Genomic DNA, 288,358 nt, shown 5'->3' on the forward strand with positions numbered 1-288,358 from the left:
ACCATCCCTCAGCCTCCTCCTCAAACGGGGAGCTGGGGAACAAGCAATCCTGGCTCCAGCAGGGTCTAAAAGTCAAGCCCTCGGCTTCTATTAAGTCCTTCACATGAGATTTGAAGAAATGTAATTGGTGTACCAGCACTTTATCTACACAAAGGTCTTTTGATATTAATTAAATTTAATAAAGTTGATTTCAAAAGTAACAGTGAATTAATATTCACTTCTCTAAAGCATGCTATGCTTTGAATCTTATTAAGCTTGTTTATGTCCTGAGGGTTAGCAAGAAACCCAATATTTTTTACAAATTTCAGTTTCAGACTTACACAATTATTCTAGAACATTACATTTGTTAACATTGGAAATGCTTATATTGTACATAATAGGAAAATCTCTTTTAGTAGGATAACCATGGGAAGAGTCCAGATGTGCCTTTTAAATACGATTAGTTTTTATGGAATTCTGATGTTTTCAATCTAAACTCATAATTGCATGTCTCAGTTTTGCATTCACATTTCCCTTTTATCTCCTTTACCATCATTTTCAGTTTTGTTTTCCCCTGACTTTTTGGGGGTAATTTTAAGGTAATTAGCCAACAGAACTAACGAGATTAGGTACTGCTTGTTTTATCATGCCTCAGTCAGTTGCCAGGGAGAGAGACAGTCTATAGATGAGGACTAAGAGATGACCAAGGAGATAAAAGCTTGGAGTGGGTTAAGAAGCCACTGCAGTCGCCCTGTTGTTCCCTCCTATGTTCCACTGTGATGCTCTGATGGGGAAGCCCAGAGAACTGTCATGACACTATCAAGCACATCAACTCCCATTTGATCATTCCACTTGTCTTCAGAAGCTGGGTCTCCATTGATCAGTGAAAGGGCCATTCCATTGTTAGCTATCATAATCTGAAAGCATGAGAGAAAACACTGTGCATCGCAGCTACCAGCTCCGGAAACCAGTACACCAGGGGTTATTTAATATCATTTCTATTGCTCGCCACTAGAGGTGCCATTTGTGCTTCCTTTGAACACCAAAACAGCAATTAGTTAGTCAATCCCTCAAACCTTTCAGATGATCACTGATCTGAACTTTAGTTCTATTTAATCCAGTTTTCTACACATGCTTATCAGGAAACAGATGTATTGGCATCATGTGAATTTCAATTTTACACCCTACTGTATGGTAAATCTTTAGGAGTAAAATTGAACAGTGTTTCAAAGGTTGTATGTTAAAATAATTGCCTCCATCTCTGTATATGTTCTATTTTAGTCAGGATTAGCAGGTCAAGCAAGAGTGAAATCACGATTACTTTTTTCTGCCTCTGTGACATGTTTTACTACTGTCTTTGTCTGCCTTTTTCACATTTTCCTATGTTAGTTGTTTCTGAAAATGGCACAAACACAGTTTTGATATATCCAATTAAGCCAGCTGACTGAATCAAGCACTTTCCTTCTTACCTACTTCTAGAAACTTCAGACAGAACTTGCTTTTGAAAGTTTCCATGCGAAGTTCCTTGCACCGGAGAACATTATTCCATTTTTATTTGGATTTGTGACCACTATTCCAGCAGGCACATAAGTGACCTTCAGAATTCTGGGATGGTTTTCCCGCCTTGCTGTGCCAGGCACAGATCACACCAGTGCCAGAAAGTAGCGGGCAGGCCGAAAAGTCGGTTTTGCACCAGGTGCCAAACAGTTTGCTATCATCCCGGTCCCTTTCTAGTAGCACAAACTGGATTGTGGACAGAAAGCCCGCAAGGCCGATTCACAGGAGATTGATTGGATTTCAACAACATTGGTGATTTTGGCACATGATCGTGTCCACCCAGAATGAAACCGCATCTCCAGCAACAGGTCACACTGGTTCGAATCACTACTAATCTCCACCAGCGGAGACCAGGCACGTAGGCCACACTGGGGGCGTCAGAGGTCTTTGGAACCAGATGGTGGGGACTATGACTGGGTGGTGCACATTGGGCAGTGCCCACCAGGCATCCCGGCAGTGGCCACCAGACCAGTTGGGCACCGCCAGAGTGAAGGGGCAGTGCCAAGGCCCTGGAGGCAGAATGGGACTATAACAAGGGGGGCCTTGTCAGGGGTTGGGTTGCGCGGGAGGGGGCTGCCTGCATGGGTGGATATGTCGGGTGTCATGGTGGAGGGTGTGGGGGGGGCATATCAGGTGTCATAATGGGGATGCATCAGGAATGCCCTGATGCTGGTGACCCATGTTGGGGAGGGGGTGGGGAAACGTTCCACCTTTGAAGGGGCGGTCCCAATGCCCATGGGGAAGAGGGAGGGGGGTCTCCCCATGCATTGAAATTGGGGTTGCCTTTGCAAAATGGGGCCCAAACTCTCTGAAGCCAGGCTCATAGGCATGTTTAAACCCTACCTGCCAAACCCACCTCCACCCCATACCGGTGCAACTCACCACTCTCCAAAAAAGTGACTGAGTGTGGGATTATTGCAGTGCAGAGCCGGGCTGAGAGACTGGCATGGATCACTCTGTTATTCTGTTGTTTTCTTTGGAAAAATTCCACCTATAGTGAAGCTATCTCTCCAGTGCAGGGGCCATTTATTTCCCCTTGACCCAAAAGTGCTGCAGTCCACCACGTAGAATTTTGGAATCACCAGATATGATGACTAATTTTGTGAAATTTTTCTTCCAGTCTGGAGCTTTACCTGACAAGAGGGCATATTGGGGAATCTGGATAACAGGCCCATAGAAAATATTCTTCTCTATGCAGGTATGTTTAGTATCAGTATAAAACAATTTGCTTTGTGTAAATCAAGTGTTAAGGCTCAAAATGAGTCCAAAGGGAAGTGAAATATGACTTGTTTATTCAGGGAATATCAGCATTGGACCAAGCCTTATGCCAAATTCATGCTTTATTTGCACTATAACTGAAGAATCAATGTACATCTTCTGCATTCATGACATGGTTATAGAGTGAATACTCCCCTTGAATACAGTCAAATATACTATTGCGACTTTCTTATGATGTTCTACGACTCTTTGGAGAAAAGTGCAGGGAGGAGGCATAGCATGTGGGGGAGTGCATTCAGAATGGGAGAAGGGCATTTTGAAACAGTATAAAAATGGTAAAGAAAGAACTTGCATTTACACAATGCTTTTCACAACTTCAAGATGTCCCACAACACTTTATATTGCATGGAGTTCTTTTTCTATGACACTCTAATTGTGCACAGCAAGATCCCACAAGCAAAAGCAAGTTAAATTGCTAGAAAAATCTGTTTTTTTTGTTTTTAGCTACTTTGCTTAAACGATAAATATTGACTTGGGTGCCAGAACAACTCAGTTGTTCATCTTCATACAGCACCCAAGAATCCTTTGACACTGTTCTGACAGCGTGAAGCTTCCTCCCTACTGCAGTGAAGTAATTATAAAATAGAAAAGTTTGCAAAGCAGAAAGCTTGAGAATTAAAGTCGAGGGATGAATCATACATCAGATCAAAGAACTTTTCCTTTCCTAACTTTGATGTTGTCAATGGTTTTCCTTTGAGCCTCTTTCCTAATTTTAGTCCTTGAACAGTAATGAGTAAGTTCTTTTTACTTCTGGTAACTTTACATGATTTAATTGCTCCTATTAAAGAAAAATCAGAGAAGGCTAATATCTAATGGTGCAAACAACTGCCGTCCAAGATAGAAAAGATTCATCTATAGCATCAAACTCTTTATCAGTGTCTTCTTCCCCTTGAACTTGACAAACTCTGTGTACAGATGAAACAGTGGCCTATTCCTTTATTATATGTCATGCCGAATCGAATAATTTGACAACTTAGTTGCATTAATGTCCTTGATTTCAGTTGATTCAATTGCATCAGTCACATCAGTGACAATTGCTTTTGTGTTTTCATTAATCAACTCATTTGCTCTGACCCAATCATCAAAAATTCCTTTGAGCCAGAGTGTCTTTGACTGATTCATTCTCCACTTTACCTCAGAAACCATTAGTCGTGTAAAACATAGCTTTCAACTGCAATCTCGGAATAAATTTATGAGGGATGCTTTGGCTCCATTGGGCTTGTCATTTTATTTTCACCATTTCCCTGTGATAATGCATTTTAGAAGTTAAAAACAAATCATCCTTGCTCCATTTGATTGGATTTAACTTGGTATGTTTGAGGAGCAGCAACAGACCTTTCATTGTTCATCATGTGAGATGTATCTCTTTAAGAGATGAACAGAAAATTGTTAAGTAATTATTTTCTTTAGTCCATGGAGACTGTATGAACAACCTATCTGTAAAACCATCTGAAGTTTTATGCATTTTAATATGAACTGCAAACCTGGTTTACAGGTCACGTATCCTTTATCCAAAGCCTTCAGGGCCGATTGCATTTTGGATTACACATATAAGCTCACATAAAAAGTGCCTAAACCTGGGATAGTGGTAATCTAAAGTGAATAAAATGGCTAATTAAGTAAGATGTACAATTGAATAATAAATAAAGGCAATCTGCAGTTTACTTTTTGACATGTTCACCAGAAAAGGGTTAACAGTGCAAAAAACTCGACTTGCTGCACTAAAAGTATGGTTTTTGGATCTGTTTGCTTTTCAGATTTACAGATAATAAATGCTTGACATGTATTTCCATACAGAATATATGATCTTCCAAACCGGGAGTGGAGTATGTTGTGCAAATAGAATCATTGCCTGCTGAGATAAAGCCAAATGTGAGGTGAAATGAGGTTCAGTTTCTTCTACTAGACTCAGTTATGATGTGACTTGTCCTTTCTTGGAACCTGACCCCTGCTGCTGTGGACAATTACTGTAAATGACTGTAAGCGATGGTATCATTTGAAAGCTTAACACTTTCATATCAACTCTTCTCGCTCTATCAGTAAAAACAGAATCATGAATACTTTTAAAGTAAGCAATTTAATGCTTTTGCTAAAATAACGAGAGGATAAAATTGATTCCGGAGCTTTAAGTATTCATACAATAGATTTGCATTAATTATTTTTCCAGATTCTAATCTATTTCAACTTGCTTTGCTCATAAAAACATAAGAACATAAGAAGTAGGAGCAGGAGTAGGCCATCTAGCCCCTCGAGCCTGCCCCGCCGTTCAATAAGATCATGGCTGATCTGAAGCAGATCAGTTCCACTTACCTGCCTGATCCCGACAACCCCTATTTCCCTTACTGATCAGGAATCCATCTGTCCGTGATTTAAACATATTCAACGAGGTAGCCTCCACCACTTCAGTGGGCAGAGAATTCCAGAGATTCACCACCCTCTGAGAGAAGAAGTTCCTCCTCAACTCTGTCCTAAACTGACCCCCCTTTATTTTGAGGCTGTGCCCTCTAGTTCTAGCTTCCTTTCTAAGTGGAAAGAATCTCTCCACCTCTACCCTGTCTAGCCCCTTCATTATCTTATATACCTCTATAAGATCACCCCTCAGCCTTCTGAACTCCAATGAGTACAAACCCAATCTGCTCATTCTCTCCTCATAATCTACACCCCTCATCTCTGGTATCAACCTTGTGAACCTTCTCTGCACTCCCTCCAAGGCCAATATATCCTTCCACAAATAAGGGGACCAATACTGCACACAGTATTCCAGCTGAGGCCTCACCAATGCCCTGTACAGATGCAGCAAGACATCTCTGCTTTTATATTCTATCCCCCTTGCGATACAGGCCAACATCCCATTTGCCTTCTTGATCACCTGTTGTACTTGCAGACTGGGTTTTTTGCGTCTCATGCACAAGGACCCCCAGATCCCTTTGCACAGTAGCATGTAATTGTTTTCCATTTAGATAATAATCCAATTTGCTATTATTTCCTCCAAAGTGAATAACCTCGCATTTGTCAATGTTATACTCCATCTGCCAGATCCTCGCCCACTCACTCAGCCTGTCCAAATCTCTCTGCAGACCTTCTATGCCCTCCACATGATTCACTTTTCCACTTATCTCATGGGCTCACTCTTGCCTCCCCACATAACAACAACAGCTTGTGATTTTTTGTTTCTTATTTATGTTCAGGTGGATAGTTTTGCTTTTAAGTTTCCAGAACTTTTTGAATCTATTACTTACACTTGCATTTCAATCTCCATTAAAAAAAAACAAATCTAAAATAGGGCATTGACGTCATGTGAATTTCATTCCCAATGCATGTTACAAGCCTATTAAAATTTGCAACTGATTCTCTCATGCTGCAGATCATGTAACAGGGCCAGCCTGAGTTCAATTCTCCCTTTTCGAGTTTCAACATCCTGGGAGGCTGAATGGAGGGAACAATTGAAGATTTGCTGCCTTGTTGCTGCCAGACTGCACTCCCACAACACCAGAGGTCATTGCTAGAATGATGCTCTTGTCTCTTAGGGCAATGATTCATCTTGGGTTCTAGATGTGTTTCTTTTAGGATTTGCTCTTTCCATAAGAAAGCGACTGAAGACTACACTTCATAAGAAAATGTTGTTTATTTGAAACTTTTTGTGCATCTCAGAATCTCTGCACAAGTGGGTGGTTTAACATATTACCACATAAGGGGTAGAATCTTCTGTGTCACGGCAATCACTGTTGAATAATCAATTTTGTTTGGACAACAAAGGTTGAAAATCTCCTTTCATTATGGTTTTGCTTACATTTCAAAATTAATTGATTGATTATGCCATATAAATACTGCCTATAGGTTAAGGTCTGTATGCCTCAGTAATTCATATCTGCTGATACATAATGACAATATTTTGCAGTAAGATTAAAAAACACACTTACAAACAAAAATTATGCAAATCAAGTTCCCCACGTGAATGCAAAATATATTTTCTTGTTGGGGAGCAACATTATTTGAACTACCTCAAGCTTCCTGGAGATATTTGCTACAACCATCCACTGCCTGTCGAACTCTAGGTTCTTTTGTTAGAATAATTTAGCACTTGAAATTAATTCAATGTATTATTGTCAAACTAAACCTCTTAATAAATGAGCACAGTGACAAAAAGATGCCATTTTAAATGTATAAACTTGTCCAGCTTACATTGTGACATAGAAAATGTATTAACAGAATTGAAATACTGGGTAGATCTGCAAACATTAAATAACTTCACTGTCCATGTATGCTTTGACAGCTTTGAAATATAGCCGCTGTGGGTGGACATAAAAGGATGTCATCTATATAATTCCCAATTCTTCTGATAAATTCAGTTATCAGACTAAGGAATTCCTAGTCATGCGTATTCGATTTGCTTCAGTGGTAGTGTGTGGAAGAACAGCAACTAAAAACATTAATCAGTGGCATGACTCCAGCTCTACCTCAAATAATTCAACTGAATTAAGACTGGAAATGCTTGGAGTGTTGTTCAAAAAATGACTGCACTCATCTGTACCGCAGTCAGTTTAATTTAGGCACACGGTGAACAGATCATATATCAAAGCCAAATGCACCATTGTAATTCATTGCTGTCATTCTATGTAAACAGCAACAGTATTGATATGCAGCAATTATTCATATTAATGTGATTTGACAAGGCCAGTCCAACAGTGGTACTTCAACCTATGACTAGTTCCTAAGTGGACTTCTGCAGATTTTCAAGCAACCCACTTGCATATTTATGAACATTATGCTTGCCTGAGAACATTTTTTGTGGGTGGGAGAGGGGTGTGGTTGGTGGAATTGGTCGCAGAAATAGGAATTGAATTTGGGTCCATTTTTGCACATATTTGTACTGATCAAAATACATACTTCATCAATTATTGGAAATCTCTGTGTCTGTAGTTTTTTTTTGCTAAGAGTTAGACGGGCTATCTGATCTAAAGCAAAACACTGCAGATGCTGGAACCTGAAACAAAAATAGAAAATGCTGGAAAATCCCATCAGGTCTGACAGCATCTATGGAAAGTGAATCGAGCCAAAGTTTTGAGTCTGGTTGACCGTTCATCAGAACGAGCAATATGACCTATTGGTCTTTCACACCAGGTGTAGCACAAGTGCAGCCTAGTATTGACAAGAACCCAAATGGTTCAGTAGTCTTCCTGGAAACCTGGGGAAGGATTTTCCAGCCACACTCGCCCCAAAACCGGAAAATCCTGCCCGAGGTCAACGGATCTTTGCATGGTCCTTCCCCCCGCCCTCTACGATTCCCGTGGCAGGTGGAACAGGAAAGTTCCCCCACTGGAGTCTGAAATATTTTCAAAGTTAGAAGAAAACAAATGTATACACCCCTGGAGTTATCTCTTGAGTTTTTGTGAGAAATAGAGAATTGGCAGCCAATTCTCCTGACTTTGACTTCAATAGAACTAAAATTGGTGGAGATGTAAATTGGACTGCCAAATCATTCTCACCTGTTTTGTACTATTACACAAGGTCAAAATCTACCCCAGATCCTTCCAAGTTTAAAAATAAATTGATGTATGGAGCATGAAGGTCTACACATGGACCCAAAGTGCACAAGCACTGTTTCATCACTGGTGCAGGATGCGGTTAGTTGTGAAAGTTGGACATTTGTTTACTGCACTCCTTAACCATTATTCTGGGACTATTGTCCACAGTGCGACTGTAGAATTGATGCAATTAGCACAGAGAGAAGAGAAAGGCCTCTTTAAATTCAGAGTTACACATATCCTGCAAAAATAATGGCTGCAAAAATTGCTGTAATGTTAATGCTCCAAGCTCTCAACTCAAGAGAAAAATTGAAATTCTTGAATGTTTGTTACATTCAAATCCCATATGTACAGATTTGATTGTATCAATTTACCACCTTAAGGTACAGCCAGGTTTTAAAATGTTCTAATTTGATAAATAATAAACTCTAATTCTGAACTTGAAGCAATGCTAAACATTGGGTGGCAAGGTGGCAAGTGGTTAGTACTGCAGCCTCACAGCGTCAGGGAACTGGGTTCAATTCTGGCCTTGGGTGAATGCCTGTGTGGAGTTTGCATCTTCTCCCTGTGTGTACGTGAGTTTCCTTGGGTGCCCTGGTTTCCCCCCACGGTCCAAAGATGTGCAAGGTAGGTGGATCAGCCATGTTAGATTGCCACTTCGTGTCCAAAGGTATGTAGGTTAGGTGGATTAGCTATGGTAAAATGCACAGGGTTATGGGGATAGAGTGGGGAAGTGGGCCCGGGTAAGAAGCTCTTCAGAGAGTTGGTGCAGACTCGATGGGCTAAATGGCCTCCTTCCGCATTGTAGGGATTCTATGATATCCACTTGAACAGTTTCAACATCTAATACTTCATTCTTTCTCATGGGCTGATCAATCTACTAAAACCACACTGGATTGACAATGATGACTTTGCTTTAATTTTTTTCTGATGATGACTCTATATATTGGCTTAACATAGATAAATTGAGTGCTTAGTTTTCATGAGCGCTAGCTCCACAGTACAAATTTTGTGTCGATTTAACTTGATGTTGTGCACAATGAAACTGTTGATACCATTCTCCAATGCATTGTTCTAAGATGCAAAATACTAATTTAAAAAGTTGACAACATTTGCAACATTAAGGGTTAGAAAATATCATTGGTGTCGTTCATATATAAATATTTCAAACATCCCTGAGATATTGTTAAAATAATCAGACGAGCGCCATTGTTTAAATCGCTGACAGAGACATTAAAAACTCAGCTGCTCATGTTGCAATCAGTCATATTGGACAGGGGATTTTAACTCTGTTCCTCTTTCCACAGATGCTGCAAATCTGTTTGATTCTTCCCGAACATTCTGGGTGGGATATTGAGGCCCTGCTGCGGTGGGGCAGCACTGGAGAATATGACGAGCTGATCAAAAGTCTGTTGACTTGGACAGGATTGGAAAATCCCACTGGGCAGAGAGGCCATATGATTCTGCCCTCTGTTTCAGATCTCCAGCATCCAAAACATTTTGCTTTTATTTCCAGCTTTACGTTATGGCGGAAAGAAAAACAAAATCAGATGTCAATCCAACAGTCAATCTCATAATAAACATCTCTTAGATTTTCAGTGGAGCAGAACACTCTTCGTCAGTACTGTAACAAGAATGGAAATGTTGTTTGACATGGTTATGGATAAGGAGGCAAAGAATCTAACGTAAGGGGAGCAGTGGGCACAGTGCGAGATTCAGTGCAATTCTAGAACATGAAAGAAACATTGAGGACAAGGGCAATTCACTGGAACAAAAGAAAATCATAGCAAGATAACGAAAGAGGACTTTGCCAGATAAATAGAAGGGACCAATAGAAATGCAATGGGAAACAAGCGGAAAATGGAAAGTGAACAAATTAAGAATATTCCAGTAAGAGAGAAAATAAAGACTATCGGTGGAAATTAAGTGGCCCCACTGTGGCGGGTTTAATGGCATGCTCTACCATGTCCCCCTCTACCATTTGGTGAAGTGAGTGCGAGCAGTTGAGGTTTCAGATGCCTTGGCAGAGTGGATGAGGTCATTCCTGCGTTGCAAGTCAATTGGGTCCCTGGACACTTAACATCCTTGAGACTCCCTCACATGATGGGTGTGTCTGTCAACTCGGCCTCCTCCTTCCATCCTCTGGGTATGGGGCACACCTCCTGCTCTGCATTTCCAGGGCGGCATCACTGAATCCGGAGAACAGGAGTCCCTGGGATTCGTGAGTCATCTCTTCCTTGAACAGCAGGCAGCTTCATGTCCAGGCGTCTTTTAATTATGGCGCTTGATGCATACACCGTATGCGAAGCATTAGGAATTCCCCAACTGCAAAATTAATGAGGCTGGCATTGTATGATTCAATACAAATTCCCACTGGTCTCTGCAACGGGAAAGTCTCCTCATTCCTGCCCTCACCAGGGGAGGAAGTCCCAGAAGGGAAAATTCAGCCCTATGGCTTCGATGAATAAATATACCTTAACTGGTAAAATTACAAATGGAACAAAGATGAATAAGGATTTTACTGTATAAGTAGATGCCTATATATTATACCTTGTTTATTAAATATGCAGGGTCAGTAGAGCAATGTACAACATTATATTCTATAGTATAGTGAGCAGTTTTACAAATAAATAAAATTGTACTTCTGAATGTCAAGAGTCTTAACGCAAATCACATAACTTGGTAATGGGTAGTGTGACTCTCATTGAATAATCTGCAATATCTTGCAACGAACCCAATATCATGCCCTCAGACCAGTACGAAGTCAATTGGTTCTGAGTGCATTAAAAATCTGTGCACTTTTAAAGAATATGCATTCCCATGGATTTTTAAAGTAGTAAATGACTGATATCCAGTGTGCCCACTTGCTAGCTGCATAAAACTAGTGAGCATGATAATCAGAATCCTGTGTTTGTTTTAAAATCCAAATGCCCTGTTCAAAAGCTCTTCTGGCCTATTTGCTTGTTTATTTTCCAAATCTAAATCTATCACAGAAATCATGGGCAGGAACAGCCTGGAATGTGTTATCTCCCGTGATATTTAAAGGGATAACAGTGGCCATCTGGTTAGTTTATTTGGTTGGCCAGTATTTTAGAGTTTGTGGCGACTTCTGGTTGCCGGAGCAACTCTCCAGCAAGAAGCTCGACAATATGCAGGACAAAGCATCTTGCTTATTCAGCACTGCACCCCTCCATCTTTCCGTTACTCCTCCACAAGTGCACCAAAGATTCAGTGTTTCGCATCCACAAGAGGTAATGTAGCATTGCACAGTGGTTAGCACTGCTGCCTCACAGCGTCAGGGACCCGGGTTCGATTCGCGGCTTGGGTCACTGTCTGTGTGGAGTCTTCACTTTCTCCCCATGTCTGCGTGGGTTTCCTTCGGGTGCTCTGGTTTCCTCTCACTTTCTGAAAGACATGCTGGTTACGTACATTGGTCATGCTAAATTTTCCCTCAGTGTACCCGAACAGGTGCCAGAGTGTGGCAGCTTGGGGATTTTCACAGCAACTTCATTGCAGTGTTAATGTTACCCTACTTGTGACATTAATAAAAAAAGCAACTTACCAATGCTTTTTTGATGCTACCTCCCTCACCCATCCAAAAGGACAAGGGAACACTGCCACTTCCAAATGCCTCTTTCATTACACACAGTCCTGAATCAAAATCCTGGTGCTCCCTGCTTAACAGCACTGTGGGATCAACTTCACCAAATGATGGCAGCAGTTCAAGATGTTGGCTCTCGATCGCCTTCTCAAAAACATCAAAACTTGTATTTATCCAATACCTTTAATGTAGTAAAACATCCAAAATCACTCCACAGGAGCGACACCAAACAAAATTTGACATAGAATCCCATAAGGAGCTAATATGACAGGTCACTTGGTCAAAGTTGGAGGTTTTACGAAGCACCTTGGAGGAAGAGAAAGTGATACAGATGCAGAGAGGTTATTGAGATAATTCCAGAGTATAAGGCCCAACAGCTGGAGGCACATCCACCAGTGGCAGAAAAATCTAAATAAGGATGTGCTAATGGCCAGCATTGAAGAAGCGCAGAGACCTCGAAAAGTTCAGGCTGAATAAAGTTACAGAGAATGGCAGGATCATGATGATGGAGGGATTTAAAAATAAGGAATTGAATTTTTAAATGGAGGCAGTGTTGGACCAGGAGTGAATGCAGGTCGGCGAGCACAGAAGTGATGCTCTGAACAGGGCCTGGTGCAAGTTAATATACAGGCAGTGGGGTTTTGGGTGACCTTAAGGTTTTGTGAATTGGAAGGTTGGAGGTAGGTCAGGAAAACATTAGAATACTCAAGTCTTAAGGTTACAGATACATGGTTGATTAAATTGCTCTATCAATGATGCCACGAGCTTCCAAGGCCCTTAGCTTCCCAAATTCCCTCCCTTTTCACCTCTTTTTATGATATGTGCCTGCATGCATTATAATGTAAGGTGCTCAGTAGAGCAAGGGTTAACGTGGGACTGGAGAGTGACACCACCCGCAATGTGATGCATGGTAGTCCACCTGGTCAGAGAAAAGTCTGGAACAACACTCTCTAAGTAGTTAGCCTGCATGGTGATAGCAACGCCACGCAAGACCATACTTGGAAAGGTAAATAGTTAAAGCCTACCAATAAAGGTGTTTATGTTTAAACGCAAAAGCCTCAATATTTCATCAATGAGCCACCATCACTGCCACATAAAGAACCCATATTACATACATAATATGACATTCTCAATGTTTCTTTCCTACTGTAGTTGCTTTACATTGGGAGGGTCATGTAACCCAATCGCCCAATGGGGAACGAGCGCAGAGTGAGGCTTTTGCAGCCAGAGTAGATCCTAGAGCTGGAAGTGTTGACATCGTGAAAGTAACTTGTATGCTTATCTACTTGGAAACAAACTGTTGTAGTTCATTGTACTAACTGGTGGTCGCCAATCCTTGCAATCACCACACCATTACCATTACTTTAAGGCAACCTATCTTTCTGGTCATTTCTCCTTATATCTTCTTATGTTGTTTTGCGTCCAATTTTATTTTATATCACTTTGGTGCAGCACTCCGGGTATATATCTATATAATTTGTTGTTTGATGAGGGTTTCAGCAGCAGGTAAGCTAGGGCTAATGTTACAGATAAATGGGTGGTCATAGTGATGGAACAGATGTGGTGGGATGCTCATCCCCTTGGTCAAACACAAGATTGAGTTTGCATTTTGGTTCAGCCATAGACAATTTGCCAGGTAAGGGTTGAAATGTGGCTCGAGAGTAGAGATTATGGCAATCAGGATGGGCAATAAATGCTGACCCTGTTAGCAATGCCTACATTCCTTGAATAAAACTGACAGTAATTGTTCCAGAAAGTACTTTGAGTCGGCAGAAAGGTTTAGACCAAATGCTTCTGGCAAATTTCTGATCGCTTTAAATGGGTTTTGTGCTTGCATTACTCTTGTGGTTGGACCTGGAGGAGAATCAGGCTGAATCCAGATAGCTGGATTCTCGACAGAAGAAATGCAGGCCTCAGGAGGTTTTGCCTTCCGTAAGTATACAGAGAAGAATATCTTAATTGCACCTCATCAAGGAACAGCATATGAGGGGCTCTGCTCTCCCAGGGAGACTCTCACAAAGCTCTTGGATCAGCAACAGCAGTTGGGGACAAGGCTGTATATACCCGTGGCAGTGGTTCTTCTTGATCTTTTATGCCGTGAAGTCTTTCCAGGTTGAGGCAGGTGACATCTGCAACAACAGACAATCAACTGGGCCAGATGATCGGGATTTTCTTCACCAAAATCAGTGGCTTTGTATGCTTCCTCACGGACTTCGCAAAGCAGGGAACAGGAGCTCTGGGTCTTGTCGGGAATCGAGGTTTCACAGAGCTTTATCTTTCTGGCAGCTGCCATAATGCCTTTATCCTGCACCAGTCCTCAATTTCCCCAAGTTTGACCCTGATTGCATGTTTGTGCCAATTCATTCACTTCCTGCTCTTCTACTTCCAATGGTATTTGATCTTCATCAGGACGGAAAGAGGAAATAGAGAATATGGTAATTAGCTGTAAGTTATGATATCTTTACGAAATGATGATTTTATTAATGAAATATTTTGGGCTGTGATGTAAACTGAATGTTCTGACCAAGAAGTGGGCTGGGGCATTTAAATAAGGTTAAAATCAATATGGCCTCCTGGTGTCTCTGCCCAGTAGAATTCAACACACTGGAGCAGTTTGCCCACTTGAAACCCAATTACAGTTATAATCAACCCCTTCATTTTAGTTTCTAACAATGTTATTTTGATTGTTTTCCAAATTATTCAAAGCGAATATAGAGAACTTAATTTAAATGTGCTCGACAGTTAAAGAACTAACAGAAGGAGGAGGCTACACAAATAGGCCCATCTTCAATGATGGGAGCCCAGCACATGAGTGCAAAAGAGAAGGCTGAAGCATTTGCAACAATCTTCAGCCAGAAGTGCTGAGGGGATTATCCATCTTGGCCACTTCCTAAGGCCCCAGCATCAAATGCCAAACTTCAGCCAATTCAATTCACACGAATAAATGGCTGAAAGTACAGAACACTGTGATGGCTATGGGCCTTGACAACATTCCAGCAATCATACTAACTTATTGTGCTTCAGAACAAGCTGCACTCTTTGCCAAATTGTTCCAATAGAGCTGCAACACTGGCAGCTACCCAGCAATGTAGAAAACTGTCCAGGTGCACAGTGTCCTCAAAAAGCAGGATAAATTCAACATGGCCAATTCCTGCCCCATCAATCCACTCCTGATCAGCAGTAAAGTGATGGAAAGTGTTCTCAGCAATGCTTTCAAGTGACACTTAATCAGCAATAATCTGCTCACTGATGCTCAGTTTGGGTTCAGGTAGGGCCATTCAGTTCCTGACCTCATTACAACCTTCGTCCAAACATGGTCAAAAGAGCTGAACTCAAAGGGTGAAGTTGGAAGGACTGCCTTTAACATAAAGGACCATTTGACTGAATACGGTATCAAAGAACCCTGGCAAAACTGGAGTCAATGGGAATCTGGGAAAGCTCTCCAGTGGTTGGAGTCAAACAAGGATCTTATGACAAGCTTCTCAAGGGCAATTAGTGATGGGCAATAAATGTTGGATGACCAGTGACACCCACATCCTGTTAAAGAATTTAAAAAGTCATACAATTGTGTGTATCTCATAAACCAGGTAGAAATAGTGTTTCTATGTGTGTGTTTCAGCCGGGATTCTCCCAATAAAATTCTAAGTGCCAAATTCGCGCAAAAATAGGAGTCACTCCCACTGTTTTATTGAACGGGATTTTCAAAATGAATCTCCCACACTCTGAGCACTGCAGAGTGCCTCATGGAGATTCGTGCTGAAAATGTGGGGGCAGGGCCTATTCCCACTGGAGAGAACGGCAGCATAGTGCCGAGCGGGCCACTGCACATGCCCCGATTTGTCAGTGTGGAGATCAACGCAATGGCCCCACACTGCCAGCCTCCTGATCAGGGGCCTCCCGGACTTCTCCCAATGTCACACCTCACCAGCCAGTCCCCCGATCTCCCTCACCCTTCCCCCCATCCCCGGCAGTCCCAAATGCCCCCCACCCTGATGGCCAGCCCCGAATAGCCCCTTCCCTCCCTTAGCCATTGATCCCAACTGCAGAGTGGCAGAAGGACCCCCCCACCCCCACTGATCTCCCCCATAGGCCCCACCCCCAATAGGCCCCACACACCCAATAGGCACCGCCCCTTGCTACTGCCCAATGCCCGGTGGGCAGTGACAAGGTGCGTCTTGGGTATTGCCACTTTGCCCCTTGGGCAGTGCCAGTAGGCCAGGTTGGCACTGCAAGGCTGACAATGCCCGGGGGCACACTCCCCCAACCCCCGAACTCCAGGTGGGACTCCATGGCCCCCCTTCACTCTAGTGGGGTCAGGCCGCCAGCCCCTTGTCAGTGGGAGACCCCTGCTGGTGGAAGCCACTCCTGGCAGGGAGGAGGGCTGGGGAGAGTCTAGAGGGCCCAGAGGCTTCAGTCCCAGTCCCGGTAATGAAATGAAAATCAACATTTTAATATTTAAATCAGCTCTGCACCAATATCCGGTGTGGAGCTGACGACGCCAGATATCCGGGGCCTGGAGGCATGAGAGCAGTTCAGCGGGCTGGGGGAATCGCCTCCAAAAATCTCAACAGAGCAGATGTCAAAGTTTTACCAGGAAATCAGGAGAGTGTGGTAGAAATACAGACTGCAAATATTAAAGTTGTTATATGGCGTAGAGAACAATTTAATCTATTTTTAGTTTCTTTTTTCAATTCTCAATATCAAACATGTTTTTATTTTCATTTTGCCAGATAAAATCTCATCAACATATAAATAATATGCATCTGTAATACTGATGATTGAGGCTTCCTCTGACAGCACGGTTTCATAAAAACTGCCACTAATTTAATTTGGAACATCTGAGATCTGTGTATAAGCCTTAGCATCCATTATTCTTTATTTTGGCGCATCATTCAAATTAACAAGTGATATCATGTTCATTAAAACATTGGACAGAAAAGTAGGACTTGAATAATCCAGGAAACAAAAAGCAAATTTAAATATCTGCTGAATTTTCACAAATGATTGTTAATGCCTAATAACAAGGTTACAATTTCAACTCGCTTGAACATGGAACCTCAGGGCAAGATTCTGGGAAGGGAGCAATTTAAATGCATTTAGGAAATGCCATGGATCCTATAACTGGGAGCTATTTATATATCAAGTAAATCACAGGTTTCAATACATTGCTTTACAGAGGAGATGAATTTGCAACTCTGCAGGCTTCTTGCGTAAATTGCAAAATGATATCAAATAAAATACAGGCACCACAGCACAATCAATTTTAATTGTCCCGATTACGATATTGTAAGTTGAATGATTGTCTATGTATTCTGTACAGGCACATTTGTTCACTGTTAATATTTTGGGAAAGTTAGATCACAATTACTTTGAATTAGCTGCAAGACAGAAAAAAAGTACAAATCTGCACATACCAATGAACAGCAAGCCTGCCTTCCAGAATTCTTCTGATTTAATTACTATAAGCTGATTATCACTGAGGCAGCAGCTAAAAGTTCTAATTTTAATGATTATAAGGTATCAGTCTGATGAAAGAGCAGCAAGAAATGGAAATCCTTTTGCAAGCACCATGGTTACATAGGTATGTGCCAGAATGATTGCATTTAACATGTATTTTACCTAAGTGTAGAAATATTACCAGTTTCATGCACAGATAGATCTGCCTCCAATTTCAAAAATAATTTATTCATGTTTTGTAATTGAAATTGGAAATAATTTTGTTTTATTGTTGCTAGAATTTTGTATTTTCATTGCACACATTGATTCATCTGTAAATATGCTGCAAGTGTTTCTTGAAATATTGTTACTTAAATATTAATGCACGAATGTTGAACACATTTGTAAAATTAATTCCTCTGCATGCTGTTTTAATGGCAGCATTAATTGTTCAAATATTAGTTCCAATTCTTGTCCATGTTTTGGGATGAAGATGATTCAGTTCATCATCTGGGGCATTTGGTAGGGTTGCGATGGGTAAGTAGGTGATGGCAAAGTCTGATCTGTGACCTGAAGGTTCCACTGTGAAAAGGACAAGATACCACAGAGTTGTCAATGCATTGCTGGCCTGGGATTTTCTCTCTCTTCATTTTCTCTCTGCCTCTGATAGGCGCTTGCTTTCGAAGGGGGCCAACCATTTTTATTTGTTTGTGTCAGGTTCAGCGATCCTGGGAGATCTTCTTCCAGGACTCGATATTCCTATGAAACTTTCTAAATGAAACCTTTGTATTGTCCTTGCAGTGATTTCTTTGTCCGCCATGGGAGACCACCCCTGCTCTCCAAAGGAAGTTTGCTTTGCTAAATGAGTGTCAGGCATCGTGGCCATATGACCAGCTCAACTCAGTTGTGAATGTCTCAATGTACCGTGGGTGCTTGATATGCCAGCTCAGGTGAAGACCTCAGTGCTTAGTTTTTCGTCTTGCCATCTAATCTTCAGAAACATCTTAACGCAGCTCAAGAGAAAATGCTTGAGCTTCTTGAATGACACTGGTACACAATCTGAGTCTCACATATATACAGCAGAATGAGTACGGTTGTTGCTCTATAGACTTTCAGTTGTTTTGGCAGATTGACTCCCCCCTTTTTAAAATAAGGGCATTATATTAACATTTTTCTATTCCACCGGAACCATTCCCAGATCCAGGGAATTTTGGAATATTGTGACCAATGGATTCACTATCTCCAATGCCATTTAAGACCCAGGATGCAGGCCATCAGGTCCTGGGGACTTGCCCCATTGAATTCGAATTCCACCATCTGCCATGGTGGGATTTGAACCCGGGTCCCCAGAACATTAGCTGAGTCTCTGGATTAATAGTCGAGCAATGATACCACTAGGCTATCGCCTCCCCAGTGGTCATTTCCGCATACCAACATTTCCGCTTGTCGTAAGTACATTCCACACCAAAAACATTGAAGGGGAGATTTTCCACTCTCATTTTCAGCAGGCGGGAATGCCCCCCCAACACTGCCCTCCCGACCCCCCCTTCCCCGCCCTCTGCCCTCCCCACCCCCCCTTCTCCGCCCTCCCCCCACCATGCCCCCGCCCCCCGCACCCCCGCCTACCACACATACCACCAATCTGAGTCAGAGAGCCATTGGAAGCTCTGAACTTACCTCTTCAGAAGCTGGAGCGCCCGAAACAGACCTTTGCCGAGCATGTCTGTTTTGTGCCGAATCTGGACGTGCGAATGCGATGGTAAAGGGAGAAATGCTGGTAAAGTTGGGCGGGCAGCCCATTAATTTAATTTGAATGCATGCAAATGCATTTAAATCACCGTTGCACCCTTTTCGGGTGTGATTCGCGGCCATTTTCGGGCCTTGGTAAAGTGGGCATCTCCGCAGACACGGGCGCGGATCGCATTAATGGCCTCAAAATTGGGCCCTAAGTGTTGGGCGGACTTGAAACTGGGAGTGTTTCAGATCTGACTTTTAGACCCATTCTGAGGCGCCCCCATATGCACTCTGCCTGCAAAAATATCAGAGAGTCAGAATAGCACTGCAGAAGCCTGTGGGTGGGGCTTAACGCACCCGAAACCCTTCAGCTCCAATCGGTGCCTCCATCTGCGCATGAGCAGTAAAAAAATGATAGAATGCTGCTCCCCTACCACTTCCCTCCCGAGCCTGATAATGCCTCCCCCTGGCCCCCACAGACATTGCCCCGGCCCCACAACATTACTGACCCGCTTATCCCTCCCACACTCCCACCACCCCGACCGATCACAGGCCCCTCCCCCCCTTCTCTCTCACTGATCTCAGGCTGAGCGGCAGCAGACCCCCCCTCCCCCCTCACCAATCTCAAGCGGTGTGGCAGCGGGCTCACCTTCCCCCCTCACCAATCTCAAGCAGAGAGCCGTCGGACGCTCGGCACTTACCCCCTCACTAACCCTCACTGATGGAGCGCCCGAATCGGACTTATATGGAGCATATCTGTTTTGCACCGATTCTGGATGGGCGAACGTGGTGATAAAGGGGGAAGTGCTGGTAAAGTTGTATATGCAGCCCATTAAGTTAATTTAAATGCACGCAGTCATTTTCGGGCTTTGGTAAAGGGGGAACCGGCATGGAGGCGGGCATGGATCACGCTACTTGCCTCACGCCCGACTTTACCATGTTTCTGCGCACCAAAATGGGCGCAACACAATGGTAAAATCAGGCCCTCTATGGCTCTCTGGTAATGTGACTATCCTTGGATTTTTTTAGTAAAATGGGACTCAGGGTGGAGAAACAGTCAGTTTGTGGGAGTGTTGGGAGGGGTTACAGAGTGGCCGCTGGCTGTGACTGCACCCCGTCAGGCTGAGAGCCCCTCCACGCCTGCCTCCACTAGCCATTTGACCTGTCACCACGAGGCAACCACCTGGCAATTCAATTGGCCGCTGCTGCCGACAAGCATTCCCACCAACCTCCTTTAACTGGCCTTAGATGCCCCTTAATAACTTCAGTTACCACCTGACAGTTGTGGGTGTGTAGTGCTGACACTACCAACCCCTCCTCCCCCACCCATCCTGCCTCCACTAAAGTGGCATGGAAGGCTATAGAACTGGCATACAGACTGGTGGAGGTTTAAAAACTGCCCATCCCTTCTCCAGGCCAAGACATCATGCCCTGTGTTTCAGTCAATTCAAACTGGGAGTTTTTGCTGTATTTCTTTCAATAAATGACTGAATTGCCGTATTATCAGTAAAATAATCATTGATGATGAATAACCTTGAATAAAGTTTTTGTCACCTTTTAAACCACTACGTACATAATTGGAAGATATTCGAAGAGAATCTTGTTAGAGAAATAGTCAGGCACTACTCAGCCAGTTGGTTATGCTGGTGGCAGTTGTTGCACAGTACTAACGCTCTTGCCTCTGAAGCAGACGATTGGGGTTCAAGTTTTACTCTTGAGAACAAATTCCAGACTGTTGAGGTATTGTTTATTGAACTGAGACATTGCCTAACCTCTAACTTGGAAGTAAAAGATTCCTTGCAATATTTTGAAGCAGCATGGCAGAGTTCCCCCAATCATCCTTGCCAATGTTTATCCTTCATCCAAAAGCTAAATACAAATGTTACAGTTTTATAGAATCCCTACAGTGCAGAAGGAGGCCATTCAGCCAATCAAGTTTGCACCGATTCTCCAAAAGAGCATCCCAGCCATGTTCTAAGAGGTTTATTATCAGGTAGTTTTCATATCGTTGCTGTTTGTATGTCTTGCTGTGTTTAAGTTGACTGCCACATATCTTCATTTAACTGGCCTTAGATGCCAGATTGTTAGATTACAATAAGAACTATGGGGGTGATTCTCCCATTGTGATCTGCAACTTTGCTGGTGGGTCGGGCTGGGAAAGGCGCGTCGTCGGCCTTTTTCTGGGATTTGCGCATGCGCTGGGAACGCATGCGTATCTCCCAGATGCGGGGAACAGTCGGAGTCCAGACCAAGCTGGAACTGGCGGGAAGACAGGTAAGTCATTTCAATCTTTTTTTAATGTAGTTTAAATATGTTTTGCATTTCATTCTCGGGAACTTGCCAGCCCCAATAGAATCTCCCACCCCGCCAGGAGTACTTCATTTCGGCGGGGTTTAGAGTAGCTCCCCACATTTGGGGAACTCGCGAGAGACCCCGCTGGAATGAAGGAGGGGCAATCGGGGCTCCCCAGGGGTCAGGCGGCGGGGGGGTGGTGCCTCCTGGGCATGGACACCCTTGCAATGCCAGCCTGTGCCCCCTGGCACTGCCCAAGGGGCAAAGTGCCCATGTCCAGGTGGGGCCTACTAGGGGCGATCAGTGGGGGTGGGGGGTCCTGCTGCCACTCTGCATGGACATCGGTCTGGGCTGAAGGGAGGCCAGCGATCGGGGTGGGCTGGGACAGGATGGTCTGCCAGGGTGGGCCTCCCTTCCGGGGGGGGGGGGAGGGGGGTCGTTTGCCTCCCAGGGGTGGGTCTGATCCCAGCGGGGGTCATTGGGGGGGGATTTGCCAGGATGGGGGCATCGCCATTGCTGGGTGTGGGGAGCCGGACATCGGTGTGCTCCGGAATAGGGGGGGTGTCAGGGCTAGCCCAGGAATTGTTGTAGGGACTGTGATCAGGCTGTGGGGGGTGCTGGAGGGGCAGCACTCTGGGGGTCCCGGGTTGGCCAGCAATCGAGCTGGCCAGCAAACGGGGAGACTGACAGATCGGGACCACTGCGCATGCGCAGAGTTCCAGAACTGTCGGACTCCGGCGCGAATAGGTTCCGCCTCCCCGGGTTTTAATGAGATTCCCGATTGTGACCTCTGCATTGCACAGAATGCGGAGATTCAAGTGTGAAGCTGCACTGATAAAACGGTCATGATCTAGAACAGTTTTCCCACCAATTCAGCACATTTGGGAGAATCACCCTATAATTCATCAAGTACCATGTCGATTGTGAGCAACTTTTGAGGTTGTGTAAGTCACCATTCAAATGCAAGTATTTCATTCTCTTGACTGTTAATTGTAATGATTTAACATTAAATTAAATATTCAACATACAATTTAAGAATTCTACATAATGTAAAATGTTACAAAATGTCCATAATAATTACCTCCTTTGAATACATAATACTTTATATCACATTTAATATTATAACAATGAAAATTGGAAGGAAGATCCTCCCACCACTGCTGCCGTTGCCTCAGAAACTGCCAGTGGGGAGTATAATATTCTGACCTATACATTTTTCAAACATAATTTCCTTTGTATAAAACCATGATGACACTGCCTGATCATAGTATATTTTTAAGTGTATTGTTAAGACTTCCTTAAGTCTAGGTTCCAGCATTTTCCCAATGGCTGATACCAAGCTTCCACTTTTTTTTAAAATAGCGGTGCTCCATTTACTAACATCCAATCTTCTGGGACCATTCCAGAATTTAGGGAATTGTGGAAAATCGGAATCAGTGCATTCACTATCTCTGCAGCGACCTCATTTAGAACCCGAGAACATTTCTGGGGATTTGCTGGATTTTAGTCCCTTATGTGTTAGGTTTTAGTCCAGCAGCACTGTGGCACAGTGGTTAGCACTGCTACCTCACAACGCCAGGTACCTGGGGAAGATCTGGGTGGAATGATCATTCAGAGTTGGTGCAGACTCAATGGGCCAAATAGCGTCTTTCTGCACCGTTGGGATTCTATGGTTCTAAGGAAATGTGAGCTGATTTGACTATCCTTGGATTACTTTGGTAAAAATGGGACTCAGGGTGGAACACTAGCTTTGGATGACTGTGTGGAGTTTGCATGTTCTCCCTGTGTCTACGTGGGTTTCCTTTGGGTGCTCCAGTTTCCTCCCACACTCCAAAGATGTGCTAGTTAGGTTGGCTGTCCATGCTAAATTGTCCCTTAGTGTCCAAAGATATATAGGTTAGGGGAATTAGTGGGATTAATATGTGCGGCCTGGGTGGGATGCTCTGTTGGAGAGTCGGTGCAGAATCGATGGCTGAATGGCATCCCCCTGCACTGTTGGAATTCTATGATTCTCCAATACCCTTTCTCTGGATATTAATTACCTTAAGCACCTCACCTTTTATTTCTGGCATGTAATTTTTATCTTCCACCGTGAAGAAATGCACAACATTAGTGTTCAATGTCACCACCTTTCCTTCATCCCTATGATAATTTCTCCTGTCCCAAACTCAAAGAGTCAACATTTACTTCAGACAATTCTTATGTAATTATAACATTTCTTGCCATATATTTTTATATTCCTTGTTAGTGTATTCTTATGTTCTTTTTTCCCCCATTTTTATCAACCTACTGGCCATCCTTTGTTGGATTGTAAAGCACCTCTATTTTTCTGGCTAACTATTGTTCTTTGCTACATTATAAGCTACATCTTTTAATCTAATACTATCATAATTTTACTGGTAAGTTACAGCTGAAACTTTCTCACTGAGATTTTGTTCTTTTAATGGAATACAATTTTGTTGAACATACAAAAGAAACAAGAATTAGGCCATTCAGCCCCTCATACCTGCTGCACCATTCACTAAAATCATGGCTGATCAGAATGCAAGCTCAAATCTGCATCCCACCTACTCCCGATAACCTATCACCCTCTTGCTTACTAAGAATCTATTCAATTTTGCCTTAAAATATTCAAAAACTCTGTTTCCAACCCCACCACCTTTTCAGGAAGAGACTTCTAAAGACGCACAACTCCCTGAATGAAAAAATTTTGCTTCATCCCTGTTTTAAACAGAAGACCCCTTATTTTTGCACTGTGACCTCTAGTTCTTGATTCTCCCACAAGAGGAAACAACCTCTCCACATCCACACTGTCAAGACCCCTTCGATCAAGTCGCCTCTTACTCTTCTAAATATTTTTGAATTGTTTATTTAGATATTTTCTGCTGTTTATTTATTGCCATACCTTTCCGTCTATTTACCAGATCAACCTTCGCCAACTTCTTCCTCATACCTATATTGTCGGTTCTGTTTAAAATTCTTGTTTAGGACCGGCTTATGTCAATCTCAAACATAATATGAAATTCAATTGTATTGTGATCACTTTTTCTCAGAGAATATTTTATGAGGAAATTGCTGATTAAAGCAGTCTCAATGCACAATAATTGATCTAAAAGAGCGTTCTCCTTAATTGGTTCCACAGCGGATTGTTTTAAGAAGCAGTTACAAATGCACTCAAAAAATTCATCTCCCAGACCACCTTTGCCAATTTGATTTGTCCAGTAAACTGAAGATTAAAATCCTCCAGTTATTCCATTGTTTTCATTACAAACTCCAATAATTTCTTGCTTAATTCTTTGTCCAGTGGTGTAACCATTATTTGGTGTGCCGAAAACTGTTCCCACTAGCATTTTCTTACCCTTGTCACTCTTAATTTCCCCCATACTGATTCTACTTCCTTATCTTCTGAGCCAAGATACTTTCTGACTAATGTCCTTATTCATCCTTCATTATTAGGACTACTCCTCATCCTTTCAAATCGGTTTGTCTCTGAAATGTTGTGTGCCCTGGAATAGTTGCTTTCCATGTCTCTTTAATAGCATGGAAATCTATTCATCTCTAATTGTGTCGCTAGACTGTCTACCGTATTATGGATGCTTTGAGCAATCAGATAAACAGCCTTTACTTATTTTTAATATCTTTTGTATAGATCTTACTTGTTAATACACTATTACCATTAAACTCTCTGTCCCTCCCTATCCCACTCTGCTTTCATATCTTCTTTCACAGGATGTGGGCGTCGCTGTCCACTCCTAACTGCCCTTGAAAAAATTGCGGTGAGCCGCCTCCTTGAACCACTACAGTCCATGTGGTGACATACACCCACAGTGCTATTAGGAAAAGAGTTCCAGGATTTTGACCCAACAAAAGTGAAGGTATCAGTGATTTATTTCCAAGTTAATATAATGTGTGGCTTGGAGTGGAATTTGTAGGTAGTGGTGTTCCCGTGTGTTTACTGCCCTTGCCCTTTTAGATGGTGGATATTATAATGTTCCTTTAAAGTATAGCGGCGTGACATCACTGGGAGGGGAAGGTATCATGTGATCTCATCCTAGTTTCACTTTTTATTTAAGCAGAGCACAGACACACGGCACTGATGTTTTCAAGCTTTATAACTCCTTTTATCAGTTCTCATGTCCCAAGTCTTAATACATGAACGCATGATGTGTTTACTCAATTCCTTAGGAGCGAATGGTACCAGGCGTCTTAGAGAGCAAATAAACTATACTAGAATTGCTTGACTCGGGGTGCAGCTAGTTCTGGAGCACACGTCTTCAGCACCATTGCCAGAATATTGTCAAGCCCAATACCCTTTGCAGAATCATGTGCCTTCAGTGAATTATATTGGGTGAAGACTGGTATATTGAGGCTGGGGACCACAGGATGAGGCCAAGATTTATCATCCTCTCAGCAATTCCAGCAATGAATGGTTGCAAATATATCAGCCGTGTCTTTTGTTCAGATGTGCTGGGATTTCCCATCATTAAGGATAGAGATATTTGTTTAATTGCCCACCACATTTCATGACTAGAAGAGGGAGGAGGTGGTGGTGAAGTGGCATTGTCATTGGACAAGGAATCCAGTGACTCAGGGTAATGTCCTGGGGTCCTAGGTTCGAATCTCAGCAGATGATGAAATTTGACCATGAAACCATTATCCATTGTCATAAAACACACCTGGTTCAATAATGTCCTTTAGGGAAGGAAACCTGTTGTCCTTTCCTGGCCTGGCCTACATGCGACTTCAGAAAATATGGAGCAATGTGGTTGACTCTTAAATACCCTTAAGATGACATAGAAAACCTTTCAATTCAAGAGCAATTAGGAATGGGCAATAAATAAATGCTGGCCCAGCCAGCGTTGCCCACATCCCCATAATGAATAATAATAATCTGGCAGGACTGCAGAGCTTAGATTTATTCTGTTGGTTGTGGGATCGCTTATCTCTGTCTATTGTATGATGCTTATTGTTTGGCATGCAAGTAGCTAATTAAAGCTTTACCAGTTTGTTACCTCATTTTTAGTTATGCCTGGTGTTGGGCCTAGCGTGCCCTCCTTCAATGTTTATTGATTCAGGATTGATCCCTTTGCTTGATGGTAACAGTAGAGCGTGAATATGCTAGGCCATTAAGTTACAGATTGTGGTTGAATACAATTCTGCGACTGCCTACAGATTCCCAGATTTTAGTTGCTAATTAGGTTCTCAGTACTTATTGTTCAATTTGCATGGTTTGGTTCAGTTACAATCTGGATTGTGTGTACTGGCTGGAGCCTTGTAGTTGTTACATTGTAATGGAAATTGGAAAAGGCCATTTGAATAACTGAAATTCATTAATATACTTTAGGGAAGAAAATCTGCCGTCTTTGCTTGGTCTGGCCTACATGTGACTCCAGAGCCACAGCAACATGGCTGACTCTCAACTGCTCTCGGGCAACTAGGGATGGGCAAAAAATGCTGGCCAGTCAGCGACACACATGTCTTTGATTTTGATTTGATTTGATTTATTATTGTCACATGTATTAGTATACAGTGAAAAGTATTGTTTTTTGCATGCTCTACAGACAAAGCATACTATTCATAGAGAAGGAAATGAGAGAGTGCAGAATGTAGTGTTACAGTAATTGCTAGGGTTTAGAGAAAGGTCAACTTAATGCAAGGCAGTTCCATTCAAAAGTCTGACAGCAGCAGGGAAGAAGCTGTTTTTGAGTCGGTTGGTACGTAACCTCAGACTTTTGTGTCTTTCCCAATGGAAGAAGGTGGAAGAGAGAATGTCCGGGGTGCGTGGGGTCCTTAATTATGCTGGCTGCTTTGCTGAGGCAGTGGGAAGTGCAGGCAGACTCAATATATGGGAGGCTGGTTTGCGTGATAGATTGGGCTACATTCACAACCTTTTGTAGTTCATTGCGGTCTTGGGCAGAGCAGGAGCCATACCAAGCTGTGATACAACCAGGAAGAATGCTCTCTATGGTGTGTCTGTAAAAGTTGGTGAGGGTCGTAGCTGGCATACCAGATTTCCTTAGTCTTCTGAGAAAGTAGAGGCGTTGGTGGGCTTTCTTAACTATAGTGTCAGCATGGGGGGACCTAGACAGGTTGTTGGTGATCTGAACACCTAAGAACTTGAAGCTTTCAACCCTTTCTACTTCATCCCCGTTGATGTAGACTGGGGCATGTTCTACACTACGCTTCCTGAAGTTGATGATTATCTCCTTCATTTTGTTGACATTGAAGGAGAGATTATTGTCACCGCACGAGTTCACCAGATTCTCTATCTCATTCCTGTACTCTGTCTTGTCATTGTTTGAGACCCGACCCACTACGGTGGTGTCGTCAGCAAACCTGTGTCCCACGAATGAATAAAAAAAGTGTAAATTGCATGTGGTTGTGGTGGCGGGGGAGGAGGGGGAGGGGGATAATTTTGACTTTGGGTTACAGTGGAAGACAAGTGACATTGATTGAGGCACCTAATATTCATTCCATTGAAGGCATGTATAACAGATGACTGCACCGATGTTGCTCAAAGTTAAAATGATCACTTTGCATGTTTATGCTGGCATTTGCTTTAATTTTATTGAAAGACCCTCTATCTACAACATGAGCTAATAGGAGCTATTTATTGGCTTGAGACATTGTGAGAAGATATTGCGTAATGAAATAATTGGCTTTACCACCCTGATTTAGTTCTCCTTTAAGCATTACTGGAAAGTCAAGGGTAAATCTGAGATGGGGAACTGCACGAGAACAGAACCCGTTACAGAATCAGTTCAACTGCGCCCTGCTCAATCAATGAGATGAAAATCCCTTTAGGATGTACTGACCCTGATCTGGATGAATACAGAAGAGTTTTAGGCAACTGTATTACTGTAATGAATAACATTACATGTCATCATCTAAAAACAATGTACTGAATTATTTCTCACAAATCATTTTCTTTTATTTGTGCATGAGGATTAATTCATAATCCCCTGAATTGTCTAATCCTTATATTGCATAGATCAGTGAGCAACATAGAATCTAATCAAACCACTGCCCTTAAAGCAATGGAATAACCAGTGGAAGCAAACCGTACAAAATAGTTTGCAAATTGTGTTTTACTTACTGAGAACAATATTGCAATGCAGTTGTGCAAAAAAACTATGAAGTATTTCAATAATTTCATTTAGGTATTATGGTGCGTCTCATCGTTTAAAGTGATGTGGTTTATGTCACTACATAATAATATGTAAACAAGATAATGTAAAAAATAGAGGGTTTTCACTCATAAATATATTCAGACATAGACATTGCCAGATGTGTTACTGCTTGAGGATTAAGAGAAATGGCCACATTAAATCACATTGAAATTTTTAATGAGTAATCTGAAATCAGGAAATAGATAAAAAGCAAATTGCGTGTTGGCAAAATAGTGGAAAGAAGTTTCTTTCTTACAATATGGCACACACTTTGCCAATAATGTTGCTTCTTTTAAACCTCTCCTATGCTCTTCAAGGTGTTGTTTATTTTTTTGCTCTGGAATAATTTTTCTCCACGTACTTCCCATCAGTTACTTAATCGTCCACTATCATTCACAACGGAATTTGGCAGGACAGCAGAGCTTAGATCTGATTCCTAGATTATAGGATCACTTCGCTTTGCCTATCATCACACGCTGCTTCTGTGTGTTAGTCACTCCTACCAATACTCTCCTGGACAGATCCACAAATGATAGAAATAAAGGCTGGAACTTTCCGGCCCTGTCATGGCGGGGCAGGGCCAGAAAATGCGATGGGCCTTTTAAAGGTCCATTCGTTTTGGCAGGCCCTGAAGACCCAGCTGGCAGGAAGAAGCAAAAATCCCAAACATTGGAACAGAAGATGGCTATTTAACTTCTCAAGCCTGTTCTGCTGAGATCATGACTGATATGTGACCAAACTCTGCAAACTTCCTTCTGCCCCATATCTTTTAATGCCTTACAAATATGCAGCCCTGAGTTATAGCTTCACCTGATTTTTGAATACTTTTTGATGCTATTCCTGGCATTCTCTCTTGCGGTCTTTATTGAACCCGGATTAATCCTTGAGCCTCTGGCTTGTAGGTAATGGTGGAGTGGGTGATATGCTGAGCCATGAAGTTATAGATTGTGATTGAATACAATTCTGCTGCTCTTTCTGCCCCACAGTGCCCATAGATTCCCAGCTCTGAGTGGCGAGATTTGTTTAAAATCTATACCATTTAGCACAGTTGTAGGGTCACACAACATAATTGAGGATATCCTCAATGTGAAGAAGGATCTTTGTCCTCACAATCACTGTGTGTTAGCCACTCCTGCAAATACAGTCATGGACCAATGCACCTGTGACAGGTTAATATTTGAAAGCCTTCAACACTTCTTTCAAGTGGTGTTCGATATGAAGAATAAATGATTTATCAGCTGAAAGTTGGGGGTTTTGGGGGGGGGGCAGGGTGGATATGATAGGTGGTAATCAGCAGGTTTCTTTGCCTATGTTTGACTTGATGCTATGAGACTTCATGGAGTCCAGAGTCAATATTGCGAACACTGAGAGCAACTCCCTCCTGACTATATACCACCATGCTGCCATCTTGGTCCCCACCAGAGGTGGTATCTGGGACATTGTTTGTAAGGTAAAGGTCATTAGCAAAATAGATGTGTTTTTTATGATAATCAACAATGGCTTCATGGTCATCATTATTGAGACTAATTTTAATTCCAGGTTTATTAATAAACTTTAAATTCCACCAGCTGTTGTCCTGGGATTTGAACCTGCGTTTCCAATGTATTTATTATGTACGAGATTGAATTATGGACTATAAATAGACCACGAGGTAAGTAGGTGTAAAATGAACAGGAATGGTTTATTCAATGTCGTGTCAGTAGCACATTTAGCACAAGACTGCCTTGGAAAGCTTCGCACAGGGAGTAGGTTGTGTTCCTGGTGATCTGACCGCTCTCTTAAAGGGACATTCACCCATCTACGTACATAGCCTGGGCCTGTGGAATACTAATCCAGTAACATTACCACTATGACACCATCACTGCTCTAGCACCTCCCCCATAATCTATTTACCTGGAACCTCAAGTTGTTTTAAACCTTCACTGGTTCTGGTTTATCACCATTCAGAAAGTACCCTCTCTATGTATTTTAGGTCCAAGGTAAATGGCCTCATTTTTGCCGATAACGAATTCCATTTGTTGCAATTTGTCGATTGATTTAATGAAATCGATATCTCTGAGTGATTTTGTGGTTCCATCTCTCCTTCCTCAGTGAATCTTAATGGTGCAAGTTGGTGATTAACAAGGGTGAGGATGAGGGGAGAAAGGCTTGTTCTAACCAATATTTCACAAACTGACTCCAGCCATCTTTGTTGGAAAGTGAACAAGATTGGGTGCCCTAGATAAATGTTCCCTCCTTGATGACATGACTGAAGATGATTATATTGCAGCTCCATTTAAGATGCTGGCAGACCTGGTATTTACCTTGCTTGTTTGGCTCAGCAACTTGCTGACTTGATCAGGAAGGCATTGGAGATGATTTTTTCCATTATTTTGGACATAACATATTTGATATTTGGTAGTAGAATGTATTATTCTCCATAAATCTTTCTCTTTTCATCCGTTGACTAATTGGATTATAATTTAATCTATTATCAGAAGGTTATCATGTTCATAAACTCTCTTCCAGCCAAAGGAAAGTGGATTTTCAGAGATGCTTCATTACTCTCACTCTTGTCTGACAACCTTATGTGTGAACAAGGACAATGACATTCCTCATGTTTACTCCTAGATGTTCCCCACTGCTGTACTCTGTGTCCACTTTAGCAATTTGTGGCAGCTGGTCACTATTATTCAAAAACATTTGAATTAGATAACAATCTCTTCTTTCCCAACCTTTTACCATATCCTTTGCTTTAAATCCACCTTCAATGCCAAACTTCCCCATCTTTCCAGACTCTCTTCCATTCCCTCAAGGAAAATTCCATTCCCTCAAGGAAAATTCCATTCAGGCCCTCCCTTTTACTGATGTATTCTATTGTTGTTTTGAGACTGTGGCGAGTGTCTCTTTAAGGGCAACACAGCAAGGTAAGGTTCACCTGGACTGGTGGACCAATCGGGACTCAGAGTGGAGAATCATCTGCGGGGGAGGAGTTCCCTCAGGCAGAGGCATTGCAGGACTATCTGCAGGCGAGCTGCTGCTCTTGTAGATCCTTGAAAATAAATCATTCGTTGCTCATTAATGAAGGGGGCAATTCTTCTAAAAGTGCTGAAATGGTGGGAAAACTGTTTGAGGTCCTGACTGTTTTATCAGTTCAGCTTCTCCATGGCGGCATGGTAGCACAGTGGTTAGCACTGCTGCTTCATGCCTCCAGGGACCTGGGTTCGATTCCAGCTTTGGTCACTGCCTGTGTGGAGTTTGCACATTCTCCTCGTGTCTGCGTGAGTTTCCTCTGGGTGCTCCGGTTTCCTCCCACAGTCCAAAGATGTGCGGGTTAGGTCGATTGGCCATGCTAAAAAATTGCCCTTAGTGTCCTGAGATGCGTAGGTTAGAGGGATTAGTGGGTAAATATATGGGGGTAGGGCCTGGGTGGGTTTGTGGTTGGTGCAGACCCGATGGGCCGAATGGCCTCTTTCTGTACTGTAGGGTTTCTATGATTCTATTTCTATGATTCTCACCTGAATCTCCACACTCTGTGCACTGCAGAGGTGATGTGGAGGTGCTGGCGTTGGACTGGGGTAAACACAGTAAGAAGTTTAACAACACCAGGTTAAAGTCCAACAGGTTTATTTGGTAGCAAAAGTCACACAAGCTTTCGGAGCCCCAAGCCCCTTTCACCTGAAGAAGGGGCTTGGGGCTCCGAAAGCTTGTGTGGCTTTTGCTCCCAAATAAACCTTTTGGACTTTAATCTGGTGTTGTTAAACTTTTCACCGCAGAGGTCCCAGTCGTGAATATCATTAAAAACCCAGGGGGGGCAGGGCATATTCGCGTCTGAGTCTGACAGTTCTGGAGCGCAGTGGCCCTGATCTTTCAGTCTCCCCATTTGCCGGCTGACTCGATTGCTGGCCGGCCCGAGAGCCCCGCAGTGCTGCCCCTCCAGCAACCCCCCACGGACTGATTGCGGCCCCCACAGCAATTCCCAGGCCAGCCCTGACCCGCCCTCCCATCCTGGAGCATCCCGATGCACAACCCCCCACCCCTCAGCAGTGGCGATCCCCCCATTCCCCTAACCCCGGCAGACCCCCCCTCCCACTGACCCCTCCCCCCAGGTTAGACCCCCCTGGAGGTAGACCACCCCCCACCCCAGCCCGCCCCAATCGCTGCACTCCCTCCATCCCTGACTGATCCTGTCTGCAGAGTGGCAGCGGGACCCCCATCCCCACCAATTGCCCTTAGGCCCTGCGCACAATAGGCACCACCCCTTTGGCACTGCCTGATGCCCAATGGGCAGTGGCAAGATGCCCCCTGCGCATGGGCACTTTGTCCCATGGGCAGTGTCAAGGGGCATAGGCTGGCACTGCCAGGATGCTCATGCCCAGGGGCCACCCCCCACCACCCAATCCCCTGGGGGGCCCCAATTGCCACCCCCATCATTCCGGCGTGGTCTCCCACCAGTTCCCCAAACGTGGGGAGCTAGTCTGAACCCCGCTGGAATGAAGTACTCCTGGTGGGGTGGGAGATTCAATCGGGTCTCGATAATGAACTAATAAACATATTGAAAATACATTTTTAAAAGATTTAAATTATTTACCTGCCTTCCCGCCGGATTCCAGTGTGGTCTGACCGGCGACTGTTCGCCGGCTCTGGGAGATGCGCATGCATTCCCGGCGCATGCGCAAATCCCGGTTCAAGGCCGGCGATGCATGTTTCCCACCTCGACCCGCCAGAAAGGTTGCGGGTCACAATGGGAGAATCGTGGCCGAAGTTTCTAAAAGTGCATTATCACATGTGACAATGAGGATAAATTATCGTGACACTGCCTCTGGCTCAAATCATGTGGATAATCCATTTTAACCATAGTCTGAGCAAACTAAAAAAATATACTCACCAGAATGCCTCTCTTTGGGCTAATAGAACCATTTGACTCCTCTTCAGAGGACTGGACACAATGGGCCCGATTTTAACATTGCATTGCACCCATTTTCGGGCGTGAAAATGTGGTAAAGTCGGGTGTGAGGCCATTAACGCGATCTGTGCCCGCGTTCGCGCAGATGGCCACTTTACCGAGACCGGGAATGGCCGTGATCCAGTTCGCGCCCGAAACAGGCGCAACAGCGATTTAAATGTATTTGCATGCATTTAAATTGAATTAATGAACTGCCCGCCCAACTTTATCAGCATTTCCCCCTTTACCATCGCATTCGCCGATCCGGAATCGCGTCGAAATGAACCTGCTGAATAAAAGTCTGAATCGGGCACTCCAGCTGCTGAAGAGGTGAGTTCAGAGCTTCCAACGGCTCCCTGACTCAGATCGGTGGTGGGGGGGAGGAGGGAGGCGGGTCAGATGTATCTCTGGTGGGGAGGAGAGGGAGCAGGAGGGAGGCCCGATTGTTGCCTGGTTGGGGGAGGGGGGGGTAGGGAGGAGGGCAGATCATTGTCTGGTTTGGGGGGGAAGGAGGGCAGATCGTTGTCTGGTTGGGGGGACGGGGGGGCAGGTCAGATGTACCCCGGGGGGTGTGTGAGGCCAAATCATTCTCTGGGTGGGGGGGGGGGGGTGAGTGAGGCCAGATCATTCTTGGGGGGGGGGGGTGGGGTAGAGAGGTTCGTAAGATATAAGATGTATCTTTGGTGGGGTGATGGGGGTCCACTGCCACTCTGCAGGCAATCGGTGGGGGGGAAGGGGACAGGGGGTTGCAATTGGTCTGGGTAGCAGGGGAGGTGGTGGATAAGGGGGACAGTTATGTTGTGGGCGTGGGGGCAATGTCTGTGGGGGCCATCGCTCCTACTTTTCACTCCCGGGCCGCTTTACCCACTTTCTGCGGCTCGGGAGCAATCTGACACATGCGCGCTTTTAAAAAAATTTTTCTAACTGCGCATGCGCTGTTCAGAGCTCCAATCGTTTTGGGCGCAATAAGCCCCACCCACAGCGTGAAAGGGACCTATGATTTTTTTTTTAGGCTGAGTGCGTATGGAAGTGCCTGAAAGCAGATTTCTCAGTCGGATCTGAATTGCGCCCAGATTCAGCACTTAGAATGAAAATGGCAAAATCAGACCCAATATGTTGAGCATCTCAGGTATTATTTTCAAGCAAACAAAATCAGGGATCAGACAAAATACAAAGGAATTCTCCAAAGTGGTGGTGGAACTCAGACCTTATTTGCCGTCTTGCAGCCCCAAACATGCCTCACTCTAAATTATTTAGTGAGCTCATGGATTTAGTGAAGACTTAACTGCAACCTCAACAATCAGTCATACTCCAGAGATGCAAATTTCATTCGACAGTGAGAACCCCAGGTGGACCGATCGCAACTTACATTTCTGCACTGAAGCAGTTATCAAAGTATTGTGATTTTGGAACCACCTTAAATGATGTGTTTTGGGACAGGTTAATCTGTGATATCAAGATGACACTATTCAATGCAGATTGCTTGCAGAGGTTGATGTAAATTTCAAAAGAGCAATGGAGATGGCATGGTCATGGAAAGTGCTGGGAAAGGTGCACAAGAACTGCAGAGCGTGCAAATGGCAGTGTTTCTCAATTATGGCAGGAACCTATAGCCAGCCATGGAACCAAAACTGCCAAAGCATCCACAAAGCAGGAAACAAAACAAAATCAATCAATAATGCTTAAAGTGGAATGTTACCGAGGTGGAGGTAACCACACTCATGAATCATGTCCTTTTAAGGAGGCTGAGTGTTTTTATTGTTAGTCAATGAGGACAGTTGATAAAGCAGCGCAGCGATAAGTCAAAATCATCGAGTAAGCAGTCAACCAGAATGTTACAAATATACTATGAGGAAGAGCCTAGCACCCATGAATCTGTTTTAACCCTCTGTTTAATCTAAAAATAGACAAGATAGACTCTATTATTGTAATGCTCCAGGTAAATGGGAAACCTCTTAAGATGGAAATGGATACAGGGGCATCTGCCACTGTGATGGACGACCATGAGATTCAGTACCTAACAGAGGAAATCCATAGAACTTGAAGAGCACTTCTTCCAAGTTAAAGATTTATACAGGAGAACCAATAAAAATGAAAGGCACCACAATGGTACCTGTAAGCTATGGACAACAGTCTACCCAACTCCCCATGATAATAGTAATGTGTGAAAGGTCAAGCCTTTTCAGCCATAATTGGCTTAAAGAAATCAAGTTGAATTGGGATGAGATAGTTTCAGGTGCAGAAAGGGACATTGCCCAAACCGATAAGAAAATACAATAATCTGTTTCGTGACAAATTAGGCAAAATCAAAGGGCTACAAATCTCAGATTTACGTCGACCAAGAGGTGAGTACCCAGTTCTTTAGGGGAAGACTGGTATCATATGCCTTACGAGAGAAAGTGGAGACTGAGTTAAACAGGTTGGAAGAACTGGGCATTATTCAGCCAGTTCAATTCTCAGAACGGGCAGTACCTGTAGTCCCTGCATTGAAACCGGACAGGACTATTCACATTTGCGGTGATTATAAGCTAACATTCAATTAGGCACGCAAGCTGGATAAATATCCCATCCTGAGAATTGAAGACCTGTATGCAAAGCTGGCAGATGATCAATTTATCACAAAACTGGATGTGAGTCATGTGCACCAGCAACTAGAATTAGATGATGCTTCCCGGGGTATGTCATGATAAATACACACAAAGAACTGTTCCAGTATATGTACTGGCTTCTTCACATATTTTTGACATGTGCAATATTGCAAAAGACAATTAAGAGTCTGCTACAGGGGCTACTGCAGGTTGTAGCATTGTTTGGTAATGTCTTTATAACTGGATTGACAAAGGCTGAGCATCAAGCAAACTTAGAGGAGCTGTGAAGAGATTTCCGGAGGCTGGAGTTAGCTTCAAGAAAGAGAAATTGACCTTTCAAGCCACTGAGGTGACCTATCTGAGGCATTGTGTAGATTCACAAGGATTATACACCATGGAAGACAAGGTCAGGATGATAAAGGAGGCACCTGCCCCCACAACACAACTGAACTCAATTTATTTTTAGGGATGGAGAACTACAGTGATTTTTTTTACTAAACTTATCGATGGTATTGACCCCCGTGCATATTCTGCTCAAGGAGCACCACCATTGGTCTTGGAATGCTCTCAGGATGAAGTTTTCAACAGATTAAGGCAATTGCCTCAAACCTGTCAGTACACTTTGACCCATCTAAAGACCTAATATTGACCTGCAACGCCTCTCCTTATGGTATTGGGTGCTGTAGTGTCCATGAGATGGATGACAGCTCTGAAAGACCAATACGGTATGTGTCACAAACCCTCTCAGAAGCTAAAAAAGGCTCTCAAAAATCAAAAAAAAGGAAGAGATTCCACCAAGTATTTACATGGTAGACACTTTATCATCATTTCTAACCACAAAATGCTCTTGGGTCTCTTCACAGAGGACAAGACTATCCTGCTGATCACCTCAGCAAGAAATCAACGATGGATGTTAATTCTTTCTGTCCATGAATATACCTTCAAGCACCGACCCACAACAGACAGAGTGATGTGGAAGCTCTTAGCCACCTACCTTTGCAAGAAAGTATCATGTTTACTCAAGTACCATAAGAAATCAGCATGGCATTAAATATTTTAGACACATTACCAGTTTCGGCAAAACAGATTAGGAACTGAACCAATCCACTTCTGTCCAAAATGGGAGACAAAATACATATAGGATGGATAAATGAGGCAGTTTCCGAGGAAATGAAACCATTCTTTACCCACAAGGATGAACTGAGTTGTTAGGATGGTATCATACTCTGGTAAGCAAGAGTAGTCATTCCTTTACCAGGTAGACAGCTGCTCCTAACTGAATTACACAGCACTCATTCTGACATCTCTAAGATTAAGGTGACTGCCAGGAGATATGTGTGGTGGCCTGGTATTGATACTGATATTGAGAAGCTAGTCAAGCACTGTCAACAGTGCCATCTGCAACAAAGGTTGTCTGCTACAACCCCACTACGCTTTTGGAAATGGCCTGGTCAGCCATGGATAAGAATCCATATTAATTATGCTGGTCCATTCCTGGGCACAATGTTTTTGCTCATGATTGATGCACATTCTATGTGGATGAACATTTTTTGAGGTGAAGCCACTTACATTACGTACTACAATCAAAAGATTGTGCCAATGCTTTTCAACTCACGGATTACCTGAAGTCATATTCACAAGTGCTGAATTTCACAACTTCACCGCTCTCAACCTTAATAAACACATTAGCATTTCACCTTACCACCCAGCATCAAATGGACTAGCTGAGAAAGCCACCCAAACTTTCAAGTCTGACTGAAAGAAAATGTTCGGAGGAACCTTGGAAATTAGATTTGCACAATTCCTCCTCAGCTACCTTACCACTCCACATGCAAAAATGGGAGTTCCACCAGCAGAACTGCTAATGAAACGTCATGAATAGAATAGAATCCCTACAGTGCGGAAGGAGGTGATTCGGCTCATCGAGTCTGCACCGACCACAATTCACCCAGGCCCTATCCCCATAACCTGATGTATTTACACTAGCTAGTCCCCCTGACACTAAGGGTCAATTTAGTATGGTCAATCCATCTAACCCGCACAATTTGGGACTGCGGGAGGAAATCGGAGCACCCGGAGGGAATCCACGCAGACACAGGCAGAATGTGCAAACTCCACACAGGCAGTGACCCAAGCCAGGAATTGAACCCAGGTCCCTGGCATTGTGAGGCAGCAGTGCTAACCACTGTGCTACCGTGCCGCCCCTGATTACCTTGTCATCTCAGAACATGACTGAGCCTCGTGTTTCCAAATTTGCCAGGCAGGATAGAGGCCAACCAAAGTAACCAGAAAGCAAACCATGGTTTAAATGGATCTTCACAATCATTTATGGTAAATGAATCTGTATGTGTGAGAAATGTTGGTAGTGGATCAAGTTTAATCCTCAGAATTATTGTCTCTAAGACTGGACCCATGTTATACCAAGTGGACATGGATGGACAGATAATTCTTAAACACATGGACAACTTGAGGAGTAGACAGACAATGTTTCAGTGAATTGTTGCAAACCTGGCCTCTTCTGCACTGTCGGGGTTTGATAATTCTATGATAAGTTTGATGGGCTGAGTCCAGAGGGCTTGGGGGCCACATTTATTGTGTATATGCTGAGATGTTGAGGGAATCACACACTAGAGGGGCACAACTTCAAAAAAAAGGGTCTCCCATTTCAAAATTTCTTCTCTCAATTTTGCCAATCTTTGGAATTCTCTACACTGGGCACAATAGGCACCACCCCTTTGGCACTGCCTGATGCCCAATGGGCAGTGGCAAGATGCCCCCTGCGCATGGGCACTTTGTCCCATGGGCAGTGTCAAGGGGCATAGGCTGGCACTGCCAGGATGCTCATGCCCAGGGGCCACCCCCCACCACCCAATCCCCTGGGGGGCCCCAATTGCCACCCCCATCATTCCGGCGTGGTCTCCCACCAGTTCCCCAAACGTGGGGAGCTAGTCTGAACCCCGCTGGAATGAAGTACTCCTGGTGGGGTGGGAGATTCAATCGGGTCTCGATAATGAACTAATAAACATATTGAAAATACATTTTTAAAAGATTTAAATTATTTACCTGCCTTCCCGCCGGATTCCAGTGTGGTCTGACCGGCGACTGTTCGCCGGCTCTGGGAGATGCGCATGCATTCCCGGCGCATGCGCAAATCCCGGTTCAAGGCCGGCGATGCATGTTTCCCACCTCGACCCGCCAGAAAGGTTGCGGGTCACAATGGGAGAATCGTGGCCGAAGTTTCTAAAAGTGCATTATCACATGTGACAATGAGGATAAATTATCGTGACACTGCCTCTGGCTCAAATCATGTGGATAATCCATTTTAACCATAGTCTGAGCAAACTAAAAAAATATACTCACCAGAATGCCTCTCTTTGGGCTAATAGAACCATTTGACTCCTCTTCAGAGGACTGGACACAATGGGCCCGATTTTAACATTGCATTGCACCCATTTTCGGGCGTGAAAATGTGGTAAAGTCGGGTGTGAGGCCATTAACGCGATCTGTGCCCGCGTTCGCGCAGATGGCCACTTTACCGAGACCGGGAATGGCCGTGATCCAGTTCGCGCCCGAAACAGGCGCAACAGCGATTTAAATGTATTTGCATGCATTTAAATTGAATTAATGAACTGCCCGCCCAACTTTATCAGCATTTCCCCCTTTACCATCGCATTCGCCGATCCGGAATCGCGTCACACTGGGCAGTTGAGATTGAGTCATTGAATATATTCAAATTTCAGTTAGTTTTGGTGAACAAGGCAGTCATGGGTTATGGGGGAAGGGGCAGGCAGGAAAATAGAGTTCGGAACACAATCAGATCAGTCAAGATTTTATTGAATGGTGGAACAGATTTAAGGGGTCAAATGGCCTACTCTGCTCCTATTTCTTATGTTTTCATATTCTTTGTAACTGTCAGTATGAGAGAGAATGAGAATCAGATAAAGAACATTGAAGTCAATCACCACCAAACTTTAATAGGGCGTTTCCCATGTACTATATGTCAGAAGGTCTCAATATGTTGTCTGGTTTTATTAAGAAGGTTTTTAGCTTGGACATGTTGGCTGAAACACAATTGAATTGGAATTAAAGTTGTGATGTATGTTTTGCCACTTGGATAATGCCTCCCAGCGATTATGCACAAAATGATTCAATGCCTGTGTCACAAGGATCAGGATTCATTTGCTCATTTAGGACCCCAAAGGCAATTTTAATTATGTATTTGCCATAAGAGTCCGGTGTGGCCATTGCATCAAGTAAAACCTTCCAGAGCAACAATGCAAGTCCCGAAAGACAACTTCACAGATGCTTCACTGAGAGGACAGAGGGTGTGGGATTACTTCTTCAGACCTCATGGGGTGATTATGGATGTCTGCTTTAATACAAGTTAAAGCAGAACACCTTTAAAATTATAACACTGAGCATGGAGAATAATGACATGCTGCAAAATCAGGAGGTTTAAACAAAAGCTTAGACTAAACAAGCACGAGTCACATTGCAGCATTGGTTCCTCCATGAATGATTAAAACATGCAAATGTTCCTTGCTGTCACCTGCTATTATTTGCCAACTTTGGCAAGAAAGAGGAAAGTGTGTCAGTGAATCTTACATAATATTTTAAGTGTTGTAGCTGCCACGGTTGAACAGCTGGTAGTGTATGTAAACTGTGAGTTGTGGATACAAATTTTGCAACTGTAATAATTGTGTGAGGTTGACGATGAAGCAGATGAAGTTAAAGTTAAGTCTGAATTGAGAAAGACTGTTGCTAAGAGAGCAATGGGACAGCAATAAATTGAGCAAATGATGAGGTTATTGATGAAGTTGACAAATAAGTTATTAACATGACAACTCGTGTGAGAGCACTAAATATCTTCCATCAAAGCATCCATATTTAAGGAGCAACACTCCTGGTCCTGGGCATTGATCTTCTTTTCTCACTTTCCTCACAGCCTTCCATGCATATGTCTGGAGTGCCTTCTGCCTCTTGCAGATGCGGAACATCTCTCCTCATAGAGGATCCCCGTAGAATCAGAGAATCTTACAGTGCAGAAGGAGGTCATTCAGGCCATCCAGTCTGCACTGACCACAATCCCACCCAGGCCCTATCCCCATAACCCCATTCATTTACCCCAGCTAGTACCCCTGATACTAATTTAGCATGGCCAATCCACTAACCTGCACGTCTTTGGACTGTGGGAGGAAACCGGAGCACCCGAAGGAAACACACGCAGACACAGGGAGAATATGCAAACTCCACACAGACAGTCACCCAAGCCTTGAATAGAACCCAGGTCCCTGGCTCTGTGAGGCAGCAGTGCTAACCATTGTACCACCGTGCCACCACCTCTTTCGCTTCTTCCAAGGCTTCCAGGTCACTGTCTGAAAATCTCGGTGAATGCTCTGTTGTATGTTCAGTTTTGGAAATCTCCCATCACTTCTTTCAACAATAATACCACTTCCGTTTCAAGAAGGCAGATTTGTTGGAAGTGGCTCTGGACACTGACTCTCCCTGCTATTAACAGCAGCCAATGAACAGCAAGGGAAGCATTTAGAAGAGCAATCCATAAGATTGTTGCCTGTGATGCAGTGAGCAGGCACAGTTAAAGCATGCCCCACAATCCCTGAACTCAAATTCTTGCCTGTCGCATCTGGCATGTTGTAAACATCTGCTTGGGGTCTTTAGTATTTGTCTGGAGAATATTTGTCTGGAGTTCTGCATAGCAACGTTCCAATGAGACAGGGAAGTTATGGTTGGTTCCAGGAACCATGGTATACAAAGGCTGTAATGAATCTAGTCAAGAAGAAAAGAAAAGCTTACAAAAGGTTCAGGGAGCTAGGTAAGGTTAGCGATCTAGAAGAGTATACGGCTAATAGGAAGGATCTTAAGAAGGAAATTAGGAGAGCCAGAAGGGGTCATGAGAAGGCCTTGGCAGCCAGGATTAAGGAAAACCCCAAGGCATTCTACAAGTATGTGAAGAGCAAGAGGATAAGACGTGAAAGAATAGGACCTATCAAGTGTGACGGTGGGAAAGTTTGTATGGAACTGGGAGAAATAGCAGAGGTACTTAATGAATACTTTACTTCAATATTCACTATGGAAAAGGATCTTGGTGGTTGTAGTGCAGACTTGCACTGGACTGAAAAGCTTGAGCATGTAGATATTAAGAAAGAGGATGTGTTGGAGCTTTTGAAAAGCATCAAGTTAGATAAGTCGCCGGGACTGGATGATATGTACCCCAGGCTACTGTGGGAGGCGAGGGAGGAGATTGCTGAGCCTCTGGCGATGATCTTTGCACCATCAATGGAGACGGGAGAGGTTCTGGAGGATTATTCCTTTATTCAAGAAAGGGAGTAGAGATAGCCCTGGAAATTATAGACCAGTGAGTCTAACTTCAGTGGTTGGTAAGTTGATGGAGAAGATCCTGAGAGGCAGGATTTATGAACATTTGGAGAGGTATAATATGATTAAGAGTCAGCATGGCTTTGTCAAAGGCAGATCATGCCTTACGAGCCTGATTGAAATTTTTAAGGATGTGACTAAACACATTGATGAAGGAAGAGCAGTAGATGTAGTATATATGGACTTCAGCAAGGCATTTGATAAGGTGCCCCATGCAAGGCTTATTGAGAAAGTGAGGGGGCATGGGATCCAAGGGGACATTGCTTTGTGGATCCAGAACTGGCTTGCCCACAAAAGGCAAAGAGTGGTTATAGATGGGTCATATTCTGAATGGAGGTCGGTTACCAGTGGAGTGCCCCAGGGATCTGTTCTGGGATCCTTACTCTTTGTGATTTTTATAAATGACCTGGATGAGGAAGTGGAGGGATGGGTTGGTAAGTTTGCTGTTGACACAAAGGTTGGAGGTGTTGCAGATAGTGTGGAGGGATGTCAGAAGTTGCAGCGAGACATTGATAGGATGCAAGACTGGGCGGAGAAGTGGCAGATGGAGTTCAACCCAGATAAGGGTGAGGTGGTTCATTTTGGCAGGTCAAATAGGATGGCGGAATATAATATTAATGGTAGGACTCTTGGCAGTGTGGAAGATCAGAAGGATCTTGGGGTCCGAGTTCATAGGACGCTCAAAGCTGCTATGCAGGTTGAGGCTGTGGTTAAGAAGGCGTATGGTGTACTGGCCTTCATCAATCAAGGAATTGAGTTTAGGGGTCGTGAGATAATGTTGTAGCTATATAGGACCCTGGTCAGACCCTACTTGGAGTACTGTGCTCAGTTCTGGTCGCCTCATTACAGGAAGGATGTGGAAGCCATAAAAAGGGTGCAGAGGAGATTTACAAGGATGTTGCCTGGGTTGAGGAGCATGCCTTATGAGGATAGGTTGAGTGAGTTCGGCCTTTTCTCCTTGGAGAGACGAAGGATGAGGGGCGACCTGATAGAGGTGTATAAGATGTTGAGAGGTATTGATCGAGTGGACAGTCAGAGGCTTTTTCCTAGGGCTGAAATGGTTGCCACAAGAGGACACAGGTTTAAGGTGCTGGGGAGTAGGTACAGAGGAGATGTCAGGGGTAAGTATTTCACTCAGAGGGTAGTGGGTGGATGGAATGGGCTGCCAGCAACGGTGGTGGAGGCAGATTCGATAGGGTCTTTTAAGAGACTTTTAGATAAGTACATGGAACTTAGTAAGATGGAGGGTTATAGGTAAGCCTAGTAATTGCTAAGGTCGGGACATGTTCAGCACAACTTTCTGGGCTGAAGGGCCTGTATTGTGCTGTAGTTTTTCTACGTTTCTATGTTTAGTGTTTCTGAATGAAAAAAACCAATCTGGACTCAGGTACATTATCAAATTCACAGACGATACTAAAATATCCACTGGTGAGGGATATAGCATTTAAAGAATAGTAAAGGACTGACGGAACTGGCGGAGATTTGTAAGGCAAAAGCTTGTGAAGTACCCAAGTGACAATGAAATGAAATGCCAGGGACATTTTGAATCATCACCAAATGGTCTGCCTCATCTGTGTTTATCTTTGTATTTTCCTATTGTATTCCCTAGTTTCCTGTGGGGAGAGAGGGTCTTGGTGGGGTGGTGGGGTGTGTGGTGAAGAACCTTCCAAAAACTTCTATCTTTTTAACTCAATACCTCCCCTCATTGTCTTTAAAGAGCATGATTTTCTTTTTGCATGAGAAATCCATGTGGAACATTGCTGAATATATCACATAAATTCACCACTGTGTCATTCATTGTAAGATCTTTCTGAAAACATTGCTACTTTGATGCTCCCCCAGAGGAGTGTTTTTAGTCTAATGTAATCACACTGAAATATTACATTTATAAAGGTGAGTTCAGAACAAAACACAGAACTTCGATACAAATTGCATAAATTGCAACAAAAAACTGATCACAATTGAGGTTTCAAAAATAATTGAAGTTTCAAGAATTGTAATCTATGTTATCAATGTTAGGGAATCTGAGGGAATTGAATACATTTTGTGTTAGGCATCAGAATTATACACTCACAGGGTTGGAATAGCACAGCATGCAAAATAGGCTCTGCAGTCTGAAATTCTTCCCTTATTCTCTGAGCTCTCCACTTTGCTCCCCTTTTTATTATCAAAATCTATTTCTTTGACCAAATTTTTAATGTCCTCCTCCTAACATGCTCTTGGTGGTAATTTATGTCTGATGATGGGACGACATGGTGCTACCTCAGAGCGCCAGGGACTCGGGTTCAATTCCATCCTCGGGTGGCTGTCTGTGTGGAGTTTGCACTTTCTCTCTGTGTCTCTTTGCGTTTCCTTCGGGTGCTCCGGTTTCCTCCCATACTCCAAAGGTGTGCAAATTTGGTTGATCGGCCATGTTAAATTGCCCCTTAATGTCAGGGAGACGAGCAGGGTAAATATGTGGCATTACGGGGATAGGGCCTGGGTGGAATGTTGTCACTGCAATCTCATTGGGCTGAATGGCCTCATTCTGCACTGTCGGGATTTTATGTTTCTATGGAGCATCTTGGAACATCTTGACGTATTAAGGTGAAGAACTCTCAATTATATAGAACCTGTCATAACCCTAATGTACTTACAACCAATGAAGAACTTTAGAAGTGTAAGGTTGCATTTAATGGAGAGGTGCAGGCTTCTTGAAACCCAGGGGTAAAGCTAGCTGGAGACCAGCTTGCTCTCTGCCGACCATAACATGCTGCAGCTGGCTAAGTTTGAGAGTGCTTCAACATGGAGCACAAACAGAAACAGCAGCTAAGCCATCACTGTGAATGTTGGGGGGAATCCCTCCAGAGGACAGCTTTGGCTACATCCACCTCCCAAGCAGGTAGGGAGGGTCTCGAGCATGCCTGGAGCACTAGTCCCCTGGCTTTCTACTGGAGCCCACCATCAAGAGGCAAACTGTCCTTTGTTGCATCAGAAACCTGTCAATGCCCTTAACAAGGTCCTTAATGATCCTAATTGGCCACCTGCTTAACAGGGGTGGTTAGTGTTGCCAGCCTTCCAACTGCCTCAGCCAAAAATAGCTGCATGTGGGTATTTGTGACCCTCCATTCCATTGCCTCCATTCCTGATAACAGCAGGGTCTGAACATTCAGCGTAAAGTTTCAATTCCATGACTTTTATCACAACGGGTTCTGGTGAAAGATCTCAGACCTGAAACATTAGGCAGGTTTTTGCAATCCTGCTTTGTGACCACACAGAATTTATATAGAATATAGAACAGTACAGCACAGTACAGGCCCTTCGGCCCACGATGTTGTGCTGAGCTTTGTCCGAAACCAAGATCAAGCTCGCCCACTCCCTATCATTCTAGTGTGTTCCATGTGCCTATCCAATAACTGCTTGAAAGTTCCTAAAGTGTCCGACTCCACTATCACAGCAGGCAGTCCATTTCACACCCCAACCACTCTCTGAGTAAAGAACCTACCTCGGACATCCCTCCTATATCTCCTACCATGAACCCTATAGTTATGCCCCCTAGTAACAGCTACATCCACCCGAGGAAATAGTCTCTGAACGTCCACTCTATCTATCCCCCTCATCATCTTATAAACCTCTATTAAGTCGCCTCTCAACCTCCTCCGCTCTAAAGAGAAAAGCCCTAGCTCCCTCAACCTTTCCTCATAAGACCTACCCTCCAAACCAGGCAGCATCCTGGTAAATCTCCTTTGCACTCTTTCCAGTTCTTCCACATCCTTCTTATAGTGAGGTGAACAGAACTGCACACAATACTCCAAATGTGGTCTCACCAAGGTCCTGTACAGTTGCAGCATAATCCCATGGCTCTTAAACTCAAACCCCCTGTTAATAAACGCTAACACACTACAGGCCTTCTTCACGGCTCTATCCACTTGAGTGGCAAACTTCAGAGATCTGTGGATGTGAACCCCAAGATCTCTCTGTTCCTCCACATTCCTCAGAACCCTACCTTTGACCCTGTAATCCGCATTCAAATTTGTTCTACCAAAATGAATCACCTCGCACTTATCAGGGTTAAACTCCATCTGCCATTTTTCGGCCCAGCTCTGCATCCTATCAATGTCTCTTTGCAGCCTACAACAGCCCTCCACCTCATCCACTACTCCACCAATCTTGGTGTCATCAGCCAATTTACTGATCCACCCTTCAGCCCCCTCTTCTAAGTCATTTATAAAAATGACAAATAGCAGAGGACCCAGCACTGATCCTTGTGGTACACTGCTGGTAACTGGTCTCCAGTCTGAAAATTTTCCAACCACCACCACCCTCTGTCTTCTATGAGATAGCCAGTTACTTATCCAATCAGCCAAATTTCCCTCTATCCCACACCTCCTTACTTTCTTCATGAGCCGACCATGGGGGACCTTATCAAATGCCTTACCAAAATCCATGTATATGACATCAACTGCTCTACCTTCATCTGCACACTTAATTACCTCCTCAAAAAATTCAATCAAATTTGTGAGGCAAGACTTACCCTTCACGAATCCGTGTTGACTATCTCGGATTAAGCTGCATCTTTCTAAATGGTCGTAAATCCTATCCTTCAGGACCATTTCCATTAACTTACCGACCACCGAAGTAAGACTAACTGGCCTATAATTACCAGGGTCATTCCTATTTCCTTTCTTGAACAGAGGAACAACATTCGCCACTTTCCAGTCCTCTGGCACTATCCCCGTGGACAGTGAGGACCCAAAGATCAAAGCCAAAGGCTCTGCAATCTCATCCCTTGCCTCCCAAAGAATCCTAAGATGTATCTCATCTGGCCCAGGGGACTTATCGACCTTCAGGTTTTTCAAAATTGCTAATTTAGAGTTCGAAAAAAATTGTCTACTGAGTGCAGAAGACAAAAATCCCCACATCCATTTCCATCTCCGGGCGTTTTCAATGGAGCAGGAAGTGGGACAGGTCAGTAACCCCACCTACTGACATTTTAATGTTGTTGACATCAGTCTAAAAGTGAATATTTCTGAATGCGAGGAATTTCCCATTGAGGCAAACACATTTTGGAAGACTTTCTAAATCACACCTAAAGAATGAAGGCAGGAACCATGGATTGGATGTGGGAAGAGTATAAAAGGTGAATAAAAATGGTGTCTCTTGTGCAGTTTATCACAAAATTCTACAGCAGGAGTTATAATGGTGTTTACCAAAGTGAATGATAACAATGTTGTGACTGGAAATTATAAACAAACATGAAGTAATGTGGTTTTTCCGGTGGCTACTTTTGACAATTGGCAAATTGTCAAGTGAAAGAACAACATTTAGATGCATTGGAACAGATTGTCCACGAGATAAAGTGCTATTCTTCATGGTCAATATTGAAAGGCTAGACTTGTGTGAGATCCACTGCTAATTCTTTCAACTCTTTCCATTGTTTTAATTCATTATTTGCAGTTAAACTCAGAAAGCTTTAAAAGGTCTATGAGCTTTAATTCATTACTTTCAGATTAGCCATCTGTTTGACTTTTGAAAGCTTTGACAGATTGCCAACATTTGGCTACCTTCAGAAGCATTAATGGGTTCTGCAATGCCCAGGGTATGCGAGTTTGATGGCCTTGAAAACTTGTTTGAAGCTTCTGAAGAAGGTAATTTTTAAAGTACCATTAAATTGATGTTTAGTTATATTTACAGATTAATGAGCATCCCAACAACTTCAAAATATCACTATAGGTCTTGTGAGGTCTGTTTATAAACTGGATAGTGGGTGAGTTGATTGGGGGGTTGAGGGATGGGGAAATGGGAATGGGTGAAGGGGGTAGGGATTGGAAGGTGAAGAGGGTGAAGGCTTATTGGGGTGGTGATGGTGGGTTGATGGTGAAAGTGTTGAAGAAGGGGAAAGGGTAGGCTTGAAGTTTGGTGAGGGGGTTGGGGTGCAGGCAACATGACCAAGTGGTTGGGGTGAAGGTTGGGTGAGGGGATAGTCGGTGGAAGTTAAGTGGGTGTGGGTAACATGGGATTTACGCAGATCTGAAGAACTGGGCCAATGTTTCTGGGAACGCAGACAGAGCTTTTAACCTGATGAGTTCAGTGTGCGCTCGCCTTTGTTTCAATCTGACTCCAGGACATCATGCATTCCAGGAGACGGAAATCCTGCCGACCAGCACTTCTGGGCTTCCCACCTCCAATGAAAAAATTCTGCCATTGACTCGATTATCTCCCTAACAGATGCTGTCAGAACTGTTGAATTTTTCAAGCAATTTCTATTTTTAGTTCAGATTTCCAGCATCCACTGTATTCTGCTTTTGTTTGAGTTTAGCCAACTGAAAACAATATGAAGTGCAACCTGGGATGAGCGACAAATGCTGGTCTTGACAGCAATGCTGACATCCTAAGACAGAATTAGAGAAAAACAATGAGCAGGATTTTCCAGCCGCGCTTGCCCCAAGACCAGAAAATCCCGCCTGAGGTTAATGGACCTTTGCATGGTCCTGTCCCGCCAACTACGATTCCCATAGCAGGCAGGACAGAGAAATTCTGCCCAATGTTCCTTGGAAGAATATTTCTCCTTTAATGTTCGGTTATGTGTAATATCATATTGTCTTATGTCAATGAAGAATCCAATCGCTGATCGGAATTTTACTGGCCCACCCTCCATGGGAATCGGAGCGGGCAAGGGTGGACCATGGGAAGGTCCTTGGATGTCGGGCAGGATTTTACGGTTTTGGGATGAGTGAGGCCATAAAATCCGGCCTACTATGTCGCAAATTATTTTCAATGGTGTGATTTCATGTTGGATGCAAACTAAATAATACATAGATTTTGAAAAAAAAATCTTTTGCTGTACAATTGTATGAAATATCCATTGAGCCATGTTGTTGAATAATGATTGGCTGATACACCAATTAATTCCCAATGAAGGCATACTAATTTACGTTCATTAAATTGCTATTTTAGCAATACCAACCAACATTGATACAATACCTAAATTGTGAGTGAGGTTTACTTATTATCCAGCTTGTCCTGTCCATGTGACAGATCCCTAGTTCACTCAAGGTATCAGACTCATCTCCAGTCACTTCCAATTAATTACTAGGTGTCTCCTTTAATACAGTTACCCAGATTTTTACAAGTGTTGGTTTTAGCTTCAGCACACCTTAACTGTTTGCAGTTCACTTCAGATCACAGACTGTAAATCACATGAATACCTTTCAATTTCAATGCATAACTTTTGCCCCAATTTTAAATCATGCTCCTATTGCATTGCTCACTTCACCAATTGATCAATGGTTTCCTTAACACAATGAATACTTAATTTGATGAGGATAATGCTCCCTGTCTTTACCATTTACATCTCTGTTCTAGTTCATGGCAGATCACATAAAACTAACAAGATGAGTTCTATGATAAGATTCAATCTTCTTTCCCACTTGGAATCAAGGACAAGAACAAAAATTTGCATTTAATTTGTGCACATAATGTCGTGGAATGTGTGAACACTTTCTGAGAAACGTTATCCAGCACTGTTTTGTTTTTACATTAAGCCACCTTAGGAGTTATTAGGACAAATGAGCAAAGGTTTTGACTAAGAGATAGGCCAAAGTTTTCTGAACATTCCTGCTGGTGGGATCTTTCGGTCCACCCAATGGCAACCCCCTTCCCACCCTCCTGTTGAGGATTCCCTGGCAACAAGGGTGCAGACAAGGGGAAAACCCATTGACATTGGCAGGACTGGAAGATCTCACCACTCTCCAATGACCTACGCCACCGCACCTTAATATTTAAGGAGTGTCTTAAAAGGAGGAGAGAGCAGAAGACAGCCAGAAAGGTTTAGTCAGGGAATTCCTGGATTTGGGTTGAGGCAGCGAGTGAAGTAACATTAATTTGGGGCAAAAAGCTAGATTTGGAGAAGGGCTACTGGATGTCACAAAGTTAGGGAAGGGGTGAGGCCCTGGGACATTTTGAGAGCAAGGATGATAGTTTTAAAATAGGGACATTGATGAACCAGGAGTCAATTTAGTACAGTGAGCACAGGCTGATGGGTGAACAGGACTTGGTTTGAGTTAGAAAACAGACAGCAGACTTTTGGATGACTAATTAATGAGAAGCAACAGTGGCTGTTTTCACTTTCACAGCCTGGTTAGTAAACTGATCAAGAAGATCACTCACCTTTTATAGGACCCACTCAGTCTTCCTTTCCATTCTCTCCACTTACTGCTGAATTTGTTAAAGTGAAAATGGCTCCAGTATTCCAATTTAATGAAGTATGCAAGAAGTATTATAACCCATATTTTCCAGATAGATATAATAATCATAGTCGTGCATTGTTTTTTGCCTCCTGAAGAAATTATAAAACATTTGTTCACCAATTCATATTTTTAATGCAAATAACTGATGGGTTATGGAGCTGTGTAGCTTTATACAATCCTAGAAAAATGGCGGATTGATGCTCCAACAACATGTTATTGTCAGAGGTGTCATCTTTTGGATGTGCAGTTAAGCCCCCCTCATTCATCCATCTGAGGCAGATGTGAAAGATTCCATTGTACTATTCTGAGGAAGAGCACTTTGGCTCTCCCATTTACTGACTGATATTTATCCCTCAACCAACATCACTAAAACAGATCATAGAATCATAGAATCCTACAGTGCAGAAGGAGGCCATTCGGCCCATCAAGTCCGCACCGACCACAATCCCACCCAGGCTCTATCCCCATAACCCCATGCATTTACCCTAGCTAGTCCCCCTGACACTAAGGGTCAATTTAGCATGGCCAATCCACCCAACCCTTTGAAGTGTCATCTGGTCATTCTTTCACTGATCTTTGTTTCACCACAACATTCCTGCAGCCATTGATTTACTCAACTGCACTTTTGCTTCCATCTTTGACATCCTACACCCCAATAAAATCATTACTCTGTACCCTGAGTTTCATACGCTATGACAGTGAGAACAGTTCAAATATGCTTCATTGATTGTCAAGCATCTTGGCATGTCTTGAGATCGAGATTGATTCCAAGATCATTTACTCATTATTGCACACATGTAAAAAAAATTATTTTTTAAGCCAGCACGAACTTTTATACTCTTGATTTTATAAAGTGCCAAAACGAATTGGTATTAAATTTGGTTCATGAAAGTGAAGAGCTGTCAAATTGAATGTCAATGACAGAATGGGACAAGTGTTTCGAATGTTGTGGGGATGGTCTCTATTTATTGTCCAGTTCGGGAAATTACTGGGCAGATAATCATGAGCTGTGTGCCCAAGAGTTTCCAGTGTGTGCAGCTGGCAAGGCTGCCAACCAGAAGCATAAAATCAATCCAAAATATCATACAGGGTTAACACAAAATCAAATCCAGAAGTATTTTTATCATACATTTTTCAGCAACAGAGAATGAAGGGGAGAGGGGAGGAAAGGATCTACCTTCATATAGCATCTGTAACTTCACAGTGAACAGCAATACACTCCATATCTATGACTACAATTTAAATATTAACTTGACGTCATGTGATATGTAAAAATAGTAAATATGTTGTGGAAGTGTTGCGTTTCAATGAGTGGTGATCTAGGACTCAAAACAACAATAGTCTATTTGCCAGTCTGAGCAGCTCGTACATACTTATACTCTGCCCGCATACACTCCAGGAAGAACTCCCGAGCATCCTTCACGTGACACTTTTAGCAGCCACATCATCACGTGACCACTCAGTCTACAGATGTTCTTATTATATGAACTAAATGGGGACACCACTAAATGCAAGTTGGCTTCCAGAGCAAAATCAAAATCAGAAAATTGATTGGTATTACAGATGTTAAACCATTCTCTTATCAACCGATCTGATGACATTCATATTCCTCTTCAAAGATAATTGCAAATGGAAATGCTAATGATAGAGTCTATTAACTTATCAAAATAAGTATTTTGATAGGATCTTTAAGTGATGCTGTCATGCTGGAGAGAAAACATTGTGTAACAAAAATATAGAGGAAGATCCCCATTTCACAATATGTAACAAAGTCATCATCATATCAAAAGGGAATTTGTTTATAAACATGATACATACGTGCACACATAAAATTCCCAACCACTGCGTCCCATGTCACAAGTTGTACTGAATCCTTCTTCTCTGCCTGAGATGGATGAGGATGAATGAGAATGAGGATGTAGCTTTCACTACATCAAGATGAATTATAATATTTATTTAATGTCCAAAATAAAAAGAGCAGGAATTGTCATCAGAATACTCCCTGGATCGCTGCCCAAGATGGAAAACTGCTATATTTCAAAAATTAATTATTCAGCGTAGAAACAAATGTTCTTCTATTATGATCAGTAATTAAAAATTAGTAATTTGGTTTAATGCAGTCTTCCTTTCAGATAGCTCTTGGATAATAATTACATATTTTGACAAATCCACATCAATCATGTCTTCAACCTCACTCCCTAAAAACAAATAAGTGCCTTATAATCAGAGACTAAATTCCTTGCATTATTCGAAACCACTCATTAATGGAAAGAACTGCAGCTTAAGCTGGATAAGCATAGAAAATTGATATATTTCAGATATCCTTCCAGTTTTTTATTAGTCAGATTAACCCTGAGTTCTTGGAAGGCAAAAAATCAAAATAATTTAAAGATAGGGAGGAATTTTACCATTTTAAGCCTAAGTGCCGAATCTGGGCGTCAAATAGATCCGCGCCTGGAATCCTCTTTCCAGCGCGCCCATACGCGTTTTGCCGGCTCCGGCCTGATCCGCGCTGTGGGCGGGGCTTAGCGCTGGCGGACCGATCGGAGCTCTGAACTGCGCATGCGCAGATCGAAAAAAATCTGACAGAGCGCACCCGGGCTCGAAACAAAAAGCAGAACGCGGAGAGAGCGGCTCTCTGACAGTCATCCTCTGATCGGAGGGGGGTGGCGGGGGGCGGGGAGGGGGGGGGGGGAGGTGGTGGTGGGAGGGGAGGGGGTGTGACCGATCATCCCCTGGGGGGGGGGGAGGGGAGAGGAGGTGTGATGTATCATCCCCTGGGGGGGGGGGGGGGGGGGGGGGGGGGGAGAGGGGGTGTGATATCTCATCCTCTGGTCGGGAGGGGGGGGGGGGATAGGCTGCCAGTCTGCGGCCGATCCCTCCTGCCGGAGTGGACGTGCGGCCATGCCATCCCACAAAACCTTCAGGATGAAGCGATTCCTCGCTAAGAAGGTGAAGCAGAACCGGCCGATTCCACAGTGGCCGAATCCACAGTGTAAAGGGATACACCATCACTGGGACACTACCAGCCACAGCCATCTCTCCCGCTCTCTTGCCCCTGCAGGGAAGAGTAATCTGTGGCTGGTAGTGAACCAGTGATGGTGCCAGGAGGCATCGGCCGCAGACTGGCAGCGGAACCCCCCCCCCCTCCCCGACCAGAGGATTTGACGTCACACCCCCTCCCCTCCCACCTCCCCCCCACCCCGCCCCCCACCCCACCCACAGAGGATGAGACGTCACACCCCCTCCCCTCCTCCCACCCCCCTCCTGCCCCACCCAGAGGATGACCTGGGTCAGAGAGCCGTTGCAGTCTCTGACCCCGCTCTTCGGAGGCTGCTGCGGCGACTTCAGACTTTTATTTTGCAGGTCGGTAACAGCGCGGACGCGGATCGGGACAGAAGACGGTAAAGTGGGATTTGGCGGTAGAGTTGGGCGCGCGGTTCATTAAGTCGATTTAAATGCATGCAAATGCATTTAAATCATCGAGCCGCCCGATTCAGGCGCGGGTCCAGCCCACGCCCAAATCGGGTGTCGGTAAAGGCGCGATCTGCACGGATTCAGGTGCAGATCGCGTTAAAGGCCCGACGCCCAACTTTACTGCGATTTTGGTAAAATCAGGCCCATAGTCTGCCAGTGACAAGAGATGCTATTCTCAACAACAGACAATTAATTGCTTATATTTGCTGCTGAAAGAAACAGCTGCATATTTGGATGTATCACAGCTTGGTATGGCTTCTGCTCTGACCAAGGCCATAAGAAACTACAAAGTGTTGTGAACGTAGCCCAATCCATCATGCCTCCCATCCATTGACTCTGTCTACACTTCTCTTTGCCTCAGAACAACAGCCAGCATAATCAAGGACCTCATGCACCTGGACATTCTTCTTCCATCGGGAAATAGATACAAAAGTCTGAAAATACGTACCAACCGACTCAGGAACAGTTTCTTCCCTGCTGTCAGCAGACTCTTGAATGGACTTACCATATATTAAAGCAAAAGAGAAAATGCTGGTAAATCTCAGCATCATCTGTAAGGAGAGAAAAGAGCTGACGTTTCGAGTCCAGATGACCCTCTGAGAAAACTGACCTATATTAAGCTGACCTTTCTCTACACCCTATCTATAACTGCTGCACTATATTCTGCACCCTCTCCTTTCCTTCTCTCCTATGTACCCTATGAATGGTATGTTTTGTCTGTATAGCGCACAAGAAAATACTTTTCACTATATCCCAATGCATGTGACAATATAAATCAAAACAAACCAAAGTGCTAACCTATAAGATTAAGTAGTTAACTGAACAATCAGATGTATCTGGTAATGGGGGGAGTTTTATCACTAAAAATGCTTATGATTTTTCTTTGATTTCACCAGCAATTCTACTTTTGTGATGAGAAGCTTTAAATTGCTGAATGCTGACATTAGCCAGTAAATCGATGCATATTAATTTTGTACAGACACATAGTCCAACATTACTTTTAGATTAACTACATAGTACTCAGGTACAGTCAAATTTTGCCATGGCTGACATGAGGCTTCCATCAGCAACAACACACAAATTGAAAATAGTCAACTGAATAAAATACAAATTGTTTATCTAACACTCGTACCAACCGCAGAATGTCCCAAAGTGTGGTACTGCCTATATAATGAAGGAAACATGGCAGCCAATTTGTACAAAGCAAGTTTCTACCAACAGCCCTGTAATAATGACCAGATAATCTGCTTTCATGATGTTGATTGATGGAAGAGTTGGGGTTATTTATCAAATGCCAAAGCCTGGATAACATGCTTAATATGCATGGACAACATTTCAGTGCATGCTTGCAATGGGCAAATATGAGCCTATTTCAAAAACAGTATACACAACAATGTCATGCAAGATGGTTAAGCGTTTGTTTTTAGGTGCTCCTGACTGAAACATCCCCAAAATAAGAAATTGCAACAGTAAATATTGAGTAACGTATTCTGGAATGTGTCCAAGTGTTACAACACAGATCTGAATTGACATTCTATACATTGACTATGTATAGAAAGTTTGCTCTTGCTTATGTATAATCATCTAAATGCAGGAATAACAAGTTATCTTCCATGTATTTCCCCAATTGCTGTCGCAATATATTTAACCACTAGGCAGAAGTTGTGTCTTATCCCTCTGCCAAACCCTCCTTAAATGGTACATTTGATGAATACTGCAACTCACAGACTAGTGCCAATCCATTTAAGCCATTTAAGAACCTTTCCAGTGTGACAAATATGAAATTCCACTTGACTTTATCAAGTGACTTTTCCACATCCGGAAATACCACCTGATGTCATTGTTGCAGGGTTTTTTTTAGAGCTTGAGTAATGCTGAAACTTCAGCTAATACAAAGACTCACAAAGTCGTTTTCCTGGTTAAAGATGTATCTTTATTTGACCAATGATTGCTGGGAGAGATAGCATTGGGCTGTTCAACACCTTTCTGAAGAGAAGGCCCTGAGCATTCCAAAGCGCTGTGTAGTTACAATACATCAGACTGGACAATTATACATTTCCAAGTTTGCTTTTCCCGCTAGTTATGAACTAGTCATCATTAGTACAAATCAATCATTGTTAACAGTTGTCATATATCTTAGCCAATTACATTCTACTCTCTGACATCAACTATGTATGTGATTTCATTGGTCCGTTGAATCCAGATGCTTTTTCTCCCTGTTGATGTGCGGGGTTAGGTTGATTGGCCATGCTAAAATTGCCCCTTAGTGTCTGAGATGTGTAGGTTAGAGGATTAGCGGGTAAATATGTAGGGATATGGGGGAAGGGGCCTAGGTGGGATTGTGGTCGGTGCAGACTCGATGGGCCAAATGGCCTCTTTCTGCACTGTAGGGTTTCTGTGATTTCTGTGAATCCTTGATGCTTAGCTATAGAATTCAAAGATACTGTTCTCACCAACTCTCAATTATGTCAATGGTTGAGTCAGACAGTTGATATTCCCGTGTCTGAGAAGCACTGTTTTATCAATACAAATTGAACAGCTCTATACGTACTATGGCTTTGGGAACTCATACTGTCTGTAACTTATGCTGATAAAAATATACACATTCTGTGGTTTCATTGTTTAAAAAGAATGTGGTTCATCTCACTAAGTCTTCATCCCATCATGCTGTTGGGCAGCCTGACTTTGGCTAAAATGTACAGATGACTTTAAAAATACCTTTCAAAACCAAAATACATGTTTAAATCAGAAATACTTGTTCAAATCTCTTATTTGTTTAAATCTCTTACTGTGATTATATGTGCTTTATGCAGACAGCACCGCTGTTACTCTGTAAGTCAGATCTGGAGTCATTTCACTTACTGTTAGTAGTTTTATTAGTGTTTTAAATCCCTGATTACTTGAAATTTCTCTAACAGCCATGCTTCTGAGTTTTAATCGAAAACTGAATAATGCTGCAAGTTCCTGAAAATTGATATTGTCATGGAGATTTTTTTTGTGCAGTAGTAAGTCTCAAACCATATGAAAGGATCAACCATATTGCAAAAATATTTATTAAAAATATCAAATAATTTTGATAGAAAGTCTTTGTTTGCAAGTGGAGTGAGTTTTTTTAAAGCTGTATTTCTTGATAAAAATAATGAAAGATCACAGCTTGGTGTCTCATTTTGACAACTCTCAGTTAAATTAACATGTGACAGATCTTAATTTATGTCGTCAAAGTCCTTCAAATGAAGTGTGCCATCCACCTCAGAATTTTAAAGTACAATTATAAGGGAATCATAGAATCCCTACAGTGCAGAAGGTAGCTATTCGGCCTATTGGGTTTGGATTGACTCTTACCCCATAACCCCATGCATTTACCCTGCTAATCCCCTTAATCTATATCTTGGGACACTAAAGGGCAATTTAGCTTGACCAATCAACCTAACGAGTGTGGGAGGAAATCAGAACACCTGGAGGAAACCCATGCAGACACGGGGAAAATATGCAAACTCCACACAGATAGTCACCCAAGGCCGGAATCAAACGGGGGTCCCTGGCGCTGTGAGACAGCAGCGCTAACCACTGTGCCGCCCTTTTGTGAATCTGTGAATTTTTGCAGGTCTTGAGCCAAAACTAATCCCTCAACAGTTATCAATGTAAACAGATAAATTGGAGATCCTTGTTGGCAAAAAATGGCTTCCACATTTGCTAATGTAACCATTGTATTTCATTGCTTTCCAAGATTTCAGTGGGATGTGGCATGAGTAAATTCAAAACTTGTTTTATATATTTAAGGACCGGATTTATCAGTCGCGCTCACCCCGAAACCGGAAAATCCTGCCCGAAATCAACTGACCTTTCCACGGTCCGACCCTGCCAGCTACGATTCCCGTCCTGGGTGGAATGGGAAACTCACCCATAAATGTTTCATACATAGTACTCTGCAAAGCATAACAATACAACAATCAGCTCCACCCATCCATTAACAGATACACTTAAATGCATAAGCTGATTAATATATGCTGTGTATGTGCAATTGTTCCCATCTGATTTGACAACAAGGTTTCTGAGGTGCCACGCCATGGGCTACTTAAATAAATCAGTGCAGCCTTATTTACTAGGTGTTGCCTGATTGAAGTCCGAAAACTCAAGCTTACCATGTGGTGTAGAAGGTTGAGGCTGGATTTTCAGCCCCTGAAGGGGCCAGCATTGGAGGCAAGTGGAAACTATCAGGCGGCACAGTGGCACAGTGGTTTGCACTGCTGCCTCACAGTGCCAGGGACTCGGGTTCGATTTCTGACTTGGGTCACTGTCTGTGTGGAATCTGTATGTTCTCCCCATGTCTGTGTGGGTTTCCTCCAGGTGCTCCAGTTTCCACCCACAGCCCGAAAGACGTGCTGGTTAGGCGCATTGGCCGTGCTAAATTCTCCCTCAGGTGTACCCGAACAGGCGTCGGTGTGTGGTGTGTGGAGACGAGGGGATTTTCACAGTAACTTCATTACAGTGTTAATGTAAGCCTACTTGTGACTAATAAATAAATTTTAGACTTTAAATGGAAGAGAGATATAAACCTGCGAATACCTCTGGTGATGTCACAGCACATCATGTGACTAGTCACACAGAGATGCATTGCTTTACACTATATAACTATATAACAATACAACATCCCTTTCCATTTACTTCAGTAGTAGGAAAACATACTTGTAAACATTATTGATTACTCACTATGAACAGCAGTTACATTACCAAGTGTTACTATCTACATATGCACAATTAATACAAGAGTTTTTTTGGCGGACGTCAATTTTGTTTCGGTAACCTTCTCACTTGTCAAGTAGTTTCTCACTAAACTCTTTCTGCTTGTTTAAAAGTTCTCAGTTTTGATATTTGTTCATGGCGAGTAACTTGTACTTGTTGTTGTCACTCTACTATTGTAGTAGTGTGAGGTGGTGTCAGTAGATTGAATTTAGTTCTCAGGTTCCTTCTCAGGAAGAACATTGCTGGTGAATTTTGTGTGGTGGCAAGAGTCATATTCCGCTAGGATACAAGGAAGTTGTTTACTCTCCTGGATAGCGAACCTTCCTCTTTTGACAATTTGATGGCCTGTTTCAGTGAGCGTACTAGCCTTGGCACGGTGGCAGAGTGGTTAACCATGCTGCCTCACAACGCCGGGGACCCGGGTTCGATTCCTGGTTTGGCTCACTGTCCGTGTGGAGTTTGCACGTTCTCCCCATGTCTGCATGGGTTTCCTCCGGGTGCTCCGGTTTCCTCCCACAGTCCAAAGATGTGCGGGTTAGGTTGATTGGCCAAGCTAAATTGCCCCTTAGTGTCCCGGGATGTGTAGGTTAGCGGGATTGGCAGGTAAATGTATGGGGTTACAGAGATCGGACAAGGTGGGATTGTTGTCGGGGCAGACTCGATGGGCTGAATGGTCTCCTTCTGTATGATAGGGATTATATGATTCTGTGATTCTATGATTCTCTCCACCAGTCCGTTAGTGGACAGATGATATGATATGATATTTTGTTTTTCCAATAATGTTCTTCTTAAAACAATGTCCATCCATGACTGAGTCATTCCTCGTGCTTTTACACCTGAGATGATGTCATTGGGACATTCTCTACCTGAAGAAATATAATACATTGATGTAACTGTCTTGTGATTTGGTTTTGTCCTGAAGTGGCAATCTCAATAAGGCATTTGCATTGGCATGCTGTTCTGATCTTATGATACTTGATTCCATAATTATGTGCTAATAATATCAACGCCTATCTTTGTAGACTTGCGGCTAATGATGAAATTTCCTGGTATGGACCAAAAATGGTTGTCAACAGCATGTGGTCTATCAACAAAGTAAATAATCTGCCATACAGATACTGGTGGAATCATTCAATGCCAAAAGTTATGCTGAGTGCTTCTTTCTCAAGTTGTGTAATTTTGTTCTGTGCTTTTAACATTCGGGATACGAACGCTATTGGCCATTCCTCCCCAGTTGCTATGATGTGAGATACAACAACACCCACCCCATAGGGCAACGCATCACAGGCTAGTCGAATTTTCAACTCGGGGTTAAAGTGGGCCAATATCTCGGATTGATTGAGCACATCTTTAACTCCCGGTCAGGTCGTCAAAGTTTCGGTAGGGGAACATGTGGCAAATAGTGACCACAACTCTGTTAACTTTAGGATAGAAATGGACAAGGATGAGTGCTGTTCTACGGGCAGGGTGCTAAATTGGGGGAAGGCTGACTATAGCCGGATTAGGCAGGAATTGGTGGATGTTGATTGGGAGAGGATGTTCGAGGGTAAGTCCGCGTCTGGCATGTGGGAGTCTTTTAAGGAACTATTGATAAGGCTGCAGGATAGGCATGTGCCTGTAAAAAGGAAAGATAGGAAAGGTAGGATTCGAGAGCCGTGGATAACCAGGGAAATTAAGGATCTGATTAAAATGAAAAGGGAAGCGTACGTTAAGTCCAGGCAACTGAAAACAGATGGAGCCCTGGAGGAATACAGAGAGAGTAGGAAAGATCTCAAACGGGGAGTTAGAAGGGCAAAAAGAGGTCACGAGATGTTCTTGGCAGGCAGGATTAAGGAGAATCCTAAGGCATTCTATTCATACGTTAGGAACAAAAGAGTTGTCAGGGAGAAAATCGGACCTCTCAGGGACAAAGGAGGGGAATTATGCTTAGAACCCAAGGGAATAGGGGAGATCCTAAATGAATACTTTGCATCGGTATTCACGAAGGAGAGGGGCGTGTCAACCGGGAGTGTCTTGGAGGGAGGTGTTGACCCGTTAGAGAAAATCTCCATTACAAGAGAGGAAGTGTTAGGTTTTTTAGGGAACATTAAAACTGACAAAGCCCCAGGACCTGATGGCATCTATCCTCGACTGCTCAGGGAGACGAGAGGTGAAATTGCTGGGCCTCTGATGGAAATCTTTGTCGCTTCTTTGGACACGGGTGTGGTCCCTGAGGATTGGAGGATAGCGAATGTGGTCCCGTTGTTTAAGAAGGGTAGCAGGGATAACCCAGGAAATTATAGGCCGGTGAGCTTGACGTCCGTGGTAGGGAAGTTGTTGGAGAGGATTCTTAGAGACAGGATGTATGTGCATTTAGAATGGAACAATCTCATTAGTGACAGACAGCATGGTTTTGTAAGAGGGAGGTCGTGCCTTACAAATTTGGTGGAGTTTTTTGAGGAAGTGACAAAAACAGTTGATGAAGGAAGGGCCGTGGATGCCGTCTATATGGATTTCAGTAAGGCATTTGACAAAGTCCCACATGGCAGGTTGGTTAAGAAGGTTAAGGCTCATGGGATACAAGGAGAAGTGGCTAGATGGGTGGAGAACTGGCTTGGCCATAGGAGACAGAGGGTAGTGGTCGAAGGGTCTTTTTCCGGCTGGAGGTCTGTGACCAGTGGTGTTCCGCAGGGCTCTGTACTGGGACCTCTGCTATTTGTGATATATATAAATGATTTGGAAGAAGGTGTAACTGGTGTAATCAGCAAGTTTGCGGATGACACGAAGATGGCTGAACTTGTGGATAGCGAAGAGCATTGTCGGGCAATACAGCAGGATATAGATAGGCGGGAAAATTGGGCGGAGAGGTGGCAGATGGAGTTTAATCCGGATAAATGCGAAGTGATGCATTTTGGAAGAAATAATGTAGGGAGGAGTTATATAATAAATGGCAGAGTCATCAGGAGTATAGAAACACAGAGGGACCTAGGTGTGCAAGTCCACAAATCCTTGAAGGTGGCAACACAGGTGGAGAAGGTGGTGAAGAAGGCATATGGTATGCTTGCCTTTATAGGACGGGGTATAGAGTATAAAAGCTGGAGTCTGATGATGCAGCTGTATAGAACGCTGGTTAGGCCACATTTGGAGTACTGCATCCAGTTCTGTTCGCCGCACTACCAGAAGGACGTGGAGGCATTGGAGAGAGTGCAGAGAAGGTTTACCAGGATGTTGCCTGGTATGGAGGGTCTTAGCTATGAGGAGAGATTGGGTAGACTGGGGTTGTTCTCCTTGGAAAGACGGAGAATGAGGGGAGATCTAATAGAGGTGTACAAGATTATGAAGGGTATAGATAGGGTGAACAGTGGGAAGCTTTTTCCCAGGTCGGAGGTGACGATCACAAGGGGTCACGGGCTCAAGCTGAGAGGGGTGAAGTATAACTCAGACATCAGAGGGACGTTTTTTACACAGAGGGTGGTGGGGGCCTGGAATGCGCTGCCAAGTAGGGTGGTGGAGGCAGGCATGCTGACATCGTTTAAGACTTACCTGGATAGTCACATGAGCAGCCTGGGAATGGAGGGATACAAACGATTGGTCTAGTTGGACCAAGGAGCGGCACAGGCTTGGAGGGCCGAAGGGCCTGTTTCCTGTGCTGTACTGTTCTTTGTTCTTTGTTCTTTGTCCTTTGTCCTTTGTCTGCACTTTCACACTACCTTGTTCAATTCTATTGTTGGTTAACATGCAGTAAAGTATGAAGTGGCTTTAGTAGTGATACAATGTTTGGGATGAACGTCCCATAATAATTTATTAATCCCAAAAATGCTCACAACTAAGACACATTCTGTGGTCTTGGTGCATCTAGGATTGCTGTCATTTTGTTAGGTCAATTGTGAAGGCCAACTTGTCTATTATGTGACCTAAATAATTGATAGATGATTGAAAAATTCACATTTTTGTTACTTTATGCAGATCTTATACTTCTCTTGACTCGCCATCCAGTATTTTCAAGGCAAGAAGTGTGCCTTATACAATTCAACCAAAGGTAGAAGTGGAACTCGAGAACTTAGTCAAGGATGGCATGATTGAACCTGTGAGGACAAGTGATTGGGCAACTCCAAATTGTCCCAGTTATCAAATCCGATGGTTTGGAAATGTTCCAGATCAGTTCTGCCTGTGATGAGAATGTCATCCAAAATAACATTGGACACCATTAAGGCCACTTAAGATTTGGTCCATTGATTTCTGGAATATGGTCGGTTATTCCGAAAGGTAGGCGCTTACATCAGAAAAATCCCTTGTGGGTAATAATCATTAGCAGTGGTTGTGACTCAGCTGCTACCCTCATTTGGAGGTATGTTTGGGACAAGTCTATCTTGCTGAACTGCTGACTGTCAGCCAGTTCAGCAAATAGTAACAAGGAGCACTGTTCACCGCAGATACATACCAAACCATCAGATTTGATAATTGGGATGATTGGGATTGCCCAATCACTCATTCTTACAGGTTAAATCTCTTCATCCTTGACTAATTTCTCCAGTTCCACTTCTAACTTTGGTTGAATTGTATAAGGCACACTTCGTGCCTTGAAACATCTAGGGTTGTATCAGGTTTGATCTTGAGCATTGCCTCCACTTCAGTCATGGATCCAAGGGAATTCTCGAACACCTTCCAATTCTTCCCCAGAACATTTGGTAGTGTGTTCTTGCTGTCGACCAATTAGTTAATTGCTCCCCAGTTTAGCTTGATTTTGTGTAACCATGCTCTTCCAAAGAGTGCAGGAAAGTTTTCTTTTACTGTGTGCAGAGGCAATTCTGCTGATTTATCATTAGCTTCTAGCTTGAACCATAATATATCTCTCCCTTCAGTGGAACTACCTCCTCGGTATGAATTCGCTGAATTACTTTGAAGGTTTTTGTGGTAAATATTTTAACATCAAATTGGAGAAGTGATACAGCAGCTCTACTTCCAGCTTTAATTCTTGTACATCTAACTTTGGATAAACCCAGAAACTTTGGATATTCCCTTTTATGGATTGGACACCGAGGGCCCGATTTTACCATTTTGACTCGAAGTGCTGGGCGGACTTGAATCTCGGAGTGTTTCAGATCCGACTTTTCCGCCGTTCTCCAGCACCCCCATATGCACTCTGCCTGAAAAAGAATCAGTGATTCTGAATGGCGCTGCAGAAGCCTGTGGGCGGGGTTTATCATACCCAAAACACTGCAGCTCCGATTGGCGCCTCCAGCTGCGCATGCACAGTAAAAAAAAATTTTAAACACTCCTGCCACATTGCTCCCGAGCCAGATAATGCCTTTCCCCTGGCCCCCACAGACATTGCCCCCCCCCCCACAACATTACTGACCCCCTTATCCCCCCACCCCTCCGCTACCCACTCCAATCACAGCCCGCTGCTCCCTCTTCCCCCCAACCAATCACATGCAGAGTGGCAGCAGATCCCCCCACCGATTGCGTGCAGAATGGCAGCTGACCCACCCATGCCCCTGCCCCTGCCCCCCCCACCCCCCACCATAGAGCCATCTGACCCACCTCCATTGCCCCCCTCACCAGAGAGCAATCTGACCCGCCGCCCTCTCTCCCCACCAGAGCCATCTGACACACCTCCCGATCCCCACCAGAAACCCTTCTGACCCGCCTCCCTCCCCCACACCAAAGTGGCATCCACGTCCTTCCTCCCCCACCAGAGAGCCATCTGACTCGCCTCCCTCCCTCCAGCCCGAGAACCATCTGACCCACCTCCCTCCCCCCTACCAGAGAGCCATCTGACCTGCCTCCCTCCCCCCATCCCACCAGAGAACCATCTGAATCGCCTCCCTCCACTCCCCTACCACCGATCTGAATCAGAGAGCTGCCAGAAACTCTGAACTTACCTCCTCAGAAACTGGAGCACCCAAATTGGACCTTTGCTGGCCATGTCTGTTTTGTGCTGTATCTGGACGGGCGAACGTGAGGGTAAAGGGGGAAGTGCTGGTAAGTTTGGCCGTGCAGTCCATTAAGTCAATTTAAATGCATGCAAATGCATTTAAATGGATGTCGCGCCCATTTCAGGTACAATCCAGACGGCGGCCATTTTCAGCCATTGGTAAAGGGGAAACGGACGCGGAAGCGGGTGCGGATTGTGCTACTTGCCTCACACCCGAATTTACCAAGTTTTCATGCCCAAAAAGGGGCGCAACCTGATGGTAAAATCGAGCCCCTAGTTTAAGTTCTTCGATCTCTGCTCGTCCTGTATCACCTTGGTAATTTTCACCCTCGTCAGATATTTTGTAGACCCTTTTTTAGATGTTGACACATTCTTGTATTTGCACATCTTTGCAGCTGGAGGAATCTGTAGTGTCCAAGGCACCTTAGTTGTGTGACCATCATTGCCACAGCTTCTACATTTATTTTTCTACTCTGCATTCATGTGGAGAGTGTTCCACCTGAGCATATGCTTGCATTTTAAAAGATTTCTTCCTGTCCGTTCCAATCTTGTGTATTCTGGCTCTAGCTCCAATTTGGGAAGCTTCTTTCACAGCCAAACAAAGTAGAAAAGGCCGAGAGCTTCAGGTTTTTAGGTGTCCAGATCACCAACAACCTGTCCTGGTTCCCCCCATGCCGACACTATAGTTAAGAAAGCCCACCAATGCCTCTACTTTCTCTGAATACTAAGGAAATTTGGCATGTCAGCTACGACTCTCACCAACCTTTACAGATACACCATAGAAAGCATTCTTTCTGGTTGTATCACAGCTTGGTATGGCTCCTGCTCTGCCCAAGACCACGAGGAACTACAAAATGTCCTGAATGTAGCCCAATCCATCACGCAAACCAGCCTCCCATCCATTGACTCTGTCTACACTTCCCGCTGCCTCGGCAAAACAGCCAGCATAATTAAGGACCCCACGCACCCCGGACATTCTCTCTTCCACCTTCTTCCTTCGGGAAAAAGATACAAAAGTCTGAGGTCACGTACCGACAGACTCAAGAACAGCTTCTTCCCTGCTGCTGTCAGACTTTTGAATGGACTTAACTTGCATTAAGTTGATCTTTCTCTACACCCTAGCTATGACTGTAACACAACATTCTGCACTCTCTCGTTTCCTTCTCTATGAACGGTATGTTTTGTCTGTATAGCGCGCAAGAAATAATACTTTTCACTGTGTGTTAATACATGTGACAATACTAAATCAAATCAAATCAAACCAATTCAGTTGGAAACTGCGATCTCAATAGTAAGTTTTAGTGTTAAAAAGCTTTTGGTGAGCAGTTGTTTTTGAATTGCTTCATTTCAAAGTCCACAAACAAGTCTGTCTCACAGAAGGTCGAGACAAACTCACAGTTCTTTTTTAACCTTCTCAGCATTGCAAAGAATGATGATACATTTGCACCCTCTTCTTGGCTCCATCGATGAAATCAGAATCTTGCAGCAATTATTAGTGGTTGAAGGCAAGAAATGACTTTCGAGAATCTTGGTTAGTCCCTCATAATATTTTTCACTCAGCTTCTCAGGATAGACAAGGCTCTTTAGCAACATAAAGGTTTTACACTCAACTATGCTAAGGAAAGTAACTACTTTAAGTTCATCCAGTATCTTGTTTGTAGTCAGACAACATTGAAATCGCTCTTCGTAAGCATTCCATGTTTCCACACTTTCATCGAACGCCTCGATGGCACCGACTTTGCCCACCATTGCAGTTATTGGTTATTAAATCAAAGTTCTTTCTTTAATTTCCTCCCCCCCATTATTTCTTTTCTTTCCTCTTCCTTATTAATTTGTGTTGCTTGCTTTGTTTTAGTTGGATCCGTAATTTGGAATTTTAATTTGAAACAACTTCTTGGTAGGCAATCATACTTCTATTCCCCAAGATGTTACTTGTAATTCCTTGTTTGGCTTGTGCTTTTTTTATTTGAGGTAGTGGCTTCCCTACTTAGAATGCACAGGCTCTCTCTCTCTTTTTAATGAACGTGAGGATCACATTGTTGCAGCCCCATGTGGAAGGTCCCACCATTTGCAAGTCTACCCAGCCGCTAAACAGTAAGCAAAGTCTTCTTTTTCAAAGCTACTCATGGTTTTTCTTGCAGTGGAGGGTTTTATTGCTCAACCTGTTTCAGAGTCGAGGTGCTGATTTTTTTTTTGTGTCCTCTCAACATCAATGCTCCGTTTTGTGCCAAAGTCACAGTTTAAAAGAGAAATTGAGAATCCGGTCCATTTTGGTTTAAAACCAATCCCATCACCAGTTTTTCCTTGTTGCGTATGTGCAGGTGTTACTGACCAATTTGACAACAAGGAAAAAAAGATTTCTGAGGTGCCACACTGTGGCTTACTTAAACAAACCAATGCAGCTTTATCTACAAGGTGTTGCCCAATTGAAGTCCAAAATGAAAGATAGAGAAAAACCTGTGAATGGCTCTGGTGATACTACAGCACACCATGTGACTATAATCACACAGTGATGCATTGCTCTACAGTACATGACAATAGGAAGGGTAAAAATTCCGAGAATCATAGAGCATCTTATCCAGGCCCAACCCTGTACTATCTCCGCAACCGCACGCTAATTACCCTGCTAATCCACACAACTTACAAATCTTTGGACACTATGGGGCAATTTAGCATGGCCAATCCACGTAACCTGCACATTTTTGGACTGTGGGAGGAAACCGGAGCACCCGGAGGAAACCCATGCAGACATAGGGAGAATGTGCAAACTCCACACAGATAGTAACCCAAGGTTGGAATTGAACCAGGGCTCCTTGCGCAGCAGTGCTAACCACTTTGCCACTGTGCTACAAATAAGTACTAAATGAATCATCAGTTCATCCTCAATAATTGGAACAATATGGAGACAGAGCAAATGTATCACCAATGAGAATGGGAATGCTTGGGAATGAAAAATTGAAAAGAATGCTTCTTTAGAATCTTGCACTAGTGCCCCCCCCCCCTTAATATTGCACCAATTTAAAAATAATTGTGTTTAAGGCCAGAGTTCTCCCAGCCCGTCCGTCACTGCAATTCTAGTGGGCAGGGGACAGACCATGTAAAGGTCCATTGAAGTTGGGTGGGAATCTCCAATTTTCAGGTGTGTACGACCGGAGAATCCCACCCTGTAAATGCCATTCTGGCTGAAATGTTCACTTTTTATTTCCCCTCCAGAAAATCTTACTTTGCTTCCTGAAGGTCCCTGAAGAAAATCTATGGGGGCGATTCTCCTGTCCTGCCTCGTTAATTCTTTGATGAGATTCACGATTGTGACCTCTGCAGTGCACAGAGTGTGGGAGATTCGGGTCTGAGCTCCCACTGAAAGAATAATCATGATTTACATCAGTTTTCCGGCAAATTCAGCACTTAGAACCTTTTTGGGAGAATTGCCCCCTATATCTTCAAACATTTGCAGTTACTGTTGCAATTTTGATTTCACTTGAGATGCCTTCAAGATATTAATTTCAGAAGAGTTTTCAGGCAGTCCATGGAAGTTTGGGCCCACTCGTTAAGAATATTTTCACTAATTCTGCAGAATAATTAGCTCTGTGTAAAAAATAATGGGATATTGACAAAACATGCTCCTGGTCTCTACTTTCCTATAATGCTGCTCTATTGATTTCCACTCCTGGAAAATGAATGAAGAGTGAGACCTGAGTATAAGTCTGATAATCCCTTGATGAAATCATTCATGACAACAATTTGCAGCATCCAGCACCCACATAGCGAAATCAAAATGTATTTCACTCCAGGTTAGACAAGAAATCTGTGACCTTAACAAATGGGAAACTTCACATGATTACCGAGGCCAGGGTCTTGTAGGTAAATGTGCAAACATTCTGTACTCTCCATCCAGATTAATTAATGAGCACATAAGTACATTATTAGCTGGTTGAAAATGCTGTAGAATAATATTCAAAGTGTGTTGTAATTGCCTTTTTCTTAATGAGCTCAAATTCTCAGGAATCAGAAAATGCAGATGTGTTATTAGCAAGACTGTTAAAGCTGATAAGAAGTGTCGGAAAAAAAGCTCATAAAACAATACTAATGTCAGCAAAAAGCATAAAATGTAAAAAAAATGCAAGAAAATAAATTCAGTTAAGAGGCCCAAAGAGTAAAGAACAAAAACAGACTGGCTCAGATTGATTTGCAAACTGGGTGAATACATGGTTAAACATTCACTCCAAAAAGTCAAGAAGGAGGTTTGAAAGTGTATCCATTTGATATGGATTCTTCAACAATGATGACAAAACATCATTGGGTAAAATGCATATTAATGAGGTTTGCATATGCGAACAGAACACATCTCTTGTGAAGTCAAAACAACCCATCACAGAACTGCGTGGAGCTCTGGTCATCACATTGTGGGAAGGATGTGATTTCACTGGAAAGGCTACAGAGGAGATTTACCAAGATGCTGCCTGGGGTGGAGGGTATGAGCTATGACAAAAGATTGGATAGACTGGGACTGTTTTCCTTGGAGCAGTGAAGATTGAGAGGGGACCTGATAGAGGTGTAATAGATAATGAGGGACATAGATAGGATGGACAGGAGGGCATGTGGTCAATTACAAGGGTCATAGATTTAAGGTAAGAGGTACCATGGAAACATGGAATCTCTATAATGCAGTAAGAGGCCATTTCACCCATAGATCTGCACTGAATCACCGAGAGAGCTTCCCACCCATCCTCATAAGTCCACACATTTATCATGGCTAATCCAACTAACCTGCACAACTTTGGACACTAATGGGCAATTTAGCATGGCCAATCCACCTAATCTACACATTTATAGACTGCGGGAGTAAATCAGAGTACCCAGAGAAAACCCACGCAGACACAGGGAGAATGTGCTAACAACTGTGCCACCATGCCACCCAGTAGAAAGCTACGAGGGGAGTTGAGGGTGGTAGAAGTCTGGAACTCACTGCCTGAAAGAGTGGTTAAGTCACATTTAAGGAATATTTAAATATTCAGTTGCACTGCAGAAACCTCCAGGGATATGGGCCAAGTGCTGGAAAATGGGATTAATCTGATCAAATCTTTGTTGACCAGTGTGGACTGAATGGGCTGAATGGCCTCATTCTGCACTGTAAATGTCTATGAATCTGTGAAAAAAACAGGCAGTTGTGATATTTAATACACCTGACACAAACCATTGGAAACCTCTCATGAAGCCATAAGCATCGTCAATTATTGTATCAACGTCACTTGATTAAGAGCATATTGTTGACAGTCAAAAATGATCAATGGTCAATTGTTATCCAATTAGTATTAAAATGCTTAGAAACATAAACATTCGGTGATCTGTAAATCTATTAGGATTATTTTCACACATCAGAAACTGTACTTCAATTAGTTGTATGAAGTCAGCAAAATGTTTGGACTACCCACAATACTGATATACTAATATGAGTAATAATCAGAGTATGCATGAGTATGCAACCGTCATACATCCAGAACAGTCAATTAGGTATACTTAAGGGTAACGTGCAGCTATAATATATGTGAACAAGTTACTGTGTATATGACAAACAGAATATAATGCAAGATTAAATGGCAATAAGACATATTAAAATTAAATAGCAGAGCCTATTTCTAAAATCCAATGGATGAATTTTTCATCTGAGGATATTCTTGAGTTTCAACAAATTTTGCAGCTAACAGGATAAAGTTAGATAGAAATCATTTTATTTGGAAATACTGGGTGTGATTTTACACTAAAATCCTGCCTGAAGTCAACAGACCTTTCCATGTTCCATCCCTCGCCTGCTCTGATTCCCATGGTGGGCGGGATGGCAAAGTTCTGGCCACTGTTTCAAAGACAAAAGGCTGGGCAATACGAAATAATTAAACACAAGAATGACTCGAGACTTGACTTGTGGTAAGAGTAGGATGCTTGGGAAGCTACCAATTTTCGAATTGTGGCTGTCAAAGCTCTCCGCCACTGGGATTTTCCTCACCCCACGAATGAATTTACAGAGATTGATTGCTGCAATAAGCCAACAACCCCTTCATCATAACATAAGAACATAAGAACTAGGAGCAGGAGTAGGCCATCTGGCCCCACGAGCCTGCTCCGCCATTCAATAAGATCATGGGTGATCTTTTTGTGGACTCAGCTCCACTTACCCGCCCGCTCACCATAACCCTTAATTCCTTTACTGTTCAAGAATTTATCTATCCTTGCCTTAAAAACATTTAATGAGGTAGCCTCAACTGCTTCACTGGGCAGGAAATTCCACAGATTCACAACCCTTTGTGTGAAGAAGTTCCTCCTCAACTCAGGCCTTAATCTGCTTTCCCTTGTTTTGAGGCCATGCCCCCTAGTTCTAGTTTCACCCGCCAGTGGAAACAACTTCCCTGCTTCTATCTTATCTATTCCCTTCATAATCTTATATGTTTCTATAAGAACTCCCCTCATTCTTCTGAATTCCAATGAGTATAGCCCCAGTCTATTCAGTCTCTCCTCATAAGCCAAACCTCTCAACTCCGGAATCAACCTAGTGAATCTCCTCTGCACACCCTCCAGTGCCAGTATATCCTTTCTCAAATAAGGAGACCAAAACTGTACACAGTACTCCAGGTGTGGCCTCACCAGCAACTTATACAGCTGCAACACAACCTCGCTGTTTTTAAACTCCATCCCTGTAGCAATAAAGGACAAAATTCCATTTGCCTTCTTAATTACCTGCTGCACCTGCAAACCAACTCCTTGAGATTCCTGCACAAGGACACCCAGGTCCCTCTGCACAGCAGCATGTTGCAATTTTATAACCATTGAAATAATAGTCCATTTTGCTGTTGTTCCTACCAAAATGGATGACCTCACATTTACCAACATTGTACTCTATCTGCCAGACCCTTGCCCACTCACTTAGACTATCTATATCCCTCTGCAGACTTTCAGCGTCCTCTGCACACTTTGCTCTGCCACTCATCTTCGTGTCATCTGCAAATTTTGACACACTACACTTGGTCCCCAACTCCAAATCATCTATGTAAATCGTAAACAGTTGCAGTCCCAACACTGATCCCTGAGGCACACCACTAGTCACTGATCACCAGCCAGAAAAACACCCATTTACCCCCACTCTTTGCTTTCTGTTAGTTAACCAATCCTCTATCTATGCTAATACATTACCCGTAACACCGTGCACCTTTATTTTATGTAGCAATCTTTGTTGCGGCACCTTGTCAAATGCCTTCTGGGAATCCAGATACACCACATCCACAGATTCCCCATTGTCCACAGCACATGTAATGTTCTCAAAGAATTCCACCAAATTAGTCAAACATGACCTGCCCTTCATGAAGCCATGCTGCGTCTTACCAATGGGATAATTTATATCCAGATGTCTCACTATTTCTTCCTTGATGGTAGATTCGAGCATTTTCCCTACTACAGAAGTTAAGGTAACTGGTCTATAGTTACGTGCCTTTTCTCTACCTCCTTTCTTAAACAGTGGCATCACATTTGCTGTTTTCCAATCTGTGGGAACCACCCCAGAGTCCAGCGAATTTTGGCAAATTACCATTAGTGCATTCGCTATTTCTCCCGCCATCTCTTTTAGTGCCCTGGGATGCATTCCATCAGGACCAGGAGACTTGTCTACCTTTAGCCCCATTAACTTGCCCAACACTATCTCTTTCATGATAATGATAGTTTCTAGGTTCTCACCTGCCATAGCCTTCCTATCAATTTTTGGCATGTTATTTCTGTCTTCCATTGTGAAGACTGACACAAAATACCGTTCAATGCCTCAGCCATTTCCTCATTTCCAGTTACTACGTCCCTCTTCTCATCCTCTAAAGGGCCAATGTTTACTTTAGCTACCCTTTTTCATTTTATATATTTGTAGAAACGTTTGCTGTCTGTTTTTATACCCTGAGCTAGTTTACTCTCATAATCCATCTTACTTTTCTTTATAGCTTTTTTCGTGTATCTTGTATCTTGTGAATTCCAGAATGGTGGAATGCAAATCAAATATGCTTTGAGCTTTTTCATCTTGTAATTCCTGTTTGTTTGCATTATATTATTAATCCTGTTTTATTTTACATGCAAGTTTAAAAAAAGCCATAATAATTGAATTTGACTATCCTATTAATTACCTTTCCTATGAGGATTACAATATGTATCAATACCAGAATACAGGACACATTGAATGTCATTGCATTGTCACCTCCAACTTGAATGCAAAAATGTACTATAGCCACACAACATAACAATAAGCTGCATTCCAGCAATCATTTTATATTAGTGGTTAGTTTATCCATCTTAATATCTTTCTTAAGGCTTTTTACCAGCAACAGTAATGGCAGAAGAGATAAAACTGCAGAATTCCTCATGAACACCAATATCAATGTCACCTTGCGTTAGCCTAACAAGAATGATGTGTGCTGCTGAATGAGAAAATATCAGCCTCTCCTCCCCTGAGGTAAGACAGTCCACTTCGATTAGGGATCCTGGAATATTGGATGGACCCAAATATTTCAATCAGCAAATTGTTGCTCCCTCTTCCATATATTTCAGAGTGAAATATAGCAGCGCTTCCTGAAAATACCTCTAAAATATTACATCATAAAGTCAGATTGTCCCACCAAAAGTAGAATTTCTGCAAAGCGCACTTTGTTACAATTTAATCTTGTGTCATTTTTTAAAAAAGAAATTTGATCAATTCCTGAATTAAAATAAATCAGCATGTTCACAAATTTAATTAAAACTGTTGTAACGTTAGAGTTCGAAACCAAATTGTAAAATTTCCTCAACTTAGATACAAATATTTCTGCATTTCACATCTAATGGAAAAGTATTAAGATATCCATGAGGAGGCAATGGCACAGTCGTAATGTCACTAGATCTAGAAGCTCAGGTTAATATTTTGGGGACATGGGTTTGAATCCAATCATGGTAGCTGTTGGAATTTGAATTCAATTAATAAATCTGGAATTAAAAGCTTGTCTGAATAATGGTGACCATGAAACTATTGTTGATTGTTATTAAAAACCCATCTGATTCACTTCTGTCCTTTCGGGAAGGAAATCTGCTGCCCTATCTTCCATTGTTCGGTTTCCATTTGCCTTCAAACCCACAGCAGTGCGGTTTGACTCTTAAATGCCCTCTGAAATGGCCTCGCAAACCAGTTAGTATCAAACCACTGCAAAGTCCAAAAGGAATGAAACCAGATGGGCCACATGGCATCAACCTAGGCCCCAGAAACAACAATGTTAAATCCAGCTCAGTGGACTCTGAAAAGAACTCCTTATTTACTTTTGGGGATTTATACCAAATTTGGGAGAGTTGCCCCACAGTGTAGTCAAGCAACTGCCTGATATAGTCATACTCACTGAATCATACCTTCCTGACAATGTCCCATGCACCACCATCATCATCCCAGGATATGTTTTGTTCCACTGCTAGGACAGATCCAGCAGCGATGGTGTACACTGGTATACTGTTGGGAGGAAATTGCCCTGAGGATCCTCAACATTGAATCTGGATCGCATAAATTCTCATGCCATCAGGTCAAACATAGGCAAGGAAACCTCGTGCTGATTACCACCAGCATCCCCTGTTCAGCTGATGAATCAGTACGTGACAATCTTGAATATCAATTGGAAGAAGCACTGAGCGTGGCAAGGACTTAGAATGTACACTTGGTACATTCTTCAACATCCATCACAAGTTTGACTCAGTAGCAACACAAATAACTGAGCAGATTGAGTCCTAAAAGACATAACTGCTAGACTAGGTCTTTGGCAGGTGAGGGAACCATCATGAGGGAGAAACCTATTTGATGAAACCCTCACCAATGTACCTGTTGCAGATTGTGTCTGTCCATGTCAACATTGGTAGAAGTGACCACCGCACAGTCCTACAAAGTCCCACCTTCACATCCTGACTAGGAACTATATCATTGTTCCTTCACATTTGCTGAGTGAAAATCCTGGAAGTCCCTTTCTGAAAGCTCTGTAAATGTACCAACAATGCATGGACTACAATAGTTCAAGAAGATAACACATCACCATCTTCTCAAAGGCAATTAGGGACAGGAAATAAATGCTGGCATTGACAGTGCTGCCCACATCCCATGAATGAATAGAAGAAACATGACTGCAAGCTTCATAAATCATACTCTCTTTGATCAATGTTGTTTGCCCAAGGTGCTGGTGAAAATTCTTCCTTATTTCGGAACCTTGATGATCATGTTAAGCTCAGCTAAGACAGCATTTTAGTTCTGCTCTGTCAGCTTTATTTCGTTGATATCGCTCTCACTTCTATGTCAAAACATTATCAGTTCAACCAGAGTCCAACATCCCAATCTGAACTGAAGTTTGAGAATGGGGCAGGTTGAGCTTACGCTTTACCAGATTTCACATTCTAATGAGTACATCCAACCCAAACCTGCTGCATTGTTGGTGGGTGAATTAAACTGAAACCATGGCTCATAATTTAAACAGACAGTCTTTTAGAATATTGAAGGAATATTATTTTGTTGGATGCACTGTATGAGACATTAAATTGAGGCCCTGTCAACCTAAACAATTAGTTCACATTGATGTTAACAATAGAGGTATTCAAAAAAGGAAAAGCAATCCCATTTATGTCCTGGCTAATATTTCTCCCTTAACCAACATCACCTTAAACCGATTATCTGGTTATTAATGTCATTGTTGTTTGTGGGATCTTGACATGTGTGAAACAAATATTGCACATCCTTACATAACACTCCACTTCTTAAATAATTCACTGTATATGAAGTGTTTTAAAAGGTTATGGTTAAATATGATCAGAAGCAACATCAATGTTTCTTTTTCCCCTGGGTCAGTTTCTTTGTGCAGTTAAATACCCATAGCACTGTCCACAGTTATTTGGTGAACGTAAGGTCCCTTGCAAATTAAAAATAGCAACATTTCTGGGAGAAAGACTCCAGAAACTCATTCCACAATTACCTGTTTATCACAGAATGGACATGCATTGTGATGGTTGACACAGCAGCTTACAATGTTCAACATTGATCCTAAAATGTGACTAAAAATCAAGGTAATGGAAAGCAAGGCCTGGAAATGTGTCCCTTATGCAAGATTAATAATAATAAACAGATATGTGTCAACTTTTATTGATATGTTCTCATTTTTAAAAAATGTCTTTTTGCAACCAAGACTCTTGCTGCACTAAAACCTACTGCTGCTCTAATTAAAAGAGGACCAATTTGCAAAATGACAAGATTAACATTAATTAAGCTTATCTTATCAACAAAGTTGTGCTAAAATACTTCAGTTGCAACTCATTTAATATAATGATCAATAGAGGGTAGTATTTGAAACTGCACTCATTAAAAGGGCTAAAGCAAGCACTATCACAAAGTTATTCCAACTAAAAGGGAAACTAATCTATAAGATCAGTACGTTTTTTTAATTAATGCCACAACCAGGCTTACAATGAAGTTACTGTGAAAATCCCCTAGTCGCCACATTCTGGCACCTGTTCAGGTACACTGAGGGACAATTTAGCATGGCCAGAGTACCTAACCAGCACGTCTTTCGGACTGTGGGAGGAAACTGGAGCACCCGGAGAAAACCCATGCAGACATGGGGAGAACATGCAGACTCCACCCAGACAGTGACCCAAGTCCGGACTCTAACCCAGGTCCCTGGCCCTGTCTGGCAGCAGTGCTAACTACTGTGCCACCACAATGGAGGTTATGTAACTGACTAAATAGACCAGTTCCATGTTATTCTGGGCACTTAATACCTGAAAAATTTTATTAAGGATTTATGTTTGCTCCAACATTACACATTTATTAGTAACTTTTCTCAGCAGTTAACTGGCATTTGTTTCTCCTTATGCATGTTGAGGAGTTTCCTTAATGCAAAGAAAAGTGAAAATCAAACAATAACAAAACACAACTATTTCACAGAATAATATAATCCCTATAGTTCAGAAGGAGGGCATTCAGCTCATCAAGTATGCACCGGCTCTCCGATAGTGCATCTTACCCAGACCTATCCCCCGCTCTATCACCAAACCCCACATATTTACTCCATTCATCCCCCTAGCCTACACATCTTTCGACACTAAGGGGCAATTTAGCATGGCCAATCCACGTCGCTTGCACATCCTGGGATTTTTTTTGCAACCAAGTTGGAAGTTTGTATTCAGAGCCAAAAAATATTGTTGCTGTTACTTATAGGTTAAGGCAACTGTTGACTCAATGTAACACACACACTGAAATATGGGGCAGCATGGTGGCACAGTGGTTAACACTGCTGGATCACAGCACCAGGAATCCAAGTTCGATTCCCAGCTTGGATCACTGTCTGTGCAGAGTCTGCATGTTCTCCTTGTATCTGCGTGGGTTTCCTCCGGGTGCTCTGGTTTTCTCCCACAGTTGGACAGACATGCTGGTTAGGTGCATTGGCCATGCTAAATTCTCCTGCAGTGTACCCGAACAGGCGCTGGAGTGTGGTGACTGGAGGGTATTCACAGTAACTTCATTGCAGTGTTAATGTAAGCCTACTTGTGACACCAGTAAATAAATAAGCTTAAATAAATGTAATTAATATTTGATGCTGTGTGATTGTGTAAAATGTGTGACAGCAATTCAACAGCCTATTTACATATTTTTAGTTTTAGGTCAATGGGAAGAAAATATGACTGACTCACGAACACTTCTTTTGATCTTATTGAATAGATTGCATCGATATTCTCTGCAGCTTTGAAAAATGGGAGGTGATCTTCTTGAAATATTTAACATTTTTACAGTGCTTGACAAAGTCATTGCTAAGATTTGGCTGGCTGGAGAGTTCAGAACTAAAGGTCATAGTCTCAAAATAATCAGTTAGACATTTTGGATTGAACTGAGGGCCAGGATTTTATAGCCCCTCCCACCTGTGGGATATTACAGTCCCGCCCAAGTAAACGGCCTGCCACTTCTGCGTTGGGGAGACATACTGTACCTGGACCTTAATATCCTGGCTGAGGAGAAATCTTTTTATTCAGAGGATTGTGAATCTTTGAAATTCGCTACCTTGGAGGGTTGTGGATGCTCTACATTGAGTATATTCCCAACTGTAATTGATAGTCACAGGATATGGGGAGAGAGCAGGAAGTTGTCGTTGCTGAAGATGTTCAAGTCATGATCATAATGAATGGTGACACAAACTCAACTAGTTCTGACATTTTGCACTTTTGCATGCAGCCACAATTTACTTCGCAAAATGATGGCTTCTCCAAGATATTGGCAGTTTTCTCTTTGAAGCCACATTGTGTAGATAAAGCAGAATTACAACCAAAGTTTCATTATGCATACCAAAAAAATACACTCCAAAGATGCGCGGGTTAGGTTGATTGGCCATACTGAGCTGCCCCTTCGTGTCAAGGGATGAACAGGGTAAATACGCGGGGATAGGGTCTGGGTGGTATTTCTATCAGTGCGCGCTCGATGCACCAAATGGCCTCCTTCCGCATGTAGGGATTCTATGGCCGGAATTTTATGACCTCGCTCGGGCGAGGCTTTTGACAAAATGGGTGTGAAATCAGTCGACAGGTCATGCTGCCTGCCGGAAGGTCAGAACTATTTTCAGATTTCAACGTCATTTGAATGTAGCTAGGCAGCTGCATGCACCAAATTGGTACACCGCAACAACTCAGCCACTGTAGGACAGCATAAGATTGGCAGGTTCCCATTCTGAGCTGGCTTGGGTGCTGTGGCAGCAGTTCATCTCTGTGGAGAGGAGACAAGCGGGACCCAGCAGTAAGCCACAATATTCTCCCCAAACTCTTTCTGGGTCTTTTGGGGAATGGCCACCAGTGGTTCCTTACAAAGTGACTTGGTAGGCCACTCAATGACTGGTAAATATGGGTGCAGGATGCTCAGCACTCTGTCAGGTTGGAGCCAAAGGACACCAATTTTCACCCAGGAGCGGGAATGCAGTTGGCTCATTTATTGGCCTGTCTGAAAATTGCAGCCTTTTGGGTCAGAATAGCAGAGTCAAATGTCGAAAATTGTTCCAAATCTCTCTTCCCACCAACTCAAATTGGAAAGTCAGGCTAAGCAAAGTTTTTAGGAAACATAAAAAGAAAGACTTGCTGCCACACCAGGAATATTTGCCTTCTGGACTCCATTATGTGCTCACAGGAAAATCTGTGCATTGAACAAGAAAATAAATCACATTATTATTTTTTTATTTGAAGAGGCCAACACTCTCTGGAGTCATCTTAGAATCACCCTGTTATCAGATGGTCTGTCCTTGTTATTCTGTTTTGCTATTTTGGCAACGGAAGTTAAAATTCACCAGACTATTCTGGGTTCATCATCATGAGAGCTCAACTTCTGTCATTTTGAAAGTTGGCTTTTTATCATGTCTCTGGTGTTCACATTCATAATTACATTTTCCCAGGTGCAGAAGAAAATGTAGTTATTTGGACAGACAAAGTGTAATATTGCTAATATTAACAATTAACCTTGAGCTCACCTTATCTATGCAGTCAGAGTCATAACAAGGGCTGTTGCCTCTCTCCCTTTTATGTTGAAATGCCTTAGGCGGTCAAGGATTACAATCACCAAAAGTAGCTCGAGTCATAAAGTCTCAACGTCTTTCCCTAAGTGCTGTCATTCATTACACTTTACACTAAATTCAGTTTTGCAGCAGAAGCCTTTCATTATACTTTAGGACACAGACTGGAATGTCAGTTGTTAAGTCTGGTTAAAGAGAACTGTTCTCCACTGAATTCCCCCATCATTTGAAATGTTTGAAAAGCAGCTACCAATACACTTAGCTATCTGTGGTCATCATCACTCACCGTTTGATGGATAACAAACTAAGCTTGGGAGCTCCAGTTTTTGGGGCTTCCGGATGGCATCTGATGTACACATCTGAGACACATCTGATGTACCAGGTGACACATTGTGAAAGGTGTTAGCGAGTGCACAGTTAGCCTTTGCTGGAAGTATCCAGATCAGGCAGATTATTACACCAATCGGCATGCAATGTTCATTTGATACCAGCACTGCCATCTTGCGGCCTTCTAATCAATGGCCTTCCTTAACCTCTCACCGTTGAACATGCTTCTAGCAGCAGGAGTTTAATTTTTTGCCCTGGAGGTGGGAAACAGGAATCAAGTTTCTTATCAAGTAAGAAACCCGCCTCAGAAGGGAAACTGGCAAGAATTGTTACACTACGGTTAAGATTTTTGCATGAATAAACCCTTACCTGATGTGGAGACAGGTTTAAGTTTGATTTGATTTATTATTGTCACATGTATTAGTATACAGTGAAAAGTATTGTTTCTTGCATGCTATACAGACAAAGCATATCATACATAGAGAAGGAAAGGAGAGGGTGCTGAATGTAATGTTACAGTCATAGCTAGGGTGTAGAGAAAGATCAACTTAATACGATGTAGGTTCATTCAAAAGTCTGATGGCAGCAGGGAAGAAGCTGTTGTTGAGTCGGTTGGTACGTGTCCTCAGACTTTTATATCGTTTTTCCGATGGAAGAAGGTGGAAGAGAGTATGTCCAAGGTGCGTGGGGTCTTTGGTTTTGCTGGCTGCTTTAACGAGGCAGCAGCAAGTGTAGACAGAGGGCTTGATTTTACCATCGTGTTGCACCCACTTTCAGGCGCGAAAATTTGGTAAAGTTGGCGTGGGGCAAATAGCGCAATCCATGCCCGCCTCCACGCCGGTTCCCCTTTTACCAATGCCCGAAAATGGCCGCGATCAGGACCGCACCCGAAACAGGCACGAAGGCCATTTAAATGCATTTACATGCATTTAAATTGACTTAATGGGCTGCACACCCAACTTTACCAGCACTTACCCTTTGCCACTGCGTTCGCCCATCCAGAATCGGCACAAAACAGACATGTTCCATATAAGTCCGATTCAGGCGCTCCAGTTAATGAGGAGGTAGGTGCCTCACGTCCGACGGCTCTCTGCTTGAGATCGGTGGGGGGGGGGGTTGATGGGGGGTCCGCTGCCACTCTGCCTGAGATCAGTGGAGGGAAAGGAGGTCTGCTGCCACTCTGCCTGAGATTGGGGGGGGGGGGGGGGAGGGGGGGGAGGGAGGGGAGGGAGAGGGTGGATCACTCTGCCTGAGATCAGTCGGGGGGGGGGGGGGGAGAGGGGGGTCCGCTGCCACTCTGCCTGAGATCGGTGGGAAGGAAGAGGGGAGGGGGCCACGATCGGTCTGGGTGGCAGGGGTGTGGGGGGAATAGGGTGTCAGTAATGTTGTAGGGGTGGGGCAATGTCTGTCGGGGCCAGGAGGAGGCACTATCCGGCCCGGGAGGGATGTGGCAGGGGAGCAGCATTCTATATTTGTTTTCTGCGCATACGCGATCGGAGCTGCAGGGTTTCAGGCGCGTGAAGCCCCACCCACAGATTTGTGCAGCATAATCTGGACTCACTGATATTTTTGCATTTAGTGTGCATATGAGGGCACCTAAGAATGGGTCTAAAAGTCGGATCTGAAATATTTCCAATTTCAAGTCCACCCAGCACTTAGAATCAAAATGGTAAAATAGGGCCCAGAGTCAATGCATAGGAGGTTGGTTTGCGTGATGGACTGGGCTTTGCTCACGACCCTTTGTAGTTTTTTGCTGTCTTGGACAGAGTAGGAGCCATATCAAGCTGTGAGACAACCAGAAAGAATGCTTTCTATGGTGCATATTCATTATGGTGTTACATGAAAAAAATGACAATATAAAATATGGGCTCCCACACTTTTTGAATCAACAATCTAAAATGGCAATAACAAGCTCTTTTACCACACAGGAGATTAGTTAATTTTAATGTGATTGTGTAAAACTGGTGATGGTGAGTTTGCCTTTATATTGCCTCCTCTTTCTATTTCTATTAACTCTGATGGAAATACCAACCAGAGGTGTAACACCGTCTGTTTGTTATCACCCATTTTACACTATGATACAAAGTCAAAATCTATCAGGAAGCATTTTATGACAATTCACTGGACTACATTTCCCCTAAAGGGTAATCAACATGTCAAGGCAAGGTTTATCCATCATTGGGGTCGGGCTTCCACTCGCCCGCTCAATTACTTCACTGAGTCAGAGTTTAAACAAGATATGTAGTGAGTCCCCAGTGAGATGTGCACTGCTAAAGGAAGTTTGTCGGCCTAAAGTGAGATAACTTACAACAGGACCAAGAAAGGGTGGAATGAAGTGCATAATTGGAAAGCTAATGGAGCTGCAGCTTTGTGGACTTTAGCAGAGGTTGGAAGCATCAAGGATAAGTCACAGGAGAGGTAGAAGGCTACCACAAAGCCCTCTTCCTCCACTGGGATGACGCAGGATCTTTGATTCTGCTTCCCAGGATTCACTGACACATTACACATGGTGAGCCAAGGGTGCAGCAAAAATTGAGGAAATCTGTCCACTGTTATTTCCTGCTTACGGATCACGAACCCACTCAGGTCAACCTTTAACACGGACTACGCTGAGAGACTGTGCCGTCGCACCTCTCTCACCCTCCTCAACCACCTCATACACCAACTGTACAGCAAACGCCGCAGCCTGGAAACCAAGATCGAATCCATAGTCTCAACCTGCGCTCAGGACGCAGACCAGCTGCGAAACTCTGCCAAGCAGACGAGACAAAGGAACTACACCATCTACATGCACACCAAGAACAGGAAACTTGAGAAACTCGGCATCACCACCAGCAGCAACCAAGCCTCCCCCGGTACCACAGTAGAAAACAGTACCACTGCAGGAAAGTCCATTGTCAACCTATCGGACTACACACTTCAGCATGGTATTTGCTACCAAATAAACCTGTTGGACTTTAACCTGGTGTTGTGAGACTTCTTACTGTGCTATTTCCTGCTTTAGCAGAGCAAGGGTCAGTTGGCAACTGTCCTAATGGGGAAAGGTATTGGGAAATCGTGGCAGAGGCAGTGAAGCAGAAATTGGATTTTTGCACATTATCTGTCAATCTTTGCCAGAGTCTCACTTTATTTCAGGCAATACTATGGAGCGTAGTCTTGGAATGACCACACTTAGGACCCAAGGACATTTTGGATAGTGATAACTCTTGAATATTTAGATTTTCTCAGCCATCATAACTGTTATCTTGTGTATTGATTTAACTTTTGTTTTGTAATATTTGCTATGTTACTACATTTAGTAAGTGTTATATTGGTTTTTGGTCAGTCTGGCATGCCCAATCTTCTATAAACATGAACTTATGCACCCCATCCATCATCTTAAACATTCACACCCTCCACCACTGGTGCATAGTGACATCTACGAGATGCACTTCAGCAACTTGCCAACCCTCCTTCAGCAACACCTTTCAAATTATGACACCTGCCACCGAAAAGGTCAAGGACAATAGATGCAAGATAAAATCCCTGTTATATATTTTAGGGTAGTTGATGTGTTGTTGCATGGTCACTTTAAGAGTAGTCACATGTATAGTTTGTGATATCATCAGCTGCTTTGCGAGCTTTCCCTCAGTCTAGATCAAGCCTTTGTAGAGTTAATAGCTGTTCAATAAAAACAAATTACTGTGGATGCTAGAATCTGAAACCAAAAGAGAAAATGCTGGAAAATCTCAGCAGGTCTGGCAGCATCTGTAAGGAGGGAAAAGAGCTGATATTTCGAGTCCAGATAACTCTTTGTCAAAGCTTTGCCAAAGGGTCATCTGGACTCGAAATATCTGCTGTTTTCTTACAGCTATTCAATAAACCTGCGTTGTCGTTTGCATCCAACTTCATGCGCTACAACTCCACACTCTTTTGTCCACAAAGTGCAGTACATAACAATCACCACCTGCTATTTCCCCTCCAAGTCACACACAACCCTGATGTGGAAATATATGTTGCTGCTCTTTTACTATCTTGGGACAAAAGTCCTGAAACTCCCGAATGGCATTGTGGGTATACCCATACCACATGGACGCCAACAGTTCAAGAAGAATGCTCAACACCACCTGTTGAAAGTCATTTAGGAGTGGGGAATAAACGTTGATGTTGCCAGCGATGCTCACATCACATAAATAACAAAGAACGAAGAAAAGTACAGCACAGGGACAGGCTCTTCAACCCTCCAAGCCCGTGCCGATCATGATGCCCTAACTAAATTGAAATAAAACCTTCAGCCCTTACTCGGACCATATTCCTCTATTCCCTCTCTATTCATCTACCCATCCAGATGCCTCATAAATAAAGAACAAAGAAAAGTGGTAAAGAATAAAGAAAAAAATAAGTGAATAAAAAGAAAATCTCTGCTGCGCATCTCCTAGTTTGAAACAAGTGCCATTCACATCTGTGCTGGCCTACATATGTGACCAGTCCAGCAAAACCTCAATTTTAAAATTATCCTTCATTTCAAATCCCTTCATAGCCTCACCTCTCCCAACTCTGAAGCCTCTTCCAGCTCACTGATATTTCTTCATTCCTCCAATTCTAGCCTCTTGCACTTCTCTGATTTAACTTCACTGATGGTGGTTGTGCCTTTAGCTGCGTGGGCCTTACATTCTGCAATTCCCTTTGTGAACATCTTCACAGCTGGAGTTCTAGTCACCTTACTATAGGAAGGATGTGATAGCACTAGAAGGGATACAGTGGAGGTTCACCAGGATGTTGCCTGGGATGGAGCATTTGAGCTTGAAGGAGAGACTAGATCAGCTTGGATTGTTTTCTTTAGGCCAGAGAAGGCTGAGGGGGGATATAATTGAGGTGGAAAGATTATGAGAGATGAGTAGGGAGCTGTTCCCCTTGGTTGAGGGGGGGGGGGGCATAGTTTTAGAGTGAAGGGCAGGAGATTCAGAGGGAATCTAAAAAAAAAATCACTCTGAGGGTGGTGGGAATCTGGAATGCACTGCCTGGGAAATTAATGGAGGTGGAAACTTTACAACCTTTCAAAAATATCTGAATGGGTGCTTGAAATATAACATTCAAGGATATGTGACAAGTGCAGGGACATGGGATCAGTATGCCTTTAGTAGAAGTTATTATGTTGCAGACACAATGGGTGGGATGTTACGACCTCGCTTGTCCCGAAACCGTAAAATCCTTTCCATGGTCCACCACTCACCCGCTTTGATTCCTGTGGCCGGCGGAATGATAAAATTCCAGAGGGTCAAGGCACTGTATAACTTGATGATATTCCTTCCTTTCTTCAAAACACACCCTAAAACTGACCTCACTTGTCCTAATTTCCCTCAAGTGGCACAGAGTCAAATTTTGTTTGACATCATTCCTAAAGTTTAATATAAAAGTTTAATGGCTATTATGTTAATAACTGATATACATGTCAATATGAGATCATGTGTCCCTCAAATTCATAGAAAGATGCCTCTGGAAGGATCCTCATGTTTATCTGTCCCCTGTACACAGTTAATAAATATTTGGAAGCTCCTGGATGCTTTGTTTCCAGTCGTCTCTGTGGTAGGAAAGTGCCTGTGGTGGGAAAGTGAAAGTCATCAAGAATACAATGGCAAGCAAATGACTTCAGCAAGGAATCAGAAAGAAAAACATGAACGCAGTCCCAAGGCATTTGATGCAAGTAACAGATAAACATGGGAGAAACCTAGCTCGACCCAAATTCTTTGACAATGTGGAAGGCCCCAACCGAGCAGCACACTCGCGAAACTGGCATCATAAATTCAACAAGTATAGGACCATTTAAGGGTTAGCTCAGAAACCTGAGAAAGGAACAGGATAACACATTCCTCTATTACATTCGCAGCAGCACAGATGACATTTTAGTAAGACGGGGCGGAATTTTCCCGTCCCACCCGCCACGGGAATTGTAGCGGACTGGACATGGACCAGGCAAAGGTCGTTGACCTCGATGGGATTTTCCAGCTTTGGGGCAAGCACAGCCGGAAAATCCTACCCAAGGTGTTAATGAGGACACAGCGATCCATGGAGAACCTATTAAGGAATGGTTCATATTTCAGGGAGGAAGGTTTTAATGTTATGAAATCAATACCCCCCTAAGTGGAAGTTGTCAATTTTGTTAAATGAACACTTCATCCTATTTAACTATAGTTTTTATGCCACAATTAAGAAGCAAATTGAGTTATTGTAAGAGAGTCCCTTGTTTTTTGAAGATGTTTAGTAAGGAGCTACCCAGGGATTCATTGAGGTTGGATTATTTCTCATATAGCTTTAAAAATTAATTATTCATCAGAAAATTTATGATTAGAAAATAAGATTAGAAAATTGGAGCAGCTGCATCAAATTTAAAAAAAGAAACCTCATGAGATTTGAAAAAGAAAATAATTTAATAATATTGAAGCTGAAAAAGAATCTTGCTTGAAAAACTGAAAAGGAATATTAGAAATGGAAATATTACACTTGTGGTGTATGGGGAGAAAGGAAGGCAGTAGGTTAGTTTTAGTTGGCACAGGCATGATAGACCATCCAGCTTCCTTCTGTGCTGTAAACTTTTATGGAATGCTATTAAATGGCTGATAGCACAGAACAATGTTCAGTCAAACAGGATAAAGTACTGAATTTTAATGGGAATAGGAATTCTTTCACCCCGGCTGATTTTTAGAGCATCTTCAACATTACATTCACAAATTTCACAGGCTGATATCTCACATTGGAAGCATGCAAAAGAAAGACTGCCGCCATCTTGTTAAGCATGGACAGCTAGGATTCCTGAGAGTCTGAAAGGAAATTTGATCTCATTCAAATATGTCAATAGGGGTCCCAAGCTGGAATTCTGACCTCTTTTTCGATTATTGGTTCCTGTGGGCCTTTCATTTTAGACTAACTCAGAAAAACGGGGCCCAGATCTTTACTACTGTGTTAGTTGCACAGGGATGGAAGAATTCCCAGCTCCGCAAATATGAGCTTCAAAAATGTCTTCGTGAACTGCCGATTTTCAGTTTGGGAAGAGCTGGATAGAATAGGAGTTGGGGTCGGTGGCACCAAAAGTAGTGAGGGGTCGAAGACAGGCCAGGCATGGGGTTGGGTGACTAGGGCACAGATAAAAAGTGGGTCTTCTGAAAGGCAGATTTGAGAGACAGGTCATCAAAGGTGAAGTCTCTGTACAATGAAGATGTTATCATGCCAAGTGAGTGTCCAAGCTATTAGCATTGTCCAACTGTTAGCTGACCCTAGAATGGATGACCCATCATGTGTTCCCCCGATGAGAGAATTGGCACTGTTGCTGTCTAATCAAAGTTCATTCTTCTAAAACACTGAAACCATGGAGTGGATTCTCAACATGCAATTATGGAGATGACATCATCTTGACACCACTACCTGGTACAGATATTATGCAGTCATAAAGTTAGCTGCCAAGACTCAGTGGGCGGATGAATAATGAATGTTGTCATGCTCATTATTCCATCCACTTGCCCTCTTGCCACCCAGCTATCAGAATGCACCCATACTGTTAACCGTTGACCAGATCCTTCAGAACTGCACACTGTCATGGCATAACAATATACCAAGAGCATGGAGACTGTAATGTCTAACTATGTTAGCTGTGCATGTTTTAACAGAAAGTAAGGAACGTGATTTGCACACCTGGATTAAAAGTAACAACAACAGAGTTATTCCAGGGGCGTTTTGCCCGCACAAAGAAAAACTAAAATTAAAACAGCAGCCTGTGCAAACACCCTAATGACATCACCATGAAATCACATGATCAGCTCTTAAAGCAACATGCAACACTTTTAATATATAATATCGCTCCCTGTTTAGCTCTGTGGTCATTGCAACAAATTACTACGATGTTATACATAGAACCGATAATACTCCAGACACACTACTGTGCACTATAATCATTATATACTGACAATAAGAAAGTTGATCAGGAGGACATCTATTCCTCGTTGGTTGCATACGATGTTCTGGAATTTGGCTGTCATTGAACTTAGGAGTGCAATCTGGAACTTCAGTAAACATTTCTTCTCTGGGAACTAATTCTGCATCATTCTCACTTGATGTAGCAGCAGAGACACAATCATCATTCAACTCAGATTCAACTGAGTCTTCCATAGCAATATCCACAAGACCATGAATTAAAAAAGTTGTTGGGCCCAATTCTCCCATCGCACGCACTAATTTTTTGGCGTATCGGATTGGGAGATCCGTGTGTCGGCCATTTTGCGTGATTCACGCATGCGTTCCCAACGCATGCGGTCTCCCACCATCGGAGAGCGGGCACAGTCGAGACCACGATGGAAACTGGCGGGAAGACCAAGTAAGTGATTTTAATCTGTTTTTAATATAATTTAAATGTTATTATCAGGCCCAGGACTGAATTCTCCAGGCCCAATAGCTTCTCCCACCCCGCCAGGACAATTTCACTCCGGCGGGGTTTCGAATAGCTCCCCACTTTTGGGGAACAAATGGGAGACCCCACTGGAGTAAAGGGGGGCAATTGGGGCTCCCCAGGGGTTGAGCAATGGGGGGTGGTGCCCCCTGGGCATGGGAACCCTGGCAGTGTCAGCCTGTGCCCCATGCACTGCCCAAGGGGCAAAGTGCCCATGCCCATGGATACCTTGGCACTGCCTACTAGGAATGGGACCATGCCAAGGGGGCAGGGCCTATTGTGGGCAGGAGCTAGGGGCGATTGGTGGGGGCGGGCGGCCCTGCTGCCACTCTACATTGGGATTTGGTCGGGGCTGGAGTGAGGCCAGCGATCGGGGCAAGCTGGGGGGGGGGGGGTGGATTAGTCTGCCAGGGGGTTCTGCCTATCGGGGGGGGGGTGGTCTGCCTCCTGCGGAGGGGGTATGCTGAGGTGGGGGGGGTCTGCTGGGATGGGGGGATCATCACTACGGGGGGGGGGGGGGGGGGGCTGGAGAACGTGGTGCTCCGGGAAAGGGGGGAGGCCAGGGCTGGCCTGGGAATAGTTGTGGGGGCTGCAATCAGTCTGTGGGAGGGTTGGGAGGCAGAATTGGGAGCATCCCGGGCTGGCCAGCGATTGAGCTGGCCAGGAAATGGGAGGCTGACAGATAGGGGCCACTGCGCATGCGCAGAGTTCCGGAACTGTCAGACTCTGGTGTGAATAGGCCCCGCCCCCCGAGCTTTTAATGATATTCACGATTGTGACCTCTGCAGTGCACAGAGTGTGGGAGATTTGAGTGTGAAGTTGCACTGAAAAAAACAATCATGAATTACACCATTTTTCCCGCCAATTTAGCACTTAGAATTTTTTGGGGAGAATCGGGCCCATTATTTCTGGAGATGATACTGAGAAATCATTTCAAGATGTTAACCATAGGTCTGCAGAGTATCATCACTTCATTCTTGAGCCATGTAAGAAATTGGACCTGTTTTTGCCAAAACTGTGGCTGATACTCATTTCTCACTCATGGCATAATTATGTACTAACACTCGATCTCCTTGTTGAAATGAATAATATTTTGCCCTCACTTCTCGTCTAGCATCTTGAGATTGTTGTTGATGCTCTACTATCTCTGCAATTTCTGGAGATAATAACAAATCAAATGTAGTTCTCAACTTTATCTTTAAGAGTAGTAATGTAGGTGAACTTTGGGTCATCACATGAGTAGTGTTTCTATAAGATGCCAAAAAGCTATTCTCACAACATGATAATTAACCTTGCTGTTTTGAAGTTTTAAAGAATGTTTCAAAAATTGGACAAATCTTTCAGCTAATCCATTGATCGATGAATGAAAAGGTGTGGATTTTATATGTTTTTACTTTGAGGTAACTATCAAACTCGTGAACTGTGAAACATTGTCAGTAACAATCTGTTCGGTTTACCAAATCTTGGAAAGATTTTGGCAGGTTTTGCAATGGATTGTCCAGATGTAATAATGTTGATGATAACAGCTTCTGCCCACTTTGAATGTGCATCAATTATGATTAAGAACATGTAACCCTCAAACTAACCAGCAAAAGCTACATGCAATGTTGCCATGGCACTTTAGGCCACTGCCATTGGTGTAAAGAAGACAGTATTCGTCTATGTCTTATTCATACACAGGATTGAAAGTGTCCAACTTTTTCTTCAACCTGAGCATCCAAACCCGGCTGTTAAAAATAACTACATGCTAATTCCGTCAACCAGACCCTACCAGGATGATCTTCATATAGTTGTCCAAGAGCTTTTCCACACAGACTAGGAGAAATAATCACTCAGATTCCCTACAATAGACACCCACCTTGGATGGTCAACTCCAACTTTCTTCAAATATATGGTTTAAAATAAGGACGATGCTTTCCAGCTACCATTCATTTCAATGTCATATCCATCACCTTCCCCAACACAGGATTATTTCTGGTATGTCTCTGAACTTGAGAAGCTGTCACGGGCAAATGAGCTACTGGCAAAAAATAAAGAATATTAGCAAAACTAGTTGGTAGCACCTGCTCAGTAGATAAAGCGAAGCATGGCACTCTGACTGATGATACTTTATATCATAAGAATGTGCAGATAAGAAGAGTGACAATCATTGCAATCGACTAGCAGTTAACGACAGTATGCCCAAAAATTGTAGTTAAAGTTTGATGATCAGTCAATAAAGCAAAATGATGACCATATAAATTATGCCTGGGTTAACCCTGAGGCCATCTTGCATTCTGTTAAGCATGACTCTTCTGTGTTAGGTATGACTCTCGATAACCTCTGTTGATCTCAGTTTTGTTTGGGCACATGGGCAATTACTCAAAGAAATGCAGTCTTGATATCAAAGGCAACTATTTCAACCTCGCCTCTGGAATATAACTTTGTTTTCACATTCATGTCCAGATCAAGGCCAAGATGAAATCTACAGCTGAATGTTTCTGATCAAACTTGAACTGAACATTGGTGAACAAGGTTTTTGATAAATATGGGCCCGATTTTACCATTTTGATTCTAAGTGCTGAATCTGGGTGTGATTCGGATCCGACTTGTAAACCTGTTCTCAGGTGCCCCCATACACACTCAGCCGGAAAAAAAAGTCACAAGTCTGAATTGCGCTGTGGGCGGAGCTTATCGTGCCCAAAACACTGCTGCTCCAATCGGAGCCTTCAACTGTGTATGTGCAGTGAAAAAACATTTGAAAAACGCTCCCCTGTCACATCGCTCCCAGGCCACAAAAAGCAGCCCGAGACCAATGGCCCCCATAGACATCGCCCCACCCTCACAACATAACTGTCCCCCTTATCCACCCACCTCCCCCCACAACCCAGACCGATCGTGGCCCCCTGCCCCACTTTTCCCCCCCACCGATCACCCACAGAGTGGCAGCAGACCCCCCTTTCCCCTACCAATCACCCGCAGAATGGAAGCGGACCCTCCTGCCCCTCCCACCAGAGATTTATCTGGCCTCCCTCCTCCTACCCCCCTCCCACCAAAAAACGACCTGGCCTCTCTCCTCCTCCTCCCCCCCACCAGAAAAAGATCTGGCCTCCCTCCCTCCTCCCCCACCAGAGTTCCATCTGCCCTCCCTCCTCCTCCCCCCCGACCAGAGAATGATCTGGCTTCCCGCCTCCTCCGTCCCCCACCAGAGAATGATCTGGCCCGTTCTCCACTCCCCCCACCACCGATCTGAGTTAGACAGCCGCCGGAAACTCTGAACTTACCTCTTCAGAATCTGGAGCGCCCGAAACAGACCTTTGCTGATCATGTCTGTTTTGCGCCGAATCTGGATGGGTGAACACGATGGTAAAGGGGGAAATACCGGTAAGTTTGGGCGTCCAGCTCATTAAGTCAATTTAAATGCATGCAAATGCATTCAAATTGTCATTACGTCCGTTCCGGGTGCGGTGCCGATCACGGCCATTTTCAGGCCTTGGTAAAGGGGGAATTGGCGCAGACACAGGCATGGATTGTGCTATTCATCTCACGCCTGACTTTACCAAGTTTTCGCGCCCAAAAACAGGTGCAACGCAATGATAAAATTGGGCCCTATGTGTCCTTTAATGGCAATATTAATGACTTAGTCCAAAACATTACTACTGATTGGAGGAAGGCTGATGGAGTGGTAATTCTTCAGATGAAAATTAGCCTGCTTTCTCAGGAGAGAACATAACTGATCCGCCTTCTATATTGTCAGGTAGATGCTAGCATCATTACCACAGTGCAGCATCTTATAGAAACCTCCCCACTGTTGTGGCATCCTTCATCATGACCAGATATTGAGCTTAAACCTTGGTATCCCCTGCCATCACCAAGCCAGAAACATGTGTGCAATTCTTAGAACTCTAAGCTTTGAATCAGTCACAGTGGAAAGATATCTATTTCCTCTGGGAGAGTGACAGATATCATTAGGAGTTGAGCAATGGTCGGTGTTCAAAACAATTTTCCCAAATGATTTTCTTTGGGATGCTTTGGTAGCCTACTGCTACATTTTTTTTATTTTACGAAGCAAATGAATCTCGGAGAGGTAATTCTGACTTTTAAGACCAAGAGATATACAGGTGTTTGTGAGTCAGCAGCCCATTTTACACTTTGTCAGCTTTTCCATGTGGACACTGTAGTTAAGAAGGCCCACCAACGCCTCTACTTTCTCAGAAGACTGAGGAAATTTGGCATGTCAGCTACAACTCTCACCAACTTCTGCAGATTCACCAGAGAAAGCATTTTTTCTGGTTGTATCACAGCTTGGTATGGCTCTTGCTCTGTCCAAGACCGCAAGAAACTACAAAAGGTCGGGAATGAAGCCCAATCCATCACTCAAACCAGCCTCCCATTCATTGACTCTGTCTACACTTGCCGCTGCCTCGGAAAAGCAGCCAGCATAATTATGAACCCCAGATATAATCTCTTCCGCCTTTTTCCATTGAGAAAAAAATACAAAAGCCTGAAATCACGTACCAACCGACTCAAAAACAGCTTCTTCTCTACTTTCATCAGACTTTTGAATGAAACTACCGCGCATTGCATTGATCTTTCTCTACACTGCAGCTATAACTGTAGCACTACATTCTGCACTCTCTCCTTTCCTTTCCTATGTACGGTATGCTTTGGCTGGATAGTGCTGGATGTGCTGGATCATCGACACGGATGCCATCATCTCACGTGAGAACACCATCCACCAGGTACACGGCACATACTCTTGTCACTCGACCAACGTTGTCTACCTGATATGCTGCAAGAAAGGATGTCCCAAGGCATGGTACATTGGCGAGACCATGCAGACACTATGACAACGGATGAATGAACACCGCTTGACAATCACCAGGCAGGAGTGCGCCCTTCCTGTCGGGGGAACATTTCAGCAGTCAAGGGCATTCAGCCTCTGATCTTCGAGTAAGCATTCTCCAAGGCGGCCTTCACGACACACGACAATGCAGAATCGCCAAGCAGAAACTGATCGCCAAGTTCTGCACACATGAGGACGGCCTCAACCGGGATCTTGGGTTCATGTTGCACTGTCTGTAACCCCCCCCCGCCGATTTGGCTGGGCTTGCAAAATCTCACTAACTGTTCTGGCTTGAGACAATTCACACCTCTTTAACATGTGCTTAATCCTCTCTCCACTCACATTGTCTGTACCTGTAAAGACTTGATTACCTGTTAAGACTCACATCCCAACCATTATCTTGTAATTGAGTTTGTATCTATATATGCCCTGTTTGTGAACCAAATCCTGCACTCATCTGCTGAAGGAGCAGTGCTCTGAAAGCTCGTGCTACCAAATAAACCTATTGGACTTTAACCTGGTGTTGTGAGACTTCTTACTGCACCTACCCCAGTCCAACGCCGGCATCTCCACATCATGTATAGTGCGCAAGAAACAATACTTTTCATTGTATCCTAATACTTATGACAATAATAAATCTAATCAAATCAAATCAAAATTTATTTTCCAATGCCAGTTTGCTGTCACCCACATTGCCTACCGATAAAACTTAACATTATCTCCCAGAATTAATATATTTGCATAGCAGAAACTGATATAGAAGCAATTTGGTTGATGTAAATAAGATATTCAAATCAATGAAATTACGGGGAAACTGAGCAAAATTATGGTGATAACTCCTCAAATTCTGTTAGCATGCCAAATATAAAGAAGGAAAGGAGATATTTTATATTGTGTTGTCCAGTCTGTTGAGAAGGTAGTAGGTCTTCTTCTTGAACCTCTTCATTTGACGAGGCAGGGATATCCAAGAGTTTGATCTTGTGATATATGCCCATTTGTGGTACAACAACAGGCCTCAAGATTCATGAGTTCATAGCATCAAAATTGTTACATACCTTCAGGAATAGGTGCAAGTCAGTGCATTTTCAATCACTCAGAAATGATCAGAATTGGAATTAGGTGAACTGTAATATTATTTAGCTGATAGCCTGTACTTTATTGCAATAAGTGAAAAGATGTTCAAGCAATATTGGCCAGGATATCTTGGAATAAAAATGATGCACTCAGTACCTACCCAACTACCTTGTTGCACCCACATAAAAGTCGAAGTTGAAATATATGATAAGATCAGGAATAATCACTGCTGACCGACTATTCTGCTGGGGTAAGACAGCCTTTAGAAGTAAGAATTCAAATGAATTAACTAACAGATGAATATAATTGAATGAAGAGTGTATAGAATAAATTCAGTGATTTTCATCTCCCAAAGGTCAGTCTCTCATGATGCGAGTGTAAGTTGGAGATAACATTATAACATTAGAACTTCAAATCCCTGACTCGTACTCTTTCCATCTGGGGCTCCCAAATGAGAACACAGTTTTGCTGAATCTACCTTTTAACTGGACCATCAGTTCTTTTTTAAATGGGCTCAGATTATAACTTCATCAAAGTAGAAAACTTGACAATGACAACATTGCAATGAAAAATGAACAACTGCAAAAAATAATTGAATAAATATGCTGAATTTGAAAAAGCTATGAAATATACATTTTGGCCGACAAGTGTTAATACTAATGTAAGGAAACTAGAACCAACCAGAAAATGTTACATAAATATTCAGATAATAGAGGTTGTTAGGTTGCAAAGCTTTGATTGATGAGACTATTAGTAATGCAACATCTTGGAAAAGGGGTTCATACTTAGTGAATTTAATGGACATTTTTAATAGACTAAATTGACGATGAGAAAAATTATCTTTTTAATACATATTCTATGTATATATCGTAGAATACAGTTGAAATACTGACAGATCACTGACAACCTGCCTACTATGGTGCAAAGGGTTTTAAAAGTGGTCACAGAACAATATCTGATGATATTACTTCCAACCAAATTGTTGAATTGTAAATCGATATCAAGAAATAAATAATGGAATCAGAGATTTAATTAAAGGTTAGCTTGCCAATTATTAGGTTTCACAAGATTCAATGGATAAAATATTGAGGAGATGCTACAGAGCAGTTAACTCAGTGGCAGTAGTTGTAATTTATTTATTTTTTAAAACTGCACAGTTACCTAGGAGGGGCAGCACAGTGGCACAGTGGTTAGCAATGCTGCCACGCAGCACTAGAGACCTGGGTTTGATTCCCGGCTTGGGTCACTGTTGGTGTGGAGTTTGCATGTTCTCCCCGTTTCTGCGTGGGTTTCCTCCAGGTGCTCCAGTTTCCTCCCACAGTCTGAAAGATGTGCTGGTTAGGGTGCATTGGCCATGCTAAATTCTCCCTCAGTGTACCCAAACAGGCGCCAGAGTGTGACGACTAGGGGATTTTCACAGTAACTTCATTGCTGTGTTAATGTAAACCTACTGTGACACTAATAAATAAACTTGAAAAGTTTTGTATAATTTCTTAACCTCATCAAAGATTTCAAGAACTTGTCAAATGAGAATTATACTTATGAGATATGTTCATCAACTCTCAAGACCCCATTGTCATCCACTGGCTTATACAGTAAGAAGTCTCACAATGCCAGGTTAAAGTCCAACTGTTTTATTTGGTATCATGAGCTTTCGGAGCACTGCTTCTTCACTCACCTGATGAAGGAGCAGAGCTCCGAAAGCTCGTGATACCAAATAAACCTGTTGGACTTTAACCTGGTGTGGTGACACTTCTTACTGTGTCCACCCCAGTCCAATGCCGGCATCTCTACTTCACGACTGGCTTATATATTCACTCGTTCCACATTTGGCATTTCATGGTTGCAGTATGTATTATCTGCAGGTTGCATCGCTGCAACTCACCAAGGCTTTGTCTGCAGTAGCTCTTAGATTACAATCCCCACCATCCAGAATGAAAGAACCACTCGTGCATGGAGAGCCTTTCTTCTACTTAATTCTCTTCCCACATCCAGAGAAAGAAGAGGCAGATAAGGTACATGCTACATGCTGTTGCTGCAGCTAATATTTTCCTGGAACAGTTCACTAACCTGTCATCGGAGGCTAGAATTTGAGGGCTGTTACTTCACATCTAGCATGGCTGACCAGGAGAGTCTCCCACTCTTATTGAATGGATTTACAGTTTGATAATCAATTGGTTTGGCCACATTATAAATGCAACTTCTGTGGTCATCAAGTCCTGGAGTGGGACTCAAAACTGTAGCTTCTGGTTCAGAGGCAGGAAGACTACTCATTGCATCCAAAGACCTCCTATGGAAACACCATTACCTCCAAATTCTCTTTCAAATAGCACCCCATTCTGACTTCGACCTATAATGTTGGCTGGTTTTTTCTGGCACGTCCGGCCGGTAGGATCTTCTGGTCCAGCAGACAGTGAACCCCCGCAATGGGTTTCCTGGTGGTGGGGATTGGATTCAAAGGGAAATCTCATTGACAGCATGGGACAAGAATATCCCGCGGCCGGTTAATAACAAACCATCTCCTGCTGCCAAGAAACACGCTGTGAATTCAGGGATGGGGGTGGGGTGGCGTGCAGAAAATCCCCCCTCATTGTTTGTTCATTCAAATACAATCAAAATCCTGGAGCGCCCTCCCTTATGAACTGCAGCAGTTAAATAGGAAAACCCACCACCTTCTCAAGAGCAACCAAAGAGGGGCAATATATACCAGCCAGCATTTCCCATATCCTGAGAGTAAATTTAATAAAAAATCCTGACTATCCAGCCCAATTTGTTTTGCTCATGTACTGTTATGCTGACGAAAAGTGAGATTTCATAAGAGCAGAGGTATAGGAGTAGAAATTGGTCTTCCGGTTGTTAAAGCCTGCTCTATCATTAAATAAAATCCTGGTTGATCTTCTAACTCAGCTACAACTTCCCACAATATCCCCACATTCTTTGATTCCCTCAGTATTGAAAAGGTTCTTGATCTGTAACTTGAATATGCTCAATAATGTACAGAATTCCAAAGGTTCACAATCCAATGAGTGAAGAAATTTCTGCTCTATACTTATCCTGAAATTAAGGCCCCTTGTTCTGGATTCTCCAGTCAGAGGAAACATCCTTCCCTCATTTAACTCATCAAGTCCCTTCAAAATTTTATATGTTTCATTCTTCTGAATTCTAAGGCATATGTGGGTGGCATGATAGCACAGTAGTTAGCACTGCTGCCTCACAGCGCCAGAGACTTGGGTTCAATTCCAGCCTTGGGCGACTGTGTGGGGTTTGCACATTCTCCCCATGTCTGCAGGGGTTTCCTCCAGGTGTTCCAGTTTCCTCTCACACTCCAAAGATGTGCGGGTTACGTTGGTTGGCACTTGATGTCAGGGGGACTAACAGGGGAAATACATGAGGTTATAGGGATGGGTCCTGGATGGAATTGTGGTCTGTGCAGACTCGATGAGCTGACTGGACTCCTTCTGCACTGATTCTATGACATGGAAAGGTGTGGGGTTGGGAATAGTAGGGTAATTAGCTACACTGAGGCAATGGGTGATTTTAAAGTTGAGTGGGATTCGAAATAAGATCAACCTGTCAAAATATTTGTCTATATTGAAACTGAATGAACATAAAAGAAAAATCAGCATTGTTTTACTAATCCAAGCAAACTCAGGGTAAGATTAAATGCTGTGAATATATCAAGAGATGGAAAATGCAGTACTCAATTTGTGTTTGATCATGTGAATATATCATTTTATTACCAGCTTCTATCAAGTCATTCTACCAATTTCATGCTATATGCTTTATTACCAAATGTTTTATTTCAAACATCACTCAGAGCATAGTGAGCCTGATAACAAAGTCAGCATTTCTGGATTCATGTGTCTGTCAGTTATTTAATCATTGATAGTTCTGAGCTCGTGTTAAACAATTTATGAAAAGCCGCAAGTAGAATTTCTTCTGTATGCGCATTTAATTCAATGAAAGCCTTTCAATAATGGATTGTAATTGAACAAATATATCTAAACTTGGAAATTATATTGGGGTTATCTTTAGGAGACCAATGGATTCCATGGGAAAATGTTGTGAACGCCTGGAGATGGCTGGTTATTCTCTGGGCATTTGCTGGAGCAGATAAAATTTCCTGGCGTTTATCTCACAACTGGTGTGAGAATTTCTGCTGTGAGAGCAAGCTGAAGATGTAACTGCAGAAGAATTTTGGACAATGCTTTATTTTTTTGGAACACTGCCGTTTTGAGGAAGGTTGCATATCAGGCTAAGGATGGGAGTGCTAACCACTGAATCTGCAATGCTTTAATTTTCTCATCTTATTTGTCAGCTAGACAGATTTTGCCGGTTGTAGTTACCCAGCAAAGGGATAAGTGAGGAGGGATGTTCACTGAACTGGGAAAACTCCATGATCCCACACTCCCAGCAGAAAGCATGCTCATGTGATTTGACCAATCCGAGTTATAGTTTCAGCTCTGCAGTTGAGTGGGATTAGTTTTGTGTGAAATTTGTTTCAATTTTAAACTGTCCGAAGCAATTCCTTGCCCTTCTATACCTTAAATACAATCGTCTTTTATGTAACCTTGTTTATGTTATGAGATGGGGCTGCCATCAATGGTAGCAATTATGTTTTGGGGTTTCTCCAACATTGAACAATTCATGTATAAATCATGCTGAACTTTTACATTTAACTTAATGAAGATACAAGATGTTTAAAATCCAGCTTTCAGCTCAAGCTAGAAGCTTACAGTGTCCATGTGGCAGCATTAATGTTATACATATTTGGACTCACACCATTGTATGTCTAGGTATTGGACAGTGAAAATGAACTTTTGATTGTTTGTACATGGCTTCTCTTCTTGGAGAGAACTGTTGAACATAAGATAAGACCTATGGGGAAGTGAAGGGATACTGCATGGTTGACAGATTTGGGGCAGCTCAAGCAGAACTCAGAGGCAACAACCCGCTACAAAAACAGAAAATGCTAGATAATCTCAGCAGCTCTGAAAGTATCTGCAGAGAGAGAACAGAGCCGACACTTCATTAGAGCTGAAGATAATAGAAAATAGGATAACATCTGCCATGTCACGGGGGCACAATGGCACAGTGGTTAGCAGCGCTGCCTCACAGCGCCAAGGATCTGGGTTCAATTCCAGCCTTAGGTGATTGCCTGTGTGGAGTTTGCACGTTCTCCCCATATCTGGGTGCTCCGATTTCCTCCCACAGTCCAAAGATGTGCAGGTCAGATGGATGCACCATACTAAATTGCCCCTTACTGTTAAAAGATGTGTAGCTTAGGTGGAATTGCTGTGGTAAATGCTCGGGGTTATGGGGATAGGGCGGAGGGGAGGGCCTGGGTGTATTGCTCTTTTGGAGAGTCGTAGACTTGATGGGCCAGATGGCCTTTTTCTGCACCAGAGGGGCTCTATCTCATGATGAAGGGAAGCAGGGTGTTCTAGCCATAGGATCATTCATTGAAGGTGCAAAGTCAGACTTCAGAGGGACATTTAAATTTTTGGAGTTTATTTTTCTATGTATATGCAACCTATTACCTGTACTGCATATATGGTGATTTATTTTGAGAATCATTTTAAATCACTTATTTGAACATTGGGCAGGATTTTACTCATCCTTGCTCATCCCAAAACCTTACATCCTGCCTGAGGTCAATGGACCTTTTATGCTTCACCGCTCGCCCACTCCGATTCCCGTGGTGGGCAGGACGTTAAAATTCTGGCCATTGTATTTTGTTCTGCACCATACCAATTATCCATACCTGTGATGAAGGCTTTGACAAAGGGTCATCTTGACTCAAAACACTGTCTCTATTCTCTCCCCACAGATGCTGTCAGACCTGCTGAGATTTTCCAGCATTTTCTGATTTTATTATTCATTTCTATTTTTAGTTAGGATATTGGAAAGCACGGCCATGGATGACCATGGGCCCACCTGACTCCACTCTTTCCTATGTTATTAGTGCATTTTGATGCATCTGTTTGCATCTCCCAGGTAATTGAAGGCCATCACCCCCTCCGACTATCACACCCACCAAGATTCTTATTGCACTATTGTTTTTTATTCTTTAACAGAACATGGGTATCTGGAATTTATTACCCATACCTAATTACCTTTAAGAAGGTGGTGGTGAACTGCCTTCTTAAATTGCTGTAGTCCATTTGCAAAAGGTATACCTAGAGTGCTGTTGGGAAGGGAGTTCCTGAGTATTGGCCCAGCGACAATGAAGGAACAGCAATATAATTCCATGTCAGGATAATGTGTGGCTTGAAGGGGAACTTGCAGGAGGTGTTGTTCCAATGAACCTGCTGCCCTTGTAATTCTAGGTGGTGGAGGTAGTGGGTGTAGATGGTGCTTTTGAAGAAACCTTGGTGAGTTGCTGTATTAAAAGTTCCAAAATCTTTACCCCCTGGCAAGGTAAACCTATTTTCTTGAACTCATTGTTAGCCTAGAACCTCAATTAAAAGGAATTTCAAATCATTAGTGTAACACAGTTTGTTTGATGAGCTTTCGACAAGATCCTGAAATCATCAAAGCCTTCCTCTCTGGAATTTCCAACCTAACGAAGTTAGCTTAGGATAGAATATACATAGAGGTGTATTATAATGGGATAAACTATTGTTAAGTTTCTAAGTATTAATTTAGAAATTGCTAAGCAGATTATGGATATGTGTGGGGGTCACAGGGTAGTTGTCTCGGGGGACTTTAACTTTCCAAATATTTATTGGAACCTTTGTAGGTCAAATAGTTCGGATGGGGCAGTTTTTGTGCAGGAGGGTTTCCTGACACAATATGTGGATAGGCCGACAAGAGGTGAGGCCACATTGGATTTGGTACTGGGAAATGAACCGGGCCAAGTGTTAGATTTGGTTGTGGGAGAGCACTTTGGAGATAGTGACCACAATTCGGTGTCTTTTGTTATTGCAATGGAGAGGGATAGGGCTGTACGGCAGGGCAAGGTTTACAATTGGGGGAGAGGTAATTATGATGCGATTAGGCAAGAATTAGGGGGCATAAGATGGGAACAGAAACTGTCAGGGAAAGGCACTAATGAAAAGTGGAACTTTTTCAAGGAACAAATACTGGGTGTCCTTGATAGGTATGTCCCTGTCAGGCAGGGAGGAAATGGCCGAGTGAGGGAACCATGGTTCACGAAAGAGGTGGAATGTCTTGTGAAAAGGAAGAGGGAAGCTTATGTAGAGATGAGGAAACAATGTTCAGATGGCTCGATTGAGGGTTACAAGGTAGCAAGGAATGAGCTGAAAAAGGGGCTTAGGAGAGCAAGGAGGGGACATGAGAAGTCCTTGGCGGGTCGGATCTAGGAAAACCCCAAGGCTTTTTACTCTTATGTGAGGAATAAAAGAATGACCAGGGTGAGGTTAGGGCCGGTCAAGGACAGTAGTGGGAACTTGTGTATGGAGTCAGTAGAGATAGGCGAGGTGATGAATGAATACTTTTCTTCAGTGTTCACCAAGGAGAGGGGCCATGTTTTTGAGGAAGAGAAGGTGTTACAGGCCAATAGGCTGGAGGAAATAGTTGTTCGGAGGGAGGATGTACTGGCAGTTTTGAATAAACTGAAGGTCGATAAGTCCCCTGGGCCTGATGAAATATATCCTAGGATTCTTTGGGAGGCAAGGGATGAGATTGCAGAGCCTTTGGCTTTGATCTTTGGGTCCTCACTGTCCACGGGGATGGTGCCAGAGGACTGGAGAGTGGCGAATGTTGTTCCTCTGTTTAAGAAAGGGAATAGAAATGACCCTGGTAATTATAGACCGGTTAGTCTTACTTCGGTGGTTGGTAAATTGATGGAAAAGGTCCTTAGGGATGGGATTTACGACCATTTAGAAAGATGCGGATTAATCCGGGATAGTCAGCACGGATTCATGAAGGGCAAGTCGTGCCTCACAAATTTGATTGAATTTTTTGAGGAGGTAACTAAGTCTGTTGATGAAGGTAGGGCAGTTGATGTCACATACATGGATTTTGGTAAGGTGTTTGATAAGGTCCCCCATGGTTGGCTTATGATGAAAGTAAGGAGGTGTGGGATAGAGGGAAAGTTGGCAGATTGGATAGGTAACTGGCTGTCTGATCGAAGACAGAGGGTGGTGGTGGATGGAAAATTTTCGGACTGGAGGCAGGTTGCTAGCGGAGTGCCACAGGGATCAGTGCTTGGTCCTCTGCTCTTTGTGATTTTTATTAATGACTTAGAGGAGGGGGCTGAAGGGTGGATCAGTAAATTTGCTGATGACACCAAGATTGGTGGAGTAGTGGATGAGGTGGAGGGCTGTTGTAGGCTGCAAAGAGACATAGATAGGATGCAAAGCTGGGCTGAAAAATGGCAAATGGAGTTTAACCCTGATAAATGTGAGGTGATTCATTTTGGTAGGACTAATTTAAATGTGGATTACAGGGTCAAAGGTAGGGTTCTGAAGACTGTGGAGGAACAGAGAGATCTTGGGGTCCATATCCACAGATCTCTAAAGGTTGCCACTCAAGTGGATAGAGCTGTGAAGAAGGCCTATAGTGTGTTAGCTTTTATTAACAGGGGGTTGGAGTTTAAGAGCCGTGGGATTATGCTGCAACTGTACAGGACCTTGGTGAGACCACATTTGGGATATTGTGTGCAGTTCTGGTCACCTCACTATAAGAAGGATGTGGAAGCGCTGGAAAGAGTGCAGAGGAGATTTACCAGGATGCTGCCTGGTTTGGAGGGTAGGTCTGATGAGGAAAGGTTGAGGGAGCTCGGGCTGTTCTCTCTGGAGCGGAGGAGGCTGAGGGGAGACTTAATAGAGGTTTATAAAATGATGAAGGGGATAGATAGAGTGAACGTTCAAAGACTATTTCCTCGGGTGGATGGAGCTATTACAAGGGGGCATAACTATATATTGATGGTGGGAGATATAGGAAGGATATCAGAGGTAGGTTCTTTACGCAGAGAGTGGTTGGGGTGTGGAATGGACTGCCTGCAGTGATAGTGGAGTCAGACACTTTAGGAACATTTAAGCGGCTATTGGATAGGCACATGGAGCACACCAGGATGATAGGGAGTGGGATAGCTTGATCTTGGGTTCAGATAAAGCTCGGCACAGCATCGTGGGCCGAAGGGCCTGATCTGTGCTGTACTGTTCTATGTTCTATGTTCTTACTCTTAGAATTCTAACTTAGAATTCTAAGATATTGTTATTATGTGTGCGTTCATAAGGATAAAGATATAGATGTGAGTCTACAACTCTATTAGACTTGGTGAATAAATGTTTTGTGTTAAGTCCAAGTATAGATTACAATTTATATATGAGGATTATATAATAGCATAGATGGTATAACATATCAACAATGTTTAAGGTAACATACAAAATTTGAATCCACCATAATAACCTATTTTGGATATACAAACAAATGTTGGTTAAAGATAATTATACTTACAATCTAATTTAATTTCTTAAAGTTTTGAAGTGCCTTTGTCTCAAAAGCATAGGATATTCTCGAAAGCCAAAACCCAACCTACACATCTAAAGATGGCTGACTAAAGTGCATCATAGAATAGAATAGAATAGAATCCCTACAGTGCAGAACGAGGCCATTCGGCCCATCGAGTCTGCACCGACCACAATCCCACCCAGGCCCTACCCCCATATCCCTACATATTTTACCCACTATTCCCTCTAACCTATGCATCTCGGGACACTAAGGGGCAATTTTTTTTTAGCATGGCCAATCAACCTAACCCACACATCTTTGGACTGTGGGAGGAAACCGGAGCACCCGGAGGAAACCCACGCAGGCACGAGGAGAATGTGCAAACTCCACACAGACAGTGACCCAAGTCGGGAATCGAACCCAGGTCCCTGGAGCTGTGAAGCAGCAGTGCTAACCACTGTGCTACCGTGCTGTGTAGTTCTGGTCTGTTTCAAAAGAAGATCACAGCAGATTGAAAGCAACTTCCGTCATGCATTTTTCTCAAGAAAAACATGTTCTTATTAATTTGAAGACTATGCTGCCCATGTCTCAAAAAGTTCAGCTGTATAGCATGCTTCCAACACCAAGTTAAACTCCAGAACTTGTAATGCGTTTCCACACTTGGCCTTCTGGCAGCAATTCAAATGCTGCAGCCTTGTTTTTAACTTTTGTATGTTAAGCTTTAATAATTTTTTTGCCTTTTGATTCTAATTAATACCTCAGTTCTTGCATTAAATGTGTTATTTTGTTTACAGCTGCAGTGTATCTCGTAGATGGTAAGTACTGCTGCCAGTGTGCATTGATGGTGGAGGGAGAGGATGTTGAATCTAATAGATGGGGTGCCAATCAAGCTTGCTGCTCAGTACTGATGGTCATCATAGAAATCATAGAAACCCTACAGCATAGAAAGAGGCCATTCGGCCCATTGAGTATGCACCGACCACAATCCCACCCAGGCCCTACCCCCATATCCCTACATATTTACCCACTAATCCCTTGAACCTACACATCTCAGGACACAAAGGGCAATTTTAGCATGGCCAATCAACCTAACCCACACATCTTTGGACTGTGGGAGGAAACCGGAGCACCTGGAGGAAACCCACGCAGACACGAGGAGAATGTGCAAACTCCACACAGACAGTGACCCAAGCCGGGAATCGAACCCAGGTGCCTGGAGCTGTGAAGCAGCAGTGCTAACCACTGTGCTACCGTGCCGCCCTACCGTGATGGTGTTGAGCTTCTTGAGCATTCTTGTAGTTACATTCATTCAGGCAAGAAGAGAGTATTCCATCACACACCTGACTTGTAGATGTTGGAAAGACATTAGGGAGTGACGAGACGAGTTAATCTTCTGAAAGAAGAAGAGGAAGAAAGGGTTACCCTGAAAGAGGAAGACTTGTATGACAAAAAGCTTGCTGCATCTGCCAACTGCAAAGTGGGTCATAATTGATAGATTTAATGAACCATGTCAGAGATAATTGCTTGCCATATAGAAAATAATTGGCTCTGATTGGCCAACTCTATATTAAATGAGTCAGGGGGGTCACTTATTTAATTGCACAAGTGTTCATGACAACTATTAAAATGAGAAGCAGAAAAAGAAGAAAATGTTCATCTGATGGATGGAAGTGATTAAAACACATTGTACAAAAATAGAAGGATGTACATCAAAGATCCTTAATTTCAGTTTATTTGTAAATCAAAATTTCAGTGTGGTAACTGCATTAATGAAAAAGTAGTTATGAAGTAAGTACTTACTGATAGTTACAAGACATATACTTGGAGCTCATTCTCAAGTCACAAGTTACAGGGCATTTTCTGATGAGAATATTTTACAAAACAAAAACAATTAAAAGTTATGTAGCACTTTGGCATAATAAAATGTTGTAACATAGAGGAATATAGAGGAATATAAGAAATGATTTGGTCAGATGACCAAAACGCTGGTACGTTTTAAAGAATGTCTTAAAGTGAGTTAGAGAGATGGAGAGTCCAGGGAGGTATTTCAAAACTTGGGACTGAGGCAACTGAAGACAGCAGTGGTGGTACAATTAAAATTGTGAATGCACAAGAGGCCAGAATTAAAGGAGAGCAGATATAAAAATATAGAAAATAAAATCAGAAGTAGGTCATTTGGTTCATTGAGCCTGCTCCACCATTCATTATGATCATAGCTGATCCTCTGTTGCAGCATCATACTCCCATTCTCTCTCCACACCCCTTGATACCTTTCGTGTCCTGAGAACTATCGATTTATTTCTTAAATACATTCAATGACTTGGTCTCCACAGCTTTATATGGTGGAGAATTACATAGGTTCACCACCATCTGAGTGAAAAAAATTATCTTAATCTCAGACCTCAATGGCCGACCCCATATCCTGAGACCTAAGCCCCTGATTCTAGACTGCCCAGAAACATAATCCCTGCATCCAGCATGTCCAGCTCTGTTAGAGTTTTATACATTTCAATGAGATCCCTTCTCATTCTTCTGAACTCCAGTGAATACAAACCAAGTTGACCCAATTACTCCTCATATGACAATCCATTTATTCCTACTCTTTTTCCTATCTGCGAACCAATTCTTAATCCGCATCAGTATATTACCCCCTTTCCCATGTGCTTTAATTTTGTACACTCTAATGCGGGACTATGTCAGAAGCTTTCTGAAAATCTAAATACACCAAAACCACTGGTTCTCCTTTATCTATTCTTCCAGTTACATCCTCAAAGCCAGTTGGCTTGTCAAACATGAATTCCTTTCAATAAATCTTTGTCTAATCCCGTTGACAGTTTCTAAGTGTCCTGTTATCACATCACTTATAATAAACTCAAACTATTTCCCTCCTACTGAGATTAGGCTAACTGTTCTGTAATTTCCTTTATTCTCCCTCGCTCTTTTTTTAGATAGTGGGGTTATACTTGCCACCCTGGAGCCACATTGATGTCTATCTGTTCTCATCACAATAAAATCCTCGATGACTATTGCTCTCCCACTCTTATTCTCCCCTCACACTGTGCACCTGAGCCACTCATCTTGCCAGGGATTTGGCTGTTACAGCATTCTCCTGAGAAACCACCTCCTTTATCAGCATCTGAAACAGAAAAAAAACCTGTTTGGAGAAGGAGATGAACCAAGTAGATGCCTGGGTTACCTGTCTTGTGTTTTTACTTGGTTTGGTGGTCACTCATTCCCTTGTTTTCACACTCTTTACCTGCAGTGTGACCACCTCACTGTATGTGCTATCCATGAAGACCTCACCTCTGTTGATATATCAGAGAGTCATGGAATTGGAGGAGATTACAGAGATAGAGAAGGGCAAGGTCTTGGAGGGATTTGAAAACAAGGATGGGAATTTTATAAATCAAAACAATGGCTGATTGGGAGTTGATGGAGGTCAACAAGCACAGGGGTGAAAGGGGAATGGATTTTCTATGAATTAAGACAAGGGCAGCAGTTTCTGATCACCTCAAGTTTTTGAAGGATAGAATGTGGAAAGTCAGCCAGGAGGGCACTGAAGTAGTTGAGTCTTGAGGTAACAATGGCATGAATGAAGGATTCAGCAGCAAATGAGTTGAGCCAGGAGTGAAGTTCGGGGTGATATTACGGAGCTGGTCTTATTGATGGGCACAAGCATGAGATTGGCTGCTCATCTTGCGGTCAAATGAGACACCAAGGTTGTGAACAGACTGATTTAATTTTAGACTGTTGTCATTGAGAAGGGTGTAGTTGGTAGCTTGAAAACAGAGTTTGGAGCAGTGACCAAAACCGCTGGGTGGAATTTTCCACAGTAAGAGTTTTAACAACACCAGGTTAAAGTCCAACAGGTTTATTTGGTAGCAAATGCCATTAGCTTTCGGAGCGCTGCTCCTTCATCAGATGGAGTGGATATCTGCCACTCGAAGCGCTTTCGGAGCTCTGCTCCGAAAGCTAATGGCATTTGCTACCAAATAAACCTGTTGGACTTTAACATGGTGTTGTTAAAACTCTTACTGTGTTTACCCCAGGCCAATGCCGGCATCTCCACATCATGGAATTATCCAGCTTGCCCTCTGCCGGAATTCTCCAGTCTCACCAAAGGTCAATGATCTTTAGGCTCAGCCACCGAATTGCGAGCTCCACCATGACGGGGCTGGAAAATCCTGGCCAATGTCTTCAGTTTTCCCACTACTTAATTGGAGTAAACTGGAGCTCATTCAGTCCTGCATGGTGGATAAGCAGTCAGATACTTAACAACGATAGAGGAGTCAAGCGAGGCCATGGTGAGGTAGAGTTGGGTGTCATCAGTGTACATGTAAAATTCATTGCTCTGCCTTAGTGTGATGTTGCCATGCATGAACCTGCTGATGAGAAATTACAAAGGGCCAAGGATCGATCCTTTGGGGACACTGAAGAGAGCAGAGTGGGAGCAGGAAGTACAGCCAGCTTCTTAATAAAATAGGAATTTAGTTACTAATCAGGAAACATGAGAATATTTGTACCTGAACAAAATATATAAATAATTATTGAAACTGATACATCATATTACTTTAGAAATTAAATGCTGACCTTATTTTTTTTCTTTCAAAATATTTTGTCTCAGGACAGCACAGTGGCACAGTGGTTGGCACTGCTGCCTCACAGCGCCAGAGCCCCGGGTTCAATTCCGGCTTCGGCTGACTGTGTGGAGTTTGCATGTTCTCCCCGTGTCTGTGTGGGTTTCCTCTGGGTGCTTTGATTTACTTCCACACTCTAAAGATGTACAGGTTAGCTTGATTGGCCATGCTAAATTGTTCCTTAGTGTCAGGGAGACTGGCAGGGTAAATGCATGAGGTCTCGGGGATAGGGGCTGGGTGGGATTGCTGGTGGTGCACGCTTTCTGCACCAAATGGCCTCCTTCTGTGCTGTAGGGATTCTATGAACATAATTATATTTTTCAAATTTTGACAAAATATTCAGTGTAGCTATTTGGATTCCAGTTTCTTGAAGTACAGTTAATTTCTACAGTGCCATGTGCCGCTTGGTGGAGGGGAGCAAAATATGGAAAATAAAAAAATCAAATACCAAAAGTTGTTGGTGGTGTTGTTGGCTGTGTGTTATGTACAGGAATCTAAGTATGTGAAATGTCTGCACATCAAACTTGTTCACATTAAACTGAAACAGGAAAGATGTAATTTATCTTGTGGGGCCTCTTGGCCTTTGAATCCCATACTGTACTATTATTGTGCACAACCAATCTGCTGCAATACCATCCACAGTTGTTGGCATTACACTGGCTAAATCGGCATGTGGCAACTATCTGTGTTTGATCAATGACAGCCAGTGAGTTTGAGCTATATGAGGGGTGGCGGACCAACCCTTTTCTAGACAAACACTTGAGGGACAACTGGGTTCAGAAAGATGCATGAAATGAGTGAGCTTTGGTCATTGTCCTTCTACCATACATTGGGGCCTACATAAATTTCCATTCCTAACCACACCATTGCTTGATATAGCAAGCCTGGGATTAATAGTTATACACTGACATACCGAAGATCATCTAGAATGTCCACCATTTTCCCTAAGGGCTTTGGAACTCTGCCATCATGGTCAAATGAAGGTCAGAACTCCATATTGTGAGGGAAACAGTGATTTGGGTGTAATTTTTCAATGAATGGCCTGAGGACAATCTCTCAAAGCTGAAGTGGCAATAGGAGGCAGTTGTCACTTGACATGCAGCACTTCAATGTCACTCAATGCCACAATGTCACTTCACAGGCAACATCCTCTTTTCAACTTTTATCACTTCAAATTAGAAAATAAAGTGGCCTCAACAGCCAGGCCACTATTGTGGGTGGGGGAAATCCTTCCACATGGAGGCCTGCAGCTGAGGCCAGGCAGGCAGGGAGGGTCTCGAAGGCTATCTGGTGTATTCTTCCCCCCCGCCGCCCCGTTTACCATCAGGAAGCTGTCCACAGATGGTTAAATGTTCTCCGAGGCCTGAGCAAATATGGAAAATTGCAGTCAGCCTCAGACAATATACCGTTAACTGATTTGTGGATCGATAGGTATGAAACTCCCACCCTCCGGCCTTAAAAATAGCTCAGGGGCAGGCCGGAGCTGGGAAGCTGACACACCAATGGGTGATGTGAGATTCCCTTTCGTGCAAGCCCCCATTGAAAATTCTACTCCATGTTTCCCTACCTCTGTTAAAAGGCAAAAATACCACACCATCACATCAATGCCAAGATTAAATAAATTAATTTACAGAATGAATTGACGTAATGGAATACAGAAATGCAGAGCGTGTGATGCGAGAGGCAAGGAATTTAGACTAGACAATATATAGGCCATCTCAACTTAATACTAAAGACAGTCTCAAATACTTTCTGTTCAGTCGCTTCTGACTGTGAATTGAATGGAAATTAAGTGACTGTTAAACACTTTCTATACTCCTCATATGCTAAAAGAAATGTGAAACTGGTACTGCAAGATTCTGGGTGGAACTTTCCAGCCACGCTTGCCCCAAGGTCGGAAAATCCCACCCGAGTTTAACAGACCGTTGCGAGGTCGTGTCCCACCCGCTACGGGAAAATTCTGCTCTGTGTCTCAGTGAGAAAGAAAGACTTGTATTTATATAGCACCTTTTTGCAACCGCTGGGCACCCCAAAGCATTTTACAGCCAATGAAGTACTTTTGAAGAACAGTTACCGTCATGATCTCGGAAAGACAGCAACCAATTTGCACGCAATCAGCAACGTGCTAAACAACCTGATCGTTTGTTTTTTTAGTAATGTTGATTGAGGCATAAATATTGGCCAGGAGGCCAAGGATAATAGTGCCATGGGATCTTTTACATCCACCTGAGAGGGCAGGCAGGGCCTTGGTTCAATGTGCCATCCAAAAGATAGCCCTCTAACAATGGAGCACTCTTTCCATGTTGCATTGGAATATTAGCCTTGATTTTTGAATCTTGAGCCCGATTTTACCATCGTGTTGCGCCCTTTTTCAGGTGCGAAAACGTGGTAAAGTTGGGCGTGAGGCGAGTAACGTGATCTGCGCCTGCCTCCACGCCGTTTCCTCTTTTACCAAAGCCTGAAAATGGCCGCAACCGGGATCGCGCCGGAAATGGGCACGACAATCATTTAAATGCATTTGCATACATTTAAATTGACTTAATGGGCTGTATGCCCAACCTTACCGGCACTTCCCCCTTTACCACTGCGTTCGCCCATCCAGATTCGGCACGGAAGAGGCACGCTCCACAAGAGTCCAATTCAGCCGTTCCAGTTAGTGAGGAGGTAAGCGCCGAGCATCCGACGGCTCTCTGCTTGAGATCGTGGTGGGGGGGCGGGGGGGGGGGGGGGGGGGGCGGATGGAGTCTGCTGCCACTCTGCCTGAGATCAGTGAGGGGGAAAGGGGGTGTCCACTGCCACTCTGCCTTGGCTTTGGAAAGGGGGGAGGGGGCTGTGTTTGCTCTGGGTGGCAGGGTGGTGGGGGGATAAGAGGATCAGTAAAGTTATGGGGGGGTGGGACAATGTCTGTGGGGGCAAAGGGGAGGCATCATCTGGCCTGGGAGCGATGTGGCAGGAGAGCCGCATTCTGTCTTTTTTTTCTGCACACACGCAGTTGGAGGCACCAATCGGAGCTGCAGGATTTCGGACGTGTTAAGCCCCGCCCACAGGCTTCTGCAGCGTGATTCGGAATCACTGATATTTTTTGCAGGCAGAGTGCATTAGGGGGTGCCTGAGAACGGGTCTAAAAGTCGGATCTGAAACTCCCAGTTTCAAGTCCGCCCTGTTTGCACAGAGTTTGACAGTTCTGGAACTCTGCACATGCGCAATGGCTCCGATCTGTCAGTCTCCCCATTTGCTGGCCAGCCGGGGACCACCACAGTGCTGCCCTTCCAGCCCCCCCACTGCCCAACTGCGGCCCCCACAGCAATTCCCGGGCCAGCCCTGACCTCACCCTCCCGTCCCAGAGCGCCCCGATGTACAGCCCAGCCCCCCCAGCAGTGGCGATCCCCCACCCCCTCATCCTGGCAAACCCCCCCACGCTGATGTCCCCTGGGGTGAGACACCCACCCAGCGGCAGCCCCCCCCAGCAGACCACATCCCCCAGCCTGCCCCAGTCACTGCCCTCCCTCCATTCCAGACCGATCCTGTCTGCAGAGTGGCAGCGGGACCCCCACATCCCCACCGATCACCCCCAGGCCCCGACCACATTAAGCCCCACCCCCTTGGCACTGCCTGATGCCCAATGAGCAGTGCCAAAGTGCCCCCTGGGCATGGGCACTTTGCCCCTTGGGCAGTGCCAGGGGGCACAGGCTGGAACTGTCAGGGTGCCCATGCCCAGGGGGCACCACCCCCCCGCTGCCCGACCCCCTGGGGGGTTCCGATTGCCTCCCTTTCATTCCGGCGGGGTCTCCCGCTAGTTTCCCGAACGTGGGGAGCTAGTCTGAACCCTGCCGGAATGAAATTCTCCTGGTGGGGTGGGAGATTTAATCGGGACCTGAAAGGTCTCGATAATGAACTAATAAACATATTTCAAATACATGCAAAAAAGATTTAAATGTCTTACCTGCCTTCCCGCAGGTTTCCAGCATGGTCTGACTGGCAACTGTTCGCTGGGAGATGTTCATGTGTTCCCAGCGCATGCACAAATCCCTGTTCAAGCGTCTCCCACCGCAACCCGACAGAAAAGTTGCGGGTCTCAATGGGAAAATTGCAGCCAATATTTCATTTGTAATGGAGCAAAAATCTCTAGGAGATTCTAGCATATGTTCATATCCTGCTTGTAATCTTGTATCCTGTTTTCATGAGGTGATTAACATTGTACAGAAAGACAGGCTTTCAAATTGATCCAAAATGCCAATATCCTTTGTCCATTGAGGATATTATGGAAATGTTACATAATTGAAGCATATTTTGTTTTTATTAGACTAATAACACAGAAGAATGATGTTGTTAGAATGTTGTTCTGCTTGATGTACCATCATGAAACATTGATGACACAATATTCATTGTCCCTGGATAAATCTGCCCCACTTTACACAGTCTGAGAAAGAATGACACTGCCCTAAATTTGTGCTGTGCAATATTAGCAATAAAATAATTAATGAATTCACCTCTCTCTCTTTTCTTCCAATGGAGACATTGGAAAAAACAATCAATGCCTCAATTAAAATAACTGACAGGGATCTCATGTGAATAAATGGATGTGTGCCTTCGTGATATTGCACATCACAATTTCATGGCGAGGATATATGGGCTGTTACTCATTCCAATTGGAAGTGGTATTCTGAGATGTGTGTAACCTCTGTTTTTCCATCCATTATCTACCCGCGATTTCTAGCCATGCACTTTGCACAACTGCCATTTCCTGTAGGCCTATTCAATCAATCTTACATTGATCTGCTGGTGGATTTAAAGGAGTGACAGGTTGCACAAAGGCACAATGATACACAATCGAGGTAATAGGATTCCTTGCCTACAAATTAGATCTTGTATTTCTCATTCAGCTGCAGTTGGCTTTTAGCTAAGATTCAAATTGATGTCAGACATGCAATTTGGCTTTAACACCATGGGCGGGATTTTCCAGCCGCGCTTGCCCCAAAACCGGAAAATCCCACCTGAGGTTGATAGAACTTTGCATGGTCCATGACCTGTCCACTATGATTCCTGTGGTTGGCGGGATGGGAGAGTTCCGCCCCATGTATGCGGACTTTATGTTCCGATTTTCAATGGGTGCTCCCAATGCAAACTTCACCAAGAAATAAATTATTTATTTTTATTAGTCACAAGTAGGCTTGCATCAACACTGCAAAGCAGTTTCTGTGAAAATCCCCTAGTCGCCACACTCCGGCGCCTGTTTGGGTGCACGGAGGGAGAATTTAGCATGGCCAATGCACCTAACCAGCATGTCTTCTGGACTCTGGGAGAAAACCGGAGCACCCAGAGGAAACCCGCGCAGACACTGGGCGAACATGCAAACACCGCACAGACAGTGACCCAAGCCGGGAATTGAACCTGGGTCCCTGGCGCTGTGAGGCAGCGGTGCTAAGCACTGTGGCACTGAAATGAATCATAGCAATCTTCATCACAATCTCCCTGCTCCAGTAGCTGTCCTATCTTGCTCATCAAATTTAAAACATCAGTACTGGAGGTTAAGGTCATAAAATTGGGAGCAGAAACAGCAAAGGTTCTCGAATATTCTGGCATTTTAAGTTGGAACTAATTTGCGTAGGCCCAAAAAATCAGGTTCAGGAATCACTTCTGATTAATCAGTGCCTCGTCAAAGAAATGTAGGCAGCATGCAAACTTCATGTTGACTGCTAATTATATCGATTGTTGCATAAAGCCCAGCTCTGAATGTGCTGCTGAGTGACTGTAATCCCCACCAAGAGGCCCAAGCTCCTGCAAAACTGGCACCACTTAAAGTGAGCCTACTGTTAGGAAATAGAGATGGTTAAGTAAATTGTAATTGCGGGTATTAGGAATAAGTTTCAGATTTAAGTTTAATTTATATTATTTATTGCGGGTTACAAAAGGTAAAACCTGGATCTCTTTCCATTTTAGAGTGGAGACAATAGGTCTGGAGCTATTTTTAATGAGTTTTTATGACTCTTCAAGTGGTTACGGAAGTTTAAACATATTAGAGAAACTGTGCAGTTGCCTAGCAACAGGAAGTCTATGTACACAGGGAAAAAACGGAACAGCAGTTGTAGTCCAGTTGGAAGCAGCATTCCATAGAAAGTTCCAGAACAAGCAAGACATGAAAAGGGATGACAAAAGACAATGAAGAAGATTTCAAAAACCAGGATGAGACAGGAAGAATTTCCAAGATAACAGCGGAGTCAAGAAACAAGGACAGGGATCATTAAAATGCTGCTGCTCAGTGAAGTCAAGAGTGTGGAGCAGAGGAAGGCTCTGAGTTTAAAAGCTTCAGAAAACAGACTTAAAACAAAACAGCCTGTGAGGAGCCAGAGTAGGCAGCTAAAGGTCTGGAATCTCTTACTTTAGCCCAGTGAAACAGTGATGTTCTGTTAGTGTGGCTGAAAACCTGAGAGTGTGAGGAAGGCAAAGTTTGAGTGCACATGGCAATCCAAGGAGGAGGAACATTGGAAAAAGAGGCCAAAGCTCTGAAAGTGGAAGGCATTCGTGAGAAAGTGTTGTTCGGAAGAAGATTCCAAAGTGAGAGCTTTGAGCGTTGAGATTGCGAAGGACTGAGTTCCAGTGGTTCACAGTGTGCCAAATGTCTGGGGAGTGGATGGAGATCCATAGCATCTGTTTGGGGTGGCACCTGTCACTTGGTTTCAGAGTATGGTGTTAAAGTATTGAGATACAAAGGCAATTACTTACGTAAATAGCTAAGGTTAGCAAAGCATTCCTGGTTGGTCAAGGCAAGTATTCTTACAAGGGGACTGAAGCTGATTGGGGTGAGAGAGGATATAAATGGCCCTGACGTTGTCTTTGCACAACAGAGAGAAAGCATTCAAGGAAAGGGCAAATCAGGCAAAAGACAGAGGAGAGGGAGAGAGTGAGAAACAGAGAAGAAGAGCATGAAGATCAAAAACAGTGAGAAATCGTTGTGTGCTCCCCAACCAGTCTTAATATGGGAAGCGTATCGCTTACATTAGAATGAAAATCATTGCCTTTTTGTGATAGCTGACCTGAGAATTTAAATTGCTTTGATGGGTAAAATTTTCCCATGACTTGTGAGGCTCTGAGTGAAAACGAGAGTCTATCTCTCCAAATTTTCAGACGGAGGACATGGTTTGCATCATCAGCCTGGTGGGGCGGGGCCTGATAGAGCTAGAAAAATCAGGATGTCATCTTTAAAGAGCACCCCATGAAAACTGAGGTGAAATTCCCCCCAGCAGCCCCACCCACCCCTTGCACAAAGATATTGAGGCCTCTTCCCCATGCCTCCCTCAGCACTATTATTGAGGGATGTTCCCCACCCACCCCACTACTCCCATGGCACAATTATTGGAGGCTCTCCCATGCCTGCATGTAAAGGAGATGGAGGGGGAGTTAGAGGAACTCCGCATAATTCGGGAGGCGGAGGTGGAAGTTGATAGGAGTTATAGAGAAATAGTAACTCCTAGAAATGAGGCTTGGGTCAATGCCAGGAGGAGGGGTAAGAAGCAATCGGGAAGACAATCCCCTGGGGCGGTTCCCCTCCATAATAGGTTTTCGGTGCTGGAGGCTACAGTTGAGGAGGAATCAACTGAGCATAGAGAGCAGATCTCTGGGGGTGAGCCGAGTGAGAAAGCTCAGGTGGTTAGGGGCTGTAAAAGACTGGGCCTTGTGATTGGGGACTCCACAATTAAGGGGACAGATAGGAGGGTCGGAACTAAAGGTAGGGACTCAGGGTTGGTGTGTTGCCTACCAGGGGCTGGGGTCCGGGATGTGTCTGACAGGGTATTCAGGACTCTTAGGGGGGAGGGAGATAAACCACAAGTTATTGTACATGTGGGGACACACGACATAGGGAGGATAGGGGAAGGGGATATTAGGCAGGGATTTATGGAGTTGGGGTGGAAACTAAAGGCCAGGACTGACAGAGTGGTTATCTCTGGACTCTTGCCTGTACCACGGGATAGTTTAGAGAGGAATAGGGAGAGGGAAGGTTTGAATTCATGGCTGAGGGGATGGTGCAGGAGGGAGGGGTTCAGGTACTTAAGCAATTGGGGCTCGTACTGGGGAAGGTGTGACCTCTATGAGAAGGATGGTCTACACCTTAATCAGAAGGGGACCAATATCCTGGGGGGTAAATTTGCTAAGGCCATGCAGGGAGGTTTAAACTGATTCGGGGGGGGGGGAGGGATCCTGAGTAGTGGGGCTGAAAGTGAGGGATGCATGGATGGGGACTGCAATGCACGGCATTGCAGAGGTGGGGTGGAGCAGGGTTTGAAATGTGTATACTTCAATGCCAGGAGTATTCGCAATAAAGTGGGTGAACTTGCAGCGTGGATCAGTACCTGGGACTTCGATGTTGTGGCTATTTCAGAGACATGGATAGAGCAGGGGCAGGAATGGATGCTGCAGGTCCCGGGGTTCAAATGTTTTAGTCGAAGTAGGGAAGGAGGTAGAAGAGGGGGAGGGGTAGCATTATTGGTCAGAGATTGTATCACAGTGTCAGAGAGGAGGTTTGATGAGGACTTATCTGTTGAGGTAGTATGGGCGGAGATTAGAAATAGGAGAGGAGAGGTCACCCTGTTGGGAGTCTTTTATAGACCTCCTAAAAGTTCTAGAGAGGTTGAGGAAAGGATTGCGGAGTCAATCCTGCTTAGGAGTGAAAGTAATAGGGCAATTGTTATGGGGGATTTTAACTTGACTCATATTGACTGGAATTGTTATAGCTCTAGCTCGTTAGAGGGGTCAGTTTTTGTTCAAAGCGTGCAGGAAGGTTTTTTGACTCAGTATGTAGACAGGCCAACTAGAGGTGAGGCTATATTGGATCTGGTGCTGGGAAATGAGCCAGACCAGGTGCTAGACTTGGAAGTTGGTGTGCATTTTGGTGATAGTGACCACAATTCGGTTACGTTCACCTTAGTGATGGAAAGGGATAGGCATGAACCTCGGGCCAGTGGTTTTAGCTGGGGGAAGGGTAATTATGAGGCTATTAGGAGAGAATTAGGAAACATAGGTTGGACTAGGAGATTACAGGGACTGGGAACGTCCGACATGTGGAGTTTTTTCAAGGAGCAGCTACTGCGAGTCTGTGATAGGTATGTCCCTGTCAGGCAAGGAGGAATTGGTAGGGCTAGGGAACCGTGGTGCACCAAAAAAGTTTCTTTGTTGGTTAAAAAGAAAAAGGAGGCTTATGTTCGGATGAGACGTGAGCACTCGGGTAGTGCACTAGAAAGCTTTAGATTGGCTAAGAGGGAGTTGAAGAGCGAGCTTAGAAGGGCTAAAAGGGGACATGAGAAGACTTTGGCGGATAGGGTTAAAGAGAATCCTAAGGCGTTCTATAGGTATGTCAAGAACAGAAGGTTGGTTAGGGCAAGTTTAGGGCCAGTTATAGATGGCAGAGGGAAGTTATGTGTGGAACCGGAGGAGATTGGTGAAGCATTGAACCAATATTTCTCTTCGGTGTTCACGCAAGGGGACATGAATATAGCTGAGGAGGACACTGGGTTGCAGGGGAGTAGAATAGACAGTATTACAGTTGATAAGGAGGATGTGCAGGATATTCTGGAGGGTCTGAAAATAGATAAATCCCCTGGTCCGGATGGGATTTATCCAAGGATTCTCTGGGAGGCAAGAGAAGTGATTGCAGAGCCTCTGGCTCTGATCTTCAGGTCGTCGTTGGCCTCTGGTATAGTACCAGAAGATTGGAGGTTAGCGAATGTTGTCCCATTGTTTAAGAAGGGGAACAGAGACTTCCCCGGGAATTATAGACCGGTGAGTCTCACTTCTGTTGTCGGCAAGATGTTGGAAAAAATTATAAGGGATAGGATTTATAGTTATTTGGAGAGTAATGAATTGATAGGTGATAGTCAGCATGGTTTTGTGGCAGGTAGGTCGTGCCTTACTAACCTTATTGAGTTTTTTGAGAAAGTGACCAAGGAGGTGGATGGGGGCAAGGCAGTGGACGTGGTATATATGGATTTTAGTAAGGCGTTTGATAAGGTTCACCATGGTAGGCTTCTGCAGAAAATGCAGATGTATGGGATTGGGGGTGATCTAGGAAATTGGATCAGGAATTGGCTAGCGGATAGGAAACAGAGGGTGGTGGTTGATAGTAAATATTCATCATGGAGTGCGGTTACAAGTGGTGTACCTCAGGGATCTGTTTTGGGGCCACTGCTGTTTGTAATATTTATTAATGATCTGGATGAGGGTATAGTTGGGTGGATTAGCAAATTTGCTGATGACACCAAAGTCGGTGGTGTGGTAGACAGTGAGGAAGGGTGTCGTAGTTTGCAGGAAGACTTAGACAGGTTGCAAAGTTGGGCCGAGAGGTGGCGGATGGAGTTTAATGCGGAGAAGTGTGAGGTAATTCACTTTGGTAGGAATAACAGATGTGTTGAGTATAGGGCTAACGGGAGGACTTTGAATAGTGTGGAGGAGCAGAGGGATCTAGGTGTATGTGTGCATAGATCCCTGAAAGTTGGGAATCAAGTAGATAAGGTTGTTAAGAAGGCATATGGTGTCTTGGCGTTTATTGGTAGGGGGATTGAATTTAGGAGTCGTAGCGTTATGTTGCAACTGTACACAACTCTGGTGCGGCCGCACTTGGAGTACTGTGTGCAGTTCTGGTCCCCACATTACAGGAAGGATGTGGAGGCTTTGGAGAGGGTGCAGAGGAGGTTTACCAGGATGTTGCCTGGTATGGAGGGGAGATCCTATGAGGAGAGGCTGAGGGATTTGGGATTGTTTTCGCTGGAAAGGCGGCGGCTAGGAGGGGATCTTATTGAAACATATAAGATGATTAGAGGTTTAGATAGGGTGGATAGTGATAGCCTTTTTCCTCTGATGGAGAAATCCAGCACGAGGGGGCATGGCTTTAAATTGAGGGGGGGTAGTTATAGAACCGATGTCAGGGGTAGGTTCTTTACCCAGAGGGTGGTGAGGGATTGGAATGCCCTGCCAGCATCAGTTGTAAATGCGCCTAGTTTGGGGGCGTTTAAGAGATCCGTAGATAGGTTCATGGACGAAAAGAAATTGGTTTAGGTTGGAGGGTCACAGTTTTTTTTTTTAACTGGTCGGTGCAACATCGTGGGCCGAAGGGCCTGTTCTGCGCTGTAATGTTCTATGTTCTATGTTCTATGCATAACCAACAAGCACCATGACAATATCGCCAGCATCTCCCCTCACTGCCAGTGCCCCTCCCTCCTCAGTGACAAGGTTCTCCCCTCACTGCCCGTTCCCTCGTCACTGGCAAGACCCCCATTCAAAGGTCTTAGCATCCTCTAGCCCCCACCACACAAAACAGGAATCCCCCAATTGGGCTGCTTAGAGGGCCCACCCTTGGCACTGCCCCTGCCATAGGGTGACATAGACTGGCACTGAAAATCTGGCACAGAGGACAGTGCCAGGGCACTGCCTGGGCAAGTCCCTCTCCCACCAGGGGCTATACTTACCTTGTACCCCACCCCAACACCCCCCCCCCCCCCCCCCACACCCCAGCGGGATCCCTTCAACTGCTTCCTGCTTCATAAAGCTGTTGTGAATCTTGCTGACATTTGTGTCGTGTGGCGGGTTGGCCCTTTAATGATATGTGGATTTATGTATTGAAATGAGGTTCCTGCCCTTGTTGGATCACCGGCAAGGGGCAGGGGAAATTGGGAAACCTGATCTCGCCATCAAGAATCCCATTTCCCAACTCTCGCAGTATTTTGTGCCCACGTCACCATTCTCGCTGACAGTGAATGCAGATGCAAAATCACACCCAATGTTATTTCACTAAAGTAGTCTCACAACAATTTTTTGCAGTTCTTTCCCCATAACAATTATGGACAGAACTCTCAAAACCCAATACTATTAAGGTGAATAGATTAAGCCACAACAACATTACTAGTTCCATATATGTACTGTTAATTACAACAAAATTGACAAATATCAAATGCAAAAGTATGAATTATATAAAATTCTAATCATTTTTACCTCACAGTACCAGGTCACTTGGTCTTTGATTTGATTTATTATTGTCACATGTATTGGTACACTGTGAAAAGCATTGTTTCTCACGTGCTAAACAGGCAAAACATACTGTTCATAGAAAACATAGGGGAGAAGGAAAGGATAGGGTGCAGAATGCAGTGTTACAGTCATCAGTGTTTATGGTCCAAATGAGCTTCCTTTGATCTTCAATTTGTCCCATTCTATCAGAATATCATTCCATTTCTTTTTTCCCTTATGTGACGGTGTGTTCACTCAAAGGGCCTGATTTTACCATCAAGTTGCACCCGTTTTCAGGCGCGAAAACTTGGAAAAGTCGGGCGTGAGGTGGGTAGCACGATCCACGCCCGCGTCCACGCCGGTTCCCCCTTTACCACGGCCCGAAAATGGCCACAATTGGGACTGCGCCCGAGACGGGTACGACGGCCATTTAAATGGATCTGCATGCATTTAAATTGACTTAATGGGCTGCACGCCGAACTTTACCAGCACTTCCCCCTTTACCACCACGTTCTCCCATCCAGAATTGGCACGAAACAGACATGCTCCACAAAATTCCGATTTGGGTGCTCCAGTTAGTGAGGAGGTAAGTGCTGAGCTTCTGACAGCTCTCTGTTTGAGATCGGTGGGGGGCAGGGAGGAAGGAGGAGGTGGGTCCAATGGCTCTCTGCTTGAGATCGGTGAGTGAGGAAAGTGGGGGGGAGTCCGCTGCCACTCTGCCTGAGATCGGTGAGGGAGAAGGGGGGGACGGGCCCATGATCAGTCTGGGTGGTGGACGGGGTGGGTGGATAAGGGGATCAGTAATGTTGTGGGGATGGGGCAATGTCTGTGGGGACAAGGGGGAGGCATTATCCGGTAGGGGAGCCGCATACTATCATTTCTTTCTGCGCGTGCACGGTTGAAGGCGCCGATAGGAGCTGTAGGATTTCGGGCATGTTAAGCCTCGCCCACAGGCTTCTGCAGTGTGATTCGGAATTGCTGATATTTTTTCAGGAAAAGTGCATATGGGAGCATCTGAGAACGGGTCTAAGAGTCGGATCTGAAACACTCCCAGATTCAAGTCCGTCCAGCACTTAGAATCAAAATGGTAATGTAAGCGGACACAAATTTCTATGATTCCTTAGATTAAATATTTCTTAGAATAAAATCAAATAAATGAAACAGGACAAAGCAGCACCCAGGCACAAAGTGTGAACAGACAAGCAGGTCTTTTAAAACGCAGAAACAAGGCTGACAAAAGGACTCAGGAACTCACATTAGCATACCCTTCCATTTAATTAAATTGGCTCCAAGGATATCAGGAAGCCCTTATCAAACAAAGAACAAAGAACAAAGAACAGTACAGCACAGGAAACAGGCCCTTCGGCCCTCCGAGCCTGTGCCGCTCCTTGGTCCAACTAGACCAATCGTTTGTATCCCTCCATTCCCAGGCTGCTCATGTGACTATCCAGGTAAGTCTTAAACGATGAGAGCGTGCCTGCCTCCACCACCCTACTTGGCAGCGCATTCCAGGCCCCCACCACCCTCTGTGTAAAAAACGTCCCTCTGATGTCTGAGTTATACTTCGCCCCTCTCAGCTTGAGCCTGTGACCACTCGTGATCGTCACCTCCGACCTGGGAAAAAGCTTCTCACTGTTCACCCTATCTATACCCTTCATAATCTTGTACACCTCTATTAGATCTCCCCTCATTCTCCGTCTTTCCAAGGAGAACAACCCCAGTCTACCCAATCTCTCCTCATAGCTAAGACCCTCCATACCAGGCAACATCCTGGTAAACCTTCTCTGCACTCTCTCCAATGCCTCCACGTCCTTCTGGTAGTGCGGCGAACAGAACTGGATGCAGTACTCCAAATGTGGCCTAACCAGCATTCTATCCAGCTGCATCATCAGACTCCAGCTTTTATACTCTATACCCCGTCCTATAAAGGCAAGCATACCATATGCCTTCTTCACCACCTTCTCCACCTGTGTTGCCACCTTCAAGGATTTGTGGACTTGCACACCTAGGTCCCTCTGTGTTTCTATACTCCTGATGACTCTGCCATTTATTGTATAACATTTATTGTAAACACTTCAGAAGGTCTCCTAGACCTGGAAGACTTCCTGATATCCAATTAATCACCTATTGTATAAGAAACTCCGGAGATCTCAGACAATTCTCACCTCCCTAGACTGGGCAATCACCAGACTTAACACATCAACTCCGCACTTAAAAACCCATTAAACAGGATGACCATAGCAGAAAACCATAAACAAACCATTTACATGTCAACTACAGAATATGACTATAACTATAGCCCGTTTTGGCGGGCCTTCAGAGTACCTTCGGGACTGTTGTTGTATGTATGTCCTGATTGTACCTCCGTCAACGTAAAGCAATAAAGCTGTGCCATTGTTGAACCTGACTCTGGGTCCGTAGTGGTCGTATTCGCCCACTCGCGCTAACAATAAATAGGGCCCAAAGAGTCCAGATTGCTGTGGCAGTACAGACATTTTGTAATCGGAACTGTGGATAGTGATGGGAGATGCTCCAACCTCCTTTCCATCACATGGCTGACCAGGAATCTCTCCTACTCTTATCATCTGCTATTGATGTGTACTGGCAGGATTAGCAGGTTGATATTCAACCTGTTTGTCCATGTCATGAATGTTACTTCCTTAGCTATCAGGCCCTTGGGTTGAACTTGAACTCAGAGCCTCTGGCTCAGAGGCAGTGATGCTACTCACTGTACCACAAGACTTTCCTCTTCCTTACATATTTGCCTTTAAATGCTTTTTTGCTTTTCACCTCATCTAACAAGTTACACAATCTAACCACTCTCCCAATGAAGACATATCTCTTGAATTCCTAATTGGACTAGCAAGGATTCCTTCCGTAACTCTTGTTAAGTCTTATTTTTGCTCATGTGCATTTATCACTGTATTTTCTGTTACAATACAGTAATATATATTATATATACAATACAATAATATATTGAGTGGCATGGTGGCACAGTGGTTAGCACTGCTGCCTCACAGCACCAGGGACCCAATTCCGGCCTTGGGTGACTGTTGGTGTGGAGTTTGCACATTCTCCCCGTGTCTGTGTGGGTTTCCTCCAGATGCTCCGGTTTCCTCCCACAGTCCAAAATGTGCAGGTTAGGTTTATTGGCCATGATAAATTGTCCCTTAGTGTCAGGGGGATTAGCAGGATAAATACATGGGATTACTGGGATAGGGCCTGGGTGGGATTGTTTTCGGTGCAAGCTCGATAGGCTGAATGGCCTCTTTCTGCACTGTAGGGATTCTATGATAATATTAAAATACTAAAACATATCTAATGTAAATATACAAAATATTTTAAAACTATAGTTAATTGATCATATAATTATCCTCACTGACTGTAAGGTTCTACGTAATACGTAGGGACAATTTTGGCAGCAACTTCTCATAAAATTACAAAAGTCGTTTTACTTTATTGCTAATTGACCAAGATAAAAATAAACATTAAAACCTCCATTTTTTTTTCGCTGAGAAATGGAATAAGTAAACAGGATTACTTACCTGATTAATTATTGATTAGGGCAAGCATTATTATAAAGAGGCAAAATCTCTGAGAAAAGCAAGCAAGAAGCATTATTGTGATGCAAGTGTAATCAGGACCAGTGCCTATATACAGGGTGTTAAAGATACCCTGCTTTTGGTACTGGGGCACTAAGCTTTCGGCACTGAACACGAGGAATTAGCAGAATGGATAATTGCTTTGCAGAACACAGCTAGAACTCAAAGCCAACTGAATCATATCTACTTTGACTTTCAATCCCAGCTGTCTGATCACTGCCAGTTCCATTAAAAGCCTACGGTTTTAAAATTCTGAAACACCAACATTCCCAATGAAAGGAATCTTAAAAAAGAGTGACAAATGTGTAAAACAGGGACAAAGGATCACCATGTAAGGCAAACATGAATTCAGTTAATTTGTATAAAACAATCTGTGCCACCTTAATAATATTATAATTCTCATAATCCACAATTGATAAGTCTCCTCAAAGTGATAGATGAGACATTATGTTGATTAAAACTATCTTGATTAGGCCTGAAGGTGGGTCATATACTATTCAATGGCCAGATAAGATCCGTGCAGAAATAATTAATTTTGTACACTGTCGAGCTAGCAGCTCATTTGAACTTTTCAATTACTGTTCAGAATTCCCTCAAGTTTACTTTAATTAAACAAATCTTCCAGTCCATAAGGGAAGTACAAAATAACTTTGTTTTCAAAATACAGAATCCATTCAATGCCAGAATTTTGAAAATGCTCCACTGGAGTTTATCTTTGTTTCTATTAGTGAAATCTGTATCTCAAAGTAATGAATGAGTAAGATGTAGTTTTAGTGTATAAATACACCACAACCTATACAATTAAGTACCTGGAAAATATCAGTATGCTTTAAATTTATCAGAAAATTTAAGAAAACTGGAAATTTTGGATGAATATTTATGATTAATGTCACCCAATGTAATAAAAACGAAATAACATCTTCAACAGTTTTGTATTTGAATGTCAGTGGGGTGTGTTGTGTGACTGCCTTTTATGCCAACGCCGCTCATGTGCCATTGTAAGCATGCCCGCCATCTTTATTGGACTAAATGTGCAGCAGGGAATGTGCGCTGTGACGTCCTAGCCCTGGAGTTGCAAATATTACCAGCAGCAGAGTCCCTCAGGGGCTCCACAGTTTTATTTTTCCTATTTGATTCCCTGAACATTTTCTTGCTTTTTCTTCCCCTCTTCGTTTGTGAAGGTATCTTTCTTCCGGTAAACCATCCAGCAGCATATCTCAATGGTGTGGAAGGGATGGTGTGTCATTAAGTCTATACTCCATCACCTGCCTTCCCTGTTGGTGCTGAAATGTTCTGTGCTGGGAGAAACAAGCCCCAGGGATGCAAATGGATCTTCAGCTGTCACTGGGTGGATGAGAAGCCTTTCCCTCCCTGTCCCAACCCCTGGAAATTGTGGAGAGCACAGTAAGAAGTCTCACAACACCAGGTTAAAGTCCAACAGATTTATTTGGTAGCACAAGTCACAAGCTTTCAGAGAGCTGCTCCTTCATCAGGTGAGTGGAAGTTGTGTTCACAAACAGGGCATATATAGATACAAACTCAATTTGCAAGATAATGATTGGAATGTGACTCTTTACAGGTAATCAAGTCTTAAAGGTACAGACAATGTGAGTGGAGAGAGGGTTAAGCCCAGGTTAAAGAGATGTGTATTGTCTCCAGCCAGGACAGTTAGTGAGATTTTGCAAGCCCAGGCAAGTCGTGGCGGTTACAGATAGTGTGACATGAACCCAAGATCCCGGTTGAGGCCGTCCTCATGTGTGCGGAACTTGGCTATCAGTTTTTGCTCAGCGATTCTGCGTTGTCGTGTGTCGGCACGATAGTGGGAATGTGATGTAGAAAGTTTAACAGTATGAGATTATCCTTGGGGAAGGCGGGGGGGGGGGGGGGGGTGGTGAGGGTGCGGAATGGTCAGAGAGATGTAGGATAAAAGGATAATGGTTATGTTAATTAGACAGTGATGTTAATGATGATGTAAGTATGACATCAGAGTCAGATGACCAAGATATGCCAAACGAGCAAAAGACAGTTCATTCTGTGTCCAGAGAATAACGTACTTGCTATGATATCTTGGATATAAATAGCTTAAATCAATAGTTTAAGAAAAACTAAATACTGACTGACTATCTCAAAGTCACTCATAATGTCAATGAAGTCTCATCGAGCCGGAAGACACAGAAGCACAACCAGCCACACCATGGTGCACCCGTCTGGTCCAAAAGCCAGCCCAGATGAATTCCAATCCCACCTTTTCAAGGTTGAATAGATTCACTTAATCACATTCAATGCTGGATTGCAAAGAGTCCTTATGCAGAGTTCATGTGCAACAGTTAACTCACAGAGGAAATCCTGTAACAAATCAATCAAATTTTAAACCTGGGGAAGAAAAGAAGTGAGAGATAGTAACCAAAAATAAAATCATCTGAGCTAGTCAGAAAACATATCCACGTCCATTCAACACAGATCTTTGCAGTTAAACACACGTTGCAACAAAAGGGGAAAAAAAATCCTCCCATCCAAAATCCCAGGTCTAAAGCAGCGGATACTTTGACAAGTTGAACCTTAAGCAATATCTTTAGAATGATGACCATGTCTGGAGTAATTCCTCCTGTGAGACAGAGGGAATACAGAACCTGCTCAGAATTGGTTCTCCTGCACAACATTTGTATCCAAGGATAGCATGAAAGCAATTAAACCTGATGGCAACATATAGAGTTGGATAGTTTAATGCATCAGAATGATAAATTGGTTCAATTGGAGAACTAAAGAGAATTCCACTCGGACCAAAAGGTGCAAATCCAATGCAACAGCAGTCAGAAGTTTAATCCAGATATAAGGATGTGTGCGAAGGTATGCAGGTAGTCATCCAATCTTCCATATCCCTTCAGCTTCTAATTGTAATAAGTCAGCTGCCACTAGTGCCACGACAGACTGTGTATTATCTGAAATTGACCCTTCCGAAGTGTCTTGCTGGTTTCTACTGAGTATGTGGATAAGTAAATAGGTTTCCAGTAAGAATTAATTTTGTGCGAGGAGTACAGATCACAAGGGACCTAAATTCGGAAGTAAGTGTGAGGAATGTTCAGACAAAGCAAACTCAGAATGAATCGGTCAAGTTGTTTGACTTTCTGCGTGGAATCAGAAAATTTGTCATTACTGCGCCAGGAGACCACAGAACAGGTGCAGCTGAAAGATTAACATGACCTTTCACCTAAATGATAAAAGCAGAGTCTCATGTTGGGGTTACTGTTCACAGTTGCTGCCCAGAAAGATGATTAATGACTGTTAACTGGCTGCTTGACTGTGGGAATCTTTAGAGACACCTGTAGTTTTTCATTAAGCCACAGTTCACGCTTATTGTGCATTAGGAATTATGGAGCCATGATCTGAAACAGAAGCATGTGGTGGCATTTTTTGGATGGCGGTGTTTTGCTTCGCACAGAGTTCCCCACAGGCTCCGAATGCCCGCCCCACAACCATTTTATGTTCAAATGAGTGTTAAATGACTGCAGACGAGACCTCTACCCCACCATTGAGATGAAAGCCCACCATAGGGAGTTGCTGGACAATGTGACTGGCTGGCAGCCCTCCACCCCTGCCATAACAGCCCTGCAAAGGACAGAAGAAAACATGCAAGAGGGCTTCTGAGGCAGCTCCAGGCACCGGAGGTCCAGGTACGTTCAAGGGGTCCCAAGGCAAGGTGGGTGGGGAAGGTTTGAGGTGAAATGGGAAGGAGGACTGATCAGAGGGGAGGCTAGGAGGAGGAGCGAGATCCGGAGACCACCGGACCATAAGGGTGGGGGCACCCAACTTCAGAAGGGGGCTCCTGATGGAGGTGTTACCCTGCCCCCCCTCCCCCATAACACTTCTCTGTCCTTCCCCCATGCAATTTCAATTCTCCCACCAGCCTAAAGATTGAGGCTAAGGCAAGGGCGGACTTCCCATCTGAGGGCTTGGTTACTCCAACAAAAATACACTATGATCCGGGCAGGTGAGAACATTGGGGAAATCCCATCCTTTAAATTTCACATCCCCATCCCCAACTGTTGATAGTGAAGTGCAAAATTCTGGCCACAAACTAATTTTTGACCCTCCTAAACCCAAATGCCTTTACCGTAGCAATTCAATGTAATTATTTTGCATCTGTACAGAAAGTTAAGAGCTAAGATATTCGCCAGCCAACTTAGCAATACTCATGCTGTGGGAACCTAAGGATGGGATGCAGCTGTGTTTTGCACCATATGATAGTATCACTGCAATCACAGATCAAGTTGACCTGCTACTGTTATCTTTGTGTATTGTTTTCCAAGCATATGTTTAGACCAAGTCTCACAGAAGGTGGCTTGTGCCACATTGTAAAAATGGAGGATTTGACCTGGGTACATTGGACTTCACCTCGGACCGGGATCTCGAACAGTGCCAGGAATGTGTGGAATTCACAACCACAGAATGTAGTTAAGGCTAAAACATTGTCTGATTTCAAGAACAAATTAGATATCGCTCTTAGGGCTGAAAGGATCAAGGGAGATGGGGGGAAGGGGGAATCAGGATATTGAATTCGATGATCAGCCCATGATCAAAATGAATGGTGGAGCAGGCTCGAAGAGCCAGATGGCCTACTCCTGCTTCTAGTTTCTATGTTTCTGTGACAATTTGAGCTCCATCCAGCTGTCGTTACCAGGGTCCCCGATGAGCAGAAGGCCATGAGATTCATTGCTTGTATGTCTCTTGTATTACAAAGAACAAAGAACAATACAGCACAGGAACAGGCCCTTCGGCCCTCCAAGCCCGCGCCGCTCCCCGGTCCAGGATTGAATCCTGAATCCAGGATACCCGCCCAATTTTCCAGCCTATCTACATCCTAATATCCTATCCCCTGAGCTGTCCCTCACAGCTACGATGCTTTGTTCATCACAACCTATTAACTCACCCCACCCCCCCATTCCAGACCATGTGATCTCCAGGGAGAGGCAAAAACCCAGAGTGAAAACCCCAGGGCCAATATGGGGAAAGAAAATCTGGGAAATTCCTCTCCGACCCCCTGAGGCGATCGAAACGAGTCCAGGAGATCACACTGGCCCTGATCAGAAAATGCTTCCCAACCCTATTCATTTCCACTTCTGCTTTACGAACACCATCTGAATTCCCTGCCCCCGAGACAGGTTCCCAACTATCCGCAGTCTCGCTCTGTACTGGCACCAGCAAGATGGTCATAGAATGAAGCCTTGAAACGAGAAACAAAGAACAATTAGCCCGCGCCGCTCCCTGGTCCAAACTAGACCACTCTTTTGTATCCCTCCATTCCCACTCCATTCATATAGCTGTCTAGATAAGTCTTAAACGTTCCCAGATTATTTATTCTTCTGTAACAAGCCATTATAATAGTTGGGTGATTGTAATGCCAGCCTGCCTCCTATTCAACATTCTCCCAAATCATTAAAAGAACAAAACAGAAAAGCGTCTCATATATGGAATAAGACACAGAAATGCATTTCCAAGTTTAAGGATGCAGGCGAGCAATATCCTCTGAAATATACTCACACTCCTGGCATTCACTCTCCAGAAGTGTGGCAGAAACCCCAGTGAGTGCATCGATGCAGAGCCTCCAATGCATTTCTGGCAAAGTAACATTGGCAATTGAGGAATGGCCTGTGGAATCACCTGGCCACAGTTTAGATATTTATCCCATTTCACTAAAAAACTTGAATTTAACCGAGTGAAAAATTGAAGGTTAATAGCTTTCATCCTCAATTGGTTGTTTCCAGTATTTTCTTTCTCTGCAGTAAATAGAATTTGAATTGGTCTTTGGAGCTCCCACTTTAAGTCTCTGTGATCATGACTACCAAAAGATTTCTACTTAAACCAAATAACTTGAAGGAACATCAGCCTAGAAATCTAGTTCTTCGGCCTATATAATGGATGCTAGCCTTTATTGCAAAGGGATTCGCGTATATGAGATAGGAAATCATGCTGTAATTATGTAGGACTTTGGTGAAACCACACCTGGAATACTGTGTGTTGTTTGGTCTCCTTACCCAGAGGAATAATGTGGAGATACCGACATTGGACTGGGGTGGGCACAGTAAGTAGCCTCACAACACCAGGTTAAAGTCCAACAGGTTTTGGAGCTTTCGGAGCACTGCCCCTTCATCAGGTAAGTGACTTGATGAAGGAGCAGCACTCCGAAAGCTCATGATACCAAATGAACCGGTTGAACTTTAACCTGGTGTTGTGAGACTTCTTACTGTGCCTACCCAAAGGAATGTAGACTTGACTTAAAGGGTGGTGCAATACATTCCTGACAATGATTCCTGAGATGAGATACCTTTACTATGAGGGCAGATTAACTATAATCATAGAATCCCCGACAGTGCAGAAGAGGCCATTCGGCCCTTTGAGCCTGCACAGACTCTTTGATGGAGCATCTTATCCAGGCCCTCTACCCCACCCTATCCCCATAACCCCACATCTTTCCCATGTCTAATCCACCTACCTACACATCTTGGGACACTCAGGGACAACTTAGCACGGCAACCCACCTAACCTAATAATGGATCAATGTTTTCTGTATTTTAGAAGAATGAGAGGTGATTTCATTGAACTGCATACATTTCTTAGAGGACTTGATAAGGTTGGTGTTGGAAGGCAGTTTCCCCTGATGAAAGACTCTAGAACTTGGGATTATAGGTTAGGGATTGGCCATTTAGGACTGAGATGAGGTGATTATTCGCTCAAAGGATTGTGTATCTTTGGAAATTACTACCTCAGCAGACTCTGGATGCTCAGTTGATGATTGTAGATAAGTCTGAGATTGACAGCTTTCTGGGTACAAAGGGAAACAAGGGCTAAGGTGATAGGATAGGAAGGTGAAGTTAATGGCCGCGATTCTCCCAAAAGTGCTGAATTGGCGAGAAAACTGTTCTAGATCCCGACTGTTTTGTCAGTTCAGCTTCTCACCTGAATCTCCCCACTCTGTGCACTGCAGAGGTCCCAATTGTGAATATCATTAAAAACCCAGGGGTGGGGGGGGCCTATTCACTCCGGAGTCTGACAGTTCTGGAACTCTGCGTATGTGCCGTAGCTCCGATCTGTCAGCTCAATTGCTGGCCAGCCAGGGATTACTGCCGTGCTGCCCCTCCAGCCTCCCCCTAACGGCCCAATCACGGTCCCCACAACAATTCCAGGGCCAGCCCTGACTCCCCGCACCCCAGAGCACCCCGATGTCCAGCCCACCCCCCCCCCCCCCCCCCAAGTACTGGCGACCCCCGCAGACAGCCCCCCATGCTGACTCCCCGGGGTTAGACTCCGCCCGGGAGGCAGACCACCCCCACGGCAGACCACACCCTCCTAGCCTGCCCCAATCGCTGCCCTCCATCCCAGACCGATCCCCATGCAGAGTGGCAGCGACCCCCAACCCCACCGATTGCCCCTAGGCCCCACCCACAATAGATCCCATCCCTTGGCACTGCCCGATGCCTGATGGGCAGTGCCAAGGTACCCCCTGGGTATGGGCACTTTGCCTCTTGGGCAGTGCCAGGGGCACAAGCTGGTACTGCCAGGGTTCCCATGCCCAGGGGGCGTCATCCCCCCCACTGCCCGACACCCTGGGGGGGCCCTAATTGCCCCCCCCTCTTCATTCCGGCAGGGTCTCCTGCTAGTTCGCCAAACATGAAGAGCTACTCTAAACCCTGCTGGAATGAAGTACTCCTGGTGGGATGGGAGATTCAATCAGGACCGGTAAGTTCCAATAATTAGATTTAAACGACATCTAAAACATATTAAAAAAAGAGTCAAATGACTTGCCTGCCTTCCTGCCGGTTTCTAGCGTGGTCTGACCAGCGACTGTTCGCTGGCTCTGGGAGATGTGCATGCGTTCCCTGCACATACTCAAACCCCAGAACAACGCTGGCGATGTGCATCTCCCACCCCGACCCGCCAGAAAGGTTGCAGGTTGCGATGGGAGAATTGCGGCCAATGTTTCAGTTCAGCCATGATCTTTTTGAATGGAGGGCCAGGCTTGAGGGGTGTAACTGAATTTATACATTTCATTCTTCTAAGTGACAGAAAAATTGATCACTAATACATTACACAAAATTAAACTACTCACCTTTGTGCATCTTCTCAGTGTGTCTGTCCTGGGTGTGCAAGTCTACAGATCCTTGAAGGTGATGTCACAGGTGGAGAAGGTAGTGAATAAGGCATATGGCATGCTTGCCTTTATAGGACGGGGCATAGAGTATAAAAGTTGGGGTCTGATGTTGCAGTTGTATAGAACGTTGGTTCGGCCGCATTTGGAATACTGCGCCCAGTTCTGGTCGCCACACTACCGGAAAGATGTGGAGGCTTTAGAGAGAGTACAGAGGAGGTTTACCAGGATGTTGCCTGGTATGGAAGGGCTTAGTTATGAGGAGAGATTGGGTAAACTGGGGTTGTTCTCACTGGAAAGACGGAGGATGAGGGGTGACCTAATAGAGGTGTATAAAATTATGAAAGGCATAGATAGGGTGAACGATGGGAAGCTTTTTCCCAGGTCGGTGGTGACGTTCACGAGGGATCATAGGTTCAAGGTGAGGGGGGGGGGGGAGGTTTAACACGGATATCAGAAGGACGTATTTTACGCAGAGGGTGGTGGGGGCCTGGAATGCGCTGCCGGGCAAGGTGGTGGAGGCCGACACACTGGGAACGTTTAAGACTTATCTGGATAGCCACATGAATGGAGGGATACAAAAGAATGGTCTAGTTTGGACCAGGGAGTGGCGCGGGCTTGGAGGGCCGAAGAGCCTGTTCCTGTGCTGTATTGTTCTTTGTTCTTTGTTATGTTAATTTCCTAAAATGGTGCTGCTTTGATGGCTTCAACTCAGAAACTGGAAAGCTGCCATTGAGGAGACTGCTAATGGACTGGAATGATGATCATGTACGTCCAAGAAGACCAAGATTCAGGCTGCACTACCCTGGCCTACATGTCTGGGCCGGGTGGCTGATAGCAAATGTACAGACAGAGTGATAGGGTTGGAAACAAGAAGGCTATCTTTCTGAGAGGGAGCAAGAGGTTCCTCTTCCATGGAGCCAATGCCCTCTACCGGGGTGATGCCTCAGGACTCACAGAATTGTTATGGTGCAAAAGGAGGCCATTTGGCCCATTATGTCCACACAAGCTCTCCAAACGAACATTACAACTTAGTGCCATTCTCCTGCCTTTTCCACATATCCTTACACATTGTTTCTATTCAAATCATCATCCAATAGGGATAAGGGGGTAGGGCCTGGGTGGGATTGTGGTCGGTGCAGACTCGATGGGCCAAATGACCTCTTTCTGCACTGTAGGGTTTCTATGATTCTATGACTCAATGTCCTCTTGAATGCCTCAATTGAACCTGCCTCCACCACATTTCCAGGCAGTGTATTCCAGAATCGCAGTGTGAAGAAGTATTTTCTCATATCTTATTTGTTTCCTTTGCAAATCACTTTCAATACATGTCCCCTAGTTCTCGATCCTTTTACAATTGGGAACAGTTTCTCCCTATCTACTCTATCCAGCCCCCTCATGATGATGAACTTCTCATCAGATCTCCTCTTCGCCTTCTTCTCTCTGAAGAGAACAGACCCAAATTCCTCTCGAGGTTTATTGCAAAGGAAGTACTGGACCATGATAATGCTCTGCCAGCACTTTTAACAGTGGCACCCAGAGTCAGGGTGACCCCTACGTGAGGTGCTATGGCAGAATTTTATGCTTTGATAGAAACAGTCAGATTTACCATCAGAGGTGACATTACGGTGACACAGTCGCACAGTGGTTAGCGCTGTTGCCACACAGCACCAGGGTCCCGGGTTCAATTCTGGCCTCGGGTAACTGTGTGGAGTTTGCACATTCTCCCCGTGTCTGCTTGGGTTTCCACCGGGTGCTCCAGTTTCCTCCCACAATCCAAAGATGTGCAAGTTAGGTGGATTGGCCGTGGTAAATGTGTGGGGTTACAGGGATAGGGCATTGGAGAGGGCCTGGGGAAGATACTTTGTCAGAGAGTTGGTGCAGACCTGATGGGCCAAATGGCCTTCTTCTGCACGTTCGACATTCTATGATTCTATGATTACAATGGGTTGTGGAGGTACACTCATGCAGGTGACCAGCCAATCAACCGAGGGCTTTCCCACTGTACCAAACATTTCTCATTACATGTCTATGAGTCATTTTTGGTTGCTTGATCTATTGAAATCTACGTCTGAATCTATTCCACTATGCACCCACCCTCTCAGCAGAACAAGCTTTCGATCTGGTCCTCCAGTGAGTTGGTTCCTGTGGGATCCAGTCCCAATACCTTGGATTTTGTGTATTTATATCAAATGAGTTGCCATTTACAAATTTCTCCTCTGACCTAACCTTTCTAGATGTTTCTGCAGAGTCTCTGAGTGGGATAAGACTAAGCGACGCTGTCTTTTCCTTGTTACTCGTGTCCTGTTCGACGACTCACTGAAGGAATTGTACATTTCTAGATCAGTGAGAATCTTGCAAAATGTTTGGCAAAGAGGCTGCCATGGTTAAATAGCAGCAATGTTTACATGAGTTGTGAGTGGTTAATGTGATGTTTGTAATGGCTTTGAATGTGTAAGGATGAGATAATGAGTGTTAATTGAATAGTCTGTACCAATTATTGTAATTGATCCCTTCTTACAGTATAGCGCCCATGTCCTAGGAGCTATACTCTTGGCATTAACTTCATCTGCATCCACTTCCCTCCACATACAAATGAAACCCTCGAAGGACAGCTGCACCATATGCTTACGTCTATCCACTCTAACGACTGCACCAAGTTGTCTACTGCAACAACTGAAGCCTAGATCTTAACCTTGGGATCTATGAGCTTGGACTATTCTAAGGGCAGGAACCCTGGAGAATATGCTTTCCAAATTTCCTGGAAAGTTTACCTTCAGGACTCCTTTACTATTTTTCTGTGGGGCTCCTTCCCTTTTGCATCTTGACTGACAGGTGTGAGGCCTCTTGGTGGGAAGACTGCTTCGGAAGGCCAAAGTCAAGAGAGCTGGGAGGTGGATTGAGGGAAATGAGAGTGATTGTGAGGAGTAGAGGTTCCAGATGGTGAGGATCTGTCCAGTTTGGCAGTGGGGAGGTATCATCATTGTATGGGTGATGGTCCAGTTTGCAAGGTCATGGGGACAGTGGCACAGTGGTTAGCACTGCTCCCTCACAGCGCAGGAATCAGTTTTGATTCCCGGCTTGGGTCCCGGTATGTGTGGAATTTGCACTTTTCCCCCGTGTTTGCATGGGTTGCCTCCGGGTGCTCCGGTTTCCTCCCACAGTCCAGAAGACATGCTGGTTAGGTGCTTTGGCTAAATTCTCCTTCGGTGTACCCAAACAGGCGCCAGAGTGTGGTGACTCGAGGATTTTCACAGTAACTTCATTGCAGTGTTAATGTAAGCTTACTTGTGACGCTAATTAAAAAATAAGTTTAAATAGATGATGGGTGAGGAGAGATCTGCTGGTCTTTGGGTGGTCTTGACTTCAGGGAGGTGTCAAATGGAGGGTGATGGGGTCCCAATCATTTTATATTTTTACATTAGGTGTGGAAGTTATTGGCAAGGTCAGCTTTTGTTGCCCACTCCAAATTGCCCTTGTCAAGGTGGTGGTGAGCCATGTGGTGTAGGTACACTCAAGGTGTTGTTAGGAATTGGGTTCCAGACTTTTGACCCAGTGACAGTGAAGGAACAGTGATGATGTGTGACTTGGAAGGTAACTTGCAGGTGATGGGTTCCCATGTATCTGCTGCCCTTATCCTTCTAGGTGGTAAGAGTCACAGGTTTAGAAGGCGATGTCGAAGGAAGCTTTCTGAGTTGTTGCCACGCAAATTCTATTTGGTACAGACTGATGCCACTCTGTCAGTGGTGGAATAAATGCTTACTTTGGAGGATGATGTGCCAATCAGGTCTTGAATGGTATCAAGTTTCTTCAGTGTTGGAGCTACACTCATCCAGGCAAGTGGTGATTATTTCATCACACTCCTGACTTGTGACTAGTCGGGTGAACAGGCTGTAGGGAGATGGGAGGTCTAAACAAACGGGGGTGAATGTTCCTGTTCTACCCGCCATGGGAATCGTAGCAGACAAGGGATGAACTATGGAAAGGTCCGTTGACCTCGAATGGGATTTTCCAGTTTCTGGGCGAGCGCGGCTGGAAAATCCTGCCCCCAGTCTCTGACCTGCTGTTGTAGGTAAATTATATAGCTGGGATGTTCAATTTAGCTTCTGGTCAATGTTTGAGGATGTTTACAGTAAGGCACTCAGCAAGTGTAATGCTCCTGAGTGTAAAGGCAAAATGCTTAGATTCAATTTTGCTGGAGATAATCATTACCTGACACTTATGAGACATAAATGTTATTTGACACTAATCAGTCTAAGCCTGAATGTTATCCAGATCTTGCTTCATATGGAGACGGACAACTTCAGAACCCTTAAGAGTATTGATAGGCAGAGGAATCTGGGTGTACAGGTACACAGGTCACTGAAAGTGGCAACGCAGGTGGAGAAGATCATCAAGAAGGCACACGGCATGCTTGCTTTCATCGACCGGGGCATTGAGTTTAAAATTTGGAAGTCATTTTGCAGTTTTATAGACCCTTAGTTCGGCCACACTTAGAATATAGGGCCCAATTTTGCCATTGCATTGCGCCTGTTTTCGGGTGCGAAAACATGGCAAAGTAAGGCATGAGGCGAATAGTGCAATCCGTGCCCACATCCACGCAGATTCACACTTTACCCGAAAATGCCCGAAAATGGCCACGATCGGAACCATGCCTGAAACAGGCGCGACGTCAATTTCATAGAATCATAGAAACCCTACAGTGCAGAAAGATTGGCCCATCGAGTCTGCACCGACCACAATCCCACCCAGGCCCTACCCCCAGATCACTCCATATTTACCCGCTAATCCCTCTAACCTACACATCCCAGAACACTAAGGGGCAATTTTAGCATGGCCAATCAACCTAACCCTGCACATCTTTGGATTGTGTGAGGAAACCAGAGCACCCGGAGGAAACCCACGCAGACACGAGGAGAATGTGCAAACTCCACACAGACAGTGACCCAAGCCGGGAATTGAACCCAGGTCCCTGGCGCTGTGAAGCAGCAGTGCTAACCACTGTGCTACCGTGCCTTAAATTGACCTAATGAGCTGGACGCCCAATCTTACCTGCATTACTCCCTTTACCATTGCGTTCGCCAGTCCAGATTCGGCGCGAAACAGCCATGCTCGGCCAAGGTCTGTTTCGCGCACTCCAGCTTCTGAAGAGATAAGTTCAGAGCTTCCAACGGCTCTCTAACTCAGATCAGTGGGGGTGGGGGGGAGGGAGGGAAGCAGGCCAGATCACTCTCTGGGAGTGGAGGGGGGTGGTGGTGAGGGAGGCCAGATGAATCTCTGGTGGGGTGGGGGGGGGGGAAAGGGAGGCCCGATCATTCTCTGGTTGGGTGGAGGGAGGGGGGGATCATGGGGGGAGGTAGGGGGGGAGGCCAGATCGCTCTCTGGTGGGGGGGGGGGGGGGGGGAGGGAGGCCCGTTCATTCTCCGGAGGCGGGGGGGGAGGCCAGATGGTTCTCTGGTGGTGGGAGTTGGGAGGGGAGGAGGGAGACGGGCCAGATCGCTCTCTGGTGGGGGAGGGGAGAGGAGAAGGAGGGAGGTGGACCAGATGGATCTCTGGTGGGGGGCAGGGGCAGTGGGGAGTCTGCTGCCACTCTGCGAGCGATCGGTGGGAGAAAGGGGCGCAGGGGCCGCGATCAGTCTGGGTAGTGGGGTGATGGGTGGATAAGGGGGACAGTTATGTTGTGGGTGTGGGGCAATGTCTGTGGGGGTCATCGCTCCTGGGCCACTTTATCTGCTTTTTTTGCATCCTGGGAGCAATGTGACAGGGGAGCGTTTTTCAAATTTTATTTCACTGCGCATACGCAGCTGAAGGCTCCAATCGGAGCAGCAGCATTTTGGACGCGATAAGCCCCGCCCACAGCCCAAATCAGACTCACAACCTTTTTTTCAGGCTAAGTGCGTATGGGGGCATCTGAGAACAGGTTTCAGCACTTAGAATCGAAATGGTAAAATAGCCCCCACTGAGGGAGGATTTGGTATTTAGTATGGCCAATGCACCTAACCAACATGTCTTTTGGACTGTGGGAAGAAACCAGAGCAGCTGGAGGAAACCCACGCAGACACGAGGAAAATGCGGTCGAATCACAGGTGGCTGAGCCTCCCAGACATCAGGAAACCTGTCAGCTCAAAGGTGGTGAGAAGAGCTGAATTCATAAGATAAGTGCATGTACAACAACGCTTTTAGTCCCAAGAGGAGCAAACTGTAAACTCCACTCTCTGCTCAGTCTGCATCTCACCACCGCTCCCCTCCACATGGACAGTGACCCAAGGTGGGAATCAACCCCGGGTCCCTAGTTCTGTGAGGCGGCAGTGCTAACCACTGTGCCACCATGCCGCCCTCTGATGCTACCAGAACCCAAATGTTTTCAGGAGTTCAGATTCAGCCCTGAGCATCTTGATGACTGACCTCCCACACCCCCTGCACAAATCATTTCCAACAGTATCTGCAGTCACAATGTGCCTCTCCATTAAGTAACTTTGTAGATCTCCGCTTGCAGCCCACCTCAATAGGGATGCAACAAATGGAGATCACTGGCACGCGGGCACCCAACCCAATCTAAGGAGGTAACATTAAATATGATGATGAGGCTGCGAGCCTCATTGTCATGCCGATTTTGAAATTTAATTGAGCCTGGTCAGGTTTCCCAAGCAAAGTGTAAGCTAACAGCTTCATCGGGGCAAGGACTTAATGGATACCAGAGGAAAGTGGGTTCACACCTACTTCCGCGATCTAGTTTCCTGCCTGAGAATCCTCCATGAACAGGCACTTCCCCACTGTCGTTACCCCCAAGATGACAAATCCCACCACAAGGCTTGACCTCATCACCATTCCCAAATATTAGAATGCAACCGCTTTGGGGAACCCAATTTGTTTGGATGGCCCAGTTGAATATAGCCCCATTTTCCGAAGTATTATTGAAGGTGTAGACAAAAAAATAGCACAGGCTTCTTGCTATCAGAGCTACTTTTGATTTTGATGTTCATAATGGACAGATATTGGTGGTGAAGTAATGGAGGTAGTCTCTTAGTACAAAGCACTCAGTAATTGAAAGTGGAACTCGTAGGAGGGATTGGCATGGCAATGCAAAAATTCAAATAATGGAAAAAAAATTGTTGCTGATTAAAATACTTTAAACAATTTGGCACATTGAATTTGAGGTTTTTAACAGATGCTGATTTTCATCTCCAGAGACTTTCATCTATATCCAGCCAAGAATCATATCCAGAAGGTTAGTTCCCAATCATGTTTGATAAAACTCGCAAGAGAAATGAGGCAACTGCAATTTAAAACTAGAGGATATCAGTCGACAAGTCACTCTTTTTTTTTCTGGTTTGTTCATAACTTAAACATTAGAACCAGGAAAACATCTCAAATGTAACGTTTAGGCAATGGTCAGTTCTTGAGGAAATGCCCAGCATTGCAGGATGCCTCTGAGCATCAAACCCCCCTGACAGAATAGGCGCACTTTAGAGGATTAATTGATGTTCATTCTAATATACCAGGATAAGTAAATGCTCACATAAAATTCTTCTGCTTTGAAATTACAATCCAATCCTATTACAGAGCAGGTTCCGCTGGCTAAGAGTGTTGCTTGATTTTGCGGACTTCAAAGATTTGAAATGTATATTGGTATAAGCTGTTTGCATGAAAAACCTATGTGGGCACATCATACTAAATTAAAATGATATTGGATGCTGCATTAAATAGTGCAACATTCATTGATGTGCAACTATCAAATATTTTTTTGATTGGCAAATTTGTTTCCTATTATTTTTGCTGCCAAGGATGATTTTAGCTGCGAAAAAATCCTCTGAATGGATTTCTAACTTTAGTCTTTTGCTAATATCTGTTCCTTGTCATTGCCTCTCCTTCTATTCAATGGTGTTGGGAGTAGAATTGAAGCCTGCTGGCATGAATTTGGCAAAGGAAACGATCCATAACCAAACTAGTGTTGAACTTGCAGGGGCCCTGGCAGACATATTTAAAATGTCAGTATTCACGGGGGAGGTGCCGGATGATTGGAGGGTGGCTCATGTTGTTCCGTTGTTTAAAAAAGGTTCCAAAAGAAATCCGGGAAATTATCGGCCAGTAAGTTTGACGTCGGTGGTGGGCAAGTTATTGGAAGGTGTGATAAGGGATAGGATCTACAAATATTTGGATAGACAGGGACTTATTAGGGAGAGTCAACATGGCTTTGTGCGTGGTAGGTCATGTTTGACCAATTTATTAGAGTTTTTCAAGGAGGTTACCAGGAAAGTGGATGAAGGGAAGGCGGTGGATGTTGTCTACCTGGATTTCAGCAAGGCCTTTGACAAGGTCCCTCATGGGAGGTTAGTTAGGAAGGTTCAGTCGCTGGGTATACATGGGGAGGTAGTAAATTGGATAAGACACTTGCTCAATGGAAGAAGCCAGAGAGTGGTTGTGGAGGATTGCTTCTCTGAGTGGAGGCCTGTGACTAGTGGTGTGCCGCAGGGATCGGTGTTGGGTCCATTGTTGTTTGTCATCTATATCAATGATCTGGATGATAATGTGGTCAATTGGATCAGCAAGTTTGCTGATGATACAAAGATTGGAGGTGTAGTGGACAGTGAGGAAGGTTTTCAAAGCTTGCAGAGGGATTTGGACCAACTAGAAAAATGGGCTGAAAAATGGCAAATGGAATTTAACGCAGACAAGTGTGAGATATTGCACTTTGGAAGGACAAACCAAAGAAGAACGTACAGGGTAAATGGTAGGACTCTGAAGAGTGCAGTTGAACAGAGGGATCTGGGAATACAGGTACAGAGTTCCCTAAAAGTGACGTCACAGGTGGATAGGGTCGTAAAGAGTGCCTTTGGTACATTGGCCTTTATAAATCGGAGTATCGAGTATAAAAGTTGGAGTGTTATGGTAAGGTTATATAAGGCATTGGTGAGGCCGAATTTGGAGTATTGTGTACAGTTTTGGTCACCTAGTTACAGGAAGGATGTAAGTAAGATTGAAAGAGTGCAGAGAAGGTTCACAAGGATGTTGCCGGGACTTGAGAAGCTGAGTTACAGAGAGAGATTGAATAGGTTGGGACTTTATTCCCTGGAGCGTAGAAGATTGAGGGGAGATTTGATAGAGGTGTATAAGATTTTGATGGGTATAGATAGAGTGAATGCAAGCAGGCTTTTTCCGCTGAGGCTAGGGGAGAAAAAAACCAGAGGGCATGGGTTAAGGGTGAAAGGAGAAAAGTTTAAAGGGAATATTAGGGGGGGCTTCTTCACGCAGAGAGTGGTGGGAGTGTGGAATGAGCTGCCGGATAAAGTGGTAAATGCGGGGTCACTTTTAACATTTAAGAAAAACTTGGACGGGTTCATGGATGAGAGGGGTGTGGAGGGATATGGTCCAAGTGCAGGTCAGTGGGACTCGGCATAAAATGGTTCGGCACAGACAAGAAGGGCCAAAAGGCCTGTTTCTGAGCTGTAATTTTCTATGGTTCTATGGTTCTATGGGAGAATTGAGGCAAACACCCCAAAATTGGGGGCCATCAGCCGAATTTCACTGAGACTGAGTGAATTATAGACACCCGTTTTTGTGTGTTCAGCAGCAGCTTGTTGGTGCAATGGATGTAAACGTCAGCCCTTTGGTTGGTTGCGGGAGGCAGAAGATAATCAGAAAGTGGTGGTAGGTGGCAATGGTCTTTGCAACTGCTGTGGAGAAGGGAAAGAACTCCTGTGCCTTCCAATTGCACACTCAAGTGAGTATTTTTCTAACCCTTTCAGTGGCACCATCCAGCAGCGCTTTAAGAATTGTCCATCAGGCCGCATGCAGACCTGGTTATTTTAGATGCAGCAAGCATGGCACTGGCATCCTGAACTATGTGTTGGACACCCTACTGCTTTTGCAAGCGGGCTCAGGTCTGCTTCAAGCATGTCCCTTGGACTTGTCTATATTTTAGCTTTCACCAATAGTGCATCGCTGGTGTGGAATATGGTGTGGAATATGTATGGGCACACCATCATATTGGGTTCTTCAGTTCTCAATATACACTTGTAAAGTGAGAAAGATGTCAGTGAATGTTTAGACCATTGAGACATGAAATATCCTGCCAGCGTAACTCGAACACTCCCAGCGTGTATGTGCACGCTTTGATTTTAAAGGCAGAATTTGATTCTTTACTACCATTAAAGCTGAGGCAAATTTAGGTCACAAATTGGGCAAGATCCCGTTCCATCAGACCCCCATTGATTTTTCTGTGCATTGCAGGCACTGCACAAGTGTTGGCAGCCCCCAAGAATGCCTGCATTCAACTTGAACAATATCATCTGATTCCTTTTCCACCATTGTTGGTTTGACAATATTGGATGTACAGTGCACAAGTATACTACCGGGAGGCAGTGTTGCGATGGGCATAAGAATGGGTTCAAAGAACATTACATTGTGGTGAACATTATAGCTGTACCCAGTTCTGTCCATGCCTGCTATCCAGATATACACTCTCCATTGGAGTGGGGGGTCACTGGATTACTGTCAATTACTGTAAAGTAAAATGTATTTATTAGTCACAAGTAGGCTTATATTAACACTGCAATGAAGTGACTGTGAAATTCCCTTAGTCGCCACACTCTGACGCCTGTTCGGGTCAATGCACCTAACCAGCACGTCAGGAGGAAACCGGAGCACCTGGAGGAAACCCATGCAGACACGGGGAAAACATGCAAACTCCACACAGACAGTGACCCAAATCGGGAATCGAACCCAGGTCCCTGGCGCTGTGAGGCACCACTGGGCCACCGTGCTGCCCTCAAGAGAAATGAGGCAACTGCAATTTAATACCACAATTAATTCCAGAATTGATTAGCTTGACTGAGCTTTTATTCTCATTCCCTAACCCAGAGACATGGCAAACATGTTAGCACTTTATTTGCACCAAATACTGTTGCTTTAGCTGTTGATTCTAACACCAGATTCATGATTGAATCTGAGACATCCCACTGAGGAAAATGCATTTAGCAGCGGACACATTGGAGGATCTGTGGATATTGGAATCATTCGTTTTATTCACAATAAAAAAAATAGCTTGGTGAGAATATCATGTTCGTCATGCAAAATCCTCAAACAAAATTAAGCATTGAAACAACAATAAAGATTCTGTAGAACTGCAGAAACCATCGGCCAATCATCATCAGCAGACCACATAAAAAGGCTGAAAATTCTCAGAAGCAACACATGTGGAATAGGTTTTCATAGCCGAGGAGACAGATAAAGTATGAGTGAATAAAGGACTTTAAAGTACTTCCCCAGGTAATCTCAGTGTTGGGCCTTCCTCAATCAGGATGTTGTAAACTGTGGGCTGACTTGGAGAGTCTGAGAGAATGGGATGTATTTATTTTCATATATCTTGCTTTTCAGTGAGATCATACAAGCCCTAAAGCTTGCTGTCCGTGTCCAATGCCAGAGTGTCAATGAAGATGTAACAGCTGCACTTGTCCAGGGACTGGGTTATTATATTTGATTTCCCAAGGCAACAAGACAGCACAGACAGTGTCAAGACAGAACCTACAGAGCAGTGATATTTCTCTGTGTTTGCTGTTTTGATATTTTGTGGCTTTTTGCTTACCTCTCCAGATGGAATATCTGTTCATGAAGTAGAAGTGGCCTGTTCCATAGAGAAGAAGGTGGGCTAGATGCTTAAAATGTGTGATCATGAATGTGTTTTCTTCCCCCGACTGAGGTCAACTAATTAACAAATTCAGGTATTGATGCCGGCTGCAGTTGCCAGGAATAGTTGTTGAATATGATTTTTTATTTTAATTCGATTCCCGGCTCGGGTCACTGTCTGTGTGGAGTTTGCACATTCTCCTCGTGTCTGCGTGGGTTTCCTCCGGGTGCTCCGGTTTCCTCCCACAGTCCAAAGATGTGCGGGTTAGGTTGATTGGCCAGGTTAAAAATTGCCCCTTAGAGTCCTGGGATGCGTAGGTTAGAGGGATTAGCGGGTAAAATATGTGGGGGTAGGGCCTGGGTGGGATTGTGGTCGGTGCAGACTCGATGGGCCGAATGGCCTCCTTCTGCACTGTAGGGTTTCTATGATAATTTGCGACTGTAACTTAATAATGTAGCGATTGACTCTGAAATAAAAACCAAAAATACTGATCTGGCAGCATGTGTGGAGAAAGAAACTGTGAATGTTTTGTGTCTATATGACCCTTCTGCCAGAAGCTGTCAGACCTGCTGATTTTATCAAGCATTTTCTGTTCATATTTCAGATTTCAAGCATCTGCAGCGTGTTGCTTTTATCTGCGTAATCGATTCTGACTAGTTGATGTAGTAAGGTCCCAATGTCTTGATATTTGGAAAGGTGCATCAAATTTTGAGTCAGAATCTGGTTTAAAAAATAATGGCATACGGAACAGATAAGCAAAAAACAAAAACACAAGAAAATTGTGATGAGAGGGAGAAACCCTGTGAATTGTGAATGACCACAAATAGTTGAATGATTTACAACACCCTGCCAACAAGTTTACAAAAAGTGGCATCTCATCCTTAAGAAGTTCCTTGAAGTTGCTGCATTTGCTCATTAATTGCACCACAGAAAGTAAGTCAAGCAGTTAACAATGGAAGTAACTTTTTAATAATATTTGTACCTTTGACTTGATCATTGTTAATGTTATCAATCAATCTCTTTTGCCCAGGTTTTTCAGGTTGTGAATTGTTGGCCTGAATTCTCCCATGCCCCACCAATACTGCCAGCGAGAACGGAGAATTTGGCACTCAGCCAACTCTTCATTCAGAGCAGCAGGACCAGAGAATCCAGCCGCAAGTAAGGTTGGAGAATTCTGGCCATTATTGGAGATATCTAACATATCGAAAATTATATGAAGTCTTTTTAAAAAAGAGCTTTCCCGTTCTCATGCTTTTTTTTTCTCTCTTTGTCCATTTTTTCTTTCCTTCCATTTCTCTTTCTGTACCAGATTTGATAATCAACTGACCCACTCTAATTCATTCACCTTTCCAGTCCTTCCTCTGGTTATTTCTCAATTCTTTAATCACATTGGCTAATGAGATACACGGTTCCATTGCCCATGAAGGCACTCACTTGCACTTCCAGCAGTTCTGTGGGGAGAACATCTGACAAGGGAATGCCATGAGATGCCCCACTTCAGCAAAATTTGGGCCAATAAGTGTTCCACACAATGACTTTGATGCAGCATGCTGAGCGGAGATCTTCGGTTGAAGCAAATCGTGTATGTTTTGATTAATAGTCCTTTCAAGCACAATGTGTTGCTTCAATTACAATTCAGCAGCAAACAGCATTTTCCACAATAAGCAGCAGCCGGGCTGTAAAATGAAGGCATTCAATCAGTATTAATAGGAACTTTAGCAACTCAACAAACAGCAAATTACCCATTCTGCCACCATAAAACACGAGCTGGTTGGCAATGCCAATGTGCTGAAACACTCGGAAGGCCATAAAAGCAAAGTTGAATGAGGCAGATTGCTCAGAGGTTAGAGATGTCCCTCATCATTGAAGACAGGTTGACAGGCAGAGAGGTTTGACACACTCTCCTACAAATCCACACTTCAGAAAATAGGACTAACATTTCCATCAAATATCACATCGATGGAAATATTTTGGTGGGATGCTACAAAATAGCTTGAGTTTGTCTAAAATACATTTGAAGGCAAAGTCATGTCTAGTCAAAACACCAGAAATACCACGCTATCAGAATCACAGAAATAAAATGTTCCTGTTGAGGCAGGAAAACAAAACGGGCCAAATGTTGAGCTTAAGACAGGATAATTTTAACTTAACCCCCTGGTGAGAAATTGACATGATCAAATCAGCTGCCAGTTTTAAATCCTGTCTAAATTTATTTAATTGCCATCCAGCAGGGGTGATCAAGGCTGACAGTGGCTGAGTAATCCCCCAATAAAACTTGCGGTTAGCACTGCTGCCACACAGCACCAGGGACCCGGGTTCAATCCCAGCTTGGGTCACTGTCTGTCTAGAGTTTGCATGTTTTCCCCGTGTCTGTGTGGGTTTCGTCCGGGTCCTCCGGTTTCCCCCCACAGTGCGAAAAAGAAGGCATGCTGGTTAGGTGCATTGGCCATGCTAAATTTTCCCTCAGTGTACCCGAACAGCTGTCTGATTGTGGTGACTAGGGGATTTTCACAGTAACTTCATTGTAGTGTTAATGTAAGCCTACTTGTGATGCTAATAAATAAACTTTAAACTTTAACAACTGCTTGAGGTTGGCTACAATCAACAAAGTGCTTTTACAGGCTTCCATTTCAGAATAAGGCTTTCGGTATCAACATTGCAGTTTAATTAGGTTTTTAAAAAATGCAATCCTGTCTCGTCAAGGATATCCTCGGAGTCTTCCAAGCGAGAAAGGCATGCTTGTAGTGTTATGTTTTGTGGGATGATTTTCGGAAAGAAGGATATGATCTGTGTGATCTCCGATTAAGTAATAAAACAGATGGTAACGAGATAAGAAAAACAGATACCATTGAGGGGGAGCCTTTCAAGAATATGTTTTAATGTGCACAATTCTGGACTTGGAATATAAACTGTAGAATATTCTTGGAGATAACCTAGATACGTTCAATGTCTTTAAAAACCATTCTAAATTTGAGCAATTTGGACCTTGTGGTGTTAGTTACGTTGTGTATCTACTTCATTTGTTGTTTAACAATTCGATCACTATAACTTTTGCATTTAAACTTCTTTACTTCTTTCATTTTCTCTTCTTTTGTAACTGAAATAAGCACATTGGCTTTGGTGCAATGCTGCCTCGAGCCTCAGACAATCTAATGGCCAGAGATTTGAAGTCAGCAGAAAAGGAATGGTGCTCAATGACTATCTCACTGACAACTTCTCACAAAGTTTCCTCAGGATTTTCGAACATAAGAGTTGTTGCAACCAGCATCTGATTCAGTGGGGCACCCACCCAAGGGAATTTGTGGCATTTGTGAGCAGGGCAAGAAACAGCTAGGCCGGAATTTTCCAACCATTCACGCCAGCAGGATCTTCCCATCCCGCTGAGGTGAACGGTGATTTGGCTAGGTGCCAAATTCTCTGACTTCGCTGTAGCGAGAATGTGTCATGAACAGCAGGTAAGATCACACCCCATGTCTTTTCAACTAATCAAAGTGAGGAATCCGACTGAGACAGGATGGAATATTCTCTTTGAAAAATTTCAGGCACTGGGATCATCCTGACTTCAAATGGGTCAGAGCTGTGCTGATGGGGGGGAATCTTCCAGAAAGCCACTATCTAAGAGGTTGCCTCCACAATTGCCATATAACTAAGGATGACAGATGAGTTCTGGAGGCTCAATCAACAGATCCGCAGCGCTCACCTAAAGCAGCCCCACTGGGAGAGATGGGTGGATCCTGAGACAGGGATAGAAGTGCAATGAAGGGGAATCGGTGCCACGGGAATGGTCAAGATGGCTCAGGCTCTGTCCTTGCAATCGCTCATCTTAATAATGGGCCAGTGAGATGAGAGAATGTTGTCCTGCCATTGGAACACCATCTCCCAATTGTTGTCCCACAGCAGATATGTGAGTGGGAGGTGGGTTATGGGAGGATGAGAGGGATGGCTGTCTCAGAGTGATGCAATATATTGCTGAAAATATCCCAGCAATGTTTGCATCACAGCCAAAAGTGGATCCTAATTTGACACTAATTGGCTATGTGCCACTACTTAAAGACCACCTCCATGTTGTAACATGAAAATTTCAGAGCAAGTGAGGTTGCTTAGCAGTAATTATCATTGAACACGCCATTAAAATTCACCTCCCCCTGAATACAGCTAATTTTAATGAGGAACTTTATTTTAATTATTTCATGGGACACAGGCATCGCTGACTGGCCAGCATTTATGGCCCATCCCTAGTTGCTCTGAAAGGGCAGTTGAGGGTCAATCATATTGCTGTGCCTCTGGAGTCACATGTAGGCCAGACCAGGTAAGGATGACAGATTTCCTTCCCTAAAGGACATTAATGAACCAGATAGGTTTTTCCAACAAGCGACAATGGTTTCGTGGTCATCAGTAGATTCTTAATTCCAGATATTTTTTATTGAATTCAAATTCCACCATCTGCTGTATGGGGGTGGGGGGATAAGGGAGTCAGTACTGTTGAGGGGGTGGGGCAATGTTTATGTTGTGAAGTTGGGAAGAGTAATTGTAGATTGGGAGGTAGGATGTTAGAATTTGATGCTTGTAAAATTGTAAAATGCGAGGGGGGAAAGAATTTGTGTGGTCCCGTTAAAAGGTGGTGCTTTTTCTGTGCTTAGAAATTTTTTTTAAAGTGCAAGTACATAAAGAGCCCAAACTGAAACATTTGTGCCGAAAGGCAAAACAGTAGTTTTTACCAAAACAACAGGCTTTTGAATTCAGCCAATCAATTTGAATCAGGTGTTTCGATACCAAAAACCTATTAAATTTAAATCTGATGGTTTTGACAACCTGGGACCAATCCTATTGTAGGAAATATTCACATGTCATCATGTGTATAAAAGAAGGGTGCGGGGGAAAAAAGGAGAGCAAATGTCACCTGCCATAGCTAACAGCTCCCAGCTCTCTCTCTCTCTCGATAATCGCTGGCTCTCATAGCTTCATCTATATCTTAAGAGAAAGCACCATCTAGATAGCAGAGGTACCAAGAAGAAAGATGTTCCAGACAGAAGAATCAACAGAGAAGGTCCAGGATATTCCGGAAGACACAAAATCTGGTTGTAATTTTGAGAGTGACTAAATTATATCTTATGAATGAGTGGGAGTTGTATTTATTTGAACAGCATACCATTAGAATCTTGTTTTATTCGGGAATAGTTAATAGTTAAAAGGGATTTATTCGGTTTGTTAATAGTTTACTTAATTTGTTCACTGTTAGTTAGATAAATAAATTGTTACGTGTTGATTTTAAAGTGAGAGTCAGGGATTTATTTTGTATTTAACCACTAGGAGTTGCTGAAGAGCAGGTCACACCACTTCACACACACTTTTTACAGATGACAAAATGAGGTAATCCTCTTTGGGTATTTTAAGTGCCAGATCTCAGAGGGGGGAATCAACCTCCATTTTATAACAGGTATTTGAAACCCAGACCATTTTCATTCTAAGTGCTGGGTGGACTTGATATTGGGAGTGTTTCAGATCCGACTTTCAGACCCGTTCTCGGGTGTCCCCATATGCACTCTGCCTGAAAAAAATAGCAGCGATTCTGAATTGCGCTGCAGAAGCCTGTGGGCAGGGCTTATCATGCCCAAAATCCTGCAGCTCCGATCAGCGCCTCCAACTGTGCATGTGCAGTAAAAAAGATAGAAAAACCCTCCCCTGCCACATCATTCCCGGGCCGAATAATGCTTCCCCCTGGCCCCCACAGACATTGCCCCACCCCCACGACATTACTGACCCCCTTATCCCCCCACCCCACCGCTATCCAGACTGATGCAACTCCCTGCCCCCTTCCCCCCCCACCGATCACACAGAGTGACAGTAGATATCCCCTTTCCCCCACTGATCACACGCAGAGTGGCAGCAGACCCCTGCCCTCGGCCCCCTCCTCCCCCCACCGATCTGACACACAGAGCCATCGGGCCCACCTCCCTCTCCCCCACCACACCGAACTGACACACAGGGCCATCTGATCCACCTCCCTCCCCCTCCCATCCCAATCTGATGTACAGAGCCATCCGACCCACCTCCCTCCCCCCACCTCCCTGCCCCTCCGCCCCCCCCCCCCCCCCCCCCCCCCCCCCCACCCCCAACCGATCTGAAGCAGAGTCACCGGAAGCTCAGAATGCACCTCCTCAGAAGCTGGAGCACCCAAATCGGACCTTTGTAGACCATGCGTGTTTCACGCTGAATCTGGACAGGCGAACACAGTGGAAAAGGGGGAGGTGCCAGTAAGTTTGGGCCTGCAGCCCATTAAGTCAATTTAAATGCATTTAAATTGACGTTGCGCCCGAAATGGGCACGGTCCCGAAAGCAGCCATTTTCAGCCCTTGGTAAAAGAAGAACCGGCTCAGAGGCGGGCATAGATCGCGCTACCCGCCTCACGCCCGACTTTACCAAGTTTTTGCACCTAAAAACGGGTGCAATTTGATGGTAAAGTCGGGCCCATAGTCTAGGATGTGTACAGTAAGTTCACACCATTACCCATCTTTGAGTGTTGAATCTATTGGGAAGGGCTGTTACAGTGCACCCTCAATAGTAGTTTAGTAATTCTAATTGCAACATCCAGATCTCTGTGTTTAACTGCCCATGTGCAGATGCCAGAAGCTGCTGCCAGCGTTTCTCCACTATAACTGCGAGTGCTAATAGCCTCGCTCTTATTTTCCACACAAAATCCAGACCAATAAACATAACTTAAATCTATCATACCTATTAAGTCCTGTGTTCTACCAAAGTGGTTGTAATACATGATATTAGATGCTGCTGAATCCTTCATGTACATTTTATGAGTCTTTCTGCAATTGTACTTGAGAATATGAAACAAAACTGCTGAAACAATTAATTAATTGTAACCAAGCTAATTGTTAATACTTTACCCGTGATCACCCCAAAAGTCAGCTTTGAAAGGGATGCCTAGTATGAGCCAAAACTTGACTTTATAATGAATTGCATGGCAGTGTAACACAGAGTGAACAATAAATGTTTATATTCAGATGTGTACCCAAATAATCTTTGTTGGCCTCTTTAAAAGACACTGAGACACCGTCTGATGGACTGTGTGGCTGAAATCATTTCAGGGAGAGAAAGTAATATAACCAGAGAAATTAAATGTGTCTGCAGATTAAATTAATACTGAAATACAGTTCAGTAGTCCCACAGCACATTAATATCTTTTATCTCCTCTCTCCTCACTGTTCAAGGCCTCACTCCTCCAGGTGAAGCAGCCATTTATGTGGACATCCTTCAATTTTAGTCTTCCATATCTGCTGTTCACGATGTTGCCTCCTTTACACTGGAGAGACCAAACTCTGATTAATGACAAGTGTGCAGGACACTTCCATTCAGGCATAACCCTGAGCTTCTGGTGGTTGTCATTTTAATTCACCAGCTTGCTCTCTGCTGACCTTTGTCCTTGGCCTGCTGCAGAGTCCCAGAGAAGCTCAACACGAGCGTGAGGAACAGCATTTCATCTTTCGATTCAGCACTTTACAACCTGTCAGACTCAATACTGACTGGTCCTCCGCCAGCAAGTTAGGGATCCCATTGAAGTCCTGGGAGAGCCTCCCTGTTGTCCTCCTGCCTGCCCGATCTCAACCTGTCCGCAATTTTAAAGGGAATGCATAAGGTCTAGGCCTATCCTTGCCCAATTAATGCCCTTAAAGTGGCTAAATATTGGGGTTACCATCAGCAGGACCAAAAGATCCCACCAGTGGAAACAGCCATAAAATTCTGCCCATGAGTCTTGATGACCCCACACTTCTGTTACTCCTTGTTCTTGCTTTGCCCATATTGTGTAGATGTGCATAGGTTATACACCAATGTCAGCAGCTGCGTCGTCAGTAGCTCAACATTGTCACCCACTAGCCATCCTTTAGTTTGCTGTGGTGGCTCAAAATTAGCTGGCACTGCAGACTACAGCAGAATGCTGGGCTTGTGACTATGTCCAGAAGAATCAGTGTTGACCTGAATGATTCACTGTCTATGAGCAAGCATCAGCTAGACATTGAGGACATCAAGCGGAATCTATTTTAATTAATTTTTTTCTTTCATAGGATGTGGGCATCGCTGACAAGGACAGAATCTGTTATCTCACCCTAATTGCCCTTGAACTGAGTGGCTTACACAGCCATTGCAAAGGGCTGTTAAGAGTCAACCACATTGCTGTGGATCTGGAGTCACATATAGGCCAGGCTAGATAAGGCTGGCAGATTTCCTTCCCTCAAGGGCATTAGCAAACAGATGGGTTTGTATGACCCTCAATGACAGTTTCATATTTATTATTACTAAAACTTGCCTTCAATTCCAGAATTTATTAACTGAATTTAAATTCTACCTGCTGCCATGGTGGGATTTGAATCCATGCCTCAGAGCATCAACTTGGACCCCAGGATTACTAGACCAGTGCCATTTCCACTACTCCACCGACTCCCCTAAAATCCATAAAATTCATGCTTTATATTGAAATTGACGTCATTATTGAGTGGGTTGAAACTACTGGATAAGTAAAAAGACTGAACACATCAGCATTTTAAATAACTTAAACAGCATCTTCTAAAATGGCTGAACACCTGCATAGCTGCATCTTACAAATTCCAAAGCCATTATAATATAGTCAGGTGCCTGAGAGATAGCCCACCAGAGACAATAGTCTGAGATGATTCTGAGTGATTCATCTCTTGAACCATTCACAAAATATCCAAAAATCACCTGACACATGAAAGCTCATTGTCACAGTCCCCCTCACTGCCACTGGCAATGAAGTTCTTGCCCTGCTCTGGGGTGGTTATTGTTGATTAACAGATGACAGACTTCAGTGGGGATTGCCTTATCAAAATGCAGCCATTCTCAAGCATCATTCTCCACTATTGTTCTGGTCGGAAAATTCTGCCCTGAATGCCATGGGCAGATATGCCCTCCTCATGAGAGCCCATTTCCTGCTCCTTCTCCTCCTCCCTCCTAGAGTAGCTTGTCCTGCTCTGAATGATCTCTTGGAATTCTCCAAGTCATCCTATATCCAAGAGGAATATGTCTGGGAGAAACTAGTTTGTGTAGAATCTTGGGGCGGCATTTTCCGGCCATGCTTGGCCAAAACCGGAAAATCCCGTCTAAGGTCAACGGATCTTTGCATGGTCCGCCCACCCACCAGCTACGATTCCCATGGCAGTTGGGATGGGAAAACTCCCCCCATGAAATCAGTAAAAGGTCCTTCAGCACATGACTTACCACTCCCTGTGGACATTTGCAACTTTGATTAGGCAAAGCACCAAACACACGTGTAGAATTGTCTTAACAGTAAGAAGAAATTGATCAGTTGCTAACCTGTAAATCATTGATGATGGCTTAAAATGGCACTGCTGAGAGGTCCTGCCTGCTGCTTTACATGTCTTCAACTGTGTGAAGTTAAGAAAAGGTATTGGCTAGAACTTTGAGTTCCAAAATGGCACTCAGGCATCAAACCTGTGTTATACTCTAACTGCTGCCATGATCGACCTACTCTGATCCACATGCACTCATGCCTTTGACAAAATGTTGTCTGGTGAAGTCAGCCCCATCAGCATTTCATTTTTAACTGTTCTCTACCTTTATTTCTTTATTGTCTTCCTTTATTCCCCCCCCCCCTTCATCCCCTCTTTCCTTACCTTTTCTCCCTCTTTTCTTCCTTTTTCCCCCCTTTTCTCAATTTTACCTCTCTCCCACCCATCTCCCCGCATCTCCCCCCACATTTTCATCTGTCATAGCTTACCCTCTGATTTCAGCTTCTTTACTGTTTGGCCATTCACACCTCTTATTCTCTCTATGGACTGCCATTAGTATTATGTTTTTGTGGCTATGACTCATCTTTCAACCCTGCAGTATAAATATTTCTCACTTTCTATGCTTTTTAGCTTTGACAAAGGGTTATCTGGACTCGAAACGTCAGCTCTTTTCTCTCCTTACAGGTGCTGCCAGACCTGCTGAGATTTTCCAGCATTTTCTCTTTTGGTTTCAAGCACTAACAAGCCCACTTCCTTCCTCAAGTTAATTCTTTCTTTTACCTGATTGTTTTTTGTATCTTCCACTGCTTAATAAGCCTTACAAATAATTTGGTCCTAAGCAGCCATTAAATGTCTGATAGCAAATGACAAAATAACACCACTATTGTTCTTCAAAGTGTCCAAAATCTTGTGGACTCTAAATTAACAATTACTGAAGCAATTTAAAATGTTCGTGTTAAGGAGAAAATTATTGAAGTCATTTAACACTCGATGTCCCCAGATAACGTGTGCAATCAGCTAACGAGAGGAATTTATTTTCTGAAAGATACCAACAAAGGCGAGTTTAATTTGTTACTGCATTAATTTGTGTCCACCAGTTTAGGGAAAAACAGCAATTGGTAAAAATTATATGCAAGCTTGGCAGCAGTCAGCTCCTGAGAATGTTCCAGAACAGAAAGCCGAGCTCACCAGGGTAATCCCCCACCCGGCTCCCCAGTTGGCTCCCTGGGTCATGTGACCCTAACTCTGTTGATGGATCCTTAAAGGGGACATTCATCAGAGTTACACCATATATCGAAATACAAAATCCAAATCTGTTCAAATGAAATTTAAGGGGCAATACAGAAACTCTTATAGTGCGAAACGGGATGGGTCTCATCTTGTCAGTGCCTTTTCCAGCCCTGTCATGGTGGGGGGGGCAAGGCCATAAAATGTGGTGAGCCATTCCAAAAGTTATTGACTTTGGCAAGACCGTAAAATCTCACCGGTGTAAAAAACCGCTAAGAAAAGCTCCTCTTACAGTGAACGATTGGTTATTACTCCTCCAAATGCAGATTACTTGTAAATGATGGCCACATTTGCCGCCAACATAAATGCAACACAAACACAGTCAACAAGCAACAGAATGCAAACACTTGAAGATCATCTTAAATGTAATGTTTTAGTGCGGGACATTAAATTTATTCAAATTACCAAAATGATTAAAGCAAAAGACTGCACAAGTGAAATGTGTTGCATGTTTAATTCAACAGTGCTTGGAATAAATTCCTCCAGACAGTGAATAATGGCGGAGTACAGACTGTATGGTGTAATGCAATGAATGTGCATATGTTAGGAGCAACATTTTAGTTAACCCTCTGGGGTGACTTTGGGACATGTTTAGAATTCCCCATTTTATTTTAGGAACAGAAATTTGTAGGGCTTATTGAATTTTGGCAGTTGCCCAGGTTCTTTTTATTAGATTTCTTCGCTGAATATTCCATATTGCAGTTCCCATTAGGTTGTTATGAAATAGGGTTGCAGTAATTACATCAATTTAATATTAATAATGATTTATGACTGCCAAAACTATGCAGTTCAGGTGTCATTGCTTTGACAGCACCTTTCAAACCTACAATCTCTGCCATGTAGAAGGACAAAAACAATTATCACGCAGGAACTGCAACAAGCGCAAGTTCCTCTACGTCCCACAGCCATGTTGACTTGGAACTATGTCACCCTTCCCTCATTGTCATTGTGTCAAAATCTTCAAAACCCCTCCCTAACACTGCACCGATACACCACAGTGGTTGCAGAAGTTCAAGAAGGCAGCTATCCACTACCATCTTGGGGATAATTTAGGATGGGCAATAAATCCTGGCCATTCCAGCAATGTTTTTGTAATGACTTCAATCAGGGCATTGAGGTTGGCCTATTGGACTATGGACTCCCTGACCAAGGATTCAATTGATGGGCCAATCAGGGAGTCTTTGCCTTATACTTAACTGGGAGTGTCAGTTCCTCTGACACCCCGGGAGATAGACTGCTAACTGATAGCAGCATGTGCCTGTAAAAAAGAAGGATAGGAAGGGTAGGATTCGATAACCAGGGAAATTGAGGGATTGGTCAAAAAGAAAAGAGAGGCATACATTAGGTCCAGGCAGCTAAAAACGGAGGGAGCTCTGGAGGAATACAAAGAAAGTAGGAAAGAACTTAAATGCAGAATTAGAAAGGCAAAAAGGGGTCACAAAATGTCCTTGGCAGACAGGATTAAGGAGAATCCCAAGGCATTTTATTCATACGTTAGGAACAAAAGGGTTGTCAGGGAAAAAATCGGATCTCTCAGGGACAAAAGTGGGGAATTATACTTAGAGCCCAAAGAAGTAGGGGAGATCCTAAATGAATACTTTGCGTCGGTATTCACAAAGGAGAGGGATGTGTTGACTGGGAGTGTCTTGGAGGGGAGTGTTGACCCATTAGAGAAAATCTCCATTATAAGGGAGGAAGTGTTAGGTTTTTTAGGGAATATAAAGACTGACAAATCCCCAGGGCCTGATGGAATCTATCCAAGGCTGCTCAGGGAGATGAGAGATGAAATCGCTGGGCCTCTGATGCAAATCTTTGTCTCGTCACTGGACACAGGTGAGGTCCCAGAGGATTGGAGGATAGCTAATGTGGTCCCGTTATTTAAGAAGGGTAGGAAGGATAACCCGGGAAATTATAGGCTGGTGAGCTTGACGTCCGTGGTAGGGAAATTGTTGGAGAGGATTCTTAGAGATAGGATGTATGCGCATTTAGAAAGGAATAAACTCATTAACGATAGTCAGCATGATTTTATGAGAGGGAGGTCATGCCTCACTAACCTGGTGGAGTTTTTTGAAGAAGTGACTAGAGTGGTTGACAAGGGAAGGGCCATGGATATCGTCTATATGGACTTTAGTAAAGCATTCGACAAAGTCCCTCATGGTAGGTTGGTGCAAAAGGTTGGATCTCATGGGATAAAGGGGGAGGTGGCTAGATGGGTGGAGAACTGGCTTGGTCACAGAAGACAGAGGGTGGTAGTGAAAGGGTCTTTTTCCGGCTGGATGCCTGTGACTAGTGGTGTTCCGCAGGGCTCTGTATTGGGACCTCTGCTGTTTGTGATTTATATAAACGATCTGGAAGAAGGTGTAACTGGGGTAATCAGTAAGTTTGCGGACGACACGAAAATGGCTGGACTTGCAGATAGTGAGGAACATTGTCAGAGGCTACAGAAGGATATAGATAGGCTGGAAATTTGGGCAAAGAAATGGCAGATGGAGTTCAATCCAGATAAATGCGAAGTAATGCATTTTGGTAGAACTAACGTAGCGGGGAGCTATACGATAAATGGCAGAACCATAAAGGGTGTAGATACGCAGAGGGACCTGGGTGTGCAAGTCTACAGATCCTTGAAGGTGACGTCACAGGTGGAGAAGGTAGTGAATAAGGCATATGGCATGCTTGCCTTTATAGGACGGGGCATAGAGTATAAAAGTTGGAGTCTGATGTTGCAGTTGTATAGAACGTTGGTTCGGCCACATTTGGAATACTGCGCCCAGTTCTGGTCGCCACACTACCAGAAGGATGTGGAGGCTTTAGAGAGAGTGCAGAGGAGGTTTACCAGGATGTTGCCTGGTATGGAAGGGCTTAGTTATGAGGAGAGATTGGGTAAACTGAGGTTGTTCTCACTGGAAAGACGGAGGATGAGGGGTGACCTAACAGAGGTGTATAAAATTATGAAAGGCATAGATAGGGTGAACGGTGGGAAGCTTTTTCCCAGGTCGGTGGTGACGTTCACGAGGGGTCATAGGTTCAAGGTGAAGGGGGGGAGGTTTAACACGGATATCAGAAGGACGTATTTTACACAGAGAGTGGTGGGGGCCTGGAATGTGCTGCCGGGCAAGGTGGTGGAGGCGGACACACTGGGAACGTTTAAGCCTTATCTAGATAGCCACATGAATGGAGAGGGAATGAAGGGATACAAAAGAATGGTCTAGTTTGGACCAGGGAGCAGCGCGGGCTTGGAGGGCCGAAGGACCTGTTCCTGTGCTGTATTGTTCTTTGTTCTTTATTCTTTACTGCTGTTAGGGTTTGTAAATAAAGGAATTTTGGTGAAGGGATTTCTGCCTCCAAAGACTTATTACAGTTCTCCAAATTGTTCTTTTTTCTTTGTAACTGGTCATGTATACATGTATTCATATTCTTTATCTTACATTCTTCCTTTCTTCACTTTGTATGGTTATATTGTTACATGTGACTGCTTCTCCTCTTTCAGACTGCAAACATAAGGTGGTTTGTAGGGTTAACATCCTCTGAAGACTAATGGTTCACAATTATGCATCAAAATGCATTTTCTTTTTGCAACTTGCTTCCCATTTCCCCAATTTTGTCATGAACTGTTATACCCTGCAACTGATAAAGTTGGAAGCAAAAAATAAATTAATCAGGACGCTGGCTTCACAGTACAGTTGAACTGTTAACTGCACCGAGCATTTTGTTCATGGTTCATTACCAGAAAAAAAATTCCAATCACCTATTTCAAAAATGTAATTATATGCAAAAATATGCAAAACAAATACATTGTAGCCGCTCCAGATTAAAATGGATTAATTCATTCAACAAAGCATATAGCATAACACAAAATGATGACCAAAGTCATTCATTAATTATTCTCAATATTCTTGTTCCATTATTCGGCATGTTTCTTCAGTTTCAAGCTTTGCCCTATGATAAACTACAATCTGGATTTCTTTTTGCAAATGAACAGTGTATAGTACATGAAATGATATTCTATTAAAAGTACACAACAGGGCAAATTTTATTATCTTGCGACTAATAACATATGCAATTTCTATAATCCCATCATTATGCAGTATATATAGCAACATCATTTTAGTTAGTTTGTGCTTCTTCTAATCCTCTTGCACTACATGAAAGGGGAGGGAATTGATCCATAAAATCCTCAGTATATTTCATCATGGCAATTCATTTAGCTCCATTTTAGGGACGCAGTGGTACCCATTATCAAGAATATCTCGGGTATCTTTGCAGCAAAGGTTTACCAGGCTGATTCCAGGGATGGCAGGACTGATGTATGAGGAGACATTGACTAAGTTAGGATTATTTTCACTGGCGTTCAGACGAATGAGAGGGGGATCTCATATGGACTGATAACATTCTACCAGGACTAGACAGGGTAGATGCAGGAAGGATGTTCCCGATGGCGGGGGTATCCAGAACCAGGGCTCACAGTCTGAGGATACAGGATAGAACATTTAGGACAGAGATTCACCCAATGAGTGGTGAGCCTGTGAAATTCATTGCCACAGGAAGTAGTTGATGCCAAAACATTGAACGTATTCAAGAGGTGGCTAGATGTAGCAGTTGGAGTGAATGGGATCAAAGGTTATGGGGAGAAAGCAGTATTGAGTTGGACGATCAGCCATGATCGTGATGAATGTGGAGCAGGCTCGAAGGGCTGAATGGCCTCCTCCTGCTCCGATCTTCTATGTTTCTATGTTCATGTACATGTAAGCTAAAAAGACACCAGTTCAGAAAATAATGTCTCTGTCAGGGTTCTCATACAACCATGGGGCATAAAATACATCTATCAATCAAGCACAACATTTTTCAATGTTTTCTTTTTTGAGGAACCTTGCTTGTGCAAATTGGGTACAGTGTTTACCTATACTATAACAGTGACAAAACATCAAAAGTACTTCATAGCCTGTGGAGTACTTTGGAACATCCAGAGCTCACTTTATCTTTTTCATCCGCTGTTATAGGTAAAAAAAACTTCTTTGGCTACTCAAGAAAATAATCCATGTGCATCTCTTGATTATTGTCCTGCCTGCTTGCTAAATTGGTCTAGTTGTATATAGGAGTCTCTTCCATGTGTCTCCCCGTCTATCCACCTGATTCTCTGGATGTATAGTAACTTGGCTCCACCAGTTAAGAACAAACTATAAATGTTCATAAACAAACAACAACTATTTGCAAGGTGTTTAAAATTCAATGTTTCCAGACATGACTCGAGGATCTAACTCGAGGGACAAACCCAGACAAGTTGGAGTGAAGCTCCAATTTAGCCTGTTCCTTCGGCGATTATCTGTCAAAAGTTCCGCTGGAGATATACTGGTGGCCGAATATGGGATAGTCTTGTAAGCTAAAAGGAGCCAAGTTATTTTTTTTTCCAAAGATGCAGCTGACAGTTTCTGTAAGCTGGCTTTGAAAGTCTGGACTGCCCATTCAGCCAGTTCATTGGATGAGGGATGAAATGGAGCATGTCTAATGTGCTTACTTTCATTGAAAGATATGAAACTTTAAAATCTAGTGCTTCTGAAGGCTGTTCCATTATACTTCAGGTACTCCATGGAACACAAAGCATTGGTGAAGCTTCTCAACTGTGGCATATGCAGTTGTGGATCTCATCTCATATACTTTCATTCATTTGGAGTGGGTATCTACAAACAATAGAAACATGGTGCCCAAAAATGGTTCCACATGATCAAAGTGGACTCACACCCATGCTCGACCTGTCAATTCCCAAGGATGCAAAGGGGATGTAGCAGGTTATCTCTGCTGTAACTGGCACTGATCGCAGATCTTCACCAGTCTTTCAATATCATCATCGATGCCTGATCACTAAACACAGCTTCTGCCAAGCATCTTCATTTTTGACATACCCAGACGGGCATTGTGCAACTCCTTGGCACAGGGACAATTACATTCTTTTCCCATAGGATGATGCCATCTTCACAGCTAAGCTCATCTTTTCTAATGTCGTATGGTTTCATGTCTTTGGAAATTATTTCATTCTGCCAACCTGCCAATATGTTATGTCTTATCTTTGGTCTCTGCTGGTCCAAAGTTTTATCATGATGTGGAGATGCCGGCGTTGGACTGGGGTAGGCACAGTAAGAAGTCTCACCACACCAGGTTAAAGTCCAACAGGTTTATTTGGTAGTACGAGCTTTCGGAGCACTGCTCCTTCATCAGGTGGGCACCCACCTGATGAAGGAGCAGTACTCCGAAAGCTCGTGTTACCAGAAAGACCTGTTGGACTTTAATCTGGTGTTGTGAGGCTTCTTACTGTGCCAAACTTTTATCTGTTGTGCTGACACTGGCAAAGTGTCCAGGACCCTCAAAATGGGTAGGGTGGGGAGGGAGGGTGGTGGTGTACTCTCCAGCAGTGGAAGATGACTGAGGGCATCAAATTGGCTGTTTGTATCATCCCTGGTCAGTGTTCAAGTGTATACTCATAGACCAGTGTGATCAGTGCCTAGTGTTGCATCCGGCTAGTGCAATTGGTGGGATAGCCTTGTCCTCCTTGAATAGACCCAACAGTGGCTTGTGGTCCGTCATAATAGTGAAATGTCTTCCACAAACATACTGGTGGCATTTTCTCATTCCGTACATGACAGACCGCCCTTATTTTTCGAATTGCGAGTACCCTTTCACAGCTTTTGAAAGAGTTCTTGACACATATGCAGTCGGCCTCTCAGACCCATCATACATTCTATGAGACAGAATTGCCCCAACGTCATACGGAAAGATGTCACGTGTAAATACTGACTTCTTGGGTAGGTCAAAATGTACCAATAGGCAAAATGAATGTAAGAGTTGTTTAACCTTAAAAATATGTTTCTTCATCTGATGTTTCCTTAGCAACATGTGCAAAGGAGCCAATAGAGCTGATAGATTTGGAAGGAAACACCTGTAATAATTAACCATCTCCTTGAACAATTTAAGTTCTGAGGTGTTTCTCGGGCTGCTGCCCCCTTTATAGTGGAGTTTCAAGGAGAGGGTGGGGAGGTGAATCTGGGAAAGATGCACTGTCAGAGGGTCGATGCACTCTCACTTAATGACAGGATGTTCTGCTCACCCACAGGAAATTATGTTCTGGTGTCGAGCTGTTCACTCTACTGCGACTAGGCAGGCTCGGCTTATTCTTGCATCTGTGCCTCAAATAGCCCCTCCTGCGCCACACAAAGCACTCTGCCTCCTTGAATCTGTAAATCTCTGGAGAGTGATTTCCTCCACACCTGTAATACTCTGTAACAATCCTAAGCCGCCTATTACTTTGTCGCCAAATGTAGTAACTTAGCTCCACCAGTTAAGAACAAACTGTAGATGTGTATTAATGAACAACAACTATTTGCAAGGTAATGCAGATTCAATATTTCCAGACATGATTCTAGGATCTAACTGCTAGGACTAGCACAGACAAATTGGAGTGAAGTTTCAACTCAGTTCTTCAAAGCAAATGGAATAGTGGAGGAGGGAAAGAAGGTGATATTATCAAGCACTTGTGGGACCCAAATCGATAAGTTGATCGGTAATCTGTCGGGATCATGTGACCGTGTCAGAAGATCGCCCCTTAAAGGGACCAGATGCCACAGTATGTTTTTCTTTTTAAAAAGACTTTTTTCTGATATTTGATTCTGTACATGTTGCTTTCCCCATGAATTTACTTACCTGTCCATCAGACCTATCATAGAACCACACTTTTTCCACAATGTTTTTCCATCTCTTTTTCTGTGTGAGCCATCTCCTAATTGATACTTTTATCATTTTAATAACAGGATAAATCTGTAGAATACTTTGGAAAGTTTTGAAGTATCATCAGTTGCAAATGGAGGTCAGAAAATGTTTTGCATTGTTTCTTCTGTGTGCTAAATGCTTATTGCCACTAAAAGTGCTTTCAAAATCTCCTGTACATGTGTCAGAGATTGAATGAATTGTACGCAGATACTAAATGCAAGAGCTACATAAATATTACATTTTCAAGGACTACTGAACAATGCAAATACATTGGCACACTAAAGTCTTTTATTGGACTCTTTGGTAATTGCACCTGTCAGCTAGTAAATCATCTCATGAATATGGTAAGGTGAAGGACTCTAGTTGGTGCAGAATGATCGAATAGGAGAGAAGAATGGTGCAGATAAAATTTCCAACAAAAGCTAATTAAGGAGCTAAATAGTGGTAGGGTTCTTTACCAGAGAGCAGATGAGAAAACTTTAAGACTAATTAATCTAGTGATTCTCATCCGCCTCTGGAGAGTAATTACGTGGTAACATTAACAAAGGTTCAGGGCAGGTCGTTCGTCTTACCTCCCACCCGGATACTTGTCCCGAGACATTGTTTCTGACACCGGTAATCACATAAAAGATACTGGAAAAAAATCATTACTCCAATGTCAGATCAATTCAGTTCATGTGGGAATATAATGGTGGATTGAACAGTAAGTCACCTTGTACTGGCTATCATAATAGCAATTGGCTATAGCTGAATAGATTATTACAATAGGAAAGTCTATTACTAAATAATTTATCTTGAAAACGTGCAAAAAATTGAAGTCTTATTTGATTATCTGTGAAGACTTCTGGTGAGTGAAATTTTTGAGATTTTCCACAATGGCTTGGGACACTTACATTTTGAATTGTGCAAAATCAATCCTAATTGATTGGGATTAATTAATTGTATTCCTCTGGGCTTGCAGTACTTAACATGTCACAGTAGGACAAATGTTGATTTATATTGATACGAGTGGACATTCTATGGTGCATTGACCACTTATTTGTTCAGATTTGGATATTTTCCTCTCCTTACTGGGATTTGGTATCCGTAAGTGGAAACGTCGCTCACTCCCATTCACTTGTGCTACCTCAACTATGTACTTCAAAAGCAAAAAGATGAAATACGATTGGAAATTCAGTTGGAAATGCAAAGTTCTCAGGATCTTTAGTGAAGTTTAAACTTTTTCTTTTTTTTCATTGAATTCCAATACCATGAAGGAAAACAAAGGTGCTGCCTAATGGCAACTTCTAGTAGCTGGCAGTGGAACCATTTTTGATTGGCACCATATTAGCTGGGAAGAATGGAACAGTTTTTGAATGGTCCCAATGAGATGATTGTGTTTGGCTGGGTTACCACATATTGGGGGCAAAGTACACCCATGCTCAGGGATGTACTTGAGAGTTGGTGATGTATATTGGGTTAAGTTAAGGATCATTAATAAATTAATTGGAAGAATAAAGTATTCAAGGGGCTGAAAGTTGACAGATAACATTACAGTTACGACATACATGTCAGAATTGTATGTGCAGACTCCAAGATATTCCACTCCTTTGAAAATAGGCGTATCTTTGATGTACTGAGACAAAGATGTGCCACGAAAACCAGCAGATTTTCCAACTTTAGGATCATTTATGTATTTTTGATTATCTCCTGGGCCACACAAAGGAATTCTCCTGCAGTTCGGCAAGAATTCGCTTCAACAAGCTTCCAGGCATAAGATGAAATGTGCCCCTCCAATGGAATAACACCACGCCTTTACCTGCAATGTTATTATGGGGCAAATGGCAGAACATGTGTTGCACATACTGGCCTTGATTCTCCCATTGCGAACCGCAACTTTTCTGTCAGGCTGGGATGGGAGATGCGCGTGTCGGCCATTTTGCGGGTTCCCCGACAGTTTTTACGATCAGCGCGCATCTCCCAGCCGGAGAAAAATGGCGCCTCCGGGAACCCACAGAAAACCAACAGATCGCTGATCAGCATGAGTTTACATACCTTTGCATGCCATTATCGGAATCCACATGGCAATCTCTGCCCACGTCTGCATCTCCCACCTCTTTGGCGTAATGTAATTTTGGCATGAATCAGAATAGGTATTTGAAAGTCGCAACCTGGCGTGGCAGCCTTGAACTGGCGTGAGGAGGTATGTGCTGCTCGTGGAGCGCGCGGGGTGTTGCAGGCAGGCCCTGGAGATGGCTGGTGGCCTTCCTCCTGCTGCCTTCAGGTGTTGGCCCATTGACGAGTGACATCTGTGGGGTGTGGGGGGGGGGGGGGGGGGGAGAGATATTGGGGGGGCTTCCATTTCCTCACAGCTCTCTGAGTGAGGTTCCGTCAGAGACTCCAGCTCCCCCAACCCCTCCAAGGAGCGCTGAAGTGCGCTGTGAGAGGCAGCCTCGAGGGCTCCCACTCCCCACCCCTCCCCCCCTCCCCTCCAAGGAGCGCTGAAGCACACTGAGAAGCAGCATTGAGGGCTCCCGCTCCCCCTACCCTCTCTTCAAGCAGCGCTGAAGCGCATTGTGGGAAGCAGCCTCGAGTGCTCCCGCTCACCCTCCCCCTCCACAGCACTTTGCAGTGGCATTGTCTTTCTGCGGGGTGTGGTCAGGAACTCTACCAAGTGCTGGTGTTCCGGGGTGGGGGAGGAGTGCACCATGTGCTGACTGAGGCCTAACCAGATGAAGCAGCTGCTGCTCCAGGCTGGGATGCAGAGGTTCAGACATGGACTGCATGGAATCTGCTGTCACTGGGCACACATCTGGTGCTGCTTTGCAGTCTGTCCCTGCCCTGTGACACGGACCAGCAACACATGCCTGTAACAGATGCTGCAGTTGCACACATAGCAATGGCTCAAGCGTGCGCATTGCCCATGTCTGCACACTGACCTGCATAATCTGTGCCATCATTTATCATGATAGGAATCTCACACAACTCTAATCGGGCCACGGATGGCACCATGGATTCTGTGGGGTTGCCAGCTCCCACAATTGGGGGTTCTGACCCAAGTGAGGGATTGGGGTGGTGCTGGGTCTATGCAGCCAATGATAATAATCCCTCATTCTATGCTCTTTCCAAACCCCACTGTGCAGATGGATCTCGGTTTGCTCGATCTGGAGCTGGCCATGTTGGTGGCAGCAGGGGCGGAGGAGGGGGTGGCAGCTCAGGAGGTGGCGGGCGTGGAGAGACCATCACAAGAGCAGCCACCACCAGACCCTCGGGAGGGAGGGCAGGGGGCTGCCGCTGAGGGCCAGGAGGTGGGTGAGCAGGCTCCTGAGAGAGTGCACAGAAGGCGGAGGGCCTCGAGCCCAAGAAGGTGCAGGCCCCGCAATTCCTTCAAGGCCCTCTCGGAGGAGATGTGGCATCGCCAGCTGCGCCTGTCCAAAACCACATTTGTGAGGTGCTTTCACACCTGGCACCTCAGGGGAGCGGTGGCCACCTGTGGACGTGAAGGCAGCCCTCAATTTTTATGCCTCTGGGTCATTCCAGGCTCCCAATGGTGACCTAGCTGGGATCTCCCAGGCCTCTGTGCACAGATGTGTGCGGCAGGTCACAGATGCTCTGTTTGCCCGGGCAGGGCAGTTAATTAATTTCAATGTGGGCTGTGCACAGCAGGAGGCCGGGCTCTCGGCTTCACCTCCATCGCCAGGATCGCGAATGTGCAGGGCGCAGTGGATGCCACGCACATCGCCTTGCGGGCCCCACATTGAGGGCCACAGCAGTTTTTGAACCGGAAGGGGTTCCACTCCCTGAACGTCCAAATCGTCTGCGACCATCAGCCAAGTTCATGCAGATCAATGCACGCCATCCAGGGAGTGTCCATGACAGCTTTATGATCCAGCAGTCAGACATCCCTGGGCTCTTTGAAGACCAGCCCAGGCTCCTGGGATGGCTACTGGGTGACAAGGGGTACCTGCGGAGGTCATGGATGATGACGCCAGTGCGGAGGCCCCAGACCGAGGCGGAGATCCGCTACAATGAGGTCCATGCAGCCACCCGGTCCGTCATTGAGCAGTGCATCGGCCTGCTGAAGAGGCGGTTCCGCTGCTTGGACCGCTCTGGGGGGGGCCCTCCAGTATGACCCTGTGCGTGCTTCACGCATCATCATTGTTGTGAAGAGCGCAGCAAACATTGCCCAGCAGTGGGGAGACCAGCTGGAGCAAGAAGAGGAGGAGGAAGAGCAGCAAGGGGGTGAGGTGGGCACCCCATCACATGAAGAGCCAGAGGAAAGACGGCGGGCGGCAGTGGCAGGTGTCCAGCAGGGAAGGGCAGCGAGGGATGCCATGATTGCAGCCCCCTTCACCTGGCTGGTGCTGTGCAGTGAGAGGGGTGCAACCAACACACAGCCACCACACCCCAGGAGCAAGTGCAGCCGCTATTCCCCCTCCAAATCAACCTGGTCCCTCAAACCACCACATCACCCTTCCCCAGCTCCTGTCATCCCACCACCCTTTCCCCCAGAAACATCCGACCCTATTGATGTGCCTGGGCTGGCAATGGTTGAAGGCTGGAGGATGATGATGACTCACTGTTGTGCACACTGGGATATGCACGCTGCCACCCTGGCCCACGTAGCTGTAAGGTTTGGGGACACATGTCTTTTGGCCAAGAGAGGGCGGGGGTAGGGTGGGTGGGGGCACTTGCACCAAGGGTCTGGTGGGTGTTGGGGAAGGTAGAGCAGGCACTCTGAAACATGGGCTGAGTCTGCAAGGCTCAACAGACAGCACCTTTATGGTTGGGAGTCGGGAACACTGAGCTGTGGGAGGGGTGAATCAGAGACACATTAGTCACAGCATGATGTGCAATTGACAGTTTATTGTGCTTTGAACATAAATGATTACCAAACCCTGACTAATGCCGACTTTCACTCGTGACCACTAGTGAACTACAACTTTCTAACTTTGTGCTGTCTACTGCTTCTTCTCGGTGCTACCCCAGGATGCACGTCGGAGGTGGAGGTGTCCAGCTGTGATGCACGCCCCGTTGCCTGTGATGCCCTTGGCGGACGTCCCCTGGGTGGCCGAGACCTGGAGGGCCCCGGCTGACTTGTGGATGGCACTGTTTCAGTACCACCCTTTTCATCTCACTGGCCCTGAGATGCCCAGGTGTGGGGAAGGGGGAGTCGGAAGGTCTCTGGGTGTCCAGGATCTCCTGGGTGGAAGACCCTGGCATGGCCTCAAGCCCTTCCTTCTCCATTGGGGTGCCCAGAGGCGCAGTGGACACTCCATGGGATGCCAGGGTAGGCTGGACTGAGCTCCAGAAGTTCTGGCATCGCCTGGTTCTGCCAGTCCTGGAGGCCTAGATGCATCTGCCTCATGATGTGTGATCCCTCAGTCCTGGCCCTCTGAGACTTGGCCAAGTTCCGGAGCCCCTCTGCTACAGCATTCTGTGAGCGAGCCAGGCTCTGGAGCCCTCAGCAATAGCCCTTTGAACCTGGGCTAAGTTGTCGAGGCTCACAGCCACCGCCTGCTGTGTCTCCAGAATGCCAGCGAGAGTCCCAGCTGTGGCCAGCAGTGTCTCCCACATGCCCTCGACACCCATGGCCATCAAATGCTGTTCCTCCTGGATGCTGGAAACACACTCGCCCATGGCCCCTCGTGTCTCCAGGATGGCCTGGACCCTGTCACCCATGAGGACAGAACCCTAAGCCAGACTTTCCACTGTGGTCACCACCCTTGCAGTGTTGACCTGGGTCTCACGCTGTGTCGGCTCCACCTCCTGCAACAGCACTCTGTTGGACGCCCCTAAACAGCCTTGCAGTCGCAGCATGGTTACTGACAACCCTTCCACAACTCCCTGGATTTCCTGATGCATTTCCACCAGCCTTGGGAAGAACAAACCCAGAGGTCCAGCAGCTGGCTTGGGGACAGCTGACTCCTGGCCTCTGGCAGACCTCCATGTGCCCAGGCCCTCGGATGTGCCCGCCTCCACCCGATGTGCATCAGTGTCTGTGAAGTGCTCAGCAGATCGTGACCCAGAAGCCTCAACACTAAAGGTACCCACCGTGGTGATCGACTCTGTGTTGGTGGGTTGTGTGGTACATGCTGGTGATGCTTTAGTGGTGCTGCCCTCGGAGGATTCCTCAGTGCCTCCCTCCGAGGTGTCATCCAGGGGGTCGGGGGCAGTTTGCTCCAGAGCAGCGGCGGCGGCGGCAACACCCGAAGAGCCGGGTTCCTCTGGGTCCAGAGCTGGAAAAAAAACACACATTAGGGGGAGGGAGGCAAAACATCCCGTGCAGCATCGCACTTACTGAGAGGAGGACCAAGGTTGAGGGTGTGTTTCTGCTCACTTGCACGTTGGACACCGATCGGCTGTCGGTGACCATTCAGGATGGTCCATCACCCCCTGCCAGATCCATAGCACGTTCCTCCATGCTGGTCAGCTGCCGCAGGTCAGGCACACCACCACCAGGCTGTGTCGTCTCCCGTGCATTGACAATTTTCTTTTCCTGTGGGAACATAAGGTGGATAGCAAGCATTAACATACTGCAGTGCATGGTGCGCAATGCGTGCCTGTGTCTCGGGCATTGTGCTAACAGTTTCGGGGAAAGTGGTCACCACTGAAGGGTGCTCGTTGTGGGGTGAGGGGAAGGGGTTAGATTCTGTTCCTGGGGGAAGGGTAACTTGTTGCCTTTCAGGTGTCTAAGCAGGGTTGGAGATCCGTGCCAAGCATGTGCGGGGTTCCAAGAGGGATGCTCACTCACCCTTGCTGCTCACAGAAGGTCGTTCATTTTTTTCCGACACTGCCGGCCAGAGCGCAGTATCGGGCTCCTGGCATTCACCACTCCTGCCACCTCCTCCCACAATGCCGTGGCAGATGCACCCCTTGGTTTGGGGCTCTGGCCAGGAAACAGACGATGACGCCTCTCCTCCACGGCATCTAGCAGGTGCTCCTGGTCTGCTTCTGAAAATCTGGGAGCCGGTTTCCGTGCAGCCATCTTTGTGGCGTGACTGGCTGTGTGTCCATTCCTGCGGCTTACATACAGCTCTGGCTTATTAGGGGAGTGCGGGTGCAGTGAGTGCGGCCAGTCAAGGGCCCGTTGGCAACAAATACTTGTGAGAGATTTTGAAGGCTGCATTCAGATGAGTGTCATTCATCCCTCAGGATGCTGATTGGCTGTCATTCAATAGGCTGCTGTGTCCAGGGAGGGGGGTGCAATACTCAGGGCTCCCATTCAAGAGAGGGAATGATCACAAGCTGGGGTTCTGCATGTCAGCACAACCAAGTTCTCTGCAGGGCAGCAGTGAGGACAGTATGTTCAAGGGATGGAGGGATTGTGTTCCCACATTATCCGGATCCATGGGGGCATGAGGTGAGCGGGCAGCCATGTCTGTGTGTGGGGGGGGTTGTGTGGGGGGGTTGTGGGGGCCAGCGATGAGGCCAGCAATGTGTATGGGGGTGTTGTGCGGGCCAGCAATGTATGTGTGGGGTTTCGATGGCAGTGAACTGGATGCTGGGAGGTCTTTTCCACGCTCTCCCAGCGATGTGCGCGTGCGCGGGTTCCCACTCATCCTGCCGATTTCAGGCTCTTTGGCCCCGCCCCCTGAGTGTTTAATGATATTCACGACTGCGACCTCTGCAGTGCACAGAGTGCAGAGATTCAGGTGAGAAGCTGAACTAAGAAAACAGTCGGGATTTTAGAACAGTTCTCCCATCAATTCAGCACTTTTGGGAGAATCATGGCCACTATTTCCAACACCTAAATATAATTGCAATACGCAAGGGGCGACATAGGGTTAGCACTGCTACCTCACAGCGCCAGGGACACGGGCTCAATTCCTGCCTCGGGTGACTGTATGTGCGGAGCCTGCATATTCTCCCCATGTCTGCGTGGGTTTCCTCTGGGTGCTCCGGTCTCCTCCCATGCTCCAAAGATGTGCGGATTAGGTTGATTGTCCATGCAAAATTGCCCCTTAGTGTCAGGGGGATTAGCAGGGTAAATACGTGGGGTTACAGGGATCGAGCCTGGGTGGAATTGTTATTGGTGCAGGCTTGATGGGCCAAATGGTCTCCTTCTGCACTGTCGGGATTGTCTGCATAACTAATTATATGTCACCTGTCACTTTCAGCATGAAAGGTTTTAAATGGACAAGGATGGAGCAGACTGGGTTGTGAATCTATTTTTCAATTCTTGTCTGGTCATTTTTTTCAAGTTAACACAGTGCTTCCATTCAATCTATGGAAGGACAACACATTGGTTTAAAGATTGAGGTATTATCCCATTCCATATGCTTCAAGCCTGTCCTGTTCTTTACTGCAATAGTTCAACTCATAATTGAACCTGAAAAAGTAAAAAAAAAATGTGGGACAGGATTTTCATATGGGCGATATCACAGCGAACACATTTTTTGCCGTTTCAAAATGTTTTCAGTGAGCTACAGTCATGCAGTTTAACCGCACGTAACTCATTCTTCAAAGCATGGATCAGAACAATGGATTTCATTATCACTTTGTTTGACCAATCATCTTACATTCTGAAGTATCTTGTTCAAGTAATTCTTACTGTAAGCAGCAGCCTGTCTCGTACAGTGGACCATTGATCCACGAAATTGGAAACATCCTTTATCATTTAAATGCTTGATACTTAATTAGTCGATACATGGAGGTTTAAATTCATTATCACCCACATACGATGCTGAAAAAGTTGGCATGTTCCCATCAGAGGTGCCTCTTCGCATGGGCATTGGGATTATGTTTAATCATAGAAATCATAGAAACCCTACAGTACAGAAAGAGGCCATTCAGCCCATCGAGTCTGCACTGACCACAATCCCACCCAGGCCCTACCCCCATATCGCTACATATTTTACCCGCTAATCCCTCTAATCTACACATCCCAGGACACTAAGGGCAATTTTTTAGCATGGCCAATCAACCTAACCCACACATCTTTGCACTGTGGGAGGAAACCGGAGCACCCGGAGGAAACCCACGCAGACATGAGGAGAATGTGCAAACTCCACACAGCCAGTGACCCAAGCCGGGAATCGAACTCAGGTCCCTGGAGCTGTGAAGCAGCAGTGCTAACCACTGTGCTACCGTGCCGCCCCTGTGCTACCAATTTGTATCTCTGAATACTTAGCATGAAATAAATGAGTGGCTAGTGCTACTGGTTTCTTCCATTAACAACTCAGCTAATCGGGGATGTGAGGAGAATCACTGGCACCACTTAAAATTGGTGAACAACTCTTAAAGGCAAAGTGCAAATAGCTTCATTATGAGTAGACAGATATGATACCGGAATGACTCCCTGCTTTTCACTTGCAGCTGTGGAGGTGCTGATAGAGGAAGACAGCGCAAGAAGAGACTTCACCTTTCCACCCAATGACAAAGTTTACCCCAGCAACAGTGGGCAGACTTGGCAAAGAAGTCAGCTCCAGAAAGACTGGATCCATTTTGTGCCCTTGCCTGGCATGTTTCTAGAAGGGGAGCATGTAAATTAGGGCTGGTGCCAACCCCACCATCTTCCCACCTGCCGGGCTGAGAGAGTGCATGTTGTCTGGGGAGGGAGGGAGAGTGCAGTTTGACCAGGGAGGGAGAGTGGCAAGGCAGTCATCTGGTGCCCAGATCTTTGACCCCATGAGATAACAATGAGAACACTACCTTTCGGTCAGACCCTGGTGTGAGATTCGACGAGCTCCTTGCGGATCCACATGTAATGAGCTGAACAGCGTATGTTTCTGTGTGATCAGCCATTCCACCTCCACACAGAACATAGTCCCAGGATGGAAATTCTGGCCTTTGTTTCTCTATCCACGGATATTGCTTGACCGCTGAATATTTCCAGTATTTTCTGTTTCTATTTCAGATTTCATATTCACAGTATTTTGCTTTGGTTCCAGTTTATGTGGGGCCTTAGTACATTGCATAGAAACCATGCACAGATGAGATCATAGAGTGAGCTGCCCCCTCTACAAACACTGCATTTAGATTTAAAATAATGGGTTATCCGCTGGTAGTTGTGATAACTTTGATAGCTTTGAAATAAATCCAGATTACCCCCATCTTGACTTTGGAATGCAGCTTTTCCTCTGTTTTTGAAGGTGTGAAGGAAAGCATGTAAAAGGCTTTGAGAGCTTCACATCACTCCTCCCATCTCTTCTCATACAGGGCAATTGTTGAGACACAGGTCAATGAGACTGTCCATGGAAGAGGCAGATTTATTCATCTATTAGGATGACAACAAAAAAAAACCTTCTCCTGCCATCTGCAGCCTTGTAGAGGATAGACACTCAGGTTTACTGCCCCAGAGACTGCTGAGATTCTAGAATTCTAACTCTTTAGTTGGAAATAATCAAGGTCAGCTCCAGAACCATTTTGACTGTCCAAAATGGAAGGTAACTTACCAAAGCCATCTCCACTGTCCTCAATGGAAGGCAGTCTGCAGAATATATCTACACTGTCCTTAATGGAAGGTCACCAGAGCCATCTCACTATCCTCAATGGAAGGCCATCTACCAAAGCCATCTCACTGTCCTTAATGGAAGGTCAGCAAGCAAAGCCATCTCCACTGTCTATAATGGAAAGTCACCCACCAGAGCCATCTCCATTCTCCTCTCTGGAAGGTAACCCACCTTCTAGTTCACTTGATGTAATCACTGGGGATGCAACTTATAAGAGAACTAGAACAGATAAGTGAGTATAAAAATACTGACATTTTGCGGAGAGGTGATTGTTCTCTTCAGTCTGAAGTTATTGTCAAGTGAAGAGTGATGAAGCAACTTGTTGAGTAAACTTGCTTCAGTTGCTGATTCTGTGGACACATAGACAACACCCACGAAGTTGGACTTGACAAGAGAATTCAGATGGTAGTTGTGAGGATTGGATTAGAAGGATGAAGAGAATTTTGCTGCAATGGGAATGAGAGGGAACATTCATGAGAATGTCCCATGCATGTGATGTTGATGAATGAGAAAATGTTAGGGTCATGGTGAGTTTCAGAGCTATGGATTAAAGCTGGGGACATCCTGGTGTTGGGCTGCGATTTGTGGTTGAGGAGGTGTCAGAGATTGTTTACTCCTTCCCTGAGGAACAAGAGCCACTGGATGGGCTGCTCCTCTACAAAATTGAGGCAGCTGATCCTGTTCCTGTACACGAGCTGTAAGCTCAACTTTCCCTTTTCTTCCCTTTCCCTCTGCTAGCAGCCTGTGTAAACCTCTTGTCTTCCTCACTGCATCTGCTGATTCCAAAATCCACTTTCCATATGTTGCAGTCTCAAAAGCGTACCAAATGGAGCGCATGCATCCCAAGAGATGAATGGTTCTGTCATTGCTTGAATGGTCCTATCACATATTAAACTGATCTTTCCCTTCATCCTATCTGTAACTGTAACACTATATTCTGCACCCTATTCTTTCCTTCTGCCCTAAGTAGTCTACGAACACTGTGTTTTGTCTTGCAAGAAACAATATTTTTCATTGTAAGCCAATACATAATAAATCAATTCAATCAATCCAATTCAATTCAAAGTTGAGAAGCAGTGAAGGGCTTCCCAAAAATCAATCTTCAAGCTCAACTCAGCAAAACAGAAACCAAAAATACCATCAAAACAACAGCATGCCTCTCGAGCATTTCATACCTATCAATTCCTCCCTTCAGTTTTTATACGAATCTTATCAGATGCATTTTTAAACTCAGGATGTGTGGCGAAGCAAAACGGCCCACTTGTTCTTGTTAGATACTCTCATTCCTGGAAACCCACCCAAGCACCAACATAGATAATTTCACCAGTGCGGGGAAATCTATTCGGTGACGCATGAGGAAGTGCACTGGGGAAGGTGACACCAGTACCTGAAAGAACAGGAGCTCCAGCTGTGCCAAAGCAGGATCAAGGGCAGGTTGTCCAGATGTCAAATTCCTCGATGGTTAGCCTGGGGGATCTGACCCTTTCAAAGGCAGGTTATTTTGTGAAAATCCTTCGGAGGTACGCCAAGAGTTGTACTGAAGTTGAAGGTTTCCTGATAAGAACAAAGCAAATTACAGCACAGGAACAGGTCCTTCAGCCCTCCAAGCCCGTACCGATCATGATGCCCTAACTAAACTGAAAAAAATCTTCTGCTCTTACTCAGAAAAGAACAAAGAAACATACAGCACAGGAACAGGCCCTCTGGCCCTCCAAGCCTGTGCCAAATGATGGACCACAGATAATGTGCACTGCCTTGCAATACTGTTTTGCAACATGCCTATTCATCCTGGAATGTGCAGAATTAAAGATACCCAAAGTGAAAACACCCAGCAAAAGACCTAAAGACCATTAGTGATCGCCCTATTATTGTACAGAGCTATTGAGATCTGGAATTTGAAGATATCAGGCTATCCCTTTCAACTTTCATGAAAATTGGGCATGAGTAAGAACAAATAGCGAAGTCAAGCTTCACTGATCACGTTGATGCCCCTAATTCTGGTTTTACACTGATCGGTACCCATATTGTAGTAACGTCCAGCAGTAGAAATATGGCTGGAATAGAAACTAATTCTGATGCTGTCAGTCAGGATGACAACAGATCCAGCTACCTCCAGCAACCCCTGACATGTGCCAGGAAGCACACAGGGCCAGACCACATGTGAAAGTGCTGAAGTGGTGGAGCTTGCAGCTGAATCTTTTCAGGGATCAACAATCTCGCATCGGAGTCCTATTCTCAAGAGAGTTTGATGGAGCTACAGCAACCAGCAGACTCACATACACCTGCCACATTGATGGCAGGCAGACAAAGCATCAGATCAGAGGACATAAATCACACTGTCAGCATGGGAAGCACCTTGAAACAAACACAAGGGGCTGAGATTTTCGATTTTGCTGTCCTAAAACTTGTGTGCTCGGCACTTTACATCCAAAGGTTTATTCGCACGTTTCAATTCTACTGAGTTAAACAATGTAACTAAACTAAACAAACTGAGGGACGAAATGAAAGGGGCAGCCACTTAAAGGGATACTGCCCTAAACAGAAACAAATTACAAATGGAAGTTAAAACATCAAACCAAATGGTGTTTAAAGGGGTCAGCAAATGCCCCAGCCCCTGCGGTGCCCAACAGGCACGAAAGGCCTCGGTGGTGCCAATGGGCATCGCATGCTCCTTCTCCATGGACACCCAGCTACGAATGTAGCTGCGATAGAGGTGTAGAAGGTCAGGTCGGATAACCCCCTCGATCGCCCACTGCCTGGATCTGTTGATGGCAAGTTTGTCCAGGCCCAAGAGTAGGTTACTTAGGGATCTCCATGATGATGCATCTTTGCAGGTAAAATTGTGCAGCATGCAGCAAACAGCAACAATCTCGACTAAGACCTCAGCCAAACTGTATGGCAAGAGCCAGCTGTAGTGTTCAATTGTGTGAGTCATGCTGGTGAAGAAGTAAAATGTTTCAGAGAGTGTTATGGGAAAATCAGCATTCGGAGTCAGATTTAAAGATTCAACATGCAGTTTATGGGACAAAACTTTGGGAGAAGCGCTGGGCTCTCAGCAGTGCTCACAGGCACCTTCTCAATTTTAAAATGGCAGCTGAGCTTCTTTTATACTTTTCAAAGAATCAACAAGTACAGACATTAGCAGTTATCACATCGTCATACATTTCGAAGAGTCGACAAGTACAGACATTAGCAGTTATCACATCATTAGCCGATTATGCCCCCCTATCAATGACTGACCTCGTTAACAAAACTCATTGTTTCGGTTCTGCTTTATCTTAAGCTAAGGTGATCATCTGGATCTCAAGGTCTGGTTTATTTCCTGTAGTAATTAGACAATAACAGGATTTAGCTCGTTGTGCAATGTCTATGCCTAAGTCAGCACATCTTAATGTCTTTCCACAGAGTCCATTTGTACCAGGTAACCATCTTGTATCTTTTAATTTTGGGATTCCCTCTGGCAGCGTCTCAATTTTACTCCAACAATTCCCACTTTTGGTCATGATTATGCTCTAATAATCCGATGGACCAACAATAGCAGCATCGTGGGTCTGGCAATTGATATGCCTGACCCGTAACTAACAGGTCACGCGTTCACAGGTAAACTTCCACCTTCTCGCCCTTTCCTTCATTGTCATCGTCTTCCTCGGTGTCTTTGGGTGTTCCCCATTAGATGTTCTTCTTCGGTGACCACACTGGCCCCTGGCACAATCCGAGCCATCATGACTTCATAGCAGACATTAAAACATCCGATAATCAGGCAACAGACAATTATTATTACAACGAGAATAATTAGTCCATGCATTAAATAAGACCCCCAGGATCCCCCCAATAACTATTCGAGCCAGCTATCCCCCTTCTTGGGGCCTTGTCTAAAGTCATCGAGCTGCTTTCTTATGTCATTAATGGCTTGGGTGATGTTGTAAGATTCATCTGTAACATGCGTTATACATTTGTCGCCTATTATTGTGCATACTCCCCCCTGCTGGGCTAACTGATAAAGTACAGCATAGCGGGTCTGCTGCGCATACAATCTTAATTCAGCCAGTTCTTGGTTGATGGCCTCCAGTGCCTTTGATGTGCTGTTTCCCAGAATGGTTAATCCACAGATAAGATGGTTTCTATTTTTGGCACTGATTACTCCTGCTGTTCCCCCCAGAGACAGGGTCCCAAGGAACCCGTAGCCGAGTGACGATCCCAGTGTGACCGGGACCTCCCAATTTGCACAGAATTCCTTGCTGATGGCCCGGGTCACTATCTCTCTCCGGATATGCCCTTTTTGAGGGCATGGAACAGTGAGTGGTCCTATTGTTCCTACTGCAAAGAGGATCGGTAGGGTTGGTGTTGCCGTCGTGACGGTGCCGTTGAGGAGGAACACAAATCCCTTCTTGGCTCGGTAACATTTAATATCCTGGTTATTGGTCTGTACGAACTGTGCATATTGCCAATTGCTCGGTTCACTTGACTTTCTGCCTGATCCTACTAATTGGTAAGTATCAAACGGGTATGTCCATGCGGCTGAGCTGACATGAGTCCCATTACACTGACCACAAATGAGTTGCCTCCCCGAGATCACGTTCAGGCATCTTTGCTCATTACAGGTACAAGTAAACTGGCCTCTGTTTACCCGACAATGCTGACGGGCACACTGCGTCTGTACACAGGAAACATTCTTGGGGACTAAGGCATATGCACACCCCCATCCTTGCCCCGAGAGGCAAAGCGGGGAGCTTGTATCGTCTGAGCATACTCTCCCTCCCACTCCCTGGAGCCCCCTGCACACAGGATCTGTGGAGTTTATTAGTTCCACACATCTTCCCTGTATACCCCTTTTATATTTGCCTGTTTGTCCTTTATAGGGTGCGTCCGAGGTATCCGCCATATCTAAGTCATGAGGGGTCCACCCAGAGCTGGCCACAAATAGGCCCTCTACAGATTGGGCTAGCGGGTAACACACGGTTCGATTACCGTGTAAATGTACATGAGCCTTGTAGAATAAGTTATCTTCTAGTCCTGTCAATCTTACAACCGTGACAACATAGAGTGATGCAATCATATACGCTATCTTAGACATGTTCGCAACAGGCAAGTATTAATCTTATTACTCTATATTAACAAAACAAACAAAGAACAAAGAACAAAGAACAGTACAGCACAGGAAACAGGCCCTTCGGCCCTCCAAGCCCGTGCCGCTCATTCGTCCAACTAGACCATTCGTTTGTATCCCTCCATTCCCAGACTGCTCATGTGACTATCCAGGTAAGTCTTAAATGATGCCAGCGTGTCTGCCTCCACCACCCTACTTGGCAGCGCATTCCAGGCCCCCACCACCCTCTGTGTAAAAAATGTCCCTCTGATATCTGAGTTATACCTCGCCCCTCTCACCTTGAGCCCGTGACCTCTTGTGATCGTCACCTCCGACCTGGGAAAAAGCTTCCCACTGTTCACCCTATTTATACCCTTCATATACAACTTCCCAAAGGCTGTATTGACAACCCGAATGCGTCAGTTAATCTTGCTTGTAGCCGTCACCTGTTTTGGCAAAAGCACTCTGGTCATTTTATGGCTTACTTGTTAATATCACTCATTCGTTTCTTTGTATGATTTCAGCTGGGTCCAATGTTGCCATACACCTTTCCCCCTTATGTCCAGGCAGTCACAGGTATCTCCACTAATTATAATCTCATATGGCCCATTCCATTTTGGTGCAAACCCTGGTTTTTCAGGTAATGTTTTTACCATGACGTGACTTCCCGCTGTTGGGACGTCAGGGAGCATTTCAAGCTCTCTCTGTGCGTCTCTTTCTTCCTGATTATCCTTTACTAATTTACGCATCCCTTTCAGTTGGGCGCTTAGTTCCAAAACATATCATTTAATTTTGTCTTTTCGTGGACCTACATCGGCCCCACCTGTTATGATGCTTTCTGGTAATTGCATCACCCTTCCTGTCATTAATTCATAAGGGGTTAATCCGGTTGTCTGGTTTGTCGTGGCTCTTAACCTCATTAATATAGTAGGTAATACTTCTGTCCACGTTTTTCCTGACATTTGCATGGCCTTGGCCAGGGCATTCTTAAGGGTTCTGTTCATGCGTTCCACCATTCCAGAACTCTGCGAGTGGTAAGGGATGTGGAATTTTTGTTTTATTCCCATCAGTTGGCACACTGTTTTAACCATCTTTCCGGTGAAGTGCGTCCCTTGATCCGAGTCAATTTGTATGGGTATTCCCCATCTCGGGATTACCTCCTCTGCCAATATTCTAGCCACCGCGGTGCAGTACAATTTCTGGTAGGGAACGCTTCTACCCACCTGGTAAACTGGTTTATGACAACCAGACAATAGGTTTTGCCGTGGTATTGTGGTAGTGGCCCTGTGAAATCTATTTGCAGATGTTCCCAGGGTCCCTTTGGTTGGGGTTGGTGTCCCATCTTAATTTTTATGGGTTGACCAGGGTTGTATTGTGCACATGTCACGCATAGGTGATGATGTCGGGCTATGTCCCTCCCCATCCCTTTCCACCACCATTTTTTTCCTATACTAGTTGCCATGGCCTCTCTTCCCGCATGTGAGAGTCCATGGTGTAGGTCCAAGAGGGGGTTTTGTATGCACTCCGGCGCCATTACCTTGTCATTGCGTCTCCAAACATTATCAGTCCCTCTGCTCGCTCCTTGTGCTTCCCACTTCCCCTTTTCCTCTTCCGAGGTATCTTCATGTAAGTCCTGAATATTTATTTTGTCTCCTGTCTGGCCCGTTACTGCTATTGGCAGCTCGCCAACTGCCTCCTGCTCTAACGCTAATTGCGCTGCTCTATCTGCGGCTTGGTTCCCTTTGTATTTTAACCAATCGGGGTTATCCCTTTCTGGTTCCTTCTGATGTGCTTTGATTTTTATTACTGCCGCTTCTCGGGGCTTTTAGAAATGCCTCGATCCTTTGTTGGTGTTTAATAGGAGTTCCTCCCGTGGTTACAAACCCCCTCCTACCCCATGCCGTCATATAATCATGTATTACCCCGAATGCGTACTACTATCGGTATATATATTTACCATCTTTCCTTCGGACAATTCTAGTGCCTTTGTGAATGCCACTAGTTCCGCCACCTGCGCGGATAGACCTCCGTCAATTCTTTCTGACTTTACCGTTTCCAATTTGTCATTTGCTACTGCCCACCCTGTCCGGGGTGATCCTTCTACGTATTTACATGAGCCATCTACAATAAGGGACTCTTCAGCTGTTGCTAAAGGTACATCCTTTACCCTACCTTCTTCTATATCCATATCTACCTTTCCACAGTTATGTGGTTCTCCTGTATCCAAAATTCCTTCTGCTGGGTTATCTCCTGTGTCTCTTATTATTATAACTGATTTGCTGGGAGGTAGGAGGACGGCTTCCCATTTGGCCCTTCTCATGTTCGAGACGGACCTTAACTTTCCTGTATTTAGCATTTCCACCAAGGTGTGTTTGGTGTGGAGGATTATATTTCCTGTCATTACTATCGGTTCGCTAACCTTTCCGGCCCCGGCGGTGCAATCTAAGGCAGCTATGCACCTCGGCAGTCCGGTTACTACCGGCCCTTCTGCTGTTGTATAGTAACTTATGGGTCTCCGTTTATCGCCATGATCTTGCGTTACTGCTGCAGAGTAGAACCCCCCTTCATTGTTACAGTGTATGTGGAAATCTTTATTGGAATCTGGTAGTCCCAGTCCGGGGGCTGATATCAGTTCTGCTTTTAACTTATTACAGGCCTCTTCTTGCGCAGGTCCCCATTCTACAGAGTTTAAAGCTGGCTTTCCCCCTTTAACCCTTCTGTATAGGCTCTGCCAATTTTGCGAATTCCGGGATAAAACTTCAGCTATAATTAAACAGTCCCAGCACCTTCCTGACTCCTCTTAAGGTGACTGGCCGCGGCATTTGTTGTCCCGCCTTCTTTCGGTCTGTTGGCATCTCTTTAAGCCCTTGTGATATTAAGTGTCCCAGGTACAGGACTTGTGCTTTCCTGATTTGTGCCTTTTTGAGGCTCACCTTTAATCCTGCGGTTTTCAGTTCATTCAACACTAGGTATAGTGCTCCCTGATGCCCTGACTTAGATTCTGAGGCTATTAATATATCATCCACGTATTGTAGAATCGTGCTATCCTTTGGTAGTTCTATCCTTTTCAGGATGTCACTCATTACTCGATGGAAGATGGCGGGGCTATTGTGGAATCCCTGCGGTAGGTGAGTCCACGTGTACTGTTTGTCTCCCACTGTAAATATGAATTTTCCTTGGGATTCGGGATCCAAGGGCAGGGACCAGAATCCATTGGCTATATCTAATACGGTAGAGATTTTATGCTCCGGTGACAATCCATTCAGGATTGTCGAGGGGCTTGCTACAATAGGGTGCAATTTGGGTGTGACTTTATTGAGGGCAGTGTAGTCTATTGTGAGTCTGTAACTTCCGTCGGGTTTGCTCACTGGCCAAGTAGGGGAGCTAGTGGTACTCGTAGGTTCCCTCAGGATTCCTTTCTCCACTAACCCTTTAACTGTTTTTACTATCTTTGCTTCCGGTTTTATCGGGTACTGTCGGTGGGGCTTATGCTCCGGTCTGGGCACCTTTATCAGGTAGTTTTGGTCAGGCCAGTGTCTAATTTTGTTTCGGCCCATACTCCGGGAACGGAGGCACAGATGGCTCCAAACCCTTTTGTTTCTAGTCGCCAATCTCTGGTGGTGGCTGTGGCCACTTTGATAGTCTCGAGGTGACTTGTGAGTTTTCTTATTCCGGTTTTCCAGCCATCCTGTTTTGGCCAGATTAGCTCTCCCTTCCCACAGTCAATCAAAATGTCATACTCCTTCATTAAATCATTTCCCATTATTGTACCCTCGTTATTTTTACATACATAGAATCTCATAGGTATATACAAATCATTTATTTCTACTAACGTGGTCTCGCTCAGGTAGGCGGGTGTTTTGTTCCCTCCTATCCCTGTTAGATAAATCATCCTACTTGTAGTGGGTAAGGGAAGGTCGGTGACAGATATGGATGCTCCTGTGTCCACCAGCATCTCACATTGCCTGCCCCCTAACCAGTGCAGACACATAAATCCTTTCCTCCTTTTTACCCTTATGAATGGGGGTTGCAGGCCATCAGTCTTGCTGATCTCGGAGGTTCCTTAGTTCCTCCAATTCTGCTGTGGACATGGATCGGGGCGGGGGTCTCCCATGTTTGTCCCAACATATTCAACATATTGCTTCCGTGTGTCCATTTTTATTACAATAATTACAATGTCTCCCACTGTTTCCAAACTTATTTCCTTTCCTTGGGACCCGGCACTTCTTTGCAAAGTGGCCTTGTCGGCCACAATTGTGACAGGTCAGTTTGGGCTTAGTTCCGCTCCCGCTACTGTAGGCAGCTACTCTTTTTCCTGTTTTATCTTCGTCTGAGATTTCTCCCCCCGCCCCCCCGCACCTCCCGCCCCCCCTCCGTGTACGCCGCTAGCCCATTCCACCAGTTCATCATAATCCTGGGACATGATCACTCCCATTTTTAAGATGGTTTGGTGAGCACTGAAGCGCCCATCCTTGAAAGCCTGGATGAAGGCTCGATCCCAAAGGCCTGGGTTTCCTTGCCCTGAGCATTCCTGGTATATTTGGAACAATCGTTCCCCATATTCAGAGGCCCCTTCCCCCTTTTGTTGCTTGGTCATTGTGATTTTACTCCAATTGGTCGGGGCATTTCCTAAAACTCTCTGGACTTCCGTTTTAAACGGGGCGAAGGGTGCTTGTTGGGCATCTATTTTTGCTGTTAGGGTTACCACATGCGTCCAATGCCCCCCACTGTAGTCTTGTGCCGGGGGAATGGCGGGCCCTCCGGCTACCTGCCTCCATTTATCCGCTGGACATGCGGCCCTAACCAATTGGTGTATATCCCTTAAGTGCAGTTGGTGTCCTACCCAAACCGTATCTAGTTCTGCCCAAAATTTCGTATTTACACTTCTAGGTTGTAGTTTACCCAGGGAGGCCATTATCTGTTGTCTTTCACCCGGGGTGAATGGTTTGTAATGTGCTATTGGCTGCGCGTCCGTTCCCCCCCAGGTTACTGACACCAAGTTGTGTTCTAGCGCTTCCCCTTCCTCTGGAGGGGCAGTTGGTCCCTGTTGTGTGGACTCATAAGGGGGCAGAGAACAGTTTCCCCTCCCCACTGATTCTCCTCTAATACTCAATTCCTTTTCTCCTATTCCCTTACTCTGGATTCTAATTTTTTAATTTTATCCTTATCTTCGTTCCACATTTTAGTGGAAGCGACTACTTGTCCAATTCGTCCAGCTAATTGATGTACTAATAATACCCCTGCCTTTTTTGTTTTGTCTTTCTTTTCCCCATCTACCCACTTTCTCCCTTGTTCTAAGGTCTGAGAAACATCCCAGCCATCCCTTTGCATCTTCTTAATCAACGAGTGCCTGTCTGTCATATATTTATCAATAAGGGAACCTGCAGGTCCCCACTTAGTTTCCTTACCTGCCATCTTTCAGGCTTCTACGTCCTGGCCATGATTACCTCCTCAGCAACGTGTTTTCTCCACCGGAGTCCCCCTTGTTGGGGTTTCTATTTATACTCAAGGCCACGATTACTTCCTCGGCAACGTGTTTCCTCCACCGAAGTCTGGCTCTAGGTCAGGGTGATCAGTTCCTTACCACACCGCTTTACAACATGACAGACAAGTACACAAACTTTTATGCAAACAGTTGGCAAACTCTGCGTTTGTTCGCCACTACAGAGTTTGATGCTAAATGACCTTTATCACTTGTGCTTCACAATCCTAAGTGCCTTGGTACCTCTACGCCCACTTCAGGGTCCTGACCTTCACGTGGGGGTTTCCCCTCTTAACAACCGGTCTAGGGCTGCGCGTTTGAGACAGCCACTTCCTTGTCCTTAGTCGATCAGCACAAGCAATCAATTCCTGTTTCTATCTGATAGTCCCATAAATTCCCCTAATTTTCACCCGTTTTTAACTGCATTGTTGGCTCAGTCTGACTCCCACAGTTCAATAATCTCTACTCCAGTTCGCCGATCGAGGCCAACCGATCAACTCACCAGCAGTGAGATCCTGCCAACTACGCCAATTTGTTGTGGGAAATCACCACTCAGAGTCAGATTTAAAGATTCAACATGCAGTTTATCGGACAAAGCTTTGGGAGAAGCATTGGGCTCTCCACAGTGCTCGCAGTCACCTTCTCAATTTTAAAATGGCAGCTGAGCTTCTTTTATACTTTTCAAAGAATCGACAAGTACAGACGTTAGCAATTATCACATCGTTATACATTTCGAAGAGTCAACAAGTACAGACATTAGCAGTTCTCACATCATTAGCCGATTATGCCCCCCTATCAATGACTGATCTCGTTAACAAAACTCATTGTTTTGGTTCCGCTTTATCTTAAGCTAAGGTGATCATCTGAACCTCAAGGTCTGGCTTATTTCCTGTAGTAATTAGACAATAACAGGATTTAGCTCGTTGTGCAATGTCTATGCCTAAGTCAGCACATCTTAATGTCTTTCCACAGAGTCCATTTGTACCAGGTAACCATCTTGTATCTTTTAATTTTGGGATTCCCTCTGGCAGCATCTCACTTTTACTCCAACAGAGAGTGAAATTGCTTCTGCTTTCTGTACAATGGAGTATGTAAACCACTTTGCTGGGAACAATAGCTTCTGGCAATGAAATTACGTTGTACAGCCCTCACATGCTGCTGTTGATTGATTAACCTATATGATGCCTCAAGCAAGTCTCTGGAATTATCAAAACATGTATAAACTAAGGATTATCATGACAAATGTTACAGAATTATGACTGTAGATGAGTTTGCTGGCAAGTCACTTTCCAGCATGTGGAAAATATGAAGTAAACATCTCCCTTATAAATTGCAGCCAATGCAATTTTTTTTTCTTTACTTCCAAATGTAGGTATGTGTCATGCCCAGTGTAGGCATTTCCGACTCTCACCTTCAAACATGGAGTGTCTTCAGTATGTAATTTTAGGTCTATCTATTGTTTTAACATGGATAAGTGTATAAGATGGCTGCCAAGGGTCAGGTGACTTCTGAAATTTTTGTCCCAAGCCTCTGTAAAGTTCCTGATTGAATGACTATAGGTGGAAGCCTCCTTCTTTGAAGGGACATACCCAGACAGAACCGATCGTGGAATTTATACCTGCCATTGTTTGTGGTTTAACAAAAACTCAAAACTATTGAAGAAAAACGATCTCTTTAGAGTGAAAATGCTACCTTCAATAGACTTGCAACTATTGTTCTTCCAATGATGAGCCATGAAGTATTATTTTGTCTACAACTTGCCAAAATGTATTACCCTCTTGAACATGTGAGTGATGATGTTGCATTTGGATTTTCAGGGTAAATGCAAGAATATATAATCCTTTAATTGATGATTGCTTAAAAATTCACCACATGCTCATGGGTTCAGAAATATACACAGCTTCCTTTCCAAAATCACATTGATTACAGACAAATAAGGAAACATATACCAGGATTTTGGTTCTCTTCTGATCATGTTCATAACAGAACAATAAGTCTCAGGCTGTAACTATGGATGTATGGGTACCTTTGACAGAGTTGAGGGTGCTTGTGTTCCAGCCTGACCCTGATTTGTTATCTACTTCCTTCAACAAAACATGGATATATATCTTATGAGGAGAGCCAATGTTGCCCAATTGCAGCTATTGGCAAATCATAGGTAGTTTTCACAATTAGTAAAAAGTTAACCAAACCAACCTCACACTGAATGCTTGAATGAGACAACTGGTATGAAAATATCACCACTACCCACCCACCTCACCTTCATTGACAGTCCGGGCCTGAAACTACTGGAAGAACATACATGTATCCTTTGGGAGTGATGTGCCTCATCTGGCTCAAACTATTACCCTCCAATTTTTTGTCCAGCCTCTGAAAGATCAGAATATTTCTGACCTGACCCCACTCTACTCTGAATCCACCCTCTTGGCATTATTGGTCTTGTAAGAGAGTGAGAAAAGTTCATTGATTCATTTAGAACCTGATCAAATCTGAAATTTGAAAGAAAAAGTTTCAATCCCTCCATTTTTTGATTTTAACTAATACCATGGAAAATATTTTAGCCTATATTTACAAGTGTTCGATCCAGGTTGCATCCACAGACCTGATATCATAAAAGAGATGTTACATTTCACATGCTGTACCTTGTCACAATTGCAAATAAAATCTTAAAATAAAAAGAATTAAGACAACCATTGAATTGAAAATTGACTTTATCTTGATGTGGACTTGTCTGTTTAGAATTTAGAAGAGAGTTATGTTCCTTCATTCAGGTGGTTATTGTTCAAATCCTTGGTACATTCCTTTGCTTACTCAACTCTTCTATCTAGTGAGGTCTTTCTTTTCAAGAAGAGTATCGCCAGAATTTTACCGTCCCGCCCACCATGGAATTGGAGCGGGCTAGGGGTGGACAATGGAAATAACTGTTGACCTCGGGCTGGAATTTCCGGTCTCGCTTAAGTGAGGCTGTAAAATCCCGCTCTAGGAAGCTGAGCTGATAGAGGTTATCACGATTATGAAAGGATTTGAATGAATGGACATGGGGAAAATGTTTCCATTCTTGGGAAAGACTAGAATTACAGGCCCTAAATATATCATAGTCAACCAATAGGTCCAATAAGGATTTCAGGAGATACCTCTCCACCCACAGAGTGGTTGGAATGGAGAATTGCTACCACAAGGAGGCCACCAGCATAGATACATTTCAAATAAAAGAAAGACTTTCACAATCACGACACTGGACATCTCAAAGCGCTTTATGGCAATTAAATACTTTTGTGGTGTAGCTACTGCTGTAGCACAGAAGGTTAAAGGGAAGTTAAATAATTACTGCCTCATCAGTCTACTCTTGATCAACAGTAAAGTGATGGAAGGGGTCATCAATAGTACTATCAAGTGGCACTTGTTCAGCAATACCTGCTCACTGACATGGAATCTGGATTCTGCCAGGGTCACTGAGATCCTGACCTCATTACAGCCTTGGATCAAACATGGACAAAAGAGCTGAACTCCAGAGGTGGGATGAGGTGAGTTGAGAGTGATTGCCCTTGTTATCTAGGCAACATTTGACCAGGTATGGCATCTAGCAGCCCTAGCAAAACTGGAGTCAATGGGAATCAGGTGAAAAACCCTCCTCTGGTTGGAGTCATACCTGGAACAAAGGAAGATGGGTTGTGGTGGTTGGAGGTCAGTCATCGCAGTACCAGAACATCACTGCAAGATCCCTTCAGAGTAGTATTCTAGGCCCAACAATCTTCAATGGCTTCATCAATGACCTTCATTCCATCATAAGGTCAAAAGTGGGGATGTTCGCTGATGATTGCACAATGTTCAGCACCATTCCCGTCTCCTCAGAAACTAAAACAGTCCATGTCCAAATGCAGTAAGACCTGCCAAGCAATGACTATCTCCAACAAGAGAGGACCTAACCATCACCCCTTAACATTCAATGGCATCACAATCAACATTCTGGGAGTTACTATTGACCAGAAACTGAATTTGACTACCCAAATAAATAGAGTCTAGTGTCTACAAGAACAAGTCAAAGGTTAGGAATCCAGTGCCGAGTAACTAAAGCTAGTCCATGATCTACAAGGCATACATCAGAAGTGTGATGGAATTCTCCCCACTTGTCTGGATAAGTGCAACTCCAACAACACTCAAGAAGCTTGACACCATCCAAGATAAAGCAGCCCTCCACCACTAACGAACTGTGGCAGCAGTGCATACCATCTATAAGATGCACTGCAGGAACTCACAAAGACTCTTTTGGCAGCGACTACTACCATCAAAAAATATGAGATGGAAGGGAATATATGGATTTGTTGAGGGCTTTAGAAGTAAGGCGAGAGGAGTTTTCCATGATGCATAAACATCAGCATGAACCTCTTGGCTGGATAACATTTTTTGTGCTATAACTATAATCAAAGTCATATCAGGAAGAGACCAGATTCAATCTCAGTTGAGGCAGAGGGAGATACATATACTTTCCTCCAGAAATTTTGGTTTATGTACTAGAAATACTGGGCAGAAATCCCCATACCCCGCTAATGGTTTCAATGATATTTAGGGGAAGTAATTTGGCGGGAGTACAAAAATCGGTTTTACACCGGCATCAATTTCCCTCCACGCTAGATTGGTAAGATTGGAAAACCCATTGGAGGATGGTGTAAAAAAAATTTGCGTCCCACCAATGGGATGCACATAAAATCCTGATTGGGATCTTCCACCCAAACCCAATTCTGTGCAATGCCAGCAGGAATAAACACTGGTCCAAAATACGTCTGAAGCCATGTGGCATGCAAGTGTAAGGACTCATCTGAACAATACCTGGGGCAGCCTCTGGAGACTGCCAGATCCCAGAACACCACAGCAGTCGGTAGTCAGAGCATCTACTGGTGGATCTTCCAGATTCTGTGTCATCAAGGAGGTCTTGCAGCCTCAGAATCTTCATGGAGAACAATCTTCATTTTTAGAAAGTCCATTTTCTTTTGTCAATAGTGGGTCAGTGATGTTGGGCCAATATGGCACTCAGATACGACAGTGGACTATGCACCATCACGCCTGCCCTGCCACAGAATGCTGTGGAAAACTCCCTGTTGCAGAATTAATTAGATTAGTGTCAGAAGATATAGCCTGGTTATAGCAGGAAACACTCCTTAGGACTTGGCAGATGGGGGAATTTCACCCCCTGCCTCTGTTTGTCACCTAGCACAGACATTAGGTGAGGACAGAGCAGTATCATGTTGTGCGCAATGCTATCAGTTAAATAATCAAAATCTTCTTCATGAAGGCTAACAAGTGAATAACAATAGTTGTAGTCAGGTCTTAGAGGGAATAGAGACCCTGTGAAACTATAATGGTGAATAGAGACAATATCTTCAGCAGATGAATCAGTGTGAAATTTTGTTGGTGAGGGGAGTGGTCGGGGGAAGAATGGTCTGAGTCTGTTATATCTTAAATTCAGCATTTGAGTTCATTAACTCGGCTGGATTTGTGAATATTACTATCATTGTTTAACAATCTGTGGTAATTAATTTGAAAGTGCAGACTGACTATCCCTGATAATTTCCACTTCCTACAGGGATAAAATTAATTTGCATTTACATTAAGAGAAAATCATTGAAACCTGAAATAAATTCACCATCAGAATGATTCCGTAGGATTGTACTCAACCGGTTAAGGCAAAACCAAATTAATTTCACGATCTTCAAGGTTTACAAAATCAGATTTTAATTAAAATGCTGCCTCCATTTAAAAAAAAAGGCATTTGGCACAATGTTCGAAGACAGGTAGCACTCAAGAAACAAGCAAGTGGATTAAAATTCTTAAAGCAAAGAGAAAGATGATTTTGCCTTATCTAACCTATATGTTTTAACGAATATCAACAGAAGACCTACTACCATTCTAGCATTGGATTTCTATTATTTTACATGATCCTTTAATTTATTTGATAATTTCGTTAAAAAAGAGATTATTCTTTAAAATGAATAATATTCAGAACCACTCAAAGGGAAATACCTGAACCATGTTTGCAACAATGTTTGATTCCTTCTATTCTTTCTCATTTTTCTTACTTATAAAATTATAATTGAAGTGCTTTAGAATAATGCTAACCAATAAACGAGTGTTACAGCATTGCAAATATATTAACCAACAAATAACGCTGCAAATTTTGTATTGTAGGCATGTCAAACAGTTCCAAATTTTAAAGGTCAATTTTAACTATTAAGCGGGTGATTGAACCATAGAACCATGGAATCCTTAAAGTGCAGAAAGAGGCCATCCGGCCCATCGAGTCTGCACTGACTCTCTGAAAGGGCATTCCACCCAGGCCCTCCCCTCTGCCCTATCCCCATAACCTCACACTTCACCACCTAATCTTGGGACACTAACAGACAATTTAGCATGGCTAATCAACCTAACATGCACATCTTTGGACTGTGGGAGGAAACCCACGCAGACACAAGGAGAACATGCAAACTCCACACAGTCACCCAAGGCCAAAATCAAACCTGTGTCCCTGGTGCTGTGAAGCAGCAATGGTAACCACTGTGAAACTATGCCACCCAGAGAGTTATCCCTTACTATTAGAGAAGGCAGAGACATTTTGACATCAAAGCTCTATTAAACCCAGAAAATTAATGCAACACAACTTTCTGGGACCTCTTCAGTTTTAATGCCAGTGAAACTGGTTAGAGAACACACCCTGTGCATGTGCCAACTCTGCCTTAAAATGGTAACTGGATCCTAAGGTTATCATAGTAGTCCAATCTGCATATTTAAAAGGTGTTATTGCCTGAAGCAGTGCCTAAGTCACTATGAAAATGATAATGAGCAAATCATTATAATCAATGAGGCGGGAAGCCATTGCCAATCTGTCAATAGTTTTCACAAGTTAAAATCACCACTCTGAATTTCTTTGATTAATTTTCTCTCCCCCAATCCTAAAAGCACCTGAAAAGAATTTGCAGCTTTCCCACATGGTAAGTGCCGGGGAGCAGTGTGTAGCATCTGTCTCTGAGGCAGAAGCTCCAGTTTCAAATCCAACCCCAGGACTTGATAGCCAAGGAAGGTGCGTTTATGAACCAACCAAACAGGTTCGGTGTCAACTTGCAAATTCTTCCAAACATGTCAATGGCAAGTGGGAAAGACTCCTGGTCAGCCGTGCTTGATGTGGAGTGGCTCCCCTCAAGCGATCAGCTTCTGGCAACAGACAAGTGATCTGTTCCAGGAATGACTAGCTATGGAAACAAATGTCTAAGTGCCCCATTCAGTGCGGAAAGAGATTGGAATTTCCCACATAGAAACCTGATGGATTGGATCACCTGCTGCTTAGTGTTGATTTGGTGAAGTGGGTTACCTGCCCATGATAAAAGCCACCCTATTTTAATCCAAGCAAAATCAATTCGATAAAATCTCAAGCAATGACAAAACCTCATTGATTTTGTTTGGTCAAAAATCAGATGGTTTCTATAGTGGGCAACCCACTTCACCAAATTAACACTCAAGCAACAAAGACAAAAATAAAATACTCCACTGATTTTAATTGTCTCATTCTTTGAGAAACACCTCCCCAGCATTTCACCCAAGTAGTAATTCTTCATGTACTAGCCTATATTGGAGCAATTTCTCTTTCTGATTTATTGACAGTGTGAAAGTTGGCAGAGGGGATGGGAAAATTAAGTTGGGAGCCAGTCCATGTGTGGAATTTTATGACCCTCCCACCAACAGGATTTTCCGATCCTGCCGAAGTCAATCAACTTTTGGATGTCTTGCTGCATTTTACGATCTCGCCCTGTCGTGATGGGACTGTATAATTGCATCCATCGGGTGGGATTTTACAGTCTTGCTTGGGCGAGACTGGAAATTCTCGTCCGAGGTCAATAGAGATTTCCGCTGTTGGACCCTCGCCCACGTCGATTCCGTGGTGGGCGAGGTGGTAGAGTTCAGGTCATCATCTCTCAGCTATGTACAAGGTGGTGATATTATATTAACTAGGAATGATGGGTATTCCTTGCCATCTGCACCTTAGCAATAATGGGTGCTAGTGATGGCTTGGATGAAAACAATGAAAACTGGGGAAAGGGAAGGTTCAATGTCTACTGTAGTTTCATACAATCATTGTGCACTGCAGGGATGCTATGATTCAATGAGGCCATTCAACCCATCAAGCCTGCACCAACAACAATCCTATCCATGTCCTATCTCCGTAACCCCACGTATTTACCCTGCTAATTCCCCTAATCCTAAGGGGCAATGTTGCATGGCCAATCAACCTATCCTGTACATCTTTGGAGTGTGGGAGGAAACTGGAGCACCCAGAGGAAACCCACGCAGACACGGGAAGAACATGTAAATTCCACCCAAGGTCGGAATTGAATCCGGGTCCCTGGCATTATGAGGCAGTGGTGCTAACCACTGTGGCACCATGCCCCCCATCTTCTTGCTCATCTGCCATAATTTTGTTGGAGGAGCCACAGAGGATAGTGCAAGCAGTTTTTCCAAGCTTTCTGGGACTTTTCTTCCAAAGTAATGTAGAAGGGCGGGAAAATCCTCAGATATTTAGTTTATGGGTCTTAGCACCATGACATTGTTGATTTTCCTGTCAGTCTGTGAATGTTGTCAGATACTTGGTGGTTTTGTTCAGTTAGTCTCAGACCTTTATTAATTGTCCTCATTGCCTTCTTCGTAAAGAGCAATGAGGGTAGGTTTTCTGGATTCAGCCACCTGTTTCAGAAAATCATGCCAATGTGTGCTGGCAAAGGCACCTCACTCTGGAAACCTACTCCAGATTGTTTTCATTGCCACCTGAAATAGAGACAACAATGACAAAAGTTTTGTTCTGATAATTCAGTCTCCAGTTGCTGGGTCTGTGGCTGAGGTGGTAATTACAATATAAGAACAGAAAACCTGGCAAAGAGTTTATAGTAGGACAACCCAGGGAGCATGGGCTGCAGCAGGAAAGGAAAGAATGGGAAGGGTTAAAAAGACAGCCTGACTAGAGTATCCACACTCACTATAGGCAGATACATGATAAATTACAAATAGCGACATCCCAGGTGGCAATAAACAGTCACACCCCAGGTGAGATCTTTCTGAAGTTACAGCAACAATAAGACAATCGATACCACTTATTGAGACTCCACAATGTCTGGAGGAACCATTGTGCCTCTGGAAAACTAATCAAGTATCAGAGGAATGGGGACAATCAATGCACCGTTGAAATCAGCTTGATAACTATAGTGCTTTGATATTGCAAACAGGTAGACAGGATATGTTCAGAAAACGCTTAAAGATAAAGCACACAAGCAATGGATCAGCATAATGTAATCAAAACAGAACTTCAACAAATTTAAAGTAACTATATGATGATCTACTCATAATGTAGACCTTGTAACACAGAAACGTATAAGAATGTGTATGGGTAGAGCAGCTCAGGAACAAACTGGAATTACAGCTCCGAGTACTGCTCTCCCTCATGCATGTTGAATAAAGCCATTTTTGCTGAAGTTCTATATGGTCTCAGAAGACTCAGTTCGTTCATTCCCTCCAGCAGGATTAAAGCCCAAATACTAACTCACCTATTCTCTCTGTAGCTGGTAATTGATTTGCTACGTTTTGTCTTTTTTTTTGCTTTTGTTTGAGATTTCCAGCATTTGTCATTCTCAAAAAAATACTTTGAAATGGACAACTCCTCTTCTGCTTCTAGACCTATCAACGCTCAATGTTTAATTCTGTTTGGATTGCCTGGCAGTCATATGGAGGTGGAAGCTGCTGATTCTGAAGGTAAGTGATTTTTATAGTACTCCTTGTGGGTCATGAGGAGCAGAAGTGACTGCACCACCCGGGTCCTTCAAGCAACACTCTGTCCTTTCATTTTCCACTGCCATGATTGGTGACCCTGTCACTCAATCATGATATGCAGCCTTGTTTGCGATCATTACCCCTCCCAACTTCTGATCTCTGGACCACCCCACATTCACAGACAAACTCAACCCCCCAACTCCTGCGGTGGAGTTCTATCATCTTGCCCACCATGGGAATTGTAGTGGGCAGGACACGGACCATACAAAGGTCCGTTGATCTCGGACGGGATTTTCCAGCCTTGAGGCAGGCACGGCCAGAAATTCCCACCCCTAATCCCTGGCCTACTCTGCATTCACAGTCAAATTTAACTCCCCAACTCCTAATGTCTGCTGTGAATTATAGAATAGAATTATCGAGTCTGTACTGATCACAATCCCACCCAGGCCCTATCCCCATAACCCCACACATTTGCCCTGCTAATCCCCCTGATATTAAGGTCAATTTGGCATGGCCAATCAACCTAACCCACGGGCTGTGGGAGGAAACCCATGGAGACACAGGGAGAAAGTGAAAACTCCACACAGTGACCCAAGGCCAAAATTAAACCTGGGCCCCTGGCACTGTAAAATAGCAGTGTTAACCACTGTGCTACCGTGCTGCCCAAAGAATCCCTGCATATAGCATCTTGTCACTTTTTTTTGCCATCAGCTGAAACAGCCCATCAATTTGGAAATAGAATAGGATAATTTCTGAAATTTGGCTGAAATTCTGCAGGCCCGGCTTCAATTGATTATTTGGCATCCCCCCGTACCCTCCCTACCAATATCAAGGCCAAAAGGATGCTAAAGTCAAAATATTGAGATGAGCATTTTAAAATTACTTGCCTTTTCCTAGTTTGAAAGTATAGATGTTTCTCACTTACTTTCTGCTCTGCATCCAATGTTCCACCAATTGCAACTATAACATGAATGCCGTAAGCAGAGGGAAAATTGTAGGTCTGTGCTGGATTTAAATATATTAAAATGACAACATAGCTGAGGGCCGAAAGTACAGCAAACAGTGCTGCATCTGTAATGGGAAAGTTCTGTCCAGTTTTACACAAGAAAAGAATTCTGCCCAAGGAACAGAGGAAATATTTAGAGCAATTTCAAACAATTGCTGCAAGTCGGATGTCCATTAAGAGCTGATAAAACTGACTGAGCCTCTTAAATGTATTTGCTAAAGGGAAATTTAATCTGCTGCTGTGTGAGAGGGTGTAAGTCCAGTCATGGTAAATAAATTGGGAAGTTAGCAAAACATTGCTTAGTGGGGTGGTGGGGGTGTGGATCTGGGTAGGGTTGTAACTTTTAGCTGTTACTTGGAAAATGGATATCCAGGCAAAAAAACAAATCTCGCACTTTCAGTATCCCCTGTTTCCAAAAAAAAATCTTCCAGCTGCATTTGAGTAAGACCTAAATTTGAAAATGGTTGAGGCCTTCTGACCATGAGGATGAATGCAATGTCAACATTGTAGTCATCTTATTCAGCTCAATGTCATAAATCTCACGCATAAATATTTAGTGTCATACAGCACAGAAAAAGGTCCTTCGGTCCATCATGTTTCTGCTGGTCATCAAGCACCTATCTATTTGAATCCTATTTTCCAGCACTGTAACCGTTATATATCAAAATGGTTACATAATTGCTTTAATAGCTGATCTCATGATTAGATGGTGATGTCATTAGGGTGTTTCACAGGCTTCTGTCTTAGTTTCATTTTCTGTTTTCTGCAGAGAACATCTCTTTCAGTAAGTGTGCTATGTGTTACTTTAAATCTACATGTGCAAACCACATCTTTTTCTTAGCCCCTGACATAGTTAGCATATTCCAATAATCTTATATGCTATGGAATTTCAAGAGATAACCTAACTGCTCTTTAAATGTCGTGAGGGTTCCTGCCTCTAGCACCCTTTCAGGCAATGCATTCCAGATTCCTTCTCCCTCTGGGTGAAATATATTTTCCTCAAATTCCCTTTAAATCTGCTGCCGCTTACCTTGAACATATGCCCCCTAGTTATTGACCCTTCTACTAAGGCAAAAAGCTCCTTCCTACCTATCTTATCTTTGTTGATGACCCTGACAATTTGAGGAAAATAACTATATTTTGCTTTGGTGAAATGTCCCTTTAACTTCAAAGTAACACTGGGAAGTATTCTGAAAGGGGCATAATGGAACTTCTGAGCAAGCATTTTACTTCCAAGAAATGTTTCTGTGACCTGAATTTGCAATGGGGGTGAAAGCTAAAAAGCAAAAGGTAAATAGAAAGCTAATTGTCGATGAATTACAACTGGTCTCAGATCCTAAGTAGACAAATATCTGTGTGTAGAACAAAAGCTGCAGTTGACGAGACCATACAGGAAGTAATGCAAGTGCTTGTAACTACATGAGGCATATATGTATAGTTATTATATATATATGTGTAATGACTATTATGATTATGGATTCGAAGGAAAACAATCACCCAGCAGTGATCTTTAACCCTAATTGGCCAATGAGTGGCCAGAAGATTAAATTATGCATCCAATTAAGGAAAATGGGTGGACCATTGAAGCTGGAGGACCAATAGAAGGCCTTCCAGTTTGGAAAGAGATAAAACCTTGAGTTCAGGTAAGAAAGAGGGAGGCTGCCTCCGTCGTCGTCGTCGTCGTCGTCGCCGTCGTGGTGGTGGTGGTGGTGGCGGTGGCGGTGGGCCATTAAAGACCCAGCAGCCCCTGTTCTCATTCCTATATGGAGCTAAAAGTCCTGTCCATGAATTCCCTTGAATTAGTTCAACATGCTGATTGGGAGATGGGTGAGCAATATTTGAATTTGAGTTAATTTTATTTCATCGGCAGAGAGCGAACATTTCCTCCTGTCTTTCTGAAGGTAATGTGTGGAATTTTCCTGTCTCACCTGCCATGGGAATCGTAAGATGTGCAGGTTAGGTCGGTTGGCTATGCTAAAAAAAAATTGTCCCTTTATGTCCAAGAATGTGTAGGCTAGCTGGGTTAGCCATGGTACAATGTGCAGGGTTACAGGGATAGGGCAGAGGGGAGGCTCTGAGTGGAATGCTCTTTCGGAGTGCAGATTCGATGGGCTGAATGGCTTCTTCCTGCACTGTAGGGATTCTATGGTTCTGTGATAGTAAATTTGGCTGGACATTTAAATGTCTGTTGACCTCGGGCAGGAATTTCCGGTCTTGATGTGCACACGGTTGGAACATCCCACCCCATGACAGTGAATGGACTACTTCACGATGCCATGAGTAAAAATGAACCTTTTCTGCTCTGGTTTAAGCCACAGATAATGACATCTCAACTGACAACCTCTCGAATAGCAGGAAACATTGTTTGAAACAATGGCGATTAGATACGAGGTCAACTGTGCAAATGTGCCACCATTTCTGAATAAAGGTGTTGTCAAGTTAAGTCATACAGGAATATGTCAGCTCAGAGACATTTCTGCAACTGTGCCTCTCTTCACTGGAAACGGCCATGTTGCCAATGAATGTCTTGCTGCTGAACCGTCTGTGTACTGTGGTTGATCAGCGTAGCAGTCACGAAAGTCTTGAATGTATCAGAGCATGACGATAATGATTGCTGTTATGGCAGAATGCTCCAAAGGATGATAATATGAAGTCAACAGATTTATCACCAATTTGCTACAAAAATGATTGTAACATATGGTCACCTGTTATTATTGCAGTTCTAGATTAGTGTGAAGTTTGGGAATTGCTGTCGAATTCAGTAAATGTTTATAGTTGAATTACATTTCCCACCAGGCAAGAGAGCACTGAAAATAGACAGGAGGAAAAAAAATCCCATGAATTTCCATTAGATCTCAATTTTCCAATGAAACGTATGACGGCAAATAGAATAGAATAGGCTAAAAGAGGCACCCAGCCCCTTATGCGAGGGGATACTTGACCCTCTTTTCAAATTAGTTCAGGACAGATGCACCATATAAAAATAAACAGGCATAAAGATCAACTTTGATGTTTCAGTGAATCCAGTGTGGATCTCACTTTATCTAAAAGTCATTTCATGGTCACATGGGCCAATTAAGCAGATGGACAGATCACTTCTCCAGGATCCCAGCCAGTGTTATTGGAAGAGCTGTGTGAACTAATGGCCGGAATTCTCTGATCTTTTCCACGTTTGGGATTCTCCGATGTATGACATTGGAGAAAATAAGATTTGAATCTGAGTGAATCTTTGACTTAGCGGGCAGCATTTTCTCTGCTATTTTGACTTAAACTGGACTGTTCAGAATGAAGAGAAACAGGATGAAGGGACCCACTGCTTGGTGCCCCGACCCTGCTAGTGGCATCAAATAATTTCTTCCTCTCCTCCCAAGCACAAAAGTCTGATGCCCGCTCCTTAGCCATCCTGACTCCATCAATTGATTGTGAGGTTCAGGGCTCAACAAACCTAGCTGTTTCCCTGCCTCCTGCCTCAATTGTCAAACCCGGTGACTGCCAGGTCAAAAGTGGCAATTGTCAACATTTAGAATGATTGGCCTAATATTGGACAATTTTCAGTCTTCAAATTCTTTACTTGCAGCTAGAAGACTAAAAATTTTGTTTTAACTTTAAAAAAATCTTTGGTGTGTCTCTGTCCTCTTTAAGACCTCCTCAAGTTCCCAGTGCCAGCAAGTTATTTAATGATCCCTAACCTGGAAAAATGTTTCAGGTGAATGGATGGATTAGGGCATCAGGAGGAAATTCTGTGATAGAATCATAGGCTTGAATTTTCTGGCCCCTCCCACCAGTGCAATCTTCTGATCCCACCAAAGTAAATGGGCATTTGAATGGTTGGCCAAATCAGTGATGGGAGTACCCGCTGAGGCAGGGCCGTAGAATTCCGGCCATGGAGTGAGTTTTAATAAGAACATAAGAACTAGGAGCAGGAGTAGGCCATCTGGCCCCTCAAGCCTGCTCCGCCAATCAGTAAGATCATGGTTGATTTTTTTCATGGACTCAGCTCCACTCACCTGCCCGCTCACCCATAACCCTTAATTCCTTTACTGTATCTATCCTTGCCTTAAACACATTCAATGAGGTAGCCTCAACTGCTTCACTGGGCAGGGAATTCCACAGATTCACAACCCTTTGTGTGAAGAAGTCCTCCTCAAGTTCTCCTATTTGGGTTTCGATGCTCAACTCTTGCTTTCAATCCAGAAATGGCCGTGCAGGATGTTGGTTGTGACCTCCCTGGAAGTGACGAATTGAGAAACCACCTCAACCCCATCCAAGTGAGAACAGTGGATGGGCCAGAAGACCAGCAGAGATGTCCGGCTGGCAGCTCCACCAGGAAAGGTGGGTGCTGATGAGGCAGGATGGGGGCCTCAGGAAATGGAGGCGCCCTATGAAGAATTATGAAACTGTAAAAAGTAAATGTGACCACAGCTGCCTGGCCATCAGACTGAAGGGGGAAGCACTCGGCAGGATGGCCTGGCAGGGGAGGATTTAAAACAAGCATTGGTGTCATCCCGTCAACCCAACCATCTAGTCAGGAGAGAGAATTCAGCTCCTATTCTCATTGCTGATGACTGCAGTGAATCCTTCTGGTAAATGTGTATGTGGGGATGTTTGCAAAGACTGGAATTATGTAGAGCTGTGATGCATATCCCTCGCCTCATCCTCCCAATTCAGATAAAATGCTTACAATATGTATGTAACAAAGACTGACTATATATTGTCTAATGTCCTCAGGAGAGAAAGATGGCATTTTGTGGGAGGAGGGCGGTGGTGATCAGCAGGAGGGAAATTTAATAAAAAACTACAGGGAGTGGGAACTTGTCTTAAAATTTGGATTTACCAACTGCATCAGTTCAGGAATACAATGGGGGTCAAGTTCAACTTTTCACCTTTGTTATTGTGACATGCATCTCTATTTGCTTTTAGTACATCTGAAACTCTTGTTGCATAGAATTACACAGAAATTCCAAGATACAAAGAAACGACTTGGCATTAATGCTCCAAGAACAGTTAACCTCATCTCATGTATCTGGAGATGATGTAGCAATAGTTCTTTATTTCCCCTTTTCCTGACCACCTATCAAACTCATTCCTAAATGGTGACATGGGCCAGGATTGAGCTCTGCATTGGGTACAAACGCCAGTCATATATTCTCCAATCACATGACTCTCTGTGTTAGGGGTGGTCAATCTTAGAGCTGTATATGATCATCTCCGAACATTCGAGAACTGCAAGAAATGGACAACTTTCACAGACACATTTTTATTACTGTCACACACACTTAGGTACCCTCCCGCTCATCATCACCCACTCACTCACTGGACAGGACTTTCTAGCTGCGTTCACCCCCAAGATGGGGAAACTCCGCCCGAGGTCAACAGACCTTTGCATGGTTCATGTCCCGTCCGTTACGATTCCTGTGGCGGGCGGGATGGGAAAATTCCATCAACTCACTCACTCACATCTTCCCTCCTCATCCAGCCATACTCACTCATCTCTTTCTCCTACCCTACTAACTTGCCTGCGATACCTGCCAAGCTGTGGAAGAACTGGAGTGCAGAAAATCAGCTGTCTGGACCCAAACCCCAGGCCCTGATTCCCATCCTTCCCTTCCCCCTCCCTCCCCCCCACTCCCACTCCCAACTGAACCACAGAAAACATTGAGAGGTGATTTGTTGGAGGTCAGCCCATCCCTGGCACTGTGGCAGGGTGGCACAATGATTAGCACTGCTGCCTCACAGGACGCAGGTTCAATTCCCAGCTTGGGTCACTCTCTGTGCAAATTCTGCACGTTCTCCCTGTGACTGCATGGGTTTCTTCTGGCTGCTCTCGTTTCCTCCCACCAGGCCAAAAGGCATGCTGGTTAGGGTGCATTGGCCTTGCTAAATTCTCCCTCATATGTACCCGAACAGACGCTGGAGTGTATCGACTAAAGTTAAAGTTTATCTATTAGTCACAAGTAGGCTTACATTAACATTGCACTGAAGTTACTGTGAAAATTTCCAGTCGCCACAGTCCGGCTGTCCAGGGATTTTCACAGTAACTTCATTGCAGTGTTAATGTAAGCCTACTTGTGACAGTAATAAAGATAAAATTTTTAAAAAAATATATAATAGCACAGAGACACCAGCAGCCAATGCAGCACCATGCAGATCATCCAGTTTCTGAAGGTGGTCTGCAGGCTGCAAACAGGAGCAGCGGTCACTGGGAATGTGGCCTCTCTATCAGCAAATCATAAAAACTGGGCTGGGCCAATCAGTGGAGTTTGGCCAATGGCTTCAATAGCTCCCTGAGCCCAATCAAGGCCCCACCCAATTCTGCAGAGTAATCTAATTAATGTCCCCATTTTAACACCCTTTATCTATAAAGCAAGGTTTCATTTGGCCAAGAACTAGATGCACCTCGCAAGGTGAGTTTTTTGGCCACCCCTGCTCCATGTAAAAATGTTTCTGGAAAGGAATACAGATGAAGGCCCAACCACTCACCATTGATTCTCCACGACTCCTGTGGGAAAACACACTGGTGAGAAACACATTTGGTAAACATGGCGTGCAGATGTTGAGACTCACCTGAACAATGTGTGGGACTGCCTCTGGAATTCAGAATGGAAGCCGCCCGCAACACTGGACCCTGGAACACCACAGCAGTGGCTGGGGGGAGCATCTGCAGGTGGACCTTCCAGGTTCAGTGCCCTGGAGGGGGTCCATCTTCCAGCCTCAGAGTTCTCCCAGAGATCCATCTTCATTTTCAGGAGGTCCACCTTCTTTCCTCAATAGTGGATCAGAGATGTTGGATGCCTCTTCAATATGGCAACCAGGTAGGACAGCGGACTATGCATCATCAGTCGTGTCCCATCACAGAATATGGCCCAAAATTCCCATTTACATAATGAATAAGGTTGGGGCTGGAAAATCTGGTGTGTTTTCCCACAAGACTCCGCAATGGAAAAGGCTCCATATTCCGTGCCACCGCGAACCTTATCCCAGGATGGGAGAATTCCACCCTGAATTCCTATTCTGCTGTTATGACCCCAGTGCCATTTTTACAGCCTCCTGGCTGGAATAAAAAGCACAAATGCTTTGCTCAGCCAAGAAAGGGATAGTCTACTTAGTTCCCCAATAATATAAGCTGGGATTCTGCTGCTGTGTGCCCCCTTCCCCCACCCTCCCCAGTGTGCACTCATGAAGCTCCCTAACCCCAGGAATTACCCCAGTGCCAGTCAGGCAGCTGTGCGATATCTCATTGGTCCAAATCCAACAAGCTGTTTTGAGACAGATGTGTCTTGTCAGTGAGCTTGTAGGTTCGACTTAAATGAGGCCTAGCACTCGAAATCGGGCTGCCCTCCCAGTGGAAACCCCTGGTTGCTCATCTACATGATGTGCCCAGCTATCTGCCAGAATGACTAAATACCCATTAATAAAGGTGTATCGACACTGTCCCATTTCAAGCACATCCATTATTTCACCTCACAATGTCATCTGTGGTTCACTTGGCAGCACCCTGACCTTTGGCCGTAGATTCATGTCCCATTCACACTGCACAAGGACTTGAGAACACAAATCTAGGCTGACATTTCACTATTGAAGGTGTGCTGCACCATTGCAGGTGTTATCTTTCAGATGAGTTGCTAAACTGAGGCCTCATCCGCCCTCATGTGGATGTTAATGATTCTGTGGCAGTATTTTGAAGAAGAACAGGGAAGTTATTCCTGGTACCCTGGCCCAATATTTATCCCTTAATCAATGTCACAAAAATGGATGATATGGTCTTTACCACATTACTATTTATAGAAGCTTGCTGTGCAAAAATTGGCTACTGTGTGCACTAGTTACAACAATGACTACACTTCAAAAATATGTCATTGCCTGTAGAGTGCTATGGGACATCCTGAAGTTGTGAAAGGTGCTATACAAATGCAAATCTCACTTCTTACAATCTCCCCTGTTCTGGTGAGAGCAGCACCAAGTTGTCAAGTTTGTTATATCATCTGTAATTCCTCATACTGGCCGTCAGCAAGTGAATATGTGCCACAACTGTTGGAGCACCTCAGCATCCTGTCTGTGGTGTGAACAAACTACCCAGAGCGCTAGCAGCTGTAACCTTACACACATGCTGCGTTACATCTGCAGAACAAATTTGTTCCAAAGTAACATTAATCTGGCATTTTTCATGTTTAATGTAACAGCAAAAGCTTGCGCATTTGTTATTACTGTCAGTGCGACCTGAAAAATGTAACCCTGGGGATTTTGGGCTCATTATTATCCTGTCATATGTGGTGTAACATTAAATGTGTTTGTCAATAAATTAAATGTGCTGCACTAAGTATGTGTAATTTTACAACTTTTTCCCCTAAAATATGAACATGCAATGTGAAGATATTGCTTTTTTTAAATTCATTCGTGGGACATGGCGTCACTGGCTGGCCAGCATTTATTGCCCATCCCTAGTTGCCCGAAGGCAGTTGAGAGTCAACCACTTTGCTGTGGCTCTGGAGTCACATGTAGGCCAGATCAGGTAAGGACGGCAGATTTCCTTTGCCAAAGGACATTAGTGTACCAGATGGGTTTTTCAGACAATCGACAATGGTTTCAGGGTCATCAGTAGATTCTTAGTTCCAGATTTTTAAAATTGAATTCAAATTCCATCATCTGCCATGGCGGGATTCGAACCCAGGTCCCCAGAACAGGAGGTGAGTTTCTGGATTGATAGCCCAGCCATAATTCCATTAGGGCATCGCCTCCCCATAATGATTTGATTTGATTTGATTTATTATGGTCACATGTACAATGAAAAGTATTGTTTCTTGCACGCTATACAGACAAAGCATACCAGTCATAGAGAAGGAAAGGAGAGAGTGCAGAATGTAGTGTTACAGTCAGAGCTAGGGTCTAGAGAAAGATCAACTTAGTGTGAGGTGGGTCCATTCAAAAGTCTGACGGCAGCAGGGAATGGTCAAATATTGTGGTCAGTGGTGATTAAATTTTGTTTACTGCTCATTATGCTTCAGTTGAGGGTTATGCTGACTTTTTGAGGGTTTTTTTTCAGACAATTAATGGTAATCAGGAGTTTGATACAGTGCTGTGCCTTTATCAGGATTCTGTGATATGCACGAACGGGGCAAGTAAGAGTGTCACCTCAGTCAATCAAGTCATTGATTCCTCACTTTGGCACATGTTTTATCTCAAGTATTTGACGGGGAATGTGGAACAGTGTGATGAAAACTCACAGGACCCAATCTCAAATCCGATAGGTAAAGGGTCAGTCGAAGGTGGAGTTTGGAGGAACTGGGGTTGAGAGTAAGCAAAGGAATGATGAGGGATTCTCAGCTACTTGGTGACATAATTAAAGACTCATGACTCAAGTCACACAGCACTAATTCACATTGACTTGATTTTCAACAGTAAAAAGTGAAATCTTCACAATAGGTTGTGCCTTTTTCTTTTGTCAGCGGCACGGTGGCACAGTGGTTAGCACTGCTGCCTCACAGTGCCAGGGAACCGGGTTCAACTCCCGGCTTGGGTTACTGTGTGGTGTTTGCACATTCTCCCTCTGTCTGCGTGGGTTTCCTCTGGGTGCTCCAATTTCCTCCCACAGTCCAAAGATGTGCAGGTTAGGTACATTGGCCATACTAAATTGCCCCTTGGCATCGGGATTAGCTAGGATAAATGCCATGGGGTTATGGGGATATGGCCTGGGTGGGATTGTGGTTGGTGCAGACGCGATGGGCCAAATAACCTCCTTCTATGATTCACTGACTTGTGTCTTTTATCTCTAACAAAGCTTTCACGTGTGTAGGAACAGTCGGTTTGAGGATATGGACAACGATTTGTCAGAAGGTAAGATTGCTTCTGAGGGTACACCGACACAGGACTCATGCTTAACATTCACCTGTTCAGATAGTCTCACGCTGATGGAATTAATTCAACAGATTTCTGGCTCTTCACCAGGAGACTCACACTTCACAAGTGAGCATCAGCAAATTGTGGTGGTGACAGGGACAGCAATGAGTGCAAGACTCTCTACATTCTGCTCAGCTAAACACAAATTCTCTGGGGGCATCATTGCAAAAGAAAATCTTTGGGCATCAGCAGAGAGTGTGCAATATACTGACAAACCATCCAGGCACACTGGCTATGATTGCAGAAAGAATGGGAGTGTACACCTCTAAAATGAAGGGTTAATGTTGCAAGGCAATGCAATGATGTGCTTATTCCATGGACAGATTGCAAGCTCCCTTGAGCATCAAATACTCCAATAAGGTAAGTCCATTTATGTCTTGATGTTGGCCATGCAGGCTATAGCTAACAACATTTCTTTCAGCTGCCACTCCAGACCCGAGTCCACCATTTCCTTTCCAATTTTTCTCTTTTGTTTACTTCTATTATTTTCACTCCTCCAAGGCCCCACTCTTCTATTATCATCTCTCCATTCACTTCTCAACTCTAAGATACTCTGCCCTCACATTTCTTAACCCAACACTTCAATACCCTTTGAACTTCCGGCTCCCTTGCGCTGTCCCTGGCTTGACTCACTCATAGATAAACTTTTGTTTTACCTCTGTGCCTCTTTTGGCATCTTAAACAGGGTTCAATAAGGCACTCGACACAGAATCATTACGAATAGGAACGTTATTCATTCCATTTTCTTTCTTGCTAACCTTCCCTCTCAGAGTGACCATTGGGGTCTAATTATGCCAATTTCCTTCTTGTCCACCCTCACCCTTTGGCTGCTGATTCTGTGGACTCTGTTCTCAATACCTATCTAAGCACTTCCTTCCAAAATCTACACCTATTTGTGAACAAGATGCATGAATTTACTGCGCATGAATGCACTGCCATCATGGACTTAACAGAAACCTGACTGAGCGTTGATAACACTCTTAATAAAGCCTCCCCCTCTGACTATATCTTCCATCACTTCCCCTGCTATAACTGTTGCGATGACAGTGTGGCCTTTATCACATGACCACACCTTGGCTTGACCCACTACTCCACTGATACTTCCTCCTCCTTTGAGTACTTTAACTCATTCCCACCCTGTCATCTCTCATTCAAAATCATCATTCTCTATCATTTTTCCAAGTAGGAGAAAAAAATTCACCAAAATATGTTCACTGCTTTCAATCCTCAGCCTCTGTAACAAATGACTCCTAGGTTTTGTTTTCATCCTTCATTTCAACTCATTGTGCCCTCAGTGCTCTAAATTCACTGCCCTCTTAGTCTCCCTAAATCTCTTCAACCCGTATACATGGCTATCCCTTAACCTGACCATCTCATATGGTCTTGTTACTCCTTTTGTATCAATTCAGCTATAGCCATCACTGACCACTTCCTCCTCCAACGCCTTATCACTGTCATCCAGTGGAGTGGGATTGCTCTCACCTGCTTCCATTTTTATCTATCTCATCATAACAAGATTTTTACTCGCAATGGGTCCTCTTCTCACTCCTGCACCATTCCCCTTGTGCTCTAAAGAACCCATCTTTGGCACCTCCCCCCGGCTCTTGTTGCTGATTTACATGTTGACCCTTGTCACTAGCATGCAAAAGTACAACGCTACCTTTTACATGCACACCAGTGACACCCAACTCTACTTCATCATTCTTCCAACTCCTCCAACTTCACTAAAATCTCAGACTGCTTTTCCGTCATCCAGAGCATACATTTTCTCCAACTAAATATTGGGAAGTGTGAAGCCATTGTTTTCAGTCCCACTCCAATCTCCTGACTCTATCAGTTTTCCTGGCAACAGTCTGAGACTAAAATATTTTTTCACGATTTTCATGTCACATTTGACCCCAAGATGAACTTCCGAACATACATTTTCACCAGCACTCATGACTGCTATCTCCATGTCTGTAAGACTGCCTGACTTTGCATCTGCTTCATCTCATCTGCTGCTGAAATGCTCATTCCTACCTTTGTTACCTCAAGACTTAACTATTCCAAATCACTCCTGGCTGCTCTCCCACATTCTACCCCCCATAAACTTGAGGTCATCCAAAGCTTTGCTGCCCGTGTCTTAACTCACATGAAGTCCTGTAACCACTGACCTACATTGGCTCTCAGACCAATAATGTCTTGATTTTAAAATGCTTATGTATTTTCCAAATTCCCCACTTTCACCCAGCTTTGTCTCTGTAATCTCCTTTGAGCCCACAATCCTTTTGAGATCGTTGCTGTCATGTAATTCTGGCCACTTGTGCATCCTCAATTTTGATCGCCCTGCCATTGGTGACTGTGTCTTCAGTTGTCTAGACCCTAAGATCTGGAATAATCGCCCTACAGCTCTTGGCCTTGCTACCTTGCTTGCCCCTCTGTCTCTTCCTGATCTAAACTCTCCTTTAAACCTGCCATCATCATTCCTCGACTCAAAAAACCCCTTAGCTATCTTTGCAAATTACTACCCCATCTGAAACATCTCTTTTCTTTCTAAAATCCTTGAACATGTTGGGCAGGATTTTCCGGCTGCGTTCACCGCAAGACCGGAAAATCCCACCGGACATTGGCCTGGTCCATGTCCTGGTCGCTACGATTCCTGTGGCGGGTGGGATAGGAAAATTCCTCCCCTTGTCACTTCCCAAATTCCCAAATCAGAGTCCAAATTTCACAGAATTCCATGTTTGAATCCCTTCGATTAGATATCCACCCTTGCTGCGACTCTTAACAAAGTCTCAAATGATGTTGTATGCGACTGTGATGAAGGCAAATGAGCACTGATAGCCTCACCATTGTTGGTGCTGCAAATATAGATAATTTACTTGCAATGAAAGGGACTAATGGACTAATTTCACAATAATGTTGGCTTAATAGGAACTCATGTTGAGTTATTATATTTGCATGTTTACTTCGTATGGTAATCTTCATAGCCTTTTTCTCTCAATTACATATTAAACATGACCATTCATTACAATACCTGGAACACCACTGTGTAAGCTTTGAATGTTTTTGAAATCCAAATCATAGAATCACAACAGTGCAGAAGGAAACCATTTGGCGCATCAAACCTGCACCGACACCAGTCCCACCCAGGCCCTATCCCCGTAACCCCGTGTATTTACCCTGCTAATCCCCCTGACACTAAGGGGCAATTTATCACAGCCAATCAACCTAACTCGCACATCTTTGGAGTGAGGGAGGAAACCGGAGCACCTGGAGGAAACTCATACAGACACCAGCAGAACGTGCAAACTCCACACAGACAGTGAGCAGAAACTGGAATTGAACCTAGGTCCCTGGCATTGTGAGACAGCAGTGCTAACCACTGTGACGCTGTGCCACTCCTTTTTCAATAAATGGTATGCATTGGTATGCATCAACTCATAGCTGTCAAAATAAGTCCATTCATTTTCAGAAATGTTTAGATACAGAATATTTAATCTCCTCCAACAAGTGAGAAACACAGACCAAGGTAAAAGTTTTACCATCCCAGGAACTGGCTGAGAATGGCTGGGATTGGCTGGTAACTGGCTGACATGCACGCACTTTGCCTTTTGTCATTCCTTGGGCCAGGAGATGGCCCTGCGCACATGCGCAGAAAAAAAAGAGTTAAAAGGCCCAAACACCACAAAAGTACCGGTCATGTGACCTGAGTGGTAGCACCATTACAGGACAGGTGGCCTATGAAGCAGGAAACAGCAAGGGGGAAAGGAGAAAGGTCACAGAAGAATAGAGTTAATGAAAGCTCCAATTAAAGAAAGAGCTGCAAGTGGGCTTGAAAGAAACCATGAGCAGTTTCTTACCAGTCTTGTTAATAATTTAGAAAATTCATGAACAGGATCTCATTCAGCCTCTGCAGCCCAATTCTGTTACACATCTCTGATTAACCAGTTGTGCGTTCTTGCCAATGATTATTGGCCAGCTACTATGCTCCCAGTTAATGGAGAAGCAGCAATATATGCTCTCTGCAAGCAGTTTAAATAGTCATATTTTTCTATAATTAATGCATTTAGTGATTATGTAGAGGAAGTTGAGTTGAACAATACATTTCCCGGGATTTATGACCATTACTAAATTACACACAAATAATTCCAAGCAGCATTGCAGAATGTGAGCCAGGATTCTATCAAATCAACTTAATTATAACACCAACATGCTTAAGAATTCTCATAAGCCAGCTATTAGCACTCATAATTGTCAGCGTACATAGACCACCTTCTGATGCCTTGGGATCCAACACCAAATGTCAGAGTCTGGCTGCAAAATCACAGATTGGCAGAGGACTGAAGGACTAGACCAGCTCCTCTCCCTCCAGCATGAGTGTGAAACCGGACCTGCTGTGAAAATTATTGTGAAGTGTTGATTGCAGAAATTCATGAAGCATCATGGTGTCAACTTTTGGAACGTTTGTGGTGATAAAGCATCTGTAGACCATGACACTGCTGGAAAATCAAATGATGAGTTTGCTGTGCTAATTTCAGATGAAGATCTTTTGCCTGAACAAATTTAAATGCTGACAAAACAAGTCTGTTTTGGCAGTACACTCCAAGGAAAACGTTAGCAACAGCTGAGGAGAGTGTACCAACGGGTGTTAAGGATGCCTAGGATAGGTTAACTGTCCTTGGTTCTGCCAATGGGGCTGGCAGACACAAATGGAAATTAATAGCAATTGGGAAGAGCAAATATCTCAGAAGCTTCAAGGGTATTTAGACTTAGCTGCTCACTATTATGCCAATGAGAGAGGCTGGATGACCAGCGACATGTTTTCTGATTGGTTTCACAACCACTTTGTACAAATAATCTACTGTGGCATGATCTTCAATCCTGCTTTGGGAAGAGGGCTCAGACTGTTAATGTACGTAACCTATTGTGGGGCACTCTTGAATAATTCTTCCAGCTTCATCTGTCTCATCGAGATTGTTTTTTGTATCATAGCGCATTGTAGGTTAGGCGGACTTGACTTCAAGTCCACCTAGCCTACAATGCACTATGATACAAAAAACTATAAAATTAGTTGCTCCTGGACAATTGATAAGCATATCCCTCCACCCAACTCTTGATGAAGAACAATGGTTTCACTGTTTACTTCCCACCCCTTCAATCTAACATCATTAATTCAGCTGATAGACCAATGCAATTTTCAGGTTCAGAAACACAGGTAATAAAACAATGAAGATGAGGATGACATAGTGAATCCGGTAGACAAAATGCACATAGATAATATCATTAAGATATGTGACGGATTGAGAGATGCATTCGAGCAACGCACATTTATAAATGAACAAGAAATTATGCTAATCTGTAAAATAAAAGACCAATTTATGATTAAAAAAAACTATAGAATCCCTACAGTGCAGAAGGAGGCCGTTCAGCCCATTCAGTCTGCACCTACACTCTGACAGAGTATCTTACCCAGGCTCTCTCCCCCGTAACCCCATACATTTATCATGGCTCAACTATCCAACCTATACATCTTGGGACACTAAGGAGCATTTTACCATGGCCAATCCACCTAACCTGTGCTCCGGTTTTCTCCCACCTTGGATTGTGGGAGGAAACTGGAGGACCCAGAGGAAACCCAGGCAAACACGGTGAGAATGTGCAGTCACCCGAGGCTGGAATTGAATCTGGCTGCCTGGCACTGTGAGGCAGCAGTGCTAACCACTGTGCCACCAGGCCACCAATGCCTATGAGCCAGATGAAGCTGGAAGAATTATTCAGGAGTGTCTCTCAGCAGATTGCTTACATTGACAGTCTAAATCTTCTAAAAGCAGAATTGAAGATGGTACCGTGGGTAGGAGTTTATTACAGGCACCCTGCAATTATTATTCAGTGATAGATCTTATTTTTCTAACCATCTTATTGACTCTAGACTGTAGCCAACCTAGGTTTCAGCCGTAGTCATATAAGGAGCCTAGTCCTAAACCTGAGAACCAAAATTATCAGAAATCTGAAACATGATTGGCCCCAAGGATTTTGGATAACAATACATGGCAGTACAAGGTTTCATAATGGGCCATAACCTCTACCCAGTAGTGTAAGGCAATATCCCACTGGAATTAGAAGAGGTCAAAGTGCGCCGACTGCTCTAGAAAACTTTGTTCAAACCTTCATTGGCTGGAGCTGCTTGCAGCCTGCAGAGAAAGTGTCCCCACAGGCTACAGCGCAGGGCAACTCCAGTGAACAGAGGGAGTCCATGCATCCTTCTCTTTACTGCACTGGCTGCTGGACATGTTTGGACCCTGGGTAGGATCAAGTGGGGGGAGGGAGAGGGGGTGGGATTGGAAAACTAGAGTTAGGCCTGCAGGTTGGAGTGTATTTCCAGATATTTCCCAAGGTCCCAAAAATTCCTCTTCCACCTGTTTGGAAAATGATAGCCTTTGTATTTACTAAAGCTCAGGCAAGTTCAGTGATGTCAACCTCGGAATTTAAACCTGGTTAAGAAAAATACCTGCTTTATCTCTCTGGCATTTAAAAGAATTTCATTTTCTACATTTCCTCCTTCCTCAGATAGAATGCATAAAGAAGAAAAAGGAAAAACAATACTGTTAGGTCTGCATGATGGTTAGATTTGAGGATGGAAAAGTCGCTTGGTCTCCATAAATTACAGTCACATATAGAATATATCTGCTCTCTCTCTGTCCCTAATCAGCATAGAATCATAAAGGTATACAGCACTGAAAAAGGACCTTCAGCCCATTTTGTCTGTACCAGTCAAAGAAAAACCACCTAACTATTCTAATCCCATTTTCCAGCCCTTGGCCCATTGTCCTGCATACCTTGGCATCACAAGTGCACATCTAAATACTTCTTAAATATTTCTAATAAAAAAGGGATATGGGGAACAGGTAGGGAGATGGACTTGAGACCGGGAGAGATCAGCCATGATCTGATTGAATGAGCAGACTCAAAAAGGGCTGAATTTGCCTACCTCTGCTCCTAATGCCTATGTTCCTATGTATGAGGGTCTCTGCCTCCATCACCCTTTCGGGCAGTGAGTCCTAGACACCCACCACTCTTTGGGTAAAAGCAAAAAATCCACATATTCTCTTTAAATCTCCTGCCCCTTACCTTAAATCTATGCCCCCTTATCATTGATCCCTCCACCAAGAGGAAATGTTACTTCCTGTCTGCTTTATCTATGCCCCTCATAATTTTAAACCTCTCAATCATGTCCCCCATCAGTTTCCTCTGCTCCAAGAAAAATAACCCCAGTCTATCAAATTTCTCTTCATCACAAAAACTCTCCAACCCAGACAGCATCGTGGTAAATCTCCTCTGCACTCTTTCCAATGCTATCACATCCCTCCTATAATGTAGATTCCAGAACTGCACACAATATTCTAGCTGTGGTCTAAACAATGTTTATACAATTCCAGCATAACCTCTCTGCTCTTCAACTCTATGCCTCTGCTAATAAAGGCAAATATGCCATATGTCTTCTTAACCCCTTTATCCACCTATCCAACTACCTTAAGGGACTGATGTACATACACACCAAGGTCCCTTTGATCCTCGGTGCTTCCTAGGGTCCTGCTGGTCATCATGCATTCCCTTGTCTTGTTTGTCTTGCCCAAGACAATAAGATCATAAGAAATAGGAACAGGAGTAGGCTGTTCAGCTCCTCAAGCCTGCTCCGCCATTCAATAGGATCATGGTTGATCCGACATTCCTCATGTCCACTTTCCTGTCCTTTCCCCATAACCCTTGATTCCCTTACTGATCAAAAATCTATCTATTTGAGCCTGAAATATACACAAGGATACTGCCTCCATAGCTCTCTGTGGCAAGGAGTTCCGAAGATTCACAACCATTAGAGAGAAGAAATTCCTTCTCATCTCAGTCTTAAATTGGTGCCCTTTATTCTGAGACCATGTCCTCTGGTCCTAGAGTCTCCCATAATGAAAAACATCCTCTCAGCATTTACCCTGTCAAGTCCCTTAAGAATCATACATATGATTTCAATGAGATCACTTCTCATTTTTCTAAATGCCAATGAGTAGAGTCCCAACTCATTTAACATAGACTCCAATGAAATAAAATGGCTGGGATTCTCCCAAATAAATTCTAAGTGCCGAATTCACATGAAAACTGGAGTAAATCATGCTGGCTTTTTTAGTTTTAAAAAAAATCTTCTACACTCTGTGCACTGCAGAGTGCACTAGCGTACATCCCATTGAAAATCCAGGGGCAGGGCCTATTCCCGCTAGAGAAGCCGGCTGCATAGCGCTGAGCGGGCCACTGTGCATGTGCCGATCTGTCAGCGCCCAAATCGGAACATGCGTAGTGGACCCTGTCTGCTGGCCCCCTGATTGCTGGTCAGTTCGCATCCTACAGTGCAGAAAGAGGCCATTCGGCCCATCGAGTCTGCACCAACCACAATCCCACTCAGGCCCTATCCCCATATCCCTACATATTTACCCACTAATCCCTCTAACCTATGCACACTAAGGGGCAATTTAGAATGGCCAATCAACCAAGCACGCACATCTTTGGTGGCCAGCCTGCGATCCCCACAATGCTGGCTCTTTCACCCCCCATGGCCCGATTGTTGGCCCCTTGAACATTCTCGGGCCAGCCCCGACCCACACCCCCTTCCGGGACCACCCCAATCTCCAGCACCCCACCCACGATCCACCCCCCCACCGCAGTGCCATGCCCTCCCCCTGCAACCCTGACCTCCCCAGCAGATGATCCTTCCACCCTGATGGCCAGCCCCAATTGCTGGCCTCCCTCCCTCCCCTACCGATCCTGACTACAGAGTGGCAGCGGGCCTCCCTACCCTCACCGATCGCCCCTTAGGCTCCACTCCCATTAGGGCCTGCACCCTTGGCACTGCCCTATGCCTGGTGAGCAGTGTCAAGATGCCCCTTGGGCATTGCACTTTGCCCCTTGGACAGTGCTGGGGAGCTATTGTAAACCTTGCTGGAGTGAACCATTCCTGGTGGGGTGGGGAGAGGCTAGCAGGCCCGGAGATTTCAGTCCCTGGCCCGCTAATTACATTCAAAATGGTATTTAAATTGCCACCTGCATGTATAATGCAGCCTCACGCCATTTGACGAGTGTCATCTGGACTCGAAACTTTGGCTCTGTTCTCTCTCCAGATGCTGTCAGACCTGCTGAGATTTTCCAGCATTTTCTGTTTTCTATTCGCCTTCCTGATTAGCTGCTGCACCTACGTCCTAGCTTTCTGTGTTCCGCACTCAAGAAACCCCAAGTTCCTTTGTGTGGTAGCTTTCTGCAGTTTTTCTCCATTTAAATAATGCTCTTGTTCTTTTGTTATCCTTTCCAGAATGAACAACTTCACATTTTCCCACATTCTTCTGTATTTGCAACTATGTGTCCACTTAATTAACCAATCAATATCACTTTGTAAACTGTTTGTATCCCTCTTGCAACTTGACTTTCCATTGTTGCCTCCCTGGTGCTCGGGTTAAGAATGTCTCAAAGCGGTTGTACGACATTCTGGAGGGGGGGAGTGAACAGCTAGTGGTCGTGGGACATGTTGGTACAAGCAACATTGGCAAAAAATGGATGGGGTCCTAAAACCAGAGTATAGGGAGTTAGGAAGTAAGCTGAAAAGTAGGACCTCAAAATGGAGTGATCACAGAAATACTATCAGTGCCACATGCTAGTCAGAGTAGAAATCGTAGGATATATCGGATGAATATGTGGCTGAAGAGATGGTGTGAGAGGAAGGGTTTCAGATTCCTGAGACATTGGGCCTGGTTCTGGGAGAGGTTGGATCAGTATGAACTGGACAGGTTACGCCTGGGCAAGACAGAGACTGATATCCTTGGTGGAATATTTGTTCGAGTAGTTAGGAAGTGTTTAAGCTAAAATGGCAGGGGGTTGGTAACCGATTCAAGGAGTCAGAGGAGGGGGAATTAAGAGCAAAAACAAAATACAGAAAGGGCAATAAGAACAGTGATAAGCAGAGAAATAAAGAGCAGAATCAAATAGGGTCAGAGTGAAGAATAGTGGGAAGGGGACAAGTAATGATAAAAGATGAGCCTAAAGACTTTATGCCTTAAAGCGCTGAACGTTCACAATGAAGTGGATGATTAATTGTGCAAATAAAAGTCAATGGGTGTGATATAGTTCTGATTACAAAGACATGGCTGCAGAGCTCCCCATATGTAAATGAAAGACATATCATAAAAATGGATAAATGCAAATAAAGAAAAAATACCTTGGGACAATCTTGCAATACTTTAATCTCTATGTCAAAGATTTCCTCCTTCATCTCACTGCTTGCCTTCACCTCTTCCTCATTCTTTCTGCTGCTGAAAGTCTCATCTCTGTTTTTGTCTCAGCTATTGCACTGTTTTCCTGACCAAAAACATTTCTGCCATAGCCTAATTCACAACTAGTCCCACATACCCTGTCCTGGCTGACCTACATTGGTTTTCAGTCACCTGACAAACCAAAGTTAAAATTATTATCCTCATGTTTCAAACTCTTTATAACTTTGCCCTTCCCCACCTCTGTAACCTTCACTAACACTGCAATGCCTAAGAATTTTCTTTATTCTTCCAACTCGAGGCCCTTGCACGTCCCTGGTTTAAGTTCATTATTGTGCACAAAATGGAACCTAAGTTGTGGAATTCCTTCCCTAATTCTCTCAACTTCTCATCCTTTTTGTGTTTTTAAGATTCACTCAAAATTCACATCTTTAAGCAAGTTTTCAATCATTCCTTCTACCATTTTTGGCTCTGTGTCTATTATTATCTAATTACAGCATCATGTGATAGAATGTTTTAACCATGTTAGAGACAATACATAGATGAAAACTATTATTGCTGTACAATGATTGTCAGAATGTTGAAACAGATACACAGACATATTGGACATATTGAGCAGCAGGGTGGCACGGTGATTAGCACTGCTGCCTCACAGCGCCAGGGACCCGGGTGCGATTTCCGGCTTGGGTCACTGTCTGTGCGGAGTCTGTACGTTCTCCCTATGTCTGCTTGGGTTTCTTCCGGGTGCTCTGGTTTCCTCCCACAATCTGAAAGACGTGCTGGTGAGGTGCATTGGCCATGCTAAATTCTCCCTCAGTGTGCCCGAACAGGTACCACAGAATGACGGCTAGGGGATTTTCACAGTAATTTCATTGCAGTGTTAATGTAACCCTACTTGTGACACTAATGAATGAACTGTAAAAACTTGTCAGGAAACAAATTTTGATTATATTAATGCAATCAATCGCATTGAAAAAGTAGGTTTCTTGAAAGTGTTTGCAACATTTTTATCATGCTACCTCACAGTTATCAGTTACATCTTTGTTAGTTCAATAGGAAGTAGGCCTCTACGGTTTTCTAATTCCTCCTAGTTTTGGTAACAGGCAACTTTGCAATCATCAAGTTATGAATAGATTTGTGATGTGAATGTTGTGTGACGATTTTAGATGTGTTCCAAATGATCCAAAAGGAAAAAGTTTATTTATTGTCACAAGCAGGCTTCCATTAACACTGTAATGAAGTTACTGTGAAAATCCCCGAGCAAACTTTCTTGGTACAAGTATTTTAGGGGTCAAATCTTTTACTGAGACATGTTCACTCGAATTTATACAACTACTCATTATTTTCTTCAGATAGTGTAAGAAACGAACACTCTTTTGAGACCAGTCTTGATGATAAGGCACATAGCTAACTTATTGGAGGTAAAGATTGAAGGTAGGAGGAAAGCAATATAACAGATGTCCCTTGATTACACAACATTAAACTGACACCTCCTCGAATACTAAAATAATAAATGGGACAACACTTTGCTGGCTTGCCAATGAAACCAGATCTGGATTAACTTCTGTAACAAAATTTATGCGTGCACTTCTTTTTGTCTTCAAACGCACACCTCGACACATATTATAATAGAGAGAACTGAGCCTTTGCTGCAAGCCAAAGTGAACTATATCCTGGCCTACTTTGATGCACAAAATTGTACAAAGGGAATCAAGAAGTGTCTTTCATCATTAAACTGTCAATCATCCATAGGACTTAACACATGGAGATAGTCTGCTAATTTAAGTTATATTCCTGAGTGAGTCATAGCCTTGAATGATGGTTTGCAGCAATGCCATGATTAAAGCAAGCTGTATTCTGCACTGAAGTAATCATGCTTCTTCTTATGTGTTGATTAGTTTACCAACTTGACCAATTTGGAAGCAAAAGAAATACATTTGCACCGAGAGAATGTGCGCATAAATGTGTTGGGGGGCGGTAATGGGTGGGATTTTCCGGTCCTTGCCGTCCAGTGGGGTCTTCCAGTCCCATCGAAGTCGAGCTCCTGCAATGGGTTCCCTGGTGGCAAGGCAAGCAAGACATGCAGAAACCCGTAGGCTGGAATGTTACCACTGTTCACACCGGTGGGATTTTCCCAACCCGCTGCAGCGATGGGAGATTTGGCTGGCTGCCAATTTCTCCAACCTTGCTGTAGCGGGAGTGTGGCATGAATGGCTGGTAGGATCACACCAGAAGGTCCTTCTGGGGGCTAATGACTTGTTACATCTGCTGAGGGAAAACCCTCCATGGGGTTGGGGTGGGGGTGGGGGGAGGGGGTGGGGAGTGGGCGTGGTGTTGGAAAATGCCAGCCAATATTTCAGACAAGGTTCAATGTGGATTGTTTTTCCAGACTTCTTGGAATTTTGTCGGATTTCTTAAAGGTATCTCTGACCTTTTCTTTGCTCTTTTATTCAAGGAACATTCATCAAATACTCCATGACATGTGGAGATGTTTATTCTACGGGGAGATCAGAGTTAGATATGTGATAGCTGCCAAATGGGCTTCTGATTGAAAGACTAATTTTACATTCTGTACATTTTAAAGGAGAAAGGAGAAACAGTACCCACTGAGCTAAATTAAAAGAATCAGGGAGCACCAGAGAAAATTCATATGTTTGGCAGTTACCCATCTAAGAGAAAATATCAGTTTGTTTTTTGAACGTTTCAAGAGCTTTCTCTTGAGCTGATTTTAAGGAGGATGCACTCAGACTTTGGAAAAGCTAACATTAGTTGCAGCAGCCAGATTGGCAAACAGGATCAGTCACCCAGACAGCTTGAAAGCTGATAGAGCAAGTGGTCGCAGCTGTGGAAATCTACACTGCAAGATCATCCAGGAAAACACAGAACACTTTTTTTACCAGTTTCAAGTTTACTTCATGTTGTCAATTTCCTCTTTACTGAAGAAACTCGATCCATATAATTCAAACACTGGTATCAGGTGGACGACTAGGCGCAGAATATTCATTTTTACAGAATCACTGGATTCACCACAGTTGTGAACCTTATTCTGAGCACCAATGTGGCATTGTCTGCCCTACATCCATGCCCCCATTCTTACATCAACAGCAGATCCCTTTATTCCTATAAATACGTTCATCATTTATGGTCATAGCCATAGCCTCCTGAACATGGATTCATGATATGGAGGAAGGTGTCATTATACTCTGACATGTTGTCAGTCCAGTGTCTCAACTCTATTCTAACAACAGGAAGAAGACCAGATTGGTTGATACGTGACAAGACAGATCAGGTGCTCCCTTGTTTCATGATATTCATTTATTTGGCCACTGGTGCCGCAGAGAACTGCGAAGATGAAGACAAGAATTGGAATTAATCAAGTCATCAGGTCTCTTAAAGGAAAATTCTGTTGTCTATAAAGATCTAGAAACGCTGTGCCATATATATCAAACCTTTTCTTCAATGATGGTAGCATGTTGTATGCTTTATAAATGCTCAACCCAACAGCAGTGATAATAGGAGGATGCCAGAGAGACTGATGACACTGTCAATGCTGAATACTGGTGCTTGAAGGACATGAATCAAGTGCTGATGCTGCTCTTTATAACTAACAATCACATGTTAATTGTAATAGATCGTGGGTGACTCGATGCAGCTTTAACAATAAAAGCTTTATTGCCAACAGAATAAATACATATATGTATGTACAGTAAGGTAAGACTACTTGTTCGATCAGAGTCACTCAACTTGAACTTGAGACTAAATTGCAAGTGTGATTGCTCTTCTTCACACCTTGGCTCCAACTACCAGTCCCTTCTCAACTTGTGAGCCAATTGGCTCAGCTTCCTGCCGGGGCGATCCATATTGCTCTCACCAATCATGTGGCCCTCAATGCCCCCCTTAAAGTGCCACGCTGCTACCCTAGCCATAGCCTCAAGATCAGCTGAGTGCGAGCATTTTGTTTTCCAATAAATTTCAAGCATTCCAATGATTTATTACAAATTGTGATAATGGTTGTTGGAAGCCCTTCTCGAACCATGCAGGAGTGCCAGACAGTAGTCTCCTAGGCTCACATACCTTCAGCCCTTTCATCAATGACCTTTACTCCATCATGAGGTCAGAGTGAGGATGTTCACTGATGGAATAGATAGAATAGATAGAAACCCTACAGTGCAGAAGGAGGCCATTCGGCCCATCGAGTCTGCACCGACCACAATCCCACCCAGGCCCCACCCCCACATATTTACCCGCTAATCCCTCTAACCTACGCATCTCAGGACTCCAAGGGGCAATTTTTAACCTGGCCAATCAACCTAACCCGCACATCTTTGGACTATGGGAGGAAACCGGAGCACCCGGAGGAAACCCACGCAGACACGAGGAGAATGTGCAAACTCCACACAGACAGTGACCCAAGCCGGGAATCGAACCCGGGACCCTGGAGCTGTGAAGCAGCAGTGCTAACCACTGTGCTACCGTGCCGCCCCAATAATGATTCAATGATGCTCAATAACAGTCGCAGCTCTTTAGGTGATGAAGCAGAACAGGCTGACCTGAAGCAAAACATGGACGACAGTCAGACTCGGGCTATGAAACTGCATTTAACATTTGCACCACACAAACACCAGGCAATGACTATCTCTAACAAGCAAGAGCCTAACCACCAACATCTTCCTCCCTCGCCCCCTCTTTGGCACCTTGATGTCCACTGAATTCCTCATCTTCAAAATCTTTGTGGGGCGATCATTGTGTTTCCCAAGCGGAAACCATGGTTGAGCAGGGATATTCACTGCTTGCTGAAGTCCAGGCCTGAGGCATTCAAGTTGAGTGACCCTGAACAAGAAATCCAGATACGATCTATGGAGAACTATCGAAGATGTCAAAAGACAGTACTGGACCAAAATAGAGTCCCAGGTTAGCCACACGGACTCCCACCGACTATGGCAAGGTGCGCAAGTCATAATAGGTTACAAGATTAAGATATATAGAATCGTTGGTACGAATACACCCCTCCCTGATAAACTCAATTAATTCAATGCCCATTTTGAGCAAGAGGTCAGTGAGAGCATGCCTTCCACGCTGGAAGCCTCGGCCGAACCAGTATCCGAGGTCACCATCGTAGACATCAGATCAGCCTTCTTGAAAGTGAACCCACGGAAAGTGGTTGGCCCAGATGGAGTATCCGGATGAGCACTCAGAACCTGCACGGACAAGCTGGCGGGGATACCTGCAGGTATCTTTAACCTCTCCTTACTATGATTTGAGATCCCGACCTGCTTTAAGAAGATGACCAACATCTCTGTACCAAAGAAAAGCCATGATGTGAAGATGACGGCGTTGGATGGGGTGGGCACAGTAAGAAATCTCACAACACCAGGTTAAAGTCCAACAGATTAATTTGGCATCACGACCTTTTGGAGCACTGCTCACCTGATGAAGGAGCAGTGCTCCGAAAGCTTGTGATACCAAATAAACCTCTTGGACTTTAACCTGGTGTTGTGAGACTTCTTAAAGGAATGTCAGGCAGCGGGCCTTAGTGACTATCGCCCGGTGGCTCTGACATTCATCATTATGAAGTGTTTTGAAAGATTAGTCATGGCACAAATCAATTCCAATATCCCAGATTGCCTGGATCCACTACAGTTCACCTACTGCTGCAAAGGTCCACAGCAGATGCCATCACCCTGGCCCTACACTCAATCCCAGAACACCTTGATAACAAAGAAACTTATGTTAGACTCCTATTTATTGACTACAGCTCAGCCTTCAACACCATTATTTCTACAAAACACACCTCCAAACTCCATGGCCTATGGCTCTGCGACTCGATCCTAGACTTCCTAACCCACAGACCACAATCAGTCAGGATATACAATGACTCCTCCCCCACGATTATCCTCAACACCGGTGCCCCACAAGGCTGTGTCTTCAGCCCCTTACTATACTCCTTATACACCAATGACCGTGTGGTAAAATTCTCCTCCAACTCGATTTCCAAGTTTGCTGATGACACCACCATAGTGGGTCGAATCTCAATGAGACGGAGTATAGGAAAGAGATAGAGAATCTGGTGAATTAGTACAACGACAATAATCTCTACCTCAATGTCAGTAAAATGAAGGAGATAGTCATCGAGTTCAGGAAGCATAGTGGAGGACATGCCCCTGTCTACATCAATGTGGATGAAGTGGAGATGGTCAAGAGCATCAAGCTTCTGGGTGTTCAGATCACCAACAACCTGTCCTGGTCCCTCCATGCCAATGCTATAGTTAAGAAAGCCCACCAACTATCTCCCTCTCTCCCTCTTTCTCTCTCAATCTGTCCCTCCATCTCTCTCTGTCTCTTGATGAAGACTTTCCTCCTTTGATGTCAGTAGTAAAGCTTTCAGGGCGCTTATATTTTTAGCCAAGTATTGTTTCAATTAGGCAATTTCAGTTTTCTGTGGAACTGTTGCTATTTTTTCCACCTGCTTTAGGTGAACACAGTGAAAAATGACAATGTTCACAGAATCCCTACAATGTGGAAGGAGGTCATCGAGACTACACTGACAACAATCCCACCCAGGTCCTATCCCCATAATCCCATGTAATTATCCTGTTAATCCCCCTGACATTAAGGGGCAATTTAGCATGGCCAATCAACCTAACCCACACATTTTTGGACTATGGGAGGAAACTGGAGCACCCGGAGGAAACCAATGCAGACACAGGGAGAATGTGCAAACTCCACACGACAGGCACCCAAGCCAGGAATCGAACCCAGGTCGCTGGCGCTGTGAGACAACAGTGCCGCCCCAAGGAACTACAAAGGGTTGTGAACATAGCCCAGTCCATCACGCAAACCAGGCCCCCAGCCTTTGACTCTGTCTACATTTGACTCTGTCCTCTGCCTTGAAAAAACAAGCAGCATAATCAAGGAGCCCATGCACCCCGGATATACTCTCTTTCACCTTCTTCCATCAGGCAAAAGATACGAAAGACTGAGATCACGTATCAACCGACTCAAGAACAGCTTCTTCCCTGCTGCCATCAGACTTTTGGATGGACCTATCTTATATTAAGTTGATATTTCTCCACAGCATGGCTGGAATTCTCCCAAAAAAGTTCAAAGTGTCAAACTTGTCAGAAAACTGGTGTAAATCACTCCAGCTTTTTCAGTGCAACTTCACACTTGAATCTCCCACAGTCTGTGAAATGCAGAGGTCACAATCATGAATATAATTAAAAGTTCAGGGGTTGGGGCCTATTCACGCCGGAGTTTGACAGTTCCAGGCCTCTGCGCATGCGCAGTGGCCCCTATCTGTCATCCTTCTGACCGCTGGCCAGCTTGATCGCTGGCCGGCCCGGGACCCTTGCAGTGCTGCCCCTCCCGACACCCCCATGTCCCGATCGCGGCCCCCATGAGCATTCCCAGACCTGCCCTTACAACCCCCCCCCCCAGCGACCTGGAGCACCCCGATCTACAGCCCCCCTGCACACCCCCAGGCTGACTATCCCCCACCAGGCCATCCTGATCGCTGGCCTCCCTCCAGCCCAACCAATCACCATGCAGAGTGGCAGTGGGAACCCCCATCCCCACAGATCACCCCCTAGGCCACATCCCCAGCTGGCCCCGTCCCATAGGCCCTGCCCCCTTGGCACTGCCCGATGTCCAGTGGGCAGTGCCAAGGTGCCACCTGGGCATGGGCACTTAGGCCCTTGGGGGCAGTGCCGGGGCACAGGCTGACACTGCCAGGCTGCCCATGCCAAGAGGGCACCACCCCCATTGCCCGACTCCCTGGGTTGCCCCGATTGTCCACCCCCCTTCACTTCAACGGTGTCATCCCGCTAGTTCCCCGAAAGTGGGGAGCTAGTCTGAGCCCTGCTGGAATGAAATACTCTGACGGGGTGGAAGATGCTAGTGGGCCCAAAGAATTCAGTCCCAGGCCCGCTAATCACATAATAAGATTAAAAACAATGCAAAGTACTTACATTGTGCTCCCGCCGGTTTCCAGCGTGGCTCAGACGGCGCTGGGAGATGTGCACGCGTGGGAACGCATGCACGATTCCCGCAAATTGGCCAACACGCGATTCTCCTGGCCTGCCCCGCTACAAAATTAACGCGGCGGGATGGGAGAATTGTCCCCCATGACTTTGTCTATATAGTCCTTAAGAAACAATAATTTTCAATATATCTCAATACATGTGACAATAATAAATCAAATCAAAAACCAGAAGATTAACTGGGTGAACCACATAAATATTGTAACTGCAAGATCAGGGCAGAGGCTGGGAATTATTCGATGAATAACTCACCTCCTGACTCCTCAAAGACTTTCCACCTACAAGGCACAAGTCAGGAGTGTGATGGAATAGTCTCCACTTGGCTAGGTGAGTGCAGCTCCAACAACACTCAGGAAGATCAGTGCAATTCAGGGAAAAGCAATCTGTTTGGTTGACAGCCCATTTCTCACCTCAGGCATTCACTCGCTCCAAACCAGGCACACTGTAGCAGTAGTGGGTACCATCTCCACGATGCAATTCAGCAACACATCAAAGGTTCTTCGATAGCACCTTAGGAATCCGCAACCTCTACCATCTAGAAGGAAAAAAGCAGAGGACACATGGCACACACTCACCTGCAAGTTTCTTCCATGTTAAACAACATCCTGACTTGGAACTATATCACCATCCTTCATCACTGTTGGATCAAAATCTTTGATCTTCTTACCCAGCAGAATATGAGTGTACCAAAACCACAGACTGACCATTCAAAAAATAGTTCACCGCTAACTTCTCGGGGACAATTAGGGTTGGGCAATAAATTGGCTTTGTCAGCAATTGTAACATATCATGAAATAATAAATTAAAATGTATGTTTTCTTCTTGATGTGTTCCCTTTCTGACCGTCCAAAAGTTTCCCTATCCTATTCTGACATTCCCTGTTAATGCCAAAAAAGGGTCTGAGGTTTAAAAAAGACATAACTATTAAATAAAGTAATTATGAGTCTCTTGGAATGGAAGTGGTCCTCCTTTCATTCCCCTGATTGTTAATAAATACAGCTTTGCCAGTGTGCTAATTTTCACAGCCTTAATTTGCCTGATCTCAAAACGTGGTCAGAGCCATTATCCTCCGACAAATACTTGGAAGGCAGTTGGCTTTACTTCGAAAGGAACCTGCCAGCAGGTTTCATAGTTTCATAAATTCATAGGTGTTTAAGCACAGATGGAGACTATTTGGTCTATTGTGCCCAAAAAAGATCTGGCTACACTAATCCCATTTCCAGCCCTTTGTCCATGACGCCGGTGGTTCCAGCACCACAAGTGAATATCTAAATATTTCTTAAATGTTACAAGAGTTTCTGTCTCAACCACCCTTTCAGGCAGTGATTTCACCCCCACTCTGGGTGAAAATGTTTCTTCTCAACTCCCCTCTTAGCCTTCTATCTCTTATCTTAAATCTATGCGTTCTGGTCACTAATGGATAAAATGCCCAAATGCTGAGTTGATGGATTGTTTCTCTCAGCTGCTGCCATGAGGGAAAGAAGGTTCAACATCACGTACACCAGCTACTCCACTGGTATTGCGATCAGAATCCACTTGCGAATGATCCACAGGGGAACTAATGTTATTGTCGTGTCAGTGTACCTTTAAGAAAGTTTTTTTTAAAAATCATGCAGCTTACAGCTTCAGCGATGTCATTGGGAAATGAAGCTAAGCTGTGGTAGTCAGGTGATAGGGTTTTCAGTTTAGGTCGTTGCAGTCAGGTGATATGGGTTTTTCCTTTGGGCTTTCAGTTTTGTTGTTAAAACTAGCTTTGCAGCAAGCTAAGAAGCAGTCTCATTCTCTCCCTGTTTTTTTTTTCTCTTTGTTTGCTTCTGCCTTAAAGAAGCTGTGTTTTGGGAAATAGATTCGACTACACCCTCCCTTGAGTTTCTTCACAAGGGATTTTCAGCATTCAACCCAGGGGGCGGGATTCCTGTAACAGGTGAGCATTAACCGAGGCTGTATTGTGTTTATTTGGAGGGTTTTGTGTATTGGATGTTGGCTTTGGTTGGAACACATTAGAGATATTTCCTTACGAGTTATACATTATCGTGGTTGTTGTGTTCCTTGTTTGTAATTGTTCAAAGTTCTTAAGTGACCAAAATGGTTGACGAAGGAAGGGCCGTGGATGTTGTCTATATGGACTTTAGTAAAGCGTTTGACAAAGTCCCTCATGGTAGGCTAGTGAAAAAGGTTGGATCCCATGGGATAAAGGGGGAGGTGGCTAGATGGGTGGAGAACTGGCTTGGTCATAGAAGACAGAGGGTGGTAGTGGAAGGGTCTTTTTCCGGCTGGAGGCCTGTGACTAGTGGTGTACCGCAGGGCTCTGTATTGGGACCTCTGCTGTTTGTGATTTATATAAATGATCTGGAAGAAGGAGTAACTGGGGTGATCAGTAAGTTTGCGGACGACACAAAACTGGCAGGACTTGCAGATAGTGAGGAACATTGTCAGAGGCTACAGAAGGATATAGATAGGCTGGAAATTTGGGCAAGGAAATGGCAGATGGAGTTCAATCCTGATAAATGCGAAGTGATGCATTTTGGTGGGAATAATGTAAGGAGGAGCTACACGATAAATGGAAGAACCATAAAGGGTGTAGAGACGCAGAGGGACCTGGGTGTGCAAGTCCACAGATCTTTGAAGGTGACGTCACAGGTGGAGAAGGTGGTGAAGAAGGCATATGGCATGCTTGCCTTTATAGGACGGGGCATAGAGTATAAAAGTTGGGGTCTGATGTTGCAGATGTATAGAACGTTGGTTCGGCCGCATTTGGAATACTGCGTCCAGTTCTGGTCGCCACACTACCAGAAGGACGTGGAGGCTTTGGAGAGAGTACAGAGGAGGTTTACCAGGATGTTGCCTGGTATGGAGGGGCTTGGTTATGAGGAGAGATTGGGGAAACTGGGGTTGTTCTCCTTGGAAAGACGGAGGATGAGGGGAGACTTAATAGAGGTGTATAAAATTATGAAAGGCATAGATAGGGTGAACGGTGGGAAGCTTTTCCCCGGGTCGGTGGTGACGTTCACGAGGGGTCATAGGTTCAAGGTGAAGGGGGGGAGGTTTAACACAGATATCAGAAGGACATATTTCACACAGAGGGTCGTGGGGGCCTGGAATGTGTTGCCGGGCAAGGTGGTGGAGGCGGACACACTGGGAACGTTTAAGACTTATCTAGACAGCTATATGAACGGAGTGGGAATGGAGGGATACAAAAGAGTGGTCTAGTTTGGACCAGGGAGCGGCGCGGGCTAATTGTTCCTTGTATCTCGTGGAAGTGGAAATGACTAGGGTTGGGAAGCATTTTCCGATCAGGGCCATTGTGATCTCCTGGACTCGTTTCGATCGCCTCAGGGGGTCGGAGAGGAATTTCCCAGATTTTTTTTTCCCCATATTGGCCCTGGGGTTTTTCACTCTGGGTTTTCGCCTCTCCCTGGAGATCACATGGTCTGGAATGGGGGGGTGGGGGTGAGTTAATAGGTTGTAATGAACAAAGCATCGTAGCTGGGGGGGACAGCTCGGTGGATAGGATATTGGTATGTCGTTAGGCTGGAAAATTGGGCGGGGATCCTGGATTCAGGATTCAATCCTTGACCGGGGAGCGGCGCGGGCTTGGAGGGCCGAAGGGCCTGTTCCTGTGCTGTATTGTTCTTTGTTCTTTGTTTGTCTGACTATACATGTCATATGAAGAGAGATTGAACAGTTTAGGCCAATACTCTCTTTATGCTCTGCATTATGCAGCACTTGCAATTTTTCCTGGACATACATACTCTGTTACAGGATGCTGGGATATCATGCGAGCGTTGCAAATTAGTTTTTCTAACGCTCAGTAATGGTTGTTGTAGCTGTGGTATTCAGCAGGAATTGATGTCTTCACAGCTACATCAAAGCAGTCCCTGTGCACTTATTAAGAAAGAACCTGAGCTGCTCAGGCATATCCCTATTACCATCATGCACATTTCCCAGACCTTACATTTTCTTCTGGTGTTTTATAAGTAAATGTACAAAGCAAAGGGAAAACGCTATAGTTCACCGGATATATTAAGCCAGAGACCAAGTAAGAGCTTGGTGGTGGTGGTGGGGGGGGGGGGAGGTGCTGGGGGGGGGGGGGGGGTGCTGGGGGGGGGGGTGCTGGGGGGGGCTGGAGGGAGGGGGCTGGTGGGGGGGCTGGGGGGGGCTGGGGTGGGGGAGGGGTCGGCTGGGAGGCTGGGGTGGGGGGGGTGGGGGGACTGGGGGTGGCTGGGGGGGCTGGGGGGGACCGGGGGTCGCTGGGGTGGGGGAGGGGGGGCTGGGGTTGGGGAGAGGGGGCTGGGGTGGGGGAGGGGGGGCTGGGGTGGGGGAGGGGGGGCTGGGGTGGGGGAGGGGCGGGGCTGGGGTGGGGGAGGGGCGGGGCTGGGGTGGGGGGGTCTGGGGTGGGGGAGTGGCGGGGCTGGGGTGGGGGAGGGGGTCTGTGGTGGGAGAGGGGGGCTGGGGTGGGGGGGCTGGGGTGGGGGAGGGGGGGCTGGGGTGGGGGAGGGGGCAGCTGGGGTGGGGGGTGTGAGGGGGTGGCTGGGGGGGGTGGGGGAGGGGGGGCTGGGTGGGTGACTGGGGGGGCTGGGGGTGGCTGGGGTGGGGGAGGGGGGCTGGGGTTGGGGAGGGGGGGCTAGGGTGGGGGAGGGGGGGCTGGGGTGGGGAGGGGGGCTGGGTTGGGGGAGGGGGGGCTGTGCTGGGGGGGCTGGGGTGGGGGAGGGGGTCTGGGGTGGGGGAGGGGTGGGGCTGGGGCTGGGGGGGGGCTGGGGTGGGGGAGCGGCGGGTCTGGGGTGGGGGAGGGGGTCTGTGGTGGTGGAGGGGGGCTGGGGTGGGGCTGGCTGGGGTGGGGGAGGGGGGCTGGGGTGGGGGAGAGTTGGGGGGGCTGGGGTGGGGGAGCGGGCGGGCTGGGGTGGGGCAGGGGGGTCGCGAGGTGCAGAGAGGGAGCGGAGGGGGAAGATTCTCCAATTTAATCAAAATGAGATGTAATGGATATTGGTGCAAGTACAGAAATAGCATGCCAGGATTTTTATTAAGAATGGAAATCTCTAACAATTCATTTCAATTCGCAGAAATTAAAAAATAACACATTTTAATCTGTTGTTGCTTTATTCCAAATAACTTCATTTTAATATTAGTTAACTCAAAATCTGTTCTTGAAATGTAGGAAAGTATGGGGGAATTGTATTACTAATGCAATGGGTTGCATTTATTACATTTTTATGTTACTTTCCTTTGACTTAATTCATATATAATTCAATCTACATTTGCACATCCCCATACGTCTAGCTCTGTCTCTTATCAGTTCTGAAATTTGGCATGTAAGTTACGCGTGAAAGCTACAAAATAAGATATTGACGAGCTGAAAAGAAACAATATAAATCACAAGGTCACATGTTCTCCGGGGTGGGGGGAGGAAATGAGGCCAGATCATTCTCTGGGGATGGGGGGAGTGAGGCCAGATCATTCTCTGGGGGTGGGGGGAGTGAGGCCAGATCATTCTCTGGGGGTGGGGGGAGTGAGGCCAGATCATTCTCTGGGGGGAGGTGGGGGAGTGAGGCCAGATCATTCTCTGGGGGTGGGGGGAGTGAGGCCAGATCATTCTCTGGGGGTGGGGGGAGTGAGGCCAGATCATTCTCTGGGGGTGGGGGGAGTGAGGCCAGATCATTCTCTGGGGGTGGGGGGAGTGAGGCCAGATCATTCTCTGGGGGGTGGAAGGGGAGTGGAGGCGGGTAAGATGTATCTCTGGGGCAGGGGCCAGAGGCCAGATGTATCTCTGGGAGGGGGATGGGGGGGGGCAGGGAGGTCCACTGCCACTTTGCAGGCGATCGGTGGGGGGGGAAAGTGGCAGGGGGTCGTGATTGGTGTGGGTAGCATGGGGGTGTGTGGATAAGGGGGACAGTGATGTCTGTGGTGGCCATCGCTGCCACTTTTCGCTCTCGGGCCGCTTTCTCCGCTTCCTGCAGCCCGGGAGCGATCTGACACGGGCGCGCTTTTTCACATTTTTTTTCTAACTGCGCATGCGCAGTTCAGAGCTCCGATTGTTTTGGGCACGATAAGCCCCGCCCACAGCATGAATGGGACCTGCGATTTTTTTTCAGGCTAAGTGCGTATGGGGGAGCCTGAAAGCAGATTTCCAAGTCAGATTTGAATTGCGCCCAGATTCAGCACTTAGAATGAAAATAGTAAAATCAGGTCCAAAATGCCAAATGAATTAAGCATCTCCAGCAGTGGTATTAATTTTTTTTATGTGGTAATGGTGCTAAATTAATGTTTCTTTTCTAAATTAACAATTAGAGGTCCAAAATACAAGAGAATAAGTGAAATAAAAAAAGGTCAAAGTTCCCTAAGCTCCCTCTTGCTCTTCTTTTCATTGAGCATGTCGCTACCTTTGGATGTTCATTTTTTTTTACTTAAATGGTTTTATTAAAACCTGTGCAATTGAATATTCAGATTCTACAAGTCAAATACTTGCAGGTTTATATTACTTTTTGCATCATTTTAAACAGTGTGGTTAACACTTACCTACCCAATTCCTGTCAGTATCATTTAACAGCTTCGACCAATCCGCACTTACCGAAATGTGATTTGTACGTATGAACCTGTGAAGTAAACATAGAACACAAAACAGTTAAAATCCCTAGACCTATATTCTGAAGTCTTTAGGACATTCAGAATTCTACTTACTGACCATTGTGCCAAAACAAGGAGATAAGGAAAGGTTTGTCTTCATCAAAAAAGTGAATGAGAAAAATTGCAGTCAATTATTCAATTATGTTCAATGCATGTTTATCATGATTACTAGAACAAGGCAAGGGTCTGGTTATAGCTCACCTTCTGCTGAGCCTGCTCCAGAGGACCCACCAAAACCTACAATTATCCATTCATTTCCCAATTAAAATCATAGTAATGCAATCTGCCACATTCCTACACTCTGAACCTTTGTTCTGCCATTTACACATTCCAATCTCTTAATGGACGCACTTAGCACTATTCCTCGCCTTTATCCTCAGCATTTACGTTCCTTTTGTCTTTTTGTCTATGCCTTTCCTATCAATTACAGCACCCCACCCCACCCTCACAGTATAAATCTTGCCTATTTTCCTTGTCTTCAGCTGACGAAGAATCATCCTGACTCAAAACATTAGCTCTGTTCTCTCTCCAAAGCGGCTGTCGGAGCTGCTGAGATTTCCCAGCATGTTCTGTTTTTATTTCATATATAAAGTCTTTTCCAGTTTAAGCTCCCACGTGATACACTCCATTGTTTGTTCAGGCCCAGTTGCACCTAATTGCCACTCCTTACATCTTGAAAAATATGGGAAGCCAGGGTACTGATTCCTAATATAATAAAACAAGAGGTGCTGCAACTGCTCAGCAAGCCTGGCAGCATCTGTGGAGAGTGAAAAACAGAGTTAACTCTTCTAGTCAAATAAAAAAGAATTGGTTCTGAAGAATAATCATATGTGACTTGAAACATTCACAGGTTGATTCATCTTGCTGCAATTTAAGTCGTTCATACTCTTTCACAGTATTCATTTTTAAACAGCAAAGCGATGTAATGATGGCAATTAATATATATATATATGGCCCAGATCTCCCTGTCAGTGATGGAGTGGATGCGCCTGTCACTGACTACGATTTAAATTGCTCACATACCATTTTGCACTGGAGCCTTTGCACCTTTCGGCAACAGCTCCGGTTTGAATCCAGCAACAGTGTCGTGAGCACAAATGTAATTCCAATGAAGCCAGGCCCCATTTTTCATCATGAGCTGAAAATATGCCCCTTATGTTCTGTCTTCAGGTCATTAACTTGCACTGTTTTCAAATGGACCTGCCTCCCTGACAGTGCACAACTTCATCCACGCACCCCCTCATTCAACTCCCTCACCCCCAACAATGTTTACTCCCTGTCCCCAGCAATGTTTAACCATATTATCGAGGTGAGGGGGTGAACAGTGCCATCATGTGAACATGGGCGGCATGGTGGCATAGTGGTTAGCACTGCTGCCTCACAGCACCAGGGACCCTGGTTAGATTCCCGCCTTGAGTCACTGTCTGTGCGGAGTATGCACATTCTCCCTGTGTCTGCATGGGTTTCCTCCAGGTACTCTGGTTTCCTCCCACAGTCTGAAAGACGTGCTGATTAGGTGCATTGGCCATGCTAAATTCTCCCTCAGTGTACCTGAATGGGAGTTGGAGTGTGGCAACTAAGGGATTTTCACAGTAACTTCAGTAAGCCTACTTGTGACACTAATAAATAAACTTTAAAAAAGAAGTTGTGTTGCGTGGGTAGGGGAGTGGGGAGTAGTTAGGGGAGTGGGGAGTAGTTAGGGGGGTGGGGAGTAGTTAGGGGGGTGGGGAGTAGTTAGGGGGGTGGGGAGTAGTTAGGGGGGTGGGGAGTAGTTAGGGGAGTGTGAACATTGCTAGGAGAGGGTGAGCATTGTTGAGGTGGGAGGTGAACATTGCAAACCAATTTTATTTGCATGTCTTTAATGCAATTCAAATACTCTGACATCAAGTGGAAAACATCAGCTTTGATGTTTGAGATCATGTGTTATCATATCTATTTGGAAAAAGATTTGTGGTAGAGACCGACCACAAGGCGCTGGAGATTATTTGGTGTAAATCATTGACTAGTGCACCACCAAGATTGAAGAATCTCTTGATAAAGATTCAAGTTCATGGCTGTGTGATTAAGTACAAGCCAGATACTTGATGGTCTCATCAAATACATTTAGCAGATTGCCTCACACAGCAAAAACAGAAGATATGTCCTTAGATTTCAAGATGATTTCATTAACATTGAACTGGAATATGTTCTTCAAATTGACCTGGGACATTTCGTGCAATGCAAAGATCTTATACTACAGAAACTGTTAAAATCTCTAATTGAAGTGTCAATTCAATTCATCATGTTCACGAACATGTGAGACTATTTTGGTCTTATCGGGATTAGCTTGGCTTCATCTGGGGAGTCATATTTAAGGGCAGGTTGGTCATCCTAACGGAATCTTTGCAACTTGATATTCTTCAACAACTTCATACCTAAGCATAGATTGGAGAGAAGACTCACAAGAGACAGTCTATTAGTCAGATATGAACAATGGCTTTGAAGTCATCATCCAGGATCCCACAGAATGTACATAGTCACCAACTGAGGTGACAAGGATTGGTTCAGAACCAAAGTCCAATGAAGTTATTACACAGAAAGGTGCAACAGTAAGGCGTAACTGAGGACATATGAGATTTATTTCAACTTCTCAGCCATACTGCATTTCCATTGCATCTGGAACAAAATGCAATCTCAAATAATGTCCAAGACTGTCAATCCCATTCATCACTGTGATCAGTTAAAAAGTCCTCCAGTTAAGGTCACCATCGCAACATCTAAGCATACCAGCAGATTTCCTTGATGCTTCAAGACCCATAAGTGCATCACTTCTATGCACTTATGTAATAGTGCCGAAACATGAACATGTATTGTAAATAGTTATACTTCTTTGGAAGAGAGAAAAATACATTTTAAAAGAAAGGGGGATATTGTAATGTGCCTTGATGGGATATCAGCCTGACATCACTCGAAGGGAAATGTGCCTGGTGATCTCATTTTAGTTTCACTTTTGCTTTGAGCAGAGCACACATACAGTTCTGATGCCTTCAAGCTTCTGTCTCATGTGCCTAGTCTTAATAAATGGACCTGCAACATGCTTACCTAATCCCTTATGAGCAATTGGTGCCCAGTGTCTTACACAGCAAATACGCTCAAAGTGCCATATCGTCATAACACAGCAAATTTGGGTGGCACAGTGTTTAGCACTGCTACCTCACAGTGCCAGGGACCCGGGTTCAATTCCAGCCTCAGCTAACTGTCTGTGTGAAATTTGCGCATTATCCTTTGTGTCTGCATTGTTTCCTCTGGGCATTCGGTTTCTTCCCACAGTCCAAAGATGTGCATGTTAGGTTGATTAGCTATGCTAAATTGACCGTCAGTGTCAGAGGGATTAGCAGGGTAAATATGTGGGGTTACAGAGATGGGGCCTAGGTGAGATTGTTGTCAGTGCAGGCTCAATGGCCTCCTTCTGCACAGTATGCATTCTATGATTCCATGAACATTGCCATCTTTCACTATGTTCACCTGAAGCAGGTGGAAAAGATAACAGCAGTTCCATCAAAAACTGAAATTGCACGATTGAAACAATGCTTGGCTAAAAATATAAGGGGCATGAAAACTTTACAACTGACTTCAAAGGAGGAAAGTCTTCATCAAGGGACCATTTTGGTTGTCTCGCTGTCCACCTTTGTTGTAGCTCTAACAGATATAAGCTTGGATTGTCAGAAACCAGACATATGACCGACATGTGCATCAGGACCCCATGGAAGCACTGAAATACTGATCTAATTTGGGATTACCCAGGAAGTTTACACTTCCAATTGACAATTTCCCTGCTCCTCCGGACCCTCCATGAATGTCTCTGAATTAGATAGTTCCGACTTACTTATGTGGATAGATTAAAACTTAATATCTGGGCAATCGCACAACTGAGCCCTCTAGTCACTCCACAGACACCCCGATTACCCCCTGACCAGACCTGACAACCTCACCAACCATGCCCCCCGCAACATGACCGTGACCAGATTCAACTACACACAACCATCTAACTGTCACCCAACCAGCCTCGAAACTGCACACCCCTGACTACCAGACTAGCACCGACATGATCTGACTACACCCCCTATTACCTAGCTAACCCCTGAACTTCTTCCAAACCATGCGACTACTTCCCGACCACCCGACTACCACTCGACTAGCCCCTTGAAAACCCAATGACTCTCCAACCATCTTATTACCCCTCCAATCCAACCCAACTATCCGCCTGACCCAACCACCCCTCCACATGCTGACTATCTCCTCGACCTGACAACCAGCTGACCCATCGCCAATTCACTCACTTTCAACTTCATCCACCTGCCATTTCACCCACATACCATCTCACCCAAACACCATCTCACTCACCGACCATCCTACCCAGTTACCACCTCACCCACCATACCTATCTCACCCCTTCCCACTTACCCACCTAGCCACCCTAACCATTTGCCTATTCCACCTTCCCACTTATCTCACCCACCCTAGCCTTTTCACCGATTTAAATAATCCACCCACCCACCCTACTCATTTGTCATTCATTGATTCACAAATACACTAATAATTAAACTACCATATGACAGCCAGCACCATAATAAAGGGATTTGTCCTGTTTCTCCTCCCCACTCCCAAAATCCTGCTCCCTTCCTGACTCTTTCCCACAAAGTTACCTTGCACTCTGTATCTGTGGAAAAGTCAGGGAGAAGTGAAGAGTTGACTCAGGGGAATGTTCAGTCACAGGCTGACAATGATTGCCACTCCTCAGAAGACATGATCCATTATGATTGGAATTTTTGAGAGTGTATGCCAGAGGGAGTTTGGCAGAACGTTTGGAGAAATGGTGTAATGGCTGAGAATGATTGTTTTTCTGCCACAATCTATCACCACAACTTTGGTAGAGGGTTGCCAAACACCACGTGTAAGCATATATTCATATTCCTGCTCATTGTCCACTGAGGGTGCATTGGTCAAGTGGAGAATACTGGTGTAGCTGTTTAGATGCTCATGGCCTGCCCCGCTGGCCCTGATTGTGGGTTAGGTGGATTGACCACGCTAAAAAAATTGCCCCTTAGTGTCCTGTGATGCGTAGGTTAGAGGCATTAGTGGGTAAAATATGTTGGGATATGGGGGTAGGGCCTGGGTGGGATTGTGGTCGGTGCAGACTCGATGGGCCGAATGGCCTCTTTCTGTACTGTAGGGTTTCTATGATCTTCTATGATCTCACCCATAGTGAGCACCGACCCAATATTTATTGAAGGCCCATTCACCAGTCCCCCACCATTCACCCGGCTCTCCAGTGGGAAATGTATTGGGTGGCCTTTGGTGCTAGTAATGACCAGTATGCACTTGGCATTCTGGACCTTCAGGATCCAGGGGAGTACCAGCAATCCTTCAGCATAGAGGGACATTCCCCCCCCCCCTCCACCATTCAAACAGCGGGTCATCCACAGAGGCATGAGGGTAACCTGATCCAACCCCCTCAGCCTCCAACCCTCCTCAGTCTCTCCACTCAGCCCTACTCAGACCCCATACTCAGCCTACGTCTCCCCTCAGATCCCCCACTCAGGCCCACCTTCAGGCCAATAGTGCACTGCCCCCGACACCCTGCAAATGAGGAATTTAAAACATGTATTCCTTTTGAAGAAACCACAGCTGTCAATGAGGCTTAGAGTCAATGTAAACATTGTGGTCAGGAACAATGGAGGTACTTGAGATGCATTCAAGCATGAAGGGAAATGAAAACAAGTACAGATGACTGGAGGCTGATGAGAAATCCATTGAGCTGTCAATGGGAACTTATTTCTAAATACTGCATTTTGAAATTCATAAACATCGAAGGTTTTAAATGCAATAGATGTTGGCCAGACAGTAACGCCCATGTTCCACAAATGAATCATGAAAAAAAGAGGGGGTTCCAAAGATTTCAGCTTGCGAGGAAGGCTCAGGTACTTAAAATCAAAGCTGTGTGGATACATCGAGGCTGAGTGCACAGTTGTGCAGACTAGAATACCCCCCATACCCCCCCCCCCCCACCCCACCCCCGACCCTCCACTCCACCAACAAGGTGAAATTGACATCTCCTCTCTGTCAGAGGACTTGGAAAGGGTCTTTCAATCCTGCAGCTTCTAACAGGGAGAAAGGAGTGCCACAGTGATTTAAAAGCCTGCTAGGCAGCATGGTGGCACAGTGGTTAGCACGGCGCCTCACAGTGCCAGTGACCCAGGTTTGAATCCTGGCTTGGGTCACTGTGTGTGTGGAGTCCGTACATTCTCCCTGTGTCTGTGTGGGTTTCCTCCGGGTGCTCCGGTTTTCTCCCACACATTGAAAGATGTGCTGGTTAGGTTCATTGACCATGCCAAATTCTCCCTCAGTGTACCTGGAGTGTAGGGGATGTTCACAGTGACTTCATTGTAGTATTAATGTAAGCTGACTTGTGAAACTAATTAATAAACATTAAAGTGTTGAGCTTTTAGGTGACCAGGGGGCATGGAGAGTAAAGTGACCTGGCCACGTCAATATGTTCACAACTGACAGACACTGCCAGCACCAATGGGAAACCCTTCTGTTTTCCTGCTGGCATGGGCACTTAGTCCCAACTCGGAAGAATCACAGCCTTAATCTCAGAATTATTAATGCTGTTGATTTGACTCAAAGTGGAGGCAAATAATCTTGCTATTTCTGTAGATTGAGTAAAAGTTCACCTTGACTGTGATTTGACCTCACCAGTGCTGATGAAATGATCACAACCATAACATACTCCATCTGCATAAAGGAAAATAGTTCTAAAAATTCTGATGGTTAATGTCATTCCTGTTCCCCCGCTCCCCCATGTTTGTGCTGATCAAAGTGTTCTCATCGGTGACTTACAATAGTCTCACTGCAGACACCCAGTGTAATGATGCTGGCCACAGCCACATCTTTGAAACTCTTTATCGTCTGACTGCCAACAAATCTGTACTTTAGATAAATGTATTCCAAACCATTGATAGAGTAACAAAAAGAAAAGCACTCCAGAAAATTGAAAAGTAGATGATAGGCCTGCAATACTTCACTTTGAAATTCAAAACTATACAACATAAACAGTTCCTCTTTGTTAACGGAGCTTTGATAATATGCTGGAAAGAAGTTCGATGACATGAGCTTCAAATGCTTTACTTGCTGAATGTGTCGAATAGCTGTGAGGAAATTACTCCATATATATTAACAGAACAAAAATAATTCTAATCAGAATATGCATTTTCGGAAAATTGAAGGAATGAAGCTTTATCGTTTCAAAAAAAAAGTGTGATTAAAAATAATCACATAAGCTATGAAAAAAGGATCCTGAACTTTGAAGATTTCATTCAACTACCAGCCTGGAAAAAGAGGTCTTAAACCCTGAACAACTCTCTGGATAACTGCAGGTAAATGGATTTAATTGTCTTCGCCACATGAAAATGGATAATATGACAGTTTTACACTACATTCATTTAGCGTATGCTGAGATGGGGCCATGATGAATTCATGCTTAGAGGAGAAATTTGATGCATGCAATTTATTTTACAATTATAGTGCTGACCAAGTCAAGATTTGGTTTCTGTGTCTCTGATGAGTTCAAAGAATGGATTCTGCAGTGTAAACACAAAATACACGGAGTGTAATGGTCCAGAAAATACTTCTCAGCTTATCAGGTTCTTATCATGTCAAAAAAAATTAAACGGCATCAGATATTTAATTATCTTCTTGGCAGTGGGCCCAAATCAAATGATGTTTTATCCTTCAAAAGACCTGCTACATTTTTTGTCAATCTGATGTTGGCTGAAAATAGCTATTTAGCAGAGTAAAATAATATAAGGGCCTTTTAAAAATGATGGTTAAAATGAGAAAGTTGTAAACTTTTAATTTCCGAAAAGAGTTACTTTAAGAGCAGTAAAAAGAAGTTAATTACCATCATATTCCGGCCCACTGCCTAAGAAATAAAAAGGTCACTTGAAAGCACAACTCTAAATAGTGTGGAATAACACAAGATGAGAAAATAACAGGGTTATTATGGTAATTGAATTAACTTATAATTACATTTTTTTTGCTTACACTTAATAGCCTGCTGTCAAAAATAATGTTGAGGTTAATCACACTCGTCGTTACTTATTTACAAACGGTACAGCAACTTCAGGAATAGGGCAGATGGATAATTAAGTTTAATACCCAAAAGTTGCTGTCTGAGTTGTGTCTTTCCACTATTAGCTCAGAAAACAGCATCTCACTCTGCCTCACCATTGAAATGTGTTGAAAGCCATGAAGTTGCTGTATTTGTACAGTACATACAACCAAAAGCCTTCCCCAATAATTAGGCTTTGACTATTCCAGTTAAGAAAGCATTTAATGGCATGGTAAATGTTCATTAATGCCAGTTAACTCTAGCATTGAAAATTGACTATTAGAAGTATGAAATCACATTCTTTTAGGTTTTCCTATTTGATGGAGATTCTCTATCTGTCTGTCTGCCTCTCTTCATTCAATTTCCTTTCTCTTCATTTCTCTTTCTGTGCCTGTTTTGACATTGAATTCAGCCAGTCTAATTCACCCTCCTTCTTATCCTTTTGCAGTTAATTTTACTATCGTCAATCTGATTGTTTAAGGAGATGCACATTTACTTGCCATGTTCACTCGGTACCAGATGCTAAGATACTCCACCATGCAAAATCATCAATTTGCACTTTTAGCAACTTGCCATGAAAAATATTTAACAACTTAAGTACCAAGGGCAAGTCTACCTAACAAAGATGCTGTTAGATGCCTCGTTTTATCAAGAACTGGGTATTTGGCATTAAGTTGTGCTTAGGCTGACAGCATTAATAAACTCATAATGTCAAGTACGGTGCTCACAAAAATTATGTTCAACAAACCTTCGACCCTTGGCGATCCTCAACTCTTGCAATGCCCATCTTGCCTTATGATGGACCAGTGTGTGCTGGCAATTAAAGTGGAAATTTAATAGATTCATTCTTTTAACCACTGTTTGTTTTTTGAGTTCTGGTTTAAGTTGCTTTCTGCCTTGCTGTTCTTTCTATTGCTGATGTACCAATAACGTCTCAAACCTTTGAGTCTTGAAGCTGGCTTTACATATTAACAGAATAGCAATGACAAAACTGGATTGAATCTATGGTTATCTGCACTTGCAATGCACCATTCACCTTATCATGGTCAGGCTCCAATATTAGATAAATGGCACTTAACCATTTGCCATCTTCACTGAATGTAACTAACTACAAAGGTACTGCTTAGGACACTTCAAGCACACCAGCAACTTTGGTAGACTTTGCAATATCATTTCCTTTTTTTGCTCTATCACTTTAGTACTCTGTCAGTTGAATAAAAGGTTGTTTCCATTTGCTTGCGTGCAGTGAAATAGTTCTATTAAAATTGAACTTTAATGGTACTTTGCTCCTACAGCTTCTGCAGTTGCATGATTGAAGTCAAGAGAAGGGAAATATAAGATAGCAGAGAACCAGAGGTGTATTCATTTATAGCTCCGATCATTCAGAGACACATTTTGAAAAGTTTAAAATTAGAAATGCCTTGCAAATGAAAAAAATATCATTGCAGTTGAACAGTCTTCTTAAAATTCCATTTTACTTTTATAACAAACTCAGGGAGACGGTCACATTAATTTGAATATAATATAATTAGCACAATTTTCCTAGATGTTACTCTCAGAAGACAGGTGTAGTTACTCGCATAGCTGCTTCCCACCTTCCCAATATCCATTATACAGTTCATTGCTTATAGTGGGCAGTGAATTCTTGCAATTATGAATATTTGTATATTTGGGGTGTTGCTTGAAGAGTTGTAAACACTATGAAAAACAGAGATGGTACTGGAGGTGACAACTGATGTTGCAGCTTGGTATGGCTCCTGCTCAGACCAAGACCGCAAGAAACTACCAAGGAGTGTGAACGCAACCATGTCCATCATCCAAACCAGCCTTCCATTCATTGACTCCGTCTATACTTCCCGCTATCTTGGAAAAGCAGCCAGCATAATCAAGGACCCCACACACCCTGGACATACTCTCTTCCACCTGCTTCTGTCAGGAAAAAGATATAAAAGTCTGAAAACACGTACCAACCAAATCAAGAACAGCTTCTTCCCTGTTGCCATTAGACTTTTGAATGGACCTATATATTAAGCTGATCTTTCTCTACGCCCGATCTGTAACTGCAATGCATGTGACAATATTAAATCAAATCAAACTTTTGTGACTTTAGCTCCTTCCAATCAACCATGGTTGTCAGATAGCAGCAGTGCCAATTAAATTGTTTACACTTGGACAATTGTCAAGTGACCAAGTAAGCAAGCATGAATTTATGATAGCCAGGTCACTTCTGGCTAGTTATATGTTTGACGAGGTGACTAAAACAGTGGACAGGGAAGTGTCTAGGGAAGATGTTTATATGGATTTTCAAAAAGCATTTGGAAAGGCTCTGTATAAGAGATTATTTGCAAGGAATTAGAGGTAATATTTTGAGATGGGCTGGTAATTGGTTGAGAGGTGGAAGACAGAGAATGGGGACAATACAAATGCAGTTTGATTGGCTGCATAAAATAAGCTGTGTTCCACTGGGGCCTCAGTTTTTCATATATTGAAGATTGAGATGAAAGAATAAAAAGATGCTGAAATAAGTTTGGAGATATCATTGAGTCAAGAGGCACAGCAACTTATTAAGATGGGGACATTACGTTACAGAGGGAAGTAGACAAATTAAATGAAGTGGCAGAGGGATAAAGGGAAATAGGTGAATTTAGTGACTTGGCAAAGGTTGCAGGTGTAGTTCTAAATGAGAATGTGTGAGGTCATTCTCTTTCAATTCAAGGCAGATAAAATTGAATATTTCCTTAATTATGACTGATTCAGATCTGTGAAGCTGCAAATGGATTGAGGTGTCTAAGTGCACAAATTACTAAAAGCCGCAGCACGGGTAGAAAACATAATCAGAAATGCTAATGGATTATTGACCTTTATCTTAAGTTTCAGCAATCTAAATAAACTTACTCTTTCATTGTACAGAGCCTTGGCCAGATCCCCTCTGAAGCACTGTATTCAGTATTGGGCACCACATCTCAGTGAGGACATTGGCCTTGGAGTTGCAGAGTCACCTGAATGATGCCAGGTACTTAAAGAGTTAAAATATAATTGTTTGTATGAAGCTGGCTTATGTTCCCTGGAGTTTAAAGGTTGAGGTTGACAAAATCGAGGTGTTTAAAATGATAAAATGATTTGATAATGTACATAGTGTGCAACTATTTCCTCTGATGGAAAATGCAAAAACAAAGGTCACGATCTTAAAAATTGAGCTCGTCTATTTATGAGTGCAATCAGCAAGCATTTTTCACACAGTGTAATGGAAATCTGGAACTCTCTTCCCAAAAATATAAACTGTGGATGTTCGGTAAATTGAAATGTTCAAGATGAAGATCAGTAGATTTCTATTTGGCACGTCTATCAAGAGATATGCATCTTGACATCTTGCATCAGTGTTCCACATATCTGGACAGATCAGTGGATGCCTCAGAGTATAACCCTCCTGGAGTCCCTGAAATCAACATTGCAACTAAATTGCCTGATAAGTTTCTAAATTAAAGGTGTAACCATGGAGCAGAAGGACAAACTGGAATCAAATTCAGAGCAGGAAGAGACTTGCTGACATAACTTCCAGCTAGAAGCTTATTCCATCAAGCGCTCATTCAAGATGCCATTATATAAGCAGCTAAAACCCTCCTTCAATGAACTCTCTGTCCACATGCTCAGAATAAAGTGGCTCAAAGTACTTAATGTTACAAAAGCATTTGAACTTCCTTACTATATTAAATGCCTATCCTTTATTTACTGTTCCCTTACTCTGCACCAAGGGAAATAAAGGGGCTGAAACTGACCTTAGATAGTAGCATAAAATGGTTGATTATGAATCAGCCAATTTATTTTCCATTGAAATCGAGCAGGAAGAAAACCAGCTGTTTTTTTCCCGATAATTCATTTTGCTCTACCATCCAAGACCAATTTCACAGTCAAAATCTCTGGAAAAAGTTCAAATACAGTTCAACTTATTTTGCTACATGGTGTCATGTGTGAGTGAATACAGTGATTTTTCAAACGATAATTCCCCTTTGTCTTGATATACTCCTACTGTCTGTGTGGAGTTTGCACATTCTCCTCGTGTCTGCGTGGGTTTCTTACGGGTGCTCCAGTTTCCTCCCACATTCCAAAAATGTGCGGGTTAGGTTGATTGGCCATGCTTAAAAATTGCCCCTTAGTGTCCTGAGATGTGTAGGTTAGAGGGATTAGTGGGTAAAATATGTAGGGATATGGGGGTAGGGCCTGGGTGGGATTGTGGTCGGTGCAGACTCAATGGGCCGAATGGCCTCTTTCTGTACTGTAGGGTTACTATGATTTCTATGTTTGAGTGTCCATTTCTCTTATACTGTAAGATTTATCTTTCCCAAAAAAAACCTCTCCATCTGTTCATGCCAGTCAGTTGCACATGTTCGAGTTTCACCCATACACGCTTCCTTACTTTTGTTTTTCTTGTGACAATGCCATAAGAAAAGGATTTATTTTGGGGAAAGGGTAAAATAGTGAAATGGTTGCTGCTCACAAGATACGTGGGTAAATTTTATGGTCCCACCCACCATGGGAATTGTTGTGAGCTGGACAGAAAATTTGCTGAACCACTTAAATGTCTGTTCGCCTCAGATGGAGATTTCCTGTCTCGGGGCGAGTGGGATTGGAAAATTCCACCCATGGTCTGGTTTCAGCCCATTGGTTTGAGGCTAATTGGTGAGTGCCATGATGTAAATGTCCTTGGAGGTGTTAAAATGACTGCCTGAGTGTTTAGCATTCAAGTACTGTTTAAGAGAAATTTTCCTGAATGATATATATAAACCATTGTTAGGGTACTGCTAGCTATACCCCAGCAAGGAAAATTAATTCATTCAAATTTATTGTCAGTTTAAATTCTCAACTAAAGTACTGTTTAAATCATCATAAGTGCTTAAGTCAGCTATGCTAGCTATTGATATGATTTTAAGATAAAGTGTTCTCTCTCCCAGTATGTCAAGACTAACCAAAGATATCTCAAAATGAAACATACACTTTACATGTTTTAAAGTTTATTTATTAGTGTCAGAAGTAGGCTTACATTAACACTGCAGTGAAGTTACTGCGAAAATCCCCTAGTGGCCACACTCCGGCACCTGTTCGGGTACACTGAGGGAAAATTTTGCATGATCAATGCACCTAACCAGCACATCTTTCAGACTGTGGGAGGAAACTGGAGCACCCAGAGGAAACCTACGCAGACACAGGGTGAATGTGCAAACTCCATGCAGACAGTGACCCAAGCAGGGAATCAAACCCAAGTCCTTGGCACTGTGAGGCAACAAAGCTAACCACTGTGCCACCATGCCGCCATGTATATTATGTATTAAATATCTACATAGAAGAAATTAACCCACAGAACAGTTTACCTTTCTCAGAACTTAGAGTTTTATAAGGTAGAATTCCAGAAGAGTAAGGGATCCCCACCCCACCCCTCCAACCCCTCCCCCCCATCCCCCGAGACCACAACTTTTAAAAATAATTGTTACTTAATAATATTTAGTTATAAGCTTAAATATTGGATCACGTTATATTATTGTTTCGATTATTGCAGAGTGCAAATGCAAGATAAAGTAATTCATCCATGTGTAAATATAAAGTACAAATTTACTTAAAAGTAAATGAAAGATCCAAATCCACTTAGCAATGCATGCAGGATATTCAAAGACAAAACTAATTTATATTCTCAATCAAAAGTGGAAGGCAGAGTTTTCCACTCTGTCTAAGTTTGAGAGGAAACTGTCATAGGTCTCGATCCTCTGATGGTCACACAAAGCTGACTGACTTGTTTACCCAAGTCTCTAATTTAAAGAAAATCTTTTACTTCTGGATTAAACATTATCAGTCTTCCTGTTGGACCTTTTTGTTTGAGAGGTTCTTGAGGATTATAAAAATATATCGGGGTGATCTTACCAGAATTTGCTAGATTGTTGGTTCTGGTGAGAAAAACGTGTGTTCCTCTCTAGAGAAACAGGCCTGTTTTCTCTCCAGATCTTACCACACTCTGTCAAGAAAAAAACAGCTGTACGGGTATCATACTGTCATGCAGAGGGGCTGGGCCCTCAACACATCAGCAAAGCCCGACTGCACTGCAATCGGCACGCCATGTTTAAATGAACATGAATGGGCCTACCCCCAGCCCACAGAGATTTCAGTGGCTCCCCACCAACTGCAGCCCCCCAAATGCCCCTGATTGGAGTTAGAGTCAGCACTTCCCTTCCTCCTGAACATCGGACCCCTTTCCCCCGACACGCCCCCCCCACCCATAAACAGTCAATGCCAACACCCAGCCGCCAACGGCCACCACTGGCATCCCCAGCTCACACGTCTGCTCCTAGCCACCACGACATACACATGAAGCCATCCCCTCACCGCCTTGAGACTTCCACTTGGGTACACCTCTGGCACTGTCCCTGGCACAGGCTAACATTGCCAGGTTGACACTGCCAGGTTGGTACTAGTGCCAACCTGCTTGTGCCAACCTGTGCCAGGGGGAGTGCCAGAAGACAGTGCCAGGCGGCATTACCAGGGCTCTGTCTGGCTATGTCCCTCTCCCCTGGGGCTATACTCAACTTTTCACACCCGGGGGGGATATCCACGACAGGTTAATTCTGGGTGAACCTGTTGTAAACCGTCACATCAGCACGGCATGTATTTATGGCAATGGGGGGAGGGGGGGGGGTCAATGTACTGTGAGGGGGCAGGTTAATCACATTGAAATCAGGTTTTGCCGCATCTTGAGCTCCCACCGGCAATCTCACAGATGGCGAGGGTGGGCTCAAGATCCTGCCCACTATTTCTCAAACGCAATATCAGCATTATGGCCATTTTCTGTATCTGGACCAGCCTTTCTCAAGACCTTTTTGCGAAAGATTTCCAGCTGTGTTTGTAGCTGAGATAAAATTTTTAACCCTTTCATTGACTGGGTCAAAGGGATTAAATCCTCAACAGCTTCATTCACCCACTTGCCCTGAAGGTATGGAATGCACTGGCTGACGCACAATACTTCAGGATGACTCGGGGACCATGTGAGAGGGCACACAGCTTCTCGAGCATGGCATAAGGGATCACCAACAGGATGAGGGTGTGGAGGGAATGAGGCTACCAAGGCAGATAATGTGAAGGCTGTGGGAGCAGATCACCAGGAGGTAACAGTCAGAATCACTGTGTTTGGAACATAGTTCGAGTGCTGCATGAGGTTTAATGACTTTATATGAGTAGTCCATGAAAGATCCCATCTTACAAATGCATTAATCAATTACAACTCCATCACTAGCATCACAATTTCAACATATTGATCCCACTATCTAACTCTTGCACTGACATTCACGCAACCCACAATATAGCATCTTTCAAAGTCAGCGCTCACATTTCAAGTATATCTCACAGTTCATCAATCATGTGCGGCATCATGTGACAAGACACTCATTCACAATCAGCAATCTTTCTCTTCCAGAGCAATCTAACATGTAACATGTGGCAGCAGGACCCGAGGTAATAGTAAACATGGTTGCATGATGTCACGCGGCTTGAGGAGGCACTGCTGACAGCTTCAAGAGAGAATGGCAGATAGAGTGGTGACAGACAGAGTAGTTTAAAGTTTATTCATTAATGTCACAAGTAGGTTTACATTAACACTGCAATGAAGTTACTGCAAAAATCCCCTGGTCACCACACTCCGGCATCTAATCAGGTATACTAAGGGAGAGCTTAGCATGGCCAGTGCACCAAGCCAGCACATCTTTTGGACTGTGGGAGGAAACCCACGCAGACACAAGGAGAACGTGCAGACTCCGCTTAGTGACCCAAGCTGGGAATCGAACCCGGGTCCCTGGCACTGTGAGGCAGCAGTGCTAACCACTGTGCCACCCACCGAGCCGTCCCTTGAGTAGGGGCAGGTGTGACGATACTGTGCCTTTAAGAAATGTATTTTAGTCATGTTTCTGTGCAGGATGTTTCTAGAAATCCCTTCCATTTTAGTGTGCAGCAAACATGAATCCAGGCACCATCTCAGTCAAGTATTGCTGGGTGTCTCCTGACTGTTCAAGGCATCTAAACTTTTGCTTATAGACTCCAATAGTCCGCTGAATAATATTTGATTTGCTTTAATTTATTATTGTCACATGTATTAACATACAGTGAAAAGTATTGTTTCTTGCGCATACCGTTCAGAGAGAAGGAAACAGAGTGCAGAATGTAGTGTTACAGTCATAGTTAGGGTGTAGAGAAAGATCAACTTAATGCAAGGTAAGTCCATTCAAAAGTCTGACAGCAGCAGGGAAGAAGCTGTTCTTGAATCCGTTGGTACTTGACCTCAGACTTTTGCATCTTTTGAAGGTGGAAGAGAGAATGTCTGGGGTGAGTGGGGTTCTTAATTATGCTGGCTGCTTTGCCGAGGTAGCAGGAAGTGTAGACAGAGTCAATGGATGGGAGGCTGGTTTGCATGATGGATTGGGCTACATTCACAACATTTTGTAGTTCCTTGCGGTCTTGGGCAGAGCAGGAGCCATACCAAGCTGTGATACAACCAGAAAGAATGCTTTCTATGGTGCATCTGTAAAAGTTGGTGAGAGTCGTAGCTGACATGCCAAATTTCCTTAGTCTTTTGAGAAACTAGAGCCGTTGGTGGGGTTTCTTAACTATAGTGTCAGTATGGGGGGACCAGGACAGGTTGTTGGTGATTTGGACACCTAAAAACTTGAAGCTCTCGACCCTTTCTACTTCGTCCTCATTGATGTAGACAGGGGCATGTTCTCCTTTATGCTTCCTGAAGTCGATGACAATCTCCTTTGTTTCGTTGACATTGAGGGAGAAACTATTGTTGCCACACCAGTTCACCAGATTCTCTATCTCATTCCTGTACTCTATCTCGTCATTGTTTGAGATCCGACCCACTACAGTGGTGTCGTCAGCAAACTTGAAAATCGAATTGGATGGGAATTTGGCCGCACAGTCATAGGTGTATAAGGAGTATAGTAGGGGGCTGAGAACACAGCCTTGTGGGGCACCAGTGTTGAGGATGATCGTGGAGGAGGTGTTGTTGCCTATCCTTACTGATTGTGGTCTGTGAGTTAGGAAGTTCAGGATCCAGTCGCAGAGGGAGGAGCCGAGTCCCTGGCCACGGAGTTTGGAAATGAGTTTCGTGGGAATAATAGTTAGAAGGCTGAGCTGTAGTCAATAAAAAGGAATCTAACATAGGTGTCTTTGTTATCTAAGTGTTCCAGGGTTGAGTGCAGGGCCAGGGAAATGGCATCTGCTGTGGTGGAATGCTTCTAGTATGGCTGGTGGTGGAGTGGTTCTCGTGATTTGAGAGTGGAACTGGTGTATGGGGTTTTCCAAGGGGATATATAAGTCATAGCACTGTCACCTTGTAATCAGTCATGTGCATTAATCTGTGGAATGTGGGATGGTCTCAGTGTAAAAGGACATTGGCATTTCCAGCTGGCATTCACCTCTGTGGTGCACTGTCAATAGTCCCACATGAATTATATGTTGAGGCAATGGAATCTCTTCCTGTTCTTGAACACCTTTGAGTGTTCAAGAGAGGCAAATATGGTCACTTGTATAGTCAATAACTCTCTGAACAATGGAGAATCATACGTCCTGTTGATTCCTATAACTCTCTGTCTCTGGTGTGCTCTAACATTTGAAAATGTCCATTCTTCAGAGCATGTAGGACCCTTGTGCATGAACTGCACAGAAGATTGTGATGTGCCACTGATACCAACTGTGACAACTTAGAATGTTCAATTGTATAAAGAGTAAATGGTACTGAGACTATGACTGCCAAGGGCAAAGCAGCCCTGAGTGTGCTCTGAAGTCAAAGTATTCTTTCCACGTGGCTACAGATCTCTGTGACGACTTCCTTGGGAATGCACAGCATCCTCATGCAGTAGTCTTGGGATCAATGTTCTCTGAAGACCCTGAAGACACTCCCCTTACTTCAGCCTCACTCCTCCAGCAGCAGTCCTACTCTTCTTGGTCTCATATACTCTTCCAGACCCCTAGCAAGAACCTCATGGCCAAATGCTCCCTTTCTTCTGCTTAGAACCATAGAATCCCTGCAGTGCAATAAGGGTGTGGAGATGCCGGCGTTGGACTGGGGTAAACACAGTAAGAAGTTTAACAACACCAGGTTAAAGTCCAACAGGTTTATTTGGTAGCAAAAGCCACACAAGCTTTCGAGGCTCTGAGCCCCTTCTTCAGGTGAGTGGGAATTCTGTTCACAAACAGAACTTATAAGACACAGACTCAATTTACATGAATAATGGTTGGAATGCGAATACTTACAACTAATCCAGTCTTTAAGAAACAAAACAATGGGAGTGGAGAGAGCATCAAGACAGGCTAAAAAGATGTGTATTGTCTCCAGACAAGACAGCCAGTGAAACTCTGCAGGTCCACGCAACTGTGGGAGTTACAAATAGTGTGACATAAATTCTGATTCTAGGATCGCATGATAAAGACTCAGGAGGAAAAAAGCAGAAATATTTATGTGAAATAGTGTGACATAAACCCAATATCCCGGTTGAGGCCGTCCTTGTGTGTGCGGAACCTGGCTATCAGTTTCTGCTCCGCGACTCTGCGCTGTCGTGTGTCGCGAAGGCCGCCTTGGAGAACGCTTACCCGAATATCAGAGGCCGAATGCCCGTGACCGCTGAAGTGCTCCCCAACAGGAAGAGAACAGTCTTGCCTGGTGATTGTCGAGCGGTGTTCATTCATCCGTTGTCGCAGCGTCTGCATAGTTTCCCCAATGTACCATGCCTCGGGACATCCTTTCTTGCAGCGTATCAGGTAGACAACGTTGGCCGAGTTGCAAGAGTATGTACCGTGTACCTGGTGGATGGTGTTCTCACGTGAGATGATGGCATCTGTGTCGATGATCCGGCACGTCTTGCAGAGGTTGCTGTGGCAGGGTTGTGTGGTGTCTTGGTCACTGTTCTCCTGAAGGCTGGGTAGTTTGCTGCGGACAATGGTCTGTTTGAGGTTGTGCGGTTGTTTGAAGGCAAGAAGTGGGGGTGTGGGGATGGCCTTGGCGAGATGTTCGTCTTCATCAATGACATGTTGAAGGCTCCGGAGGAGATGCCGTAGCTTCTCCGCTCCGGGGAAGTACTGGACAACGAAGGGTACTCTGTCCACTGTGTCCCGTGTTTGTCTTCTGAGGAGGTCGGTGCGGTTTTTCGCTGTGGCGCGTTGGAACTGTTGATCAATGAGTCTAGCGCCATATCCTGTTCTTATGAGGGCATCTTTCAGCGTCTGGAGGTGTCTGTTGCGATCCTCCTCATCCGAGCAGATCCTGTGTATACGGAGGGCTTGTCCGTAGGGGATGGCTTCTTTAACGTGTTTAGGGTGGAAGCTGGAGAAGTGGAGCAATAAGGGGCCATTTGGTCCATTAAGTCTGCACTGCAGACTCTCCCCTCCATCCTATCCCTGTAATCCTGCACAGTTATCAAGGTTAATCCCTAACCTACACATTTTTGGACACTAAAGGATAATTTAGCATGGCTGATCCACCTAACCTGCACATCTTTGGATGTGGGAGGAAACCGGAGCACTCGGAGGAAACCCACGCAGACACGGGGAGAAAGTGCAAACGCCATGCAGACAGCCACCCAAGGCCGGAATCAAACCCAGGTCCCCGATGCTGTGAGGTAGCAGTAGTGATCACTGTGCCGCCCACTGGCTCGAGTAGAGTAGGGCAGTGCTTAGTGTTTTTAGGTGAGGCCTTCAGAGAATGTTCAGAAAAATATTGATAGGGTTTTGTATGAGTGGTTAGCTGGTGCATGGGCCTTTCTTGTGAGATCCATGAGTCATGGCAGGAGAGACTATCACTGTCACCTTGAAGTCAGCCATGTACATTGCTCTGTTGGTTGGATGACTGTCTCAATACAAAAGCACCATGGTAACAAGCAGGCATTACCCTGCATGATGCACTGTAGGATGGTCACATATGAACTGCAAATTGAGAGAATGGAATCTCTTCCTGTTCCTGAACAACTCCACGGTTAACGGTGTCTCAGAAAGTCTCCTGATACATTTCAAAATATCTTCTTCAAGTGCATTCTTCAAAGTCAAAGTTCAAAGTTTATTTTATTAGTCACAAGTAAGGCTTACATTATCACTGCAATTAAGTTACTGTGAAATTCCCCTCATCGCCATTCCGGCGCCTGTTCAGGTCAATGCACATAACCAGCATGTCTTTCAGACTGTGGGAGGAAACCCACGCAAACACAGGGAGAACGTGCATATTCCACACAGACAGTGACCCAATCCGGGAATCGAACCTGGGCCCCTGGTGCTGTGAGGCAGCAGTGCCAACCACTGTGCCACAGTGCTGCCCTCGTCTTGTCAGTAAAACTTTAGCAGCTCAAAAAATAGTTCACGTTGAACATGGATTTAATATCGCACTCCAAATTCTCCGAAACAGCTTCTTTCCCCCTGTTCATCTTGTTGTTGTTAGGAAGGGTCACTAATTGTAGTGCTATTCAGAAAAATGATGTGAATGCGAACAGCCAATTTAATTGTCAATCTGGGCCTTAACAATTCTCTTGATGGTAAATTCCGAGCATGCATTTCAACTCAGGATGGTGTTTTATGCTAAGGGCTGGCTGAAATGCTCAAGAGCCCAGCTTGACACCTCTTTAGTAGTGAAAATGTTGGAAGAAAATTGTCACCATATCTTCATGTTTGTTTAAGATGTTTAGATCGGTTCTTGATTTAAAATTCTGGCTTGTATTTTACCTGGTGCTTCAAATGCACTCTTTAATACTAATTTATGCAATTTATAATTCATGTAATGAAATAATAAGAGTAAATTTCAATCTAACCAGCCCATCGGAAACAAAAATGGTCAGTTGGTGAGCAAAATAGGGTTGTCAAAATGGCTTTGTCAGTTTCTAGTGGGTTGGTTATGTTAAAATTGCTCTGAAGTTTTAAGACAGGATTAGAGGAATGCATGGGGTGTCAACTCTTTCTCTCCTCCTCCTTCTTTTGGAGTTCAGGATTGGAAAATCAGCAATAATTTCCCCTGTGCTGTTTCTTTGCCATATGAATTTCACAAGTTCCTGCAACCACTGGAGAGCGTAAATTGCAATCAACTGACTTGAACATTTGAGCTGTGAGAAAACATCAATATAGTCAGTCTGGAGGGAAGGATGTGCAACTTTGGTGAATTGAGTTTGCTCAATCCATACATAAGTCACAAACTTCTGCAGTACCACTTTCTTAACACACGCAAGGAAAAAGATTACCTCTGCAAAAAATGGTTGCCCTGTAATCTATTTCCTTTCTCATTTCAAAGATAACATGGTTTAATTAGACTCTTTAAGGCCGACAATTTCATAAACCTGTCACAAAGAATGATCACCTGTCTGTGAGTCCGTGCTGATCATTATCTGTTATGAACCTTGGAGGAGCGCATCCCATGAATCCTACTGCTCTACCCGATTGTTAATTTGCCAGTGTGAATGCAGTGACAGTCATTGCTTAGATAACAGTGCCCAAAAACAGGTCCTTGTTTACAGCTTGTAAATCACATCATCCAGATCCTGCCACCATATAAATTGTAGGTTAGAACAATCCTGTGAAGTCACGATCACCCATCGCTCATTTGTCACTCTCTCCCTCAATAACAAAGGCAGGGTGCAAGAGAGATTTTGAATCGCATTTTGATGACTTGCTTCAAAATTTTCCTGAAACATTTTTTGTTTTTCTAACGTCATCATAACGAATCATCTAAGGAACATACATTTCTGCTGTTGTAGGTTTAATAAAGTTTATATATTAGTGTCACAAGTAGGCTTACATTAACATTGCAAACAGTTATTGTGAAAATCCCGTAGTCACCACACTCCGGCACCTGTTCAGGTACACTGAGGGAGAATTTAGCATGACTAATGCACCTAACCAGCACGTCTTTTGGACTGTGGGGGGAAACTGGAGCACCCGGAGGAAACCCGCGCAGACAAGGGGAGAATGTGCAGCCTCCGCACAGTGACCCAAGCCAGGAATCAAATCCAGGTCTTTGACGCTGTGATGCAGCAGTGCTAACCATTATCCCAACATGCCACCCTATTGTCCCTTTATAGCGAATATTTCAGATTCTATATATGTTTCTAACTCCAATGGTTCTCCCTGGTGAAGTTTTGAACCTTATTTCTAATCACTTTTCCATTTGGTTAACCCTGAGGCATACTTTACATTTTGTTCTGTGCTTTGCCACTGAATTAGTAAAAACAGCTTCATTGACAAAAATGACTGCGGAGTACACTAGTGATTTCATGCTTCCATGGACAACGCTCCATGCTGAGAAAGGGACTGTGTGTCTATGCAGATCACATTTATGATTTTATTAAATAACATAGCAGAATTGAAAGGCAGTATGGAGGCATATAGTTTTGTCTTTATATTGTTGATCATGTTGTAAGACCTTCTGCAGTTGCCTTGTCTGCTATATCATACTTCCGTTACTCTTCCCCTTTTGTTCTTTTTCTGTGGTGTATTTTATTTTTCTGTTCCTCTTTTGCCCACTGGGAAAAGAGGTAATGTCCCTATGGAGTGGAGAGAGCTGGCAGAATGCAGTGGCAAAATTTGGTGCTGTAGTTATTTCTGATCACACATGGTCATCCAATTGGGTGTGTTTTTGCCTTTTGTTGCATCACATGTTGCTATGCCCATGTAGCGACTCTCTAAGACTTTAATGTTAACTTTCAGACTCGCTTGTTGTGGGAGAGGCCAATGGGGCCTTGTGTTTGGCAGCAGTTTTCTTTAACCTAATCACTGCACTTGTATCTGACTTCCGGGTTTCCCAAACATTAAAGCCAGTGGGCATGTTGACGGGCTGCATCATTCACTTTCAATATTTAATGGGGTAGATGCATTCTGACTGAGCCAGAACCTGCACAGATGTAGGGGCAATGTGGCAAGGGCCCACTACATTTTTCCATTGTGCCCTTGGAAATAATGCTAAGGCCTATAAATGCCCGCAGGGGGATTCTGTTCTCCTCGGTTGGGAGAAAGAATGTGCGGGCAGAAGTGGTGGAGGAAGTCAGCAGCAGGAGTGTGGAACCTCACTCCTTGTTAACATCCCCAAGAGGTTTAATGACTCTCAGGACAGGAAAGGTGAATGACACAGCACATTCAAATGCAAAGCACCATTGTTCTGCCTTCCTAGCCTTCCACTGCACAACTGCTGACTCAGTGGCCCTTGCACTCAGATTGCCACCAGTAGGGGTAAGGAACACCTTGCTTTGGCCATTCAGCGCCTCACTGAAGTACAGCAAATTCCTCTCCAATTGTCGATGAACAGGGAAGGACAATTGGGCCATGAGATTTAAGACATTGAATGGGCGCATGTTAGTACAAAACATTTCCAGTCTGATCCTGACCTACTCCTCCCCAATCGGAGCTTCTCTTACTGCGCCCCCTCCCAATGATTGAATCTGTGTCTGCACAGGTGTGGGTATGTGGGTACCTCACAGGTTCCAAAACCCTGACCTAAATCGGCTAAAAATATCTCAACAATCACAACAGTGCAACTTATTTTTAGCTCTGTTGAAGTCATAGAAGTTGACCATGCAGGAATAGTAGAAAAAGGAAAATAAATCATTTGTATTTGCTCAAAGTTTTCACTTACATATTTAAACTGTTGCATTGTCACTGTTAAATCTTTTGAAACATAAACGTTCTTTCAAAACACCATTTACCTCATTTCCTCCATGTTCGCCTACCACTCGCTAAGTCCTATCTTGTGAAGAATGATATGACAGGAGTTAAAGACTGGTATTAGGTGTCTGTAATAGGGATAGATTATTGCTGGTCAGATTGTTTTGTGCTGGGGCCTGAGGGGACAGATTGTGTTCTGATTTGCAGCATTGGATGTCTGTAATGCCTCAGAATAGTTGCAGTCTGTCATGGTTATCCCTGGGAGCCACATGTGTGCCTTATCATAAGAGGCTCTCCCTCCTCCTCCTCCTGTTGCTCCTCTTCTTCACTTTCCTCCTCTGAAGATATACAGCACTCATCACTTTCCTCCTCCTGGCGATTTAGTCGTCACTGCTACGCAATGTTATGCCGGACACAGAAGACCACAACCATTCCAGATACTCCGAGTAGTGTAAAATGGTCTATCCAGGCACATGAATTCACAACTTCAACATCCCATTTGCTTGCTCAGTTACAACTCTGCTTGTCAATTTCTGTTGTAACTTTCCTGTGCATCAGTACTTGGGCTTAACGCAGGTGTCACCTAACACATCTTTATAGAGGAGCTCATGTTTCCAAAGAGCTATACCCTGACTCTCCTACAAAGCACATGGAGGCCATTCAGTCCATCAAACTTGCACTGACAACAATCTCACCCAGGTCCTATACCCATAATGTCAATCATTTACCCTGCTACTCCCACTGGCACTAAGGAGCAATTTATCATGGTCAATCCACCTAACGCGCACATCTTTGGACTATGGGAGGAAATTGGAGTACCTGGAGGAAACCCACACAGACACAGGGACAATGTACAGACTCCACACTGTCATCCAAGGCTGGAATTGAACCTGGGTGCCTGGCGCTGTGAGGCAGCATTGCTAACCACTGTGCCACCATGCTGTCCCCTAGGTCTAGATATCTGTGAGACACCTGACTGTTGTAAGTTGGATATATCATGGTAGCACCCTGGCAATTTTGTGCAGACATGAATGATGTTTTGTGGTTGCAGCTGAGCAATGAGTGACCGAGAATCCCCTTTGGTTGATGAAGACTCCAGAGGGATCTGAGGGTGACTTGATTACCACACGTGTGCAGTCTATGGCTTCCTGGACCTGTGGGAATCCAGCTGGTGCAGCAAATCTGTGCAGTCACTCATTCTGACTGGCATCATCGGTATGAAAGTGAACATCAGTACCAGCCCTGACAAACATGGCAGCCCTCATCTGGAAGATGCACTGGTGGCCAATTGTGAGATTCAACAAATTTCACCAGCACGTTCCTAGAAGAAAGGTGAAGGAATTAACAGTAGTAACATTGACAGGCACTGGCAATGTGAGTCCACCTCGTTTACTACCCAGAAGAAGAAAACAGTTTGGACCAGTATTCTTAATACATAATGGTGGCACAGTGGTTAGCACTGCTGCCTCACAGCGCCAGAGAGCCAGGTTCAATTCCGGCCTTGGGTCACTGTCTGTGTGGAGCTTGCACGTTCTCCCCGTGTCTGCGTGGGCTTCCTCCAGGTGCTCCGGTTTCCTCCCACAGTCCAAAGATGTGCGGGTTAGATTGATTGGCCATGCTAAATTGACCCGAGTGTCAGGGGGATTATCAGGGTGAATGTGTGGGGTTACGGGGATTCGGTCTGGGTGAGATTGTGGTTGGTGCAGACTCGATGGGCCGTGTGGCCTCCTTCTGCATTGTAGGGATTCTATGATTCTTATTTTCCTGTTTTACTGTTTGTTCCTTCTGGGTTGGCAGAAGGCTCAAAATGTAAGTGAACACTTAATGCATTATCTTGAATCTCTTGAGTTACTGGTGCTCAGTCTTGTCCAGAAAGTTTACCTTCTGCCTGTAAAGTCTGTGTTGGGGGTATTGCCTCCTGTAACTTGGAGCTCTATGATCATCCTCTCAATCTGTACAATAGGAGGTGGTTGAGGGGCAGGCTGCTAATATTCCTCCAGTTCTCCATATGAAGTCCATGATGGAGCAAGTTAAGCAGCTCTCACACCGCTGATAGCTGGGGGAGTGCAGATCAAAGTCAATAAACACTGAGCGAGTAGAAATGACATTCAAAGTATTGGAAATTATCTTAAAAACAGTGAAAGCACACTCTCGGAGCAAGTCCTGTGAGCAACTGCCTTTCACTTAAGTAAGGAAGCTGGCAACATAGCTCAGTAATTAAATGAAAGCAAAATACTGCAGATGCTGGAAATCTGAAAAAAAACAGAAAATGCTGGATGAACTTAGCAAGTCTGGCAGCGTCTGTGGAGAGAGAAACACTGTTAACGTTTTGAGTCTGTTGATCCTTCGATAGAACTCCCTGCCAGTGTCCCAGCCCCTGTCAATTCCTGCAGTCATCTCCCCTTTTCCCTTGTGATTTCCATGAGCGTAGGAAACCAGTATACACAGGGTTAATATCACAATCCCAGGTTAAAAGAACAACAAATGATAATTTAACATCTTTAGATAACAGATCCAAATGAACCACTGGGGGTGGAAGGGGAATCCTGCCAGCTGATGAATGTGACCAGAGTAAAAGATGGATGACAGTAGTTTCCTGATATGCCAGTTTTAAATATTTTAACCTGCTATCCACACAGAAGCCCAGCTAATTTGACAAGTTAAAACTGTTCCCCCACCACCTCCCACCCTTTAGAACATAGAAACATAGAAAATAGATGCAGGAGTAGGCCATTAGGCCCTTCAGCACCATTCAATATGATCACGGTTGATCATGCATTTTCAGTATCCCACTCCAGCTTTCTCTCCATAGCCCTTGATCTCTTTCGCCACAATGGTCACGTCCAGCTCCCTCTTAAACATATCGAACAAACTGGCTTCAACAGCTTCCTGTGGTAGAGAATTCCACAGGTTCATAATTCTCTGAGTGAAGAAGTTCTTCCTCATCTCAGTTCTCAATGGCTTACCCCTTATTCTTAGGCTGTGACCCCTAGTTCTGCACTTCCCCAACATCGGGAATATTCTTCCCACATCTAGCCTGTCTAGTCCCATTGGGATTTTATATGCTTCTGTGACATCCCCTTTTATTCTTTTAAATTCCAGTGAGTACAAGCCTAGTTGATCCAGTCTTTCAAGTGCTATTTGATTAAAATTTTCAAGATATGAAAGGAAACAGATAAATTTGAAACTATTAAATTCCATAGGTTGGGATTCTAAGTCTAGGAGGCATAGTTAAAATACTAAAGAGAGACTTTTTCAGAAGTGTAATTGAGAAACACTTCTATTTGCAAACTCAAAGGTGCCCCTCAAGCTATATAACCAATTGTCTCTGATGGAGAAAGATGGCAATTGTCCTTCATGGACCATGGCTAATTACTCATTACTATTCTATATACAGAGGGGCTAGAAGTTTGGAACTCTTTTCTACAAAGACTAATTAATGCCAGATCCATCATTAAATTTGAATGTGAGATGGAGAAGCTTATGTTAATCAAAGCTATGAGGAAAAGAGTTAGGTCAAAGGTTGGCCCTGATTTCATTGAATGAATCAAGGGTGCCGAATGTCCTCCTCATGTTCTGACATTCCTTGTTCCTAACTCAAGTAAATCCTCACCCTAGTCTGAACCTCTTTCCCATCTTCCTCTTCCCATGACCTCCCCATTTTCCCTCATCTTCTCTATCTTTTCTTTTCACTTATCCTTTAGCACACTGTTGTTCTCTCCCTTTCCCAATGCCCATGATCCTTTGTGACACATTGGCCTGCTCTTAAAGCTGTCCAAAATGCTTCCAACCTGAGTCGGGATAGTTGTTGAAACTTTCCTTTGCAATAAATAATTCAGAGTCCATCTTCGTCAAGGGAGAGGTGCATGGAGAAGAGAGGCCAACAGATTACCACAGGGTTCAGTGCTAGCCCCAATCCTCTTCAATTTGTACACAAATAATCTGATAACAACTATATCCTACAAGTTGATCAATGTGATGAAACCTGTTGCGCCACCCAAGCTCCATCTCTCTGTACCATTAACTAGATCCTTAACAAAGACATTATACAGTTGACGGATTACTGTAGCACATGCTGCCTCACATTAAATCCTTCTAAAACCATATCCAATGTATTCCATCTCCACAATGTCAGTGCAAATTGCATATCTCCATAGATGGACAGAGACTAAATCATGATGCCAACCCAACATATGTAACTGTAGATAGGACTCAGTCCTTACGGGAACATTTAAAGAAAACAGCAGCAAAAATCAAAACCAGAAACAACGTACTATCCAAAATTGCTGGACATACTCAAGGATGTTGCAGCCACAAAACTCTGGACCTCAGCACTTGTCTTGTTTTTATGTTGCAGGATGGCCAATACCATTGTTGTAAACTAACCTTATTAATACCAGAACATGAACCCACAATTGCAAGACCTAAGAACCATCTTACAACCAAAATGTACGTGTTATCTGACCTTCAACCCCAGGTCAGGTGACCCCATGAAGTACAAAGTATATCTAATACAGGAGTCCACTACCACAATCAACCTATTAACAATGCCCGCAGTCTGGTAAAGGTCATCACACACACATCTTGTTGAAACTTCATCGAATGTGACAACGTGTATCATAACTGGAGCTTTGCACTCAACATCCCTCATATCTGGCTTCCTGTCCTGCAAACATCACCCTGTGATACATCTGTTGACTAAAAAAGACAAAAAGCTGGTTGAAACCATCCACACTGCACCTCATTGGCCACAACGGCCAACCCACCTACTGCCCTCCTTCCATCTCAATGCCCCATATGGAGCACCTTTTCTGAGCAAGATTAACCAGCAGACATCCTCTGGATCAAGGAATGGGAATTGTGGGAAGTCACTCACAAATTCCTTTTAACAAACTTCATCTGTTGAATGGCTTTGAACTACCATGGCAACATTAATTCTTGCTAAATTGATTCAGGAAATGCCAGAAATTTGAGCAGCCAACAACCACTGCTGGGGCCTCCATACAAACCCCTTATGCACGTATGGAAAGATACAAACAATGCTGCACATTACCGAGGAGTGTCCCCTCAATAGATGAGGCAGCAGACTAATCACCCAACACTCAGCAAATGAGAAGGCTATCGCTTGGCTTCGGGAATTTGCATTGGCCAAATAAATAAATACATTTCGGGTGGCATGGTAGCATAGTGGTTAGCACTGCTGCCTCACAGCTCCAGCGACCTGGGTTCGATTCCCGGCTTGGATCACTGTCCGTGTGGAGTTTGCACATTCTTCCCATGTCTGCATTGGTTTCCTCCAGGTGCTCCAGTTTCTTCCCACAGTCCAAAGATGTGCAGGTTAGGTGCATTGGCCATGCTAAATTGCCCCTTAGAGTCCCAGGATGCATAGGTTAGATGAATTAGTGGGGTAAATATGTGGGTTTACGGGGATAAGGCCTAAACGGGATTGTTGTTGGTGCAGACTCAATGGACCGAATGGCCTGCTTCTGCACTGTAGAAATTCGATGATTTCCCTTCTGACTATCCTTTCATTTATTCCTCTTCCCAACCCTGTTTTTATCCTATTTCCCTTTTGTCAGCTTTTCCTTTTTCGCTACTTTCAGCTACGCCACTAAAATTTCCCAATTTTCCTTGGTTGCCAAACATGTCATGGTAATTCCACAATCAGACACTCCTAGCATAGAATAGTGCTCATGTACCGGACAGAACATGATGTCTTATTTGTTAAAATTATTGACCAGCCAGTGGTGTGCCCCGGACAGCAACCGACTGAGCTGGCACTTCCTAATCATCAGTGGGAGAACACATCTAGAATTAGCCCCTCTGGGCATTGTAGGTGCTTTGAGAAATTAATCATCTGTTATTAAGGCTCAGGTCCACAGATATCAGTTCATGTTGGGGAGCAGATCCAAAGGCAGGAGGCACCATGTTCTGAAAGGAAATGTGTGAGATGGGCCCTTCTGTTTTGGACTCTAAGCATGGAGCTTGATTCTAAGACTGACCGTCAAAATACTCTGAAATCCATTTAACACTTTTTTATCTGTACTATATCTAAACAGCTTATCGAGTAGGCACACAGCTCTTAGACGAGATTTTGACTTATTTCACACTCTCAGGAGACAGAGTGAGAGAACCAAACACATGACTTATTGGCGTCAGTGCCATGTTATCATCCGCACCATACACAAACATATCCTAACTGTTAACTCTTTATACTACATTTCCTCAGTATGCTATTCTACTTTATAACAAAAACATTTGTGGTGAACCATCGTTGGTTCCCACTGGATAGTACTGAGCCAGGGTCTGGCCAGTACTACAAGTATGTACATATGTTGCTGTTGGATTAGGGATGGGTTGTGCAACTTGTTGCTGTTGGGGTTAGGGTGGGTTGTTACACCTTTGTATTGTAGTGTTGTGGTACATCCCAGTCGGGCTCCGCCTCCTGGGAGAGGTATAAAGGTCCCTGCTCTGGCTGGGACCCCTCAGTCTGGGATCGTGTATATAATTGTTAGTTGCTTTGTTACAGCAAATAAAAGCCTTTATTTCCTGAGCGTCAAGCCTCGTGTATGATAACGCGCATCAATTTTATTTGCTGTAAATAAACTCTCGTCTGAGAAAATAAAAGAGAGTATGGAGCAGATACTGAAGCCGGAACGCCTTATACTAGATCCACGTGCAGTGGGCGCCTCTAACACCTTCGACCACTGGCTGAAGTGTTTCGAAGACTACCTGGCAGCCTCCGCAGCGGTCACCACAGATGATGACAGACTCCGGGTCCTCCATGCGAGGGTAAGCGACACTGTCTACCTCGTGATCCGTGCGGCCACCAATTACACAAAGGCCCTCAAGCTTCTGAAGAAGCGTTATATCAAACCACCCAACGAAATACACGCTCGTTACCTCTTAGCCACTCGACGATGGCAGTCTGGCGAAATGATGGAGAAATACGCGAACGAGCTCCTACAGCTAGCCAGGGGCTGTAACTGCAAAGCTGTGTCGGCTGAGCAGAGTATGAACGACCTCGCCCGAGATGCGTTTGTGGTGGGAGTCGGATCGTCGTACATTCGACTTAAACTACTGGAGAAAGGTAACCTTGACCTTACCCAGGCAATCGAGCTAGCGGAGATGCTGGAGACGGCCTCCAAAAGCCTAGTATTGTATCCTGAAGACCACGTGGAGACAACGTGGCAGGAGCAGTCGCCAATCCCTCCTCGTCCCTCCGGTTCGAAATGCTCCATAATGGCATGCTCACACTCGGGCCAGACGACGGCAGCAGCTCCGGGCGGCCCGCGGTGTTACTTCTGTGGGGGAGCGAAGCATACTCGGCAATGGTGTCCCGCTAAAGCTGTGTTGTGCTCCGCCTGCGGTAAGAAGGGGCACTATTCGAAAGTGTGCCGATCTAAATCTAGGAACAGCAGTGCAGCCTGCGATTCCTCAGAGCCCGGTTCTTCGTCGTCGAAATCATCGAGGGTTTCGTCCACATGCGAGGCCAGGACGACGCCATTACGGTTGACGGAGTCAGAGATGTGTGACCACCAGGGGTCGCTGAGTTTGGCGCCATCACCCATGTGCGACCTATAGGAGCGGCCATGTTGGTCGGCACCGACCGCGAACGACCAGCAGGGGTCATCCTCGTCGATTTCAGCTGCCTGCAGTGGCGCTCATGAACCAACGGTGGCGTCGATCATGCTGGACCAGGCCAAGCCTCATAGACTTGACAAATCTATGATGAGCATCCAGGTAAATGACCACTTGATTTATTGTCTGTTTGACAGCGGGAGCACTGAGAGCTTTATCCACCCAGACACTGTGAAGCGGTGTGGACTCCGGATTCAACCTGTCAAACAGACAATTTCTATGGCATCGAGGTCCCGGTCTGTCACCGTGCTAGGGAGTTGCATGGTAACTTTAACAGTGCAAGGCACAGTTTACGAGCGTTTCAAGCTCCAAGTGTTGCCGCACCTTTGCGCGCCAATACTTCTCGGACATAACTTCATGGTCCACTTGAGGAGTGTAACCCTACAGTACGGTGGGCCACTCCCTTCACTTTCAGTGGGAGAACAGCAGCCTCCAAATTGCCCAACGCGCCTGTAGCCTCTCGACGCTGAAGATCACCACACCCTCCCTGTTCCAGAATCTGGTGCCAGGCTGCAAGCCCATTGCGACGAAGAGTAGGCGTTACAGCGCTGAGGATCGGATCTTCATTCGATCTGAGGTTCAGCGGCTCCTCAAAGAAAGGATCATACAACCCAGCGCTAGTCCGTGGAGAGCGCAGGTCGTGGTGGTCAAGAGCGGGAACAAACCCCGGATGGTCATTGACTATAGTCAGACCATTAATCGAAACACGCAGCTGGATGCGTATCCCCTCCCGCGCATATCTGACATGGTCAATCAGATTGCGCAGTACCGGGTGTTCTCCACCATAGACATGAAGTCTGCCTACTCCCCATTCGCCCAGAGGACCGACAATACACGGCTTTTGAGGCGGATGGTCGCTTGTATCACTTTCTCAGGGTTCCCTTTGGTGTCACCAATGGGGTCTCGGTCTTCCAGCGTGCTATGGACCGAATGGTGGACCAGAACGGGCTGCGGGCTACCTTCCCGTACCTGGATAATGTCACCATCTGCGGCCATGACCAGCAGGACCACGACACGAATCTCCTGAATTTCCTACGCACTGCATCTCGCCTGAACCTGACCTACAACAGGGAGAAGTGTGTGTTTCATACGCGCCGTTTAGCCATCCTAGGATACGTGGTGGAAAACGGGGTCATTGGCCCTGATCCAGACCGTATGCGCCCCCTTTCTGAACTTCCCTTGCCCACTAGTGCAAAAGCACTGAGAAGATGCTTAGGCTTCTTCTCTTATTATGCGCAGTGGGTTCCCAATTACGCGGACAAAGCCCGTCCGCTCATCAAGTCCACCTCTTTTCCCCTAACGCCAGAGGCCCGATTGGCCTTCGATAAATTAAAAGCTGACATCGCGAAAGCTACGATGCATGCTGTTGATGAGTCCATCCCCTTTCAGGTGGAGAGCGATGCATCTGATTTCGCCCTGGCCGCCACACTTAACCAGGCGGGCAGGCCCGTCGCACTTTTTTCCCACACCCTCCAAGGCCCCGAAATCCGGCATTCAGTGGTGGAAAAGGAGGCTCAGGCCATTGTGGATGCCGTCAGGCACTGGCGCCATTACTTGGCGGGAAAACGGTTCACCCTGATCACGGACCAGCGGTCCGTGGCGTTCATGTTTAATAACACGCAGAGGGGCAAGATCAAGAATGACAAGATCTTGCGGTGGAGAATTGAACTCTCCACCTATAACTATGACATCATGTATCATCCAGGGAAACTCAATGAGCCCTCGGATGCCCTCTCGTGTGGAACATGCGCCAGTATACAGGAGGACCGTTTGCAGGCTCTCCATAATGACCTATGCCATCCTGGGGTCACTCGGCTCTACCACTTTATAAAAGCCCGCAATCTGCCCTACTCAGTGGAGGACGTCAGGTCCATAACAAGAAGCTGTCGGGTATGCGTGGAATGCAAACCGCACTTTTACCGACCTGACCGGGCACATTTAGTCAAGGCCACTCGTCCCTTCGAAAGACTGAGTGTCGATTTTAAGGGCCCCCTTCCCTCAACAGATCGGAATGTGTACTTCCTCAATATCATTGACGAGTACTCTAGGTTCCCTTTTGTTGTTCCCTGCTCTGATACATCCGCTGCCACGGTTATCAAGGCATTCCGTGATCTCTTTACCCTGTTCGGGTACCCCGGCTACATTCACAGCGACAGGGGCTCGTCGTTCATGAGCGATGACTTGAGGCAATTCCTGCTCTCATACGGGATTGCCTCTAGTAGGACCACGAGCTACAACCCGAGGGGTAACGGACAGGTGGAACGTGAGAATGCTACAGTCTGGAAGGCTGTCTTACTGGCGTTGAAGTCAAAAAGCCTTCCAGTCTCCCGTTGGCAAGAGGTGCTCCCTGATGCGCTCCATTCTATTCGCTCACTCCTGTGTACGGCAACCAATGCTACTCCCCATGAGAGGATGTTTTCATTCCCTCGGAAGTCTTCCTCGGGGACCTCATTACCGTCTTGGTTGACGTACTCAGGACCTGTCCTCCTGCGGCGACATGTAAGGGCCCGCAAGTCCGACCCGTAGGTCGAACAGGTCCATCTCCTTCACGCCAACCCTCAGTATGCCTATGTGGCATACCCTGGCGGGCGAGAGGACACAGTCTCAATCCGAGACCTGGCGCCAGCAGGGGACGTAGCAACCCCTGTCGCTCCCATACCCCCTGTTACAAACCCCTTAACTCTTGTTTCCCCCCCGGACACGGCGCGGGCAGCATCAGGACCATTGCTTAACCCTTTTACTCCCGTGTACAGCTTGCCTGAGTCCAGAGGATGGTCGCCACTTCAGGGCGTGTCGGGACTCCATGGATTACCGTCACCTCAGGGTCAACCGGCCTGTGAGTCTGTGGAGGAACAGCTGGACATCGCCTTGGGGAGAACGCCACCGCAAGTGCTTACTCCGGTGTCACCGCCGGTATTGAGGAGGTCACAACGACGGTGCGGTCCCCCTGACCGTTCTAACTTATAGACTGATGACAAATTATTCTGTTTTTGTACCCCGCCGGCCTTTGTTCTCAAAGGAGGGGTGAATGTGGTGAACCATCGTTGGTTCCCACTGGATAGTACTGAGCCAGGGTCTGGCCAGTACTACAAGTATGTACATATGTTGCTGTTGGGTTAGGGATGGGTTGTGCTACTTGTTGCTGTTGGGGTTAGGGTGGGGTTGTTACACCTTTGTATTGTAGTGTTGTGGTACATCCCAGTCGGGCTCCGCCTCCTGGGAGAGGTATAAAGGTCCCTGCTCTGGCTGGGACCCCTCAGTCTGGGATTGTGTATATAATTGTTAGCTGCTTTGTTACAGCAAATAAAAGCCTTTATTTCCTGAGCGTCAAGCCTCGTGTATGATAACGCGCATCAACATTATTATTACTATTTATATTACATTTCTGTAAAGCTCTTTTTACACCTACGTTCAAATCCACATCCTACTCTTCCCCTTCCTTGAATCACAGACCTGGGGGTTCAATCTCCTTCAGTATTCTTGGCCCTGAAGGAAGATGCCTTGGAGATCTGAGAACTTCCTTCTACATCTGGCAGGACATTATCATCTGTGGAATAGAACAACACTTTATCATAATTAGTAGGAAACAGAGTCAGTTTCAGCATTATGGGACTGTAAGGACAACAAGGACTTTGCACTGTAAGACTAATCTAAGATAGAAGATTGAAGAGAATGGACATCTGGGACTAAAAGATAAGAACTCAGAACAGCCTGAGGTATTTGTTGCTCCCTCTGGCAAGAAGCTTCAGAAGAGGAATGATCGCAAATTCCAATGTGTTAGGAAAGACTATCACAGCTGTATCATCTACACCTGTGTCAAAGACTGAAGAGTCATTGAAGATTTGAAATTTTAGTGAATTTAGAAGGCGAGGGAGAAAGCAACAAATCTCCTCTAAGTCAGTCAGGAAAAGGAGAAGAGATGAATTCCCAATGATCTTTCGGGAAGAACTTTTACTTGCTGTATGATGAGGCAAGATTTTCTGTGTGAGGTTGCTCCACAATGGGAAATGGGAAGAATTGCTGAGAATTTGGAGTCAAGACAGCCTCATCTTTCCTGCACAATTAACATTGGAATAAGATTGCTGTACAGGTTCTGCAGATTCAGAAGTGCTAAAGATTCTGCCGCAGCTTCTGTGCTGATCTTCAGAACTGAGGGAAGGAAGACTTTCAGTTGGGACTGAAGTATTAGTGTCAATTGACTTTCACTCTTAGAAGGTACCAGTTCATTAGCACTGTGATCCTTCATGGACTCTGACCCTGACTCAGGCAAGGCATTCTCTGTAAAAGACTCTTTATGACTAACAGAAGATAAATTAGGTAATACATTGCCAGATTCAGTGGAAGTAAGATCAGCCACTAAAAGCATAGCTGATTCTTATAAAAAAGACAAAAGAAATATCCTAATTTGGGAACAATGGGGAAGACGAACCATTCTCCAAGTGTTCACTCAGTATTGTGAGGGTTTCTTCCTCTTCACTGTTTAGGAAGAACCTCTTTGGGTCCAGCAGGTTGTCATGAGGATGGTCACAAATGCTGCTGTGCCTTCTGTGTCTGTTACTTCTGGTCTTAGTTCATGAGAGCTTCATGTCTTCCATGTCTGTCCTTGGTCTATTGGATGGTGAGAGAAAGGAACTTACTGTTGGGAGTATAAACTTCCTCAGCTTCCAAAAACTGAATTTCCACTGCTTCCAAATAAAAGGCTGAATGTTGTTGCAAGAAGGAGAGCCATTCAAATGATGAATATCATCTGCTTTTTCTAGAATTCCTACAAGTATGCCGACAATGTCAGTTAAATGTTTACTTTGGATGACATAAAGATAATCAATGATCTGTCACTCCTTGTAATAAAGAGGAGAAATAATCCTGACTTTAATTGGATGGTCTATGCCACTTGGACTTTGTAATTTACTATCTGATGGATAAAGGGTTATCGACTGAAGCCAGTCAAAATCATCTGCTAATATGTTAAATCAGCTTCATTGTTGATTTCATAAGAAGTACTGAAATCTTGAACTGCAACTGACCAGCAGTCTATTAAGACTGTCTACGTTCCCAAGGAACTTCAGTTGTGTCACCATTTTTTGGACTTTCAATTTCTTTGAAGGAATGTATTTCAGAAATACTTTCCAATCTGAGACTTGTGCAGAAATTCTGGAAATGTTCTGTTGTTGCCACACTGGAAGCATCTGTACCCCAGTTGTGCTGCCTTGAAATCTGTGTTGTGTTTTCACTTCACATTATAAGTATCTCAAAATGGCTGCCCACATGGAGTTTCAGACCCTTTTACTTGGTTTAGTGAGATTTTGTGTGGACGGGGCCACTGCCTGTGAGCCTACCCAATCTGTAGAATCACATGAAACCTCAATGTTGCAAGGAATTAGAGCCAAGTAAAATGCTCAAAGATCAGCCTGTCTCACATTTTGGACTATCAATCCAATGTAAGATTATCTTTAGTGTGCAGAAAGTCAGCAATTATTTTTTTTATCCTGAACACTCACAACTATGCCACCACAGATTAGCTTGTCCTTCAGTATCCTATATCTGCAAGAACTAGCTTGATGTGATAGGTCGGTTAGGAATAATTCAATTGATTTTCCAGGTTGTTGCATGCGCTAGTTAAAACATGCTCATTCAATTACTAAATTTTGCTTTGGGCTGAAATAGGTGTGAAAGACATTAACAATGGAGTACAAAGCCACAGTGGACTCCTGCACACACTAGCTTAGGAGAACATCATCCACTAATGGACCTAGTGCATAGAGAATGATACTAACTTAAAGCTTTGGCTCTTTTTCATAAAGATCTGATGCTGCTCAGTACTGAAGATAATGGCATCCTCAAAAGTCTCCTTGCTGACCTCTCTGCAGACTCTTGAGGCAATCAATTATGCAGGTGATGCGCGATTAATTCACACGGGAGGCTAGGACGTATCCGGGAATAAAGGCTTTTAATCACAACAAGATTGGAGCACACTACTTAACAATATTATCCCAGACTAAGGGCTACTAGGAAGTAGCAGTGATCTTTATACTCCTGTAAGAAGGCGGAGCCGAACGGAGTATACCACATAAACAATAATAACAGGTGCCCAAACCCTAACCCCAACAGTAACAAGAATAACATATGTACAAGTACCCATAGTGGTAACCATCTATGGTTCACCACATTCACCCCTCCTTTAAAAACAAAGGCCGGTGGGGTAAGGAGACAATATGAACTGTCCACATGTTCACAAGTTCAGCCGTATCGGGGGTCCGCACCGTCTCTGCGACCTCCGCAGCACTGGCTCCAGTGCCGGTTCTGGTGACCGTGGTGACGACCCTCTCTCCAAGGTGGTGTCCACTGACTCCTCCAGTTCCTCACACGCCTGTGGACCTCGAGGTGGCGACAATCTCCTGGACTCAGGCAAGCTGTACACGGGAGTAAGAGGATTAAGTTGAGGTCCCGATGCTGCCCGCGCCGTGTCAGGAGGGGAGAGAATGGGCAAAGGAATCCTAACCAGGGGTGCGGGAGTGACGGGGGTTTCCAGGTCCCCTGCAGGCGCCAGATCTCTGATAGAGACCGTGTCCTCTCGCCCGTCAGGATATGCCACATAGGAATATTGAGGGTTGGTGTGGAGGAGATGGACCTGTTCAACCAAAGGGTCGGACTTGCGGGCCCTAACATGCCGCCGCAGGAGGACAAGTCCTGAGTACGTCAACCAAGACGGCAGTGAGGTCCCAGAGGAAGACTTCCTCGGGAAGGTAAACATCCGCTCATGTGGGGTAGCGTTGGTTGCCATACACAGAGGGGACCGGATTGAATGGAGCGCATCAGAAAGTACCTCTTGCCAACGGGTGACTGGAAGACCCCTAGACCTTAGCGCCAGTAAAACAGCCTTCCAGACTGTAGCGTTTTCTCTCTTGACCTGTCCGTTACCCCTGGGGTTGTAACACGTAGTCCTACTTGAGGCAATTCCCTTAGAGAGCAGGTATTGCCTCAAGTCATCGCTCATAAACGACGAACCCCTGTCACTGTGGATATAACTGGGGTAGCCGAACAGAGTAAAAAGACTCCACAGGGCTTTGATGACTGTGGCAGAGGACATGTCAGAACAGGGGATGGCAAAGGGGAATCGGGAGTATTCGTCAACCACGTTGAGGAAATACACATTCCGATCTGTCGAAGGAAGGGGGCCCTTGAAGTCGACACTCAGTCGTTCAAAAGGGCGAGTGGCCTTAATGAGGTGTGCCCTGTCAGGCCGGTAGAAGTGCGGCTTGAACTCTGCACAAACCTGGCAGCTTCGAGTTATCGACCTGACATCCTCTATGGAGTAGGGCAGATTCCGAGCCTTCACAAAATGTAAAAACCGAGTGATCCCCGGATGGCAGAGATCATTGTGGAGGGCCTGTAACCAGTCCTCCTGCACACTGGCACATTTTCCACGCGACAGGGCATCTGAGGGCTCATTGAGCTTCCCCGGACGATACATGATATCATAGTTGTAGGTGGAGAGTTCGATTCTCCACCTCAAGATTTTATCATTCTTAATTTTTCCCTTTAACGTGTTGTTGAACATGAAGGCCACGGACCGCTGGTCCGTGAGCAGGGTAAACCGTTTGCCAGCCAAATAATGGCGCCAATGCCATACGGCCTCCACAATGGCCTGAGCCTCTTTCTCCACAGAGGAGTGCCGAATTTCAGGGCCTTGTAGGGTGCGAGAGAAAAAGGCGACGGACCTGCCCGCCTGGTTAAGTGTGGCGGCCAGGGCGAAATCAGATGCATCACTCTCCACCTGAAAGGGGATGGACTCATCGACAGCGTGCATCGTAGCTTTCGCGATGTCGGCTTTTATCCCGTCAAAGGCTAGGCGAGCCTCTGCTGTCAGGGGAAAAGAGGTAGATTTTATGAGCGGACGGGCTTTGTCTGCGTAATTGGGGACCCACTGTGCATAGTACGAGAAGAAGCCCAAGCATCTTCTCAGTGCTTTGATGCTAGTGGGTAGGGGAAGTTCAAGGAGGGGACGCATATGGTCTGGATCGGGGCCGATGGCCCCGTTTTCCACCACGTATCCGAGGATTGCTAGGCGGTGCTTGCTGAATACGCACTTCTCCTTGTTATAGGTCAGGTTCAGGAGAGTCGCAGTGCGTAAAAACTTCTGGAGGTTGGCGTCGTGGTCCTGCTGGTCATGGCCGCAGATAGTGACGTTGTCCAGGTACGGGAAGGTAGCCGTAGCCCGTTTTGGTCCACCATTCGGTCCATCTCACACTGGAAGACCGAGACCCCATTAGTGACGCCGAAAGGGACTCTTAAAAAGTGGTAGAGACGGCCATCCGCCTCAAAGGCCGTGTATTTGCGGTCCTCTGGGTGAATGGGGAGCTGGTGATAGGCTGACTTCAAGTCGATGGTGGAGAACACCCTGTACTGCGCAATCTGGTTGACCATGTCAGATATGCGCGGGAGAGGGTACGTGTCCAGCTGCGTGTACCTATTAATGATCTGACTATAGTCTATGACCATCCGGGGCTTGTCTCCAGTCTTGACCATCACGACTTGTGCTCTCCATGGGCTAGTGCTAGGTTGAATGACCCCTTCCCTGAGGAGCCGCTGAACCTCAGATTGAATAAAGATCCGATCCTCAGTGCTGTAACGCCTGCTTTTAGTCATGATGGGCTTGCAGTCTGGCACGAGACTTTCGAATAGGGAAGGCGGGGTAATTTTGAGTGTTGAGAGGCCGCATGTGGGGCGCGCTGGGCAATTTGGAGGCTGCTGTTCTCCCACTGAAAGTGGAGGGAGTGGCCCATCGTACTGCAGGGTCACAGTCCTCAGGTGGACCATAAAGTCTAGCCCCAGGAGTACCGGAGCGCAAAGGTGTGGTAGCACGAGGAGCCTGAAGTTCTCGTAGACTGTGCCCCGTACCGTTAGAGTTACCACACAGCTCCCAAGAACGAGGACAGATCGGGACCTCGACGCCATGGAGATTGTCTGCCTGACAGTTTGCACATGGAGAGCGCACCGTTTTACTGTATGCGGATGGATGAAGCTCTCCGTGCTCCCGCTGTCAAACAGGCAATGCGCCAGGCGCCCGTTTACCTCTATGTCCATCATGGACTTGTCGAGTCTGTGAGGCTTGGCCTGGTCTAGGATGATTGACGCCACTGTTGGATCCCAAGCGTAACTGCAGGCAGCTGAGATAGCCGACGACGAGGACCCCTGCTGGTCTTCTGCGGCCGGTGTCGACCAAATTGGCTGCGCCCATGAATCGCACGCGGCCGATGATGTTGAAAATAGCGGCACCCGCAGGTCGCACGTGGCTTGCGTCATCATCATAGGAAATTGTGGCGCCCGTGGATCGCACGTGGCTGAAGACATTGACGAGGCCGGAGACGAGGTGATGGATTCTGGGGAGTCGCATGCAGCAGTGCTGGGCTTGGAAGGGGTCTTCGCTCGGCACTTTTGCATAGTGCCCTTTCTTTCCACAGGCAGAGCCAAACACCATCCTGGCCGGACATCTCTGGCAAGGATGCTTCGCCAATCCGCAGAAATAGCACCATGGGCCTCCAGGAGCTGCCGCAGCTGTCAGGTCTGAAGTTGGGAGCATTATCGCGCAGTTCCGAGGAGCCGCCGAGTGCAGTTGAGGCGGTGGCTGTGCTTGCCACGCTGTTCCCACGTGTTCGGTGGGGTAGGTTTCGAGACTTCTGGAGGCTGTTTCTATTGCATCGGCCAATTCTACCGTCTTAGCCAGGTCCAGGTTACCCTGCTCTAGCAGTCGCAGGCGAACATAGGATGAGCTGATTCCCGCCACGAACGTGTCCCGAATAAAGTCGTTGGTGTATTGAGTAGCCGACACCTCCTTGCAGTTGCAGGCTCTGGCTAGCTGTTGAAGTTCGCGCAGGTACTGTCCCGTAGTTTCGCTGGGCTGCCGCTGTCGAGTGGCTAATAGGTGACGAGCATGAATTTAGTTCGGCTGTTTATTATACAGCTTCTTGAGTAATTCGATAGCATCTTTGTAATTTTGGGAATCGCGAATTGTTGCATACACAGTGTCGCTCACCCTGGCATGGAGGACCCGCAATCTGTCGGCGTCGGACTGGACTGCTGTCGAGGCCTCAACGTAATCCTCGAAGCACTTCAACCAATGGTCGAAAGTATTCGACGCCCCAGCGGCACGCGGATCCAAGGTTAGCCGATCGGGCTTCAGCATCTGCTCCATTTTTTGTTTCGAACAAAATTTTCAATATTTTGTTGTGAATAAAATTGTTGCGCGATTGATTCACACGGGAGGCTAGGACATACCCGGGAATAAAGGGTTTTATTCACAACAAGATTGGAGCACACTACTTAACAATATTATCCCAGACTAAGGGCTACTTGAAAGTAGCAGTGACCTTTATACTCCTGTAAGAAGGCGGAGCCAAACAGAGTGTACCACATAAACAATAATAACAGGTGGAACACCCAAACCCTAACCCCAACAGTAACAAGAGTAACATATGTACAAGTACCTCGTGTCTGCGTGGGTTTCCTCCGGGTGCTCCGGTTTCCTCCCACAGTCCAAAGATGTGCGGGTTAGGTTGATTGGCCAGGTTAAAAATTGCCCCTTAGAGTCCTGAGATGCATAGGTTAGAGGGATTAGTGGGTAAAATATGTGGGGGTAGGGCCTGGGTGGGATTGTGGTCGGTGCAGACTCGATGGGCCGAATGGCCTCCTTCTGCACTATAGGGTTTCTATGATTCTATGATTCCATTTCTACCCATAGTGGTAACCGTCTATGGTTCACCACAGCAGGGCAAGTGTAGGCTTTGCTCATTAAGTTACTTCTCTCTACTGTTCCTCCTTCTGCTGCTGAAATTTGTTGAGCTGTATTCAAAGGCTTTGTCACTCTGTGGTCCTTTCGGTAACACTGAATTTTTTTTTTACATCAATGTCGCCTCTGCTGCCACTATGTTCTAAGATTGAATCTTTCTGTTCTAGAATACAGACACAGGATTTGGTTCTTAGACTGATGTAGAAATACTTTCATATCTGCTTAACACTTGATTGTTTACACTAATAAAATGGATTATAATCCTAGCTGCTTTTTGGCAATGTTCTGGGTCAGGCATGCTCTACAGATGATCATTCTCATTTAAGGTTGAGAAAGATAGATCTCATTGGCACTTAAATGGGCCTGAAGCACTGAGATTCCTCTCATTGAAGAAAAGGGAAGCAGCAGACAATATTACTGTCATCCAGATAATCTTTTTCATAAGTTGTAGCTAGGTTTTACCAACCTAGATATTATAAGGTTCCAGAATCTCTTCTCAGCAATGTACTTTCCCACTGAAATACATAGATCCTGAGTTTGGATACAGAAGATTATACGAGGCACTATACTTTCTACATTATATAATGTTTATTAAAGAACCAAACATGCAATTCACTTTTGATGGTAATCACAACATTGATAGCTCTCGGAAAATTAAGTATAATTTTGCTTCTATTAGAGAATCCAAGTCTTACTAATGTTGCAGAGTAATATTTAAGATTTCCATCAATACTTAAAGTAGTATTTATCTTATCTCCCTGAGTAGAAAGCTGTGGAGTCCAGCAAGATAGCCCTATCCCAATTAAAGGGAGAACTATCCTCACTACATACAGCAGCTATGCCTTTGCATTGACAGATTTTTTAATACCATAAAAGAATCGAATAGATAGGAAGCATGTCCGGTACTCATGCTGAACAACATCCTTTGTTTTTGTCAACCCCCTTCATTTTAGTTCACATCCTTCAAGCAAACAGGATACTGAGAGATGCAGATCGTAATCAGTTTCCATTCAGTTTCCAAGATTCAGTTGGCAAGTTATTTATGGTTATCCTTAAGGTTATCCATTGTTAGATTGTGGGAGTCCACAATGTGTCAGTGCCTTCCTGGGGTGATGTAGAGGTCTGTTCCTTTATTTTTCAGAACTGACTTCTGTTAGATAATATACCCTATTCAATGCTACAGGATGTTGGTGTCCTTGAGCATCCAATTATGCCATGGAATAGTAATCAACTTTTAAACCTTTATCCAGTAGATGAACACTGCTTTTAATTTTTAATCCCTACTTCATGGGAAAATCATTAGTTTAATCTTACAACTCCATATTTATATGTGGATTCTCATAACTCCATGTTTATAGCTTCATTCCTTCAGATTACATTTATCCAGGATACATAGCGGGCAGGTAATGTTTAGACATGATTCCAATCATTCATTCCAGAGGCTAACACATGAGTAACTATTGCCAGTGAAGCATCATCACCTGTGTCATACATTGGCATATCACATCTGTTAATCCTTCATATGACGAAAAAGATGGGACAACAAACTTGTGGCTCGTTGCAGAAGCTTTACATCAGCCTCAGTGTGGGAGACAGTATGAAGGCCAGGAGGCAACAGTTAGCGGTCTATGTCCACCAGGAATTTTAGACAGACATTTGATCCCAGGTTAGTAGAATGTGATGACAAGTCAGCTAATAATAGATGTTATTAGGTGAGGAGTGGGGGTGAAAGGATGGGAGGGGATGGGGGGAAGGAGGTGGTTGAGGGGAGGGGGGCATGGGTGCACAGTGGGGGGGTCAAGAGGGGACAGCTGGTCAAGGGGTGCCAGAGGTGAATTTGGTGACAGTACAAACTGGCAGGTCGAATAGAATGAAAGAATATAATGTTACGGGTAAGACGTGTGGAAGATCAGAAGGATCTTGGAGTCTGGGTTCATAGGACGCTCAAAGCAGTTTCGCAGGTAGAGGCTGTGGTTAAGAAGGCACATGGAATGCTGGCCTTCATCAATAGAGGAATTGAGTTTAGAAATCGGGAGATAATGCTGCAGCTGTATAGGAGCCTGGTCAGACCCCACCTGGAGTACTGTGCCCAGTTCTGGTTGCCTCATTACCGAAAGGATGTGGAAGCCATAGAAAGGGTGTGGAGGAGATTTACAAGGATGTTGCCTGGATTAGGTGGCATGCCTTATGAGGATAGGTTGAGAGAGCTAGGTCTTTTCTCCTTGGAGAGGTGAAGGATGAGAGGTGACCTGATAGAGGTGCATAAGATGTTGAGAGGTATTGATAAAGTGGATTCTCAGAGGCTTTTACCCAGGGCTGAAATGGTTGCCACAAGAGGTCACAGGTTTAGGGTGCTAGGGAGTAGGTACAGAGGAGATGCTAGGGGTAAGTTTTTCACTCAGAGGGTGGTGGATGCGTGGAATCGGCTGCCGGTAGTGGTGGTGGAGGCAGATTCGATAGGGTCTTTTAAGAAACTTTTGGATAAGTTCATAGAAATCATAGAAACCCTACAGTGCAGAAGAAGGCCATTCGGCCCATCGAGTCTGCACCGACCACAATCCCACCCAGGCCCTACCCCCACATATTTTACCCACTAATCCCTCTAACCTACACATTTTAGGATTCTAAGGGGCAATTTTTAACCTGGCCAATCAACCTAACCCGCACATCTTTGGACTGTGGGAGGAAACCGGAGCACCCGGAGGAAACCCACGCAGACACGAGGAGAATGTGCAAACCCCACACAGACAGTGACCCGAGCCGGGAATCGAACCTGGGACCCTGGAGCTGTGAAGCAGCAGTGCTAACCACTGCGCTACCATGCCGCCCAAAGTTCATGGAAGTTAGTAAGATAGAGGGTTATAGGTAAGCTTAGTAGGTAGGGACATGCTCGGCGCAACTTGTGGGCCGAAGGTCCTGTTTGTGCTGTAGCTTTTCTATGTTCTATGTTCTAAAAGTAGGGCATAAGACACCAAACTGGATCATGGCAGAGGAAGCCCAGAAACTTTAATAAAACTGAAATAAAAGTCATTGAAACTTAAACAAATTTAAAATGAAACTTTTAAATTGAAATGGGAAGAAAGCTTGGAGGCAATTGAAAGCAGATAGGCACCAGGAGAGGAATGGGAGTTAGTAAAGCATAATAAATTTAAAATAAAACTCATAAATTTTAAATAAATAACTTACCTGCAGGGAACATGGTAGCCCAGAGAAGTTTAAAAGTTAAAAATACATGTAAAGTTTAAATAAAATTTACCTTCAGAAGTGATTCTGAGAGACAAAGCTCGGAGGCTGCCACAGTGAGACTAAGCATGGAGAAGATTGGATGCCATGGAAACAGATCCTACAATTCATTATGCAGAAAAGAATAACAGGGAATGTGCCAGGCAGTATCTGATAACCCTCATGGTCCTCCTCTAGCACTGATCCTGTCAGGTGCCAGCTTTCCCTGGCAGCTTTCATATCAAACATTATCCTGTGATTCCCAATTAAAATGAGCTGGGGTCCGATGAAGTCTTTCAGACCCTGACATTGTCTCATGAGCCCGTCTGTGCCAGGCAGCCACAGCCTGGGTGTTAAAATAGAGGAGGGGGGAAGTGTCACGGATGCAGGTTAAAATTAGTCAAACAGCGACGAAGATATTCAAACAGTGAGAGTTAGAAGTTAAACATACTTCAGGCAGTTTTCGCCTTTTTCCCTGAAGTAGGCAATTTTCCAAAAGCCATATTGGCACCATTCATAACGTGCCTACAATGCAGAGGGGAACACCGGATGGATATTCGTTCAAACCCCCTCTGCACAGCTGAGAGACCTTTAAATTTCAAAGCCAACGAAAGACCCTTATTCTGCCCAGCAACAGCGCAAAGCTGCATTTTAAACCGGCCTTTGGCCAAGGAAGATCGGGATATCTGCGAGTCAAGACCGAGAGTGGGCTATATGGCATAACCAGACTATCAATAAAATATTACAGGAATAAAATGGCCAAGGCAGGCAAAGAAACTTAACAAACTAGGGTAAAAGGAATAAAAGATTAGATTAAATCTCCCTACACACAGCAGGACAAAATGACATTAACACCTAATCTCGCAAGCAGGGAACACAGACACAAAACAATGAGGTCAATTCAGATAAGGGGACACACATTAAAACACCGGGGCAAGAACGGGTAGTCCCATTAACACAAACACACACCATACAAATGCAAATTGACAAGCCTCCCAGAGAACTTCCTGACCTGACAGACCACTTTATACATATTGTAAAAATGCATAATCAAATGTTCCCGCTCGAATTTGGATCCCTATAAAGATCCAGAGCTGATGTGAAAGGATTGAGATCAACGTGGCCAAGCCACTGTTTCTGAGCTGGTTACGTTGGTTCTCCCTGGGTTCCCAGTAATTGTACAATAAAGAAAAACGCTTTGAACTTTGCCTTGCGACTCGACCTCCCTGAATGCACTGGTACAAGGGATTTTTCCCTACAACATCCCAAATAATGTTTTGCTCATTTGACCAACAGCGAGTCCCACTGAGCTCAAGTCCACAATAGGATGAATGTCGATATTTGCAGAATTCCATTAACCATCAAATACATATTAAAGAGCAGAGTTATAGAATCCTCATTTGTCACATAGCTTGCAGGGCATGAGCACACATGGAAAAATTGTGGGTGGAATTCAACCATCGGGGATTAAATTCTGTGGCAGGCATTGGTACAAGGAGTGTTTCCCACTGCAGAGACGATGGAAAATCCCACAGTATCTCCATCCCTGTGCGAAGCTGCCATGCTGAGAATAAACATTCCCTGAATGCTGCTTAGTGCAAAAGATCCATGTGGTTGAAGCACCACCAACACAGTGTTGTACATGATGTCCGATGGTCCATTTGGTGGAGGCCTCCACCTTCACATTGGATCCCTGCAAGCAGCCCAAAGTCATCTTAAAATAAGTCCCCGACTTTTGCACATCACTTTGGTCCAGACATGTTCTGGACTTGAGTTATTTCCCACTGGCATCACGTATGATCAGGCATGGGTAGTAGTAGATAATCCTGCTGTCATTTCACACTGTCATGAAACTGATTTTTGGACCTCATGTCAAAATCTCCCTTCCTGCCCACCATTAAACCCACTGATGGGGGCATGGGTCATCCTGAGGCTTACACTTCTCAAATGCATTTCTGTGGCATGAAAGGTGCATTGTAAGGGCTTGGAAATTCTATCATCAGATGTGTTCCTTAACAAATTACATCTGATAAACAGCATTGGTTTGCAGATATGATTGTCAAGAAGAATATCATTTGTGTTAACATGCTATTTAGTAATTTGCAAGTATTACTTGAGAAGTGTTAATGCTTATTAAACATTTATAAGCATAAACCACTTAAAATTGTGTGCATTTAAAGAGTGATTTTTGCTCCTGTTTTTGCACAAACCCATTTGCTTACTTACCACTGAAAATAAAATCTTCCATGAATTAACATCATCAGGTAACGTCTTAGCTTGGTTTTTGTTTTAAATTTAAATTGAGAAGGATTCCAAGAGTGACAGTCCGGTGTAGATTTACTAACACAACCAAAAATGAGTTTAATAAGAAAAGAAAACACTTTTAATTAGAGCGTCTTCTTCACCATCTATTATTAACCCAATTTAAATAACTCAAAATGACTCAAAGAAGTTGTATGCTGCCTGTTCATGTTAGTGCACAGAAATCAGTTTCTTGGTATGTTACAACAAACTTTTAAAATGTGCCTGCTAATGTGTCTCTGCACCCAAAAGAAGCACAATTTTACACCTCTCCTCCTGAAAAGGCTTTCAAATGAGTACAATTAGTGAAAATTGGTCATGATGATTCATTCAGTGGGAGGTGACCGTGTCGTGGTAATGATACTCGGCTAGTAATTCAGTTAGCCCTATGCTAAGAAACAAGTCTAAATCCCACCTTGGTAGAATTTAAATTCAATTCATTTAATCTGGAGTTGAAAACTAATTTCAATAATGGTGACTATGGAACTATCACTGATGGAGTGACGGAGGTTGAGGGGAGATCTGATAGAAGTCTACAAGATTACGAGAGGCATGGACAGAGTGGATAGTCAGAAGAGTTGATTACCAGGGGGAATAGGTTTAAGGTGCGAGGGGCAAGGTTTAAAGGAGATGTACGAGGCAGATTTTTTACAGAGAGTAGTGGGTGCCTGGAACTCGTTGCCGGGGGAGGTAGTGGAAGCGGATACGGTAGTGACTTTTAAGGGGCGTCTTGACAAGTACATGAATAGGATGGGAATAGAGGATATGGTCCCCGGAAGGGTAGGGAGTTTTAGTTCAGTCAGGCAGCATGGTCAGTGCAGGCTTGGAGGGCCGAAGGGCCCGTTCCAGTGCTGTAATTTTCTTTGTTCTTTGTTCTTTGAATGTAAAAACTCACCTGGTTCACTAATTCAAAGAAGGGAATATGCCTTTTTAGCCAAATGTAACTCCAGATCTGCAGTAATAGGGTTGACTTTTAACTACTGTCTGAAATGGCTTGGTAAGCCGTAAAGTTCAAAGGCAATTGGGGATGGGTAATACATTCCAGCCTTGCCACTGATGCCTGCACCCCATCAATCAATATTTTAGAAAACTGGGGAATATGGCCTGTTTTGTGAGCAGCTCCTTCTGGCCGGATGCCGACAGACTAAATGGTGGATTGAATTTGTGGCTGAAATTCCCCAAATCAGCTGATGTGGCTGATTTCAAGGTGAATTGAACTGTAAGAAAAAATGTGCAACCCATCGGAAACTGCAGCCCAATGATTTGAGTGTGAATTCTGACCAGCAGAATTTCCTACTTTCTTTCCAGAGTGTCAACTTGGGTGGGCAAAGCGGTGTGTAGCGCTGCCAGCTATTCCCACCGAATCTTTGGACATTCTGAAGAAAACTCCTGGAGGCGGATCCCACAAAGTCATGCCGGTGGGTCGGGCTCTGAATAACCTTTTATGGCAGGATCTCATGGGGAGGTGGCGTGTAACCTGAGCAGGAAACAATGCTGGCCTAAAAGACGTTTGGGGACTCCCGTTGGATTCTCCATCCCCACCCGCTTTCTCGTCCACCGAAAATGGGTGTGGAGAATCCCAGCCCTAGTCTGTTTGAAGCTTCAATGAATGTTTCACCTCAATGTGAAACTACTGTCAACAAAGCAAATGATTTATTTGCTATGAATGCTTTTAATTGTATGCTGAATCAACCTATTGCAATCTTATCTGAAACAGCAATAGGCAGTTAGAAATATTAAAATTTCTAAATAAGTTTGCCTGAGCTTCAAAAGGTCCTTGGCAAGAATACAGGACAATGGCAACAGTGATGATTCCAGGATATTGGGCCACTGAAGAGACCATTCTTGAAAAAAAGAAACCTCTGATGTTTATGATTCATACGTGTGAATTGTGGAGGCACAGGCATTGTATAAATCAACAGGTTATTTACCCCAATTGTGGATACACTTCTAAGATTACAGAGAGTGCATTTAATTAGTCTCAAGAGATTTGGGAAAATTAATGGCCAAAATTCTCCCACCTTGCCCACCATGGGGATCGTAGTGGGCGAGACAGAAAGTTCGGCGGGCCAGTTAAAGGTCCATTGAGCTCGGGCAGGAATTCTGGCCTTGGGGTGCGTGCGACCGGAAAATCCCGCCCAGTGATTTCTTTTCACCCACGGAGCATTCCGTCCTTCGAACGGGCTCTATTACGGTTGTTTTATCATTTAATAAATTCCTGCATCAAAAGCTGTTCAGGAATTGGGTCGAAGATCACAAGTTATAGGTGAAGAAGGTTAAATCCTCCACGGGAACCAATCTGTGCTAATAAAACCAAGAAAACTCTGCAACATGGAAGGTTGGAAAAAATAACCGTAGATCCAATCACCCTGTTATCAACTGAAGTGTTATCATATGAGAAGAAAGTCCTATGGGCACAATCTCATTGGAATTGGAAATCTCTACCGTTTGTCTATTTACATTTGATTCATTCATTTCTCTTGTCTTTCAACATTCATATCAAAGTTCAGAAATTGTTTTCAGTAAAGCTTTCAGCCACCTGCTGTTCAGGGCTCGCTCCCAGGTTGAAGATCTGCAACAACTGGGTGATTATAATCTTGAGTCTGCTATAGCTGGCATGGACAATAAATTGTGCAATCAAAATAGTGATATATTTTATGCTGCACTTGTCAGACTGGTGAGCAACATTTGGAAGGTGATGCTGTGAGACAAAAAATGATTTTCAGCTAAATACGAAAGCAACTGAGTGAATTGCATGCACAGCCTAATAGGGCTTCTGCCATTTGGTGCTTTATTTAAACTGTTTTGGCTCTTTCCCTCTATGTTAAGCTGAGGTAGAAAAATATGAGTGGATTAAAGGCTCAGCCATTTGAATCCATGGGTGAATTGACGTGGCTGAGGTGGCGCTATGATGGGCTGCATTGAAGAACAGTAAATTGCTAGAGAAAATAGATCTGAATGTATGAGAGCAAAAGAAAATTTAACAAAGTACTGCCTGATGTGATTCTACCTGACAACATGATTCTGTGCAGTATTCTACAGCATGTGATGTATCTCTTTCCTCCAGCAGTTTAATAAAATGCCATTCAACCATTTGAGGTGTCAAGAGACTTTACTGAAAAACTGAAGTTGTAGAGGTAAAGTGGGACCTCCATTATGCTTCCCAATGCAAGGATCTATTTTGATGCTATTGACAATTTAACATTATATGCATATTAAATCAAAAAATAATTTAGTTGATCACTTTTTTATTAATCGGATGCCCCTTATTTAATATCAGTTTTTCTATTATCGTTTCCAGTGGTAGTTCTTTTTTACCATAAAGTCATTCCAATTAACATGTGAATAAACAAAACTGAGATTTGAGAAGAAGGACAACAGAAGGGATGCTGAGGTGTCCACAGAGAGAAAATGAGAAGTGAGAGGAACATTGGTTCTGAAGGAGGAAAAATATACAGATGGGTACACATAAGATGATTGCCTGGCACACAAACAGTCACCTGGGAAAGAGACATTAAACGGGCACTGACTTTCAGTACAGACAGCCACCTGAGATTAAAACATAAAGGACAGACAGCCATCCAAAGTTAAACAAATCCTACAGGAAGCCAGCCAGGGCTTAAAGATAAGGACAATAGGAGAAGATAATGAGATTAACTACAGGTGGGATCGGGAATACATGACTGCAGGAAAACCAATTACTGTAAATTACAATATACCATTGATAGCCACTGACGTAGGAAATGTATCCATTCCTAAGACACTGCGATGTGAACATGTTCATCTCTGTATCTGTCTGTATTTGTCTATAACGATGTGTTAACGATCGATCACCTACTTGATTACAACGATGTGATAATGGTTAGATGCAGGTCCATCTATTGTGTAATGGGTATAAAGATGGACTGCTCCTATTGTCTCATTGAGAGAAGGTTTTGATGCTTGTTCGTGCCTTTTCTCCATGAAGCTTCATTGAACTAAAACTGTATTCTTGAAACCTTCAAGCCTGACCTAGTGGTAATTTTCCCACAACAATTGGCATAGTCGGCTAGGATCCTATTACTGGTGAGATCGATTGGCCACGATCGGAGCCGGGGTAGAGTTCACTGAATCTGAGAGAGTCAGACAGGTCAAGAATACAGCTTGCAAGGGGTTAAACTTAAGGGGTATTTGTAGTAATAAGTATTGTTGATATAGTGATAAGTACTAACTTCTGGTAGTGATAAGTAACTGTTGCTTGTGCTGACCGACAAGAGGACAAGTTGCTGCCTGTCTCAAAACCCTGCCTTAGACCGGTTGTTAAGAGGAGGAACCTCCCACGTGAAGGCCAGGAGATTGAAGTGGGTGAAGAGACACCAAGGGCACTTAGAATTGTGAAGCACAAGTGGCAGAGGTCAGTTAACATCACACTCTGCAGTGGTGAACAAACGCAGAGTTGCCATCTGATTGCATAAAAGTTTGAAAAGTTGGAAACTGTACTGTCAATGTTGTGAAAAGCGGGGTGGAAAAGGAGCTTGATCAACTCTGACCTAAACCGGACTCCGGTGGAGAAGCACGTTGCCGAGGTGGTAATAGTGGAAGCCGTGAGTATAACTTGAAACCCTGTAACGGTAGTGAAACACGGTGCTAGAGTAGTAATAGTGGCCGGGGGTAGTGAAGTCCCTATGGTAGAAAGCACACTTTACTGGGGAGTAATCATGGCCGGGGTTAGTGAAGTCTGCAAAATGGCAGATAATGAAGTTAAAAGGGGACCTGCAGGATCCCTCATTGAAATTTGCATGACAGACAGGAAAGAGTTAATAAAGAGAATGCAAAAGGATGGCTGGGATATTTCTCGCACCTTAGAGCAGCAGAGAGAGTGGAGAGATAAAGAAAAGAGAAACAAGACAAAGAAGATAGGAGTGATGTTAACACATTAGTTAGCTGGTCTAATTAAGCAAGTAGTGGAGAGAAGATAAAGAAAAGATGAGAGAATTAGAATCCCGAGTGAGGGAACTGGAAAAGCAAAACCAGGTTTTAGAAGAAAAGCAATGGAGAGGGGAAACTGTTCCTCTCCCTCCTTATGAGTCCACACAGCAGGAACCAACCGCTCCTTCAGAGGAGTGGGAAGCGCGAGAGCACAACTTAGCACCAGTAACATGAGGGAGAACAAATGCACGACCAAAGGCAACTTATCAACCCTTCACCCCAGGTGAGAGACAACAGATAATGGCTTCCCTGGGTAAATTACAACCTAGAAGTGCAAACACTAAATTAACATAGAACATAGAACAGTACAGCACAGAACAGGCCCTTCGGTCCACGATGTTGTGCCGAGCTTTGTCTGAAACCCAGATCAAGCTATTTCCTCCCTATCATCCCGAAGTACTCCATGTGCCTATCCAATAGCTTCTTAAATGTTCCTAAAGTTTCTAACTCCACTATCCCTGCAGGCAGTTCATTTCACACCCCAACCACTCTCTGAGTAAAAAACCTACCTCAGACATCCTTCCTATATCTCCCACCATGAACCCTATAGTTATGCACCCTAGTTGCCGCTTCATTCACCCGAGGAAATAGTCTTTGAACGTTTACTCTATCTATCCCCCTCATCATCTTATTAACCTCTATCAAGTCTCCTCTCAACATCCTCCGCTCCAAAGAGAAAAGCCCAAGTTCCCTCAACCTTTCCTCATAAGACCTACCCTCCAAACCAGGCAGCATCCTGGTAAATCTCCTTTGCAATCTTTCCAGTGTCTCCACATCCTTCTTGTAGTGAGGTGACCAGAACTGCACACAATATTCCAAATGTGGTCTCACCAAGGTCCTGTACAGTTGCAGCATAACCCCACGGCTCTTAAACTCAAACCCCCTGTTAATGAACGCCAGCACACTATAGGCCGTCTTCACGGCTCTATCCACTTGAGTGGCAACCTTCAGAGATCTATGGATATGAACCCCAAGATCTCTCTGTTCCTCCACATTCTTCAGAACCCTACTTTTGACCCTGTAATCCACATTTAAATTTGTCCTACCAAAATGAATCACCTCGCATTTTTCAGGGTTAAACTCCATTTGCCATTTTTCAGCCCAGCTCTGCATCCTATCTATATCTCTTTGCAGCCTACAACAGCCCTCCACCTCATCCAATAATCCACCAATCTTGGTGTCATCAGCAAATTTACTGATCCACCCTTCAGCCCCCTCCTCCAAGTCATTTATAAAAATTACAAATAGCAGAGGACCAAGCACTGATCCCTGTGGCACTCCGCTGGTAACCGGTTTCCAGTCCGAAAATTTTCCATCCACCACCACTCTCTGTCTTCTGTTAGATAGCCGGTTACCTATCCAATCGGCCAAACTTCCCTCTATCCCACACATCCTTACTTTCTTCATAAGCCAACCGTGGGGGACTTTATCAAACGCCTTACTAAAATCCATGTATATGACATCAACTGCACTACCTTCATCTACACACTTACTTACCTCCTCAAAAAATTCTATCAAATTTGTGAGGCAAGACTTGCCCTTCACAAATCCATGCTGACTATCCCGGATTAAGCTGCATCTTTCTAAATGGTCGTAAATCCTATCCCTAAGGACCTTTTCCATCAATTTACCGAACACCGAAGTAAGACTAACCGGCCTATAATTACCAGGGTCATTTCCATTCCCTTTCTTAAACAGAGGAACAACATTCACCACTCTCCAGTCCTCTGGCACCACCCCCGTGGACAGTGACGACCCAAAGATCAATGCCAAAGGCTCTGCAATCTCATCCCTTGCCTCCCAAAGAATCCTAGGATATATTTCATCAGGCCCAGGGGACTTATCAACTTTCAGTTTATTCAAAATTGCTAGTACATCTTCCCTCCGAACATCTACTTCCTCCAGCCTATCAGCCTGTGACACCCTCTCTTCCTCAAAAACATGGCCCCTCTCCTTGGTGAACACCGAAGAAAAGTATTCATTCTTCACCTCTCCTATCTCTTCTGACTCCATGCACAAATTCCCACTGCCGTCCTTGACCGGCCCCAACCTCACCCTGGTCATTCTTTTATTCCTCACATAAGAGTAAAAAGCCTTGGGGTTTTCCTTGATCCGAACCGCCACGGACTTCTCATGCCCCCTCCTAGCTCTCCTAAGCCCCTTTTTCAGCTCATTTCTTGCTAACTTGTAACCCTCCATCGAGCCAACTGAACCTTGTTTTCTCAACCTAACATACGCTTCCTTCTTCCTCTTGACAAGACATTCCACCCCTTTTGTGAACCATGGTTCCCTCACTCGGCCATTTCCTCTCTGCCTGGCAGGGACATACTTATCAAGGACACGCAGTATTTGTTCCTTGAAAAAGTTCCACTTATCATTAGTGCCTTTGCCTGACAATTTTTGTTCCCATCCTATGCTTCCTAATTCCCACCTGATTGCATCATAATTACCTCTCCCCCAATTGTAAACTATGCCCTGCCGTATGGCCCTCTCCCTCTCCATTACAATAACAAAAGACACCGAATTGTGGTCACTATCTCCAAAGTGCTCTCCCACAACCAAATCCAACACTTGGCCCGGTTCATTTCCCATTACCAAATCCAATGTGGCCCCACCTCTTGTCGGCTTATCCACATATTGTGTCAGGAACCCCTCCTGCACACACTGCACAAAAACTGCCCCATCCGAACTATTCGACCTATAAAGGTTCCAATCAATATTTGGAAGGTTAAAGTCCCTCATGACAACTACCCTGTGACCTCCACACCTATCCATAATATGCTTAGCAATTTCTTCCTCCACATCTCTATTACTATTTGGGGGCCTATAGTAAACTCCTAACAACGTGACTGCTCTTTTCCTATTCCTAACCTCAGCCCATATTACCTCTGTAGGCAGATCCCCTTCGAAATGCCTTTCTGCAGCCGTTACACTCTCCTTGATTAACAGTGCCACTCCTCCACCTCTTTTACCAGCTACCCTACACTTACTGAAACATCTATACCCCGGAACTTCCAACAACCATTCCTGTCCTTGTTCTACCCATGTCTCCGTAATGGCCACAACATCGTAGTCCCAAGTGCCAATCCATGCCCCAAGTTCACCTACCTTATTTCGGATGCTCCTTGCATTGAAGTAGACACACTTCAACCCACCTTCTTGTCTGCTGGTACCCACCTTTGACCATGATACCCTTCCCAGTACCTCACTACACTCACTGACCTCCGGACTACAACTCCTTTTCCCATCCCCCTGAAAAATTAGTTTAAACCCCCCCGAAGAGCCGTAGCAAATTTCCCTCCCAGGATATTGGTGCCCCTCTGGTTCAGGTGCACCCCGTCCTGTTGGTACAGGTCCCACCTTCCCCTGAAAGTGTTCCAATTATCCACATAAGAAAGTGTTCCAATTATCCACATAGCTGAAAGAAAGTGTTCCAATTATCCACATAGCTGAAACCCTCCCTCCTACACCATCCCTGCATCCATGTGTTTAACTGCACTCTCTCCCTGTTCCTCAACTCGCTATCCCGTGGCACCGGCAACATACCAGAGATGACAACCTGTTTTGTCCTGGCTCTCAGCTTCCACCCAAGCTCCCTGAATTCCTGTTTTAAATCCCCGTCCCCTCTCTTACCTATGTCTTTGGTGCCGACGTGCACCACGACTTGTGACTGTTCCCCCTCCCCCTTTAGAATCCTGAAGACACAGTCGGAGATGTCGCGGACCCTGGCATCCGGGAGGCAACATACCATCCGTGAGTCTCTCTTGTTGCCACAGAACCTCCTATCTATCCCTCTAACAAACGAGTCCCCAATAACTATAGCTCTACTGCTCTCCCCCTTTCCCTTCTGAGCCACAGGGACGGACTCAGCGCTGACGATCTGGTCACTGCGGCTTACCACTGGTAGGTCGCCCCCCTCACCTGTATCCAAAGTGGAATACTTGTTGCTAAGGGGAACAACCACAGGGGATCCCCGCACTGACTGCTTCCTCCCAGCCCCTCTCACTGTCACCCATCTATTTTCATTCCCTGGAGCAACTATATCCCTGAAGCTTGTGTCTATGGCCCTCTCTGCCTCCCTGATGGCCCTAAGCTCATCCAACTCCAGCTCCAGCTCCCTAACACGGTCTTGGAGGAGATGCAGATGGGTGCACCTCCCACAGGTGTAATCAGCAGGGACACCAACAGGACAGGGTGCACCTGAACCAGAGGGGCACCAATATCCTGGGAGGGAAATTTGCTACGGCTCTTCGGGGGGGGGTTTAAACTAATTTGTCAGGGGGATGGGAAAAGGAGTTGTAGTCCGGAGGTCAGTGAGTGTAGTGAGGTACTGGGAAGGGTATCATGGTCAAAGGTGGGTACCAGCAGACAAGAAGGTGGGTTGAAGTGTGTCTACTTCAATGCAAGGAGCATCCGAAATAAGGTAGGTGAACTTGAGGCGTGGATTGGCACTTGGGACTACGATGTTGTGGCCATTACGGAGACATGGGTAGAACAAGGACAGGAATGGTTGTTGGAAGTTCCGGGGTATAGATGTTTCAGTAAGTGTAGGGTAGCTGGTAAAAGAGGTGGAGGAGTAGCACTGTTAATCAAGGAGAGTGTAACGGCTGCAGAAAGGCATTTCGAAGGGGATCTGCCTACAGAGGTAATATGGGCTGAGGTTAGGATATTCTGCAGGAGGTACATTGCACTGCCTTCACTTCCATCCCCTCCATATAACTTACTGCTACAAAGAAAAAGAATTGCTCCAATGGAACACTGAACCCTTTTTCCCCTTCCTCAGAGTGCACTGGGAAAGAACAAGGATTCGAAATTGAAGGGTACAGAATGAATTTAAACCTGTCCTGTGTCACCCGTTTCCGCCTAAGCCCTGCGAGCCAAAACCCTTACAGCTCTCACTCTGCTTCCCACTCACTCCACTGCCCACTCCCGACGCTGCCCGCTGTATAGTGCGGCCTGCTTTTTATGTTCCAGTCGAATAAAGAGGTCGAACCCCCCCAGGTAACTGACTTTTATACTAAGAACTCAACCTCCCAGAATCCCCTTCAGCTGACGTCACTTCCCTTAGTTTAAAACCTTGAAAAAAGCCCGCGAAACAAACAAGGAATACAATAAATAAATAAATCAGTACTTTGCTTACCCTCAGCACTCCTGCTAAGAATCTCTCCTTCTCAATCCTGCTCCAGTCGAACAAAGAGGTCGAACCCCCCAGGTAACTGACTTTTATACTAAGAACTCAACCTCCCAGAATCCCAGAAAATTCTGGGAAGAATTAGACACAATCTAGGGAGGACACCAACTACACCTGAGAGACGTACACTAGCTGGTCAGGGCAGTCTATCCAGCGGATAAGTGGAGGCAGGTAGCAGGTAGCCGGTGGACCCGCCGCTCTTCCAGCACAGGATTATTATGGGGGACGGTGGACACATGCAGTCACCCTAACATCGGAGATAGATGCCCAGCACCCAGTTTAAAGCAGAGATTCAGAGGGTATTAGGGAATGCTCCCACTAACTGGAGCAGAATTACCATAGCAAAACAGTTAAAGGGGAAGGAGCTTCTGAATACGGGGAACGGTTGTTCCAGGTATATCAAGAGTGCTCAGGACAAGGGAACCCAGGTCGAGGGGATCGAGGATGGACTCTCCAGCGCTCACCAGGTCATCCTAAAAATGGGAGTGATTATGTCCCAAGATTACGATGAATTAGTAGAGTGGGCTAGCGGAGTACCGAGAGAAGAGAAATCCCAGGCAAGAACAAGGCTAGAAAGAGTAGCAGCCTACAGTAATGGGAATGGAACAAAGTCTAAACTGACTTGCCGCAATTGTGGCCGGCAAGGACACTTTGCGAGGGATTGCGGGACTCCACGGAAAGGGAACAGATTTGGGAACAGTGGGAAACATTGCAGCCACTGTAATAAATATGGACACACAGAGCAGTGTGTTGGAATAAGCATGGGAAACCCCCGACCCAACCCATGACCACAGCAGAACCGGAGGAACCACAGGACCTCCAGGGTTAGCAAGATTGACGGTCTGCAGCCCCCATTCACAAGGGTGATGCGCGTTATCATACACGAGGCTAGATGCTCGGGAAATAAAGGCTTTTATTTACTGTAATGAAGCACCCAATAATTATATACACGATCCCAGCTGAGGGGTCCCAGCCAGAGCAGGGACCTTTATACCTCTCCCAGGAGGCGGAGCCCGACTGGGATGTACAACAACACTACAATACAAAGGTGTAACAACCCCACCCTAACCCCAACAGCAACAAGTAGCACAACCCATCCCTAACCCAACAGCAACATATGTACATCCTTGTAGTACTGGCCAGACCCTGGCTCAGTACTATCCAGTGGGAACCAACGATGGTTCACCACATTCACCCCTCCTTTGAGAACAAAGGCCGGCGGGGTACAAAAAACAGAATAAAATGTCATCAGTCTATAAGTTCAGACGGTCAGGGGGACCGCACCGTCGTTGTGACCTCCTCAATACCGGCGGTGACACCGGAGTAGGTACTTGCGGTGGCATTCTCCCCAAGGCGGCGTCCAGCTGTTCTTCCACGGACTCACAGGCCGGTTGACCCTGAGGTGACGGTAGTCCATGGGGTCCTGACACGCCCTGCAGTGGCGACCATCCTCTGGACTCAGGCAAGCTGTACACGGGAGTAAAAGGGTTAAGCAATGGTCCCGATTTTGCCCGCGTCGTGTCCGGGGGAGAAACAAGAGTTAAGGGGTTTGTAACAGAGGTTATGGGAGCGACAGGGGTTGCTACGTCCCCTGCTGGCGCCAGGTCTCAGATCGAGACCGTGTCCTCTCGCCCGTCAGGGTATGCCACATAGGCATACTGAGAGTTGGCATGGAGGAGATGGACCTGTTCGACCAACGGGTCGGACTTGCGGGCCCTTACATGTCGCCGCAGGAGGACGGGTCCTGAGTACGTCAACCAAGACGGTAATGAGGTCCCCGAAGAAGACTTCCGAGGGAATGAAAACATCCTCTCAAGGGGAGTAGCATTGGTTGCCGTACACAATGAGCGAATAGAATGGAATGCATTGGTTGCCGTACACAGTGAGCGAATAGAATGGAATGCATCAGGGAGCACCTCTTGCCAACGGGAGACTGGAAGACTTTTTGACTTCAACGCCAGTAAGACAGCCTTCCAGACTGTAGCATTCTCACGTTCCACCTG

This window comes from Mustelus asterias, chromosome 10, assembly GCF_964213995.1.
Source record: "Mustelus asterias chromosome 10, sMusAst1.hap1.1, whole genome shotgun sequence".
NCBI classification, from domain to species: domain Eukaryota; kingdom Metazoa; phylum Chordata; class Chondrichthyes; order Carcharhiniformes; family Triakidae; genus Mustelus; species Mustelus asterias.